Below are 288,358 nucleotides of genomic sequence, written 5' to 3'. Positions count from 1 at the left end.
CTCTTAACACCTACCCACAAAGCTTAGATCTGTACAGATGGAAGGAAAAACGTGATCTAACTAGGAATCATTGATCTTGAATTTCAAAAAACTGAAAACATAACCTGGGGGACATTAATGCTCGTGGGCTTAATCTTTCTAGGAAGCTGAACGACAACGGCTGTGCCCACATGCACGGTGCACATGCAAACGCTTAGATGAGGCCCTCGTTCAATATGGATGCTCTTTGTTCTTTAGGCCTTGATCCAGCCAAGGACCCCTGTCTTAAAATCAAATGCAGTCGCCACAAGGTGTGTGTTGCAGAGGATTACAAGACGGCCACTTGTGTCAGCCAGAGGAGAGTTAGGTAAGAGCATTCACTCAGACACACACACACACACACACACACACACACACACACACACACACTCAGACTTGCTCTTTTGATCAGCCCGATGCTTCAAAGCTGTGCGTCACATTTGCATTCAGATGCTTCTGTGACAAATCCTCAAATGAAAGACGAATGACATCGGATTAGGAGAAATCAAATCTTCTCGTTTCTTTTTCCTCCCTTTTATTCTGCTTGTTTTTTTTTTCCATGTTTTCAGCCGGTCCACTGGGCGCCCAGCTCTCTTGTGACTGCTGTGTGACATTACTGATTAGTCCAATTACCCTCTGCACTGACAACAACTTGCAACGGACACAAAGTCCTGCCAAGTGAAACGAACGGGCTTTGTATGCGTGTGTGCTTCTGTCTGGGATACTGCAGACTGCACAGAGGAGAGCAACGCCACAGTGACCTCATTTCCCTATTCTTAGAGACGACACAATTATGATTACTCACACTGCCAACACACCACAAAGTAATCACATGTAAATCCTAAATCCTTGTGTCATTTCTGAAACTGATGTAAGAACACGAAGATGAAACGCAAAGTCAGAACACGAGCTTTCAATGAAGCGGGAGGAAGAAAAGATGAAGGATTCAAATGACATTGCACGTGATGTTTAGTGTGTGCATGTGTAAATCCGTTTTTTTATTCTCTAGTTTTAAAGATGCCAATTTGCATCAGAGTCCGGGGTCAAAGTGCACACCCTGCCCCGTGGTTCATCCTTCCCCCGTCTGTGGAACCGACGGCCACTCCTACTCCACCAAGGTGCCCGCACACAGACGCACACTCCATCACATCATCGCTCCACCACATGAGAAACATCTCAGGACACCCGAGACACAATTTCATTTCCTCCTGCTGAGACACACATCCTCAATTTGTTTTCACTTCTGCCTCCGTCTCTCAGTGTAAGTTGGACTATCAGGCGTGCATCACCGGAAAGAAGATCGCTGTCAAGTGCCCCGGCATGTGTCCCTGCCCCGCTCAGCCCGAGCCGAGCTCTGCGGAGAAGAAAGGTACAAGTTTCTGCACACATGACACATGCACAGCGCAGGTTGTTGTAAATATAAACAGTGAATTCTTCCATCGGTGGTGTCCAAGCCCCTTCTCCACAAGCCAAAGCTCTTCTGCTCTACTGAAGCATGATACTGAAAATCCCTACAGGATTCAGGGCCATTGAACGTCTCTGTGAAGCAGTGATCGGATCTCAAGTGGTCAGTGTTGAGTACACACATTTACAAAGAGTAAATATTACATAATTTGGTCTTTGCGAACAAAAATTTGTTATTTGTGTGTTTGCGCAATCATCAGGGAAGTGAGATCTGATCACATGTGGTCACAGGAGACACATTCAGGATGCAGTTTAATACCAGGTGTGGACAGGCCAACTTATCGCTGTCCACCTGTGATGGGATCTCTCAAGACGGATGTTACCAGCAGGTCTGACCCTTAATGACTGGTGCTGTTACTCCGCAGTGTGCAGTGAGTCGGACCTGAAGGAGGTGGTGAGCCGTCTGAGGGACTGGTTCAGGGTTCTGCACGATAACGGCAACCACAAGAGAGTCAAGATCCAGAAGCCGGAGAAGAGCAGTGAGTCACACGACACTAGCAGAGTCCAAATACCTTCACTCGTCAACACGGACACATCACGTACATTTGTCCTCTTTTCTTTCTGCAGAGTTTGAGGTCGGGGCGTCACCTATTTGCAAGGACCCTCTGGGCTGGATGTTCTCCCGTCTGGACACAAACTTCAACCTCCAGCTCGACCAGCCGGAGATCAAGAGCCTGTACCTGGACCGGAACGAGCCGTGCTCCGATGCCTTCTTCAGGTCCTGCGACACGCATGCGGACAAAGTCCTAACCAGCTCCGAGTGGTGCACGTGCTTCCAGAGGTTCACAGGTACGGGATGTGCACACACTCACATGCAAATAGAAAAACACTTACAATGCATTTGTGCCAGGACATGTACAATCCATGTAAACACATATGTCATGACTGTATATTGTGATAATCGAAAATGAAAGGCAAATTGTTTAGTGGTTCTCTTTTATATAATAAGAAAGGCAGGCAGTGATATGTATTTCAAAAAAGTTAGCCTACCCTTATTTGGAAAAGCAAACAAATAACAACAGAGAGAAATTATAACCCACTATTTACTGGTCCATGATAAACATCTTAAAATCAGAGTTTATGGACTGACCTATTATGGCCATTAGCCGTTTTTCAGAGACAATGGAGAATCCACGTAAAGTGCTTTGGATAATTTGGCCTGAGTTCCGGTCTGTTTACAACCTGTCAGTCTTCAATTTACTAATGTCTCCGTGCTCCCTGATCTCAGCATTTACTCTGAGCCCAGTGGTATCAAGGTCAGAGCTGCGTACACCAGAACTTCTCCCAACCTAAACTGGTTCCCAATTCTTCAGAAGCTGCATTTGATCAGCATATGATGTAGACCAGTCTGTCTAATTTCGATTCCTCCTTTGTGCGTCATGTAGACCACTTCCTCCAAATTGGGACACAGCTCGAGAAGTGAGGAGACATTTCTCAGCCAATCAGAATGTCATATTCTTCTTTGACCTTTTTCAGAATACACTATTGAAATCTGTAAAAAGCGACGGTATATAATGAATACAATACACCGCATTAAAATGCTATTGTTTGGGACCAACGATGCAGGATTTTAGTTTTTGGTCATACAGCAGCAGTATTTACCGATGAGTCACTGACGCTGCAGTTAGGACAGCAGAGACAGCAGGATAAAAAAAACAAACACTGTGTCGACAGCACAAAGTACACAAGGTCAAAGGTCGGCGGTGTTCACAGAACAACAGACTTCTGCAGAGTGTCCTGTCTCTTCTTCTCAGATTCTCCTTGTAAAGCAGAGCTGTCCAGCATCAACAAAAAGCAAGCGGGGAAGAAGCTTCTCGGTGAGACGCACGCACATACACACACACACACACACACACACACATACATACACACACACACACACACAAACACACACAAATGAGTGATACCTGGCTTCATGTTGAATGTTGTTGTGTGGTTTGCTTTGCATGTGTAGGTCAGTACCTGCCGTCCTGTGATGAGGATGGTTACTACAGGTCCCACCAGTGTCACAGCAGCAGCGGACAGTGCTGGTGTGTGGATCACTATGGCAACGAGGCGGCGGGTTCACGCACCCACGGCCCTGCAGACTGCGGTAAGGCGAAACCCTGAGGACGATAAGACAGGGCAAGGTTTATGTGTGTGTGCGAGGGAACAGAGAGCTGCAGCAGGATTTGGAGTGAAAATAATTTCATTGGAATCTGTTACTTTCCATAAAACGTTTCCTGCAGTTGTAAGTTTTCGTGTGAATCTGTCTCCAGGCGTGACCCTGGAGTCCTCTGGAGACCCCGGCAGCGGAGACTCGCTCTTCACAGTCGACGACGAGGATTCGTTTGACCTCAACGACCAGGCCGGGATGGACGATGAGGACGATGAAGACGAGGACGACGACGACGAAGAATATCTGTCGTAATTTCAAAAGAACAAAACAGAAAACAAAAAAAAAAAAAAAAGAAGAGAAAACTGTTTCTTTTTGTTTGTTTGTTTGTTTGTTTGTTTGTTTGTTTGTCAAACTGCACGTTTCTAGGTGACTCCCCCAGGCAGATACTTAATCGTACTAACAGCCTATGGACTACTCTCTGTGTATCGTTTGTTCATACGTTAAAAAAAGAAAAAACTGTACTTATGGCAAACGTTAATGATTTTTTTTCCCTCTTGTCTTAACTATAAATTTGATTGGCTAACGGCACTTGTTCACTTGTGTGCCTGCCGACCAGAGAAAAAGACGAGGACTATTTCGACAACCACTCCAGCGCTTTGGATTTGGTCTCTTGTGCAAAGACTTGTCCCATCATTGGACGATCCATGTTCTCTATTGTGTCTTGTCTTTGTGCAGCACTCCGACGCCGGAGTGTGTTGACACCCGAGGCGCAATGTTAAAGAGCCCCCCCCCCCCCCTTCTTCATCCCCTTCATCCTCTTCCTGCCCCGTTTTCTCCTTATCAAATGTCCCTGTGTATTGGTGGGATGTTCATGATGTAGATAAGAGAATATTGCACTCTAGGTTTATTTCGATCTTGATTTGTAACTGTGACTGTAACTGTGTGATAAAAACGAGATAAGAGTTAGACATGCTTCATTAGGGGAAATAAGGCAAGACACAAAAAGGACAAACACAGTGTGAGTTGGATAACGATCAGAACCGACATGCGAGCCGTTTTCACCGCGGCACAAATCAAGTCAAATCATCTCAAAGCTCTCAGCAACGAGGACACACAAATTACTGCTTGGTCGGTGGTGTTGTGGTGGGGGTGGGGAAGGCGGGAAATGTCAATATCTATTTTTCTAATCCACCGTCGGATGAAAACAGAAGATGAAACAGATTTGTCGCAGCGCGTCTCATACTGCGCGACGTCGTAGAAACCCGGAGGCTAAACTCGGAAAAATCTGAACGAAAAAATTCCCCCTGAGCTGGCTCGCAGATAAAGCTTCACTCGGATAGTCCTAGACTGCTTGAGCCAGGCATCTGGGTGATGAACATGTCGCCTGACTTTTAATGCGTCAGTGAAAGGAGGCGCCTCGAAGTTCGCATTGTTGACAGAAGAAGACACAGTGGTTTGTCTTTCTTTCTCATTTTCAGAGACTTCATTTGATTTGAGCAGGCGGTGACAGAACAAATGTCTTTGCACAGAATTAAAAAAAACACAGCCGTGCCGACCTGTTGATGGCGTCCTTCGGGGGGGGGGGGGGGGTTAAAGGGTGAGGTGTGCCTTGTACTGGGGAGGACAGATGGCAGTAGGAGTTGGGAGAAGCATGCTTACCGGCCCGACTTAAGCTCCGTCATTACACTCGCATATAGGATTGGCTTTACCGTTGAGCTCCGATGCTTTTGGTGCGGCTCGTGTTTTGGGTCTCTCTCTGGTTACGGTGTCACACCCAGGCCATAATTCAGATCGTTTGAGTTCTTAGCTAGAATGTAAAGAAGCACAGAGATAACTAGCAGTTAAGTCAACACTTAGATTCTGCTGGATTTCAACATGTTTTATATATTAGTACACAGGCTAGAGGACGCTTTGGTTAAGAGAGCTTTATATGAAAATAAAATGTTCATCCTAACAGTGTTTTCGCTTTTATGCTAACCCCCCCCCCCCCAAAAAAAAAAGCTTGATTTATACCTGATCTGCTCTTACTGCGTGTAGTGTATATCTCCTGGGGTTGAAAACAGGAACCGATCCCGGATTTGTGTATTCTTGATAAAGTGACTGGCTACGCGGACCTGGGACCTGCTGTATCTATAGTTTCAATTCCTCAAACTGCTGTCTCGCTTCCTTTTGAATCGAAATCCCTGTTGAAATTCCATGTTAAGAGCTGAAAAGTGCCATTTAATTGCCCTTTAGCATCCTCACTGTTATTATTATTACCATTATTATTGTTATTGCTGCATCTTTTGCTCCCCTCGTTCCTTTTTAACTTGGAATTTCAATTCGCTTTACAGACCTGAAGAAACCTGCAGTCCTAAAGTGTTGCTGTTACATGAGTGTGATGACATGCAAATCATCCTAATGACCTCAGACACTGTAGCCACTCTCAACCAATCACACGCTGTCGTCACGGCTCTGATAGAGTTCCAAGGTTATGATACAGATGCATTTTTTACAGTGTATGTATGATTTGCTGAAATAAAGGCTATATTGACCAATGTTTGCCTGGCTGTGTCTTCAAGTGTGTTGTTATTGGTGTATTTCTATATTTGATGGTTCATATCCCTTGCGGAGGACGTGCTTATAATCAGGAAAAGACAGAATATCCTTGCCGTCCATTTTATATAAGGTAAACATCTGTGAGGTGTATAATTAGCTCTTGAGATTAAATCGCACATCATCTGCCGTAAGTGGAAGTCGAAAGTAGATTTGAAAGGAGAGGAAGTCGACAGCGGTCAGGAGTGACAAACTCTGCTTGTTTGCACCCAATGGTTTCTGTGAGCAGGAACATTACTGCATAATGTAGGAGGTGAACAGGTGAATATTTTATGAGTCACTGTCACACCGACCCCGCACCACCCACGTGCACGCTCACACACACAGAGCACATACGAGCACACCTGAACATATGTACAGAAAAACACGGGAACTAAATGAATTAGTGCAGCAAAAGAGCCACTGGCCTGGAAAAGTTCGGTTTCCCTTCCCTTTTTTTTTGTTTTACATCCAATACAATGTAAGCAGACCAGAGGAACTCACACAACATGTAAGTGTGTGTGTTGGCAGAAGGGCCTACGGCAGCACCAGATAGGGAAGCTACTGGGAAAATATCAAATCCTCCCCTTATATGTGCTGACCATGTGAGAAATGTGGCGAGATACGATCTCTTTGGTTAATTTCCACACTGTTGAGCCTGGAGTTGGAGAGGGTCCAACAATAGAAAGGGATGTGCCGGTGTGTGGAGGAGACAGAGCGACTGAGCGCTGATGGGAAATGCCTCAAACTGCAGGAAGCACTTTTGATGTTCGGAAATCAGGTTTCTTGGATAAGCGACGCTTTGTGACGCAGGTTCTTTTTATCACTTCCGCACTTTGGTGCATGATGAGGTTTTGTTGCTGCGTGAGGTGCCACCTACTGAAAGTGTGTAAAGAGATGGTATGAATAGAGTATTAACATATTAGTGATAGTGAGTTAATTCTTATTTATGTACTAAATGTAAGCACCAGTGGAAAGGCCTTAAATGCAGCTTCAAGGGCAGACTGCTGAGGAGGCAGTGTGGTTCACCTTAATGTTCAAGTCACACACACGTACATGCACACACACACACACACACACAAACACACACACACAAACACACAGTGAGCTCATATTACATGCCTAAGTCAGCACAAACAATAGACGTCCATATATCAAGTAGTTAAATCAGAGATTTAAGGCTTCTGTCAAGAAGGAAATTATTATTTCATAATCTTCCTTTACCGAGAACACTCACCTATAGGATGATATATAACATGCATTATCCAACTAAATAAATAAAATGCAATTTCATGCGGATGCTGTGGCGTTTGTAAGAAAACAAATGTTTGGCTCAATAAATTCCAGCCCTTTAGTGTCCCAGTCTGCCTGCATTGTTCAGTGTAATAACTGTCATTATGAGAGCCACGATTAGTGAGGGACACAGTTTCTACATTTTCAAAAAAGGTTCAATTTTGCTGCTTGATGAAGAGGCAGCCTCCAGAAGAAAAAAAACATGCTTCCCTGGGTTTTAGTCCACTGACAAAGGCTTTCCAGTAAGTACTACAGAAATCACTTAGGTGTGACTCACAACCAACCATCGAGCTGCTTTCCTCCTGATTTCTGTGTTTTATGGAGGCGGACGGCAGTGAGCACAGAGCGCTTTCCCCATCAATAACCTCTAACTGCTTAGTGGCTTGATTCTGTGCCTGGTCAATGCTGGATTGGAAAGAAACAAGGGTGGTGTGTGAGTGTGCGAGTGTGTGCACGAGTGTGTGGGTGCGTGAGTGTGTGGGTGGTGGTGAGGCAGTAATCTGTACATTAGTAGATTGAGGATTCACTCGAGGGAGAACAGATTTATGGCAGGTCAGTCTGCATTGTAAATATTTCAAAGCCACAAGGTATCGTCAGCATTTTACCTGGAAATCTAAAAAAAACATAATATAATACTATATAACCAAATACTATATAATATAATGCAATGAAAGGAGTATACTGTGTATATATCTGTATTTTTATAAATTTCATCTTAATTAAAGATTAACTATTCATTATACTTTGGTATCCCCTGTTGTGGGATCCATAAAGTGCATTTTATCTCATCTGGTCTATAAAAACTTTTATCTATTAGCATCTACAACAAACATAACCACTGCAGAGTATACTGGATACACATAGAGATTTGGTTCAATTGTAAAAAATACAAAGAATTCCAGTTTCACATTTTAATCTCTTGGTTTTTCTTTCAAATTGAAGCATGGAACAAATACACAGCTGTTGTTTTTAAAAAACAACAGCATCTAAACATAGCCAGCTGGGTGGGGTTTGAATCTGGAGACTGTGCTGCTCTTCAATCACACTGAGTCAGTGTGTGTTTTTCTTTTTTCTTATTCTTGCTGTAGGATGAATCTTTGCTACTTGCCCTTCTCTCATCACGCAGACAGTACAACGTAGTACTACTCATTCACTTTTAAAGTTGGTTTTCTATCACATTTACATGACTTTTCATTTTTTGGTTGCCTGCAATTTTCTGTTTGTCTTTCCCGGGGTGGTCTAAAGCAGCCGATTGGCACATACACTCAGATTAAAAAACCTTCACATTGTTTTCAAAGCTGCATCCTTCATTTAGGTTTTAATTTTTCTAAATCAAATAAAAATCAAGTCCCATGATTGAGGGATGTGATAAGTGATCAAAATGTCATCTACTTTCTGTAAGTTGATTTAGAGAACTCTAAAGCTATTAGCCCTGGTATGAGGAGATAATGTCATTTAGAAGGGCCTGACAGCTCCACTAGGGTTCACGGTGGAAATGTTATTCATTGTAGAGCATTTGCTGCCCTCAGGTGGTTGAACAAAGGAGTTGCCTTCTTGTTGTCGAGGCAAGTGATAGATTGAGCTGAGAGAAAGGTCTAAAATGAAGTTTACATTTCGTGTTAGGGTTTAACTAATGGCCCTAAGATTGAAGAATGATGATTCTCTTTGCTCACACTTGGAACACAGCCTCAAATATCGGCGCCTTTCACACACATGTTCTACATCAGGCAGGTGCACAGATAGACCCCTAGTGGTGCTCAAGCACTGTCCCTTTTGACCTGGATGAGAAAAGTGCCCTTCTGCTGGAGCCCAATTTTTCTTCATTCATCAATATTTAAGCATAAAAATTGCTCTCTCTGTCATCAATTAATGATTGCTGGTTGTACATCAAATTGCCCTTGAAGGATATTAAAGGTTTTCTTTTATGGACAACTTTGGTTAATCACAAGCTGCACAGACCAAGCTAGAGCAGCAGAGGAACCCAGCAGCCAGCAGGGGGCAGCCTCAGGACATCACAGCAGACTGTGGTAGGTTGGAAAAGTACTGGGTTATTATCTAACATTAGGTTTTTAAAGTATGTTAAATCATCCAGTATCTAAAAGCCAAAAATATAAAAGTTACTTTTAAGATATGCTGTCAAATATATGTAGTAAAGTAGAAAATATCTTCTCTGAAGTTTTAGTGATAATTTGTCAATGTTATTATTGTGCTTAATTTCTCTGAAGTGTTTATCAAAAGCAGCATAAAATGACACCGACACACACAATAATCTGTCCATTGTCTTTTTGTGTTTAGTTCAATTTAGAAACCATCAGCCAAAGTGCCCTAGTTGATAAAGTGTTTGCTCTCTGAAAAGAGTGACCTGGGTTCAAATCCCCCTCCTTCCCATTTTCAAGCGGGCAATATGTCAAAGTCTTAATTTTGGCAGGACTTCTCCTATTAATTCCTAAATATCTTACACTATGTTAATTTAAATTAATTAAATATAAAAACAGGAAAAAATGTAATCTCATATACAGATGGCAAGAGAAAGCAGAGACGAAGACTCAGCAACTACATCCGAGATCCGATGCACCTTATTATTATCTGAGGGATTTTTACACACTGTCTGCAAAACCTTCCGACAGTAAAGGCAAGGGGTAGTGATGGATAAGGTTTTCTTTAACAAGTCTTTCATTCTCAGTTTCCACCTTAAAACTATGAAATGAACTGAACTATGAACTAGTTCAGAATTTTAATGGTGAACTATGAACGTGAACTATTCATGTTTACTTGTATGAACTGAACTTTGAACTAGTTCATGAGAGGTGTGAACTTGCACAACACTGCAGTCTGGTGAGGTATATTGTGGTATATTACTAGTGTAATGCTGCTTATGCTTCAACTCTGTCAGAAAACAGTAAAAAAAAATGTTTGTGTACTGTGTTGTCAGCTTTATAGAGATTATGTAAGTCACTCTTGATAATTATGCACAACATTGATTTATCTCATTTATCAAATTTGCAGCATAATGCCAAGAAAAGAGAGACTCCAAAAGCAGAAGGACAGGGACCTGCAGCAAGCAGCTCAGGGTGGCAGCGCTCTTTTATCTTGGATCAGGCCATCAACTTGTAAAACAGATGAGGGAGAATCAGTCACTAACTAACCCTAACACCAACATACTATTTGGTTATTCAATATTGCCTTGTTTTGTCTGTTTTTGCCTGTTATTCATTTATTTATTCAAATTGATAATTTGAGTTAGTTTGTTAACAAAAATAAATATATAAGTTGAAAATATCCTACTGTGTTTTTTATTTATTTATTATTGCTCTGTACTTATACTAATTGTTTAAGGTTCTGGTCCATCATTTGGAAATGTTTATTATGCAGTATTATATAATTTTCAATGACGGCAGCTGCTCCTTGTTATGATGAGAGTAACGACAACATGTTCGCCAACGGCAGCGATGAACAAAGACTTCACTGTGTCTTTCTCCTACACAACCAATTTTAAGTTATCATGATGTTTTGATTTCCTTTGCTTCCCCCTGCTGACGAGAAGCTGCAGCTAACAAGACAGGAGAGATTTCTTCCTTATGTCGAGTAGCTGATAGATTTAAAGACATGACCTGCAGCAGACTGTGGCTGGACAGGAAACACTAACTTCTCCATCAATTCTCTGTAAGGTTTCATAGATGCAGAGAGAACAATATACAATACTGTTTCAGGTACAAAATTTAATAAGTAATAAACAACTTAAACAGCCCTCGACATAACATTACATTACACACAACAGCCTTACATTTCAAAAAGTACACCAAACAGTTCAAACAACATGTAACATTACTAAAAGCAGGAAACCAAACATGTTAAACCATGTTAGATCGGTCTTTGACATTATTTAAAATGTTATAAAAAGAGAAAACTCAGGTGTAAAAGATAAAAACAAACCCGTATTGTAAGTAAGAAAACCCAAACCCAACAGCTTTACAGCTATTAGTGTCAAACATTAAATTGCAATCCCTCTTTCGCAGCAAACAAACAACTCTAAAGCGTCTTTCAATGAAGCTCTGTTAAGCCTCTACAGGTTTTATTACTTGTGTCCCTGGAGCGAAATGCTGGTAAGAGAAATGTTAGTGGTTGTGATGGTCTGTGTGAGACCTGGTCAAGCTACAGTTCCCCCACGCGTCTGCAAGAAGAAAAAATAAGTTTAATCATTTTATTATCATTTGATCACTTACGAAATATTGTTAGACCCAAACACGACCTTTGATTGTTCATGTGTTCTGAATGTGGAGCCATATACGAACCGAATCAAATTATGGGTTCTCGCAGCATTTAACAATTCTAATCTTGAAACTTTGTTCTTTACAAGTGGAATGAAGTTTGCATTCAGAATACTGATAAGACCACATCGATATATATTTTAACTCACCATGGGCTTCAGCTCCCGTCCATCTCCATCTTCGGGCTTATAATAACCCATTTTCTTACTGTTCTCAACAAATTCCTGACGGGGAAAACAGAGTTACAGGTTATTTTATTTTCTCTTCTTGTTGATTGTCAAGGAATAATCAGAAATTCCTCTCACCAATAAGGCCTTGTCCATGTAGTACTCGCGTCCATGGCTGCCATCATTATACTTTGTGTCCACAGCAAAGCAGAGGAAGAGGACGTCCACCACGTTCTCAAACACAGAGAGGAAGCAGTGGGCCACCAGGAAGGCAAACATACAGACGATGAAGAGAGGAAGCACCCACACGGTGTAGTCCTTCTGGTAGTTCAGAGCCAGGATGCCAGCAAACGCTGTACATGAAACTATAAGCACCTGAGGGTGCAGATTTAAGCCTGGTTAGAAAAAACTCCAGTTGTTTCAATGGAAAAAGCCACGGAATATGTGTCTGCATATTACCTTTCCCAAGAAGAGCACAAAGTCCCCCACAGTGTTTATAGCAGCCACTCGGAGTGCGTTCTCCACCAGGATAAGGAAAGAGTCCCGGGCCGAGGTGCAGAAACTGGTGCTGTTGATGGCTGTGGCAGTGTAAGCGTTCTGAAATGATATGGTCAAGTTCAGCAGAGGTGTTTGGGATGTTGAATCTATTGTTAACTAGATTTTCTTCCTTCACCAACCTGAGATTACTCACTTGATTCAGGTACTTGAGACACTTCTCCAGACACCACAGACAGCAGATACAACCCTTCAGCATGCAGCGAGCACAGGCGTTTTCCTAAGGGAAATACACAAATTCACAGGATTACATCTGAACAACAGTTTATATGCATACATATATATATATATATATATATATATGGAAAATACAGGGAATTGTCCCTTACTGATTTGATGCAAGTTTAGAATTAGCATTTCTTACAATATTAAAGACTAATGATTAAAGCCTGATCTATATGGATTTTTTAGAATATTAGGGAATCAACACATGTATTTTACTGATATATCAGCAAACATATATATTTTGCTTAAATATATATAGGCAATGATTCAAGAATTAAGAAGATTAATATAATGTAAATTAAATGCATGTCTTTTCTAAAATGTTCATAACAACAACCAAATATTGACATGACTGTGAAAGGCTCATATCGGACGATATGATTAGCCCGTCCGGCAGCACAAATCACGACTCACCTTTCCTTTGAGCTGGCTGTGGACGTAGGTGAGGATGAGACGAGGGATCTTTACAAGTGTGATGATGAACGAGCCCTTGGCCAGAGTGCCCAGGTGGTAGCGGATGGTACGTCCCATAGCAGACAAGATGGGAGTAGCTGGCATCTGGGACTTATTCCTTCAGTTAGACAGATACAGAGAATGGACATCCACTCGACACAAGATCAAATAAATACGACGGTAAAGGCACAAAGTCTCTCACCAACTACAGTAACATGGACTTTTCCGTACCTTGTGAAATAGTAGGTGACCACAGCACCAGCGATAGTCATCTGCTGGAATGCAAGAATGAACTCGCTGATCCAGATGAGACCCACAGCGTGATACCACACCAGGTACTGAAAAGGCCCCTGCATTTGATATTCAACCGCACCAGTCGAGTTGTTCTTCACCGCCGTCCCTGTGAGGAAAGGACGAGTGTGACATTTAAATAGAATATTCTGCATCTAATATACATCCCTCTGTATTTCCTTTATAATTTTCGGAATTTCTGAAAAAAAGAAACTGTTATTGCAATCGTACTCCTAAATTAATTGAACAAAAACACCTGCCAACATCAACTGAATGCAAACTGTAAAATAGATGCACATTAAAATACAAAAATGTTCATAAATTCACATCTTTCATTCTATCCGAAAATTTTACTGGAGTTATCATTAGCTTTTACCTCTTCCAATACATTGTACAATATAAACGAAGAACAAAAATGTGTTTTTAATATTGCTTTGGTAGAGAAGAGAGGTGGGAGATGAAGAGAGAAGCGGCTCTTTGACTACGTCCTCCCACATCACGAGACTGGCACAAGATTCCAGATGTGGGAGTTCGGTCAGGCCACAACACTGAGACAAAATGTCACAAATAACAACCCAAATATGATTCTTGTTTGAGAAGTAGAAGCAGCCCATGTGCTGCATTGGCAAATCAAAAACAACTTTAAAACAAAGTATGCACTAATAATACCACCAATTGGATTGTGAATGCAGTTTTGAATCTGACCAAACATCCGTGTAATTGAACCTTTAGCACCGAATCTGCCTCTGTCCCAACCTGCAGTTCCGAGGAACAGAAGCACAGCGATCCAGTAGACCCAGAAGAGCATGAGGCAGAAGAAGGTCCAGAATGGCTGCAGGACGAGCAGGGGAAGGTGGAGGAACACTTTGCCCGCAACATGGAACAGGGAGATGGTGATGGCCACACGCTTCCTCATGAAGAACATCAACAGCAGCAGAACTACCTGAAAGTGTACACAGACACAGATTACCATCATTCAATTAAGCTGTTGAGTCAGATAATTAAATTCATACAAATCGCTTTTCTCTGTCACACCAGGAGAGACCTGCGTGCCAGTGCAAGAAGACATACCGTGAAAACGGTGGCACCAATTGCATACGCGAGCAGGGCCTTGGCGTTATCCCAGGCAACTTCGCTCCCAGGCTCTGATGTGGTGTTATTCCTTTGTTCGGCGTACAGCCACCAGAGGACCGCGGTCCCACCTGCAAACGATCAAACAGACGAATGAAACATTAACATGTTTATACATTTTTAAATGGATTAAATTGATAAGAGAACGGGTGCTTGAATCATATAAAGCTCCTAAGAGTTACCTATAGACCCGATGATAACCAGAATGGTTAGAATCCACACTAGCACTTTGGTGATGTAACGAATGACGACCATCATGATGAGGGACAGAACTGCATCAGAGAGAGAAAAAAAACAATGCATCATACGAAGGAATCACACACACCGAGTAAAGTTACCATTATCATTGATCAAAAGATTAAATGAAAGACGTCTAGAACTGTTGTAGGATAAGTTTTGCCTTTTTTTGCTGTGACAACAAGAGGAGACTAAATAAATGCCTGTGGGCTACACTGAAAACAATAGGGTAATAACATTTCCTGTTATTATTTTGACAAAAATTGTTTCTCTTCCGACAGTTGCCTTCAAGCCGAATTCTCCAGAGCAATCAAGGCTGCACTGAGGGAGCAGCAGGACAGGAAAATGCACACGTTTCTCACAGGATAAAAGAATTTCATCATTCATTAAATCCACATGCGCACGGTAAGCCAGATTTAATAATGTGTTTACCCAAAGCCAGAATGCAGAGGCCCATGATGATCTCCTTGCTGGCCATCACCCCGGCGATGACACGACGCAGCACAGTGTTGTCACTGACAAATGTGATGAACGACTGAACAAACTCGACGTAGCAGCCAATGTCCACTGGAATACAGCGGTTGAACACTGGGGTAGCCTTACTACAAAGAAGAAAGAGGTGAAGAATAGGGGTTAATTTATCTTTTAATTTCCTGAAAGAGTCATAAAAGCATCAGACTATGGGAAGTGGTCTATAGCTGTGTCCAAATTCCTGGGGTAGCATCCTTATGAGGAGTCAGTCTGTGAAGACACAGCTTCAGTAGACAGGGCGGACTACGAAGGATTAGCTGGATCCTTCATAGTCCAACAGAGGATCCACCTGTTGAATCGTTGATTGTTCAGGAATGGAAGGAGGCTTTTCTCATCCACATTTGAAAAGACTTTGAAACAGGTCAGCCTCGTGGGCCCGCTGTGATGTAATCAGTCATAGAATGCAGCCTATGAAGGATGCGGCCCCTGAATTATTGGACACAGCTGAAATTGTTTTTATTTGGGCCCTTTTATTTCTGAGATGGGCATAAACAATGACCAGACAAATAGACTTCTAGACCTGAGTAAAATTATTTAAACTAAATTACAGGAGCACAATAAAGATGGTGGTTCCACCTTTAAAACACTACACACATAAACATCTCTGTCAGTCGCTGTATGAGTTTACACATCTCATGACATCACATCAGCTTCAATAACCTCCTGACAAGCTTCAACTGGATCTGACCTTTTCCACAAGAGAATGCTGGCATTAAAAACAGACAGGGGGAAAGATGGTTACTTAACTTTCTTTTTTAAAAATTTCATTAAAAGCCAAAGCACTTGATTACCTTCTTACAACGGGGAGTTTGGGACATTTGGTGAATCTTTCCGAATGGCTTGTGTATCTCGTAGGAGAAATATCATAAGAACAGAGATGGGACCCTAAAAAGAAGGAAATACAAATTATCTTACATGCTCAGTCTGGTTCATGTCACATTAAAACCGGTCTAGCAGCTACAATGGTACTAAATATTTACTAACGTTTATTAGAAATAGATGGAAATACCAGTAAACTCAAACTCTAAGTTAATAAACAGGACATGTTCCCATTTTCTCTTAAACATGCCGTCTTCTCACCATTAGTCAGGGCAAACTTCTTCACTTCGTCATATGTGGTCAGGTTAGTCGCAGGGCATTTGGAGACACACAGGGCAATGGACTTAATCTTCCTGTTTACGAGATCGAGGTTGCAAGGTTCCAGAAAGAAAATGTTCCTGAGAGGAAGACAAAATTAGGAAATTTCAGGATTATTGACTATTGGGTAAAAAGACACTGTAATTGCCACTAATATCAGTATATTTTACTATTGGGCAGTCAGAACTGTTCTGTTTGGGCAGAAAGATGTTGACCTGTCACACAGATCCTTCTTTGTAGCAGAAACGCCTTTTATTCAAATGCTTTATCGGGCAATCAGCCCGATAAAGCATGACCCATTGTTTCAGTAAAACTGGGCTCGCAGGCTGCATGCTGATGGAAAGCTACTGCCCAAAAATCAGGCATATAATCAAAGATTCCTCACATAAATGACAAAACATAATTTGTGTCAGTTCTGTATCGATGATAAGTATCTTACATGGAGAGAGTGTGAGTTCAGGGAGGGGTTACAGAGAGAGAGATAAGCTCTTGAAGTATGTTACTCATTTAGATATATGAAGAACTTCAGTAGCAGAACACAAATGAGACTATGAGTCATGTGCAGCCTTGCATTGGTGATATTAATCTTCATTAACCCTGTGATGAAGACTGATAACATCTCATCTTTGAACAGATTGTACCGATGGAGAGAACTGACAGATTTTTGGTTAATATGCTGAATCACTTTATAAAAAAATGTAGGTGTAAAAAATCCACTGCTTTTTGTAATATATGATTTTCAGGTAAATGTAAGTAGGTTACGGTATGAACAGCTAAGAGGTAAAGCAATGTGTTTACGAATGCAGCAGTTTGGTAGATTAGGATTTCATGATGCAATCCTTGCATGCAGACATGTAAGGCTGAATTGCTTTGTCTGTGACACTAACTCTCAACTACAGGAGGCAAAAAACATCCTCAACACGTTATTTTAACATACTGAAAAAGCAGAAACACATAGAAGACACTGACGAAGAGGTATGAAGAGTTTGTGTCTGTGCAGAAAAGTCCCGCTTTGTCATTCATGTGTGAAAGGCAAACTCTGTCATCAATCAAAACAGGAGATAGAAAGGAATGAAAGCAGTTTGATGTACTGCAAATCCGTGCTTTTTAGTCTATCAATCTAACAATCTAAAGTCTGATATAAATAAACCCGTACATCTCATTTTAAGTAATTTGTAACTAATCAAACTAACTTGTTTTCGGTCATGTCCTGCCCACTGAGAGGGACTCCCTCGATCTTGGTGTTGTTCCGACCGCAGGTGTTGCCATAGCTGTCATATCCTGACACCAGCCTGGAGGCAGCTCCTGTGGCGATGGAGTAGCCACAGATACAAGCCTGCAGATGAGACAGATTACAAGTACACAATATTAACTATCTGCATGAAATATCAAGAGTAATAAATACACTTCCTTAGTAGGTTTAAGCTTTAAACTATCTCGAATCAAAACCAGGGACTTTTGCGCCTACAGTACAAATACAGTAACAAAAATTAATGAAAGTCTAGTCCAACAATCCTACCTTTGTGCAGGTTATAATGTTAAAGGCAAGGTTGTAAGTTGTGGTATTGTATCATGCAATTCCCCTTGACCACAAACTACAGTCTCCAAAGTGTATTAAAACCAGCACGTCCCTGATCCACTTTAAACCAAACCAGAATTTAGTAGAGAACTTTTTGGCAAAGGGTGTCTGTTTGGATTAAAGGGCCATTTCAAAAGATCTCCAACTTTATTTACTGGCACTCTTGGGACTGGTATAAACATACACACACACATTGGGCAGCTTATTAGGTACACCTAACTCAAACTAGTCAGACCAAATTAACTTGGTTGATTCTACTTTTTGGAATGCTGCAGTTTTGTAGTAACATCGTGATTGTGATAGGTTTCACTGGGTGTAATGGGATTCAGTTGAAACACATGCACAACAATGGGAATCCTGCAGAATGACCATAAAGTTGAATCACCCGATGCATGCACATTCGGGCGGAGATGATCTAACGTGCGGCTGATGTGATGTGAAGTGCATGCAAGTCCACCTGCATGCATCCTCCCGTTCATCACACACACTCACCATGCCGACACAGAACAGTGTGTATACGATGAGCCACGGGATGTCCGTGCAGCTGCGCTCCTCCAGCGGTTTCCAGTCCCGTTTCCCCTGCGCACACATGGGACAACAACACACAGGAGCCGTTAGCTTAGCCTGGCTGGTGCTCGGGCTGTCGAGCGGTGGAGACCCCGCAGCTCCACAAACCAGCTCACCGACACTATACTGGGAAGTTGTTGTTGTTGTTGCTGTAAAAACAAGCTAAGGAGGCGGACGTAGCACACACGACCCGCGAGGCTGCCGTTTGAAAGCTGTTTAAAAGTCACACGGGGACAAACTCACCTCCGAGCTGCTGCCACATCCCATCGTGAGCGACGACTTGAGAAAACAACCACAACAACCGAAAACTTTCTGCGTCTGTTCTTCGCCCGAACTTTTTCAGCTCATGTCTCTCTTCTCATCTCGCGACGCCTTTCTTCTTCTTCTTCTTCTTCCGTTTGTCCCCGGGGGGCCGCTGCAGCAACTCAAACAAAACACTTCTTTTTTTTTTAATTGTCGTCTCTTTCATTTGAGAAGCAAACGCCCATGATGTGTGGAGGTTCCCCGCGCGAGGAGGAGCCGCAGGTGAATGCGGAAGGAGTCAAGTTTCTCCTGGTGCCTTCACGTGCGCTCAGACAAACCAGAGAGTTGGAGGAAAGATGGAGGAGGCGACCGCTGCCCCAGGAGTGAAGCCAACGCGTCACCATCACCACCTGGTGTCGTCAAAATCCGTCAAGCTGTAAATGTCAACTGTTCCTACTGAACAAAACTTATCTGTGTTTTTCTATTTTTATGTTTTTGCTCGCTCTGACATATTGTACCACTGTGATTGTGATTCTTTGTCGGTTTTAGTTATTTGGTGTAATAAAACTGGGTTGAAACGTAATGATTGACAGCTGCGTATGACCTGCGATTGGTCGAGTGCAGGTAATGGCGGGATCTCAGTGCAAACAATGTCATCCTGGATATCAGGAGGAAGTGGAGAAGTTTTGCCCATCCTTATATATGGTAATGAATATAAAAACTGTTATCAAACTTTTCATTCATGTTTGTACTGCACCTAAACCGTCCGCACCATCTGATTGGTTAGCTTCTTTGAAATAGCTGGTGGATTGGTACAACAACACATGAAGCCAAGCTCATTCCCTTGCTTAATTAAGTTTAGACAATGGATATATAACAAGTTTACATACAGAGAAACAGCAGGGGTTATTGATGAGCAAGTTTTTTCCAAACCTTAAAATCTTACATTTCTGAAAGACAAATTTTTTTGACATTTTATTGTTTGCTCAGCCCCTCTGGCTGCTTTGACCTCATCAGAGTCCAGTCTATATGGAAACATAAACAGTGAGTCCACTAAAGATTCAGAAGCTTTATTGAAAGAACGTCTCTAAATTATTAAGTCAATGGAATACTGAGCAAATAGGAATCCTTAGACCCCCTTAGATGCCTTATAGGTAACACAATAGCCCCAAACATACAGGCAGAGATAAAGATCTATCTTTAGTGACAAGAAGAACAAGTCCTGCAGCTCATGGTCTGTTCCCCTCAGAGCCTTGAGTGAATAACACAGAGAGAGAGAGAGGTGACACTAAAAGACTAAATCCACCGCGGATTTGCTTGGAACAGCGTACCTGCCATATTCAGGTAAACTGCACATCTGTTGCTGTGAGAATTGGGGTTGTTCTCAAGTTATAAGGTGGTGACCTTATTTGATTTACTATATTATCTGCTTATTGCCAATCTTAATATTATTCTTATTAAGTAGTAGGCTACCTGTAGGAGCAACATTTTTGTTTGCTTACACTAACTTTTGTCTTGACCTCACACCCTCAAGGTCTATTGTAGAGGCTGTCCTGTCAATAGCTTGTATAAAGTATTTAGATTTTTAATGTCTGATGTTCTTCTTTAAAATACATACCACCTCTTTTTCTGATTGTTTTTCATAATTTCATAATTTTAGCACTGCCATCATAGGGGTTGTATTGGACAAAGAATAACCTCAGTAAAATCTCTTTTGTCGTTTCTGATCAAAATTTAAGTCGGTTTATGTTATTAGAATCATAGGTTAGAATGTGAAGCTGTCTACCGTGAAGAGGAGAAGAAGAAGAAGAAGAAGAAGTAGAAGAAGAAGAAGAAGAAGAAGAAGAAAAACAATATTATTTATAAGTTAAGATTGCTTTTTAATACTGTTTCTTTTGTCTTTATTGAGTCGGTTTTTAATTAATTTAAATCTGTCATACCGCTCCTCGTGCTGTTATGTGTGTTTTGTGACAAAATGTATATATTATTATTGTTTCTTTAGAAGAAGAAGAAGAAATAGAAGAAGAAGAAGAAGATTTAAAACGGTACGACAATGTGGTCGTGTAGAATTTGGCGCCACATGCTGGAGTAACGAGGTCACTGACGCTGGATGAAAACCATAGACGAAAACACGTTCAACAACTTTTTACAGACAGAACTTTTAAACCACGGAAAAGCCTGAAAGCTGAACAGAAGCTTTTCATTTTGGCTCCCGCCATTTGGCAGCCATGTTGACAGGAAATGGAAGGTAAACACAGGTGTTACTCATCACATTCATTAAAGCTCTATCTAAATAGAGCACAGCCTTAATTAACATGATGAGTAACACCTCTGTTTACCTTCTATTTCATGTCAAAATGGCTTCCAAATGTCTGCAGCCATGTTAAACCCAAACAGGTGAGTTTAAGCTTCGAGGCCTGTTTTGGTTCAGGTTATGATATACGTGCTTCTCCCTGTCCACTGTGTTAGCAGCTAAATCAGCTTCTTATCATGGCACAAGAGTGGCCTCATGATACTTTTCAATGACAGCACACAGGCCACGTTTACCCTCCATTTCTGCAAAAGTCATAGTCTTACATTGGCTGACAGTGTGTTCTTAACACTTATATAATATAATATAATGAAGCTTCATGTTAAAATATACATGAACTAAATCTTAAAGACCAGCCACGTTGTTAAACATGATTGTGTCGCCCCCAGCAGTCTATTTTAAGTCATTACGTTCAGTTTCTTCCATCGAATGCTAATCTACTGATTAATCACTGGCAGTTTCATGTTGCTGGGGGGAACTGCAGGACTTCATGTGGCTCAGATCCCCTTGTGAGGAGATGTCTGCTGATGCAACGCTGACTGCTGCTGCCCCTCAGGCTGAAGGACCATCTACTCCCTCACTCTGCAATCTAACTACATGAGGTAGGAGTATCCCAGTGGCACACGCGTTTAGAAGTCCAAGCAAAGACGGTAAATATTTAGATTCTTATTAATCCTATATCTGGGTTGTATATTTATATTTCCAAAGAACTTCCAACTTGTACACCATTATAATTTCACAGGTTTTCCCCTCATAGCTTGGATTTGTGTTCTTTGCACCCTTCCATTTGTATTTTTTCTCAAAACTAGTTTCAGATGTCTGAAGTAGCATTTTTCAGCAGATATCTGCCCTGCCTGCTGTTTTTCAAGAGGTTTCCGCTCTGCTTAGTGACGGTATCCTGACCTGTACAGTTCCTGAGTCAGCTGGAATGTCAGTTTCCTGCAGAAGAGGTGACTTGCGTCTTACTTTCCTCAGGGCTCTTGTTGCACTATAAATGTTTCTCCTGCCTTGCGTAGTAGACCGGAAAGGAAGGTAAATATTTATCCCAGCCGTCTTATACACTCCTCACTCTATGAACTTAAAGCTGTGCAGTCCTTCTTGTGACTAATGCAAAATGTCTGCAGCCATATACGTGATATTTTTTAAAAAGCATTAAATTTCAGACAGACATACTTGATATAAGCTTCTTTTGTGTCAGTGTAGATTGAAAGCAAACCTGTGAGTAAGGAAAGGTAGATCATGCAGGAGCAGCTGATTATGAGCGCACGCATGTGAGGGGACAAACGCAGATGTTGGGAGGGAACATTTGGAGCCAGAATGCAAACGAACATGGAGCGGAAACATAACCGTTCAGAGAGCCTGCTCATCAATTGATGGAACAGCCTCTGGCTCAACATACCCCTGACTCTGGGTCTCAAGTATTTCCTGCCGATGCTGCTGTGGCAACGGTGTCCAAGGACAACACGCTTTCCTGGATCTCCGCTGGACGAGTCGATGCCAGCGCAGCACATGTTCAGCAGAAACCTGGGTGGATGGGAAGAGAGGTGGGGGTTGTAGTATGTCACTATCCTGGCCCCTCAGAGGGTCTGGTCCAACCTTAAGAGTCATTCTTCATAAACAAACAGAAAAGAAGATAAATACCATTCGCCCATGTCTTGAGATACTTTCAAGATTCAACGTTTCAGAACATGTCAAGTTCTGGAGGATTTGATGAATTCAAAAAGGCGCATATTTTGGAATCTCCACATAACACTGACTTTTATTTCTCTTCTTTTCACAAAATGAAGGGAAGAGGTGGTGATAAATGACTCACTTTTTAGTCTTGCTGTCTTTTCGTTGTAAATGACTTGACCTTTGTTAAACAGGGCTTCTTCCAGGGTGAGCCGTTGAAATCATTGTTTTGTTATTCATGCGGCATTGCTCAAGAGAAAGCAGTGGAGTTTTGTCTTTGCTAAATAAGCATCTCAAACAAAGCAATTTGATATTAAAAGGCTCCTGCATTCCTGCACACGTTTCAATGCTCCAGAAGTGTGGGAATGTGCTCAGGTGGTCTAAGTCAGAGAAAAACAAATGGAAGCCAGCTGTTGTTGTCACCTATGTCCTGATCCATATGGAACCATCAAGATGAGCTGCAGGTAGATAGTGTGAGTAGGACTTTGACTGCGTTCACTTTCACAGTGTATCCTCGTAATCTGTGGTAAAATTAAAATGTTTGTCCTTGCAAGGATGTAATTCCTGATGTGACAGGTTGCTACTTTAACAGCTAACAATCAGGATGTCGTTTAAGAGGAAACAGGCTGAGTGCTTTGGAAGGAAAGTCGAATCAAATCGGTTTTATTCTGCAGTTGAAAACTGATTTCGTCAAAGCGGTGTGATAAGTCCGCCCCCTTTCGAAGGCTCCTTCAAGTACATCCTTCTGTTCTCAAGAAACCGATGAGTGGATCCTTCTTGGGACAGCTTAAAGCAAATGGGAGACTGGACCATCTCATTTTGGTTCGGCCGTCGAGCTCACCTTGATCTACAATGATTGTGCTTTTCTAGACTAAGCAGCTGGGGACCTGGACCAGAACACTTTCTCTGAACTACAAGGACCTGATAGTATAACACTTACGGATATACCTGTCTTATACAAGATGGAGCACTGTGAGAGACAAAAGTTTTTAAAAAGTCGTGACAGCTTTCTTATATTCTGAGTCAAAAAATAGGATATTCATGGTCCGTCTCAAGATGTTTGTTTTATAGTAAGAGCAGTGTCATCTGATGTGGCAATATGACACCGTTGGTCATTCACCAAGACAAAAACAGAGAACAGATGGTAGCTACACATTGAACACTGATTGGACTGTCTGTGTTTGAGACAGTGTTTTCCACTTTCGTCATAGAAATGTTAGATGAAACAAGGTCTGCATCATCTGATTTGAGAAACCAATTCCACATCAACCTCACACACACACACACACCAATATAACATCCTCCCTTGTATCATACACAAACATGCACACAGAGACCCTCTCACAAGAAGATTAGATAGATTATTTTAGCCTGTTATGGTCTGTCCCCTCAATAACTTGTACTTCCTGTTCCCACGGTAGCAGGCAAACCATAAACCACGATCAGTGTCCAAGGACCCCCTTGTTGTCTCCCACGACGACTCCTTCACTTAGTCCCTAACGAGAAAAAACAAGTTAAAATCAACCGATGATTGAGGAAGAGCTTTTAATTAAAACAGCCGAGCAGCTCGGAACCAATTTAATTTTTTTCACATTACTTTAGTTGCATCATCTACACTGGGATGTTTCATTCAAGAATATTGCGATTGCTCAAGTTCCCACCCAGGCATCAAACCCTGTTATTTAGGCCGGCATGACTCTGGCCTTTTGAGAAGCAGTCGTTTACCACAGGGCAAAGCAAGTCACAGGAAAAGACTGCTAGGATCTTGGTGTGGTCTGCTGATGTTATATTTAGAGCCTCAGATGAGATTCTCACATTTTGTTTAGTTTTCCTTTTAGTATAAATTAACCCAAGATTCGTTTTTCTAATTTCATATAACTGCAAGTACATTAGAAACAAGTTATTTAAAGAAGTCTTAAAAAAGGGAGCAACTATTTTTATCAAAGCAGCCTTTGTATATGCAAGTTCTCAAAATGACTCAGTTATGGGAGGGAAAGTGTTTTTTTCTGCTTTTTCTTTCTCCAAAAGCGTCACCTACATTTTCCTACATGGGCAAACACTCTGTGTTCTTCAATGCCCATGATTTAGACTGGCTTATTTTTCCAATAATAAACTATATCAGTGAGGAATGTGAGGCTGTTTCCTTTGGGCCCTCACTGCTCCACTTAAGACGCTCGAACAGTGGGGGATTATAGGGTGAATCATGAATAGGTCTTTCTTAACCATGTATGTAACCACTCCAGACATGTGACCTATGATGCTGCGAGCTGATGAGAATGTTCATGCTCTTCCTCTGTGATGTGGGACCGAGACAGTGTGGCCTGTAATGATGACTCTCGAGGCTAAATAAATGTTCGCATACTAAAAAATAACTATATACAAAAGCATTTACACATTCGAGAATAGACTGCACTGCCAATACAGATAACCATAAAAAATATGAGGTTTAGTCATATGACTTTAATAAGAGGGACTATATAATAAGAGTTAATCATTTGTAGCCAGATGAATCCAGGGAACGACATATTGGTTGGTCTGTCAATCAGAAGAACCAGGATGCCATATCTCCACCAGTATGACACTCAGTTGTGCGGATACATCCACCAATGCCCAACATTCCCCTAAATTCAATCAAACTGCACCCAAGTTGACACACTCTGAGAAATTTGTCCCCTAAATATCACAGTAATGACTAATTTCTGGTTCTGCGAGTTTCTTTACTGATTCATACCACATCGTTCCACCACGTTACGCAGTAATCCATCCAGTAGATTTTACTCAATCTTCCTTACATACAAATGGACAGGGGTGGAAATATAACCTCCTTGGTGGAGGTAACAATCGTGGATTGCAGTGACATTTAAACATTTGAGGTCGCATCAGGATTAATGGTATGGTGATCCCCTTACCTTTTCTCTATTGCAACCATCACGTCACACTCCTGTAAACTCTTGTTCAAGCTGCCCTTTTTAAATCCTTCAGTTTAATGCTTCAGCACATTGTGGTTCATATAAGACCACACACACCCGGTGTTCTAGTCTCACCTGCGTTGACTGAATGTGTTTGCACAACATTGCTGATGGACCAGATTGTGACGTAGACCAATTGCCCTGTAGCCGTAGTGGATGGTGTGATTGGCAGGGGGAGGCCTGGTCTTTTAAATTATATGCCTGTGTTGGATGTCCACAGGAGGTAATGAGTGGATAACTTGAGTCGTGCTCTGTGTCGGCCTCTGCACTTCAATCATCATCCATATCCACATGCAAGCTGCTGTGACCGAAAGAAATCTGTATTTCGTTTACACTGCGCTTGGCGAAACCGCCGAGCGCATCATGTGACATGCTACAGAGGAGTCTTGTTGTCCATGGATCCTTCCCCCCTTTGAGTATGACCATCTGTGTCCCTGGTGAGCTAACATTGACGGCAGTGCACAGTTTTTCCCAGCAAGGCCCCTAAGAAAAGACTCATCCAGAGCCTCACCTCACATCTGGATGACCCAAAGGTTAGAGGCCAGGGATGCGGCAGCAGTCAGAGGATTCATTCCAGTTTTCCCTTGTGTTTGGATTGTCCCCATTGCTTTGACGCATTGCTGTTTTTGTGCAGCTGGTTTTGTTGTCTAGAAGGTTTCATGATAGATATTGCCACAACTTGATTTGTTTTTAGTAGAGGGAACAGGAAGAGGTGTTTTTGCCAGGGTGCTGTTACCTCCACCAACAAGGTTTTGGTTTCCATCAGCGTTGTTTGTTTATGAGCAGGACTACACAAAATCCAAGGAACCTATTTCCATCAAAGTTGGTAGAAGGATGTGGTATGTGTCAGGGAAATATCCAATTAAATTTTGATGCAGAGCCAGGATCTTCCTTCCCAATATTTTTAGCATTGCAAGATGATTGCGTTTTGCAACATCTTTGTCTCAGATCTTGAGGCACGTTCAGGGGAGTGATTTCTGCGAGTGTGTGCAGTTTGGTTTGATTAGGTTTTTAAGGAGACTGTTGTTTGGGGCTTGGCGGTGCTGTGCGCTCTACTGACTGCCAGAGCAGTTCGTTTATGAGGTGTACTTTGTATTGGTGGGTCTGGAGGTCTCCACTGGCACATGGAAATCTGTGGAAATATTTAGTTTATTTTAGTTGACTGATTAACATTATCTTAAATGGTCTCAGTGACATCATGTGTAAATATCTCTGGCTTTGCTTTTTCGTTCTAAGTGCGTCTTACAAATGACTATATTTGGAAACTTATTGCTGGCATTTGGGTCCTTAAATGCATTTCTTTGCTTTGGTTTCATTTAAAAGAAAGATAATGTCATATGTCATTTATCTACTGTTTTTTTTTTAAAGGCTGGTTGAAAGAAAATAATATTTCTTAAACCATTTCTTTAAAGATATCTTGTGTTTATTTCATTAGAGCCTGTGTTGTTTGGTTAAGAATGCTTGTAGAGTAACAACATGACATTTAAAAAAAGAAAAAAAAAACATGCCTCAGATATAACTTCCAAAACATAGGAGCAATCTCTCTTGGCTCAGAGCCAGCTGTCTTACGAGGGAGCCTGTCTGGTCCTAATCAAAACCAAGTGGAGGGAGCCTTACCCAGCTTAGTGAAATAGCAATCTAAGGCAGAATGAAGTCCTATGTGAAAAAGGAAGGACACAGGTTTTGAGAGAAGAAGTCGAGAGGATGTTTCAAAAAAGAGCGAGGAGAGAAAGTACATTGGAGGAGGGTGGGGTGAATAAATGCCTATAATATGTTGGGTGAGTTGTGAGACGGGGGATGGGGCTCCTAGGATGTGACTCAGACTCCCTGTCAAACCAGCGGGGAGGGGACATGATGAGAAAGGGGATAGAGCAGGAGAGAGCCGAGGGGTGGAGTGGGGGAAAAGAAAACCCGGCCCCTCTTACACCACCCCGACTGTTTGGCATTCAGCGTCAGCAAAAACCTTAATGTGATCAAGATGGAAGTTGTCTATGGACTTTTCGCTGCTCCACGACTCTCTGCCTGCCTTATGGGGCTTCAGTGCCGGTCTGGCAGTTTTACAGTGAGGATACAAACTGCAGTCCAGAGAATGGCTTGTAGAAACCTGGACTAAGGACTGCTGACAAAATATAGTAATTGTCAAGCCACTTGGAAACCGGTGGATTTACTTTACTCAATTGTGGACGATTTTTTTTTTCAGTGGATGAATGAAAAGGAACATATCTCTGGATACCTGGGCTCACAGCAAATCCTTCAACTGAAACCTCATATTTAATTCCCAAATCCACGTCTACTGGATCATAACAAAATGTTCTGTCAACACTGGATAATTTACAAGAAGGAACCGTTGGTACTCTAGCATGAAATATCTCAACTGTATTGAGCTGTCAGTTCTGCTGTTGGCATGAGGGGAAGTGGAAGGAGCAACAGCTTTCGGACATTTTTTGAGACCTCCCTTACTTAACCAATAACCAGGTGCAGGTTCATGCCAGAAGGGGCGCAGATGGCAGTTGGTGTGATCCAGCTCCACTTTTGAGGAAACAAAAGGTGAAAAGGCAGAAACACCTGCTTTTAAATATGTTTCATTTCTTTAATTTTCAACATAATGTAGAAAGTGATTTCTTTTTAAAATGTTCCTTTGCCACAACTTAAGTGTAATTTATATGTGAAAATAGATGTTTATATTTAATTGAAATTATATTATTTTTTATATATATATATATACTTATATATAAACAAAAACTTTTGTAGTTTCCACTCACTTACTGTAAAAGAGCGGCAGGATTTCCGACTGTACATCTCTGTACTTATGCTTCTGTCAAGAAAGCTTTTTTGTTTTATATAGCAGATGTTGAGGTTTGATTTAGTGCATCCAGTCCTTTTGTTCCCTCACTTCTGTACATTCTGACCTAGAACAATAAAAAAAAATACACAGCACTGAGCTTGGTTCTAATCCTCTGATCGAACCCATGATATTTAACTTCTGATTCCAGAGAACCAGCTGTTCAGGGTCCCTGAGTAACGTTTCACTTTTAGTTTCTTTTAGTTGCATCACTCTCATCTGTGCAAGCATGGACGTGTGTGGCATGATAGTCAGCCAGTTTCAATGTTTGCACTGTTAAGTTGATCAATGGGGTGTCACCTTGTGAAGATGTTAAAAAGCAAACACTGCATCTGCATTTATCTGGACAGTTCTCTTCATGTTGTAGAATCCCGGCTGCTCTGTTGTTCTCAGTCAGAGTCGCTGGCACGCTGCCATGTGAACGTATCAGTTTCCCATGTTAGATGAGAATAACAGGGGGCTGGTCTCATTTTATACAGAGCCAGCTGAATTTCTACTTTCCAAGAAACTGAATGCAATGTTATTACTCCCCTCTTGACCGTCCGTGCACTTCTCCTTGCCTCTTTTCTTTAGAAGTGTAATGTTATTAACCATATTATCATCTACACATTGAACTACTGTTAACTCTAACTTGGCTGTTTCTTGACCCTCTTTTCTCGCAGCTCGTATGGGACAGCGCAGGCTGACCACCATGCCAGTAGCCATTCGGAAACGAAGTTGGGAGGAGCATGTGACCCACCCTTCAGGATTACAGTACAGCTATGACGATCTGGATCTGGTCTGCTGTCACGGAGTGGACAGCAAGGGGCCTCGGATGGGAGCAGGGGCCTCCAAACAAGGTCGCCGGACGAGGTGTGCCTCTATGCCCGAGGGCTGTCACCAACTGCCCACAGAGGAACTGGCTTCGACACGTGAAGAGACCGCTTCCATTGGGGGTGACGATACTGACATTGAGCAGTTGAACATAATGGGAAAAAATGACAAAATTCCAGTGGGTTTGCAGGAGGAGTCAATTCATGGACCTCCTGAGTTGGTGGATGTCGACAATATTCCCCAAAGGGACTCTGAATCCGTGCATCTCCAAACCGCAAACATGGGGAGTTCTGGAGACTGTCATTGTAACAGTGGGTTGTTGACTGCAAATCTGTCTTACGCAGCTGATAGCAGCAGCAGTCACACGGAGAAAACTATCAACGGTGAAGGTGAAATAGGCACAGAGATTAGCCAGAGACTCAACATCTGCAGTGACGATAGTGTCTTAAAAAGGCCACATGTCTCTCGTGAAACGCAACAAAGCATCTCTATCTCTTCTAACAATGGGCTTCCACTGTCTGAATCTGCTGGTGACCAGTCTGGCAAACATCCAAATCATCAGGACACAAAGGAGAGCCACACAGAGGGTTACAGCAGACCTCCTGAAATCTCTGGGGCCATGCGAAACGGGTCCATTGCTGCTGAACTGGAACCTCAAACTGACCTCCCAGATGTTGAGGAAGAGACTCTTTCGACATCTGAGCACGATGGGGCAAATGTGATTTTAACTAGTGTTGTGCTTCACAGCTCAGTTGATAAGATGGAGAGCGGTGATGCCATGGCACCGACTAACAAAATTGCTGCTGCAGACCCAGTTGTGACTTCAGTGGTAGATGGAGAAAGACACCATGGGGTAAGGGAAAGCTGGAGTGCAGACTCTGCTGACGAGCTGGATAAATTAAATGACCCAGAAACCTTAAATGAAAAAACAGGACTTGCACGTCACTCAAGAGACATTGGAGGAGGAGGAGAGCGAGATCATTTTGACTGCACTGGGGAATTGGATCAGGCTCGTGGATGTGAAATATCCTACCAGACTTCATTGGAAAAATGTAATATTAAAATAACAGGGATGAATAGGCCTCAGGGAGAGGAGTGGGCACAAGCAGGAAGCGGCGAGAACACAGAGCAAGTCAGGTATGGGCCAATCACGTCATCTGATATTTGTTTCAAAGGCCAGTGTTGCTCTGTGACAGTTACCAGCAACATGCCCTCTGGACAAGGGGAAACTGGACATTCAGAAAAGGACCTGGGACCGACAAACATTACCCAGTGTGCAGACCAGTATGTGGAAACGTCGACCTCAAGAAGTCAACCAACAGAAGACGTGGTTGCAAGGTCAGTATCCAAGGAGTTGTCTTTATCTGAGGATCAAACCATCGATCAGTTGTTGGAAAATAGTTCTTCAAAACTGGACACTATCCTAGAAGTTAGCTGCATTGAGCCAGAGGACGCCCCGGCTCTGGATCTTCAAAAGAACATTAACTCAAATATGGCCCAGAATCCAGATGTTCAACCGTCTCATATAAATGATGAACATACGGCTACCGAGCAGCTTGCCCAAAACCTGCCATCAGGATCCGCAGAGGTCGACGATGAGCATTCACCAGAAGGAATCCATGGCAACCAAGCCTCTGGACGTTACTCCAGTGAGTCACCTGCCTCTGAGGTGGCAGATGGTCAGAGGGAACACCACAGGCCAGGAGCCACAGTGTCTAGCATGGAGGAAGCAGATGAGGCCGATCATGCAGTTACTTACAGCGACACACACCTTTCCAGTCCACTTTCAGATGGAACAAACACGTGTGTGGATCTGACAGAGGACAACGTGGTCAAAGTGCGCATGAGAAAGGTAAGGACTTATACTATATAGACGTGTGATTTTATTACTGTTGTAAATATTACTTTTGTGTTTGTTTCTGATTAGTAACTGGGGCTCTGGCCTTTCCGCAGCTCGGATTAAGTTCTTTCTTGACACGAGCTGACACTAACTGGGCATAAACTGCCTGCAAATCATTTTTGTCCCACACTCTGGCAAGCGTCAAGGAAAACAATGACTTCACTCTCACATGCTTACAGATCTGTGAGTGGGGGGGGATCTGTGAAATGTTTTACTCTCTCAACCACGCATTGCAAAACAAGGTCCTATAAGGGCATGAGGACTTTGAATGTAGAGGGAGTCGGAGGCTCGAGTCATTTCAGGGGAAAAAGGCTGAAACGGCTTTCTCCAGCAGATTGTGCACGTTGTTCTATTTACGCACTTCTGGCCAGTCAGCTTGTAAGAGCCAAACACCCAATGAAAACTTCATGATTTTAAGCTCATTGGAATAAAAAGCAAAAGCCAGGAAACTGACATGGTATTTATTCACTATGTGATGTTGCAGCATCGGATATTTTGGAATGACAACAAGAAATCCTTTATTTACGATTCATTAAGCAGTCATGCTGTTTAGACAAGTACCATATTGTGGAGCGTCAAATTCTTGTGATATGTTCTAGTCGAAGACGACCACCCTCTTGTAAACAGCTAATCTGACTGAGTTCAATGTGAAGTCACGTGCCTGAGTTGATTTCAGAGATGTCTTTGTACAGGGTTACAACACGGTCATCCCGAGACAATAATTGGCCTAGCATTTTAATAGCTTTATTCAATAAGATTTAATGAATGTGTAGTTGTTAACAGCTTCAAGGACATTTTAAGTTTTCATCAACGTGTTTTATTTGCCAACAGTTTTGACTCTATTGGAGAATTTACTACAATCGTTCTTTACTCCAATGTAATTCATTATCTTTATATACACCAGACTCTATATGTTGATAATAGTTGTTGACAAAAACACCAACACTTACAACTACATGAGTGTGTTTATAAATCATTTATTAAATTTAATATCCTGCATTTAAATATGATAGTTGAATTAAAGTGTTGCTGAAATGTGTTAATAATAGTAATTTTACAACGAACATTGAAATGAGTATTTCTACACAATGACTACCTCAAAAATGGCCTGAGTGTGCACATGTAGGATTAGGTCTGTTAATCATTAATCACTGTATTTAAATTAGTTTAAAACAAACAGGACTTTCTGTGTTTTTTAGCAGCCTGTTACACAGAAGTGTGCTATGAGATGGATAATGGCATTATGTTGTTTTGATGGCCATGGTTTTTATTATGTGACAGTGTGCTCACTGTGCTGCATTATGGGGCTTTCTGGTAGTGTTTGGTAATATTAAGATGTGTTTTTGACTTGGTCAAATGTATTTTCAGTCTGCTACATCTTGATCTAAACAGATAGTGTATGTTTGTGTTGTCATATTGTTGCTAAGGCTAATGCAGACTTAACCCCCCCCTAAAATAATCTAAAACAGATGTCTTTCTTTAAATTAGCTTTGATGATCTGTGGTCCTGAGTAGCAAATGAGTTGTGTAATTCCAAAGCATTTAATGTAATTATTATTATCCTTTATTTCACATTTCTTGTCTTGTTGATGTCACTCCACCAGCTGCCTTAAATGAGAGAGCAGTCCAGTGTAGGGAAATGGAAAACCAGTGCCACATTTTATTTCCATTGGATCCAGTTTCAGTTTTAGGATGACTTCAAACCTTTGGAATAAATGCCCCCCCCTTCAGTCATAAAGGTGGAAGGCGCCAGGGCAATCCATTGAGCATATGGTAATAGCTTGTCTTCTCTTTGGCAACAGGGCTTTTCCCACAGGGTGATTTTACATTCTGTACAAAGGCTGTTTACTTTTAAAACGTGCTCAAGGCAAGCTCATGAGGACAAAACAGGAAAATTACAGTCAAATTTAACATGACTATATCACCAAGTGAGGGAATATGTAGAAAAAGAAAAAGATCTTGAATATTATCAAGAAAATTACTAATGTATAAATTGACATTTGCTGAAGGAATTGTGCCTGACAACATATTGAAGTAATGGTAGTGTTTCCAGTAAACCATGTTATTGTTGAGGATTCAGTTTGGGTAAAATGAACCCATCTGGTTTGCATAATGGCTCGAGATCAGCCTGATATTGGGCTTTGTTACTTTGTTTATTTGTTTTAGCAACAAGTCCTTATCCTGACCTCAGGGCTTAACTGGCTCAACAGTCATTTATCCAACAAAAGACAACTTGGCAACGTCGCCCTCTCTCTGCTCGCTCTTTTATTTTCTGTTTTACTGTCTTTATTTATTTACTTCTGGTCACTGTTTATGAATGAAAATACCGACATGAGTGTATGAGTGTCCGGTGTTTTGATTCAAGATTCTCTGCACTCTATGTTTAGCACAGTGCAGAAAAAAGACCCTCGGTTTAATGGACAGGTCTGAGAAATGGGATGCTGGCCACCAAATGTAAGAGGGGGTTTGAAAAAAGAGAGCAGGGAAAAGGGGAAGGAGGGGTCTGTGAGTTCAAACAGTGTGGGAACTGTCTCCCATCTCAAAAAAACAGGAAGTGGGGAGGAATGTAACACAAACCTCAAAAGATAGGAAAGGGAGAAAAGAGTCCGTCTGAGAACAACCAAACCACCAGAATGCCCCCGAAAAACCTTGCCTCTCGGAGGCGCCTGACATGGCGCTGCACTTGTTTTGTACTTTTTGTGGTTGTTGTTGCCATCTCGAGCCAGAAGCTTTTGTTCATTCAGCGAAGGCCTCGTAAAGATGTCATTGTTTTACCACCATACAATGTTGCATTGTGAAACGTGTGCCAAGGAGACAATATGGGACAACATGCCAGCGAGGAATGCCAGCGACGGCATCAACCTGTGACTCTGGCACACACGGCTCCTCATGTCTTATTTTCTCTCTCAGCAAACCCAACAGGAACTGCTCTTGATGGGCTAATTAGGCACTAACTGGACAAAGAATTTAAGCGCAAGTCATAAGACGCTTTTAGAGAGCGAGGAGCCTTGTGTCGTGATGCAGATCCATGAGCCTGTCAACAGAACATCCATTAGCATTAGTCACAACTCGGTTCATATGAATGTTGTCTGCGTGCACACCCATTGTAAACAATTTCAAGCCACAGTAGCCACTTCTGAGGACATGCTTGATATGTATGAAGGATTGAACTCATCCTACATAACTCGGATGAGATATCTCTGAAGTGTTTCACATTTAGGAACAGATGCAACTCGTGAAAACAAGTCTTCTATTTACATGTTGACGTAATTCTGTAACTTTGCACAAACATGCAGTCACAGTGGCTTTGTCCCATGAGCTCACGCTCGTAAAGTGTTTTACAGGGTCTGTTGGACCATATTCTAACATGGTTTGTTTTGGACTAATGAGTCCAGCCGTGTGATGTAATTTATTGGGGGGGGGCATCTCAGTGGAGAAGCTCAGACAGAGAGCCACACCCAGAGCCAGGATAAAGAACATGGAGAACACAAGGAAATGAAAATGTTCAGAGCCGACTAGAGTGAGATTTTATATATTGTAACAAGGGCTTATAGTGCTTCAAATAAAACAGGAAAGAGGTGCAGTAAAAAACAGAGTGGTATGAGTGTCTCATTTAGCTTGTTTTACTGGAGACACACCACCTGAGGTCAGTGTGACACTTGTTATCGCAGTCTGTTGATGGATTGCATTAGTGCATAGAGCTTCAGAGGACTATGGGCGAAATACTCGATTCCTTGAACTCATAGGATTTTCAGAAATGCACCAGAGATGTTATAAAAAGATGAGCACATGGTGGGGAAGGCTACAGCAAGAGCAGGGGGTGTAAGAGTCAGGAGACTAGTCAGAGGCTGGGAAGCTAGAGGAGGGAGAAAAGATAGAAGCCTGAATTTGTCTTTTTGTCATGAAGGGACAAAAGCCAATGTTGAGTTGTCAGAATGTAGTTAGGCATCACAGGCGGTTGTGTATATTTGATGTGATCAACAGTGGGGATGGGTAATAAGATCATATCCATGATTATCGCAGTAAAGTTTTCATCAGTAGCAATATAACCCATGCTCAATATATATCAATATATTGCTTAAGCATTGTGCTAACACAGTGATGAGGTATAACATATCATTTTTCTACCTCACATTTGTAAAATGTTTTGTTATTTATTCTTTTCATTCTCTCTGTTTAAGATGTGTTTAAAACCACAACCTTCACTCAGGAGCACGAGTCACTCTTTAAACTTAAAATAATAAAAATAGAGTGACTTATCATGACAATTATAGTTATTGACTGATGAGTCGACAATTACTATGATTTGGATGAGATTGTAATGATATAATTCTTGTGCGTTGCTCGTGCAAGCAGGAAACCAGCGGATCGATCTATATAATGTATGACCTGCCAGCTATACTCCTCCTGTATATACCACTGAATAGTCATAAAAAGCAAATGTGAGAAAAGTAAACTAGCAAAGCAGCTATTTCTAATGTTTAAATCAAACATAACCTGATCTTGGATTACTGTAAATAGATGCAGTCTTAATTCCTGATCCATCTAATTTATTAGTGGTCAGATGACTAAAACACACAAAACATGACATCATGTTTTGTGCATTTAAAGTTCAAGAGAAGAACTTTAAATGTCCCTTTTTCAGATCAGGTGCAAAGCAGTTTTTTTTGGCTGATTTGTCATTTCAGTTTTTACTGTTTGTCAGTTCAGACAGCAGGGAGACTAATGTGTCCGTTAAAAGGCCATAAACATCTTATCTATATTTGTGTTTACCTATACGTCCTGCTAAATATGGAGGACCATACATGACATAAGTAAAAATAAATAATTAAATAAATGTATAAATAAATACAGAAATAAATGAATAAATAAAAATGGAAATAAATAAATACAGAAATAAATAAATAAATATGTTAATACCAAAAGAAATGTCAAAAGAAATGTCTTAAATATATTTTAACATTTATTTTTTCCCTGATACATTTCCTTTGCATTTGCAGTGTCCTTATGCTAATGAGAAAGGCGGGCCTAACCGCAGTCTCATGCAGGATTGGTCACAGGAGTGTAATGATCCAGCCCTACTACTTCTGCCTTTCAATGCTGGTGTCCAGTAGCTGTTTTCAGCGTTGAGCCAGTTCACACTTAAAATGAACTAGTTCAAGTTCAGAGGGTTAGTTAAGGTTATTTTTTATTGGGATGATTTAGCTGTCAGTAGTCCTGACTGTGAGCGACACGTCTCGTGTTGTACTGAGCACAATGAGCGAGCCGAGAGGAGGAGGAGGAAACAGAAACTCCAGCTCGGTACAAACCACCTGCAGCCTCTGCTCTGATCATGAAGCCGCTGATCTCTGAGCAGATGTGACCAGAGAAGCTCTGTGTTTTCACTGTTTCCACTGTTCCACAGAGTCACTAACTGGCTGTTTCACGGTGAAGAGATCAAGTCTCAGTCACTGCCCGTGTCTCTGAGCGATTGTGTGGCGGAGCGCAGGGGCTGTGTGTGTGTAGCTCAGTTGACCAATCCTGCTCGAGACTGAGGTTAGGCCCGCCTTTCTCATTAGCATAAGGACACTGAAATCGAAAAATAAAAGTTGGAATAAATGTGGAAATAAATAAATAAATATGGAAATAAATCCAGGATTGGTCAACTGAGCTACACACACACACACACAGCCCCTGCGCTCCGTCACACACTCGCTCAGAGACACGGGCAGTGACTGAGACTTGATCTCTTCACCGTGAAGCAGCCAGTTAGTGACTCTGTGGAACAGTGGAAACAGTGGAAACACAGAGTTTCTCTGGTCACATCTGCTCAGAGATCAGCGTCTTCATGATCAGAGCAGAGGCTGCAGGTGGTTTGTACCGAGCTGGAGTTTCTGTTTCCTCCTCCTCTCGGCTCGATCATTGTGCTCAGTAGAACAGGAGACGTGACGCTCACAGTCAGGACTACTGACAGCTAAATCATCCCAATAAAAAATAACCTTAACTAACCCTCTGAACTTGAACTAGTTCATTTTAAGTGTGAACTGGCTCAACGCTGCAAACAGCTACTGGACACCAGCATTGAAAGGCAGAAGTAGTAGGGCTGGATCATTACACTCCTGTGACCAATCCTGCATGAGACTGCGGTTAGGCCCGCCTGTCTCATTAGCATAAGGACACTGCAAATGCAAAGGAAATGTATCAGGGAAAAAATAAATTTTAAAATATATTTTGACATTTCTTTTGGTATTAACATATTTATTTATTTATTTCTGTATTTATTTATTTATTTCCATTTTTATTTATTCATTTATTTATTTATGTATTTATTTATACATTTATTTATGTATTTATTTTTACTTATGTCATGTATGGTCCTCCATACTAAATGTAGGAGCTCAGTAAAACAACTTTTTTAAGTTATTTGTCTCCGTGCTCAGCGTGAACATGCTCGACTGGATTCGATGGTGCTGCTACTGATGAAGCTGGACCAGTTGGATCAGGAGATTGAGAACGCCCTCAGTGCCACTTCCTCCATGGACAGCACCCCCACCCTCCACCGGCGACCACTCCAGGTACACACCTGTGATTTATCATGTTAAATGTTAATTATTTGAGCAGCATCTTATGATAAAAACTCACTCATTTTCCCTCGGATGTAATAAACTTGTTTGTCCCCTAGTGGCCACTGTAGCCATATCAATGGGATAATACTGAAGGATCATCACTCATCTACCTTGTAAAAATGATTTTTGTTTTAAATAAGGAAAAACAGAAACATTACAAGGAGATAATTACATTCATTGCAACAATGTTTTTTTCCTTTTTCATGTGCAGGAGTCGGATTTAGGGTCTGTACATGCGTCACAAAACCCTCCTCATCCAAACAGTCCGGCTGCCTCCTCCTCAGGACCTGTACCTGCCCTCGGAGCAAAACCTAAGAGTGGGGTAAGTCAGGAGCTACGTGCTGTATCAGAAAACATCTGCACCATAATGAAAAAGACATGAGGTCATTCAAAAATATCTTGGGTGTGAGTTGTTTAATGACTCCCCCTTACACACACACACACACACACACACACACACACACACACACACACACACACACACACACGAAATACGCACAGTGACATTTTTTATGTGTTGAAACGCCCTTCGGTGTTGGATCCTGACACACACACACGCACACAATCTGCCCTCAGTCTTTACTTCTCTTTTGTCTTTTTACAATTAAAATGGTTTTCATGACTTTTAGATAAGCTACTGTTAAACAGCTTTATGTTTGTTTTATATGCTACATTATTTCTGGGGATGTAGTTGGACAAAGGTTTGAATTTAAAACAGCAAACGTAAACATGTTGTTCTTTCTATGTATATTTGTGAGGACTGCCTGATTCCCTGGTCCTTTACTAAAATCTAATTCTAACCTAAAAAACAAGTCCTCACCCTGGAACAGCCCATTGAAGTTGTGACGACTGGCTAAAACATCATCAAAAGAACGATTTTGAACCAGAATTTATCAACACACGCACACACTCATGCTGAATTTCCTAATTGTAGGAATGTCCCCCAGCACTTAAGGCTTAGCCAAGCAGACGTTAAAACTCTATAATTAGCCTGGTTCCAAAGATGTACACCCCTTCGCCCCAACAAAAGGGTCAGAAGGTGGGCTCAGGGAGGTGAAAAGCCACGGAAAGGGGGAGGAAGGGGGAAACACTTCAAGTGAGACGCTCGTCTTCAAACCCCTTGCTTGCTCACTTAATGACTTTGTCAGCCTTGCTTTGGCATTGCTTTCAGAGCGAGTGCAAAGTGAACAGGGCCGGCGGACTGGGCATTCAAGCGAGTGATTGTTAGAAAGGAAATGTAAAAAGGACACTTTATCTCCTGATGAAGCAATGCCTAATTGCATAGGAGTTAAACGCAGGGCAGGATGTTTCTGTTGCTAAACAGTCCTCTTATCCCACCAGAACAAAAACCTGCAACCCGTGGAAAAGCCAGAATTCATATCTCTTGCAATTCCTTCCCGAAGTTGCTTTGTCTTGTGACAACTTTTCTGCTGTCACACAAAAGAGGAATATTTATTTAAGATGCGCATATCAACATATTCTATAATGTGAGCTGTATTGTGTCAGTGGCCAACTGTCTCCTCGGCCTCCATTCCTGCAGTAACCCAAGGTAACTCACTAAGCTTGGGTAAACACTGCTTTCACTGCGCCTAATAGGAGGCTTTTTTACAGTGGAGGCCCTGTGGGGTGATTGATAGAGGCCAAACAGATGATGACTTCATGAAGGGGATTCTCACTGGTTAATAGTTGTAGGGGTCTTTTGAGTCCTTTCAGAGTTTAAGTTTTGTGACGCCCACTTAATCTTTCTACCCACACAATACAAATCCTTTCAATGATGTCAACATGAGGAAGAACGTAGGAGGTTACAGCTTTAATTCAATCTGAAATCACAGTTGTGTTTAGTTGATAATAAAAATGAAACCTGGATGTAAGAGGTTATTCAAGCACAGAATAATTACTGTAATATCTACTAAATTCTTAATAACAGGGAAGGCTATGTGTCGTGCCAGGATTTCACCATAAAATCTTCCCGGAAGGGAATGTGTGACCTTTCTCCAAGCGTTAGTCATCATGCTGTTCACCGTATTGTTCACGTCCGTTATTAATATAGATTACATAGTGACTGAATTACCAGAGCTGATTACGGTGCAACAAAAAAAACTATTCAAACTTCATTTTTTCATTAGTTATTATTGTTTATTGGTAGTAGATTGACGGGCAAAATGCATTTGTCCATAAAGTGTCGAAAAATTGGTCTGAGTACTTTCTGAAACCTCAATTTAAAGGTTATATATGCAACTCTTTAAATATGCATGGCTGCCAGATGTGTATCTAGCCATCAAAACAGCTGTAAAAATTATATCAGTGTGGAAAGTTTGTGGGGGGGTTGAACGTCTTATCTCATGTCCTCTGGATGGTTGTGTGTGTGTGTGTGTTTATGTGTGTGTACATGGGTGCTTGTCATGTTTATCATCGTGCATTTGAATTCCTTCCATCTTATGCTGGATTATGCAAGAAGTCAGTGTTGTTGCTGTCCTCCTGACACCTCCCTGTGTTAAGTGTAACACTGGTGTGACGGTTCCAAGCACATACTCGCACCGTCCTTTTATGTAACCATGATAAACGATGGTATGTTGCTGTGTGCGTTGGTGATGAAAGGGCCATTCACTTGGCATGTACAGTATTGTTCACTCACAGCTGTGGTTAAGGCATCGGGTTCAAGTGAACAGATTTTTTTTAACTCCTCAATAACTAAGCTGGTGGCTATTGTTAGCCTTCAGCAGGTGGCTGTTATTCTTGCATCGAATGTGGGGCTAACATCTCGCGGATGTTGTGCCACAGCAGGTATTTTTTGTCATGGTGGAACTGCTATTCTTTGCCAAGAGTGTTGTTGTTGGCAGGTTTCTATTACTTGCTTAGTGTAACAGGTGTCTTACAATGTTGTTTGGCTTTGCATTGTTGTGTTGCAACAGGTGTATCTTATTTTGTTTTTGTTTACTTTTGTTTGGGTTTATATTATATGTAGGTATGTAATTCATTTATCAGTTAATTGTTTAAAAGTGTAGTCTATAAAAATAAAAACAAGTTGTGTTGTCAAACAAAGAACAATTACAAAACAGTCACATCTGAGGATCAAACCAATACTTTTTGTAATTTTTGGGCACATAAATTGTGATTTAATTTGCATTATGTTTTACGTTTTTCATTCATTTGATCCAGATTTATAAGCATAACCTGTGGTGACAAACTAGGGTTATGCTTGGCGCGAGAAGCATTTGTTATGCAACTCTATTCTTAGGGCTTTGTGGCTGCAGAGGATGTGCCAAGCCGCAGAGGTGGGTGGAGGCTGCTGACCCCTGACCACCTTCCTCTGAATGTTACAGTCGGAAACAACATATCAGTCACCTTCAGTGCTTAGCGTTCCCACCAGCAGGACATAGACTCAGAATCCCCTTGAGGCCTCAGGAGCTGAACCCGCCGCAGAGCACGGCGGTCTGTTATATTTAGCATAGGGGCATTGCATATGGAGACATGGAGGGTGCTGCCCTTATCCCCTCCGTCTTTGGTAAACATTCCACAACAGGGCAACCTTTAACCCTGTGTTTGGATCTGTATTCTTGTCTCCAGGGCAACAGCACCCCGTACACATCTCCTCTGGCGGTTGTGCTGCTGTTTGACGCAGATTTCAGAAAATAAATCTCAAGTTTTCATGTCAGGAATCAAGGGAATTATCTGGAGATGATTGATTGAAAGATATTTTTAGTTAGAAAGAGGATTTGCTGTCACTTGATTATGTATGTGCATAGCTCTTTATCTGTCTGTGCTTGGCTGGACAATAGAAGCGATGTGGTTTGCGTGCTAAGGTCACTAGCAGATCTCTGCTCTGTTCTTCCTCTGTCTTCCGCTTTGGCAGCCTCACAGTCCCCAAACATCCTCTATCCAAACCACACCTTCTCAATGTCCCACTTAGACAGAAGACACAATATTTTTGCTACTTTCACTGCCCTTTTTTTGCTTTCTACATTTGCTCCCACTCTCTCTATTTCCCATCACTGGACAATAGTCAACACCATGTGCAGTATACGTAATTAAGTTTGCCTAAAAATACGTTCCAACCATATATTTGGCTTAAAGACTGTAGTCGGCCACAATGAGTCAGAGAGCAATGAAACCAGCCCCCATTCAGTCTGACATGGGGTGCCAGTAGCGGCTCTGGTCAGGGCCACGCTGGCTGCTTTGTGTGGTGTCATTGTCCCAAGGTCACTCCCCTGCTGAGCACAGCTGTAACACGGAGACAAACACCGGTCCGCTGTGATGAAAAAAAGAGGGTGAGGGAAAAAAGAAAAGACTTGTGTTTGGAACAGGATGTGGAGGGTGAGCCTCTCCTCCACCCCCACAAGGAAATCTTGTTTTTCCTGTCGATTCAAGGTTACAGTCTTAGCATGAAGCACTCCAGGAACAGGAGAGAGAGGATATGTTGAGTTAGGGTTAGCGAAAAGCAAAGCACACATGCTATCGTGAAGTTGTATCAGCCTGACTCATGTTGCATACTTTTTTATTTTAGCATCTGATGTGGCATGAATACATTCTTCGGACAGCCTGTGCTCAATGGCAGCTTGTTTGTTTTTATGACATTCTGTGGCATGCCGCCGAAAATACATCATCTTTATAACCATCGACATTTAGTGGCTCGCATATGGTTTTTGGTGCTTTTGCAGTTGAACACATCACACTTTTTCATTCAGCTTGACAACATCACTCCAACATGTTTGTAACTGATAGTTGTTACTGAAGTACTGGTTGGTAGTGGAAGACAACCTCTGAGTCAATGAAGAAAAACACATCTATAACGTAAAGGAGACGACCCACATTGGGGGGAATAGTTGCAGGAGGATGGTCCTTGTTGACAGTAAATCTTAGGGGATGACTGCAAAATACAGACATCTGGAAACACCCCTGCAGCCCGCTGATAATGAAGCGCCATAAATCACAGAATGAACAAACAAAGTGAATGCACTCTCAGAAACACACACACACGCACACAGATTCACAGATGCTGAAACATGTACACAGGAATGCATTGTAAAACCAGGTGTGATTTAGACATTGCGGCTTGTGGTTCAGGGTTTTAATTGGGACATTCGGCTTGAGCATGCGTTCACATTTTAGTTTTGAATGTGTTTGTATTCATGTTTGAAATTATATTTCCTCAGCCAAGACACACCTCTTTGTGTCTCTGCCAATAAATATTCTTTGCCCTCAGTTTGAATTCATAAGGAAGGATAAAAATAGAATTTGCGGTAAAGGCAAAACAATACCCACTAAAGTAGATAGTCAAGACTATGCGTTCCTCAGCATATCTTTTTTCTTGATGTCCCTTCTGACACATGTAAAGCGCCCCGGCGTCTCTTGAAGGGCGCAACATAAATTCAAAAAGTGACCCAGCAATGGTTCTCCCACTGGTCCTTCTGTCAACATGCTTGATATCTGCCACAGAGCTGCTGCAGAGGACCGTCTAATCCCTCTGTGCTGTTAACCCATTCTCTGCTTTCTACCAAAAATGACATCGCCTATGGGGCTGGCATTGCTGATGCACTCTGGATCTTAGTACTTAAATTTGAACTAGTGAGCGGGAACAGGCGACAGATTTTCTTATCGTCAGTGTAATAAGTTGGCAGCAGAATAATGATAACCAAAAAACAGGCTCCTGTATTTTTTAATTTGTTTCCAAACTCTCATTCACTTCTTTCTTATCATTTATACGCAACTTGTGGAGGTATTTGATAACCTTATGAAATAAGCCTGGCCTTTAATGGACAATGTATTGATGAGTAGATCATGGGGTTTCATTTTTTTCTTTCTCTGTAAGTTGGTGTACACAGAAAACAGAAAGAGGAGACAGTGCCTTTGCTGTTCTTTTCCTTTTCTTTTAATGCTAAATGAAAACATCCACACCACGTGTTTGGCACTTTATTATCTTGTTTGCTAAATCAACCAGTCTGCTGGGACTTACTATAATTGGTATGTCATTGTGTGAACAAAGTACGGCACATTTAGAACTATCAAAACAAAATGTCAAAATGGGATGAGTCATGTTTCTAACAAGTCCGGAAGCCACAGTGGGAAACATTTCCCACAGGATGATATATTCATGACAGCGCCGGTGTCAGAGCTATTACTTTGATCTTTAACATTAGATTTCGCTGCAGGTATTCTCACTCTTGTGGTGCAAGTGTGAGGTGTGAGTGTAGATTCTAAGTGTTACCTCCAGATGCTGCCACCCCTATGAAAGTTTGCAGATTGCCTCATTTATTTATATAAGGATTCCTTTTGGCTTTGAGCACAGATTACCAAAGCAACACTACTAACAAGTAGGAAAATTCCATTTAAAATGTACCGGACTGGGTTTATAGAGGCTCATGGTTTCTAAATACAAACTATTAAGTATCAGGACTGTTCACATGTAAGAATGACCTAAGAAGCAGAGTTTTGGTGAGCATTTAGTCTGCCTTTTGGAAAGAAGAGCCTTATGGTCAGACTAGTTAAGAGTTACTGTCTCGTCTGCTGATGGATTCCAAGGTCCAGTCGACAGTTCATAGTTTATGCTCCAGGGGCCCAGCACTAAATCCCACCAGACACTGCCTGAAACCAGAAGCCTGCTGCTTTGACTCGTGTAAACAAAGGCAGATGTGTGGATTTCTGTCTCGGTGTGTGCATATCCACTTTTCTCACTCTCTTTCAGTCAACATCACTCCAAACAGAACATATGTCACGGCTCAAGGCTAGGGGGAGAACAAGGCCACAACTAGTGGTGATGCATATAGGTTTGTGTCTGAGAGAGTGAACAGTGTGTACGGGAGAATCATTAACTTCCTAACAAAATCAAAGACCAAACACATACCCACTCACCTGAGCATTAAGTGTTCTACAAGTGTCACCAAGTTTTGTTCAGAGTTGGTCGGTTGTTTTCTTTTCGAATAGCTTTTAAATCCCACATCTGGACACTAATGTACAGTCTCTGCAGGAAATGTTCCAACGCATCATTACACCAAGTCATCGCATCACTTCCTGTTGACACACTCAAAGTGTGACATATGGAAACTATTAAAATGAGGGGAGGGGGGTGCGGGGGAGAACATATGCGGGGTAGTGGGGGTTACACTCAAGGAGAAGGCTAAAAATGAAATTGTTTCCCACGTTTCCCTGCACACGTGCACCCAGGGGTCGATGGAGCATGGAGAATAAATTCCTTTATAAGTACAGGGCAGAAAGAGCACATTCATGCCAGTCAAAGAACAGAAATGTGCTCCAGATAACATCTCCAAAGGTCCTGGACAGGCGGCCGCATGCACTCACAAACATTCACACTGTCTGTCTCCCCACTATCACACAGAGTCACCTTCACTACTAGCTCTGGAGCCGCCACCTTACCTGACCATAAGCCATCTGCACCAATTTAGCCATTTGCGTTAAGTGGTGGAGAAAAAGGTTTGGGTTAGTCTGAGCCCCCTAATCCTTGGCCAGCATAGACCATGGGTGGTCACACACTCACATAGTGCAGCTGCAGTGCAGGAGGGGGGCTGGGGCTGAGAGAGTGGTAGTGGGGATGAGAGACGCATGGTGGACTTCTCAGGTTTGTTGTGCAAGAGCTACATGCCAATGGCTTGCTTAACATCTCTTACTAATTCACTCGCACAGAAAACCTTGTGCACACAGCCAGATGCAAGCAGGGTCCACTAGTAAAAAAACAAAATCTCACAAAGTCATTTGTTACTGAGTCAATGTTTCACTGGCCAAAAATGTTCAAATAGTCTGAGAATTGGATCCATAGTTGGACCAAATACTCAATTAGTTCCTAAATTAAAACAGAAGGCTATTAGTGGGTTGTCCAGCTAAAATATCCACAGATACCAAATATTTTAAAATAGATTTTGGGGCAAAATTATGTCTACGATTTGATGAATATTTCCTCACGTTTTGTGTTGGAATGATGAGTATGTAAACAACATGGTCTTGGTCTTGATCTTACCCTCAGTTTTACGCTCTTTTACGAACTTACTTCCCTTGAATTCAATTAAGAGGCACCAGATTGTACAGATTTTTGGGGGGAACTATAAAAAAAAAAGCCTCATCTCTCAATGTTAAAAAAATCCATGGATGCGACTGCTGATCCAGATCCATAACAAATTAATCTGTCTAGTGATTTTTGGACCGGATTGTAAACAAAAATTCTTTGGCAGAGGTAACAATTTCAAGGAAACAAGGGAAGAGACAGAACTGAGACATTACAGTCGCTAAAACGTATTCTGCTAAAAGAAATAACTAATAACACTAAAAACTAACATACTAAAATCTGTATTGCAGGAAATCGGTTGCCCATTTTGACAGGTGTCTATAGTAGATCTTTAAAAAGATAAGCCCTACTTGTCCCTTAACACTACTCAGTCATCCCAATAAGGGAACTGAATAATCAGGGTCTGTCATTATTGTCCTTGGTTGAAATACACCATATGCTTTAGTCAGCTGCAGTATTTTCACTCAGAAATAACAATTTCTCACCAGACAACTAACTCTGGTAACAATAAAATCTTCACTAAACTGAAATGATTTGTTTGAAAACTGACTTTACTAAACTTCTGGCCATAGTAATGACAATAAAGAGCCACTACACACACACACACACACACACACACACACACACACACACACACACACACACGTACACGTGTGTAAAGTAAACACATACCATACCCCCTGTGCCCCCACACAAGCCACTTCCAGTAAATTAGTGGCAGTAAATGAGGCAGCTGACGCTTGTGTGCTCTGCAGCTTACAGCTCTCCAGTGGACACCTGACACGGCCAGACAACCCCACACTGGGACAACCTGCACTGTGGCATGCCAGGGGGAGCACAGGCAAACATCGAGAAAATATGTGGCCATGGTGCTATGAAAACACTGGCACTTACTGGTACCCATTCATTCACATTCTTGTCCGGCTCTGTGGTCTCTCACCCGCATTTATTCAACTGTACTTGCTATTATGAAGGAAAACACAGCATTATGTGAAGGTGAGACTGTGTAAGTGACTTCATGGGTCACTGACAGGAACCTGTGGTGTGGTGTTTACACAATAGGAAGGGCGACCTGAAATGTCTTGTTGGTGCTGAGCAGAGGAGCCCCACAGACCTCCCATACTGACTCCATTATTCAAGGCCATTCTTTCTGCAAGTAAATACCGAAAGTAGCTCTGTAGTTCAGAATGAAGCAAGGAACCTTAATTTGATGCCATGTGTTAATGTATCACAGCACAATTAAATAATTAGGCTGGTGTCCTTGTCTATTTTCATGTTTTGGATAAATCCTATTCAAAATTGTAATACTTTTCCTAATCTTCGATTGGCTCTCAGCCCAACACCCATTTGTAAATCTTTAAAAATCATTTAGATTTGTTTTCAAATCATTTTAATAGGCAGAGTAATTCACTAAAACAGCTGGGCTCTCTAGGTATTTAGTCAACCAATCTAGCGGAAACGTTGCCTTTAGTTGCTAAGAGCTGTCCACAGTGGCTGAAAGCTGAGCCAATGTTGGCTTTGTCATTGCTTCCATTTCTATCATTTACTTGCTTCTACAGAAGTTAGCATTCTACCCAGCTAGCCCCAGATGGCCCGATGGCAAGTCACTGTAGTGTCCAGTCTGACCTGACGAGCTGCCCAGAAGGCACATTATAACCTTTTGTCGTGTAAACCCAGCCATGGCTGAAGCTTTTGGCGAGCAGCCGTCACAACCAACCACTCCTGGAGAGAAACCAGGGAAAAACAAATGTTGCTCAGTGGGAGTAAATGGTTCATTTGTTCAGGAGTTATTTTCCCCTGTGAGTTAAAATACATCTGGTGAGTTATTGAATATAATACAACATGCTGTGTATATCGAATTAACCAAAGGAAACTAAAGGAACAACAACAATGGACAGAAATAAGCTCAGGAATATAATTGGTACTTGTCAATGAGATCCATCAATTGTTTCTATGTACTTTATGATTTGTTTACAATTACATTGCTTATAACCCAAGTCTTTCAAAGATATAATATGTAACAATCCTTAATTGAAATGTTGGAAAATTTCTAGACTTAGTCAGACAATTTTTTGCACTTTTGTGTACTTTATCCAAAACGTTTCCAACAATGTTCAAACCCAGAGTATTCCCCCAATTTCAGTCAGAATCAGGATATTGTAGAATATAGGACAAGATGGTGATTGCATTAAGTTACCAACTATCATAAGATGTTAGCAGGTGTTAGCGGCCACCAGCGGATTTTAGGGACACAACCTATATATTTATTTTGGCCTTGTAATCAACGTTACAGGTTGGATGTGTTTATCACTTATAGATGATCAGGCTTATTCGTTGTTTGCAGCGTAATGTGAATAAAACTTAAATACATTACCTGATACATGAACATGATTTGCACCTCAATCACATCTGGTCGATTTTCATCAACAACTCCCATAATCACGTGCTGCTTCACAACGTCATCAAACTGTACTGTTATTGTGTTGTTTGAGAGACCCCTATCAGCCCAAGTTACATAATGTACGTTTGATGTGCACTGTGGGAGAAAGTTGATAAAATACCTCATATCTTGCCTGTTGGCCATGTTTTATATTCAACTGATAAAAAGCAAAAACAAGTGTTAATCACTGTTGTCTTAGCTGAGTCTCACACCACTCAGTGTTTTGCGCACATAACTCACTGGTACGACTGAAAAAAGTTGAGCTAATATTACTTGAGTCCAACAGCTGAACCAACACTGAATATAAATCTCTCTCTGATTTCACCTCACTGTTGTTGATCTGTTTGTGCCGATGATTTAGTGACAGTGGACTGAGTGGGAGTCTTTGGCCGTGCTTTCTCCCCGCTGTCTTCTTTTAGGTCATTAATCAGCAATAAATTGAGAAGCAATTTGTCCACAGAGGGAATTTCACCCACTCTGTCTGAAACGTGACCCATGAAGTGATTAAATGCTGGTTTTGCCCTCACATCATGTAGAACCACATGCATGACCACAGAAACACGTTCAAACACATATATGCACACAGACAAAAAGAACACCGCAGACTAATCGCTGGACTCTCCGATAACGTGTTCCTAGATTGCTCCCCCGCTGGCTTCCAAAAAGTCTGAGTAAGGCAGATGGACACCAAGACAACACTTAATCCAGTGTGAATCAGCCAACACGTTAACAAAAACAAGCTCACCTATGAGAGCAGGCATTGTGTTCACTCTCAGCAAACTATGTCACCTCTGCAGTGGTTCATCGTAAAATATAAAACACTGTTGACTTTCAAAAAGCAAAGGGCGTCTTGACATTAATTATAGTAAAGTTATTCATTCTCCTTTCTCATGTTCTGTAGTCAAAATAAATACTAATCATGCCCTTATCTTAAATTCTCTACCGGTTGTCATCCACAGAAAATAAATCAAAATTCAAGGCCATGCAGCAGTTTGCATTAATCAGATTTGTTAAGTATAGTGTGTTGTCCCATTGGACTATTAGGGAATCATTAAGAAATGCAACAGTAGTGTGTTTAAAACACATTGGAGGATTACTAGCTGTCAAAATAATCTCCCGATGCAAAGGTGAACAGAGAAGTTTTCACTCTTTGGGTAAAACTGATATTTGTCTTGATGCTAAATCAGAGGAATGTTGCATCACAGTGAAAGGAATCAGAAACCAAAGAATCTAGAACAAACATATTTAAAACAACAATTAAAGCCAGTTGTTTGAGGTAATTCAATGAAATGTGTTGATCAAGGTTCGTTCTGTTTTGTTGTTTTGTGTCAGGTAAATCATTTTTAGAGCTTCTTTGAAATAAACTAAATAATTCTGTAAATTTTCTAAATTGAAAGTGCATAAATGCTCTTTTAAAATGTGTTACACAGCTGAACCCAACACAAAGAATGTGTTCCTGAGGAGACTGTTGAGAAACTAGAGAGGTTATCCCCATATTTAAGCGATATTGCGTCTCCCTCTTCTCCGTGAAGGCCAGCTTTCGTCCTTTGTGGAAGTTCAGGACAGTTTATAAACAATTCTGATATCTGAGCTGCTGAGACAACATGCTGTACAAACTACTCGAGTACAACCTGGCCCAAGTACAGGTTCAAAATGGCGACCAGTGCATAAAAACAATAACTAAAGCTCATGAGGATCTTCTCAAACACAGAAAATAATGCGGCACATAATCCTCCTAACATATAAAAGAAACATGATTGACAGCAGATTTTGTTTTTGCACAGAGGCAGGTTTCCGTGTGTTTCTTGTGTTGCAAGGATGTAGCTTTATATTACCATTATAATTTAGAATTTATATTATTAATTTATATTATCTATCACTTAAAAAATAAAAAAAGGTTTAATGATTATTCCATGATTCGATTCAAAATGCTTATTACTGTGCTGAAACTGCTGTTTAAGTAGCTGCCAAAGGGTAAACTGGCCTTAAATCAAACACTGCGCCATACAGCTGGAGGACTCCAAAAATAAAGCTGGTATAAAGTATTTAAGAAAAGTTGATATTTACACTTTGAGCCACACTAAGAACAATGTGCACTAAGTAGATAAACTGTGAAGGTACCATGTCCCTCCCGCTCCGGCTGATCTGTTCCAGGGGAGTGTGGATTAAAACAGGTCAGGGTATGGAGGTCAGCCGAGGAACCTGAGGTCAAAAGTCAGAGGCAAGAGAGACCTCTGCATTCCAACTGACTGCTGCCCACATTCACGCGTGCGCACACACACACACACACACACACACACACACAAACACAGCTCTATTCTTTAAGGAAAGCCTGTGTTGATGCAGTCATATTAATCTAAAACCCACAACAAAGCCAAAGAAGGAAACATTACGTGAGCAGAACGATGAGAATCTATTATAGCTTCAGAATGTGTGATTTTATCGGGCTCTCCAGACTACCTACACGAGGGCTACACCAACAATGAATCAGAGGAGAGTGATGTGATATTTGCTCAGAAGTCTGTGGTGAGCTTACTATCTGGTGTGACGTTTTCTAATAATCATCAGAAAACTATGCATATGCTATCTTAGCAACCACATTCTTAGTGCGAACATGCGTGTGTTTCTGATTGTCTCATTTGCGTTGAAGCTGTGCACTTTATTTTTCTCAATTTAAAACTAAATCACGGCTGCTTTATCGGTTGGCAGGTACAATTTCACCAACATATAAGTATCGGTTATTCTTTATTTATAAGCATTATGATTTAAATTATGCAGAAGATTTGTGCATTTATCTTTACAGGTTATGTAAAAATATATTTTGTCTTAATTAAAATTCTACATATTTAGTTGTATTTGTGTTTTCCTTATATTTATAGTTATTCCTGAACAAGTTTATGATTAAAGTGTGAAATATCAAGCCACAATTACATTTCTTTGTCACATGGTTTTGATTACGACATCTTAGGAATCATTGCAATTGGCTTTTCTATATATTTATATATTGTTATCAGTAATGTTTGAAACCTTAATATCAGTATAAGCATCGGCCCCTAAACGTCTGTACTGGCTCTAATTAAACCCAGTGTTGTTGAAGGACCAGAACAGATTGTGGTGATATTGTTGATCACTGTACACAAATGCATCTTTGTGTGCAATGACATGCGAGGATCACTGTAGTCACACACACAGGCCGACTGAACAGGACACACAAAGACCCTGCTTTATTCCCTTTTTTTTTCGTCCTTGTGCACATTCTGAAACATAAATCAGAGGATGCAGGAGAAATGACAGAGAACATGCAAAGGGTTTAAATATGTAGTTCCGACAACATCGTGACACTGGATACATTCTGTTATTTGGTGTTTCCTTTGTTACACTTCATCACACAAACTCCCTGGTTATTGTAGGTATGTTTACAGGGAAGTTAAAATTTGTTAAAAAGAATAACTTTTTAATTTGACTATTTGAACGGCATTAAATATCTTGAAAATGCATTATAACAAATGTGTTTCTGTTTCTCCTCTCTTTCCCAGAGCACCTCTGCCATTCCTGAGAACGAAAAAGATGGTGAGTCTTGACTCTATTTCTTCCGTTTCTTTCTCACATGTTCAGTTCACTGACAGATCGTGGCTGGATAGATGAGGATCTTGATGGTCAAAGTGATGGCTGAAGCGTTTGTCTGCAGTTGATCGGGTGTGTCCGTTGTCTGGTGTCATGTGAAGTGGTTCTGCAACACAATATCTGATTGATAGCCCTGTCTGGTGTTCACAACATGGGGCAAGACAGGAAGGAGTAGGAGAGGAGGTGGAGGGAGACAGGCTCCACTTCGATGAGACACTCGATGCCAGTCGAGATAAGATCCTCGACGCATCTACTCAACCATCAAGTCTGTAGCCTCTCCTAAGATAAGAGCCAGACTGAATTTCAAGCGCAACAAAAAATGGATGCATGTTTATTTGCCTTTTCTCTCACTTCTTACTCAACTTCATACATTACTGTGGTGATCAAACATAAACAGCAATAGAATAGCTGTAGAATAAACAGATAAATACCCCATGCAACTCTATCCCTATACACACCCTCGGGCACAAGCATTTTTGTGACCTGATTTTATTAGTACTTGTCAGCTGGGCCCACAGTTCCCAGTTATAATTACTTCCTCCTGATGCCACAATCTTCTCAGAACTGACTTGTTATGTTATTGCTTCCTGTCATCTACTTGGCAAGCTTTATTATTATTCGACTCTGAAAAAAAAAAAAACTCAATCTGTAGTGACTCGTACCTCCATTCTGTCTCTGACCTCTCCGTCAGCTGTCTGCCAGCAGTGCACAGGGTCATCAGGGTACTACAGATGGACAGACCCACTTTCAGACAGCCGGCAGGGGAGCAGTGTTCATTAAACACCCCCCTGTGTCGTCAGCCCGCTGGTAAACAATACCAAAGAGGTGGCTTGACGTGGGGACGAGGCTTTCATATTGACCCCCACTGTCCCAGAGCCTGCTGGGAGTCCTTACTCACTCTCACTCTGTCTCTCCTTCTAATTACCCCCACTTGCTGAAAACCTTTCATGGGAAATGTGCTGTCAGTATGTTTGCTTGTGTGTATGTGTGTGTGTCATTCCTACCTTTCGGTGAAAGGCCCACTTATTTTTACAAGGAGCCAAAAACTTGCAAAAATGCTCAGTACCAGCTTCTAAAGGAGCATTCTTGGTCATTTTTCTTCATTTAAATCGGGTTTACTCGCTGTAGGCAAGTTATGTAACATCCATCTCTGGGTCTGTGTGATGGAACCCATGTCTCTGGAAGGGGGGTGGGGTTAAGATAGGAGTTTTGGAGGGACTTGATGGAGCACAAAGCCCAGTGTTCATTGTGACACTTCAAAGCCCCCTCTGTATCTCCACCAAGCCCTTGGGAATGACACATTTGTGACAGTGTTACATCACACACCGTGCCCTGAAGGCTCCTGCTGCCCCCCCCCCCCCCCCCCCAATGAAAGACAGCTCATTGAGGGCTCATTTTTACTATCTCTGTGACAAACGGAAGCACACCAGTGATCAACACAAAGTTTCCACAGGCAGCACTCTGTAATGGCACAGTTGATGGCCTCCCCGCGGCGCCGGCTGCATCTTGTGAGCGGCCAGTGTCACAGCTTTCCTGTGCACAAAGAGGATGTGTCTATATACTGCAGAATTACAGCTGACAACCTGTCGTTAAGTTGCGTTCTTTATGGGTCTCCTGTGACGCTGGTTAAAGCCTGATCTTCACACGGCTAATGCACTGGGATGGCATGAAAGAACAACATACCATTTGAAGATGATAAGGACGTCATGCTTCAAGTCATGAATGTCCTCATCACTGAATGGTCTAGGAGATGACACGTGATGTAATGTGCGTTGTGATGTTATATCACCCAAATAAAACTCAAGAAGTTACTTAAAGGGTAAAGAATGAATAAAACAAATCACTTTTAATACCGTCTAGCCACTGATTACCTTAATTTGCATGCAAGAGCTATCCCAATTAATAAATTTAAGGGAAAACCCTATCCGCAGCATTAATGTAATATCTCTTTAATGATATTTACCTGTCATATACATAAGCTACATTAGTCCTCATTACTGCCACCAGCCTTGTTTCTTTTTTATGTTTGTTTGATGGTTTTAAAGCAAGATAACACAAAACAACTGAACAGATATCGATGAAATTGGAAGGTTACAATATGGATCAGAGAAGAACCCATGTCATTTTGGTGCAGATCCGGATCAGGGGGCGGATCCGGGAACTTTTTATCACTTTTTTTAACATTGCGAGTTATGGCATTTTTGATTCTTTCACAGTATTCACAGGAAATAATTAATGACTCTTGATTGCGAAAAATGTATAGCAGCCTGATTGAATTATGGGAACTAGACCACAAAGCATTTGGGTTCTTATATGAACCGTTCTTGTAGACCTTGTGAGTACAAAAGTGATCTTGATAGCAGATGCCACTGGTTTTGCGAAACCTTCTTCAACTAATCAGCTTTTCAGCCTTGTATCCAACTTCTTTATTCAACAGAGGATGTAGACAACTCAACAATGTCTCTCAAGCCGTTTTCAGCCGTGACCTGCGGGTAAAGTTTCTGGAGTTAACCCAGAGTTTACCTTCCACACATGCACAACACAGCGGGAGGTTTTCTGCTCAGACGCATTCACAACAGCAACAAATCCTCCTAAGAATGAGCCACCCTTTTTTTCTCCATCGTAACAGTGCTTGGATGCACCATGCTGTGAGTTCCTCATCTAAATATAAACCACTGGGAATATATATACAGAACACAATGATGGGCATCCAACCAACAACAGAGTTAAAACCTGACCTTTCCCCTAGACTCATAGCATCATGGTCTAAGACATTTTCTGTGGTTGTAGGTGGAGCAAGGAAACCTGAGGGAAGAGGAAATGGTTTAGCACCCTCAGTAGGGACCGGTATGGGAGGGACTCTCTGGCATTATGCAGTACTTCCTGAGAATAACGTGTGTCATCATTTCTGTCTGTCTGTCTGTCTGGCTCCCCTTTTAGTTTCCCTCTCTTCTTTATCCGTAGTTTCCTTTGTAGTCACTATTCTTCAATTCTTGGAATTCCAGTGACAAATTCATGTTACTGGTATTGAAAGTTAATTTGAAATGCAGCTGTTTTATTTTACATTATGATTCACAAATTGTTACTAGAAGTGGACACTGATCTCTGGAGATCCCATTTTTAATCATATTGTTACGCAATTTGAAAACTCCCCATTGTTCATCCATCTGTCTGACCATTGTGCTTTTCTCCATGTCCAGTGGACATTTATATGTGTATATTTACATATGTATGTTTGTGTTGAACATTTGGCTAATATGCTTATTCATTTTCTTGCTGTGGATTTGTTAAGATCAACACCACTCTCAAATGGTTTTAATAATAAGGATAAATAATTTCCATAGCCTATTTTAAATCATGAATACATTCTAACAGGAAGAAAGATTAAGCATAACTTCATACTTCGAGGAAAGACCAATACACATTAGAGTTTGGATACCCGTCCAGAGCCTGATGGGCCTGAGGGTGGGTTCATACAAGAAACTAGAAATTAGTGAAACATTGACATATTGCGGTTTCAGACAGATTGTTTTCAATTTTACTTTTAACAGATCCAGTATTAACGCTTACAGCTAATAACCCGCTAGTTATAGTTTTAGAGTAAGCAAACAGAAGAAAGACCAGTGTCAGGTCAATATGCATTTTCCCTAAAATGTTGAACTATTCCTTTTACAAAGAAAACGTCACACACAGATCATGTCTGTTCTTCTGCAGATCTTGTGACTGGGTGCTTGGCTCCAACTAAACATAACTCTTGTCTTCTAAATTTGAACACAAGTGTCCACTTAATTTGGAGAAAGTCACAGTAAAATAAGTCATCTTTCATTCTGCCCCAGTGTCTTTCCTCATGTGTGACCTGTGCTGCTTTCCTCTTGTTTGTACCCTGCAGCTGGTTTCCCTTCGCGGACAATGGGCCTCATTCACCAATATCTTCTTAAGAATTTTCATGACTCGTTCTTAAACTGAGAATTGTTGCATCTATGTTCCTATATTGACGAATCAATGTAATTGTACGTTGAAAGCGCGTGCCAATTTTTCCTAATCAGCATTTGTAAACGCCCCGTTCAGTGAAAGTTATAGCAGGAAAAAGTTGAATAATTTAATTAAAGAAATGGTTTGATCTCAGATTCGATGTAAAAATAAATATTGTCAAACTTAGAAGAAAGACAGAGTTATCTGAGCTGGAGCTGCCCATCATTGGAAACGCAACACTGCAGGTGAACCCTGGGCTGAGCACCAGTGGCTCCACTGGGACCGGGCATACCGGGCCAGGTTCATAATCAAATGTTTTGCATCATGTTCGGGCTCGGGTCTTGCTCGGTGGAAATCTCTTCTTAAGAGTGGTTGGTGAATGAAAGTCTTTGCTCTCATCTGAGAAAGTACAATGACAGATGTAATGAAGCTCCCTGAGCGTGGAGCCAAGTCAATAGTAACCCATGACTGAGGTTGGTTCTTCTGATGATTGTTCCTGCTCTTTAATTGATACAAGCTTCATGCCTCAGCACAGACGACAGCCAGGCCCAGATGCATCCGATTTTCAGGTTCTCCGTCCGTATGGTCATACATATGTCAATGACTCTTTTCGGGTGTAAACCGTAACTTGGTAGAGACATTAATTTTAGTTTTCCTTATTCTTTCCTTTTTTTTGCCACCCCTCTGTACACAGTAAATGGAGTTGCTGTGTTTGTGCAAGGTCACATTCCTGGCCTCCCCCGTCAGTATATACCAGCCTCAACACCTCCCTTCCAAACAGCTTCTCCTCTCTCCTTCCATTTGACACACTCTCTCCATTGCTTCCTGTGTGAGGCTGGTACTTAACATACTGTAGTCTTCCATTTATATTTCAATCTTCCACATCAGTGGTGAACACATTTACCCCCTCCTCTTACAAGCAAATAATTTGACTTTCATATTTTTTTATAGAATTATTTGATAATTATTTTAGTATTTTAAGATGAACTGAGGTTTATTCAGGCTTTGTCTTGAAAGTTCTTAAATTCAATGTATATATTTTCTAAAAGGGGAGAATGTGTAATTTTGAGACACATTTCTTAACTGTAGGGTAACTAATTTATTTGTTAAAGCTTAAAACCCCATTCAGTGTACATTTGGAGAGCTCTATCTTTGAGGATCTATCTCTCCAGTTGTGGTACTCTGGAAACAGGAAACCTCTGCATGGAGGGGAATTTACAACAGGAAGTCAACGTGCTGAACATCAACAAAAGTCCCTTAACCCAAGACAAAAGGCAAAAGGCCTTTAATTATATCATTATTCTTCCTTAGCTTTATTTTTTGGGAGATTGGTTTGTTTTTCATCTATGTTTTATTACTTTTCATGATTTTTCAAATGCTACTTCATGCCTCAGATCCTCCAAAAAAGAAAGAAGAGGGTGGCAACAAGGTCAATACAGTGTTTTCTGTAGCGGCCCATCCCTTCTCTCGTGATTATAATTTAACCAAGGTTTATTTCTGCACCAAGCCCATGCTTTGTCTGAAATGACCCATCAAGAACTCCCATTCATAACCAGGGGACTGTAAATCTTTCAGTGTTGATGGTGTGAGCTGCCTAAGCAGTCCCCAGGCTAATGAATCAGCCCCGGCTCAGCAGGCTCTGTAACTCCCTGGCTGGTTTACACCCCTTGTCTGGAGGTTAGGGGGAGGGATCGTCTAAAACACAGAGGAGACTATGATATAGCCGGTTTTGAAATACTATACATGGGATATTTCGTGTTTCTATAATTTAAGTCGTCTGGCCGTCTTATGGCTTGCTGCAGAGACACACGAGTCTGAAGGTATCATGTAGTCAGATTGGAGTCGTATGAAAGTAGGGCAGACACTAAGCGTGAATGAGTGCATGTTTGATAGCAGACAAAGGCCCAAACCCATTTCACCTCTTCTCCCTACCCCTTGGTTTCAAGTGTTACCTTTTCCCTTGAAACGGATTCTTGGTCGAAATCTTCCCTATGAATTGGGACAGCACTTCAGAGAAGACTTCAAGCAGATGGTCACTTCAAAGCGACTCCCACACAATTACAGTCCCACTCGGACATGCCCACACATACATGCTTCAACATACCGACACATTTCTGGCGGTTCTGTGAAGAATGGAGTACAGTGCATTGTTTTTCACATTTTGATGATAGACTCTTGCATACTGTTTATATACGCTGTTTGAAGTCCTCCCAGAAACCCCCCTGCCCTCATATTTCACCTCCCCTGTCTCCATATCTGGGTCAGTGTGTTGGCAGCTACCTCCATCAGATGTAGGTACACTCCACTGGCACCCTCTACTCTTGTTTGACAGAGGGGCCATTTGGCAAGACTTCCCTTCCTGAGGTATGAGATATCCATTATTTTCCTTCGCCGGACCCCCCCTCATCCCCCTTTCAGGACTTTTTCACTCATATCTAGGTTACAGTCTGTGTATAGCCCCCTTATCACAGGTATATTGTACCAGATACACGGAAAGGGAAAGTACACTGATATGTTGTTGTTATGCAAATACTGATCTAGATTTGTGTGTTTTTTAGTTCTAATTTGACTCAGATGTTATGTAAGTCAACCAGGTGCTGGAGGATCGTAAAAATTTGATAATTTTCAAGGATGTTTGTTTTTCAGCATCCTCAATTACAACAATGTTAAAGAGGTCAGTCCACAATCACACAGGCACAGGCGAAAGGGTTGTGAAAAACAAGCAAAGACACGGGAATCCAGCCTTATCAGTCTCAGCAAACCTTAGGAGACCATAAAGTCAATTGACCATGATAAGAACAATCCTATCAGCAGACTGCAATAAGCCAATGGTGAGTACATTACCTTCACTTGCTGGAGCAATCATTGCGTTTGGTTGATTTTTCTAAAGTGTGAGCTTAGTGTGGAATGTGTTCAAGTAAACCTGAATCGCACATTTTGCTCACAACTACACTCAACACATATAGACACACACTCAGCTAAGGAGTAACCAATGCACAAACATAAACATAAAATAATTTGCATGTAGAATTGTTTTATTCAATAATTGAATGAATGGCAACTATGAAGAATAAATGGATATATATATATAATTGAATATAAAATCTAATTAGTAGCATTTCGTGGATTTATTTATTCAGTTGAGGCGTCGAGACGTTCACAGTAGTGGTTCTAGCCCATGGAAAATCAAACTGGTTCTTAAAAGGTTTGTAGGTTGAACCAGTTCTTCACCAGCACAGGCACTTGGTTCACTTTGGGGCAAAGGGTTTGACAGATGCAGGTTGGACTTCTGACTTCTGCTATAATTGGCCAGTCTGAATGGCCCCTCCTCAGCATTAAATTTGGAGATGGTGCTGGCCAGCAGTCTCTGTCATTGCTTTCCACAAACCCTTGAGAAAAATGTCAGGCTCTTTAGCTGCGTAACCCTCCACTATGCTCACTATGTTTATTTGAGACCAAACACAGGGTTAAGTAATGCTATTGAAAGTGTTTCAAACAGTAAAGATATGGAGCATAAAACATAGGTCCATGTCCATCTTTTCCCTTTGACTTAATTTAGTTGGTCCTGCTCACGGGTTGATAGAATATAGTATTTGAAAGAGTATTAGTAATCTTGTACTCTTCTTTCTGAAATTTCAGGGGTAATAATTATTTTATCCTGAAAAAGTGACAGTGTAAAAGTCCCATCAGCTATAGATATATGTGTAGCAGTTATGCTAAGCATCTTCACAGACCCCAGAGAGGTGTGTTTGCTTAATAGGAGCTAAATCAGCATTATCCGATCAACAGCAGTCTAAGTAATGGATTCCATTATTGTGTTGTTTTTGTCCATCTGAAGCGTGAACATTGTTACATAAGGTTTCCAGTAGAGTATTTCTCAATGGCTACTTGTTTGTCTTGGGTTTGTATTTGTGTGTATTGCACATTCTCCTCCTACCGTAATATATTTACAGTAAAGTCGTGTCATTGTTTCAATAATTTCTTCATGGCTGTTATCTCCATGTCCTTTTGGGAAATTTCACCAAACCATCACTTTCAACCATTTCTGGGAAACATTTTATTTTCTTGCAACTATTTGAGTGAATCAAGTTTTATCCTGGACCCTTTATCATCTAATTTCCTGTCTTTCAGTTTCAGTCCTGTGTGAGTTTATCTTTAGCTTCATAACAAGGAGGCTGCCTGGGCACTGGCTTATATAACGGCACTGATGCTCTCTGTGTCTAGATAGACAAGGGCAGGTGAATAGAGTGGATGAGTTGAAGAAGGTGACAGAGAAGAGGAGCATAAAAAATATGTGATAGTAAGAAAAAAAGGTTGCAGGGGAGAGAAGTGAGTTGTGACTTTGAACCACTCAGATATTCACACAGAGAGCACTCGAGCTTGTGTCAGAAAGCACTTACTCACACTTACATACACACACATACGCACACATACACTGGGAGGATAGAATATGAGAGCATTGCAGCACTGTCTGGATGTGTCCCAGCAGTTACCGCACTGATGCTTGCTGCAGCACACGGGAGTGTACGCTCTCGACAGGAGCTGAACAGAGCTAGGAAGAGAGGGAGGAAGGAACCAGAGCAGTGCAGAGGACTGTACAGAAACGGATACATGCAGAAACTAATCGGATTGTGATTCAATTGCTGAACATATGAGCAGGGAGAAGAGGTCTGATTGACAAGGCATAAAAGCACAACAATTGAGCAATTGTGGGGAGAAGGTAGGAGTCTGACGTAGGTACGTTTTAGTTGATGCTAATCGGCATGTCTCGTTCTATGAGGCTGCTGCTGCTGCAGAGGTCCTTCAATGACCACATCAGGTCCTCTACTTCGAAAGCCCTAGACATGCTCAGCAAGACCACTCAAGAGACTCGAATGGCAGGTGAGTGACCATAGCAATGGCAGTGTGTGCATGTGTGTTTGCCAATGTTTTCAAAGACTGCATGTGTCCATGTTTCCTTCTAGAACATAAAGTTACAATGTGCGACAAGCACGTCAGGTCTCAGATTTCCTAAGCAGGATGCAGAGCTGGTGGATAAAAGTGCATTGTCATGGCCTCAGAGAGAAGACAGAACACACAGCAAGGCATTAGTAAAGTGAACTGTTTCTTACATGGCAGATCAATAGATAGGATTTAATGGATGTGTTGATGCCACAGCTGATGGGTGCAGGGATAGGCTGCATCTGACCTAAGTTGTTTTTAGTGGATCTGTGGTTACATGGATGCATTTCTCTAAGTATATCAGATCTTGGAAATTCAGTTGTCCCTCTTACCTGCCTCCACCCCAGTTTCTTACTAGTTTGGCCCCATGTATTACTAATGAGCTGGTCGTCCACACGCAGGACTGAACCATTAGAATACAGAATACTCCCTGGCTATAACTGCTCCAGCAGCTTTTCTCTAAATAATACAGATAGTTCTCTATCTTATAAAAGCAGTAGCAAAGTAAATGGATTGCATGCTCTTGAAAAACGTTCGTCGCAGATCTACAGGCTCAAGCCATTTTTAAAGAGAGTTATGATTATTTTCAAGGATGAAGATGGAGATGAATTTTTGGCTCTTTGAAATCCTGACACCTTCCAACTCGGTACAGGTGCTGGTTGCTCATTTCAAAGGAGGTAACACAGTTATTTCTCTGAATCCAAAGGTCAATGCCCTGTGGCCTAACCTCTTCTATTGAAGTATAGAGAGCCAAGTGATAAATAACCAGCAACAAACACTGTCCAGGATGTTTCAGGCTGTTACCACATAGCTCACTGTCCCACATGAAAGAGTCGAAAAGTGGGTCAAAGAATTATCACAGGATCTAATTACTGCTCCCCTGGATTGTCACTCATGTCTCTTCTTCACATTCTCAGTTTCTTGAAGGTGTAGGCAAAATATGGCTTTAACAGGAAATGTTTGTGATCTCAATTAATGTCAAATAACAACACCTTTACCTCTGACAAGGACATATACCAGGACTACGCACAAACTACTCAACTCATCAAACATTTTTGGAGGGGGGGGGGGTGCATTAACCATGTGTCAAAATCTAACCCATTCATTTTGGTGCATGTGGGACTGTTAGGACTTGTTGGAGATATGCACTCCACTGAGTTCCATTCCAGTATTGTATATGAATTAAATCTGTGTTCTTTGCCATGAAGTGCTTGAACACATTTTACTGTACCAAGATACTTGATACAGTAAGATGTTCTTAGTCAGGGTGTTTGTCACCATGCAGACTTGTTAAGCAACATTTTAAGCTGTATTTTACATATGATTCCACCAAACATCATTGGAGACGACACCAATTAAATATGACGTCATGGTCTTGAGCTAACTGGTGAGGAAAACAAGGTTTGAGTATATGTGATCCTTTGGGGCACATGACATTGGCTAATGTCACACACCATGCTCTCAAAGCCTTCCCGTCCATTCTGTGCATCATCACACAACCTGAAACCGAAAAGCCTTGTTGATGATTCCCACTCTTGTCGTACCTATGAGCACATAACATATTTACTTAAGCATGTTTACAGCTGAAGGGGAAAACATGGGTCACCTAACACTGAGATTATCCACTGACAAAAAACAGATGTCACTCACAGTCTTTGTGCTCAGTGTCCACTGGAGACGTCATCAAATAGATCACGACATCGTCCGGCTATTGTCTTGGAAGCCCCCTTAAATCCACTCCCCTATTTCAGCACAGAGTTTCTTTAGGCAATGAAGGTGTATGAATGGAAGTTAAGAGGCCAAAGCTTTGAGAAGACAACCTCTTTTTTCATGATCTCCTGCTTTAGGCCAAAGGTATGAATTTCCAACAGTAACAGATACTTTACCATTGAGGCAGTGATGTCCAGGCTTTTCATCAACTCATGATTAATAGATTGGAGAATTATCAGTTTACGAGAGGATAAGGATTTCCCTCTTCCTGCAAACATCAACATCTATTGATGACTTGTCCCCTGATTCCTCTAATGCTGCTAGATTTGTTGCTTCAAGAATCACAATTTGGCCAATTGATTTATAGAAGGTATATATCTAATACTGATATTTTGAGTCAGCAAATATTCATTAGAACAGAGCAGAACCTGGAATGAGTGACATGTCTTCTGCTCTGTTTTAAACGCTTTGCGCTACAGGATCAAAAGGGTTGAAGGTTATCTGGAATCAGTGCAGATAATAAAAGAGCAAGAGAGTAACGACAGAATCTGTCATCTTATCTTTCAGATAAATAATTACTCATTCATTAATCACTCCAGTGAAGTCCTCAAGTTTGTTGTACAGATTTGGGATCAGCTTATACTATGATCATGAGGTTGCTTGCGCCACAAGAATACAACTATTATTTACCTGTAAGCTTTTCTTTTGGACATTCTGTACGCAAAATATAAAAATATTGGTTGGTGTAATGCTCCTCAGCAGCTGCCACACAAACACGCACACACACCAGAAATCCAATGTCTCTCTTTTTAGAGAAGCAAATATTTTCTATTACAGAAAAACATACTCATTACTTTGTATTCATTACAAGTCATGTCCTGATCAAGTTTTTGTGTCCCAGATCTGGGTCGTTGGATTTTTTGGAGCTGCATGAACACTCAGTTTACTTGTAGTTGTTCATGTTGTGTTACAGAATGATGGATTTCCTCTGACAAACTATTTAAACTTTAATTTAGGCCTCTTGTCAAATCATTCAGTTACAGCTGATACAACGAATCCCCATAATTTCCCTCAGCAGGAGTTTGGCTACTGGTTATTATCATTGGAGCTTGGTTACCCATCCCCCAATGCCATCTTCCGTCATGATGTTTCACAATTCAGTAGACGTATCCCACCGGTGCTCAGCAGCGAGCGCACAGGAGCTGCTCAGCAAATCGTATCAACTGCTCTCAGCACATGAATTATTCTTCTTCTGCACGACATGTTCTTTATTTTATTTTTTTCAGCTGACACTTGCATACATGCTCAACCTCCTGCTTTGCACTTACTTGCTTTGCATGGCCTGGATATTGTATAACAGTCTTTTTAAATGTCATGTCTATAGAAAAAAATAATTTTGTGTCGAGTTTCATTATTATGAAGGGCCACTTTGAGATAGTAGTGTGATGTGTGTTTATTTCTGGTCTCATTTTACACCACTTTTTGGCTGGTTACATAGAGGCTTAATTAGTTGATTATTCCTTAATGCTTCTGAGCTAAAGCTATTGCATAACAGCCAGAGCTTTATCAATCAGTCCGTTTTCCAAAGTCTTGTGAAGGGAGGTAATAGGGGCGGTTGGTCAATTTTCGGTTCGGGATTAGCACTTTTCTCTTCCATGCTGTTTTTCGTTGTCCTTCAGCATTGAGATGGGAACGATAGAATAAAAGGTGGAATTCCTCCTACGGTTAAATGTCCTACATCTTCGAATATTCACTTGTTTTAATCTGAAAAACAAGACTGTGAGCTAAACTGTTACAGACGTGGGCACAAGCACAGACCTCAATCTTTTTGAGTTGAGTTTCTTTCCATGAAATTAACTGATAAATACAATCTGTTCATTGCAGTACAGCAATGTTTTCACCCCTGTACCTCTGTTGGTTTGTTTGTAAGCAACATTACGCAAAAACTACTGGAGTCTTTATCGGTGAGTGAAGTTTTTGGTGTGAATCAAGGTCAGGGGGTGGATCAAGGATACATTTTTTTTATCACGCATTTTACATTGTGAAAGATCTCGATGGTGTAACATATATACACACAGTGTTAATTTTTATTAAGAATTTGTCTAAAAAAGCACACACTGCCCGCATTTGTGCTAAGTCTGAGTGGTTCCACGAGGCAATGCCAAAATGATTACCAACATTGCACTGTACTACCAATTCTGCATCACCACACCCTCAACTATGCCACTCCACCAATCTTGGTAGGCACAGGTTTGGCCTTTAAGACCACATAATGACTACCCAAGCACAGACCGACAACAACCTGCCTTGTACCAGATGAAATTGGCAACAGGTAACCACCTTAGCTAAATTGGTGTGGACCAGATGACCTCCATCTATAGAGCCTGTGTGTTCCTAATGAGGAGTTAAAAAACAGGACTCAATGTATTGGTTTGGTCAAACATGAAGGTCATAACACTGTGTTGCCCAAACACATGTGAGCACAATACATAAAATGTTTGGATTTACAAAAACATATTTGTAATCCCTATATGGCAGCATTCAAGTGTGTATTTGTCTTTGTCCCCCTGCTTCTGCATGAATGTGTTATTGTTAAGTGGCGACCAGGCCTTTGTTTGGGGCTTAAGGGTGGGCCAGTGGGAGGTCCAGAGACATGTTCCGGTGTACTCGGGCCCTGCCTACTGTTCAACCACACAGATGTCCTGGGCCTATTGTGGCCCTATAGGACTCTACAGGGACCCAGCGGGGCCATTTCACGCCTCAGGGATGCCCAAAGAGGAAGTCAGAAAGGGAGCACCACTGTGACATCAGTGGAGATCTCTGAATGAAAATGCAGCAGGCAACCATGTAACAAATTTGCTTCAACAAGATACTTTCACACAAAGCAGGGACGGTGTGTCCAAACCTTAATCAGTGATTAAGCCTGAAAATAAAAGAATTAACTGCAGTTATACACAAATATGATGAAACTCAGTCGAGTGCATACCTCCGCCAAGTCCCCTGAAATTCAGCCAAGCTGCACCAAATTACAAAAACTCATATCAGTCATCCAAGTGCGCCTGCTTTTTGTCATCAGGATCTCTACAGTATTCTAAAAAATGTAAAGAATACACTGCACATGTCGGCAAAGGCGATGTTAAATCTGTCCTCTTGATCGAATCCTTTCCAACACCCCAGCCTTCCACCAAGTTTAAATAAAAAGGTTGAGTAGATTCTGACTATCCCCGCTTGTTAGCAGACAAACAGCAATGAAAGCACGACCTCCTTGGAGGAGGTAATGAGGGTGTCTTTGATTGATTTAGGTGTGGGTAAAGAGCATTTTAACTGCTGGGAATCAAACTATGCAATACAGAACTTGTGCTAATTTATTGTAACCCCCTTTTTTAACACCCTGGCTGGCTTTCTTTGCTGTTTTTCGACTCATTATCCTTTGCTGTTAGTTGGGTTGTGGCACATACTGTGGTTTTGCTCCTGTGAGATCTTGAAAATTCTCACAGAACATTTCCATCTCTTAAAAACAGCTATTTTCCATCTGCATCTTGGTGGCAAAGTGTTTTAAGACCCCGACAGTAATGGCTGAATCTTTTTTGGTGTCTTTTATTTCCTATAACAGATCTGCTTATGATACTTTATCATTGCGTTAGCGTAATTTGGGCACATTAAGCCTATTCTGTCACATGAGCTTAAGGTGCCTGCTATGTTCCCTCTAGGCACCGAATATGTTGGCACGTCACGTTTTAGTATGCCTTCACATGTAGGTCATGCTGCTCAGTTTGTGTGTCTATATATAGCACCTCTTTATTATTTTATTAAGGCAGATGAACTGCACCACTGTCTTACTTTCATGCCTCAATCCCATCCTGTCATGAGGATAACAAAAAGTAGGCCAAGAACAGTTTTCCTCTCATCTCTGTTTGTGCTTGAGATGTTATTGAAGTCCATGAGCGTCTCACGAGTGAAGTGTGCCACTACTGAAAATAGTCATAAAAACACAGAGCCTGTGTGTGTGTGTGTGGTGGGTGTGTAAGTGTGTGTTATTCAGGGCATACCTAAAAGCTTGCACAGATTCTTTTACTGTGTTAGCATGCATGTGTGTGTGCACTGTAAGATTACAGTCTAGCTCGACCAGACATGACTATGGGACACATGCCAGGGACATACAGTACTGTATTTCCTCTGTCTCGTCATCCGTCTTTCCCCAACTGTGTTTTTTTTCCCCACTGTATATTTAGCACTGTTTTACCTAGCACTTGATTTGTTGGAAAAAAAATGTTTTAAGTCGTTAAGGAAGTAGGATATTGAAATTATAAACATATTCTATAAATTCATAGTCAGAATTTCCATAACTACTTCATAATGTGGAACCATCAGAGGGTTCATTCCTTACCTGGGAAATAAACTCTCGGTCACTTCCACCTTTTTCCAAACATCACTGCAGTGTCACACACATAAGCAGCATTGAGTTGATATATTGACAAGCAAGCCCAGTAGCTGTATTTTTGGTGGACTTTGTCTTAATTATTGTAACATATATATTTTTTAGCAAATCCCTGAGTTAGTAATAAATAGAACATGTCTACACATCACCAAAAGGGTACTCTAGAGAGCCATGCAATGTTTTGTCTAATTTCAGAACTGAATAGTTTTTCATTTGCAGTATTGGATGTGTCAGTGTCTGATTTCAGCAGGTTTATGTATTGATGGTTTTTCTCAGTTTCAAATGTAGAAACCACTGTACTAACAGACTATATAATGTCTGCTTCAGTTCATTAATGTAAGTGAACCTTATTGTCCTTGCAGTTTTGTCCAGGTAATACTCACTGTTCATCCTGCTGTTATTTACATGACTTGTAGTCATTTAACCTGACATGTGGGTGTGAGGGAGATATTTATGATTGAATTAGAGTCCTTCAACACTGTTCCTGTTCAGTGATTTTAAAGCCCCCTTGTTTCTGCCCCTGTGCACTCACAAGGCCGCTTGTTTCGAAGACTCTGGAATGTTTTGCTAAACCCAGTGACTCCAGAGAGCTCACGCCAAACCTGTTTACTTTGCTTGTTCTTCCGCGCTCCCTGTCCTTCAGACTTTTCTCACTTTCTCCTTTTAACACATGAACTCACTCAATGCCTCTTTTGACTCGCTCATCATAAGACTCCTCTCTTTCTTTTTCTGTCTTGTCTACCTGTCTGTCTGTCTTTAGCAGAAGTCTGAACCATGAAGAGATGTTTGATCCTGGGAGCAGGTCTTGAGCTTCCAACTTAAATGCCATTCAACATCATCTCATTTCATTGTTTGCTTTTTTCCTTACTTTGGACAATGTTTAAACCCATCAAAAGACAGACAGAGGGAGTAATACACAGCATACATCCAGAGCCATAAGCACTATAAATGTGTAGTTGCAGTCTCAGTCTGCTGATTTGTGAGCAGAATGCTGATCAGCTCATTCTTTGATTTCTGATTCTCTTTTCCCTAATCATCACTGAAGTGAGACGTCTTGAACTTCTCAGCAATACCACAAGCAGCCCACTCGAGGAGCGCTCTTGACTTCTCATTGTCCAATTCAATTCCCACGTATCGCTCATGCAGCTGGAAGGTAGTGTGATTGTTGCAGAGCAGAACTCGGGCAAACACTAGGCTCCTTGACAGACCCAAACATCCATATATAGCTGAGCTGGAACAATGAGCTGGCTTTTTCAAGTGTCCATTGACATCAGACAGCGATGGGGCGCAGATCCTTACTGAGCCGCCACTCACAGAACTCCTGATTTGGCAAAGCCTGGGTTTCCCAAAGTGGTGTGCACAAATATTTGCACACACTGTGGAATCCACTCCTGCCTCGTCACTTGAGAATGTCTGATTTCACACTGCAGACATTCAGGCCGGTCCTCTCCTCCACCTTTCCTCCCTCTCTCAGCATAAATGGTGTAAGTGCTGCTGTAAGCAGTGTTTATTGGTAGTGCTGAAATAAAAAAAAGCAAGGGATAGAGAAAACAGATGAGGGAAGAGAGGAATTACAACATATACAATAATGATGTATTATTTTGCACAATTGGGTCCCATAGAGGACAGTAACTTCATCAGCAGCACATTGCCAGTTTACAGAGTTCAGGTCTTAAAGGTGTGTGACAATTTGAGCTTTGGGGGTTTGGTGATTTGTGGTTTGCTCAATGCCTGAGATTGTATTGTCTAAAGTTCTCCTAAAACATGGAATAAAGGGTGGGGGGTGCATTCATGTATATCACTATCATAAATGTAAATGCAGATCTCTATTTAAAAAAAAAAAAGAAGTATAACTTTGAGAGTTTGACCATCTGTGTGTGCACGGTGGAGGTAGGTGCACTTCTTCATGCACACACAGACGGCACATCCATCTGAGGGAAGATGGTAAACAGGGGTCAGAATAACAGTGAACTGAAGTTTATGTCCAATTGGAGATGTTGAAGATGTCCACACAATTTTGGAAGGACAAAGCTGTCTTGAATACTTTGTGTCCAAGGTCGTCAGTTTTAGTACCTGAGATGTGAGACGATATAGGAAGATGGCATGACGACATGTTACTGGTCATTTCTTGTAGAACAGCTACATTCCAGGAGGATTTATCCCAGATGGGTACTTAGAACAAGTTTTGTTGCCCCATTAAGACGGTCTCATCTCTGGTGATTTAACTGCCTCTTGGGGTCCCTGATCTCATGGTATGTTGTTTGTTTACTCACCAGAGGGCCTTCATTTCCTGAGTGTCTGCCTCTGGGTTTCAGTGGGTTTGCCATTTTTATTTACTGAGTCAATGCACAGGAGATTTTAAGTTAATCTTGTTTGTATTTTTGACCCATCAATTTTAAATTGGATTTTAAGCAGTTCGTCACAGTTAATTATTTAGTGTGTTTATTGTAAAGAGACAAAAAGTTCATGAGAAATAAAGGGATGACCAAACAAAGATTTGATAATAGACCTTGACATTTTATAGAGTTTAAAATAGTGAAGTGTCATTCATAAACACAACCGGATATTCCTGTGTTTGCATTGGTCAGGAGACAATAAATGCATTTACCTAAATATGTACCATTAAATGAAGTTTACCTATAAAAAACAGAAGAGTCCATGCGCTTTGTGCATCCACCTTCCTAACGACGTGTCGACACATGTTAGGCAAATCTACGTATTCATCGATTACGTCGATGCGTTGCCCCAGCCCTCAAGATCATCCGTTTGCTTCGCAGATTCCAAATATTTATTACATTTTTAGCTGCTGAAGGAAATTGTGAAGGTAACTCATTGGTCTCCAGAATGGCATTTAAAGAAACATCCCACCTCCACCTAATGTGCTACCTGTCCCCGGACCTTTCATTTTCTCTATGCAGGAAACAGGCTGGTATTCTTATTTGTGAGGAGGTCAAGAGCCGCTGTGGATCATCGGGTTTAGTATTTAAGTTTTTTTCCCGCCCCACATACTTTCCATCCTGCATTTGTCATTATGTTAGTAAGGACTTCAACACCCTGACAGCTGAGAACATATCACAGTGGAAAACGGAACCGTCAAGATGACCATTTTCAAAATATCTCCTTCACCTGCACTGTCTTCGAAGCAGTTAGATCTGTAAAAGCATGAATTAAATGTTATGACTAGGCCATGACAAAACACCTCTGGCGACTACATGTGATATTTAACTAGAATCGTCTGATTATCAGTCGGTAGGAATTGGATTAGAAGCCTGGAGCTGAACAGCACCCAACATCAGCTGTTCTTGTGAGCATCTGGGGAAGGAGTTATTGATGCCCTCAGGCTTTTAAAAATATTTTTCTGAGAATCTCAAAGGAAAGATTGTTGAGGGCAAAATCACAAGTTCTTCTCTGGACAATCATCAAGTAGTATCAAATGCATCCAGTGTTTTAATTCATCTGTCTCTGTACCTCAAAGAGAGATGTGGCCAAAACTTTATTTTACGTTAGGTTTCCAACTTCAACACAGATCCCCAACGTGCTCAACATAATCTCTCTCGAGACTAAGTAGCCATTTAATGTCCCTTTCTCCTTCTGATCGAGAGTTGTTGCCAGTGACCTTTCACCTCATTGTCACTCAGGGATCGTAACCCCTTTGCCACCCTGAATGGGTGAACACGGGGCCACTGGCTGAGTGTTGTCACCCTCTGTGCTCAGGCCAACCTCCACTTTAGCTCCTTACAGCTGGTATAATACAAGCACTGGAGCGCATAGAATTAGCATGTTGGCTAAGTGACACTTTGACAACTTAATGTCTTTTGTGTGTGTGTGTGTGGTTGAGGTCAGGGCCAGTGAACTTAATGTCTGCCCAACATTTCTTGGGCTAAACAGCGTAACAGGTCACAAACATTCCCTCTGAACAAATTCCCTGTTCATTCGCTGGCTATTAAATAAAGCAGAAAGTCCGTAATGATATGAACAAGACATTCTGAAAATGTTTTGAAATTGAGGGTTTGTTTGATTGACATACCTTTCGATTTTCTTGTGTCTGCACAAACAGCTTTCTGTTGAAAGATAATGAGTGGTAAACATGTTGGGTCCTTTATTCTCTTGGCCTGTCTTTCTGCAGTGTCAACATAGCTGTCATCTTAACCACCTGAGTGGCTCTTAACAGTATGCTTGCACTGAAATGTGAGCTAGAAAAGCCCGGCTGTCTGAAGCTTCGTGAGCATGACCGTTTTGAGGATGGAGTTCAAAACCTCGACCTGCGGCTGAATAAAGGCCGAACTCAGTAACCCAGCAGCCTCTTCTGGCCGCAGCACTTAATGTGAGGAAGCGTGTCTTGATTTTATTGTTCTTAAAGGCCCTAAACATTTTTTTTGTAGTTTGATCTCTCTTTGGCCATATCATCTCAACACAAGTATAATGAGAACTCTGTTGTCCTCTAAGAAAACAGGGACCATTGTTGGTAGAAATTACAGTTGTATGTGTGACCTACACTGGTATCATGTGATGTACCTTTGAGTGAAATGCAAAACATTATCAATTAACATGGAATGACTTTTTTCTTCATTTTCAATAAGAGAATTACCAATTACTTCAATAAAGATACCTTGAGTTAGTTTCCAGTCCATTTTTTGGGAAGACTGGAATTTTTACCAGCATGAGCTAAGAACCCTTAGTTTCTTCTCCAAAGGCCATTTTTAGCCATGCTAGTGGTGTGGCTCATACAGTGGTTGGTTGGTTGGTTGGTTGGTTGGTTGGTTGGTTGGTTGGTGCGTTGGTTTATTGATTGGTTGCTTGTCTTCTTTAACAATTTCCTAAATTGCAATTAAGGTCTGAATAGACATCAATGATCCGCAAAATTTTTCTAGCACTAGCATGAGTGTTTTTTAATGTTCCCTTATGTGCAGATATCTATGCTTCCCAAAAGATGAGTTCTAATGATTTGGCTAATGCCTGTCTCACCATATGGATCGATTGATAAGAAATTGTGTTGCGTCATTCAAGGATCCCTGCTGACGTATCTTAATTTGTTTTGGTGATAACATTTTGAACCAGCTTAAGCCTAAAACTATCACAGCTACTACAGGTACACTTTCATTCCCTGGCCTACTCCTTTTCATCACACTTCTACTGTATAATTATATTTTATTCGCACTCATCTACTATGTGACCGATTTAAACCTTTAATGACATCGTCATTCAGAATCTTGTCCTGCCTTTCTGCCCTTGTCTCTCCTGCATTGCAGTTTTATGTTTCCTGTCCACTCCCATTCCACCAGTCTTGGAAAGAGAGGGGTCAGTGATGAGAGCCACAGCTCAATCTGTTGGGCATATGGAGGTCCTGTCACTGTGGCCAACCTCCAGCTGGAGAGTATTAGTCCCCCTCCCTCCTCAGGAGCTTAGCTATCATCCCACTGGGGCCGATGAGGAGCAGTGGGATGAGGGAGGGAGGGAGGGGGACACAGGTCTGACTGAAGCTCCTGTTCATCACCCAAAGCAGCCACCCCACCCCTACCCCCATCCACAAATGCCATCAGTGTTGTCCATTAGCCCCTAAAGTAAATAAACCAGCTATGTCTCAGTGTCGGAGACAGTCAGTCGCTAAAGCAGGATTCAGGGCATCAGGGCTAATCACATAAAGTGTTTAAGTGACCAGAGAAAATGTACCATCACAGAAACCTGAAGCCCCTGTTCCAAAATCGGATTTGACTCCCAAGCTATATAGTTCCTTAATATTATCAATTAATCATTTTTATTTGGTTAATAGACGCCTTGACCCTGTGTCCTACTTTTCTACGATGCCCTCTTTTTTATGAAGAAAACCAGGATGTCAGGGCGTTTACAGTGAGTTTTTGTCCTCTGCCAAAGATGCCACTTTCTTCCAACGCAGCTAAACACACAGACTCCCTTCTGCTTATTTGTATTTGGCTTAATTTGTCAAATTCCTTAGATTCTTATTCACTGGATATGGGTCAGCTATGCTCAAAGACAAACATTTAGATTTTTCTAACTCAACTAAGGCTCTTCATAGTAATAATGAAAAACCTTCTTTGTTGGTCAGCGCTTACAAAAAGCTACTTTAATATGTAGGTTTGCACGGGAGTGCATGAGTCTCATGTCCATCTCCAGTTTAGTAGGTCAGGGTTGTCACATGAGGAATGAGTTAATATTTACGGCCTGATGTCTGCCTTCCTGCTGGGATTTGTCAGGCTAGAAGTGAAGGGCAGAAAATTACCAACACACAAAGCAAAAAGACCTTTAATCTCTAGGATGAATCAGAATATAAGTAATCACATGTTTTAAGTCACTGTAAGTAGATTATTGGTTTAGTATCAAAACAGTGGAAACCTTTCAATCACTATCAGGTTTATAAAAGTAATATATTCAGCAATGATGAAAAGGATTTAGAAATTTATTTCAGGCACTGATCTCTTTTCTATTTCAGTTCTGGAATAGGATTTGTCATGGTGTGTCTGACATTCATCCCATCTCTCTTATCTGTGGCTCTGCTCTCTCTCCTCTTATCTGCTAAGAAATAGCATAAGATCTCAGACGCCGTATGAAGTTGGGAGCTGGTAGAAATCACTCTGAAACTCAAACCTGCTCCTTGCTCTTCTGCCGAAGGAGCCTCTGGATCAGCGATAATCTCCCCGGATGAACCTGGTTTGTGTTTGTCATGACAGCCCAGATGTCTGCACGGTTTGTCACATGGCTTGCGAGGGGTCAAGGTTCAAAGGAGGTCATGGGTCAGGCCAGGGAAGACTAAAGCGTGAACTTCCTGCATTACTCACTGGCTGCTTCTGCAGACAGAGGGATAGAATGGACATGTGTGACATTGGAATTTGGTCTTCATAGGTCCAGGAGTCCGTGACAGAAGTCAAAAACAGGAAAGAACGTACAAAAGGGAAAGAGAATTGTGCACTTTATATTGTCAAGCTTGTTATTGGACACCTCCGTATGGTGATGCATATGCAGAACACCATCACAGGATAATAACATACCACTCACACAAACGGAATGAACAGGCATCTGTCGCACCCACCAACTTATTTCACCCTGATGTCATATATCTTCATTCTCCCTGCACATTGAGCATTTATCCAACCCCCACCTTGTTCCTCATTCATGCACCCATCACCCTGCAGGGCTCGTCATCTCGATGCAACTTAAATCTAGCACCCGAGGGCCCATCAGTCACTGCTGCTGAAAGGTTGCTGGCGTACGTTTGACACCCATGCCTGCTCCTCCAACTCTATGCCAACTCTGTTCAAATCCACAACAGTTCATCATTATGTCAGTTAAAAACAACAGAACATACATTCTTATGGGTTCATGTCGTAACATTTGTGTTCAAGAATAATTATTTTAAACCAGTCATCTATTAAACCCGCGCAACAGCCTACTAGGCTATGTTGGATTAGGTAAGGTGACTTTAGTTGTACCCCTAGGTAAAACAAATCATGTGTGACGAATGCACCATTTCCGAACTTATTTACTTTATATGAACCTATTTATTTAGACTTGAGACTATTTAAAAATCGTCTGTTTTTGAGTCTTTTTATTTGTGTGGGTACATAGATGGGAGCAATCAAAGCAGAAGAGCAAGTGATTGACAAAACAGTCTCACCTTAAAGGCCATTTAGTTACTGTTCTGAAGCCTTTGGAAGTATCCTGATCTGTATCAGTGGACAGATTTGTAGATGTTTAATTTATTCTCCGTTGTTGCTTTATATAGGGGATGGTCCTTTTACCTTTTGCAAAGTAAAGCCTGATTGAATTTAAGGGGACTGTTGTGCCTCTGTGAAGGTATTTGCTCCACTGGGTGCTAATCCAGTTTTTAAATGTTTATTCAAGGGATCGTGATTGGGTTAGTGGGATTTTCCTCTTTACATATGCTAACTAAGGTTAGTATTTGAGTGATGAAAGTAAGGAATGGTGCCTTGGTGGTGTGAATCGCAGATCAATTCTCAATTCAAACTATAATTATTAAACCTCACTTTCCAGGCAGTGCAGCACAGTTCAAAATGTTGTTGTGTTTCTTATTTCACAGCCAGCTGGTTGGCATCATTAGCCACTTTCCAAGTATTCATGTTGGTTTCCCAATCAGACCTCCGCCTCTTGTAATTCTTAGAAAAATGTGGTCTTACACGCACACCCACACCCAAACACACACACACACACACACACACACACACACACACACATTTTGTCTGTGTTGAAACGCCCTTCGGTGTTGGATCCTGTAAAAATAAATAATATCAACTTCTTTCGTTCACTTTAACTAAATAACGACTGAGCTGTAAATGTTGTTGAGACTTTTAGAAGTGAGATTAATGTCAACCAGAAGAAAAAACACTTTAGTTTTTACAACTTTGTAAAGTTTGAATAGATGTTTCCACTTCTTTCTTCACATTGTACTATTTTCAAAATCATCTCACCAGCTTTAGTGGGCAACCTGTTTACTCTTCTCTCTATATCCTCAAAATACAACTTAGGTTGTCAGGGTTCCTTTTTAAAAATCTCTTACAATTACCCCCTGGTTCTGTGATTCCTCTTCCATCCGTCTCGCTGCCTCAAGCGAAACCTTCACTAAGCTACTTTCCCTCCAGCATGTGTAATAAGAAAAATATGAGCTCTAATTTGGAGTGGTGTGAATGTAAGTGCTCTTTTTAAGTGCCCCTTTATCTTGTTCAAGACAAGAGATGAGTGAATTTCCTCGAGATCCAGAGCTTCCTTTTGTAAAGAAAATCCACATACTTTCACCTTCTCACTGAATTTCAGCAGCAAGAGAAGGAATTCTATATTATAATTTTTAGCTCTTTATTTACTTTGCATTCAGCATGGCTGTTAAGGTGCAAATAAAATCAGCTAGAGAATTATACAATCTGTGTTCTGTAAGTCTACAACCAGTTACTGTTTTTGCACACGCGTGCTTGCTGTGTGTGTAAGTGTACAGATGTGTGTGTGTGTATGAGCTAACCCACACACTGTTTGCTTTAGCATTTGCACATTAGTGTTGGCCAGTGATTGTCCACTCCATTGTCTAAGAGCCAAGGTTAAGCAGGAGGCACATATGGTTGTGCTTTACAGAGAAACATTGATTTAACTCCTTAAAAATGGTACTGATGCTCACATCAAAAGATTTACAGCCAACTCATTAAGAACCATGCAAACTCTGGACGCCAATGTACGAATGTCCCCATGTTTTTATATTTTTTGTATCGTTTTTTATTAAAGGCAAAGTTTCATGGCGCACTGGCCAACCATGCTCCATATTATACAACAGAAAACAATATTTTGTCTTTAACATCATCCCCATATTGAGATGAACAGAGCACAGATTCCACCAGTCAATTTGTGTAGAGCCAAAAGATCCACCACGATATATGAACACTTGATCTTGATCTCATTCATCTACAGGTTTGTTGTGGGTATCGCAGGTTTACATTCAAGACACTAATTCATGTGCACAGAAACATTTAGCAAGAATAATGTACATTGGAGTTGATTAACATTGAAGAGAGATGCAGAAATCCAGTAAAAGCTAGGTCTATTCTTATTATTTTGCGGTTGGAGTTACAACTGTATGCTTAAACCTACTTAGTGTCACAAAAATTGAAAGTTGCCCTTGTTATTCACTCACATTCATTTAAAACATGGGAAGCTGTGCAGTCTACATGTTAGTGGACACGCAGACAAAACTACACCCAAGACTCTTAAGAACCTAACCCGGCACACAGCAAACGTCCAGTGGTTCTCTTGCTTTAGAGTTTGCTTTTGTACTCGTGCACAGACTAAAAAGACCAACACTGCTGCGTGGGTTGGATGAGTGAAACTTCAATGATAAGCAGGAGATCCAACATGAAGAACCACAGCTTCATGGATGAAAAGTATATGGCGGTACAGCAACGACTCATTGTTTTTTTTAAGTGTGTGTGTGTGTGTCAGGCTCCTGTCTCTATTGTGATCGTGGTCAGTCCATCAAAGCCCGGAGAGGGTGTCGGCGAGGCATTCGGCCCGCTGTCTGCTTCACACTTCCTTTGTTTGTGTGTGTGTGTGTGTGTGTGTGCTGGTCCAGGTTTCTGTCTCCCTGCATTTCCTCCTCGCCATTGTGTGTGTGGAGGCACATGCTCTCGCTCTCTCTCTTTCTCTCTCTCTCTCTCTCTCTCTCTCTCTCTCTCTCTCTCTCTCTCTCTCTCTCTCTCTCTCTCTCTCTCTCTCTCTCTCTCTCTCTCTCTCTCTCTCTCTCTCTCTCTCTCTCTCTCTCATTATTTTTTTCTTTCTTTATAATCAGTGTCTCACTGCGCTGATCCCCAAGACCATGGATGAGCTATTTCTAGAGATTCCTGTTATGAAAAGATTAAGTCCCACCTCTCACTCACCCACTTGGTTTTGCTTACACACACACAGCAGTTAAAGTCGTTATCTGAGACTGTATCTGTGGAGAGGACACAAGTTTATCACGGGAGGCTTTAAATCAAAGTTTTGACAATTAGATGCAGAATAAAAGTTGCTATCCCTCTATACCCTGCCTCTAATTGAAATACAAGCACATGCACCAAGGAAAGTAGTAAACAGTGAAAAGTATGTAATAAATACATAAATGTTCTTCTCCTCGTTTTTTATAACCTGCCAGTGGTGCCAACTATGTCAACCATAAAGAAATCAGAGTCTAGGCATTTGCAGACATTTACACAGAACCACACCTAACATGTTCATCTTTTTTATAGGACGGCTACTGTGACCTTTGCAGACTCATAATTTGGTTATCTCCTAATATCTCCTTTGTCTCAAGTCTTTGTTGACATTGCCTTGGGTGTCTGTGTGTGTGTGGTGGACTGACACGTCCGTCCGCTGACCCTCACCTGGCCCCGCTGCTTGGGGTTAGGAATGGTTGGAGAGGGGAGCGTAAACCCCAAGGCGAACCCAGAGGAGGTCTATCCATCGCAGGGGGGGGAATCTTTCATCCTCATCCTCCTACTTCTCTCTTTTCTGTCCTTTTTTGTCTTTTCTTCAATGTCTTCTCTTCATTTCATCTGTGTCTTCATAAAGTTATAAATTCTTTTAATTATTTCTCTTTCTCACTTTCTCCATTTCTCTCCTCTGGTCCCTCCTTCTGTGTTTGGGGGTCAGAGGTGACACTGTAAAGTTTACAACCTACAACAGTAGCTTCACCCAACAAACCCAGCAGCAACAACTTAACAAGGCCCGTTTTATTAACATAAAATGTTTGTGGTTGGTTTTTGCTTTTACACCTGGACTTTTGCTTCAATAAATATAAGATTTGATCATCTAGAACAGCTTGAGACATGAGTAAAACTGGCTATATGAATCATGCGATAATCCACTAAATCTTTCCCTTCCAACTTTTCCCTTATGTTTAATACCAGTTCCAATCCCTTGTGTCTGTCGTGGTAACACTGATGCATCTCTGCATTGCCTCTCTTTTGTCCAAAGCCCTTATTATATGCGTGTATTTAATCCATATGCGTATCACGAGCCAAACAAGCGCCTGAGTCTTGACAAGATTTGATGAATGAAAATTGTAGAGGCACACTCATTTGCCAATAAGCAACTGGCAGCAGCAGCAGTCTGCTCGTCTGATCTCACATTTTACCACTCACATTTATCAACAACCGCTGGCATTATTTTGTTCTCATCTCCACAAAACAACTTAAGAGCATGACTCCCCAACTTGTCTCTGCGGAGGGTGGTTGACCCATCTCTGGGGAGGGTAGGTTGGGGTTTTGGGTAAAAACCTCTGGGTGGTCGGATAGTATGGCTCGGGGATTTGGTCTTGTTTGATAATCTCTCTTCATCTCTCCTTGTCTTTGCTTTTTATTCTCCCTGTGTCCTCCATATTTTTCGTTGTCAGTGTCCCTCCAGATGTAATGTATGTGTGAAAATAAGAGGCTTAGGGAAATCAAATCACTTTACTTAAAATATAAAACAGACAAAATTGCATATCATTTCTTTTTACAACTAAAGAAGATGTTTACCTTACCCATTAAACAATTAGTCATATATGTAGCACTAATAACAAAATGAACTCATGGTTTTGGTTTTGTTGGGCCATATGTTCAACTGCCACATACATTACAGCTACAGAACACAGATGGAAATCCTGTGTCTTTAAATCTCTTTGCTGGACCTCTAAAACATGGCATCAGAATCAAACCATATTCGTTATCAATGGTCAGATAATTGGGTTAATTAGCGAAGAATCGGTTTGATGACACAGCAAAAAAGGCATGCAAAAAATTGGATATGAATAGTGGCTCCTCTTATGAACGCCTGCTCTGGAAAGACTTGTGATGCTGCGCTCTTTGAAAGTTGTGCAGCGTGCAGCATCTCTTCTGGGTGAATCACATGTGACTCCCCTGTCAGCTGGGGCGGGTGCACCACAGCCAAAAGCCAGATGGCACATCAGCCAGGGTTTTCTGCATCATCCTCTCCCCCACTCCACCACTTCAAGCTTTGGGTTGCATGTGTTTTCCCTGCCACGTGGTGACTTCTCTCTTTCCCTGTGTGTTTCCATGGCATAATCACAGAGTGAACTCATGCCAGATACTGACGGTCACTGAGAAGGAAAAACTTTTGATGAAACATTTCCTAGAAGAGGAAAGGGGAACGGACAACTATATTAGGAGTTTTACCATCAAACCTTTCGTTTAATGAGATTTTAAATCGTATACCCAAAACCACAGCTTGGATTTTAAGAAAAAGCGTTTAAAAAGAAGAAAATACAATTCGTAGCCTTGAGGTACGTTATTGTAATTGCCGCCTTAGATTACATTGATACTTTTTTCTAGATGTTTAAAATGGTTGTCGGAGTGTATTTTCAACAAACTTATTTATCATCATGACTTACTAGAACCCCCCCCCCCCCCGAAAATGAGTTGTTATTGCAGAGTAGACCTGAGCGTCAGGAGCAAGAGGCAAAGCCAAAGCCAGAGGCATTACCATACCTGCAGCAGCTCTCTATTCACCGGGCCACTTGCGCTTTTCAGACTTAATCTGGGGTCACAAAGGAGCGTCTCTCAGTTGTCTCCACTGTTTTCTAATGTTATGCAAACCCGGCCCCAGATCCGAGTCGATCGGAGCCTATTATATGGGAGGTGGTTGAGGCTCAAGACGAGGCAGGGGATGAAAATGAATAAAGGGGGGATCCCCGGGAGCCAGAAAAATAACCTTCGATTTTATGGCGGTGAAATTCGTAATAAACACACAAACACACGGACAATGAAAATAGATACAAATGATGAGGAAACAAGACATATACGAGAAGAACAGGAGCCACCAGAGCACCATTTAAATACAGCAGCTTTGTGTCATGATCAACAAAGGCAAGTTATGATTCGGTCGTTATCCGTCTTGAAGTCGTTAAACACTTTTTCCTGCACATTATTGACTGCTGAGGTCTGCCCTGAGTGGACCTGGGTGTCTCCAGCTCCTTATCAGGGGGGAGAGGAGGTGAAGCAGCGTTGGGGCTGGGGGGGGGGGGGTGGAGTCAGAGCAGAGCTGCCCATTCCTAAAGCCTGAATCACACAACTCTCCATTCACATTCCTGCTGCCGCTGGCGCTTCATTCAGAGGCGCACCGAGCTGGAGTCAGTCGGAAGTCCCGGGAATCCTGTTGTATTGCAAATCACCTTATAACCATGGATTTACTGTCTCGTGCAACAATCAGACGACACGTGCAGCCGACTGTACAGTTTTGAGATTTTCTTTTTGCTCTGGATTTATCATGCGCGCTTCGTCCCCAACAGCGGAGTAGAGCTGACTGGACGGTCGGAGGCTGCCGGGGCGAAGCCAAGAGCCGAGGCTGGTCGCACCCGAGACATTGAAAATGATATTAACACGTAAGTCCTATACACAAATATCATTACCACGAGAAATTAAATCAATGATAATGAGTAGTGGCTGGTGATGGGACGTTGATTTCTTGCGTAAAATCTAGCCAAATCGTGACCATACAATCAAGCGGTTTCCTGTTTGTCCAGGAAAACATAGGTTACTCCTAGAGATAATTTGTACTTTACCGTGTGCTTATTCTGAGTTACTTTATGTGTTCAAGAGTCTGGAGGTTTGCTTGATTTGTACCCTCGAGTAAAACATTCTTTAAATCGTCTCTATCGCGCAACGCTGCGGGCTGTCAGATAAGAAATCTCCCCCTGCTTTACGCAGATCTCCGCGGCTCCAAATGTCCCCAGCTTTCATCCAAACTTACTGATTATCCTGTTTAAATATTGATTGTCTATTACACTAGTTACAAACCTCCCTATGTATAATGTTTTCCTGATTTTAAGACAATTGTCTGCGTAGAGAAAGTCCTTTTACGCACAGACTCAGGAAAGTCTAGTAGCGGACCTCAATTCCCCTGGAAGGGTTCAACAGGATTAAATTAAACTTTGGTAGTTGTGTGGAAACTGGGTCGTGAACCGTAATGTCCTGCCTAAGTCGTATTTAGTGTCTTTTAAGATTAACAAGAGGTATTGTACCAGTCTGTGACCCTTTTCAGGCCATTTCAGTGATTCAGTTTGTTTTAACTGTCTGAGCCTTTTGCTTGACTTCCGACCTTTTGCCAACAGGGAATATGTGAGGGGATGTGTGTTGTGGTTGTATAAAAGTCAATTTTCTGTCCTGCACTGGTAGACTTAAGTTGATTTGTGGCCGTTGGCTCTTTGTCTTAACTGTTTCAACTGTTTAAACCAACACATGGTTCCTTATCAGCTGCCTGAGGTCTGACACAGATAGGAGCTGCAGTGGGGTTCAGTTGAACCATATAACCATTAACAACAGGGTCAAAGACACTCAGATGTCCAGCCACCATGCTTTAAGGTCAATTATGCTATTTTAGAGATATCACACTGTGGCCATACTTCCACAAAGTCCCATACAGGGGTTAGCTAGACTTCTCTCTATATCTTTCAGTCCAGGATAGATATAGGTTATTTGTAGAGCTGGAGCAGAGGTGAACAAACAAGAGTGATTCATCTGCTTTTTTTGTGAGGCAGGAAGTGAGCTGCTGCCTTATCTGAAAGGTTTACATCCAGCTGGCACACAGTTTCTTCATGTCCTGTGAGGAGAAACATATGTTCATTTTCACATGTACCTTCCCAGTGTTGAAGGTACCGAGCTGTGCTGGGATATGCTGTAGAAAAGATAACTATCAAGAGGGGGGGAGGTTCCTGGCAGGTATGCCGTTGTCTGGCCATGGAAAGCTTATCAGGGGCTTTGAATGGGCCTGGTCACCTGATCCTCAGCCAGGGACTTCTGTGGCAGAATAAATATGACATCAGGGAGCAGAGGGGACTCTGGGGTTAGCTCTGAGATGATCCATCTGGGCCAGCTGTGTGGTTGCATGCATATGTGTCCGTGCATGCGTGTCTGCACCGGCTGGTGGTAGATAGCTGGAATGGGTCATGGTTGTAACCTCATTATGTGTGTGTGTGTGAGTCAAGGGGGCATAGCTTGAGGCCAGCCAGATGGTGATATTCCTGGCAGCGTCTCAGTTAGCCAACAGCCAGGCCTTCTCAGCGAACAGCCAGCTGTCTCAGCCGTGAAATCACAAAATATGACACCCATCAGGAAAAAAACCTGTTATCGTCTGTCTGTGCATTCCAGTAGAGTACGAAAGGGGTTCTACATTAGACACATTCAAAAAACCTGTTATCTCCAGTTGTTCTCGATACTTTCACACAGACACAAGCTGTTAAATACATTGTGATCATTCGTGAAATTGCTTCCCAAAGCATTAGATCATGAACCAATTGGTAAACATGTTCTTCAAGTTGGGCAACTCAACAGCTCGTCCTGGTCACCTCCATGGTGAAGGTCAAACATCGGCAGCATCCAGACTCCTAGCGTTGCATGTTGTAGATTACAATTGAGCCGCGGAGTCTGGCCTAGTTTATCACATCACCTGTCTAGACCCACTTTGCAGCTCCTTCAGAATGCCCCCCTCAGACCTAGAGTTGATAAGAATCCGGGCGGTTTTGCAGTCGGCACTCTTGGGACCCAGCGACGATCGGGTAATTCCAGATAAGCCACCTCAATTCACAACAGTTGTTAGTCAAGCATTCTTCTTAATCTGCCTACTTCAAAGTCCCAGCTCCAGTGATAACTGTATTCAGACTCTTGACCTCCAGTTTGCCATGTAGGGAGCACAGCCTTTGAGGTGGGTTGCAGCGTCCTTTGTTTGCTATAGCTGCTGACGAACTCCCAGTGGAGCTGAGCATTCAGACTCAGCCAACCTAGACCCCACTGCCTCCTGCGATGGAGGGAAACTCTAGCAGGCAATTGTGAGAATTTCCTGCCACAGGAAAGGAGAGAAGAGAAGGGCTGAACAGTTGAAATAAGCAGAGAGATCAGAGGAGGCGAGGGTGAGGGCAGGAGAAGTGAAAGCAAAGAACAGCCATCATGAGTAATTTTAGAAGTCAAAAACTGCCCGCCAGTTGGTGAAGCCTAACCCTGATTGGTGACTCACCAGTTCATCTTCGGACAAAGCTTAGGAGAGAAGCCACTCGTGATCCATATGAAATTGTTTATTAGCATCAGTTTGGCTCTTATTAGTCATGTTGTCTATATAGTTGCTCTCATCTTTCTTTCCCTCTGAGAAGCAGTGTGTCTCAATTTGTTGACTTTTCTCATTCATACCAACCAGAGCTAATACACAACTTTTTCACTCCAACCGTGGATTCCTCTGCACTTATGTCCATATAAAAGTAATACATTCAGATTGAATTGTGCTTCTGAGTTTCACCCTTATTCCGCCTGATAAACATGTTTCAGACATCCTGTGTGGCTCCCAAAGCAGGATCAGGAGCTATGGTCTGGTCTGATTCACTTAATGATCTACCCACCTGTTTGTTCGTCTATCTGGATGTCCCCTAGCCAGAAACTAGTGACGACCAAGTAGGAAAAAGGTTTGGTGGATTTCCTGACAGAAGGCCACCATTTGCAGTGAGGTAATGGTGACTTTAGCGTATGGTTTTCGTTTCACTGGGGTTGAAAAGACAAAAAGTCGACTTGAGTTTAGACTGTGTTTATTTCAGACTACCTACATATATCTGAACGTATTGTATTTGTGATCATATTGCTTCTACGTGAAATCTAAACATGAAGAGTAATGTGTCCAGAGTGTGTCCCTGCACATAAGGGAATATGTGGTCAAATGCAGTATAATTAGTTTGCTGAGACATTTAGAATTAACAGGGCTGTAGTTGACCTTGAAGTCATGTTGTTATCTGTTGTACTTCAGAGAACCTGCCACATGTAGACGGTTATCAAGGTGTTCGACTTCCCTTTTCTGCTCGACGGTAACTGTTAGAAAAAGAAAAGTCATATTTAAGAGATAAGTGTTTGCTGTAAGTCATCGGTGTGGTGTGGCTTTGAGGACCTTTGGTAAGTACACACAATCACAAGAGCCAATGTTTGTCCTGGCTGCCTCCCCCGCCTATTATCTGGCCAGGAACAAACGAAGGCAGGGCCTTACAGCCGGGTGGTCGGCAGCCACCGCTCGGCTCTCTTCCTGCGAGGGAAGCAGGAAGAGGAAGTGAGGTAGTTCCCTGGCGAGGGCTGAGGAATGGGGGTGGACAGTAAGGAGGAGAAAAAAATTAAACACACTCATGAATCTCAAGTTATCGAAGTAAACAAAAATAATCGAAGGATTGGGCGGAGTATTGTTGGGGGACATTTTTATGACTGGAATGCCTGGGATATACTGTTTTAGATTCCAGATGTATATGTGTTGTGTCTCTGTTATTGGGTTGTTTGGACGTCTTTCCGCTGTCCACGTCCTACAGCCAAACAAAAGATAGAATTTTTTTCGAGCTTCCCTCTGTGAATTAACAGAGACACAATATGGTGCAGTGACAAACATCATTCAGTCTGATTCACCTTTGCGTTGAATTATTTTGTCATCATTTGATTCCCTTGGCAAACTGTCCACTTTATGTCACTTTAAAGTAGATTTGACCCCTGGGGTGTGTCACTGGATATCTTCCCCCTCAATGCACTTATTGGATCGCCTTGCCCTTTTTTGCGTGATGGTGTTGGGGGTGGAAAGCTAACCATGTGTTGTATGTCTACTTTGCATTTCAATAGCTTTACTGTCTTCTGAATGGTTTGTCTTTAAACATGAGGTTGGTTGCAAGCACACACAGACTTGCTTGTGCACACACACAGGCAAACACAAGAATCAAACAGCGATTGCTTTCACGAATGTTGTTTTAATAAGCCCTCTGTTTCTACTTTCTCCTGGGTGCCCTCCAGAAATACAAGGCTCAATACACAGACTTGGTGTCGGTGACGTGCCAGTTCTTATCCATGTGTAAAAATAGAACCAACTTTTGTGTTAAAACATACACATTAATGTGTTATTTTACACTTGGGTTGATGCTGCTGTCGCTAGTTCTTTCAGCAGGCCCTTAGCCCCCTGCAGTAGCAGAGGGGAGACCCTTGCTTGGTTGTCTGACACCTTTTTGTTAGTAGGTTTGTCTGCCGTCTAGGCTTGTTGTCAGTATGTAAATGCTCATATAAAGTGTTGAGCCCACAACCTTTTCTGCAGTCGTCTTTTCTGACCTGTCTGGTACTACTTATCTTCTGTCCATATGAAGTCAATTTCACGTTTGTAATGTCAGATTTATTTATAACCCGTTTATCTCTGTATTACTTCCACATGGACAAAAATACTATAAAGCCTTCAGCTATCCAGTTAAGTCGACTTCTGTTTTTCTTTTAAGCTCGTGTTCTTGAGCTTCAGCTTAAATACAAAAAAGCAATTTATTGATGTAATTCAGCCTTGAAATGAGTTGGAACTGCAAAACTGGGCCTTCCAATATACAGGAAACTACTCTGCTTCTCTTTACTGGTGGTTACTATATGCTCCATCACACACTATATATATATATATATATTTTTACACCAAATATAGCACCTTTATTAAAAGTGTAAGAGTCACACTGTCTGATTGCAGGGATTGTATTATTTGAAACTTTTACTGACTTATATGAACTAAGGCCTTCACAAACCTCTCGGCTGGTATTTTGCAGTCAGTCTACATGTTGTCACTACCATCCATGGTTTACCAGTGTCCTTTCCTGCCTTTGTTCCACTGGTTTTGTTTACAAGTTTTTCTCAAGCCTGTGCAACATTTGTCCTTGGTGTCATTCTGTTAAAGAAGACATTGTAAAGTCACCGCCCCCAGGCCTGGAGACCTGTTTCTGTCTGTCTTCTGTCGTCAGACTGCTGGCTCAAGGGGTGATGGAGCAATAGAGGACGCTGGGGTGTGGGTGACCATTTGGCATATGTCATCTAAAGGGCTTTCACAGATAATTGGGAGACATCCGCACAGCTCCTCTGACACACAGTGGACCCCAACATTCAGGCAAAGTACTTAGCATAACAAGTCAAAATGTCACACCTTGTGTTTAAACAGGGACAAAGAAGAGTTTGTTGTGTTGGAGGAGCGTTGTGAACATGTTCGACTGTGGCAAAAGCACTTGTGGACAAAAAGTCTGAGATGACATTCCCATGAAACACATCCCTGCATTCAAACCGTAACAGAAGGTGATTACATTGGATTAGCGTGTCATCTTAATTGGCTTAATGAAGAATATAGGCTGGTTGATAACACTGAACCATAAAATATCCTATGTAGCTAAAAGAAAATAAATTAAATAAATGTAAGAGGAATAGACAAATACAAACAAATATGTTTACAATAAGTCGAATAGTAACACATGAATTATTATAGGAACATTTTCTGCTGGAGAGCTCTGTGTGAACAACGAAAACCTCTGCCGTACCTCGATAAAGACCTTAAGTGGCACACACACGGGTCGTGTGAGGGGGTTAACACATTTGCACGAATGATGGTTTGAGCTCAAGCTTTAGAAGCATGTGAGAGGAGAGTGACCAAGTGTGAGATAGGTAAAAGGGTCAAAGGGTTTGCATTTGATAAGCTGCTCGTAGAGTTTTGGAGAACAACCTCAAATGATGTCTCTTTAAAAGGTGAGAAGAGGCCTTTGCATCAGAGTATGTCATTAATCTTACTTAGGTTTGGTTAATGTGTGTATAGTTTTTTCTTTTCTTTTTCTGTAGGCTTCTATGTGTGTGTAGTAAACATTTAGTTTATTGTATGTCTGAAGGGTGGAAGTGTTTCCCACAGCTTCTAAACACCTTTGTTATGCTCCACTTTGTCTCATCCGCAGAGATCGAAGCCAAAGAGGCCTGTACCTGGCTCCGGGCCGCAGGGTTCCCACAGTATGCCCAGCTTTACGAAGGTAAGACCCACTATTAAGGACCAGAGCTCATTCGCTATGGGAAAACCAGTTAGGTGGAGAATCATGGCATAATCAGACCGATTTTCCAGCTTACATGCTGTGACTTCAGGTTACTATCTTGCCACACCAACTTTCGCAATTATAAAAAATCTTAATTGTGAATCCACACCCCTTTGGTATTCAACAGCTGATAATGTTAAGCTAAAAAACACTGTCTCCTTTGTCAGGCACACAAAGTATTTAATTCACACTTGTGCCTGTGCATGCACACACATCACATACATTCCTGAGGTGTAATTGGTGTATTATTTCTCAGCACTGTCGTTTTACTCTACTCTGAACTAAAGCCGAGGCAAACCTAAGTACACATTGATATATTCCAAACATTAACGATAATGTATCTTATTTAGTAACTCTTTTGGGACCAAAGGTCTATACTAGCTTGTTAAAACAAACATAAATCAAGTTACAATGGCAAATGGTGGAGAAAGAACACTCTCTCCGACCTTTGAGTTTTAAATACTCACTCACCAGAAAACATCAAGCATTCTTTACACTCCATATAGATACTTAGGCATACCATGAGCATACCAGCTGCCCTTACATAACTACAGGACGATGACAGCAGGACTAAGCTACCATTGTCAACAGGTCATTGATTGTTGCCACTTAACTGTGAAAGGTTTCCTATTCGAACAGGAAGTCCATTGTGTCTCTGCACAGGTGATGAGGCTGTTTTTCATACAGCAACACAAAAGTGCAAACCACGATCAATCACTGTGCAGATTTTAGAGCATCTTGTGGCCGTCTCCAATCGAGAAGGAACTTGTACCATTGCAGGACACATTTTTCCTTCCCTTGTATCCGTGGGATAATCTCAATTGTCTCTGCTGTCAACGTGATTGCCCCACTAAAGATAAGGAGACTGATAGGCCTCAATCAGTACAGTAGAGTTATGTTGCTGTTGTCCCCTGAGCAGCATTTCGTTATCATCAAAGTCCCCCCGAGGATTTAAATAAAGAAGACTCCATTTCTGGGTTGGGCCGTCACATTCCTGACAATATTGTAGTATCTGTCCATCCATCTCTCCACCAGAATACCGCTCTTAACAGGATAAGCGACACTTCAGTAATAATGCGACCCAGTCAATAAGTGATCCTGTTAATGAGGTGGACTAGAGAGAAAGAAGGAGAAGTAGAAAAGGAAGTGGGACCGCTGAGCGGTGGTGGAGCACCTATTGTCATTCTTCAATCAATCCCCTGTTCTTTCCCTGTGTGCTCCACATCCCCCCTGCCTGCCAACTCTGAAAGCTGCAGCTGTGTTTGTTTGGTCGGCTAAGATGCTACTTCCTCTTTTAGCTTTTCATCGCGGCTGTATGGAGGGGGGCAATAGGTTGGACGGAAGGTCCTGGTGGGCGTACTAGTGGGTGGGTGGGTGTTTTTTTGAGGCTATAGGGGTTGTATCTTAAGTTCTATCTGAGCAACCTGGCTGCCGACACTAGTCTGACTCTCTCTCTGTCTCTATTCTTCTCAGATGCCCTGTTCCCCATTGACATCTTCTCTGTCACGAAAGACCATGACTTCCTCGATCGGGATGCGATTGAGGCTCTCTGCAGGTGAGACCCACCAAACCCTTTCACAATTAACTTTCTCTTTCTCATGCACCCTCATTCTTATTCTTCCCCCCTCCTTCTTTTTTCACTATCTCGTTTTCCTCCAAATGAAGCCATGAGGGCCCGACTTCAAAAAGACACATACTTTTGAGAAGTTGGCTATGAGATAAAAGAATGACACGATAAGAACCCTGGAGCCATGCGCTGTATGTGTTTCTTTTCTGTGACCATACCGACTCTTTATTTTGTTCTTTCTCTGTGGCTGATAGGGTTTACTTCAGTCATTATGGTATCTCGTATCATCCCTGCAAGCGCAATATCTCAGTCCTACCTTGCGCCGCGAGATCTTACAGTCACGTAATGCTCAACTATAACAACAACTAGGGAGTAAATGGTTTCAAAGCTTTATTTGTGTGATGTTTTAGGAAAAAAAGTTTAAGGGTAAGAAAAGTAAAGTAACACTGGAGAGGAGTGGATTTGCATTGTAGCTGGTGCTTTCATCATAATAATTAGCATGTGAGGAGGATGTTAATGGCGTCTTAATGGAGTTGGCTCCATCATCGAATTCCAACTCTCAGTAATAAACCACAGCATGTGTTCCTCCACATCTGGAAGCTATCATCTCAGTGTCTCCTCTCTTGGCAGCCTCTCACCCCCTCCCCACTTCCCCAACACTCCCATCGGCTCCCATCCCTTCATCTCTCCATTGTTACATGATCTGCTCTAACAGCTCTCCAGAGGGTGGACCCCACCACCACCCTTGCTCCCCTTCTCCAGGTGGCTGGGGGGATAAGCTTTCTGCCCCCCTCCCAAAGCTTTCGTCGGCACTCCGGCAGATTTAATTCTCCCTGCTCTCTCTCCTTTTCGGTGTCCCTCTCATTCTCTTCCCGCTCATGTGAGGATTATCCTTCAGCAGCTCATTAGCCAGCCTGGCTGCACTCAAACTCCCCCTCTGTCTCTCTCCTCCCCTCATTCTCTTTCTCAACTTGTTTCATCCTTTATTCGAATCCACATCCTCATGTCGATGAGAGGTTTGTTTTTCAAGAAAAAAGAGGGAGCTCCATTATTTTGAAGCCTGTTTTAAATGTTACCACTTTTATATGTGTTTGCACAGGAGGCTGAACACCCTCAACAAGTGTGCTCTGATGAGACTGGAGATATCGCCCCAACGAAAACGAGTAAGTGCACATGCATACACATGACCTCCACTCCTTCCTGAAAAGCCCCTTTTTGCATGTCTCCTATACCACAATTGCTTTTCCTCACCTCAACTGTCAGTTCACACTTGGCCCCAGGGCAAACCTGTGTTTTCTCTCATCTAGTTTAATGAGAAGGCACCTGTTGGGTTTATTTCTATATCAAGTGGGCTGTGCGGAGCCTAGGGGGAAGGAGGATAGCTTTAATGTCTAAATGAAGGGCTTGCATTCTATAGGACCTCCACCTACTCGAGGCATGCTCCCCTTCTTTCTCAAATACTTCCTCATACTTGTGCCTCACCATGAAGGGAATTAGTGAGCTGCGTTTTTAGCACTTCTGAAGAATGAACCACCTTATATCTATGATCAGGTTCGTCATGGTTTTCGGAGTGTGTGCAGTTGACTCCCCCCAAAATAACACTCTTAGATTTCTCTCATAAGGAAACCAGCTGTTTATCATCTTAAAAAACAGTTCATACTTGGAAATTCCAGTTTTACACATGTTTCGAGTAAACTGAAACATACACTACTGTTTCAGCGACCAATTTTGGTTTTTCAGTGGCCAGCATTTAAAGAGAAGACGCCTCAAAGGCCAATGTATAATGCAGATATTATGTTGTATTTATTTTTACATCTGATAAAAAAATATTGCTAACACAAAATAGTAGAAAAAACTGTGAATAGTTTATTTCGGTTAGATAGATCTGCACTCAATGCCAGATATTGGCCCATTAATCGATCAACTGAATAATCTGTCTATTCTTAATACACTGTCACTTTGTACAAAAAATGCTCCTTTCTCACAAAGTAACCTTAATTGTCTTATTGACCGAAGCGCTACATAGTCACATCCTTGTTCCGTGTGTGGTGGTATTCATTAGGATGACCCTCTCTGTGTCACCTTTCATTTCAGGAGTCAACAGTGAAGAGTAGAGCAGTCAAAGAGATTTTTTGCCACTATCACCCCTCCCCTTCACCCTTAGACAGCTCAGGAATGCATTGACCTCTTTGTGTCTTAACATTCCCTCTCTCTCAGATCTTAATTTCCCTGTCTGTCATTCTTTCGGTTCTATCTGTCTTATTGTGATTATAAATAGTTTTCGTTCTGCAGACTCCTTGTGACGTTCAAACCGTTGCAGTGAATGCTAAATGGTGGTTTGATGGTTTGAGGATAAGATAAGTTTTAATGAGCAACAAAAAAGCGCAATATCGTTATCTCACATTCCAACTGGCATAACTGGAGTAAAGAGCCACACTGGTGTCGAAAATGTCAGTTAAATACAATTGGCCTCATTAAATCGTTGCCTTCAACAAAGCCCTGTGTGTAGCAGGGTTAGATCTCACTGTTTGCTTCTTTGTGAAATCACATAATTTTCCACCACACAACATATAAATAATGATGCATTTGAGCAGTGGAAATGGAACTTTGGCACACAAAGAGTGGAACACAGATTTAGTGGATTCTTAGTATATTTTCAATTGGAATTCTTCGCTCAAAGTGCTAATTTCCTGTCCCCTGATGGTTGCACAACAACATCTCTCAATTCAGTTTGTATTTTGAAAGATAGATGAAAGTTTAGTGAGTAGTAGTTTGAAATTTAGAAAGGTGGAGAGAAGGGGGTGGTTAAAATGTGGCCTGTGGTCGGGTTTTATGGGCTTAGTTCTCCAGTGTGATCAGTAACTGTGAAGAAGCCTCTTCAGGAGGCTAACAGCCCAGTGTGTGTGTTCTTGTACTTATATCTTTGTGAGGACCGTTTTAAGACCCTACAGAGTAAGGACATTTTTGGAATGTGAGGACGTTTTGACCGGTCCTCACATTTGGGCTGTTTGAGGGTTAAAACTTGGTGTTAGTATAAGGGTTAGAATTAGGTGTAGGTAAGGGTTAGGTATTTAGTTTGGATAGTTGAGGTTAGGGTTAGGGGCTAGTGAATTAATTAGGTCAATGAGTGTCCTCACTAAGATAAAAGTACAAACGTGTATGTGTGTGTGTCTGAGCCAGAGGTTGGATATCACAATCATGGATTGACTGTAGCTCTCTATCAGTGACAATGCATCACACTCAATGTGTGGATATATACATACAAACATACAAACAGAGATAGGGTTTAAAGACTGTGGCAGGATGGTGGTGGGGGGGGGGTGTGATCCCAGTCTGGCCGGCTGCATTGAGCACTATGGGGGTCATAATGGAATTTCCTGAACACCCTCCAGGGCCTGAGACAGATTAACCAAACTGGGGGAGGTGTGTACATTTTGGGAAGGTGCATGTGTGCTATGTGTGACGTAGTAGTGGCTACTTTTCTCTTTAGTTTTTTGTGTTGTCTCTCTAGTCAGGAAGTGACTGAGACATGTTTACGAACTGGCCACGATCAAGTCGTATGCTTAACCCCAGTTTAAAATCATGTCATGCAAAACAAAAGTCCTCAAGTTTTCTTGTGCAACGGTTCCTAAGTTGTGACGGCATTTGACAACCCTTTCCGTATCAACATATTCAGTTACTTTACAATTAAAACTATTCCATAACTCCAGAAGTTTCCTGGATCAAGGTGAGGAATGTGGAAAAATAAATGGAAAACATACCAGTGCATAATATTCTCCTTTCCCTCCCATCCCCCTCCTTTTTTCTCTTCTTCTTGCTATTTATTTTTCTCCGTCCTCTTTCTCCCCTCCTTTTCCCTTTTCCAGAGTGAGGACTCTGATGAGGACGAACCCTGTGCCATCAGTGGTCGCTGGACCTTCCAGAGGGACAGCAAGCGCTGGTCCCGCATGGAGGAGCTGGAGGTTTTTTCCTCACTGTCCACAGATGCCACAGAGGCACCATCATTCCCTGTGGCCCAGGAATCCCAGAAGGGCAAGCTCGCCCTACGTGAAGGCAACAGTTCAGAGAGTGTGCTGACCGACCTCAGTGAGCAGCCTGAAGTGGGCTCCATCCACAGTAGCGGGAGTGGAGGAAAAGGAGAAGAGAACGGCCAGGGCCCCACCTTGGTGAATGAGGCTCTACCTGCTGGTGCCACTCGTGCCAGCTCTGTAGCCAGCATGTGCTCTTCCTCAGGCACAGGCGGGTCAGGATGCGCCAATGAAGACTCTTTGTCTGATGGGATGCCCCCATCGCCCCTGGAAAGACTGGGGAATTTCACGTTTGATATGAAAACGGCGATGGGAGGACTCGGAGGGAGTCTCGACAGAGGAGGAGGAAGTGACAAAAGCACACGCTCACGAGCTAAGAGCTTCTTAAAGAGGATGGAGAGTCTACGCCTGCGCAGCGGCACCTCCTCCAAGAGGAAGAAGAAGACGAGCACCGGTGGAGGGAAGATTGAGATCAGTGGCCCTGTCATCAAAGAGGGTCTAGATGATGACAAGTTGAGGAGGCTCAACTGTGTGGACATCTCCAGTATCAACCTCAACCAGAACCTCAATCACCACCGCAGTCCCACTCAGACGATGACACTTAACCGGAATCGCTCTGTCTCCTACTCCACTCAGACCAGCAACGGAAGCACTGGGAGTACAGGCAGCAGCCAATCAGAAGCCAGCAGTGGCAGTGCAGTGAGCACGCCAAGCCCTGTGACTCGCGCTCGCAGCCACAGCACAGCAGCTGGCTCCACTAAGAGAGGAGGGATGTATTTGGAGGGGTTTGATCCTTTCAGCATTCACCAACCAGCTTCAGATCGCCAGCCGACACCCCCATCCAAATCTACCACACCCATCCCATGCCAAGCTAGCAATGGGATGACAGTTGACGAGCAGAACCGCAGGAACAACTGCAGTGTTCGCGGAAATATCAGACAAGTTGAGGAAGAGGAGGAGGAGGAGGAGGAGGAGGAAGAGGGCATGATCTTCTTCTTCTTACCAGAAGGTCACAAGCCTGGTACATTCCCCAAAGCCCTGCAAGATGGGAGTTCACGCAATAACAATGGGAATGATAATGGAAACTCTGTGGTTCTCAGGGGACGACAAAGTAGGCGCCATCATCGTGGCTCTTTGGGCTCTGTTGACAGCCGGCTCAGTTTTTACGACAACGTTCCCAACACTGAGAGAGAGGAGGAGGAGGGAGAAGAGGAAGAAGGGGATGAACAGAAATTGGTGGAGGCGCTACAACATGCCAGCGGCCTACAGCGCTTTAACGCCTGGTCAGAGGCTGTGGCTGCGGAAGAGGAGGAAGAGGAGGAAGATGAAGAGGAGGAAGGAGACTCAGACTCAGCACTAGACTCTGCCTCCCCATGCCCGTCTTCTCCTTTGCAAAACCGACTGGAAGAGACGGAGAATGGAAGCGACCAAGACAGCACAGGAAACCCGCTGGGTGATGGAGAGGAAGGGTTGAGAGAAAGAAGAGATTCTGGTGTAGGAGCATCTCTAACACGAAGCAGCAGGTCAGTGAAGAAAATGGTTTATTTTATTACTCTCTGCAACTTTTGCCTGGGGCATTACACCGTTTTAATCGTAATTAGCTTTGCAAAATAATAACCAATTGTGTCATAGGAACTATTTATTTTGTAGAAAGTAGATCCAATAAAAACGTTTGTATCTAGCTCTGTTATTTATATTAACTGATTCTTTACGAGAGTCACCCAGACAGCTGCTCTCCGTCTGTCTGTTAATGTTCCTGCCGAACTTCACCTTAGTGCACTAAAAGCTCAACAAAACAATAGAAATACCAACAAGAGGCATTTTCCATTAAAAGTGACAGCAATGGATAAACTGGGGGACACGCTGAGATGTCTTTCCTTACGTTATGTTGCTGAAATACTTTGGAATGCCGCTTCGTCTCCACGGAAACTGTTTCTGTTCCTTCAGGAATCCACAGACTGAATTACATTCACGGGGGGTGTGTGGGTTTTTGGTCTTTTAGACAATCTCTTGATTGATGTGTACATAAATCCCTCTAATCCCTAAACTGATCTCTTGGAACATACAACTACAAATACTTTGTCTGGCCATGTGTTATTCTCTGAATTGATGTGTACAGTAAAGCTGGTGATGCAGATCCCAGGAGATACACTGCTCTTCTTCGATCAACATTCCTCATCTTTAAGTCTCAATTTGTGCGATCTCCTTCTCTTTCTTCCATCTCCAGGCCTCAGAAACTCCGCTGGCCGAGCTTCCAGAACTCCCATCGGCCCAGTTTGGCCTCCGCCCAGCTCCAGATTACCTGCCAGTCTGTGTTACAGATGAACCTGCTCCAGAAGCTCTCCCTGCTGCAGCTCACTGCTCTGCTGGAGAAACATACCCCGACAAACAAACACGGCTTCAGCTGGTGAGTGGACAGGAGGAAAATGGAAGGCTTATATAAGGGAAATAAACACTATATATTCTGAGATCTCTTGGCACATACAATCATTTTCAAGATAGTTTTTAATGTATATAGATTTGCACTTAGGCAATTGTTCCTCATAAGTGATGCCCTTGATGCCCTTGAATTTATCCATTCAGTAAGCCAATTACTACCCCTCCATACCACCGCTCTCCCAATCCCTTCCATCTGCAGGTTGTTGTATAGTGTGGTGAAGGCTGTCCGCAGAGGTTGGGTTTCACATTCTTTTCCCAGCCCCGTAATTGCTGGGAAGGGGCGTAGTGGTCTTTTTCTCAACGGGGCAATAATGGCAGTTCACACGCATTGCGTTACAAGAGCTGGAGGCTGTAAAGATCTCTCGGCTATATCACTTCACCAATATCGTCTCTACCACTTATTTAGTATTAGTCTCACCTCATTTTAATATGATGCTCGTCATTATGTAATGAGCAACACTATCCTTCTTTTCTGTATCTGTTTTAGAGAATTTGTATTTGCCCCAGACATTTCTACTTTCGCTTTTTATCTGGTTTCCTGCATTTATAATTCAAATACTGGCTAAAATTCCCTTATGTAGGTCATCGATTGGAGAACCCCAGAACAAAAAGCAGAGCAAATATACTTGCAACCATATAACAGGACATTCTCCATTTAGAATGTCAGTGTTGAACAGTGACCCAGAATCTGAATTTCTCCACCGTTTTAAAATGTCAGACGAGAAAAAGTCAAAGTCAAAAAATTGGATCATTGCTAGCTAAGGTCGTCTTAAGACAGGAATAGAATGTATTCTAACTTATAACAGGCTGTGGTTGATTGAAATACAGAGGCCGCTTGTTGGCCGCTGGAGGCCCACACATAATCAGAATTCCGGGATCATAATAAACTCCTTTTCCATTTTTCCAAAACTGTGGTTCTGAGGAGCTGTGTGAGTCTTGTGAACCGCTCTCACAAAGACGAGCTTGTCCGGCGTCGCACATAGCGTCTCTCTGCTAAACACACTCGTACCCATGCACATAGAACCACAGCCATAAATCTCTGGGTGCATTCTTGTGAAACAGTCCGAGTTGCATGTTTCAACTCCGGGTTTGTGGTAATAGACCTGCTGTTTACTCGCACCCGATGTGCGCATCCCCACACACACAACACACAGGGAGACAAATAGTGAGGCAGATACTTGGTACGGATGTGTAAAGCGGTGGGATCCGCCCCTTTCGACAGCCAAACATGCATCCTACCCCACCTTTCCTCTCCTCTCACCCTGTTTATCCACCTCCTCTCATAAACCTGGAGACAGTCTTCTGCAGCCGCCGGGTTTCATAAAACACACACTAACAGACACACAGACACACACACACACACACAGTCTAACTAGTTGTAATCTAATTTGTGCCTTGGAATTTTTGGACATCTGAACTAACAACTACTGTATTTTGTCTGAGGTTGTGAGTCAAAAGTTTAAATGGGTGTTTACAGACTCAAATCAAATTAGCCTTTATGCACCATTCAAAGCCTGCATCACTTCTTTGTCTTATTGATCCACATCAGTAATCAGTATTCAATCTAATCAATTGACACATCAAGACTCATTTCAATATTGTTATTAATATTCCTTATTCCATATATTAATGAGATACATTTGTGTGTTTGTTGTAGGGCTGTGCCAAAGTTTATGAAGCGGATCAAGGTGCGCGACTACAAAGACAGGAATGTGTTTGGTGTACCACTGCAAGTCATCGTCCAGCGGACAGGCCAGCCCCTCCCTCAGGGGATCCAGCAGGCCATGCGCTATTTGCGCAGCCAGTGCCTGGATCAGGTAAGACTTAAATCAGATGCACACATTTGGACACATGTTCACGTAAACCTCTGCTTATACTTTAATTACATGTGTACATAATGTAAAAAAAATGCCTGCCAGGCTGTAATTTAGCTAAAGCACCATTTTCAATGTCCACAGCTCAACAGAAAGATGTTTTTCTTCAAGGTGCCCCTGTTACATAACATCTGTATTTTAGGATATCTGTACACAGCCAAATATTCATCCACGATTGAATTATTTTTATTACATGAAAAGGTGCAGCGGGTTGGAAAAGGCCTGATACCCACTTAGTCAGTGGGTGTATACGGTTTCTGTCTTCCCCCCTTTTTTCTCCTCGCTGTCACACATAAACTGAAGTATGGAGGCCTGTGGAGAGTCAACGTGTGCAGCTGTTAGGTCACCTGTGTCTGTCTGTTTAATCCACAGACTGTGCGAAAGATTTATCTCACGCCGTGTGTGTATATTCGCAAGGGAGCGAATGGGGGAACCGGCAGAAAATATCTATTAATGGAGGGCAAAACAGAAGAGAGAGTGATGGTGTTCATTTCGAGGCAGGACAAGGCGCCTCTGTTTGGAAGTGGTGAAAGCTCATGGAAAATATTCAGGCGGAACAAGCCAGTGACCTTTTTCTCTTTTCCTCCCCAACAGTGCCCTTTCATAGAGCCTTAAAAGGCCACTGATGAGGTCCCACACAACACTCAGAACAATATTGCTCACTGGGTGTCATGGGAGCTTCTCATAAAAACAGTCAACACGATCTGTTGTGATGTAACCATATTGACTATAAGCACAGGATTTGGGGATAAGACCAGACTATTATTTTTCGGCGATAACAACCTGCAGCTTTAGGAGACGGGCACATGAATCTAATTTTATATCCCTTAGTGATGAGATAAAAGATTCTTGGAACAACAGAGACTGATAAGGAAATTAAAACTCATAGCCCATCTTTTTATGTATTTGTGATCTAACTCTTTGTCCTTGTCTCTCTTTGTCCAGGTGGGTCTTTTCAGGAAATCGGGGGTCAAATCTCGAATCCAAGCTCTGCGCCAGATGAACGAGGCGAGTGGAGCGGATGGGGGAGGAGTCAGCTACGAGGGCCAGTCGGCTTACGATGTGGCAGACATGCTGAAACAGTACTTCAGAGATTTGCCAGAACCCCTGCTCACCAGCAAACTATCGGAGACCTTCCTCCAGATCTATCAGTGTAAGAATCCACACACTGAAAAGTACACACAGCCACATCTTTAAGAGGACTGGGCTCAGGGATGAATCTGGGTGTATTGTTTTCGAGCTGCAGATGCTTTTCTGTCATGGAACAAGAATTTGTGAAACAGTAAAAAGAAAACAAACAAGATGAGTGCAGGAAATACCTGTGGTATGATGGGATGTATAAACCCTACTATTGGCTCATCACACTGTGACTCACTGCCTGCATGGGCAGGTATATGGTGACTGTAATATAGATGCAGCCGTAACTGTTTGTATAAGGTAAAACAAAAACCAGGCATGTGCATGAAGTATGAAGCATGCATTTCACACACACACACACACACACACACACACACACACACACACGTAGGCTTATATAACGCTCTAAGTTTGACACAGATCCTATAATAACTCATTCCTTGCCGGTGAGGGGAGACCATACTCAAACTCATTCCTTATTTAACCAGCGGACCATTAAACTGATGATGTGATGCAGCATGACAGCTGTAATTACTCTGTTTCTGCATTAAACATTCTAACATCCTCTCTTCTCCTCTGCAGACATGCCCAAAGAGCTCCGTCTGCAGGCAGCTCGCGCCGCCGTGCTGTTGCTGCCGGACGAGAACCGCGAGGCGCTCCGGACTCTGCTCTGTCTGCTGAGCGACGTGACAGCCAGCGTGTCCGAGAACCAGATGACTCCCACCAACCTGGCTGTTTGTCTGGCGCCGTCCCTCTTCCACCTCAACACCCTGCGCCGCAAGGAGAGCTCCTCGCCAAGGTGAGTGTCAGACTGTGCGCCGCTGTAACCAGCTCAATTTGATATTATTACCTCGGCCAAGGATGTTATGTTTTCACCCCTGTCCATTTGTTTCAAGGCAAGATGACAGAAAAACAACTTAACAGATTTCTACAAAACGTGGTGTAGGGACAGGGTCAGGGAAGAACTCAGGACTTTTTGGTGGCAGATCCAGGATTTATTTTCACTTCCTTTAATATAGCTTGTTCTGTTTTGAGGGCGTGTTCTGACATTTTCACTGATTGCCCGGGGGAATAATTCATGGATCATGATGAGAAAATTCTGGCACTCAAAGGATTCTGAACTGAAATTAGAAATCTATGAGAATGTGATGAATGTAATGAATTTAGGGGGGCTGTTGGGCCTTGGTGGGAGTGCTGTTTGAGTTACTTTGTTTTCAATACCTTCACCTACACAGTTACCGTGTTAGCAGCTTACATAACATGTGATATACTGTACATTCTGAAAACAGGAAAGAGCCGCTCCAAAGAAACAAAAGAGCAGGATACTGTAAATAAAGGACAGAGAAGAAAAGGAAGAGAACAAAGTGCATGAAGAGAGGAAGGGGGAGAGACAGAGGAAAAATCAACATCTTAAGCTAATTAAGAAACATGTATTGTTCCACATTTGGCGCAGCAGTAGCAGGGTTCATCAGGTTAACACTGCAAAACACCTTTACTTTCCATTCTCAACCCCAATCAGCTTTTTCTTCCACCGACTGTCTCTATGATGGATTCGCCTGCTAATCTTCTTTTCCTCCTCTCTGGGCAAAGGGTGATGAACCGGAAGCAAATGCTGGGAAAGCCGGACCAGAGAGACCTAAACGAGAACCTGGCCGCCACGCACGGTCTGGCACACATGATCCAGGAGTGCAGGAAACTCTTCCGGGTAAGTGGATAAAAAGCAAAGGAGTGGAATGTGTATTCTGACACAGCAAAATTCTCACATTGAAGGTTAAAGTTAGCTTGAAATGTAAAAGCAAATGAGATCAGTGGTTTTGTTGATACAGATTTCAGCTCATGTTATTGCTGAAAGATTCATCTTCACCTCCGTGGACAGAACTTAACTTCATGTTTTGCAGAAACATAGAGTACAGCACAGTCCCAGAGAAGTCACAAACCCATAAATCCACCTCCTCCAGTGGTTAAATGTGTCCTCAGGAGAGCACTTGATGGGATAAACAGGAAATAATCAGCAAACTACACTATAACTAATTCAATCAATGCCATTCAACCTGAGGTGCACTCTGCTCAGTTCCGTTTTCTCTGGCATGCAATAGTTATTTCTGAAAGGCTGCTCACTGTGTGATTACTGTTCAGAACGTTATTAGATCGTGTGCGAGCTTCCTGGCTTCCTGTTGTTATCATTGTCAAGTCAGACAAAAAGGAAACTCACTTATTCCCTCTGATTTAGATTTAGATTTGCTTGTGGAGCTTAATAAATGGAAGCTGACCGATGAAATGTAATCAACTTCAATGTGAACCAACTATTTCTTATGTAATGAGAATCATTTTCTCAGACAGTAATATTGTCAGGATTCAATTGAACCCCAAAGTTTCCAGCTACAAATAAGACTAAGAGATTGAAAATGAGTTTGTCAAACAAGGAGATGAAAATAGGTGGTTTGTTTCATTTTCAAATAGTTTTCCTCCACGTTTTCATTATTATAAAAGAAAATGTAATCACCGCCCACATTAAATGTTTTAAAACAGGAACCCTTTGCTAAGGCATCAATCAGTTTAATTGATGTATTAATCTGATGCTTATAAATCTGATGCATGATGATCTGAGTGTCCGGGGCGCAGAGAGCTGCTTCAGGTCGGGTGGTTGCCAAAACTTTCAGGACCCCCATTCACATCCATTTGGCTGGTGCCCCGCACCCGGAAATATTATGTTGACAGAAATGAATATTGTACAAGTTGAAAACAACTTAGATAGAATGCTCACCGGTGCTTATGGCCTCATAACCGAGACAATAGAATTAAATCAAACTTTCCATCTTGTACTTAATCTGCTAATGGCCTCCCTCCTCATAATGACAGCGTAATGATGACAAATGTTTCTGATCGTCATCTTCCTCCCTCTCCCTCTTTCCCCACAGATCCCAGAGGAGATGAATCGCTGCAGGAACTCCTACGTGGAGCAGGCGCTGCTGCCTGGACGCCTGGAGGATCTTGCCAGCGGAGAGGCTGGGCAGGCCAGCTGCCGGGGGTACCTGCAAGACGGCCTGGATGCCCTCCTCAAAGAGGCCAAGGACAAGTTCAGAGGTTACGACAGCTGCTCCACGCCTGAACACGCCGAGCTGGCCTACAGAAAGGTACGCACAGCTTTTAGTCTTCAAGGAAAATCCGATAATCAATCTGTCGTTAGTGTTTAAACAAGCTGTCATGAAGCACACACTCTCTCTTCAGCTGTTTCCTGTCCTCTCCTTCGCTCTCCTTCGTGTTCGCCTGTCCCTCTCTCTCTCTCTCTCCTGTTTCTGTAAATATCCAGTGGAAAACCAGCAGTTAGGGTTTCCTGTTCAGAAACACATCCGTGTGAAACTGGCCTGGCCCCTTGGCCTCTCATTCCCATCCCGGTACTGGACTCCATCCCAGAATGACATCAGCCTGACATAGACTTACACAGAGACACACACACATCCATACGCAGCCTAACTATTATCCCAGGCCTACATTTCCTGTGTCTGGTCTAGAAGGTTAACTGCCCTCCAGTTTGAGAGTCACAAGGCAAAGAGAGTGAATGTGTACTTTATCATCTGACAGAAGAATGAAGCAGCTGACTTGGCCAAAGGGCAAAGAGAGGTTTTGAAAAAGTCTGACTGTTCTGCATTCAAATTATAGCATGATTCTGATATCTAATTTCTGTGAATATGACTGATGAGATTAGATGCCCCACAGGAAGTTTCCAGACGCTTGCACAAGACAGTTTAGCACATGAACTGAAACTAAAAATGGCATTAGGTTAAAAGCAATTGTACTCAATTTAGTATGATGTTATAATTTAAAATCATTACATTCATCCTATTGAATCAAATGACTTTTTGCTGAAAGTATGTTTTTCTCGCTCTTACATTCAGTTTCGTTCTCCCTGTAAACTAAACACAGTCTATGTAAATTAACCGAGCCTCCTTCTCTTCTTCCAGGTGCATGATGGTTTTCCATTGCGGCTGTGGAAGGTGACCGTGGAGGTGCCCGCAAGTCCGGAGGAGGTGCTCACGCGGGTGCTGCGGGAACAGGGCCACTGGGACGAGGATCTGCTTGAGAGTCGAGTGGTGGAGACCCTGGACGAGAAGACAGAGGTCTTCCAGTACGTCAAGAACACCATGGCTCCACATCCCACCAGAGACCACGTGGTGCTCAGGTATGTTTCTCCTCCTCCTCTCCATCTGTCTCCAATACCAGCCTCGTCGGTATCTCTGCTCTGATTATTGTCTTGGTTTTATATTAACCGTTCTCTGCTCTTTCCACCAGAACATGGGTAACAGACCTGCCAAAGGGAGCGTGTGCACTTCTGTGTACATCTGTGGACCATGAGGGGGCGCCTGTTGTTGGCGTTCGGGCCAATGTCCTCACCTCACGGTACTTCATCGAGCCCAGCGGAACCAACAAGTCCAGACTCACGCATATTTCCAGAATCGACTGCAGGTTAGTGGAAGATTAACAGTAGTAGAAACTAAATTTGGGAGTTTATTAAGCCCTATTTTTATGGTTATGTTGATGACACATTGATCTAACTTTACCCTTTTTCTTTTCTCTTCAGGGGTCGTTTTCCAGAGTGGTACAATAAACTGTATGGACACTTGTGTGCTTCTGAAGTGGTGCGGATACGTGACTCTTTCACGGCACCCATGGACAAATGAGAGGGCAGGGTGCAGTTCGGGCAACTACTGCCTCAACAGCCTGTTTTTAACCTTGGCCTGTTGGACCATAATTTGGATCCTACTGGGACTCGGTGTGACTCACTCCACCCGTTCTAGCAGAGAGGGAGACGGGGTCCAAACCTCTTTATACTCACATGTAAAGGACAAACCCTGGATCTTTGAGTGAAGGATGTTTTTGATTTTTTTCTGATCATGTCACAGCAGACGATGCTAACGTTTTGAACTGTTTGAGTAGCGCTGTCAGCCGAGAGCTCAGCTGCCAAGAGGACTCATGTCACACAAACATTTATCTGGGCCAAAGGACTCGATGCCGCTGATGAAAGGATGCGAGGTTCAAACGTTTATCCAAAGGGTGCTATTGCTTCTGAGAAGCAAGGGGGGATTCAGTGTGAGTGTGTATGTGCGTGCAAATTAACGTAATTTACAAAAATACATATTCTTTGCGCTGGTTTCCAGTCGCATTATAATGTGTACATACAGTATTGTGTCCACAGTGGTGTTTGTCTTGTGTTACCTCTTTCACGTTCCCTGTCACAGTAAAGCACAGGGGGAATAGCAGACAATATTATAGTCAGTTGACTGATGAATCCATTGGTGAAGAAAGATGCGAATGTGCTGGTAATATGCAGACTGAGTGGAGACAATAGGCAGGATATGGTGAGGTAACAGGTGGCTGATAGCACAGAGGGGTTTTGTATCGCAGCAGGGACAGATGAGGGCGGTGGCTGGCTCACCAAAAGGAAAGAAGCGATCAAAGAAAAAAGGCTCATTTATTAAAATGGAAACAGTTGTTCCCTCAATAAGAATTGAACTCAGTGAATCTGAGGATGTTGGTAATTTGATGTGAAAGTCGCATGGCGCAAAAAGAAGAGCACAAACCTCTGCCGGGGCCAAACAGTCCACTTAAATTCAATCAAGCACAAAATTACACACACGTTGAGATCAGTCCCTTCATTTGAATCAATATCCATAAATTAGGGTTTATCAGTGAATATGACTTGCAACGTTCCTGGAAATAAGCAGAGTGGTTTTGCATAAATGTGCTCACAAATACACAAACCAACCCACAAACAAAGGAGCAGGGGTGACCACATAACCTTATTGGTGGAGGTAATTGTTCAATGATGTTACAACAACATCAAGAGCCTATCGGAAAGAGTTTGTGACAGAGCCTCAGTGTAAGAGAGGGGAAAACTTCACTCACACAGCAGATTTAATGGACCAAATTAAGTGTTAGATGTTTCTTTTTTAAAAGCACAGCAGATTTCACAGTTTTCGATGTTGTCGTCGTCTTAACACCACTTGTCAAATATTCATTTCACGAGTACTTTTACTATACACAAAGACAGAACTGCAACAGGAACCTCTGGTTAGCCCAACGCGAGAAGCCGAGAAGTAAACAGGGAAAAAAATGGTCCTTTTATAAAGGTGGAGATTTTACAGGTTTTACTGTAAAGAAGAGGGCAGATTGAATGTTTGTGTGATTTCAAAGGAAGGAAAAATATCTGTGTTAATGCTTCTTTCTCTGTATTGTCAGTGTTTTTTTAAAAGGAAGTAAGAGATGTGGGGTCCTCACGACAAAGTTGACCTTTACATTCACGCTTCTATCTGAGGGCTCGCTTTGCCTCACATGGAGTCGTCTGATTAATTCACTAAGCCATCGTTCTGTTGTAAATGTTTCCAAACTGTGTCCCTGCCAAATAATAACGCATGACAATGACATTTAATTTAAAACAAATATATTTATACCTCAGATATATGTTTGTTTTGTATCATTTTATTTTATTTTATTGTAAATGTTAAGCTGTCGTGTTACAGAAATGAACAAATGTTTTATCTTTTTTATTAATATTATTTCTGTACAGGTTAATCAAAGTGCACTATTAAATATATTAAAATAATAACCGTGTGTCGTGAGAGCTATGTAACCGTGGGGCAACAACAAAAAAAGCAAAGTTGTTCTGGTTCTGCTCTTTAAAGCCCTCTGTAATCTCACTGGTCGTTTGTTTACACTACAGTTTATTCCGAGCGCTTACACCTTCTCACATCCAGAGCTCAGACTGACTCTGGATCGACCGGCAGAAAGGCATGAGCTGCACGCAGGCGGGTATCAACTGGCCTGCTGGAGGGTGATCTCACTTCTTGTCTCATTTCTTACATAACCGTTTCATATAGCAGGACAAAATGCAGTGAGTTGTGCCACAGCTGGTGGTGTCAGCGAGGGAGGGGGGCTAATTCAGAGGGGTCCAAGGGTCAGAGTGTGTGTGTGTGGGGGGGGGGGGGCTGATGTACCCCCGTATTGTTTTAATTGCTTGCCAAAGCGACAGGGTACAAAACCTCTGTCACGTGAACGCACTGTACCGAGGTGTCACATGCCGTACTTGTTTTGTTCCAGCTTTGCTTTTATCCAAACAGAGGAATTACTATGATCCATAAACGTGTTTATGCAGCTCAAGGACGCTTGTGACTTCGAGAGCGAGCGATGACGTAGATCAGACGACGCACGCATTCACACTCTGTGCTGGAGCATTCACTCACTCTTTCTCCTGGTTGTACAGAGACGCTTCCTGTACTCGGCTCCTGGGTGTGAGTGAGGAGCTGGAGATTAACCAGACCCTCTCTTACACACACACATACACACACACCATATATGTGACCCTATACATACGTGTGTATCTGCCTTTAAACTTGACATTGACCTTATATAGATCTGTCACAATTTTCAATTACTCTCCTGCTTTCTGTTTTTCCTCTCCTGTGTGTGTGTGTCTGTCTGTGTGAAGAACGGCTATGTTTTTTTTGTATGTACTGTACGTGTGGATGTGTTTCTGCTTGGAATGCAAACACCTCTGAGAGATTAAGCAGGATCCCGATAAGGCCGCCCAAGAGACGCAACAGCTGCATTCCTGCTCTGTTGTTTGAGAATCAAGCGCACAACGTTTCCCACATTGATAAATAACGCTAACGTAAGCGAAGGCTTGCACGTGCGTGTACAGAACAGAGTGGCGGTTATTGATGGATCAAGAACTGGTCTGATTTTTATATAAAATGTCTATACTTCCAGGTATTACTCTCCTCCCCAACCAGAGACCATAACTGCTAAATATTGAATTTATTCTTGGTATTGAAATAAAACGGAGCACTGGTCGTTCTAAAGCTGCCTGTGTGGAACGGGCCGATCTCTTGGCCTTTGTTAGTGCTCTGGAGCTACCTCCCGAAATTAGTCCTTGTCATTGGTGAGTCCACTTCAAACAGTTCTACAATATACTGTCACTTTTCGGCAGATTATATTTTATGGTCTTTTATAGTCTTTTTTTTTTTTAAATTTGTATTGATACTGAAGGTGTCTCATATTCAAATCGCACCACAATTGGCCCTGCGCCTTCTCGTTCTCAATAACCATGCAAAGCGTGAAGAGAGAAGGCTGATGATAAAGAATCAGTGCTATGGAAAGTTTTACCTTTAACAAACTGCAAGATCAAGGGACGACAAACTTGTGTAACAATGCAAGCAGTCTAATTATCTACTTGCACATGCTCATTGGTGGTAATTGCTAGCCTGGATGCCAGACGAATTTAGCCCCGCCCACAACATTTTAGGTCGTGCCGCTGGAGAGCTGAGATGTGTAGAACCCGGCGTAAGTAAATAACTCACAATGCGTTGCTTAACATACGTCACATACTACGTTGCTCTGATTGGTTGTAGGTCTATCCAATTGAGCGAAGAGGAATTTTATTTCCGGGTCAGTTGAAACACGCCCCATAATCACAGCCCAGTGGAACGGTCTCAGACTCACATTCTGACTAGAATTGTGAGTCTGACAACGTCAGGCTAGGTAATTGCTAATCTGAGGAGTCTATCACACGCAGAAATCAGGTCACACCGTACAAACCAACCCAACCATCACAGATATTTATTGAATCACATCATTTAAACTGACTTTTTAACCAGCATCTGCACCGGTGGGATCAGTGAGTCGTCGGGTTTGCGCAAAAGAAATCCCACAGGCCTGGCAAATATCTGAGGGGAACCGTGGGTCACATGACTGGGTGTTCCGATGGGTCACTCGTGGCACTGTTGTGGCAACAGGAATGTCGTTGTGATAACATCATATTTTACCAGTCCACGTGGACGATGTAAGAGGATTTAGTCACAGGATATTTTCAACTGACTTCATATCACTGCTGAGCATTTGTACATATTCTAGGGGTAAAGTGAAGGTTGTAAATGGTCTGTCCTCCAGAACACGAGGCAGGTGAATAAGGAGTTTAATGTGGACTGTGAATGTGGAAGAGAAATCGATTTATTAGATCAATGGACACCTATCAATATAGACACAATAAGCATGGTCGCTAACTGAAGCAGGTAAGGAGTGGTGAAAATAAACCAGTAAACATAAACATGCATGACTGGGTTAGGGGAATACATGAAACTGGAATTTCACTTAATTGACCAAACATAATTTTTAAGGGAACAGTCGGAATAGTGTGTTTTTCTCATATGATTGTAATGGTCAAGCTTTACATCATCAGTCGAGACATGAGACTTTTCTCTGAGTCAGGTTCAAGATATTCATCCGTCATCATTCTGAAATGTTAAAGACGCTGAGCACATCCGGCTGATTCCTCAAGAGGATGTCTCAGAACAAACTGGAAGGTTCGTGGAGCCTGCTGCACGTCACACAGTCGTACACATTACACCACTGCCCTCTAGTGGTTGTATGGAATAAGATTTGTTTTCTCTTCAATAAATCAGACTTCTCTGCATTCTGAGCCTCTAAGTTCAATGGATCACTCTTTCGAAAAAAAATATGTAAAAATATTCTTCCCCTTTTAAAGTTCACGACCTCGATAAGAGGTCTCTGCGCCTGAGGGTTCTGATCTGTTCCTAGGTCTGCTCTCTTCAGATGTCGATCCTGGAATCTGCTGCAGCCACTCTCCCAGTTTGTGTTGTACAGTAGCATTCCAACACTTCAATGCTCTCATCCTATAGTCCATAAATCTCTTGTTCCAGTAGCCCACTTCTTTTCAGGTTCCCCTGGTTCCCTACTGATGCAGCCTTGTTGATATCTGGGCGATGTCCAAGCCGGGATGACTCACTTATTTGCAGTCACACTTTGTCTGAAGGTGGTAGCATTAAGGGCCTTCCCTTAGGGCCCACACTGGACTTGCCCTATATATACTACTAACCCGTCAAAAACATAACCTTGAATTCACATTCATGTCTTTTTTAAATAATCCTGTGCCATTCACTTTTTGGTAATGAAGAATTTTCCAAATTTAGTAAAAAAAAAAACTTAGAAAAGTTAAACATAATGAGAGAATAATTTAACTTATCTTTTTATTTCAGTTTTCAAGTTTGTCTCATTGTTTGTTTTTGTGTATAAAACACAGAAATACATAACTGTAACATCACTATATGCACATTCTACATAATTATAGTTTATTTATATATATTCATGTCTTTTCTTTTCTGTTATTTCCTTTTAATGCCATAAAAGAGGTGTTTTCATGAATTGTACTTTTCAATTCACAATGTTTGCTTCCTAGTCTTCTGTGAGTAATGCTGCTAATAGATCACTAGAGGGAGGCTTCGCTCCACAATACTCCTTCGTGGCCACGCCCCGTTTGGCCTCACACAACCTCATGCTGATGTGTTATTGATATTTCTTGCTCTCCACGCACCAATGAAGAGATGAATGAGCAAATAATCCTGCTCTGATAATTTTTCGGTGTGACTTAACAAAATGACATCGTTGTCTGTTTGACCGGTTCAAAGGTTTTCAACCAAAACAGCCTCAGCATAAAGTCTCTGTCCAGATATTCATGAAGGCACAGACCCACCTGACAGATCAGATCAATATGTTTACAGAAAAGATGTGTGGTCGGTCTTTTGTCCTTTGTGATGTCACAACACCACTTTTAGACTTCACACTTTGTTCAAGATGCACTGGACTTAAGGTCTTTCCTTATAACCAGAGTTGTTTTATGACTTTCGATCAGTTGGATGAATAAATACAGTTTAACGGCTCTTCTGGTCTGATCTTACAATCATCTGTTTTATTGTTATATAATAGTAATAGTGCTATTTAGATCATAAGATCTGTTTTAGATCTTATGATCTTAAAACATAAGATCATTTGTTTAATACAAGCACAATAAAGCTATAATAAATATATTTTCAATGCATTTCTGTCCTCGACCTGCTGGTGGGTCATTTGAAAAAGTTAGCTAAAGCTTGGCCTCAGGAGGTGACAGGTGATAGAGGCGGGAGGTGACACACAGGGGAACATGTAACAGCCCATGTGCAGAAAGTGTCTCTCGAGTTGTGGGTTTGAAAATGTGAGCGTGCTGGACTTAACTTCACTCAGTATTGACCTTTAACCTGCATGTATTTGAATATTCCCGCACAGGCAAGAGGAGGGTTCAGTTTATAAACAGCTCTTGCGTGAGCCTCTCAGCTGATCATAATTGAAAACACAAGGTTCTGTCCTGATCTAAAAAGCAAAAATAATTTCTGTTAAAATGTCATTGACCTGATATTAATCACAGAGAAAGGAAAAGGGCAAACTCGATTATGTAGTGGGCATCTTGTGAGCCGATGGAAGAAGCTCAGGGGGAAATTGAGACGTATTTGAGGCATTTATTGAAGCTTGATTTATGAGGTTAAACAAGTGAACGAGAATGATTTCATCGGTTTCTGATGAATTCAACCTTGAATAGTTCAATTGGAAACAGGATTATTCATCAGGAAACAACATCACACGCACACGAATGGAGACGCTTCCTAATACTTCACATTTATACACATTTATCTCTTTCAAATGTTTATACATACAACCCTAACCCCTTTTTATATTTAAGATAAGATAAGATAAGAAGTCCTTTATTATTCCCGCAATGGGGAAATTTGCAAATTAGATTTGAATGAAAAGTTCCAGATTCATCCTCTCAATTTATCAGCTGTTTAATGAGTGAATACATAACGTTTGTCTGTTCTTGACCACAAAGCGCTCCACAGTACAGTTTTGCGAATCACCCGTTCCAGTGTGTACGATTTTAAGGGGAAATGATCCACTGAATATAACATAATCATAGTGATGTTTCCACTCGTGTGTTTCATCTAAATTGTACTTCACCCTAGAATGGGTCCTTTATATTTAAATACTTAATATTAACATCAGGAGTGGGTCCTCTCTACAGAGGCCGCCATGTTTTCTCTACAGTAGCCCAGACTGGACAAACTAAAAACCTATTGAGTTTTAAGGCTCCCATCCATGTTGTCCGTGCCACAGGAAGGACAGCTATGCTGCATCTGTATGTTGTCGGAGATTGCACACACTGTTCCAGACAGACGGGCTGAGGTAAAGTACGTAAAACAGCAAGGTAGAAGGTGACATCAAATCCCATTACACAACCTATTATGAGGGGTAGTTTCCCATGTAGGTTTTTTTGTACATATATATATATTATTAAATCCCACAATGAGTTGTATAATGTGGTTTTGGTTCATTGCATTGCTTTACACTCCAGTCACTCCGCTCAGGGTTAATTCAGCTGGAGCCTGGTTCTCTGTACAGTGAACTTCACTACGTCCTTTCAGTAGTTATGAAACTTTGCAGCGCAGGTTTTGTAACCGAGCCGCTTTGACCAATCACACTGCGACTCTGCTGATCACATGACCGCACATTTTATGCAACCGCCTGTGTTCGGTCGTGTCGCTGCGATGGACCCGGCTCGCTGGAGACATGCGTCCCCGCGGCTCTGAGCACACGATACTTTAGTTTTATTTATTTTTCATCGACGCTTTTATCATGTCGATCCAGCCGCAGGTGGAGGAGCCCGCGGAGGAGCGGAGCGCCTTCTTCATCGGCGCGGAGTCGGACCCCGTCTCGGCGGCGGAGGAGGACGAAGAGGAGGGGGAGGATAGGGAGGACCACCATCAACTTATTCTCCAGAAAGCCAACCTGCTGGCGTCGGAGAACAACCTGAAAGAAGCCGTCGACTGGTTCTCTGCGGCCATGCGCTACGGCCCCGTGCGACCCGAGACGCTGAGCACCTTAGTGGACTGTATCCTCCGCAACTTCAAGAGGAAAAGGGCCTGGCCGGAGGCGGAGGGTGCGTCGGGCCGGGACCCCGACAGCAGCCGGGCGGACTCCGACGTCGTGGCGTTCGACTGCCCGAACTGCCACGGCTTCCTGGGGGAGCCGCTCACCTTGGCGTGCGGACACTCGTACTGTAAGAGGTGTTTACAGCGGCGGCTGCTCACGAAATGCCGGCTGTGCAGCGAGGCTGTGAGGGGCGAGGAGAGAGCTAACGTGGTTCTGTGCGGACTCCTGGAGAAATGGTTCCCCTCCGAGGCGAGGAGGGCGAAGGCACAGGGCGAGTTGGACGAGCTGTGTCGAAGCAAACGCTTCAAGGAGGCCGCGTCATTAGCGAGCGACGTGATCCAGCGAGGTGAGTGTGACGGACCTCTCATCCATGTTGTGTTTACTAGCGCTGCGTGCGCGGAGGAGGGTAGCAGGCTCCCCCCGTGTTTAAACAACATGAACACACTTCATCACGGGTGTGTTTGTGTTTTCTGTTTTTTCTTATCATTGGAGTTCGAGCTCCACGAACAAGACATTTTGAAAACTGCTCACAAACTCCACATGCTGCTCAGGTGTCAGGCTCCGCCCACCGACTGTGTCATAACATCCAGCTCCAGCTTACGAAAGTTCACCAGCTGCGCATGCGTGGCGTGTGCAGGTTGCATAAGGCAGGTCGTGACAACTTCTATTCGTGTTATAACCAGTTGAAGTTGTGTGTGTGGGGGGGCTGGATGTTGTCATTGTTATGGCAGCTATGACTTCGATAAGTATCGAAACCGGGGCTGGGTGCAGCGGTCGTGGGTCAGTGGGAGGCCAGAGGGTGATGGTGGTCCACATGAACCTGCTACAGGCCCCAACACAGACCTTGATATTATGCAAAACAAACACACAGAACCTCTTCTGTGGTGGAACATGGTTGGATAATCATCTTGCATTCAGGAATGTGGTTTCCTGGAAGGGGCCGCTGGCTCCATTCCAATAACAACATTGAGAAAGTTTGCATTGGTGAGGTGAATTAGACAGATAGAAGGTCAATAAATTATCCTGTCAGTTGATTTCACGGCTGACAAACTACCAAAATATTTGTCATAAGAAATGGCAGAAATTAAAAGGTATAGCATGTTAATTGATCAGCTGTAAGTAGTCAATTAATGATAAAGAAAGCAGTTATAAGTCACCTCCCTCTATGTATTACACTTAATATCTTTGGATTTTGGATGTTTTGCCAGATAAAATAAAAAATCATAAGATATCTATAAGTCCTGAGAAGTTTGGTATGACTGTTGTTTTTACTTCTTTTCTTTTGAAAAGACCTCATGGAATAATTCATTCTTAACACAAACTAAAATGGTGTGATACCTTATGGTTTAAAGCCCTGCCCTGCAAGAGAAGTGATACATTTATTTATTGAATTTAAAAACCATAAAATCTGAAATTACAGAGGATAAAGCCATTATGATTTTTTATTTATCCTGTTGAGTTAGATTCTCTTCGTACAATGGTTATTTAAAAAAAAATAAGAACTCATAAGTCAGACCCGGATCTGGCCATAAAGCGTGGTAGTAGAGCCGTGGACCTTCAACCTGGTTATGAGAGCTTATGGAAACACCCATTGTATTTAGGTCAAGTGATATAATGCTGACCTCTGGTACTCAAACATAGCCTGCCGGGTCAGTAACTGAAAGACTCACAGATGTAAGCACTGTGTTTACGAGAATTTTGCTAATGAAACAAGTGATCTTTTTCAGGGTGAACGTCAAAGTTGTACTGCTTACAACCTCTTAGACGGCTATATATTTGTATATATACAAATATATATGTATATGTATACACAATATCCTGTTTTCCTTCAAGAGCACACACATCCTGTAAGCAGATAACTGGTTTGGTCAATTTCAGAGAAGGGGTCACTGGACTGTTTCCCCTGTGGGAGTGTAGCACAGCGCAGGTCTTCAGTCTTGCAGCACATCTTTAAAGTATCTAGAGAGAAATGGCCAGATGATGAGAGGCACTTAATTGATTTGTTACGATGACAAGACCAGCTACCTGTGGTCCTGTGCATATTAGCATCTGCCATAAGTCCGAAAAGTTAGCTGAATTCCATGTGTCGCAATGAAAAGAAAGGCATCACTGGGATTGGTGGCTTGTCATGTGCAGACATATTGCAACTCAGTTTATGAAGAAGATTTACTTATGATGAAATGCAGGCAAACCTCGTGCACAAACAGAAGTCATCAGTCGCAATGTTTGTAGTACAATCTGCTTCAGAAGGCTGGGTATTTGGGTGAATTCTAAATATCTGTACTGCCGCCTGCAACTCCAGGATTATATGTTCATGTTCATGTTTATAGTCACACACTCGTAGATGTTTTATAACAATTCACGCCTTTTTTTTGCAAATAGAAAAAGTTTGCAGATTTACTTGTTAAATGACTGATTATTTTCTTCCTCCCGCCTCTTGCCTTTTGCAGATCCAAATACGACGGTGGTGGCGCGATTGTCTCGAGCGGAGGCTTACATGGCTCTCAAACAGTATCGTCTGGCTTTGGAGGACACTGAATTTTGTCAGGAGTCCAGCTGTTCTGCGGAAGTAAGTCACAGATATTGCAGCTATTAAATACACCATTTGTAAAAAGGATAAAAATGTGAACAATGTAAATGAAAACTCACTCTTATGTGAATAAATGAGAGAGGCCAAAAGAGCGGACGAGAAAGTGATCGGAGAGACACGGTCAGCGATGTTTATCTATTTTTCCAGTGGGATTTCACCTATTATTTCTGATGTCTGTCAACAGTAGCACACTAGCTGACGTTAGACTCTGAATGTTAATTGTTGCTTGGCAGCACCATCAGCTGCTCCGATTTTAAATCCTACGTGTTTAACCCTGATAATTCTGAGGGAAGTTAGGGAATGGCTCTGTAGCCCCTCACCCTACCAGGGGCTTTGGTCAAAACATCAGTACCGAACAAGGTTCCAGACCAGATTTCTTCTGTACTTGAGGCAGAATCAGGGTTATTTTGGCCCCAAGTTTTTGCAGTTTGAGCCCAGTTTATGTTCAGCAGTTGTTCAGCTCGTAAACGTGATATATGCTAGAGAGCCACTCATCTGTGTTATTAGATCTTGGTATAAGCAATGCTCTATGCTTATTGGCTCACTTCCCCTGATGAGTTAAACTCCTGAGTAATCAACATTTGATACTGCATGACAAGACCTTTTTAAAAAACCTTCTATGCACCTTCGTTGGTGCCACAAAAGTATCCAAGGTTGGTACTTGCTGGAGTCTGGGGTTTGTTTGATCTTGTCTGTCTGTGCTGGTGTATGGATCCCCTGGACGAGGACCTTCTTCTGCTAAAAGACAAGCGGACAGGGGGATTTAGTGAAGGATCTGTGATTAGTGCGCTGGCAGTGTGAGATGAGAAGGAGAAATATGTTCCTGAAGACTGGTAGTCAGTTGAGCTGAGGTCACAGTGTGAGGGCTGGAAGGGCCAGTCCCAAGACTGTCAACAAAATCGAAGTGGAACTCTAACAGCTTTTTGGTAATACAAATAATAATAACAAAACAATAATAAAACTCATGAAAAACATTATGATAGTAATAACAATAGTAGACACCTACTATGCTACAAATACATATAGTATAGTACATTGGAGAAATAAAGTAAATAAATCAGAATTGAAAAGTTCACTTTCTCAGACATGAACATGGTCCATTCTTTCCATCAGGATCACCCGTCTTGGATTTACATAAGCTGTCAGCAGACTCTGTCCTGTGACTGCCTGTAATAACATTAGTAGCGTTTAGTAGACATAGTTATATAAGTTACGTACAATTGATTCCTGTTTACAATATAACATACATTTAGAATAACATAACATTTTATTGCAAGTTATGATGACACCATGTCGGATTCAATTGCTCTACGTTTTTGTAATAGTCTCTGAATCATCGTTATATAATGAAGCGTGTATAATCGTATCAGACGTCTGTAGTTTGCTCTTGATTAAAAGTGTGTACAATTGTTTTTACCTGTTATGTCTCCATTGCGGTTCAGCGGTGGTATTTTAGGACAGCTGCCCTCAAAAGCCTCGGACAGGATTAATTTATTGTTGTCCAAGGAAAACTACAATTTTACTTTGGGTGCATGACTTGGCAGTTGACTTATAAGCCAAAAATGTTTTTGTTGTGGTCCTGTTTGTTGTGTTCTGGTGGAGTTTATTACTGGTTTTGTCAGTGTTCAGTGTGAGAACATTAACCAGTTGGACTGGACCAACACTCGCAGAGATCAGAGCATCAGCAATCTGTGCCAACAGCTTCACAGCAGTTCATTGCATTAGTGATAAGTTATATGGCAATGTGATACATACAAATAAGTTATATAATACTGTATGTCTTTATTATATTTAGTCAACCTATTCTCTTTGTTACTACTATAACATGTGGGATGTTATGTTGACAGAGTTGTCTTCTCGTCGTGAGAGAGTGTCATGATTTAAGAACGTTTTCTTGGCAACAACTTAGAAGGCAAGGATTAAGGTCAAAACCGTTAATGACCATTACATCAGTAAAAGGAGACCAAATGTCTGGGTTGAGGCCATGGATTTCTTTAGTCTGTTGTGCAAAGTATTTAATGGAAAACATTTTCATTTCTTGTCATTTCATTGTGATTTATATCCAAGCATGGTAATGTTGCGTTCAGGAATGGATGCAACTTTCACATATGTTTTAAGAAGATGAATATGGGTTCTTTGCTGCTGTTTCAAAGGAGCATAATATTATTCACAAGTAAAATTAATCTTATGCTGTTTTCTGTGTTGACAGGCTCTGTTTAGAAAAGCCATGGTGCTGCATGACATGGGCCAAGTGGACGAGTCTCTCCAAGTCTTCCTCCACTGCCTGTCTGTGGACGAAGACTTCCCCTGTGCTAAAAGACAAGTGGAAAAGGTGAGAGAACTGACGATGTGATCAGTGTGCGATGGGAACCAGACAAAATATGTTATCGTTCTGTGGCAGTCAGAGGCAAATAACTAAAGTGGAGCTCAGGGAATTGTGTTGGGTTCTGATCAAATTGGACAAGCATTTAACAATTTTACATTTTACAAAGACCTTTTAATTGACGAGTCATGCACTATGCTACATTTAAGAAGGTACATAATTTACGCTCCCTCCACCAGTAAGATCTGTCATGGAATTGCATAAGCTGTCAGCTGATTCAGTCCTTTGACTTCCTGTAATGACATTAGCACCGTTGGATAGACAGACTGAAGCATCGTAGTGAGAACAACTTCAGTTATTTGCAGTTGACCCAGGTCTGCCAAACTTAATATTCTCTCAGAAAACACAATGTTTTGTATCCATTTTGTGATTTTTGTGACCATGTTACATTCAATTTCCAATGCAGTTTAACTTTGAGACATCGTTGAATAAGGACATGACTAATGTGACTGTGAATATTTCATAATTATATTAGTCATTTTAGTGTTCTAATAAACAGTCCGAAATTGATGGTATTTCCCCTTGGATTTTTAAAGGTCACATTATCAAAGTCTAGCTAAAATCCGTTTTCTCATTCTCACAAATACAAAAAACCTAATTTTCTCAGGAATGCCTGGAGGGAGTCTCTCAAGATTTGGCACAAACGTTTAGTTGAACTGATCAGAATCCCAATCTTGTGATTGGGATCTATCAGCAAAGCCTGGTTGGATTTTCATTACATTGAGCACAATGTAATGAACAATGACATTCATATGCTATCAATAACAAAATATACATGTTTTTAGTAAAAATTCCTCTAAGTCTTCACTGCACCATATACAAGTCTGGACAGAGCGTGGTGATTAGAAGCATCCAACCTCGAGGTGATAATTGTAGTTATTAATTTTCCCATATTTTCTGATCCTGAGAGAGAGACACAGCTCAGCCATTAGACCGTGAGGGAAATAGGTGGTGCTCATCAATCAAACATTAAATCAAGTTTGGGCAGCCTCTAATCACACTTGAAGATCTCCCCTGTAGCCATGTAATGAAAATGAAATGCAATGGAAGCAGGTAATTAATGAGGATGAAATGCCTCCATTCTCGTTGCCTTAACTGAGAGATTAATAAACATACGAGAAACTTAATAGTGAAAGCCTTTATGTATTTTCATCAAACAAAATATGTGTTGTGTCTCAGTAGCATTTCATCATTAAGTGTTGAAGCTATGTGCTCTGCACCGTATCCATTAGATTACCACAGAGCTCTATGATTGTTAAAGTAAAATATGGTTCAGCAGTACTGCTTTCACTAACTGAGCTGTTGTTTGTTTTTGTTCTTACAGATCTTGTGTGATCTCCTCTCCCCGGCTGATAAGAACGTCAAGGTTGGACTGAGGGAGACCGCGCACAACACATTGCCTCATCTGCGCAGCAAAACTCTCATGTCTGAAGCTCAAGCTCAGCCACAGAGCCCAGTCCAAAGACTAGACCAGGTCCGAGCTGCCTCTGCACATCTGGACCACCGCGGGGCCCACCAGGAGGTATTTAAACACTTGATAATAATTCTAAAGATTGCGTGGATGGATTGATTCATTGAACTTCAAACTTTGGTTTGTGTCATTATCTAGAAACGCTGGGAAAGTCTGGAGCGGCCCAGCCCGAGCCGAGCTCACTCACTGCGAGTGCACGGCGACAGCTGTGGTGAAGAGGGTCTGAAGAGAGTTTGTTCCGCTCCTCAGCTCGGGGACCAGGAGAAGGGGAGCCTGCTGAAGAGGAAGTTCTCAGTGTCAGACATTGAACCTCATTTTGTGGACAGTGGAAGTAGCAAGCATAAAAAACAAGGTTAGTTGCCAAGCCTTTTTACTGCACTGTCTTCCTGGTGGATGATATCTCAATTTCCCCCAAAAATATATTGCATGTGAGCTTGACATTTTTTTTTTTAATGGTGAGTTATGTCAAGCTTTACTGAACATTTAAATCTCAACTTTTTGCACGAAAACTTTTAAGCGATTAATGCACATTCAGCTGTGTATACTCCATTTCTCTAAATCATTAATTTGGACTCTAATAAAGACTGATGTTATCAGCACCATATCAATGTCTTTTGTCCATAAAATAAACTGTAAAATGATTTCCTCTTTGGTTTTAGGTTCCAAACAACTTTCTGCCAAATCTAAAACCTGCAGAAGTGTTCCTGAGGATCTGCTGGACCCCAATGACTTAGAGTGTTCTCTCTGCATGAGGTAAGAACAAATGCACCATCACACTTTAATACCAACTTACAATGACCAAACATTCAGTTGATTGTTGTATCTGTGTGTATACAGGTTGTTTTATGAGCCTGTGACGACGCCCTGCGGCCACACCTTCTGTAAAAACTGTGTTGAACGCTGCTTGGACCACACACCTCAGTGTCCGCTCTGCAAAGAGAGTTTAAAAGAGGTAAATGAACAGTCTGAGCAGCTAATGTATACAGATATTCATTTGTTATAACTTTTTAAATGCTAGAGAAAATGTCAGTTATCTGTAACAAATCATTAACGTGCATCCTGTCCTCTCCAGTATCTAGCTTGTAGGAAGTACATTGTGACAGCAGTCCTTGACAAGTTGATCAAACAGTATTTGAGTCAGGAGTATGCAGAGAGAACCAAGACTCATCTGGAAGAAGCAAGAGAGCTTTCTGAGTGAGCAGCCTTTCCATTCACCTCCATATTTGTCCAGTCTGACCTGATGAAGTGTTCAGTGTTACATTTGTGTCTGTAGAGAAGAATCCGAGGGACTCAGTGTGTGTATCTACTTCTCTTCCTTTATACAGCCTGACCAAGAATGTGCCTATCTTTGTGTGCACCATGGCGTACCCCACCGTGCCTTGTCCCCTGCATGTCTTTGAGCCACGTTACCGCCTGATGCTTCGCCGCTGCATGGAAACGGGCACGCAGCAGTTCGGGATGTGTATTAATGATCCCGAGAAAGGGTAAGCACGCACGCATTAAACAAACCTTTAGAAATATATCATTAATCTACTGCTTGTTTATCACAGTTAGACACCACATCAATATTGTACACATGGTTTATGTGAGAACTGCCAAAACTCAAAACTGTGTTCATTGCTGCAGCTTTGTAGATCACGGTTGCATGCTGATGATCAGGAGCGTCCATTTCCTGCCTGACGGGCGATCAGTGGTAGATACCATCGGAGGAAAACGCTTCCGTGTCCTGTCCCGAGGAATGAGGGATGGCTACAGCACAGCGGACATTGAACATTTGGAAGACATAAGGGTAAGGACCACAGCAACTTGTTCTTGTATTATCTATATTATCACATCAAACTGTATTAATTAATGAATACTTCCTTTTGTCTGTCAGGTGGAGGACAGTGCTGTGCTTAGGAAGCTTGTTGATCTGCATGATGCAGTGTACGAGCAGGCCCGCGTCTGGTTCCAGAACCTCAAGGTCCACTTCCACAACCAGATCCTGCAGCACTTTGGACCCATGCCAGAGCGAGAAGCTGATATCCAGGTAAAAGCAGTGGCTTTCTCTTTCCATCATCATGATTTGAACCAATCCCTGTTTAGATGAGCTCAATGGGATTTCTCTGAAACACTTTTGATCCTCCGAAGAGTTCTATCTTAATTTCAAAAATTGCTGTATTGTAGTTTCTAAATTCTACTCTAACATGTCTTTAGAAGCTCTGGAGCAATAATTTGTGCTGATATTGATCTTAGTTGAACAAATAGAATACATCTTGAATGCCTGTTTCAGGGTCTTTGTCCTGATACCAGGAACTGTATGAGTTTGCCTTCTTTGGATTCTTTCAGAGAAATCTTTATTACCAAGGATTCACCTTCCACAGTGATTTTAATACCCAAGTACAGTTGTTGTCTGTACTCAGCTCGGAACCTGTAGCGCTGAAAGGGATTACAGATCTGCTCCCAGGACTACCACGAGGCAGAGCCTTTTGACAATATAGGCTAAAGAGCTTTATGGGTGCTTCATACCTAATCCCACCGGGGCCCTATTGCGTCAGAAGAGTGTCATGAAGAGAATCCCCAGCTCTCCCCACGTGCACATGCAACAGGAAAGCAGAAGCCTGAGCCTCAAGTTGTTTTTTTTGCCTCTTTGTGCCGTTATGTAATTTCTGTTCCAGAGAGAAATTCTTAAATAAACTTGTAGTACATGTTTCTCTGAGTGAAATGTAGCTCAGGTTTATAAACATCCAGGGCCGGCCCTAGCACATTTGGCGCTCTAGGCAAGCTTCACTCCTGACTACACAATGTAAAGTAAACAATATACTATCACGACCCACCTGCAAGACGACGAGCAGGTAAAATAAACACCTATATAGGCGAATGTAGCCCCGCCCACCTAGTGCGCGGGCGTCTCCCCTCACTGCCCAGCGGAGTTTCTAAGTTTTACCACTCTAAGTAGATAATCAAAACAAAATCAACATGTCTCAATGACACTCGTGGTGATCAAGCGAAGCTTTAGGAGCTAACGTAGGTGACTCTCACCCACTTCTGACCTGTAGAAGACAGGATGGATGCAGCAGCAGTAAAGACACGGGGCATTCACTTCCTCATCCAGACTGCACCTGGCCAAAGAGACGGGGTGCAACTGGTCCCGTGCCAAACGTTCCACCTGAGAGCTGCTGTCATTCATTGATTTCTCTAATGAAACTACTTAAATTACTGTTAAAGTAATTAAATACAATATTTTTGGCCATACCACATACCAACTGCGCCGAGCAAAAAAAATTAAAAAAGTTTTTTATTTACTTTTTGCTAGGCAGAGTTTTTTGCGCCCCCCTCTGAGTAGCGCCCTAGGCAACCGCCTGTGTCGCCTGTAGGAAAAACCGGCCCAGTAAACATCATTCACCTCCGACCCAAGAAGTGTTAAGATCGGTTTGTAAGTGGCTCAGGCTCGGGAGGTTTTTTCAGCTGTGTAACTCAGACTGTCACAGGGCTGAGAATATATGTAATACTTGAATATTAAAAATGCTATGAATAGTAAATGAGAACCTAATTTAACCATCAATCATGTGGCTCCAAGGGCTTTAGTTTTATACCAGTTGAAAGAAGGAACTCACAAGCTGTTCCTGGTCTTTGATAACTGCAGATATTATAAGAAAGTCACATTTCACCTGTTTCCTGATCAAAGTGCATTTAGTTTGAAACAATGTCAGGAATAAATGAATTTCATTAAAGCTCCAATATTACAGCGGAAAAGGGCAGATCACACAGGAGCTGTGCACGTATTGATTGCACGCTTGGTATCATTTAGAATCAATCAATATGTTGAAAGTCCAGGGAGCTGATGCCCTGTGCTGCCTGATACTAATGTTTTTGGCTCTATTTGGATTTTGGGGGGTCGTGTGAGCATGCAACACTTTTTCCAAGTAGAATATTTCAATATCTTAAAAGTGTTCAATAGTCCCTTCACGATACCTGGACTCTGCGTATCAGCTGACACCGAGTACTGAACTGATACCAGTGCATTTAAAAAGTGTTCCTTATTGTGAAAGTGTAAATCTCATACTTCTCCTCTTCCCTTCAAGGCAACTCCCAACGGTCCAGCTTGCTGCTGGTGGCTGCTGGCCGTCCTGCCCATCGACCCGCGTTACCAACTCTCTGTCCTCTCCATGACGAGCCTCAAAGAACGCCTGGTGAAGATCCAGCACATCCTGACATATCTACAGAGCATCCCTAACAACTAGAGCTTCCTCTTCTCGCCACCAGAATAAAACATCCTTTGGACTATTTTACAACCTTTTAAGCAATCTGAATTTCTACAGCTCATCTGATCCCTCAAAGCTTTTTTGTTTGCGGCTGTAACTCCCTAATTTTACTCTTATTTGTGTTAATCTCACACGAGATTAATGGCAAAGCTGAGACCTCCTTGAACTGTGGAACTCTGATCAGAGAAATGGCCAAACTACCTCAGGGACACTTTGAAAGGATGCACACTATTTGTCTGTAATTGTCAAAAAGAAGTAAAAAATAAGTATTTGTAACCAACTTAACTTATCTACTCAGTTCTTTTCCTTTGGGGAACCAGGAACAAAATGAAATATCCATTAGTACTCCACTTGCTTAATATCCTGTGATGACAAAAAAAGAGAGTAGTTTATCTAAGATTCACCTGAGTGAAGCTCCATTAGGGAAATCACTGAGGATGATTCATCTCTGGTGAGACCAGTATAAAGGAAGTTTCTTTTATTTTGTCTTTTACGCTCATATGGAGAAGGGATGAGGTGAATCCGCAGAACAAATCCTAAATGCTGACAGTTCAAAAAGTGATATCAAGTTTCGAGGAACAAGGGAGAAGTTACACAACACAAAGTGAAACTACAGGCTGGTTTATGTGTCCCAACACGAGATAAAAGTATTATTCAAATCTTCCGAGCATCAAGTTTTCTTCTTTGTACACCTCTGTCACATCCACCCACTGCTGCCTTTACCAATCGGTTTTGGACCTTTGAGTTGAGAGAACCACACAGTCTGTGTTTCCTCCATAGTTTTTTTCCACTTAGAGTTTCTTCTGGGTTGTGTAATGGCACATTTTATTACATTTCACAGCAAAGACAATTATCAATTCTGGTTCATACAATTCTACCTAGCTGCAGCTAGGGACCAGAGCACCCTGTCACTTAGTCAGACTGGGGTCAATGGCACAGAACAATGGAATCACATTTGATTTATACTAAATAAGTCCCTCCTTTCAAAGAGGTAGAATGTTTATCCAATCAGCTCTCTGCGTGTTGTCTTCAGGCTTAGATTTGGTCACCTCCAATCTGAATGAAGGACCCCTTCGAAGGTCTCACTACACATCAACATCAGGCATCTGCTTAGACTCCAAGTGTTAAAACCTGTTTTCCCAGAGACCCCTGTCTCTGACTGTAACACCTATGCACTCTATCGCAGACAGTAGGATGGACCCTGCTGTTAAGACCTTTTGTTTCATCAGAGGCACAAAGGAATCTCCAACGAATACACATCTGAGTCTTCCAAGCTGACCCCACATGTTTTCAGTCTTAAACACACAGAAATACATATCAGAATAACATTCCCATCTATAACAGTCATTCCTTGCATGAAACATAACTAAATATAAAATCTGCCATCACAATCCTCCCTTTTGAGACTATTGTCTCAAACATCTCCATAACATCTTATCATTATATTTAGAAAGAGTCCAGGATACATGAGTTTCAAGAAATCGAACATTTTGTCCAATCATGGACTTGGTTAAGGAAGTAACCACAGTCTTAACAAAAAAACAATATAACAGTTTGTAAAAATCAGAATCTGTCTCAACAAATCAATAACATATTTAGCAATTATTAAAAAGAAACCATGACCCTTAACTCCCACCCATCAGGAATATGTCCTTGTTCTCTCTCTGGACAATAGATCATTTTACCTTACATTTAACAATATGCACCATATTATCGAATTGTTCATTGTGCCACACTTCATATGTGTCGAAGTTCTCCTTCAGCTGACGAACATCTTGTTTCCGAGCTTCCTGTAGATGCAAAGTTTAATTTCCTAATGTCCTTGAACTAACTCTTAGAGCCAGCTCATCTGTGTGTGTGCTCTTCACAGTGCCCCCCCATGGGACAAGCTCTCCAAACCATTCATTGTGGAGACTCCCACACTGTGGAATGCTTATCTCGCACACAATGAGTTGAATCTTGTCTGTTATCATCATGGTCGCCTACCATGAAGCTCTCCAGGCTCTATCAGTTCATCAGGAAAGTTAAACATAAGCTCTATTTGCTCTGACCATAGATGCTCAGGTATATGTATTATTCCTCCTGCCAAAGTAACACATTTAACATGTTGGTGGCAAGACGATGATAAAAGCATCCGTAGTAGGGAAACCATTTTTCCCTGAACTGCTCCTCAGTCGTCCAAATCATCTGTCGTTGTTCCCCTGTCTGTGCGGTTGTGACAGCAGTGACCCTCTTCAATGTGTTTTCCTCACATTGCAACACCCATCAATTGAAGGCTCACACACTGGCACAAAGCACTATCCGTCCTGTAGAATCCACCCGTGGCTATCGAAATCCTCCTGCGTTGGCCCGCATGTCTCCAGGTTGCCCTCTCAGCGACCTTCACTTGTCATCCGTCTGGTGAGAGGCATTTGGCTTGCACTCGTTCCATCGACGCCCTCTTCCAATCTTTTCTCCTCACGTCCTTCAGTACAATCCAGTCTCCTGGTTCCTTCGCATGCAGCTCCCTTTCCATGGATTTCCAATAGATTCTCCTTCATCTGCCAGCATCCTTAATGCTGCGCTTACAAATTAGGTACAATTATCAGTGGACATCCTTTTAGACTCTCCCATCATGGATAAGTTCTCCCGAGCAGTGACTCCTTCACTGCTGAAGAATCCTGTTTAGATGTTGGGAAACTTCTGCTTGCATAGAAAACATTTCAATGAAAATAAAAAAGTATTTATTCATTTCCCTAACTTACTTAATTTTTATCTTTATCAAATCTCTTTATGAATGATCAAGTTGTTTATTTGGAGGTGGATGTTCACCTTGTGGAATCCAGATTGTTTTACCTCTTCATTTTGTAACTCAAGTCACACAACTCTTCTAAAAAGTTAAAAAGTTTTAGTGAATATTATTAAGTGTGTATTGTCTGTACACTCAATATACCTATATCTAATTTCATTTCATATGTAACTCCTCCCTTTTGACACTTAGACACCAGTCTTGTGTCAATCCAACCTAATGAAGAAACATATTCAAAATGAAACTATCAAAATCATCTTTATGACCCACATTTAAACTAATCAACAACCAAATAAACTCCCGTTAATCAAAACTACTTAATTCCTAAATGTATTAAGTCTAAATTCTAAAAAATTTAAGTTCCTATGTAACTTTGCTTACAGCTCCTATAAGCCATATTAAATGTCAATATTCAAATCTTCAAACCGTAATTCATGTTCTCGGCCAACTGCATACTGCTTGCAAAACACAAATACCACAGTCAAGCAAAAACAATGGTGTTAAAGTTAAGTTCATGAATGTCTATTCCGCCCCCCATCACATGCAAAACCCCATGCAACCCTGCAACCAGTGTAAATCTTGACACTCTCGTCTCTAGCATATTTGCATCTCTTTGGTCAATGCATATAATGTGAAGGGGGTTGATTTTCCTCTGTGTCCCACAGTCGTAACCCACTTTGTTATCACACTGCGGAAACCTTTGAAGCTGAAACAGTCACAAAACACTTCACGTTTACATTTATCAGCTTGATTACCATTTAAATCCTAATTCAGGAGAAAAGCTTTAGTTTAGTCTAAAACCTCTTCTACTGATGTAGCTAAGAGTTTCCTAGTTAAACACTTTCTATCTATAATAGTAATGTCTATCATCTAAAAAACAATACTGTATCCTAGCTGAACCACCTAGCTGTTGAAAAGTGATCATTTTTTCTCAAGCAATATCATTGTTACAGCATATGACACTAGTAAAGTCTTATTTCAAAGTAACACATATACTCACCTTGTTCCAGTGTTGAGAATTTCAAGAACTCCTCTCACTCCTCTCTTTTTTCTTTGTCAGCTGTAAATTCTCAGACTGGTCTCATCAAATTTTACAGGTTACTTGTACAGACACTCGTAATCAAACCAGCAACACTTGTGTAACGTTCATTGTAACCTTATACCTTCAACAAATCTAAAAAAAAAAAAAAAACTCCCCTAAGAGACAATGAGAAAAAATACCCTTAGTGCATCCTAATACCTTTAGAGAAATATCATTCAAATCTCTACACACACACTTCTCTTCAGTTATACGCCTCCAGGTACTAAATACTTGAGAATGCTATTACTATTTTATGAAAATAGTTATAATTATCATGAAACTCGACGTCAGAGCTCAATCTTAAAGTTGTGTTTAAATTAATAAACACTCCATATATCTATATCCATTTCGTTTGACTCAGTTGAGCTTTGTTTTTTTTTTGCAGTGGTTCCAAACCCTGACTTTGTTAAACCCAGTTAACTTGTTGTTTTGTTTTTTTTTTGCAGTGGTTCCAAACCCTGACTTTGTTAAACCCAGTTAACTTGTTTTTTTTGCAGTGGTTCCAAACCCTGACTTTGTTAACCCAGTTAACTTTTATTTTGCAGTGGTTCCAAACCCTGACTTTGTCAAACCCAGTTTAACTTTTATTGGTTCCAAACCTTGAAGCTTCTTGGATTCTACACCGGTTTCCAAAACCTTGCCATGTAAGCACGTCTGCTCCTCACTTTGACAAATGAGTGAATCTCTTAATCCTTATAAACCCAGTTTATTTTTCGAAATCAGAATTTTACTCACCAGAAAGAAACTGTTTGCTTGTCGTGCTCGGTCCGCATAGATCACTTCAGTGAGAGGGCATCCCTTCTCTTCAGCATCCAGTCCTCACGTCTCCAAACTGTTTAGGGAGGTTGAGGTAAGAGTCTTTTAGACTCTTTTGTGCACTATTTACCTTCAGCTTTGAGATCCAGAACGTCCTCTCACATGAGTGATCCTGCCGACAACGCCAAATGTAATGGCACATTTTATTACATTTCACAGCAAAGACAATTATCAATTCTGGTTCATACAATTCTACCTAGCTGCAGCTAGGGACCAGAGCACCCTGTCACTTAGTCAGACTGGGGTCAATGGCACAGAACAATGGAATCACATTTGATTTATACTAAATAAGTCCCTCCTTTCAAAGAGGTAGAATGTTTATCCAATCAGCTCTCTGCGTGTTGTCTTCAGGCTTAGATTTGGTCACCTCCAATCTGAATGAAGGACCCCTTCGAAGGTCTCACTACACATCAACATCAGGCATCTGCTTAGACTCCAAGTGTTAAAACCTGTTTTCCCAGAGACCCCTGTCTCTGACTGTAACACCTATGCACTCTATCGCAGACAGTAGGATGGACCCTGCTGTTAAGACCTTTTGTTTCATCAGAGGCACAAAGGAATCTCCAACGAATACACATCTGAGTCTTCCAAGCTGACCCCACATGTTTTCAGTCTTAAACACACAGAAATACATATCAGAATAACATTCCCATCTATAACAGTCATTCCTTGCATGAAACATAACTAAATATAAAATCTGCCATCACAGTTGTCATGGGGAGATTGGCCGTTTTGCGCCTCCTGGCCGGATTTGATTTCAGGAGGAACCAACTCGATCCTGAAATCTCATCTTCATGCTTTTCTTCCTCCTCACAGTTAACTTTAAGACACTTTCTTCCAAACGATGTGTTAGTCGGGGACCTCAGAAAGATCCTGCTGGAGTGTGAGGGTTTACAATGAAAGTCTAACAGAGTTTAGTCTTTCTGTCGTGTATAATTTTCTCCTAAAAATTACAAAGATTATTTTCCCATTGAATTAACTTAAACTGAATTAATTTATAAGTTAAATATATCTGTACCATGTGTTTGTAAGTGAAGTTCTATAACAACAAAACAAAAATAAGACAATAACCACATGTAGACCACCAGTAGTTATACATAACTCTTCATTGAAAGCTGCTCTGTCCGCCCGGAGGAGAGAACCTGCAGTGCTGCGGTCGGGGGGGAACTGCGCTTGCCTTACAACATTCTGCATTGTGACTTCAATAACACAGTCCGTTGGCTTGGTTACCATTCCTTTTTGCCATGGTATATTTAAATTGCATTTCCTTTTTAACCCTTTCTCCGTAAGTTTGAGGCACTATGTGTTCACAATGTGTATAAAGAGAAAAGAATGAAGGCTGCTGTATGTATGTCAGCTTTTTGGACAGAACTTGCTTTTTTGCTCCGATGTTTTTAAGTTATCGATTTTCAAAAATAAATGCACCTCTTTTTTCAAACGCATGCCTCGGTTGTTTGATGTTCCCTCGGCCGAGGAGTGTGCAGTTTCATCCCTCTTGATTTTGTTTGTAAGAAGAAAGAATACCTAAACAAATTAAACTTAGTGGAAGGATGCAGTATGTTTGAGGGAAGAACCTGTCAAATCTTGCTGTGAATCCTGGAGTTTGTATTGTTTTTCACTTTTTTAAACATTCCCCAGTTTTCCCAGAGTATGATTCATGGATGTTGACGAAAAATATCTGGCATAACTCCTTTTTTTTGAGTGCGTAATATTTGGTGCAGTTGATCGTCACCGGTCACCTGCTTATTCATTCAATCAGCTATTTAGCAGCAGTGCAACACATAGGATACTGCAGGATCAGGTCAGGGGCTTCAGTTCATGTACACATCAAACAATCAGTGAGGGTAAAAAAGATGGGATGATGGTTCCCTGCAGGCTGGTTTGAGTATTTCCATAAACTAGAGGATCTCCAGGTAATTGATCGCTCAACAGTCTGAGAATTTTTAATCCGACTGATACGTAAAATCATCCAGTATCCCTCAATCGGAAATCTGACGCTGCAAAGGTACAGAGTCACGAGGGCTGGACAGTTTAAAGACTTGGAATAAAACGTAAGTTGATGTGATGAATCTCGATCTCTGCTGAGGCTGCAGATGTTTGGGTCAGAATCTTTGGGCAACAACAGCATGAACCTATTACCTCAAATCCACAGTCCAGGGTTCTGTTGGGGTAATTTGAGTGCAAGGTTTTCCTGGCGGTAAGTCACTGTTTGAACACCACTGCCAGTCAGAGTGTTGGTGCTGACTAAGAGGATCCCTCAATGGACCCAGTTAACAATCTAATGGTTAGCGAGGGGCAATTTGGGTTCAGTGTCTTGCTCAAGGACACTCTGACACACAGAATCAAACCACCGGCCTTCTGGTAAGCGGATGACTCGCTCTGCCTCCTGAGCCAAAGCTGCCTGTGTAACATGTAACATGTGGAGTCGAGAGTGCAGATACTTCCTGATCCAAGTGATGAAGTCAAAAATATGAATCTACTTATAGCCTCAGTTCAGTACAGATACATCAAAAATGTAGTACATGTACTTTGTTACATTCCACCACTGTCACAAGGCAAAAGGATCCGGTCATGTTTCGTAAACACGACAGTAGTCAGTCGGTTCACTGCTCCCCGGGGACACCACCTCCAGGGGAAAACCTTTGTAGCAGAGCGCAGCTGACAAATCTGCAGAAGTGAAGTTATGCAGCCGTGTTGTGACAGGCCTCTCCGACAGTGGGCTCACTTCACCTGGTCCGGGTGCACGATATAAGCTGCTGGAACTCAGCCAGTTCACGTGAGGCTGCCACAGTGTTTTATTCCTACTTTAAAACTTCTTATTTCTTCTTATCTTAAGCTCAAATTCATGAGTCTCCCGCACATTGTCCGACCTTGAGCCTTGTGAGGAAAGGTTCCGACATCTTGTGGAATTAATGACGTTAAGAACTGGACCCTACGCAGTGTGAACGAGGAGCTTTTGTACCTCACAGCAACATCTCACCAAATAACCCAAGAGGCAGACAAACAACACGTTTACAGCTCAAATAAACCCGAACAGTTATAACTAGGGGCAGAGAATAGCATCCTATTTATGACCCTATTGTGAAGGAACTTTTGACCATCGTAACACAATACATCTGTGTGACGACACCTTCTCTTTCCAAGCAATAGCCAAGGTCAGGTTTTAGATAAAGGGCCAACCAGCAGTACGTCGTAGCTCATGGATTGTTAATATCTAATTCAGGTGCCGCAGACAGAGAGGCACCAACTCCAACTCTTTTGCATATTTCATCAGTAGCAAGATGTGAGGACACAATGTGATTTAGTTATGCATCCTTTAGGCTCAGCTGTCCAATAGGATGCAAACACCTACATGTAATATAGAGAGTGACATTGTAGAGGGACATATATGCAGATGCTGTGTGAGGCATCTTCAGACATGAGGGGGACAATTGCTCATTGTACTCTGTTTTTGGTTTCACCCTCTGGTCTCCTTGATGCATCAAGTCTACATTAAAATCTTCTGCATAAGTTCTGCAAAGAGTTCTCCTTTCACCGGCTTCCAGAAAACGCCAATCACACCTAACACGCTGAGCGAGACATTATGTTTTCAGGGTCTTACACTTCATTGATATACAATATAAATGTAGATGTGATATGACTTGACCCTACCTGTGGACAGCGAACAATGTACTAAAGTCTGTACATGTCTCCGCCACAAGGAGGCGACAGTGCAGCATGAGTGTTACTCCCAGTGATGTGTTTCATAACTCACCCTTTACCCTCTGCACTTAATCAACCACAACTTTTATGATGAAAATATAAACACATATATAATACATATATACAGACACATATAAATATATATATTTTACAGTCAGACATTTGGGATGTAGATGAATCACAGCAGCAGGAAGGAGCCAGTGGAGACGGTTCAGCTGGGGAATCCTGCTCTGTTCTCTCCGTCTTCTTCCGTCAGGGCTCATCGTGCAGAAAGCATCATAACAAACTCTGCAGAGGGAGACGGAGACAGCAGCAGAAACACTGATAAGCACTAATGACACTCTAATAATACCATAAAGGACAGCACAGGATGCAGCCACACTGTTGTCAGGCCTCATGACGCAGAAGTGGAAACAAAACACAGCTTGTGATGGGATGCAACGGTGGAGGTATAAAAAGGAGAACATTTTAATTATGTAGATAAAGTAAACGTGTCAGTTTTGTTTGGACTTGTTTCCCGGACATGGATTCAACCCATATGGGAGATTTCGGAGGTCAACAACTGCAACGAGCTAACAGCCGGGTTCCACAAGCCATTTGACTCCTCGTGTAAATCTGTAATCGCTTTGATTACTGCTTGTTTCAGCTCCATGATGGCATTGTCATGGATTCACTTGTCAATGAATATTGATGCGTGCTGTCGATGAGGGTAGTTTTCACTAAATCCATCCAATCAATCACGTCTTCCCTTTTCTCGTTGTCTTCCTGGGGCGCTTGGCTCTGAAAGACTTCTTGTTGTCGGTGTGAATCCATCGATTCACAGAGCACTGCGGTCTAATTCCAGATTAACCCACTAACATTATCTCCGGAGGTGCTTCTCTAACCGTTTTTCTATAAAAAGAAGCGGCCCTGTCCTCGTCGGCTGACCTGCCACTGGGATATTTTGTCACCGCTCTAGTTCCTGCCGTGGAGGCTTGTTCACCAGGTGCCTTCTAGGTTATTCTGCACGCGTGTCTGAAACCGGACGGACACACCGAGCGCCGCCCTGGGGGGTAATTGATGAGAATGAGGAGCACTTGGTTATTGATCCCCTCAGGGAGTGACACGCCTATTCATATGTTTCCAATAATTGCAATTGATTGGGCTGCTGAGACAAGACAAACAGGATAACACCTCCAAGCTGTGAGTGTGTGTGTGTGTGTGTGTGTGTGTGTGTGTGTGTGTGTGTGTGTGTGTGTGTGGAAGCCTGTAGCCCTGTGCACATCCAAGTGGTGTTGATGGCACACGTGCACAGCTGGAAAGTGTGTGTTTGATTGTGCACCGTTGTATTGTTTATTGTGAGGTAACATGTGGCAATGTAATTTCTGCAAAGTCCGTTAACCATGTGTGTGTGTGTGCGTGTGTGTGTGTATATAATGTGACAGATGTCCAGGCATATGTATTGATTGGCTTAATGCACTGCTGATTAGATTGGATTGGCCCGTTCGACCTGCCCACCTTGACTCAACCCTCTCTCTCTCTGCCTGACTCATTTTGACTCATTTGCTCCTCCTGCTCTCGTCCTCATCAACTGTTTCTCTGACCCCTCCGCTCTTCTCCTCCTCTGGGCTGCTCTCTCTCTCTCTCTCCTACACGGCTGGTTACAAACCTTTATTGTCACCTTTGACGCCAAACTCGACATGTTCCCACTACGAATGGAAACTGGATGTCGCTGTATGGTACTGGACGCTGTTAATAGCCTCCATCGAGGAAGTCATCTTTATTATTTGTCGGTTTATTTGATAGTTGGATTATGTTGAAATGGCTTGACTGATTTCCATTGAACTTGGTGGAGGGATGGGACCTCGGTCTGGGAAGAATCTGTTACATTCTGGTCCGGATGCAGATTGATAGAACAAGGATTTTTTAACTGACAAATGAATGATTGAGGTGATAGCACCAATTCCTTTCTCCTTTTACATTTCTATTATAAGAACTAGATTATGTGTAGGATGTTTAGCCTTGGCTTAGGTCCGTGTTCTACTGAGTGTTTAATACGTAAAACTATGTTAGTATTTCTTCAATGTTATTTTCTTATATTTAAATGACCCATGTTTTGGTGGCTTAGATTTCTATTTTTTTTGTATAACTTCGCTTGCATAAGCAAATGATAGGGTTTCTATCCAATACCTAAGCCATGTAATATCACCAAGAGAAGGTATGTTGAATGAATGTTAATTATGTGAGTTCACTGAAGAAGCGATCAGTACATGAGTATACACAGCAGCAGCAGAAACACAAATGCTGAATAGACCTAAATGTTCCCACGCTCAGGATCAATGCTTTCTGTGTTAATCCTATTGACACTTGAACTGACACTGAAATCAAGTCTTCACTTTGGTAACAACAATTGATCTGCTCACCCTCCCCTCTGACCTAACTCTAATTCGGTATTACTTGTTGTTTCTTACTGTGTATATTGTTGTTTTGTTGTTTTTGTTTATATGTACAGTGCACCAACCACACCATGGCAAATTCAAATATATGCAAATATAAGTGGCAATAAAAATAATTCTGAATCTGAATCTGCTTCTGACTTGGTTAACATTGGTTCCGAACCACCAACACCACTATTATGTTAAAAGGTGACATATAATGCTTACATTCAGGTTCATATTTTTATTTAGTGTTATTTATTAGAAACGTGTACATGCTTTCATGCTCACTCCCCTGAAACTGTCCATTGCTGCAGCTCCTCCTTTCAGCCTCTGTAGGAAAACGCTTGGTTTTAGCTCCTGTCTCTTTAAGGCCCCTCCTTCTTATAAAGAGCAGTCTGCTCTGATTGGCCAGCTGGCCCGCTCTCTTGTGATTGGTCAACCGCTTCCAGCATGTGTTAGAAATGTCAGCCTGTCACTTTAACTTTGTTTAGGGGGCGGGCCAGACTAGCCGCTGGGCGTGCATTATGCAAAGTTACATAATCATCAAATGTGCACATTTCCCTGGAAGAATCGTCTGGACAACTGATGAGACGCTTCAGGAACAGGGACACCCTGGAAATAATTCTTTTTTGCAGTCCTTGCACATATAAAAACAAACATAGTACACCGGAGGAAAGAGAAAAACTGAAAATGCATCTTATATCTCCATTAATGAAAGAAGAAGTCCCCCCCCCCCCAGATATGCTTCCTCCCCAAGGTCCGTAACTACTCACCGTCAAAATCAATGTTGCCGTCTTTGTTGAGGTCAATGTCGCCGAGGATCTCCTCCAGCTCACCTTTCTTCAGCTTCTCCCCCAGCAGGGTCTTCATGCCCTCCTTCAGCTCATCACACGTGATCTTTCCATCGCCGTCACAGTCGAACTGCAAAGTGTCAGGTTCGGGGGGGGGGTCGGGGGCATGAACATGCGGTGAGCGAGGCAGATTCAAATAGACGGAATCAAAGGTGGAGAAAATCATACGTGACACAATACACGTCTCCGGGTTAATAGGGAGCGGACACACTTAATTCAGGATGATGGAGATGGAAGACAAAGAGGGAGAGAAAGGAAGAAGACAGAAAACTTCAAACACAAAGTAGTTTCACATTCATACAGTGTAGTTAACATGGTTGCACGAGGAAGAGGGAAGGCTGAAAACCGCTTGAGTCTGCATATGGGGGTTCACAGGTTGAGGAGGAAGACTCTTGAAGTGGCTGTGAGGCTGAGTTGAGAAATATTTTTGTATTTTTCCAGCTATGAAGTTTCTTTTCAGAAGTAGCGGAGTTCAGAAGTGATTCATAATTCCTCACAAAAGAATCCAAACACCAGAATGGTGCATTTCTGGCCTTTGACAGCATTATTCAGGAAATGATGATGACGCATGTGTGAAGGAGAAACTTTCGATTCTGAAAAGAGAGGACGCAGTGAAAGAACTGTTACGTGTCTGTTCCATGAAGAGAGGTCAGCTTTTAAAAACCTCTTCCTGCCGGTTAATGATTATTTAGTGTCTTGCTTTGACTCATTTATCAGTTGGGGTAGTTCAGATAGAGATTAGTGGTGATTGCAGAGGTGACTGTCACACAAGTGCAGCACAGGATGAGACATAGGTTGGTTATTAACTGACATAATTAGCTCATGAGCTCCAACCACTGTTAGTTTAGTTTGGTTTGGTTATCGGAGGCCATGCACACACACTGTGAATAAAGATGAACGACATGACAGCTCCAAGCCAAAGTGTCTCAATCGCCGCCTGCTGGCTCGCTGCTGTATCGCACCTCCTGCATGTTGGTGGATGGGACGTGGACCAAACCAAAAAGTCACATCAAATGTATAATTCTCAAAAATGGTTTCTGTCGCACTGATGTTTGTGTTTAACTTTCAGGTAAGGTTTGGTTTGAATTAGTCATTTGCTGATCTGACTTGTGATTGATGAAGTGTGTATATCAATTGGATCAATCTGTTCACGCACATCTCAGCTGTTTGGTCAGAGTTAGCTTTATAGATAATTAGCATCTGCAAACCCAGGGCAGGAAATTATAGAATGCAATATGGTACAAAGCAACACTACAACAATTAAACTGTCTATCTTTGACTGTGTGGTGGCCGAGTTGGGGCTCGATGTACATTTAAATGCTATAACTGATAAATACAGGTTTGAATATCTGCAGAAGCTCTCATGACAAAAACAACCTCACTCCTGCACCTGATCCACACACCTTGCTTTCCATGGCAGCCAAAAAATGTCAAACTAAATGCCCAAAGTTGTGACATAGATCAAATAATGTGCACTGGATTGTGTTTTCGATGTGATCATTAGGAATAGTTTTGTGTTTGTGGAAGCCATTGAAATCCTATCGTACTGTAATGTGTTCAATAAGTGAGCCCAGGTGTGTGAAGCTGAAGCTTATAAATAGCTTCATCACCGCAGTTGTTTAGAGACTGTAAAGAACACCGGGGCCCGGCTCTGGGGGATAATCAAATCACGCCGTGTACCTTCCGCTGTACTGATGTCAGAGAGAGAAACTCAATAGATATTTCCTCCAAACCAATGAGGCAACACACAATTTCATATTGAGTGGACATAACCAATGAGCGGAAAATGTTAAAGTATAAAATCTAGATGAATGTCGTCTCTTTAGCTTGCAGGATGTAGCATAAATAAAACCCTCATCAATCTTAAACTTGAATCCTCTTAAAACTTTTCTTTTGCATTTATTCTCAGCGAGCTTTCTTCCCTCAGACTTGTTTACAAGTGAGAGCCATACACTTGTGGCATCCTCTGAGGAAAGGCCCTGTAGCACACTTCAAAGTCCTGTCAAGGCACGAGGCCGCAGCCGCCTTGCTTGAAGTTAGAGTTTTTCTAGCTGGGGACCTGGTACCTGTTTGAAGGCACAGCGCAGCTCCTTCATTCCGACCATGTGAGCGGTCTCGGCCAACATCCTCGGCCCCATCAGCGAGCAGAAGTCATCAAAGTCGACGTGTCCACCCCCTGCAGGAAGACACACAAGTGGATGCTGAGGCACGTATGCACAGGATGACTATCGAGTGGCAGCCTGTGTGGATGCAGTCTCTCTACCCATGCAGTACACGTGAGAAAACATTAGCATTAAAAAAGTGTGTGTCTATGTGTGGACTCTCCCGAGGAAGAGATCTGGCTCCCTGACAGCTCCACTGTGTTCCCCTGCAAGCTCACTAACTTAGTCTGTCTGTCTCTTGAAGCAGGGCAGATTCTGCTCTATGTGTTAATCTGAGCTTCTTCTCTTTAAACTGTCTCCTGCTGTGGAAACTACGGTTATTAGAGCACAGACGTTGAAGCAAAACTGTTCATTTGTGGCCTAGAACTCAAGTTTCACAGTTGGAAGGAACCATTTGAAAGAATTGTTGGGTTATAAATAAATCTTTGAATAAAATAACATGTAAGCTTTATAGTCTTTGCCTCCAATTTTAGGTTGATAAGAGTATTGTGAATTTCTGACCACTGTGTGCACTAATCAGAAAAACAAACATTATATGCATCTTTAAAGCTTCTTTTTGCTCAACATTAGATTTTTATTCATATCCGTGCACGTCCTCTGAAGGTCTACGGATATGGCCGAAACAGACGAAATAGAGCATTACCACCAGAAATCACAGGGGGGCAGTGTTGCCAATAGTTCAATTAGGACGATATTTCAGAAACTCTTTACTCTGCGCTGCCATCTAGTGGATGTTGCTTATCAACCATAGCAACGTAAGGACGGATGGACGGGACAGTGGTGGTCAAATCGCTTGAAGATGACCTTTCTCTTTTCACATGTAAAGGCACTATATATGAGTCTTAATGGTGAGTTTAGTGTCTAATAAACAATGAGTTTAACTTTTATGTCGTCAATGCATGACGCTACAATGTGCGTTCACTGTGGTTCCTTCAACCCAGTTAGAGGCAGTTGTGTTGTGTTTGATCCCCATGGTAATTATCAAAACAGACAGATACAATGGGAAGGCTCATGTTATTAGTTTGACAAAAGGCAGGCTTACTTGATACTTTGTCCACCAATAAGCCTCGGTCTGTTTTCATTATGTGGATGTGGATGAGAAAGACGACGCAGGAGCCACGTGGCTCAATAAACCTAATCAGTACTCTGAGAATCAAGTCTCCTGAGAAGGAGAATCAAACTGTGGCCAGCTCGGCTGAAACTAAAGTCTTTAATTTTCATCTACTTACAATGGCAGCTCACTCATTCTGAAATAAAACACGACCTCTGGAGGTTGTGGGATTTTTTGAGTTAGTTAAAGTTCACACTTGACTCAAGGTAAGGTATATACAGTATATTTTGGCAGATGGTCTTTATCCTTGCGGAGCAGCGGCCTGTGGGGGATTCCTGACATCGCCTTGAAGAATTTCTGTGCCTTAAGTGGGTCACTTCATATTCACGGAGAAGAGAAATTCTCCCAACAGTCTGAGCAGATTATTATTTTTTTCAAATTGAAAGTGGGATGCCGGTTATGGAATGAAAGACGGAGTTTCATGGTATTAATGGCTCTATGGGGATTACACCAGAGAGATTAATAAAGGAGGATCTAAAGCCCAAGACACCTTATTGGTCAAATTAAGGCATCAGTGAGCTGATGAATAATTCATATTTCACAAGAGCACAAAAATATCATCAAATATGAATAATAGTTACAACCACTTCTCTTATGGTTTCCCTTTAAGGTAGAGATTCATCACATGTTTGTGCTAGGTATTAATGTAAGTTATATCATTTAAAGCTTAACTATAGTAAATTGTTGGACCAACTTCAAACGATTGGTGACAACTCACAAAGTTAACTGTTAACTTTGTTAACTTGTATTACCTTGCTTTAAGTCAGACCTACGTAATCATCTCACTGTTTTGCACTTATACGCGAAATATGTAATTTTGGCCAATAGGGGTCTCTAAATCAAAATAAATACAAAAGTCGTGAAGCAGCGTGGGATCATGGGAGTTGATGTCTTCACCTCTATTGCTGATGAAGATCAACCTGATCCAAATCAGGCACAAATCGTTTTTAAGTTTTGTTCATGTTTCGCAGCAAATTGCAGTTTTAGACAATCTAATGAAGAATTGTCATATTTTTCATCTTTAGATATAGCATATAAAGCTTCAATCTAAAGTGTCAAAGACCAACTTAAAAATGGTTCTTTTGGTAACAAAACATGAATCTGGTTGATCAAATTAAAGCAAAAAAGTAATTTCAACACAATTGCTTTACATCAGATCTACTTAATGATCCGACTGATTTCAGTTTGTATTAATGCAACTTAAATTAAAGTAGGTCAACTCAAAGTAGTTTAGGTGTAACATTGCATCAAGTGTTAAAATCCCAATGAGATATTGAGCCTTTAATGCAGTGTTGTGTTGTTAAGATAAAGATTAAGATTATTTGTCCCAAACACATGCACAGGGTAGGGAGAACCCTCTCGTCTTTTTGTTTTTTCTCCGTGGAGTCGAACCAGAGACCTTTTCTGCCCATAGTCCAAGTTTCTGCCACTAGACCACCGCCTCTGTGTTGTGTGTGTTGTGTTGTGTTGTGTTGTGCTGGTGCTCGGTCCCACTTTGCCGCCGCTAATCGTCGGATGTGGACGTTTACGGGAAGTTGACGTGACGTCGGCATGGCGACGCCTCTCGCTCGGCGTCATCGTGACCGTCTAATCAGGAGATTATTTACACCTGGGACAGCGGGTGAATGTAATTAAGCAGCTGCCGGGACAGGAAGCAGCTGCACGCCGCTCCTCCAGGATCCGAGCGGGGGGGGAAATTCACTGGCTCGACCCACTGGGATGCTGCTGTGTTCTGGTTAAGCTACCCCGTGGAGCCAGAGCCCAATATTTTCCTCATTATCAGTTTGATTGTCTGGGGCCTGGATGCTAGGTTACAAGTGTTTGTGTGATTCTGAGCAGGCACATACACGTACGTCTCTGCGATAACACAATGCGAGCTGATTATCATAAACCACGTACAGTATCTACACATCCCTAATTAAAGGGCTTAATTAACAAATCCCATTTTAATGTAAGGATTACTTATCTCTGATGCAGCCTGATCATATTTGGCTTTACTTACCGACACTGTGAGTTATCCATGTATGAGCGTTTCGCTATGAGCAGCATTTTTCTAACAAATGTTATTGAAAACCAAGGACAACAGCAGCAATTTTGAAGAAGAGAACCTCCAGACCCAAGAAGACATTGCCCTCATCAAACCTCTCCCATGATCCTTTGCAGCAGTCACAACATCACAATCTGCAGCTCAAACAAACCGAATCTGATCTGTGCGGAGCAGTGAGGAGACGTTGTAACGCTTGTGAAATAAACACATGACATGTAAATAGTGAAAAGTAAACATGATCTAGCTTTTAACAGTTTAGGTTTGACGGATGCTGTTTTAATCATCTCGTTGCTCTCTCCTCTGCCATGATTTAATGATGTCGGACTGGAAAATCTGCACCAACAGCTGTTTATCCTGATGAACCAAGTCCTAATGTTCACACTAATGATCGAATGCTGATGTTACTGCTTTGCGCAAAGATTTCATCAGCTGTACCGAAGCATGGTCTCCATCTACTCTGGATAACTAATGGTTGTCCAATAAATCAATATGCAGAAAAAGGGGACGGCGTCACGCATCATGCATACCTAAGTATATCAAATGTATCCCTTATGATCTCAGATTATTTTCTCAAAGGGGAAGAGAGAACGTGATTTACAGAGTGAGTTTACTCAAGGACGAAATGCTATTGAGTTCAGTCTGTTAGGGCAGAGGCAGTAACTCCCCGTCTCATTTGGTCTGAAGTTTAAAGTGTGTTTTACCTCTCACTGTACACATCTCATATTGTCTGGATGCAAATTCACTGTGTGTGCATGATTCAGGCTCCACTTGGAGCGAACTCCACTGGATTGACTCATTAAATGGCTGCATTCGCCCAGCGCTCTGCAATTTACCTGTGATTAACCTATTCACACACACACACACACACACAGCCCAGAGGCGGTGAACCGTGCAAGGTGCTGCTCTGTCCATCGAGAGCCATTTAGAGTTCAGCGCCTCGCCCAACGACAGTTCAGCGTGTGGACAGGATGAGCTGCAGATGACTCCATTTGCCTCCAGTCTCACCACGATTTGAAATTAGGATATTTCAGGACGTCACACTTGGGATCCTTAGAGGTTTCTGTAAAGTCTTGGCAGAAACCTGCAGGCATGGTAAGAGTTGCAGGTCCTGAACTGACAACGTGTAGGTGTCACAGGCACAGGATCTCACAGCTTGAATGGCAGATGTCCAGAGATCAATGCTGTCAAGATTCAGCTTGACTTTATCCACAAACCCCACACACCAGTCTTTATGAGATCATCCAGAAGAGAGAGCAAAGACAAACATGCCCTCTTAGAGAGCAGAGAGACGAAAGTCAGGTCTCGACTAAACACACACTTCTATATGCAGACTCACACTCTTACACCCCTGCACGTGCAACATGAGGGTCATTAATCACGCTGCTAATACGTCTCATATGTCCCCAACCGCAAAGACAAACATTAGCTCCTCCCAGTTTCCTATCGGAGCGAACGTGCACGATCACCAGCACACACGTGTGTTTGTGTTACACTCACAGACACATTACTCACGCTTCACACCTGCTCACCTCAGAAAGACCCATCAGTCATGCACATACGCTTTAGCCACAGAGGAAGAAATGAAAACCATGCAAACATATAGGCAGACAGAGAGATACACACATTTCATCTTGATTTGCTGGATGATCTCGATGATCTCCATCTCCGTAGGCATGTAGCCCATGGTCCTCATGCAGTCGGCGATGTCTTTGTAATGGATGAAGCCGTCCGCGTCATAGTCAAATTCCTTAAAGGCCTCCTGCAGCTCTGACAGACACACAAACAAATTACAGCAATTTCTGACACACACAGTGTGCACAGTCACTGATAGCGATGCTTTCGGCAGAATGAACTTATCTCTAAGTTGTTGACTCCAGCAGACGGAGCTGTAGCCGCCTCTTGAGAACAGTGAGTTTTTTGTTTTTTTAATTTATCTTGCAGCTGTGAGTCATTTGCAAAGAGTATTTCAAGGCAAATCTGAGAGAGTTACGCTCAACAGTGAGAAATATCAATGCAAATGTCGAGGCTGTGCATCTGTTCACTCGTCATCTATCATGTGTTTGCATCATAGTTACGCCCACTGCATCTTACCATCCAGCTCCTCTGGCATCAGCTCCCTCTCCTGCAGAGCAGAGAACAGAAACACAGTGGAAATCACTACAACACAGAGGAGGTGGTGTAAAATCAGGGTGCCTCTAAAACAGCAGAGGCTCCTGAGAAAAACCCCAGTGATAATCTGTTTTCGACGACCAAATTAGAATAACATGCATATCATGTCAACACCACTGCATGCTGACAGTATCCCCTAATTGGATTTCACCCGGCGACATGTCTTTCTAATTTGCAAAATGCCACGATGCCACACACTCCTACGTGGGCACGCACACGCACTACATCTGCAGCATCCTGAGGGAGACACAGCAGCACAAGCTCTGTGTGTGTGTGTGTATTCAAACACACACCTACGCATGGCCCATATGACGGAGCATTTCAAAAACCTCAGATCATCAAGATGAGAAACTGATGCACACACAGACACACACAAGTATGATTAACATACAGCCCCAATGTGTGTAACGTTCAGTATTCTCTTCCCTTGTTTTGACATTTGCTCAGGGTGATCTCTCGCTCCATCTCTCCTTTTTCACCTCCTTTCCCTCTTTCTCTTTTCTTTTCGGAGAAGTTGAGGCAAAGCCAGGAATAGGAATAAAATCTCCACAGAGACAGGTAGCAACATGATGGCGCTAAATCTAAGTGTGCTAAGTGCTCAAAATAGCAATATGCTAATATATTCCACCGGTGGCAGACAGACAATTTGTTTAATGCTTTTGATTCAGTCTCCTTATGAAACCACATTCTGCACCAAATTTTACACACTCATAAATATAAGTCCTCTGAACATCAACCAAAATGTGAAGAGAAACACCTTATCTCAAAATGTTCAAGACTTTAAAAACAATTTCTGGATCCGCCCCCTGATGGATCTGCAGCAAATGCACCTAATCGTTTTTTTCCTTGATCCCATACTGCATCCTTCCACCAGCTGTAATGGTAATCTGTCCAGTGATCTGTGTGTTAACCTGCTTAGAAACCAACCAACCAAGCCACAAAGAAGCAGACTTGAAAATTGAACTGAAAACAAAACAGTGGAAATAAATTAGCCATCAGTTGAGAAAGTCTCAGAAATGAAAAATATCCACCAAGGCCAAGCAGTCCCCTTAAATTCAATCAAGCGGCACTAAATTTAACACGCTCATAAATATCAGTTCCAAAAAAATATTTTTTCAGTAAGATCCATTTAAGGAAATTGCTTAAAAAACATCCAAACTCCCAGTGTCACAGAAAGTAAAAAGAAATCCTAGATCCCAAACAAAATTTGAAGGTTTCCTCCCTGACCCATACCACCAAGTTTCATGGAAATTAGTTGTGTTTGTGTAATCTTGTTTACAATCGATGAAACAAACAGACAAGGTTGAAAACATAACCTCCTTGGTGTATCACGTGCATCAGTCCTTGAAACAGTAATCCACTCAGCCTATCTGTCAACAATTAATGACACACATTTGCATATGTAAAGCTTGTACATTGAAGTATCAAGCCCTGAAAAGAAACCATTCATTCTCTGAAAGCAATTCAAAGACAACATGTTGTCAGCCAGATGCCTGTTGTTTCATGGTTATGTCGCAGTGGCGCCGACAGCGTCTTGACTCTATAGGGCCTGCCACACTGTCCGGTTCTCCTACAGAAACATCAGCACATCCACAGGGGAAGCAGGAAATATGCAAACTCCAGTCATCCTGCTATGGAGCAACTGAGCCTGACATATGGAGATATCGCTTAGCATAACTACGGCACCAGCCTGAGGATATCTGTGAGTTCAAAGAAACAAGACTGACATTAAAGCTTGTAAAGCTTTGAATATTGTGTGCACAACTTTGCTCTGGGCTTTTCTTTTCTTCTCCGTCATGCAATTAATAAAAAGCATTGAGGCTCAATAGAATCCTTATAATGCGCAAGATAAATACAACAGTAGATGAAATTAATACGGACATTTTACATGGGTGTGTTTCCATTGTGTCACCTTTATTCCACTGGCCTGTGCATTTCAGAGGTTTTACTTGAAATCTCCCAAAAATATGCTGCATTGTTAAAGCCTTTGAAAGAGCAGCACAACCTTGACTGTTAAAATACTCTGACTGCATCAGCCACTGCCAGCTCTGTGATTAGTCGCTTTACTTCCTGAGCCAAAGGCACTCCCATCAAGATTATGACTTAGAAAAACCGTCACTTCCAGTAAAGTGCAGCAATGCAGTGCTCCACGAGTTATTTTCTTTTGATTCTCATTCCTATTTAATCCTCAATCATCCGTCTGCACTTTTATGTTTTCACGGGGGAACTACGCTTCTAATTGTCTAAGTGTTTTACTTTATCGCTGCTTCTGAGGAAAATCATCTTTTTTTTTTGCTGCTGAATGGGAGAGATATTGAAAGGGAAATCAGCAGCCGCGAAACTTAAATACAAAGAGAGCGGCAATCTTTTTGCTCTCAATACATGTCGGCAGTCTGACTGGCTAATACATAAATCATACAAGGTCATCCTGTTCAAGTGCACAATAGCTCCAGGAGAAGGAGAGGCCGCCGCGGTTTATTTGGAAGCTGCACCGCATGGCAGCCATTCAAATGATTATTCACTGTGTAATAGGGCCAGCAGAGTCGAAACGCATATACAACGCCAGGATGCAATTACACCAATAGTTCTTCACTGTGTGTCGCCTCAAATACTAAACTGCTCGTGATTTATATAAACCTTTTAAATTGTGTAATATGATTTTTGATGCCACAGCACAGACATAGAGAAACTCCCTGTTGGCCGTGACTGCAGCAGCGCGGTTGTTTACCCTGCACAGGATCCTCCAGCCCACAAGGGCATATTAAGATATGAAGGTCAACACTTTAATTGGATTTTTTTTCATCCAGAAAGGATTAGACAGCATGCACCACGCAGACTCTCAATCTCATGTGTCAGAACGAGCCCATTAACAGTTAATTCCATTCTGTCTGCCTTCACATGGCCCATTGAGCAGCCCACTGCTTTGTAAGGATGTGCCGCATGAGCACATGGGAGAGCTATGTGGACACTCCACACAAACTCATACATTATTGGAACTGCATTTAAAATGACCACGCACACACACACTCATGTTATTTACCTATGACGGGCACACTCTGCTCTTCTGCTGTTTGTCTGTCTGATATTCAAATGCACCAATTGTCTTTCTTGGGCCATTTGTCTCTCGCAGCTCCAGTTGGATCTAATGAATGCTGACAGTGAACCTTGCTATGGGAGTATTAATACTTGTGTTGAGGCAGGGATTAGGGAATGCTGCAGGACGCTCTCCCCGCTTTTCAGTGTCAGGGCACAAACCAGAACAGTGCATGTGTGTCCTCTGTCCTGTGGAAACCACGCAGACCCCTGTACCTTCCTACCAGGAAGTTCAACCCCGCGACTGTCACAGTAAAACAAAGCAGATCAGTGGTGGCAGCCGGGTAGTAACTCAGGGACGGATGTAGACGAGGATTACACTGCTTGTCAAGGTCAAGGTCAAGGTCAACATGAAAATGTTTTCATTTCCCTTGAATCGTTCTAAAACAATGAATTGGTCTCATTGAGTTTTAAGAAATCTAGTTATAAAGCATCTTTAAAATGTTCACAGGCGCACAAACACGTCTTTGATTTGGTCTCTATTTAATCTTTTACTGTTATTCCTTCTCCTGTGAAAAAATAGTTCATGGAAGAGCCCTGGACTTTGCTTTGTAATAGAGTATCAGCATAATAATAATAATAATAATAATAATAATAATAATAATAATAATAATAATCAGGAATTCTTCGGGACATGGTTTTCAAAAGAATTTCGAGACTCCAGTCGATTTCTGAAAGCAGCTAAACTTTAAAATAATATTTCATATTAGGCCTGAGCCCTTCTGCAATTAAATTCACTCACGTGTGATGAGAAGCAAATACTGTATATGTACATATATGCAACATATTGCATGCATGTATATTATATATATTCCATATTCAAGTATGAAGACATATATTATTCAAACCATTGCTGTAAAATCAAGTTTATAAATCTACATAACAGCTGAGGGAATTCATACTTTCCTCTGAGTAATGGAGGGAATCCGTTCGAACATTAAATTCATTCATTCATGCATCACTATCACTGGTTCATTACTCAGCTGCTTTGACAGTCAGCTGACAAGAAGTGAACATTCTTCTATTTTATATTTATAATTAGTACATTTTAAGGAAGATAAAATATGTCCTTGAAAATACTTACATGAATATACTTTTTTTATTGGCCATTAAGGGTTCTCCAATTCTTGGTCAGGCTCATTAAAATCATGAACATACAGTGCATGCAAAACAAATGATAACGTTTTATAGTGTGGAGGTACTCAATATGTAAATAATGGTTTGAACAGAAATGGGGAAGGTGCCATTGAGCCGGATCATTTGTTGGCTCATTTGCAGTTACTCCATATATCCTGATGGCCTGCAGGAATCTGGGATCATGGTATCAGACATGACCAGAGCCAATTTCTAACTTCAGCCAAGCCAAGCATTAATGGAAGCCAGCTCAGTGTCCAGGCCGTAAATCCTGTGTGAAGTGGAGTTAGAGGAGCGACTTCTTTATATCTGTTTGGAGTTAGAGGACGGCGAGGCCGCCCACACTCCTGATAAGATTCTTTCATAATTGAATGAAAACAAGGTGTTTAATGATATTGACCCACTACACTGTGTTGACGTGTTTTATAGCAGCAGGGTGTTTCAGATATTACACAGAAGTTTCACTGGTCAGACGGGCACCATGGTTTGCCCGGAGAAATCACACTGGCCGAATAGTGAAAATCTGACTTGACTCTGCAAGGCAAGGCGTTATATAGGGGAGTTGTTTACTACAAACCTCGAGATAAAATGACGTCACACAACATGGCCTCCTGCCTAAATTTGGGAATGTGTCGTACCTTAAGATTTAAGGACCGGCTGAAAACCATCTCTCCCCTTATTATTCCATAGGCAGTTCGAGGATAGTTCAGACAAGGAGAAACACACTGAACACATCTGTTGATAATACTTAAAGGTCTGAACATAAGATTCAAGGAATCTAAAACCTATGCTAGAGAAAATCACTAGAGAAAATCATTAGCTGGATATTAACATATCATTTCTGGCTTGTAACTGTGCTATGGATATCTATTAGCTACGGGAATATACTACAGTGACGCTCTCTTCCCTCTTTTCTTCACACGCTCACCTAGAGCATCACGTGCAAAAAGTACATCGAAATGAATGAAATAAACCGATTATTCAACACAATTAAAGGTCATTATTGTAACACAACACTGACCTCCCCAAAGAGTTTATTGAGGTAGGAGACGTAGGCGGCGGCCACTGCTGAGCTGTTGCTGAGGCTCCTCTTACCTTGGCGCCGAGACCCCTCCTCGCCAGCGGCCTTCCCTTTGGCCGAAGACGACTGTGACCTGGAGCTGTGGAGTGGGCAAGTACCAGTCAAGGAGATGAGCGCTGTCATCATCTATAATTTCCCAAACTTAACTCATGTCAGTAAAAACACACTTGACAGCCGATTGGTTGATATTCTTAGAAAATCGTTTCTCCAAAGCCATCTTGTGTGAGATGATTACAACACAACACTTTCCAATCAGCTGACGTCCGTGAATACCTCGGTCACCAGAGAACAGGCGGCAGGAAGTGTTCTTCACGAGGACAATTTGTTTTTGCCGCTGATGTTCCAATCGATGGCACTAATTGGGTGCACAGATCTAAACAGCCCACTCCCCTCGCCCCCAATCAATGTTGATTAGAAACAGAGAATGATAATAACCAGAATTTCTTGGAGAGGCTGAGCTGAAGGGCCTTGTTTTTGAATCTCCCAGAAGCAGGCGATCTGCCAGCTGCTGCCGCCGCTGCCCCGCGCCCCGCTCGAGGAGACATGCTAGGAGAGAAAGAAGCTTTAATCAGGTTTAAGTGCCCTTAATGTCCCATGATTAATATGAACACTTCTCTTTTTTTACTGCCTACAATAAAAACCCTGGACTATGTGGAGTCTGTAATATAGATCTGAAATCCTGGTTAGCATGGATTGCTCACATGTAGAAGCAAAGGAAGAAATGCATATGTAAGAGTTTAAGGACTACAATACCCAAAAGATAATTAAACAAAACACAATATCAAAGCCAAATATCAATTTCTAGTAAACCTGTCTTTCTCATTGTATTTTTAAAAGAAACTCTTGTTTATGTCACAAACATGTTTACACATCTTTTAGTTCATGGTATCACTGACCTGGCTGCTGATGATGGTCGACCCTCTGCTCCTCCCTTTGCACCTTTCAATGACATCCTGTCTGGAAGAGACACGGGAAAAAAGACGAGAGTCTCCTTTCAAAAAGAAAGTCCAGTGACAGTTTGAAGTAAGCTTCATATCTGTGTTACATTGTTAACAATTGATCCAGTTCACATTGCAATTTAAGACTTTTATTTGATTTACATAAGTCCTGTCTTCCTCAACTACATCAGCCGCGTCTATACTTGACATTGATTGCTCTGTGGACAGATGTGAATCTTTGGATGGAAAATGAACCAGTACATTCTGGAAATATCATAATGTTAACAGTAAAGTAAAAGTTCTCGTCGTTGGAAATGTATTTTGTCTGAGGTAAACACTACAAGCTATCCTCTGAACCGCTTACAATTCTTATTCTTCTTGTTTCAAGTCTCATGTCCAAACCATCCAAAAATACTATGATCAGAACCATAGTTTCTTTGATCCGGACCGAGGCCGCCTCTTTAGTCAGACATATTGGTCCTGTTGTTCAGACCATGGTATGATGCACCTGAACTTTCGATTCAGACTCAACTAAAAAGAAAGGCCTTGGTTGGGTCAGACCAACCAAGGCCTTTATAAAAGTTAGTTTGAAGCATTAAAAAAACAGTATTGCCCAATATTGCTCCAGCTGCTCTTACAGATATTTTTGAGCTTTCAGTAGAATAAGTGTGTTACAGGATTTTCGAGGTTCGTCACTGAGCTGCCTGCTGTGGCTGAAACTGACAATGAGAATGCACATAACAATAGTGTTGAGACATAAAACCTAAACAATGAGCTTAAAAATGCCAAAACTGTCTGTAGAGCTGAGAGCAACAGCAGTTTAGTGACGATCATCGGTGAGCGTGTCGGTACAAACGTCCCGATTCACATTCAATTTGCTTCGTCTTTAAAAATCTGTCAAAAGATGCAGGTGAAAGCAGCTGTTTATGTTACACATAAATAAAAAAACAAGTTAAATAAATGAGCACAGGATTCAGTTTAAACCATGACTACCACGTCTCGTGGGAGGAAACGTTATCCGACCGAGAGACAGATTAGTTTGGACATGAGGACAAACAATGAAATCAAAACGATACACAGAAAATACGAGTGGGTGGAAAGCTCAAGATAGCCGAGATGAGAGAGGCACAAAGGGAGGGATAGTGCGAGACATGGGGAAGGTGGAGAAGAGGAAGATGACAAAATAGTGAGTGAACGATAATCACATGACTTGCAGAGAAGGAGGAGGAGGAGACACATATTTCTGTCTGTTTGTGACGCAGATGAATATTCCGTCATGCAGAGCTGCGGCTCTCGTCGAGATGAGTTGCAAACTTAACACCTCACTCCTCCATCTCACAAGCCATGAACACAGACACTGAAGATCTGCTCCAGCGGCCGCTACCCCCGGCCTGAGCAGACCACATTGGCCATAACCAGAAGAGACACGAGGACCAGCCAGTTTGCTAAATTACGTTTGACCGTTTAATGTGCCTCTGCCCAACGAGCCGCAATCCAAACTCCCAGTGGGTTGATGGAAACGTGCCATGACTGAGTAGTGATTGCCTGTCTGTCACGCTTTCACACAATCAGCGTGCATGTGATACATGGCGAGGGCAACACGCTTACAGCATGTTAAGGGGCTGGGGCGGGGACATTTTCTAGTCCCAACACAAATGCTATTCAAACACGGTAAAGATTGGATTGTATTTATATTATCTGAACAATTGCACAGTGCTATAGGCCCATGGTGCAATTATAGCAATAGTTTTTTAATGGAAATATATACAGTACATGAGTGTATGATGAGTCATACATCCTAGCTTTCATATAAAGTCATGTGACAGAGAGAGAGAGAGAGAGGGAGGGAGCGAGCGAGCGAGCGAGCGAGAGAGAGAGAGAGGGAGAGAGAAGGAGGGAGAGAGAAGGAGAGAGAAGGAGGGAGAAACTTTAGTGCAGCCACCCTTATTCAGACTTTGCATTGCATTCCATTCATTATGGCAACCTAACCAAAACCTAATGCCTAACCTAAACCATGACCAATTCATGCCTAACCCAAACCTTTACCTAACCAGACTTAAAATCTCAGCCGGTACCTCAACCAGGACGTCAGAATTGAAGTTAGCCTTATGAGGACCTGGCTTTGGTCCCCATGAGGTCTACTTGCTCAGTGTTCATGCTAGAAAAGGTCCTAAAGAGATAACAAAAACGAAGCAAGTACACACACACGCACACACACACACACACACACACACACATCTCCTCCGCTCCACAAAAGGTTCACGTTGTACATGTGGGTGAAGCACAATATCTGGACTTTCTATAGTGGCTGTCTCACATTGTTTGCCTGAATAATTGCTCCCATCTTCAGTGAGCACAATCCCATCAGGTTAAACAAACACGCACACACACACTGACGGGAATGGACACAGCGCACACGCACGATTCACCACACAAGCCACCGAGCAGCACTCTGTGTGTGTGCACATCTCCTCCCTAAGTGGCCAATTGCTGTCAATCACCGAGCCGACACAAGCAATTTTAGATCCTAATCACGCTAATTGAAGTAATGAAATTGAGGGCCAGGTGGATGGGGGCTAAAACAAACACAGCTCCCGCGGCTGATGATGGAGGGCCTGCACTCGAGGGCTGCTGGTGATGCGGCAGGGGCTGAATGGGCCTGGCCAGGGGAGTTAGGGGTTAAACTCTAAATAGGAATTCTAAATATATTTCACAAGAGCCACTGGAGAGATGGGGCAACACAAAACAGGGGCAGAGAATAGAAAACGCTCAGAGAGGTGATTATTCCACCAAGGCTGCACCATTCTTTTTAATCTGCTACTTCAACAGGGGGGGGGGGAAATGAAAAAAAACATGTTTTCGTTTTTTTTTTTGTCGCATGGATGTGACGGTGCATCAGAGCATGTGCAGTGATACACATCGTCCTGATTCGCTGATGGTGGTCATGATGATTTCTGGACAATACTTCCCGCCTGTGTAGGAATATATGAGAGCTTTGCAGAAGGAGGAATTTCGCGGAAATATCCAGCGAGACACACTCATGGCCACAGAGATATGGCTGCTCATAGTTGTTATGTAAATTTGGTTCCACTTGAATTCATAAGCTTGGGTCATTTACGACAAATAGGCGACATCTAATAGAATTTCAACAGGTTCTTCAAACTGAGTGGAAATACTTATTCCCGTGTAGCGTGTCTGGTTGGGTGGTTCGCTTTTTGTCCAGCACCATCTGAATTTCTTTGAAACCAGAAATAACCGGGAGCTCATTGACTCTGCACACACCTACACCTGCAGCCATTGCATGGTAATAGTTGTCAATCACACTGCATCCATGCCCCAGTGGTGATGGTGGCCTGCTCATCGGGAGCTACAGTACATTTTCCGCTGGCCTGATGGTCTTTTTGGACTTGTACTGATAACTTGTCCGGAAATAATAAAGCCAACAGTAATGAGTTGACGGACCTTTACAAATCCACTGATCTGGGAACTGACGTAACTGACTTAACCGGCAGACGTGACGTCTCTCTGCGTTGCACACAGCCACCAAAGATATTCCAGCTCTGCTATCTGATATCCTTCAAGCATCCAAGCTCCTGCTTTAACAAGTTGCAGAAGGTCGTGGTCAGAAAAACAAGAAAGGTCGAAGCAGAGAGGGCGAGAATTAGGAAGAGATAAGCTCTGGACTTAGATACTCCTAAATACTGCAAAATAAGCAACATGTTTGCCAGGAGTTGACCAGGTCAGTCACGTGACAGGACTGGGGTCATACCATAGGGTCAAACCTGCAGTCACTTGTTAAGTTACGAATGAAAGCAACCTTCCTGACACTTGATGTCTGCAAATGTGATGTCAATAATTAAGTCTCACTCTGTCAATATCAGGCCATTCTGATGTAGAATTTCAAAGTAAAAGCCTTTGGAATATCATATTTTCCCCGTTTTGGTTTTGGCCACGGAGAACAAGATTCTTATGGCACTTGCATCACACAGCTAATGTTGTCTCAAGCTTCCTGGCTCAAGCAGATATGAAGAGTGGGATTCTGGTAAAATCCATTCTTTCTACTACTTTACAAACTTTTAAATGTGTGCTCTTCAATGCTACCTCATGTGACATTGTGTGAGATTTTTTTAAAACTTTATTAGAATGTGCAGTGGCACTTATTACCACCTGCAAACATCTGGAATGTGCTCCCTTTGAGCACGTCACGCTTTCCACACAGCTCCCTTGTTATTGGCTCACAACCCAGGATTAGGCTTAATGTTCCAGCGACCTGTTGAGTGGCTTCAGAGAGAGACCTTCATAATTAACAGACAAACAAACAAATCAACCCTCTTGGTTCCAGGAGAAAAACAGAACCCAGTCACGGACAGAGAAATGATCCTCTCTGATTGAGGATGAGTTCAGCTTCAGGCTTCTCTCCCCCCCACCCCACCCCCCACCCCCCCCCCCCGCCACGCCCTCCCTCTCTCTACCTCCTCTGTGTTTTGGTATTATCCTTCTCTTCGCCCACAGTCAGAAGACAATCAATCCCTGAGGACCAAGACCAGCCCTGTGACTGATCCATAAACAGCCGATAGTAATGCAATCGGATCTGGCACTCCATCTTATCTTCACCTTTCTTAACACCTCGCCACTGCGTCCTCCCCAAGCACCCCCACCTGCCCCCCCCCACCCCCCCAGCACTGATTTTGTGTCACAGCTCTGAAATGAGACTGTCGCCTTTGGTATAACTGCAGAAAGGGAAGAACAGAGGGAGAGAATGTTTTTTTTTCCCTGTCTCTCTCATCCACTGACATCTTTTCCTGTCTGTTCATTTGGGAGAAATCACCTTTTTCTTGCTTTGCACAAATTCTAGTCTAATTACAACTTCTCGTACATTTCTGGAGGGCAGCCTGATGATCACATTCTCGGGCTGCTTTGAATACGTCTGTTGTTTCGGTTGCATTGTAACAGGAGCGCAAATATTGAAGCAAAACAAATGCAAACAGTAGTGGGCCGACCATCTGCTGGCTCGTGCAGCTAAAAGCACTTGAGCTCCAGAAAAATCAAACAAGAGACGCCTGGGAAGCTGCAGTCTCACACATGAAACTGAAAATGTATCCTGAAGTCATCCGAAGGGGCTGTATGTGAGGACGCAAATGCTTCAAGTCAGCTGCTCTGGAGTCAGTGGGCATGTTTCTAACACGTGACAGGCACAAAACTACAAAAATGAGATTCCCATTAATGCAGAAGAAAGAAAAAGTCAACTCGGAGAAACAACGAGATTTGAAAACTTTTGGTAATAAGAGCCGATGCGGGTGTTGATACGCTGTAAACAAAAACACTTGATTTCCACAGGGGAATTCATACATCATGTCTTTCCTCCTGCAGGCTCTGCTGCGCTGTTAATAAGTGAAAGTCCAAAAAATCTTGTACAATAGCGTCTGGGGAAATCAGACTTAGAGTTTTCCGCCTCAAATATACAATTTTCAAGACTTGGTGACTACAAATGAACCACATATCTGATTCCAGTTTGTTATTAAACATTTCAAGGATTTATTTCAGGGTTGACACTTCACTATAAATCATTAGTGCAGCAAAATACACTGATACACAATCCTACCTTCTTCAGCCACCAGAAGAAAGTGAAGAAATAGATTCCTATTCTGTTTATTCTATTTAATCCGATTGTTCTCCTTGTGTGTCTTGGATGACAGATGCGAATGAGGCGTGTCTCCTATGAAGCCTTAACCCAACCTGAGGATTATATAATGAAAGGTGATTATCCAGCTAAATATGTCTGGATTAAAGCTGTAGCTGAGGCTGCCACTGTCCTCCAGAAGAAAAAGGGCAATGTTATTGTCTGAGTGCAGATCTGTTGTGGAGGAGTCAATTCATATTTCATATCGAGCTGTTTTTGGTTTGACCGGCTTCACATTCAAGATGCAAAATCATTAGTGAACAGCTCGAAGGTCCGTCACAGTGAAACTCTGTCAAACCAAGTTTCAGTACTGAGTTTATTTAAAAGTCTGCCTAATATTTCAAACAATAGAAGAAAAGTTATTGAGCTCAGATAAAAGTCAGTAGCAGCACTACATTTTTCTTAATTAGTTGATACAATACCATATTTAAAATCAACATTAATTCAACCAGTATTATTAAGTCAAAGAGTGTGTTTTGGCCCTGTGAAGAAATGCAATGGGCCCTGGTCCACTTGTGTATTTTAATAAAAAAATAAAGAGAAACACTAAATGTGAAAACCAGACATACACTGTATAAATTAAAACCAGAAGTTAAACAAATCTTTGTAAACATAGCAAAGTATTGGCTCCTACTAGTTCCCCCTAAATCCCCCAGACATCTGTGAACTGTGACCCTAGAATTCTCCTGTATTCAGAACTCAAAATGTCAATCTTATTATTATTAAGGAAGATAAATGTAGCTGTTCCCTTAAAATGTTGAGGTTTCTTAACCTTATACCCCCAAATCAAGGTACTGAGGGTTTCACACCAAGACACTAAGATAGCCACAATGACTTTGCGGAAAATTTGGTATAAAATGTGAAATCAGAAAATTTCCACATGATGTGTCTTCGCAGCCGTTAAACCATGGATTCTTTTGATGCTCATTGGCTTTTAATTGAAATGTCTGGGCAAGCAGATAATGAATATATCATATATATAACACCAGTACGTGTGAAGAGGGGCCTATAGAGCAACTGGGGAGAATATGAGAGGGCAGTTCATAAGGTTAATTAACTAGAGATGTCCATTTTAGCCTTTGGTGACCAGTCCTCACACTGATGCATGGAGCGTTAAATGTCGCCACTATAACTATAATGACTCCACTTTGGAAAAAATTGGGTTTAAGCTCGGGCGTTTGGTAAAGCTGTCTCTGGAGCGGCAGACATATTTGTGTGTCAATGTGTGTGTATGTGTGTGTGTGTGTGTGTGTGTGTGTGTGTGTGTGTGTGTGTGCGGTGCATATCCATAGCTTGAGTGAGTGACAATCCTCCCCTCTTTGTACTGTCCATCCCTCCATCCCTCCATCACAGAGCCTTTCCTCACTGACAGAGTTCACTGATTGACTGGTGTTTGTTGGTTAAGTCAGGCGAAGGATTTAGAGGGATTTCAGGTCCCTGAGGCCATTTTCCATTGAACGCTGCTCTGTTTATTGACTGTCGACTTGTCCCAAACATGCTCACTCTCCTTGGTGAGAGAACACCTGAGGTTGAACCTGTCGACAAGCTCAGGATTGTCTTTTCCCTCATCACTGTCTATCTTATAAACTGTGCATCGTCCTCATGAGCGTCGATGTGCAAAAACTCTCGGCCGGTCTTCTCCTGTGTCTGTTCTCTTTGCTCAGCAGTCGTCGATATTTGCACTGAAAAACCTGCTGATTTAACCAATCTCTCATATAAATATCACACCTTTCATCAAAATGTGTTTTTTGCAAAATGGATAAATCTTTTCTGCCCTAGTCATTTCAGTGAAAAATAAGCTTTAATTTGATAACATTGTTGTGCTCAGGAGAAAACAAAAACTGCAGGGAAGGCATAATCTGATGTTTCACACTTTCTCCTGCTCCCTTTTCTCTGGTCTTTGCCCAGCGAGGCAGTGCTGCAGTGGGGAAGCTGTTTAAAGAACCTACTCCCCTGTGCGATCAGACCCTCGCCACGCTCAAATATGCTTACCGCGTCCAATCAAAGCCCTTATTTCGCACTTTGCTGTTTTTTTTTTGAGAGAAGTGGAAACTTATTGCACCCCCTACCTCTACAGAAAAAGACAAGGAAGTGCAATAATGTTGTCACATTTCACGCACCAGTCAGATCCCAATGGAATAAAGACCTCTGCATTGTTGACCTGAGTGGAAACCAACGTTTTTAGCTGGCTCTGCTCTGACTGGCTGGGGGTGGTGCATGGTGCAGTTTTGGACAGCATGATGCTAAATCCTAGAAATGCTACTTATAAATCCATAAGCTGTTCAGATGCAGTCATTTGAGGACATTGTTTCATCTATTTTGCCAGTGATGTTTTCAGGGAGACACGGCAATACTTGATTTAAATTTATAAACTAATACATTTATAAAGTGAAGCGCTTAATAATTTGAACTTTGGTAGGTGTAAATTTACCTGAGAAATCGGGAGAGAAACACAACTCAGTACATGTACATGTGAGGGTTGACAGGAGTTAGACCATCGCCCTTGGAGGTGGGACTTGAGAGCTCCCAGTATCTATAAGGACAAGTGCGGGCAATTACTGCCTCTTTGTCTGATGCCTGGTAGATGGTGACTGCTGTGTTTGTGCAGGTAAGGGAGACCGGGAGAAAGATGTTTTATCTGCCCGCTTGAGATCCAATGAGGTGTTTCATATATATTCAGCTGGCTGCGTCTCGATCCAGATTTCTGTGGCCCTATGGCTGAGTGAACATTCAGGGTTCACGTCTCCCCTGATTGAGCCACAGTACAGAGTCAGCCATCCATGGTCGCTGTAATAAGAAGGGCCCCATATTGAGCGAGGTAATATCTAATAGCAACGTAAAGGGTGATCCCCCTCTAATGTATTCGCTTGCAATTTGATAAATGACCTTGTCTCCCCCTCTTTGCAGGTTAAGCTTTGCCTAATTCCAGTGTGGTCAGACCACTGGTTTCTGCGTTGTCGGTCTGACACCTCATGCATCCCATTCCTGATGGACTGTTCAACCTTCAATCGTATGGATTGTTGTTTTTAAATAATATATTGTGAATCTGAACCAACTAACTCTCACTCTTTTCACAGTGGTAGTGATCAGTGTGCTCACGTGGTGCTGTCTATTGGGGTTTGTGATAGAATCTCCCCCTAGGAAGTACGCTGCCTTCATAATGGTCCTCGCTATTTAGGTTAAAGTGTGTTGTGTCTCTGTGGTGACAGTATTTGTTGTTTTAGCTTAAACAAACATTAAGAAATAAAACGCAATTTGTATTTATTTATAACTGTCGATAATTTTGGCCTTTCTTAGGTCCCCCATTTTAGTATTAATAGTAATAATAATAAAGCTTTAATTGTGAACTGAATTTACCTCTCTGCTCTTCTTGTACTGCTAAAATTAGATTGTGTCCATGCACACTGATGCCAGTGGAGTCAAGCATGACCCACAGGCTGTTTTAATGCTAAACAGTCATTCTAAACACTGTGTTGGGTCACATATAATTAAGACCAGTATAAAACCAAATGTGCGTGTGTATTAAAGGTGTGTACTTGTAAAAATAACAAGAGTGGGAATGTATAATGTCAGCAGAAAGGTTAGATTACATTAATAATATTACGTATTCATTTTACAACATGTCGTGTGACCGTTCACATACACTGGACATGTGCGCGCCAGTGTATAAAGGAAGATATCAAGAGAGTTTGTGGTGATAAGAGCCGACGACAGAGTCTGTGTATTGTCATGACATCACATGATGTCCGCAGTGGAAGTATGATGTCACTTCCTGCCTCTGTCGGCTGCACCCGGCTGCTCTGCCTCTCTCCTGAATAGTGGGGAGGATTTGTTGCTGTTGTGAACGCATTCCGTGCAGAAAACCTCCTGCTGCGTTGTGCATGTTTAAAATGCAAACTGAGTCTGATCATTATCCGCAGGTCACGTCTTTAATCGTCTATGGTAACAGCGATGTGATTTAAAAATAAAATGTAGTCGTGCATGAAGCTTTAGAAAAAGATACAAAGGATAAAAGTAATAATCTCCCACATTGTGTGTGATGCTGATGTTACAAGTACAAATTGACCTTGTTTTCACATTTTATATCTGAATCTGATGGAAAAATTACATTCCAATCACAAAAAAGAGTCAAACTGTCCAAGCAGAGAGCAGAGAGTTCCTCCGCCTGGAGGGTGTATAGGACATTTCGAAGATGGACGAGGGAGCAGGCTCCTCTGCGACCCAGGGGTTGTAACATAATGTTACAAGCTCATAATCTAATTGACCACAATTTGAAGCTGTATATCCTGAGTCCGGTAGGAGTGGTTGTGCTTAAGGCAACATTAACACTGTCCGAGGACAAACACCTTTTGTAATTATTATAAACGTGTTTTCAATATTGAATAAAAAACACGACATTTCTTTGATATTGACACAATGATTTGAGTTACTTTTATAAAACCATATATGAATCACCACAGGCAGATGTAGAACCAATCAATGCAGCTACAGCTCAGGGGCAGATGTGCTCCATGAGGTAGAGAAGGTTATTGATACTAATTACAGGGTTGGTGGTTTGATCCCGAGCCCCTCTTGCCGCAGGTCGGTGTGTCCTTGGGCAAGACAATGAATCCCAACTTGTTTAAAGTGTTTAGGCCAAAATGTTCTACGACCGCTCACTTCTATCATTTTGTAATGTTTGCAACTGCAAATATGTTTTGATGGAGACGTTATGCTGAATGGATTTGATGTAATGTATAAAGGTGGATGTAGCCACAGCTCCTCAAAATCCAAATGATCTTGATTTCCCCCTGGGGGCTGGCTGCAATAAGGTCTTTAACCCTGCCTCCTCTATGTTAATGGGTGGGACATTGACCAAACTAAAAGTACATGTTAAATACATTTTTTGCAAAGATGGTTTCTGACATTCCAGTTAGCTCTTATCACACTGATGTTTGTCTAAGTGCTAATTTTTCATTGGTTTGTTTAGGAGGGATTGGATGCATGACAACAGCGTGTGACCTCATGATTGACAGCTGAGACTGACTCCTGATTGGTTGTGCTTGCGTGTGGACCTCTGTACTGTGGCTCCACATCAGGATCTCTACTGAAAAGCGCGAGTTCAGCGTGTCTTGGATATCTAAGCAGGATTTTAGGAACAGGAGGGAGTGAAGGCATGGCTCTTTGCATTGATTTGTTTAAACTGTATTCTTTGATCAGAAATATGTGCATGTGCTGTTTACATGTGAGCAACTTACCTTAGAAGAGAGGCTAATGGAGGGGTATTGTGCCTAATGATGTGTTCACTTATTGGTGACTAATAAAGTCATATTGGGAACTAATTGCCTGCACTGTTTCTTCATTAAGCAAAGCATGACGTCCTGCCACAGGGCACTGGCTGCACACCCAGCTACAATCCCCTCCCATCTCAATACCTCACAGTTTTACTCCAGTTTTATTCTTCATTACCAAAGGTGGCCTTTCTCTGAAAGATATGACTTTTATCTTTTTCTTTTCCATGCTGTTATTCGCCTGTTTCGAGGCTCATTTTTTGCACATCGTCTTTTCTCATCTCAAATCTTCGACATTTTCTATTCATGTCTTTTTCCCTTCAGTCACCTTCACAGGCTCTGGAGAGACTGTCTTCTCACGTCTCCATCCGCACACCCCTCCATTTTGCACATGCCCACTGCCCTGCTTCTGGGCCACATCTCCCTCCCTACCTCCATCTCCAATTCTCCCCCCTCTTTTATTTATGGGAATATGCTGATGGGGCAAACCCAGGTAAAGATAGAATTCTCTTTCTTGTTCTCTGGCTACAGCGTGGGGAAACAGAAATCGAAATTGATAAACAAGTGAAATGGTGGAAGAGTGAACGAGCACACACAATTAATCACTGAGCTGTCATTTGTCCTAAAAAGCCCAGCCATTCATCAAAATGAACAGAGGAGAAAGAAGGAAGGGGCGCACGAGGTAGAGGCAAAGAGAGGAGAGAGAGAACTATCACAGGATCGGTGCAGGATTTAATTAGGTCAGCGGCAAGTAATGTGGCTGTGTTAATGCTGATCTTTGCTTTGGAGATGGAACAGCAGGCTGGTGGGAGATCGGGGTCAGCAGGAGAGTAATTCACTCTCACGAGGGAGGAAACAAGAAAAAAGGCAATGTCTTTAAATTCAGTCGCGTGTTCGTCACACAAAAACAAAAGCACAAAACAAGGAACAATGTCACCTAAATGCCAGAAGGACGTGTTGTGTATTTTTCAAGAACACACGTAAAGCCAAAAAAGAGCAAGAGGGGAACAAAATAAACAAAGAATGAAATAACACATTTAACCTGAGGGAATGTCAACCCGACAATCTGTCATTTTACTTGACAGGGGTCATTCTTTCCTTTGCATTGCTGCCGTGGCCTGTCACGAAACATTAGAAAAATGAAAACTTACTTCAGTGACATTGCCTTTGAATTTAGATTAAAAAACCTGCACTTCTGCTCTTTTTGCGCGCGCCCCTGCTTGTCAGAGTTAAGGACAAATCACAGGTAGGGTTAATGGGATCCGTCTGTGTCAGAACATCCCTCAGGGAGAAAAGAAATAGGAAGACGGACTGATAAAACGAGGGTTGAGGTGAGAGTGGAAGGTGAGGTTGCCACGATGGGTGGTGGAGCGGAGGAAGGACGGAGGGAGCTGCCTCTGGTGCGAGGCCGGGAGTCGTGCGAGGCTAAACTTGGGGAGGTGACACGTGGTGAAAAGAATAATGCATCTTGACAGAACAGCTCTCTCTGCCAACACGACCAATGCACACCCCCCCCCCCCCCCCCTTCCCCGAAGCCGAGCTATGTGGAGCACAAGCAGCACCTGTGAACCAACCAACTGCCACCCTCTGGGGGAGCGTCAACAACCTGCCACCTGCTTAAAAAATGCACTCGCCAAATTCACTCCGCCCGTTAAAGTCGGTGCATTTCATCAGACGCGTCGCTGTGATAAGTGATGACTGCTTCCCCGATGAGACTTTGGTTAGAGGAAGGCTGTGTGGCTGTCTGCCTGAGTTCAGTGGCTTTACAGCTCATATCTGCGTGTGCAACTTTAACTCGCAGGAGAAACCACGTTTTTGTTTACTACACGTCATCACCTGCGCCGCCCTCATCATCGAAAACTCTCGAATCTCACCTCTCCAAGTTGACATCTTCATCTTGTACGTTCATGACACCTCTCTTTCTTCCTGAGATATTTATATTCTCTCAGCTCATAGTTTTTGCGTCTGTCCCATGTTAGAATATCATCAACACGCCCACTCACTTGCTGTGATTTTCCAGACATTTTTATGTCGCGTTCTCACATGGGCTCCCTCTCACACTCTCTGGGCGTTTTACAAGACGCCTGGCAGGAAACGATGTGTGACTACTGAGCAGAGACATCAGATGTTGTACCTAGGATCCGCTGGAGCCACTCTCCCAATTTGCGGGGGGGGGGGGGGGGGGGGGGGGTCACAGCTCAAAATTATTACCAGAGAGACCACTCTGGACTTTCATCTTTCACATTTGCTCCAGTTGTTCATTCACCCTCTGGTACTCCCCAATCTTCTGATGCTCCTTCAACCTGATGTTACCCTCAGCTGGAATTGCCCCATCTATCTAACTGTGTCTGGTTGGTTGTCCAGTAGTTGTTTGTCAGTCTGGAACATGAGGTCCCGCAGATTCTTCTCTATGTTGTTCTTGACCACTTCCTCTGCTATGTCCCGTTGGAATTTGGGTCCTGTGATCCATATTTATTGCCCAGATGTTTGTATATCAACTTCATCTTCATTTTCAGGTTCATTGTCCCAGAGAGGAATAAAGGGCAAACAGGAATTCACAGGCACAAGAAAGAAAAAATACATAAATACATCAAAAAACAAGAGCAAGACCCTCATCACCCATCAGGATGTCTAATCAACTAGGTCTTTCATTAGAACTGAATAGTTTGATGGCCTTTGTAAGAATATAAAAGCACCTGAACTCCATCTGCATGAACTTATGCTGTATTTGGCTCTGCTGCCAAATGATTGGCTGGTTGCATAATTGCATATATAAGCACATGCTCATGTTTAGTGAGTGTATTTACTATGCGTTTACTTAAATGTATCAATTCTTTATTAACATTTTTAAAAATAAGGAGTCCTATAAGTTGTCGAACTGTGTACTTACATTATCCGGATTTTTCAGACTTTGTTCAAACCCATAGAAATCCCCAATTGTATTCAAGCAAACAGAAAGTTTCATATAAGTCGCCCTTTTTGTTAAATCATATCCACTTCACCTGTGGTTTTGTCAGTCTCCAATGTAACGTATGAGGATTGAATACACTCTGCTAGCCAGTGGGCCAGTCGGCTGTTTTTATTAATAAATCATGATTATTAATGCCGTTTGGTGAGTTACATGAATAAATTAACTTATCCTTGAACATTATTTGCACATCAGGTCGATTTTCAGAAGCAATGGAGGTGAGCTCTGATGATCCTACGCTGCTTCTCAGTGTCATTGAACTATCTTGTTGTTGTTTTGATTGAGAGACCCCTACTGGCCGAAGTTACACATTGGAGGTTTAATAGCACAGACACTCTTACAGCACCACACATCTGAAGATCTGCATTTTTCTGCAAACAAAAAAAGAAAACTTAAGTCACTTTTGAGAAGTGACTCAGGAATTCAAGATGTGTCTGCATGTACATTCAAGGGCAAGCATTGGATAAAGTTAGTTCATTTGATCTTCATAAGATGCCATTTATGCAATTTTACCTTTTGCTGTGTGGTCCTGAACGTTTGAAAAACTCAGCATGTGCCGCTGCTCCGGTATGTAAATAGAGGTTTGCTCAATCTCAGAGCTAATGGCTGGCTGAGAGTCAGCGGAGGTTGTGGTTGTAGACTTAATGGAAAACCTGCACTGCTTTGTGCTGTCGTAATGGGGGGAGATTATCGTGCCATGCAGACGGACTGGATGAATGCTCCTCCACAAATTGCTCGTAACTCTCCCTCCTTCCCACCAGTCGCCCTCCCTCTCCTTCTAGATGTTTATGAAGGACACCATAAACATAAGTGGCGCAGAAGCTTTAATCATGGCGGGGGGGGCACATATAGCTGACAGTTAGGGATGGAGTTTTGGACTATGCTGTATCTCTTAATGATAATTTGCATGACAGTCTCTATACTTCTTCTTCAATAGCCTCCTCTACCCTTTTTCTTTCTGTTATTTCTATGGCTCTGTGTCAAATATCCATCTGACAGGCTACCTAATGTTTACCTCCGAGAAAGATCAATACCACAGTGTCATTGTCCAGACTTCATCCTTCAAGCACAATTGATTGTGTTTCTTCCTGTGCCTGGACACGCTGGAACCAGACGGATCCATGCTGCGGTTTGGTGTCAAAGTGAATGGAAAACACTGTCTATAAAGTTAACTTAGTTCCCTCTGAATATGCTCATTCTGTCATTTAAAGGACATCATCCCTGTTACTTTTTCAATTAGATTGTAAATATATTGCCTCAGGGCGGGATAGAAGTGAGATGGTGCGATGGAAATCGTGACAATTATTAGCTTTTTATGGAAATGTGGACACAGAACTGGAATTGATCCCAAAAATCCACTCTGTTAGGCTCAAGATTCAAAACAAGGATTTTGTAGTATTTGTACTTACTTATCGTCTTAGGCCTTAATCCCCTTTTCCTGTTTCTATGGCGCACACAGATACACACACATCGGGGACTTGTTCTTTAATAGAAAGTTAGTCCCAATGAAACTATTGAAATATTGATTATTCAGAATAATCAAAAAATTTAGTGAAATACATGAAAAATAGCAAACTAAAATGTACACTGAACATTCTGCAGGCCACCTCTGAAACCTTTAGTTATTTAGAATTTTCATATATTTGATTTATTGAGATGGTTTTTTAGTGGTATTCTTCAAAAGGTAGGTATCATTAAATTAAAATGAATTTGAGTTGTTCCTGTTAATTTCCCCAATTACATAGCACTATCAAGATGGGGAAAGAAACACAAATCCAACCAAATATTTAGAATAAACATATTTTTTGCTTAGATTTAGTTTTATATTTTAAACACACATTCTTTTCCGCATTGGTTTGTTCTGTAAAATACATTTTAATATCTCTACATTTTCAGCAAACATAAACACAGGTACAAAAGAATCCTATTGTCTATTATTATAGGCCAACCAATATATCTGTCAGGCTTGAGTTTTAATACAGTGTTTACACTGGTCACAATTCTTCTTCTTCAGTGGAGAAATAAGGAATCCTTCAAGTATGGATTTATTTTATTGGTTCAATATAAAAAATACTTCAGTCTGATATGTTTTTACCTACAGAATGTCAACTCTCCAATTTGCTAAAAAACAGAAAAAAAAACCAAGGACCTCATTCCAGTGTCCTCGATTGTTGCTGTGACCCGGGGGAAAAAAAGGGTAATTGAGAAATTTTCTGGGGTCAACCAATCCTTCAGAAAATACAGGAAAACTCTGTGATTGAGTGTAAATCGCCCATTGCCTACACATGTTGAGACTGCTGTGAGAGCCCTCCAGGTGAAGTACAGGCTGGGTCTTGGGCGTCCAGCCGTGTGGAGAGAGAGCGTCTGAGAGTCGGGTGGTCAGCGGGTCAGCTGATCCTGGCTGCCGTGGGTGGAGAACAGTTTGCAAGCGTGCTTCATCATTTCCAAGCTTCCCTGGAGAAAAAACATCCCCATGATCCCAGGAGAGGACTCTGTTATCTCTTCGCCGGCGTGACGAGGACTCAGACATCTGTTAATTTGACAGAGGTGTACTTCAGGAGCACCTCTGCAATCATTTCAAGCCACTTAAAGCATGCAGTCCGTATCTAAAGCCCCTATTTATAGTTGAGTAGTTCACCATCAGTATGGGGAGTATTAATCCATGTCATTCCCAACTCATCCAGCCCCTTTGCGAATTAATGAACATACAGTGTTATGGTCTGTTAATGCAATATTGATGAGGTAATGCCGATAGTAATGAGATGCCCAAAGTAAATCACAGTGTTCACATTTGGATGAGCCTGCACATGTATTTACGCTCCCCTCTTTTCAGCTGTCCATTAATTTAATTGACCAGGCTTGTTGTTGTTCATCTGTTACGTTTCAACCATGGTTAATTACAAATTTATCAATTAAAGTGCTGACAGTTTCCCAACCAGTGACACATCACCGAGATGGGCTTTGGCTTTTATCCTCGTGGGCTGCGATCACAATAGCTCTCCTACTTGAGCTCACAACCAAAACATGTTTTTATCTCACTTCCTCTGGAGGATTTTATTTATTGTTAATATTAAGTCAATTTCCAATCCTTTGAGGGTTTTTATGTCTCTGTGTCGGTGTCAGCCAGTGGCCGGAGGCGTTGTGTTTTCTGGTTTATGGGTTGTTTGACCTCCCTTTCCTGTGAACAAGATATTTCAAGAAAGGAGGGACTTGTAATAGTAAGTGATAAAAACATCTGTTTGGACTCAAGGATGAACTTATCAGATTTTGAGATTAAAGATCAGAGGCAAAGGTTTCTGTGACCTCACAAACAACATTTATGTTTGCCTTGCGAGTGCAATTATTTAGGAACACCTCCAGGGAATTCTTCCAACTCTGGTAGAAACATTCGTGTAGACTCAAGAATGAACTGATTCGATTTTTGGTGGTCACACGTCACAGGTCAAGGTGGACTCACAAAACATGTTATCTGTCTCTTTCACGTGGTATCTCAAGTCTGCCTTAAGGGAATTTCTTCACATTTTAATCATTTGCTGTTTGCAATTAAGATTGAATGATAAGATTTGGGGGGTGTCAAAGGTCAAGGTCAAGGTGACCTCATGTTGATTTGTATATAAACTGTTCTGGTTGGCGGAGGCATACAACTGCAGGGTGGTTATTCTCGTTTTTTCAACTGTCTTCTTCACTTTTTTAATTTTTTCCAGACATTTACACCAGTAAATCTTTTACTGAAATTGTCTTATCTTTTATTGTCTGGGTTCCCACATAATGTCCACACATATCTATAATATGTGGTATCATGATGATCTTTCATTGGACCCTTCATTCGTCTGTAACTGCATTTTATATCATACTAAAATGAACAGTATCTAAAGCCATTCAGAGACTCAGAAATCTCCACTGTCGTCCTGCATTGTCATGTCACCGATGTGTGATTGTGTGTTTTTTTTTTCATTGTATTACTTTGGCAGATGTCGGCTGTTACTGTAAGTACTGCCACAGTTGGTCTCTCTCACACACAGACGCACACAAACCCGGCTTGTATTGGCCGTAGTGATTATAGTAATAGTAGTAGAAGCATGATTATATGGCTGCAGTGTGTTTTGTTGAGCTCAGTCAACATGGGAATCAATATTAACTACTTAACATGTAATATATATAAAAGGGTGATTGTAGGATCTATAACAGTCATATACTTATTATTAGTGATTTCTGTTGTCTGTTTTCTGTTGTCTGTTGTCTGTTGTCTGTTGTCTGTTGTCTGTTGTCTGTTGTCTGTATGATGTTGGTTAGTCGGCTCATGTCTTTTCTCTTTCAAATCCCCAGAGACACGCACACACACACACACACACACACACACACGCACGCACACAAGCACGCACACCCACACGGACACACACACACACACACACACACACACACACACACACACACACACACACACACTTATTCCCGGGTTTCCTCAAATCCCCCCACTGCTGAGAAAGTGAGTGGCAGTGCCGTACGCATACAGTCTGCAAACAGAGCTGAGGGGATTTTAACTGGATACGTCACAACTAAAGGGGGGAAAGAAAAGAGGGAGGGACAGGGGAGGAGGGGAGAGAAGGAGAGAGGAGAGGAGAGCAACCGATGAACAGAGAGAGAAAGAGAGGGGAGAGGGAGTGAGTGAGAGAGAGTGGAGAGGGATATATTGAGTCAAAGCTGGTCTGCATGCTCCACAGTGTGTGAGAGACAGAGGACGTGAGAGCGGGTAAGATGGAGTGCTGGCACAGATGAAGACTGTCCCTGGGTACGTATTTGTGGACGGCTATATTGGTGCATGTGTCAGCTTGTGGAAAGTGTGTGTGTTTGTGCCTCTGCGCATACACATGTGCATGCATGTGCTCTGCGTCTCCATATGTAAGAGGGATCGGAGCGAATTGAGTTTTCATGCAACATGCTGCAAGTGTGTCATTTGTACATGGGTAGGACCGCAGTGAATGTGTTCCTTGTTACGTAAGAGCAGGATGAGAGACTGAATGATTGAGGCTATTGAAGATGGGAACTGGCAGTTTGAGTCTTTATCTGTGTGACAGGTCTAAACGCACTCACATGTGTGTGTGTGTGTGTGAGAGAGAGAGTCTGTTCAAGTGCTGCAACTTCCCATGGTGAGGAGGCAGTGATGTGCATGTTTTAAGTCTCGTCCTGCTCCGTTATAGGCGGGTTAGCTGTTAAATTGTCAGTACACGCAAGAATCCCTCCGAGCATGTGTCTTAGTGTGTGTGTAAAAAAAGACAGAGTGAATATTTTATGATGCACTGGAGGTGAGTTATAGATAGTTATATGACTGCAACTGACGAAAAGGAAGATCTTTGTAGTATTTTTAGTGCTTGCCTACACACAGGGTTCCCATCAGTAGCAGTTTTGATCAGGTGCTGATGATTCTTCGTTGCTTCTACATACAAACGAAACGTTCTCAGTTCGAAGGCAAAGTCGAGTCCAACGCATATGGCAACACACATGAAAACAGCAAATTTACATATGGTACAATTTTGATAACAATCGAGAAAATTCAAATATTTGATTTGTAAATTTGCTGTTTTTCTGTAATTGTAAATCAGGGTCTTTGAATTTTGACTGTTGGGCAGTAAAAAAAGAAAAAGTTGAGGACATCATCCAGAGTTCTTCTGACATTTAATACAAAGGAACCAATCAAAACACAGTAGAGTGTAACGAAACTTAAATGTCCACCAGAGTGGAAAATTGTCCTCGGCTCATCAATAGACGAGCAACAACATGAGGACCGACAATCATCAACAATGACAGACACGGTGATGAAAACAATAAACAGACTTCTGATCGTTGACTAAAATATTAAGTGTCACACACATGGCAAATAACACAGCTGCGGATATGCAAATGATTTAGCTTTTTAGCCCAAAAAAGAAAAGAAAAAAATAATCATTCAATTTGGGGATGAAAGTGTCTCGGAAATCAAGATGTTTGCAAAACACAGACACACTCCACAGAAGTAAAGGAACGTAAGTCACAAGATGCAACATAATGGACAAGATACATTTATAGGAGGTGATGACACGTGACCTGCTTTTGTAGCAGTGTTTGAAATGATGCCTTCTCTCACATCGTAAAAGTAAATAAAAGTGGATTTATCAGGACCCTGTTTTAAGTGTTGACCGAATTTAGATTTTATGTGTATTAACTAGTTCTTTGTTATGAATAATTCTCACACATATTGACATCTTTCAAATTCAGCTATTGCTTTTTTTAAATCTGAGCAAAGAGGAAATGTTTCTTCAGTATCTTTCAGTCTCTCTGGGGAAAAATAAGAAATGACAGCTTTTGGCTTAACTTGGTTTGGATTTGGTTAACGCTTGTTTTGCTTCATTTAGTGAAAAACGTGCTAAGGGCCGAGAAAACGCTTCAAATAGTGTTATGTAGATATTGCTCAGGGGACTTGGGGAGAGAGAGAGAGAGGGAGAGAGAGAGCGAGAGAGAGAGGAGCGAAAGGCAGAGATAAGGGAGGGATTAGAGTTAAGTGCAGATACACAAGTGACATCACTTGGTCATACTTTGCAGCACTACATTTGAATATTCATTCAGAGCAGCACCATTGGTGTGCCGACACTTTGTGTGACTCACACTCCAAGTGCTAGTGGATCTGCAGAATTTCTATTTCGGCTTTTTTGAGAAGTCGGAGTTGCATCAACAGATGAAAGCAGGGATGCTTTTTCGGGTTTTCTCCCGGATGTTTCAGATGTGTTTTGAATTTCGTCTTGTTGACTTTGTGGACTTGCCTTGAACAGAAGAAGGGACGCCCTGCTGCGGCCGAGCAAACTCGCGGATATTGGAAAGTTAGAGGCTCGGCGGAGGTGGAGGAGATGTGGCTGTGTGGTTTTCCTTTTCCCATTTAAAGCCTCTTGGCCCTCCACTCTGCCTCGGTCTCCATTGTTATTGTCTCCCCTCATTCCTCTCTTCCAGTCCCATTTGACAGTCCACATGAGCGTCTCCAAACCCCCACATCCTCCCTCCACCTCTCACCTGACCATTCCCCCCTCGTCCACCTCCACCCCGTCCTCGTCGGCCTCCTCCCCGTCGGCCACGCGCCACTCCACCGCACTGCCCCCCCCCTCGCCGGTCAAGATCTCTATGCAGGAGCACTTTGCCATCAACGTGTGCCCGGGCCCCATCCTCCCCATCCCACAGATCTCGGACTTCTTCCCCCGTTTCCATGACTACCCCTGCACGCCGCCGCCTCCGAGGGAGAAGAAGATCCTGAAAGAGGAGACATTCAACGGGGAGACGGCAGGGGGATACAAGGATGGGGAGAGGCGGGGGGACAACGACGGAGACCGGGAGGAGATGTTGGACTCTGATGACGAAGACAGTGAGTTCTGTGTGTGTCGTGAAAGTTCTGTGCTTGTGACGTTATGTGAAAACTAAACTAGACAGCATAAAAATGACACTGCTGCCGATACTCATTCAAAATGACTTTCTGCATTTTTTTCACTGAGGTGCAGCATCTGCTCAAAGAGTAATTGTGGACTCAGGCATTTTTATTCCCAGCGTGTGTTTCACTCCCACTTTACGTGACTTGGTGCCTCCCATGATTTATTGGCCAGCGTAACAATAGTGACTCAGTCCGCGAGTTTCATTTCATTCCCCGAACCGTAATCAAACAAAACAGATCAATTCATATTACTCAGCGTCATGTTTTTAAGAGCCCATCTGCCAAATATATGACTCAGAGCTTCTGTGTGTGTGTGTGTGCGTGTGTGTGTGTGTGTCCCTTACTGGCAGAGTAATTGCAGTGATTTGTGTTGTTTTCAGCCTACCTGGGCACCTTGGAGTTCAACCTGCTGTTCGATCAGGAGAACAACTGTCTTCATTGTACTATTCACAAGGCAAAGGTACACACATCTTCATCTGCGTCATGCAAACACACGTCTGTCTGTGGTTGCATAATCCTCCTTGCATGCCCAGTTGACAAAAATCTCCCATAATGCTTTGGTGTTTGTCAGACCTCTTCCTCTCAACCAGTACCATGTTCACAACTACACTCGCCACAGCTTGTCAGTTCAACGCAAAATCATCTCACGGCACGACAACAACATGCTGGACAATGTGGCCCCCGTCGCTGTGGCACACAAAGTGGGCACAGCCGTCATACGCACAAGGACACCAACCTTGTATCACACATCGTGTACAGTTACATTACGTTAATTATGTAATGTTGTACATAAATATATAATACCTTGCTGCGCAGTTCCCTTGTGGATGACACAAAGGAGTTGGGGGGGGGGGGGGGGACACACACACCCAGAAGCACTCTTGAGATGTAACTACAGTAGAGGAGGTCTGTCATATTCACTGTCTTTTTCTGACCCTGTCAGTTGTGTGAAGTGTTTCAGGGCATGATGACGTCATCTTTGACACTACTGTGTGTGTGTGTGTGTTTGTGTTGGTGTGTCTGTGTGTGCCTGTGTGAATGCATGTGTGCGTCTGCTTGTCTCCACAGGGACTGAAAGCCATGGACTCCAATGGGCTGGCCGATCCATACGTCAAGCTTCATCTTCTCCCCGGGGCTAGCAAGGTCACTGCTCCACCCTTACCTCAGTGGCAATTACCGTAACATGCAACCACACTGGGCTGTCCCAGACACTGACACTCCGCAGTCCCACTTCACACAGGCTGCACACACTGCCTGTGAAGAAGATGATTAATTGAAAACTCGAAAAATAAGAAACTTGTTGTACCTAATTTAACTTTAACGCCAAGAAATAATGATTTGCTTTCTTTTAAATGTTACTCTCCCCTGTCAATACATGTTCATCCGTCTCCATCCAAAGGTCAAAATGCTCTGGTGAAAGACGTGACACAGCAGCGGGCTAATTTGCTGTGTCGTTTCAAGCTGCTGAGCAGGGAGCATTTCGGTTGCTTGCTGCTTAATGTGGCTCGCCCAGTGCTCTGCTTTATGGAGCACAAACAAGTTCTGGTCTGCTGCACCGGGCGCTTGTCTTGTTTTCAGCTCGAGAGGCAGGGAAGATAAGGCTCGCCACAACAGCAACCGAACCCTCCTCCAGCACCGGGAGGCAGAATGCAACCTGTTGTCAGCCATTTTGGCTCAAGGTTGACACGAAATGAGGTTATGATAAGCTCGCGGAGGATGCCCGGGCAAGAGAGGTAAAACGAGGCTCCTGTCCCAGGTCTTAAGGTGCTAACAATAACAATGTCTGTGGGATTTTTGTCCTCCAGCCTTGCTCTGTCTGTCTTCTCATCCACGGCCATGCTCTCCTTTGCCCACTTTGCCCCCTTATCTCCGTCTCTATCTCGCAATCTGGCTGTGACCCTCTTTGACCTTGAAATACCAACAGTGTGTGGAGAGAGGGGAGACAACTGAGAGGGAGGGAAAAGGGGGGGACTAAGGGAGAGGGGGAGTGGAGAAAGAGAGGGGAGGGAGGGAGAGACAGATGAGGGGAGGACAGCAGCAGGTGGTTGCCATGGAAACAGGGAGGATTGTTACACGGCTCACGTCAACAGGCAGAAGCGCTGATGGGAACAGAGCGGCGGCGGCGGTGGCTGGGGAGGGGCAGGGGGTGGGCTGCAGAGAAAGGGTGAATGAACAGGTAAGTAGCCATGTACCAGCGTTTGGTAAATATTCAACCAGACGGGGAGACCACGTCACTTATAAAAGTGGGAGGGGGCAAAATGAAGTAGTGACGAATCATGACAGACGCACTCTCACACACCTCCACTGTTCCACATCGTAGACTCGGCATGGGGAGCATCGCAATGAATTATCCAGATGACAAAAGGTTTCAGTTTCTGCCGGGAAGCGAGTTGTCAAAATATTGAGCGCAGCGGCACCCGTCAGCCCCGTCCCGCGCATTGTCCTCCTCCTCCTCTCGCTCGCAGAGCAAACAGGAACCAGTACACAGCCGAGCGTGCCCGCTGTGTCAATCACACTGCAACACATGTGGCACATGACCTTGCATTTTATACAGAAACATGCTAAGGCTTTAGTCACAGTCACACAGAGAGGAGCTCCCTGCCTCTGCCGCTGCCTCACACAGAAACATGCACAAACACACGCCTCCGTGCTGGTCACTGGTATCTTCTAATGCCCGTTCCTAATGGGGCTGCATGGAAAATTCACTCGGAGCCAGACTGTTCGCTCACAGCTCTGGGAAGCAGGGACTGGGAGAGAGGAAATAGGAAGTACGTAAAAAGATTCATCCAGACAAATGCGGAGGAAGTAGGGAGAGCAAGATGGACCGATGGAGGGCTCGAGATAAAACATTTAGAAACAGACGCAAAAGCACTGGACTGATGTAGCAGCCGAAGATGGAGGCTTGGAGTGTCGGGGGGGGGGGGGGGGTTGGGGGGACAGGACAAGGGAGCTGGTGATTTGAATGTTTGTAGATGGAGCAAGTGGCATAAGATGTGTGCCCAGGAAACGAACCCAGTTAAGTCAATAACGAGCGATGATTATTTGTGATGGAGTTATTCCGCTGAGTCTTGCTGGCACACATACAGCTGTGCAACACCACGGTGAGTCGTGACTGGGCCTGTGCACGGCTCCTCCTGCACATTGATGAATCAAACAAATGACATGAATCAGGGACACTCGTTCCCTTCGTGGAAGAAGCTCAGGAGGGCTGACTCTTGCCGACAAGCCAAAAGTTTCCAGCAGAAAATAGAGAATGAAAAGGGAACAGCGACGGGGAGGGTAATGGAGGTACAGAGGGGTGAGGCGGCACAGGCGGAACAGTGTGATGTGAGGAACAAAAACGGAGAGAGAGAGAGAGAGAGAGAGAGAGAGAGAGAGAGAGGAGATGGAAGGGAGGATTCAGCATCTGGCCCTGAGGCGCTGTCGCAAGAGGCTGACTGTGGCAGAAAGAGAGAGAGAGGATTAGGTGTTTTATGTGAGCATGTTAGAGAATAGGCTTCACATTTTTCAATGCCAGCTGGATATTTAGACCCACTTTGCGTTTCAATATGTCTTATTCTTCCTCCAAAAACGTTCTGGCTCTCTGACCTCAGCCTACCTGCATCAGTTTGCTCAGATTCAGAAACTGAAGTAAAAGTACTGATAAATAGACTGTTACTTGAACTCAAGTAAAGGCAAAAGTACCCAATTAACTGCTTGAGTTAAAGTTAGTAAGTACTTGCTTTCAAATTATTAAAAGTAAAGTCTACTTTATTTCGTCTAAAACAATAATAATACAGACAGTCATCATCTGCAAATTTGGTCAGGCTCTAACCATGTTTCTGACATGTTCCATTTTTTACTTAATAACGTATTGTGAGGGACTATATTCACATGTGTATCAATACACATTTGGAATTGGTGCCGTAGTGAATATCGATGGCTCCAGGACAGTGTACTGTATGTGCAGTTGCCTTAAAATAAACAACAGTGCTCATGTTCATTATCAAGATGGATGATGTCAGCCAGTGCAGTGCTGAGACTCATTGTTGTGTCTATGGCACACAGGGAAAAGCTACATCAACATCAAGCTGCACAGACAACAGTCACTGTTTCACCTTTCATTGTTTTGTTCTTTTATTCTTTTATTTGTTGGCATTAAGAAAAATACACAATGTCAGCAGAATTAAACGTCACTGCGTTTATTTATACTTCCTGTTATGTTTTAATCCCTGTCCGCTAGCCAGTTAGCAAGATTATGCAAATAACTACAGAATGGATTACCACAACATTTTGTGGAAGGATTTCATATAATAAGAGCCCACAAAATGTTGGTGTGGATCTGGATCAGGGGTTGATCCAGTAATACATGTTTCCCTTCCTTTAACATTGCGAGATAAAGCATTTTTTAACATTTCTCCTGGAATAAAATCATGAATCTTGAATTATCTTACTGTGGACATTATGAGTGTGAGGAATTTGGCGCAGATCCAATGTTAGCATTCTACGGAGTGCCTGTTTGTATGGGCTTTCCATTCTAACTCTGCAGAAATAACTGGAGCTACAAAATGTTAGATTTCCAATTCAGAGATAAATCTATAATATTTGTGTCTTAAATGTAGCGATAATCAAAACTAAGTGGCGTACATTTGAAAAACCTACACTGCTTCAGTAAACACTTTCCATCACTCTGTCCTGCAGCTAAGAATAGCTAGTCAGCTCTGCCTTTGGCGCCACAAGGTCTTATTACCCCATTTAACAATAACGCGTTTAAAACTTTGTCATGAGAGCCAGAGGTTAGCTATGGCGAGACTTGCGTGTGGGAATTTACGTTCCTCTTGAGTCAGTAAAACACATTTCCAGGAGGGTTTAATGAACATTGCAGTAAATACAAGAGAAAATCTTAAATAAAAAATTAAACAAGATGAACACATCCTCGAGGCGACTGTGTGAAATGAGGCAGAAGGTGGCTGCAAACCTTATTTATGGATGGTGAAGCTATTAGGTGCCTGTGGGCATTTCCGCTCCCGGAAAGCTTTAATTTTTCATGCTGATTGTGTATGCAATTTAATTGACTGCTGTGTTGTGCTGCGTTTGAGGCCGGCTGCTTGTTTTGGACGTCTGGCCGGTGCTAATGCACTGTTTTATAATGTTGGGGAGGAGACAGATGGACAGGTGAGGCGGGGGAAGCCTCGTGTCCTCTCACTCTCCTCTACAAAGTAGGCAGCAGATGTCTGCGATTTCCCGAGGGACAGAGATAAATGATGATACCCCACGATTTTTCGCTCAGGCTCCTTCTTCCTTGATCTCTCTGTGTCCCCCGTTTTGCCTCCATTTTCGTGATCTTTTATTCTCTCTTTCTGATCGGACATGTTTGCTCCCTCAACCTTTGCACATCGCTCACTCTTTCTTGCCTTCTTTTGATCCCTCCCACTCCTTTAATTTCCTCCTCACACGTCCTCCTCTTTCTTTCCTCCTCAGGCAAACAAGCTACGGACAAAAACCCTGAAGAACACGTTGAACCCAGTGTGGAGCGAGACACTTGTGTACCATGGCATCACTGCAGCCGACATGACCACAAAAACCCTCAGGTAGGTGCTGGGCTCTGGATTTCACTGTGGCCAGCAATTAGCAGTATTCCCCAGACAGCCGGGTGACCACTTTATTATGCCGAGGAGGACGATTTGTGATTCCAATCCCCCAGTGGACTACCAGCCGCCGTCCCTGCTTCCCAGTTGGCTCGCCCAGGTGATTCATTATTGCATCCAGGCGACACCAGCCAACTGTTCCACTTGCTGTTGCTGCGGTAACTGCTCAGGTGTCCTCTGCATATGGAGTGATTGAGGTCAGACGTCACCGTCTCGGCCCAAAAAGTCTGACGCACTCAGACGTTTTGTTGTGCGTGTGTAAGGTGAACCGGAGACGGAGTTTCCCGGGTGTTTTGTTTGTGAACATGTGCCCTTCGGATTCATAATGGGGTTGGATGGCATTGTTTATCCCGAGGACACAAGAGCACACACATGCATGCACACAGCCACACAAAGACACAAACACTGACACACACACACTGCTCTCGTCTGCACTGCCCACAAATGCAGGCAGTCAGGTGTGTACTTATCCTCTTGTGTGTAAGTCAAGGGCAATCATTGGCAGGGAAAGAACATGTATTGCCCCTCCTCTGTCTGTACGTCTGAACACACACTGACGCACAGGCGTACACACACAAGCACACACACACACACACACACGTAAATGCATATAAATGCCCTTTAGCTTTTACAAACGCACACATTCAGCTTCTCGCACACACAAACTCAAACCAGAAGCAGCTTGAGACGAGACCCAAAGGAAACCCACCTGACCTCTGTTCAAGGACATAGCCCACAGGCACAAACCAACATGTGGGTAGTCAAAATGAAGAGGACTAGGAGAAGCTGGAATATGACCATTGTCAAACATGATATGAAGAGAGAGGGAGAGACGGAGTGAGAGAGAGGGAGGTGGCTGCCAAGATCAACCAAGAGAGCAGGAGCAAAAGCATGAATGATGCCAAGTGACAGTTAAGGGGATGAGGAAGAAGAAGCCAGGGAGGCCACGACTGAGGAGGATGACCGCATAGAAACACGGAGAGAATCCATGACTCAATGGACAGAGAGAGAAAGAGAGCGGGAGAGAATATGAAATGGAGAGGCTGCTCGCAGAGGAGGGATAAAGTAATGAATAGAGAAATTCACTTAGCTGAGAGAAAGAAGGAGAGGAATGACAGGGAGGAGTTTAATCAAAGGGGAGCCAAGAAACGAAAGAATGAGGACAGTGAGAAAATTGTGAGACAGCAATTGAGCCGGAGTGAATGAAACGCCCTCTGACAGCGACGGAGGGAAGCGCTCGAAACCTGTTCAGGCGCCGACAAGGAGCCTCGGCCAATAGACCGACTTTGTTCTCATTACTCCACAGACAGCGGCAGGCAGAGACACAGAGAGGGATCCCCGGAGAGATATTTACTCACTGGCTTGTGCCCTGCTGTATCCCGCTCTGCCGGTCGCAGCAGGGTGCAGGGGAGGAGATGATGTCCTGATGTGCGCTGCAGACGCACATCTGTCTCGACTCAGCCTCTCTGTGGACCTGCCCGAAGGCCCTGGATGGGACAATGTCTATAGTTAAACTGGGCCAAGCTCAGTTCCGACCATAAGGAGTTTTCATTCGCATAAGGAGTTTCTCTCCGTTCCCAACATCAGACATGATGATGAAAGCTGGAACGCGGCCAAACACTTTTTGAGTCATTAAAAATTTCTTTTGGTGTCAAGTCCACTCTGCTGCACGGCTCTTTGTACTGGAGGACAAATGCAAATGGAGTTGTGTGGTGTGCGAAGAGGAGGGTGAAGTATTTATTTATATATTTGACCATTCATTCACATATTCGCGGTAACAGTGATTATATAAAGCCATTATGCAGAGGCAAGATGCACTTAAGTAGAAAAGGAATGGCTAAATGGAGGATGGTGATGAAATGGCTTCAAGAAAAAAAAAAGTTGTAATGGCATTAATTTTTTAGACTCAACTCTATCCCTCTTTGTGCAGAGTGTATCTCTGAGGAACACCGGAAGTCCAGGCTGTTATTAAGAATGAAGCAACTGAGTAAACTCATAACTAATTTCCTCTATCCAGACGTCACGCTTGGCCTCATACTGGCTAATCCCTTGATTGGTGCAGGAAGGCTGCCCGAGGTGCTCAGGTCTTGAGTTAAATTAAAAGCCAAAGTGACTCTGGATTTTCCACTGTTGCCTCATAGCAAAAGGTTCTCGGTTCGAATCCTGGGTCGGCCAGAGTCTTTTCGTGAACAACATGCAGATTTGAGTTAAATTGTCTGTAGTTGTGAATTTGTATTTTTCTTTGTTTCTTGCCACATCCTCCCTACTCGATATTTGTTTGATAAGCAGATGTTTGGGTGTGATAATGTTACGCTCACGATCGCTTGCTGATTGGGTCGGCTCTGTCATGACATAGCCCGAATCGTCTTGCTCCTATCACATGACCCCCTTCAGGATAAAAACAACCGGCATTATCCTTGGCTACCAGTTCAGAATGCAACACAGATATTAGGATAAAAGTGTTGCTGACCCAGTTGTCTTAGTTTACAGCCGTTATACAATTGAATTCTGAATTTCACATTGATACAACTGTTTACATGTGATCTGTGACAGTTCCTGATTTGGATGTGTCCACTTGAGCATTGATGAACCCTTTGTACCTTGGCCCTTAGATATATGGATGACCTGACAAGGGTCCCTCCCCCCACACACACACATACACTTTTTAAAAGATACGCAAAAGATATCTTTAGATAATGGACTGGATGAGGATTTGGAATACCCTGCAAAAAAAGTTATTCATTCTCGTTAGAGCTAAAAATACTAATTGTCTGGAATCTCTTCAGTAAGAGTGTGTTCGTCTTCTTTGAAGTCTGAACCAGACGCACAAGTTCCTCTGAAGACTGTTTTATTGCAGTGAGGCTGGCACAGTTTTGAGATAAGGCCCCAATGTATCTAACAGTGGCTGCAGCCTGCCTCTGCCTTTGGGCAAATTTCAAATTAGAAAGCAGTGACAGTGATAATGTGGCGCCCCGATCCTTCCACACATTTTAGCGACACAACCCTTTTATGTGTATTTTATTGCACACAAAAAAAATTGAGGTGAGCTGTAGTTTGCAGCATATCGAGTATGCAAATCTCATATTTAAAACTCCTTGCGGCCTTTAATGATTATCGGTCTGCCTGTTAATAGAGGTGAGATAGAGCATGTGGAGGTGTTATGATGGGAGGTGGGTGTCAAGACATCCAGAATGTGTATATGAGTGTGTGTATGTGTGTGTTTGTGTTATAGGACTACCCACATGATGTTAGTGCCATGTCTGCCCTCTCTCTCTCTCAAATCTATTCCCCCCATCTCCCCATCCTGCTGTCGGGCCGCCTAATAGACTTGCACCGTCCTCGGCTATGGGGAGATAGGGACAAATCTAGGATTTGATTTGGTATTGGATGGTGGGCGAGGCTGAGATTGACTCGTGGACACCTCAGGTGATATGTACAGTCTGGTTCTGATATGATCAGGAAGAAAGAACATTTTGATTATGTATTACATGCTGAGGGGAGAGTGATAGTTTTAGTTGGGTTGCTTTATCTTAGCGATGCATGGCTGCATGGCCAGAGGGCAATGTCAGTCGGTCAGATGAAACAAAAATACCTCAACAGTGGATTGCAATGGGATTTCTTCAGACGTTCATCATCCCTGAAGAATGAATTTTCATGACTTTAGCGATGGCCTCACTTTTCCTCTATGAGGTGAACATTTGTTCAACACACAACTAATGGTATTCCCATCAGCCTCTACTATAGTCTCCATGGTTTCTGCTTATCACGGAATTTGAGGATAGTAAATGATCCCAGTGAACCCTACACCTGCTAAACATCAACATGAGCCTGTTAGCATACTGACACTGTGTCTTGGTACAGCCAAGTGACTGGATACAAAGATGAACCATATGGCTCAAGTTACTTAAATGTACAAAAGTGAAGCAGAAATAACCTCCATACAAGTGCTGCCATCTTGCTTTAGTTCCGTGATTTGGCCACAGAGTCTATGCAGTAACACTAACCTGACCAATTATGGCTCATGAATTTTTTGTGTGATTGATGTCCCATCTACTAACATGGAGGAGACAGGATTTATGACCTGTTCTGCAGCCAGCCACCAGGTGGTGTCTAAGATGTCGGGACTTCACTTTTGGCAGCTGTAGTGTTGTGAATATTTATGGCACAGCCTTACAGAGTAGCGAATCACAAATGAGTTGAATTAGTATTCAACAGAAGCTGTTTTTGATTTTCTGAAAATACGATCTGATATTTAAATTAGATACGGAAAAAAAAACATATAAATCTGGGTCTGATTTATTTAAAGCCATGCAATTTATCCGCATGATAAAAATCTTTCGTTATGTAATGTATCGGTTCAATTCATATTTGGGAGCAAAAAGTGATGCCCAAAATAAGAAACAGATAATTAAGCCTTTAATCACACAAATCTGTAGCAATGCGGCTAATGGGAATTCATTAAGAATGGATATAGACACTCTACCCCTCCACCAATAAAGAGAAACCTTCACAAGTACAGACACCACGCAGACATGCTAAAACACCCAGCTCACATGACGCTGCAGCGACACCACCTTAAAATGTAGCACCTCCTCTTGAACAGATTCCACGAGCATCTGTTTGGTTTGTCAGAGGGATCGTGGGAGAGGGTGCGAGGAAACAGATCCAGCATTTGCAGAGAACGAGCCACAACTTAGGGCGGAACTGGCGTCACATTCTGCTGCAACCTTCGTCTCAGCGCAGACACCCTACATGTATGACAGAGCGAAGGCACATAAAGCTACTGACAGCCGTGGTCTTGACTCAGATTTATTCTGAAGCCCGTGCCAGAGATACTCATCAGTTATGACTAAAAGGCTGGAACCAGCATGTCAAATGTCTAAATGTCAGAGGGACCAGAAGAAAACAGGAAGAGGGGGAAGGTGTGTGTGTGTGTGTGTGTGTGTGTGTGTGTGTGTGTGTGTGTGTGTGTGTGTGTGAAGACAGAGTGAGTGATAGGACTGAGAATAGTGAGCGATATGAGAGGAGAAGAAATCAGAAGCAGCAACAGTCCTTCAGGGAGTATTTGCGCACAGAGGGAATATTGTAGCAGGTGATTGGCTGTGAAGACTCTACTGTGAATGATTGATTCAGCCTCTATCAAACAACAGCATCAATCGGAACAAACGTGCTGCAGGAACATAAAAGACGAAACTGATTCAGTTGGGACTTTGGGTCTATACCGTGCAACTGAAGACAGATGGGGAACAGAAACTGGACAATTATAGGACTCGTCTTGGTTGAAGGACGATAATCAAAGGTTCATTACTGGAGGGAAATACAAAGTGTTGGATCCTGTGAATTGTTTTCACTATCTTGAAAATAGAGAGTGGAGAAAAGGTCGTTTCCCCTATTTCCCAGGGAGTGATTCATGGATCTTGATGAAAGAAATCAGGCATAAAGAGGGGAAAGATATCTCTGAATGTGATCAATGTGATTCAACTTGATTCAATTTAAGGGGACGAGCAGGGCTATGTGCTCAACTGAGTCTTATTCTAGCTTTATCAATACAAACAGTGCAACTTAAAGGCTGGGAATGTCAATTGGTCAGATTGTCCCTAAATATCTCAACTGTCGAAATGGTTTCTCTTCACATTTATGAACAGATCAGATGATGAATTCTAATAACTGAGGTGATGCTCTGACTTTCCCCTACGACCCAAAAGCAAATAAACGTTTACTATCTACAGTATATGTTTGTTTGATGATGCCTCCCAAATCCAGAGCCGGAGACATGCTCACATTTACAGACATCACTTTCTACATTGATGCATTGCCACCCTCATCTGTCAGAGGGGTGACTAACAACCTTGATCAACACAAATGAGCTAATTATGTTTTGTTGTTGAACTGAGCCTCTGCAGAAAGCGTAGAGAATAAATAACTTAGACAGATTACGCTGTGTGATTAAAAACCACAGTGTTCAAAGTAACTCACTGAAATGGTGTAAAATGACTCCATTTATTTTCTTCTACCTGCATTAAACATAAAATCGGTTTGTGCTTCCAGCTCAGGGAAACACAGAAGGTAAACTGATTACCGGCTTCAGACAATCTCTTTCCTCTGACATGGTTCAATTACAACAAATTAGCATCTGATGGACTAACGGCCAAGAAGGGAGTGATTGAAATCCTCTGGAAACCCTCAGCAATCGTACAACTTCTCATTATTCACATGGGCGGCTGCTCGTGAAGCGACTGGGAGCTCATCTCGTGTTGCAGATGGAGCAGCTGATTGATGGTTCAGATGCACTTTGGATGCACAGTATTTGGCAGAGGCCCCCACACAGCAGTGGCAGGGTTCATCTCTGAGTATTAACTAACTCACCTGCTTCCACTCTGCTTTCCGTGTGTGTGTGTGTGTGTGTGTGCGTGTGTTTGTATGTGTGTTTGTGTGTATGAAGGTTGTGTGTATGTGACATGGACAGGCTCGGCCGAAATGAATTCATCGGAGAGGTGAGGGTGGCCCTGAAGAAACTGAGAGAGGGCGAGAGCAAACGCTACAATATGGGCTTGGAGAGAATTACACAGGTATGTGCATCACACACCTGTGAGTGTGTGTATGTGGTTGGGGGGGGGGAGAGGGGGTCGTCTGTGTGTGTGTTCACAAACATATCAAATGGGTTTTTGTGGACATATATATCAAGATGTGTCCTATCTCCATTGTGTATGTTTGCCTTTGGGCCATCAGGCATCAATTTCAAATACTGTATTATATTGCATAATGGATATTCACCTGGTGGCGCTGCGGGCTATAACTACACTCTGCCTCCCTCTCTCCCTCTCTCCCTCTCTCCCTCCCTCTCTCCCTCTCTCCCTCTCTCCCTCCCTCTCACCCTCCCTCTCTCCATCTCTCCCTCCCTCTCTCCCTCTTTCCATTCCTCCCTCATCAGAATAAAGAAGCTAACAATCAAATGGTGGAGCAGGGAGCGCTCGTGGCGGAGGAGGAGGTAATACTTCCGTCAGCTTTTTGTCTTGCTGTAATTTCCTATTACTCTCCTGTTTATCTAATACATTTCCTCATATATTCAGCAATTCTAATCCCTCCTCTCTTTCCACTATCACAAAGGGAGGAGAAAAAAAGAGTTTTAATTAGAGGTTTTAATCAGTATCTACGTGTCAGCGACATTAACCTAAATGGACTCGTGTGGAGGGAAAACACTCACATGGACTCAGTGGAGCAACAATTTGTAAACCACACCAGTGCTGCTGCAGACCAGTCTGTTCCTCCTCCGGTGGACTTTATCTAATTTCTTTTCATGATTCTAGGGACGCGTGATGTCTGATTAGACTCAGTTTATGGTTCAACATGGAAATTAAAGGGACTAGGGAGCAGTGTCATTTCGCCAGATAAGGCCTTTAATTACAAGCTTTAATTTGAATCCTCCTGTTGGCTGTGGGAACACACACACATCATTCAAGGCAGTGAGAATCACAGCTAGTTTATCTGCAGTCAGTATTTCCTGTTTTCATCTTTTGTCTCTTATTTTTGTTTCTTTGAGTGAAGAGTTGACCCTGCTGCAGGATTGCCCACAGCTTGAATTCACAGAGGAGGTAAATGTCAGGGTAGAAGCAGGTGCTGTGTCTGACACCATGGTTTGGTTTTGTGTGTCTTCAGCGCGGCCGCATCCTGGTGTCACTGTGCTATAACACAGAGAAGAGCTGTCTGCTGGTTGGGATCATACGCTGTGCCCATCTGGCCGCCATGGACTCCAACGGCTACTCGGACCCCTTCGTCAAAATGTAAGTCACGACAGATATTCATGGGCCAACCTGGTAATCTACAAATTATGCTCATATGCAATTATTCTGTATAGTAATTTTTCGCTGATTGCAAGGGACGGAGCTTGAAGTGGTGAGCTCTTTTCACAGCGAATATAGGTTGTTTTTTACGTGAGCACTTTGGGTTCACAGTGTGATGTCGTTACTTATATCGTTGATCATAAGAAAAACAATGCTCTTATGATTCTCATGTTTATCTGATTGAGCTGGTTTACATTTTGAAACAAGATGAGCAGCAGTATCAGCATCAGTCTCTGACGTTGAGGTTTAGGATTTTGCCGACCCAACCATCCACATCTTTCCTAATGCAAGACTCTGTCTCTATATATCAACATCAGATGATTTCCTTATTTCCTCTTGTCATGGTAACTTCTGGATGAGATGATGGTGCTGTTGTCAGAGCTGTTGTGCTTCATGGTTAAATTCCAGTTCAGCCATTCCAGTTCAGTGTTTTTCTTTGTGGAATTTGCATGTTCTCCACATTTTTGCGTGGGATCTCCCAGCTCCCTTCTATAGTCCAAAGACAAACAGATAGATGTTGGGTTAGTTAGACTCTAAATGTGTGAATGTGAATTGGTTATTTTTCTCTGTTTGTTGGCACTGCGATATGCTGGTGACCTGTTCAGGGTTTACCCCACCCAACGTCGGCTAGGATGGGCTCCAGTTCCCACAGTGACCCTCAAAGAATAAGCAGTACAGATAATTTGATGGATGAATGGATGCATAATAGCTGCAGCTACTAGAGGCTTATATTTTCTGATTGTTTGTGTATTTGCTGAAACAGCTTATTAAACTGCGAATAGATGATTTATAGGTCTTAGAGAATCTGTCTTATACCTTCAATACAAGCAAAAATACCAACCTCCAACATTTAACCACCACGGATAAAACCCAGACAGACAGTTAACCTTACTGACCTTACCGGAACTACGGCACTTTAGTGAAGCTTTACAGACACTGCCAATTACATTTCACTCTTAGACAGCTAAATGTTTTTCCAGAGATATGGTAATCAATTCATATCCCAAATTTGCCTCAAGGAGCTAAATAATCTCTGCAGCACTACAGCAGCCTCTGAGCTCAGACCCTCAAATCAGACAAGGAAAAAGTCTTTAAAGTGAAAACAGGGAAGAAACTTCCGGGAGAGCTATAGAGGATGGTTACCTCTTCCATGACGAACAGTAGTGTTATAGATTTGTTTGTACTAAACAGAACCACAAAGTGGATTTACGATAAGGATGACAACATTATCGACCGTGAACAATACTGAAGACTATGATCTGGAAAGACACCAATCACTGTTCAGGGGCCGCGAACTGAAAGAACTTGAGCCACACTCCATCTTCTTCCCCAGAGAGACCCAGAAAGATGACAGGCTACACAAACAACAGGTGGCACAACAAGGACATTATTCAGATGTCTCGGAAAAGAAACAAATACACAGGAGGAAACAGAGTGACGAGGATGAAGATCCAGATCTAAAACATCAGTACCAAGGCACCAACAGCTAGGAGAAGGAGAGAGGTCCCAGGATGGCTGATAGTCTATCACAAGGAGCCCGAGTGAAAGAAGAGAACAGACAGGGGGAGAATTACTGGTACTGGTTCGATGTGGTGTCTGTGACCAGCATTTTGTCTTCATCTGAGTTTGAAAAAATTAACTTTTCATAGACGCCTTTAATTTGTTACTTTGACAAGGTGCATCAATAGTGTAGCAGTAGAAATTAATGACTGCCTATAATTTGGCTAAGAGGTGAAATATAAAGAGAGAAAGGCGGAGGGCTAGGAACGGAGTCCTGGGGTAATCCACATTCTCATTGTTGATGTAGTATTACTGTAGTAAACACATTGGGGTTCTTTCAGGTAGATAGGACTGGTCTAGAGTTGGTATACATCTCTAGAGGCTGAGTAAGAGAAGTAGAGAGGTGGAATCTGACTCCACAGTTTCGTAGAGGATATGTTCCTACTTAAGGGAATGTAGTTTCAGTGGAATGACAGACCCTAAAAGCAGATTGAAAAGGTTCAACAAGATAATTGTTAGCTGAAAGCAGCTTAGACACGACTCTTTGTAGTTAAACAATTAAAAGACCAAGGCATAACCTGCAAGTTATCTCTGGAAAAGATCATATTTCTGGGGTGTTTCTAGGGCTGTTTCACCACCACCCATAATTAGATTGAGTTTTTTTCCACAGTTTCACACGTACTCTACCCTCTAATAAACTGACAGGCTTGCGGGGGCGTAGCCAGATGTCCTGCTTTAACACCTGCATGGCACAACACTGAAAAAACCTACAGTGAGAGAAACACATACACAAGCCATGTTCACCAGCATATCCACATCCTATTTGAGCTGAGGTGAATGGACTTTTCTAATACGCCAGCTACATGTCCTGCCAATAAGGACCTTAGAAATCTAGGTTGTGTGATCGCAAATGGTCATGACACCTCTAATCACGCTGGAGGAAGGGAGTGGATGTGGACTCATACATGCAGGTCTCCTGAAAAGTCAAAAACACAGTGTTCAACAACACTGTACACCTGAGTGAGCCTGCCTGTAAGGCATAGCTCGTCCTGACAGATAAAACCCACATAGCTCAATCCCTGATCTGCTGCTGCACTTAAATACCAACAGTGCAGAGAGTGAGCGCTCCTACGCAGGACAACCAATCCTCTAACCAACACAACCTCCGACAGTGGGAGGTGTAGAGGTGGAGGCTGCACCATGCACGCTGATGAAATTGCGTGTCATCTAAGGTTTGATGATGATAATGGCTTTGTTTAGTTAATAGGTTAAGGTTGTGGCGTCTGTTCTTGTCATTCAGATACATGTGTTTGGCTGTTTCTTTCGTTATCTTTACATGTCACCAATCAGCTTGTTTTACACCTGGTACTGAATGACACATGGAGGCGTGCGTGACAGCTCCTTTGTGATCCCCTTTGCACCCTGCCTTTACCCATAACCCCCCTCTGCGCCTCGATCCGTAGAGAATTTTATATGTGCTGTCTCGCCATTCATAAATCCCGGCTTACATGCAGCACTGCACTGCTCTCGGAGGTTTGGACAAAATCAAAAGGACGTCTATATTTAATAAAGTAGGCACGTTGCAGGGATTTTGAAGGTCTTCTGAATGGCTGTTCAAAGAAGAGAGAGTTCACATCATGTGAAAAAAGAAAGGAAGCTCTTTCTGTCTCTCAGACGCGTGGCTCTCTCTGTTTTTTTCTCTCCACATCATTGATTTTCCAGAGTGATGCCTTGTGCTTTATTGGCCTATCCCGATGCATAACACAGTATCTAACTCTTTGTCACTCTTCATCGTGTTTGTTCTGCACATTTCCACTGGCTATGTCTCTTTCACACACGTTCCTTTAGATTGTTAAAGCTGCTGCTCTGATCTGATCCTCATTTCTGGCATTTTAGTAATTCTTTCTCCGTTTGCCTGTCTGCCAGAGTTCCCTTCTGTGTTCTTCTTTGTGTGTTTGTACCAGCGAGTCTCTCTATCCATCACAAAGAGCCTTGCCTGCAGAGGATTTTGCAGACCTGATATAATTAATGCTCCTAGTGAAGGTAACTTAAAAAAAAGAACAGGGAGGTGAGTGCAGTGTTGGCATAGGTGAACTCTAGAGTATACTGAGCAGTTAAAGTAGACGTAGGAATTAATTTGCTTCCCTGTCTGTTTGGTGATGCTCTGTAGCTCTAAGATCAGCAATCCTCTTGAGGAATCTCTAATGAAAACTGATACCAGTCGCTGTGTGAGTGTGTGAGTGTGTCTTTTTGTGTGTTTATGTGCGCGCGTGTGTGTCTGTGTGTTTGTTTGCGTGCGCGTGTGTTTCCGTACATTGGACCAGAAGGCTTTTCCAAATGGTCTCTTCTCTCTCAGACTCTCAATCAGCCTTTTAAGTTACACAAGGTCAGAATTATCTCAGGGCAAATTTGTCTTCCATTAACAAGGACAAGTTAACATTTTTAAAGAGCTTTAAAGATTTTAATTAGTTTACATCCTTCAAAAGAGCAAACATCTCTCCCTCTTCACACTCTACCTTCAATTTATATATATATTTATATTTATGTATTTCTGTCAGGAGAAAGGGGTGTGACGGTTGAAAAAGTGCAAAACACGTCATATATTTCCTGCTGACCGAGCACACTGCCTTTTCAATTTTTGTCTTCTCTCTTTTCCTGTGAACACTTGTGTGAAGTGAACATAATAACCCCTCTCTGCAGCAGGCATATATTTAGCTCTTCTCTTCAGTCGTCACGCGTCTTCTCTATCACCGTTTTTTCTACTTTTACATATCTGTATCATAACTTCCTTGGCTGTGAGACAGTTTTTTTTTCACCGGCTCCCTCGGGCTCATCTCTCCCTGTCACTCTTCTCCTTTTTTCTTTTTTTTTTTTTTTCTAATTTACAGCTTTGTTTTTGTTCTCCTGTTTGTTTCTCCCTAAAATAAACTTGCTCTCAACATGATTTTTGAAAAATAACGAACCAACCCGTTAGAAAGTTGTCAAATTGTGAAACTGACTTGGCTCCAATGCTAAGACAAACAAAGAGTGATTACACATCATGCGCTATTTGCAGGATATGATGGAAAATTAACTTCTTTTGCTTTTCCAGGTTGTGTTTAACCTGTTGTGTTGCAAGAATTTATTTCATAACATTTAGGAAAAAAAGCTTATTTGTTAAGTGTTATTAATACCACTGCCTGGACAGATGTGATCAGTTAGCTCAGTGCAGTGCAAAGATTGAACATGACAAGACTTTAGTCATGGTTGAAACAGCTTGTATGACTTTGTAAACTCTTCATCTCAGGGTTGTGGGTTTGAGCCCCATGTCGGGTGACAGTGTTTTAAAAAAGGACAGAAAAGAACAAAGATGCAAATCAAAGTCTTTCTCTCTCAACCTTCTCTGCGAGAGGTCCTGTGGTTCAATGAAGGGCCCCAGAAGTCCTTTGATTCACTCCTGCTTGTATGTACATGAGGACTGATTGCAGGGAACAGTGCACCACCACAGTGGATGGCACCAATGCACCTTGATGCTGGTTGCCACTCTCTATTAATCCTAAAGAAGAAGGAGACCAATAAACCTTTCAGTGCACATTTGAGTAGAAGATGCAGTACCTCCACCTGATTAGGTAGAAAAATATATAGTAGATGGCGCTGTTGCAGCTTGACGTTGGTTGCCACCTGCCAATAAACTAAACATAGAAGAGGAAGAAGAAGAGTATTGTATTACAGTGAGATTAAAAATGTATGAGTTTAAATATATCACTTAAACATCAATATGTAACTTCAGCCACAGAAATAACTAGTTTTGATGATGTCATGAAGCAGTGTGGGATCATGGGTGTTGTTTTCTTCACCTCTTGTGCCATAATCTTCTAGAGTTGCTTGGCTCTCTTGTGCGTTTATGCTTTACAGGAAGAGATTTGGCCATGATCCGTTGCGAGTGACCAATACAGTGGAAGGAAAACACGAGCTGACTGGCTCTCTGGCTAGTTGTGTGTTTTTCATTTGTCATTCTTGGTCTGGCCCCGAAAGTTACAGCAGAGACTCACATGAAAGCCACTGGTAAAGTGGATATGATGCGAATAAAAGGTGACCAAAATGAAACTTCACTGTTACCTTGAATAAAAGTGGGGATTCATCTGGGTTTGAACATTGTTCGAAACATTTTAGATAATGTAAAAAAAAGATATAACACAGGTTACATTTTATACATTTTAATGAAGCATTTTTACATAAATCTGAAAAAGGATTAGGATTGTTATAAAAGTCAACTACTGTAACAAAGTCTATGCAAACACAATATGTTTCATTAATTAACACACGCAGTACATGCTGTTAGGGCTTTTTGAATTTCCAGGACTCTGAGGCCAAATACAGGAAAGACAGAAGAAGTTTTAATATATTTATTGTAAGATTTGGACTGAGTAAGAGCTATTCTCCAGGCTGACTGAGTCCAGCAGGCTGTTTCCAGAGAGCTAGGCAGGCACAGATTCAAACTGTTCTGTGTCCCAGATCTAAATCCTGAGAGCAGGCAGGTGGGAGCACCAACAGTTTCAGATCCAAATCCAAACAAAGGCTGGCTTGACGTGGCAGGTATGGCAGAAGTGAGCGAAGATCCTGTAAGACTGTGGGCAAACAATGTATTGGAGATTATAAACAGGCAGAGTGAAAGATTTAAAGTGCACACTGCAGAGTGCGGTCCTAGTGTTACTTTCACTTTGGGTGATCGAAGGAGTCTAAAGGGAAAGAGCAGTGTTTAAATACTGGGGCCAGCTTGAAGAGTTTATGGGCAAACGGACCTCAGGTGTGAAAGTGAGTTGGCATCATACACAAAGCTGAAAGCCATGACCAGCCAGACAAACACGTGATCAACCAATCATGAGAACTGTTCATGGAGTTCACACTTAGCATGTGGGTTGTTAGGGGCCTAGGGGGAAGGGCAGGTTGGACACACAATACGCTCAGTACCAATTGATTTTAAATTATCAGCAACCAGAACTCAAGCTGTAGCAGCAGCGGCCAGGACTCATCACCATAAGTGACACATTCGATCACAACAACAGCAAAGTTTGTGGTTCTGCTGACTGAGTAGAATATTCATTGCGCTTATTAGGAAAATCGGATGAGAAACAAAATCATAACAATAAATGTCTGCATCACGTTTTTAATGTGAGAGTCTTGGAGGAAAGGTTCTAATATAGAGGTTGCAGTGATTCATATTTTCATCTTATTACACGGTTCTGTTTTCAGTTCTTGCAGTGCTTCTATGTCAGGCTTAATGAGTCATCCAACAACAGTTTGTCTCATGAATAGTATATAAACATGATTATTAGAAAAACAATATCGGTCGGCGCAAGCACTAAAATGGTAGAGGAATACAGAGGAGAAATATATGGTTACTTTACTGTACTCTCCGGTGAATAACTTCCTTTTTTTAGCAAACGGCATCCAAAAAAAGAGGGGGGATAATCCTCTCATATCTCTACGGACCAGCCTTGCATATGAATTATTATTCACATAAAATTGTGTATGGTAATTTAAGCATAGTTTGCATGCTGCTGCACGAAATGTATTTTTTTTGTTTAAACTATCATTGTTTTGAATGTCGCTGTCAAATGATGTTTTGTTATTCTGGAAATTGGAATTCCCCCGCCTGAGCTTCCTTGGAGCCGTATGTAAAATATGATTTGGCACAGCTCAGAGGAAGATGTCCCCCAGGCTTTCACCTCACCCTCTCATGTGAGCTGCTGGTCAAACACAGGCTTTGTTTGGCTGCCACTCTCTGTCTTTTCTTCGCTCCCAGTTTTCCTCTTCTGTTCCTGTGAAGGCAAGCAGAGCTTTGTTAAAGCAGCAGGTATTTTGGAGGATAAATGCTGATTAGCCTCTGAAGAAAACGACCTTTCATAACAAAATAAACAAACTGAACCTGTGACTGGCGACAAGATGCTGTTTGGCAACATTTCATGATGAATAACTCAAACTGGAACAATGCCGTAATTTGGAGTTAGAATCGATATTAGTCAGTTTAATACTTGTAGGTTCTTCTTCCAAGATTTGAAAGGAGTGTTTGATCTTCAGTGCAATTCAGGGAGCGCACTAAAGACTGTCTAATGAAATATGTACGTCCTGTTGTCACCACCTATAGGGCTCTGTCTACCAATACTTGACATTTATTGGTTTGTAGATGGGCGTGCACCTGACATCAGCGTGTTGTCAATTTGGGTATTAAATTCACTGTTTTTAATTAAGGGGATACAAAACAGAAGTCCTCCCATTTTCATTTTATAACTACAATCCTCGTCGTTCAAACAATATTACGTCTGAGGCAACGACTACAAGCGATCCTCTATATTTTAATGCTTTCTTAACTTCTTCCGGTTGGGAACCTATACAAAGAAACTCAACACTCCGCAAACAAACTGAATCATTGAAGAGTTTGATCCAGAACGAGACCACCATCTTTATTCGGGCCAAATTTTGGTCTGTTGGACTGAGGCACCTTTTACGCCTGTTGTTTTGTTTAGCAGTAAACTGAAAAGTCTGCTTGTCCAGACTTAGCAATAAATCTGTGGTAAACCGACTGTGAGATTATATTTCCCTGAGCCTTGAGTATTTTAGCATCTTTCAGCTCATTGTTTTGGTTTTGGTGAGTTACCCTCAGCAGCAGCAGACAGCTGTTTCCAGGGGACAGGCTCCGATGAATAGGCCTAGTACCTGCCCAGCTCAAAAATGCAACATGCAGCCTTTTCCCCCGGGAGCTGGTGAAGAGCAAAACAAGTGAGTGAATATTGGATTTACATCCGTCTGGTGTCAGAAAGACATGACTCCAACTGCTCTGTGTCCTCCGAGGGTGTTGATGAGGAACTGTTCGCTGACAAGTTCACCACATAGAATCTATAAAAAGAGTGACACGTCTCTGCCTCCTCTCACTATCCACAAATGGGTGCAAAATATCCCAGATATGAACTCTGCCATGGAAAGTAGGTGTACACAGTTCATCCAAAGATTGTTTTTTACTTCACATAAAGAACATATATCTTGTTTTTTCATCTACATTATTGTCTTGCGACCCCTCAGATTTATGTTGCTCCCTAAGGCTTTGAGGCTTTTATCTCTGCTGCCCTCTGACCACTATTCCAGCATAAAGAAGGGGGCTGTAAATATTCGTATGACTCTTGACTGATCTTGATGTTCCTCTGCTCACAGCTCGTTAAAATTGCTGTTATTGTGTGAGTCGTTATTTTTTTTTTGCAGTAGTAAGCACAAACGCTGATTTAAACCATCAGAGTCTCTTGTAACCACAACACTGTCAGATCCTTTAACGTCACGGCAAAAGGACGTTTTCAGCACTCGCAGCAGACTCCAGTGTGTGTGCCGCCACCTTGCCTTCTATCATTCCTCCGCATCCTGTTCCTTTTCCACCTCCATCCCTCCATCCTTCGCTCGCTCTGATTCCGGCTCTGCAGTGACAGCCCCAAGCCCATCTCATGCATCAGCTGTCAGGCCAGTATTCGTCACTGGCGGGGCGAAAGCTGGACGGGTAAGATATCTCCCTGCCTGAACATCTTGGAATTTATGCTGATGATGACTCCGTTTGCCCTCTGGTGATCCTTCTGTTGCATCGTCGCTGGAGCGTGTAGTCCTCCAACATGGAGCATGATTATGATCTTGCTGTTGTCTACTGCCGCTGCCTCTTTCTTTGTTTTTACTAGTTTCACCTTTGTTCAAAGGACTCTGGGTCAAATTGATCTCAACAAAGATCTTGCAAACTTTTACTTTCCCTTTGGTTCTGCCACTCAGCAAGAGTTCCTGTAAATGCAGGGTAAAATACTATGAAATCATGAATTAATTTGGATCTCAAAAATAATGAATGTCCTGACCCGTTAAAATGTTTAAACTGCAAAAATTAAAATGCAGTTCAGGATCTCTATAGCTGCTTTCGGACATGCAATGGACTCTGCAGTTCGTATTTTCTCTTCCAGAGGAGGAGCACGCATGAACGCAAATGTCCAACGCGCGGCCGACGCAAAAAAAGGAAACACAAAAAGAAAACAAATATCTAAAAGGTTATGCAAGCTCAACCAATCAGGAGTCACTCTCAGTTTTCAATGAAGACGTTTCACCCTGTTTTATAGCATCAAATAACCATAAAAACCAAACTAACCAGAAAATGTAATTAGGCTAATCGCATCTGACTTAGTTACATGTTTAATGCTAGAGTGGTAACAATCACCTCATTTAATCATTGTAAATTCAAAATTTCTCTCTGAATCAAGTACACTACCGTTCAAAAGCTTAGGGTCACTTAGAAAATTCCTTATTTTTCGAAGAGAAACACTGTTTTTTTCAATGTAGCTAACATTACATTAATCAGAAATGTGGTAAATGTCTATTCTAGGTGGAAACGTCTGGTTTTTATGAAATATCTACATAGTTGAATAAAGGCCCATTTACAGCAACTATCACTCAAGTGTTCTAATGGTACATAGTGCCGTCGTGTGAAAGTCGCCAGTCTATTCTTGTTTTTAGAAATGAAGGCTATTCCATTTAAGAAATTGCGAAGAAACTGAAAATTTCCTACAACGGTGTGAACTACTCCATTCAGAGAACAGCACAAACTGGCTCTAACCAGTGTAGAAAGAGAAGTTGGAGGGCCCGGCAAGAAGACATGTACATTAGAGTCTCTAGATGGAGAAATAGAAGCCTCACAGGTCCTCAACTGGCAGCTTCTTTAAATGTCACCCGCAAAACGCCAGTGTCAACGTCTACAGTGAAGCGGCGACTCCGGGATGCTGGCCTTCTAGGCAGAGTGGCAAAGAAAAAGCCACCCACCCATCCTGCCATCCTGCCATCCACTCATCCATCCACTGATCCATCCACTCATCCATCTATCTATCTATCTATCTATCTATCTATCTATCTATCTATCTATCTATCTATCTATCTATATATCTCCCTATTTACATGACTACTTTATGATCTTTCACTAGGAAACCATTATGTCTGCTCTCCAAACTACGAAGAATTCACACAATGCCATTGGTGACTGCTGATCGAACAACACTGGCAGCAATCTGGGCCTTTTCTGGCAACTAACAAAACTTGTCTCTGACTGGTCAAATCAGATGAACGTTCTGTGAACTCCTCTTAACTTTAAGCGATGGGTTGTCCTGATGTTCACTTGAAGAGAGCACAAGGTATTCATTTGTGTGTCCTTTTTTCTCTCTCTTTCTCAGCTTCTTGCAGCCGGATATGGGAAAAAAGTCCAAGTACAAGACCACAGTGAAAAAAAAGACTCTCAACCCTGAATTTAATGAGGTAAACGCGTGTCTTACTCATCAAGTAACCACATTACACCTGGAAGCTTCTCTAATTGCTGAGCTCCAAATGACTTCCTGTCGTGTAGAGCAGCGCAATTAAGTACACCTTTATAGGAGTGCTCCAGATCTAGCATCTTGTTGAATGTGTTGTAATTTTTAACTCTAATTTAGGAATTCAGTTTCTTTCAACTCCTGTGTTTATGAATCATTTACATGTATCATTTTAATAAACATGTGCCACCTGCACAGGAGTTTTCATACGACGTGCCCGTGGACCAGCTGGCGAAGAAAACCCTGGAGATCTCTGTTTGGGACTACGACTTGGGAATGAGCAACGACTTCATAGGTAGGCCAAGAGGAGCTGTGGCGGGGGGGGGGGGGGGGGGGGGAAGCAAAGTAGATGACTGCACAGGAGCACTTGATTGAAAGCAATGCAATTGCAGAAAAGAGAAGAGCGTTGGCAGAGAGAGGAGTACAGAACTAAAATATGCACAGAGATGAGGGGTAATTATGAAGCACGAGGAAAACGACAGAGCGATCAAAAGGGGAGTTACAGCGAGTGGAAAAGGAAACGGAGAGGCTTTAGAAAATAAAAAAAAAGAAAGACGTTTAGACTGGATCCCCATCCTTCGGGGTCTTGGCACATCAGATCCCCGCTGCTTCATCAGAGTGCTAAACAGCTTTGGCACGGCCCGGTGTTCACAGCACAACGATGGGAGCTTAGGGAGTGATGGGGGAACTGGTGGGGATGTGTGGTGAGGATGAATTACTCCACTGTGCACTCAAAGACCTTCAGATCAAAGCGTTTTACTCTATCTAGTGTGTGCGCACATGTATGTGAGGTGGTGGGTGGGTGGGGGGGGGGGGGGTCGGTGGAAGACACACTGCGTGTAGATAAGCCCGCTGAGTTATTATCTTTGCCGCGAGAAAAGGCCATCAGTCTAACTTACAGCCCCAGATAACAGACATTCCCCTGACCATTATCATTGCAGTTTTAGCTACACCCGCCTGTCAGTCATGTTAATTGAGGCTGTGAGATAAATGGCACTGAGACAAAGAAGGATGGAGAAACAACAAGCTTATAAAGAGGCAGAGGGAGCACAAGAGAGAGAGCAAGAACAAGTGGACTAATAGGCTGAGCAGGAGAAATAGATGATGTCAAACGGTAAAAGGGGAGATTGAAGAGATACGCGCAGGAAAAAGCGGAGCAATGAGGGAATAAAATGTGAGGGGGAAAAGCAACACATAAAACTCAGGCGATAAATCAAGTGGATGACTTGAAGACGCTGGAATTGATACATGAGAAGAGATGAGAAACTTAATCTTCTCCCTGAACCAAGACTGAAGCTCGGCAGGATCAGTAAAAGCTCCAGTGCCGGTCTCAATAAGCAGATCAGGTATTGGTCGTGTTGTGATTGTTTGTTTGTTGACGTCATAATTCCTTGACTGAGCTAAATGTTACTTTATTTGTATCTTCACATTGAGCAACTGCCTCAGTTTTTACTGTTGCCGCCGACTCTCGCCTCATGTTACTTCTCGTAATCAGTTTACAGAAACGTTTACAGATTCTTATCCGACTGCATGAAAGTGATAGTGGATTGGTTCTCGGAAAACTGCCTGCATGAGTTGAGATGTGGTTTCTGAAAGATAAAGAAATAAAGTTTTCATTTTAGAGCAGGTCAAAGTCACATCTCAAGCCAGAGGAGATGAATCTCTACATGTATACGTCTCGTAAACGCAGGTTTCAAGAGAAGTCACAAGTCTTAGTCAGAACGTTGTTATTCATTTACCAGTCCTCCTGCTCCGTCAGCGTGGAGCAGGATTAAACAAAAAAAAATGTTTAACAAGTTTTGTGGTGGGATGGTGGGGCATGAAACAAATAAGAAGCAATTACTTGTTGTTGTGGATTCAGATAAGGGGCTAGATATAGGACTCTTTATTACTTTCTCTAGTATTGTGAGGCATTTCTCAGCATTTTTCCCATTGAATAATTCATGGATCTTGATGAAAAACACATTATATTTATGAGTTCATGCCATTTGGTGCAGATCTAAATAAAAACTCAGATCCGGTGAAACTAAATGTGGTTTCATCCCTTCTTGTGTATCAATGGCTTGTCCTCAAGTCATCCACTTGATTTATTGCGTTTTCTAAGTGGAGGGATGTTCTTCTTGTAGTTTTTGAATGCATTTGTTTTAAACAGATTTCTCAGACATTCTCTTCAGATACGTTCATGGTATTGCACTCACGTACCGGTGCAGCAGTCGTGAGTGGAAAAAAAAGTTTAAGAGAAAAGTTCAAATCCAGCATATTTTCCCACCTACGCACACCTGCCCAAACGCTGCACGAAGCGGCTGCGCTTGTTGAACTTTTGTTTTTCGGAAAATTTGCAAAACTTGTCACATACAGCCGCCGCCCCCTCCCCTCCGAAGGAATAAAGGAAAAAAGATGGGGATAGGCCGATTGAGAGGCTGGTCGATGATCTGACAAGAACTTCATCTGAAATACTGATGCCCTCAGTTCCTCATCCTTCTTCATGGCCTCCGTTGCATGTCAGGGTGGCTGACCGTTCGTTTGTCACTAACAACCCACAGGCCCAGGGAATACTCCATCGATCTCTGTTTGAAGGTGGGGGCAGTGTTGTGGGGTTGGAGATGACAAAGTGTGGTGCGTGATTATCCTATCGGAACTCTGTCAACAGGTTCAGACCTGCTCTTCACTTTCTTTCTGATGTTTGTGAAAGGAAGGAGGAGGAGGAGGAAGAGGAGGAGGAGGAGGAGGAGGAGGAAGCTATGAAACACTTGAAGGCTGATCCTCTCCTCCTCCCAGCAGCAGCATCTCGGGCTACACTCACTCCCGATGCTCACATGAAATGCAGATCAACGATCGAACATTGATTGCCTACGGCTGTCACTTTCCGAGGCGCCGTTAGAAGCCAGCGTTGCCAAAGTATCGTGTTTAAAACTTCACGCTCCATTAGCTGCACAATCACAGCCCAGGGATTGGTTTGGTAATAAACCTCGGAGCAGCAACTGCCTGCGTCTCTGTGTCTTCCAGTCTGCCTCTCCACCAACGCCTCCGTCACCTCAGCTCACTTTCACCTCTGTCATTTCCTGCCTCTCTGTATATTTATTCCTCCCACCCGTCATATTCACTGGCCGTGCTCTTTCAAACAGGTCTTTAGTTATTTAAATCTCCGCTTCCAGTAGTTTTCCAGCTTCTCGTCTATTTATATTTCTTTGCCTGGAGGAATTTGTCTTGACATTGAAATTTCTGTCTGCCTATTAAATGATAATTGTATTTATTGTTATGAAAGTTGATGCACTTATTGCCTAAGCTTAATTACACATTATTGGATATTTGACGGTAACCAGAAAACAAAGGGTCTGTATGTCCCGTAACTGGCCTCCAGTTGTGGAGAGTTGCTCAGTACATTTATTCGTGCTCTGTACTTGCAGTGTTTATTTGAGGGTCGTTGTTACATTGTATCAATCAATCAGTCAACCTTTATTAATAGAGCATCTTTCAGACAAATCAATTGCAATTCAAAGGTGACAAAATGTTCAGACACTAATACTTTGTGTACGTTTTGTTTTGTGAAACAACTAAAAGAGAAGAGCCGTCCCGCGTCATAAACCACAAGCACCTCTGATACGCAGTCTTTTAGACGCCTGTGATGCAACAAAAACATCCAAAGAGCCACTGTACTGTGCTGAATGCTACCTGCTGGAAGAGACACAGTTTGTGATGAGTTGAAAAACACCAAAATATTCACCACGGAATGGAGCTTTTTCTACTTTTCTACCCCACTGATCATCTCACATCCTTTCAGTTTCACCTTCTGACTCCCAGTAGACCAACATCTACTGTAGGCTGGTTACTACTTTTACTAACTATTAATAAAGGGTTAGGGTTAGGGTAAAAAAAAATCTCCAGACTATTATGTCACTTAGCTTTATATCATTTCAATTACAATTTGGTATGTATATTAAATGTAGTTTAAATTTTTAATTTAATTAAATTTGCGCCATTGTATTTTGTTTACACTTTTCTTTCTTTCTATTGTTAGAATGACCAATTAAAATATATAATTAATAAATAATAGCAATGATAATAATGTATAACAATTAAATAAATTAATAAAAAATAAGGATTAAAATAAATAAAAAAGCGAACATGTACTGTGATGCATCTATCATATATTTTGGGCAGCCGAGAGGTCGATGATGGTGAAGTTGATGCTGAAGGAAGAATTCTCCGCAGACGCAGAACTTGCTTGTATAGTTAAAGTTTATTACACAGAAGTCTTTACAGGTCAGGACGGAGTCTAGATATCCGGAGACATTCACACGCCAATAGTGAAGCCTGCTTTGCAGGAGTTGAGCCCACATGCAGGAGTTGAGCCCAGGATTATTTAGGAAGGCAAAACAACGTCCCAAATCCCATGGTTGAAAGGTGCATGACTGCATGTGTCTAAGCATACAATGTAAATTAAATGGTGTATTCATAAAGCTATGCCTCGTGCTTAAAGACTACAAAAACCCATGTTCTATACTCATCCATTAACAGGTCAGAGATCATTCCCCAGGGGAGAGAACTGACGAAAAATGCATAGAAGGATTACTGAGAATCTGAAGATGGGGGCTGCATGCTTAAACATTTGATTCTTGTTAAAGGGATCTATTTAGCTGAATATACCACCAACTTAGTTTAATTATGTAATTTATAATAATATATTAATCACACGAAAAAATTCTGAATAACCTCTACTTGTAATTGACACTTTTATTCAATTGCTGTTTTTATGTTGGCTTGAGAGAAAGACCTGAGTGCTTCACGCACCTCTCTCTTTCATCCCACATCCTTCTCATCCTCTCCTCCTAATGTCCCCCCCCCCCCCTCACCTCCTGACACTCCTCTGTTTTCTCTCCCCGGTTTCAGGAGGAGTGGAGCTGGGCATCAACGCGAGCGGAGAGAGACTCAAACACTGGTTTGAGTGTCTCAAAAACAAAGGGAAGAAAGTGGAGTACTGGCATACGCTCACGCAGCAAGGAGCCCCGCCCAGTGACAAACCAGACTAGATAACAAAAGACGTCCATGCAAACACACACGTAGACATGTGCACACACCTACACACACCTACACACACACATACACACTTTTCCCACTGAGAAACAGTTGGAAACAGAGACCAAGTCAAGCAGTAATAAGAGCAAAGGATAAAACATGCAATAATAATATTGATGATAATAATAATGTTGAAGATGAAATCTGTCGTTGAACGCCAATGCTTCAAGCACCGAGTATTAGTATGTGATATTCGTACTAATATCAGTGATGGTAACAATCTGAATACTTTTTTTTATTTTAAAGGTGAACCAAATTGTAACAATGTCCTCATTAAAGTGTTGACGTTAAAAAAAAAAAAAAAAAAACAATACTCACACAAATTGTGCTTTAGACCTCACTGTATTGTGGAAGTCGCTCATACTCTGCCGTTCGGATTCACACCAGAGGAAGAGATGACGAGAACCGAATGTACTCGAAATCCATTCAGTGAAAGGGGGCCGGCAGCACGCGGACCCCAGTGACTCATAACGTGGTGTTTAGTGAGGAGAGCGGGGACGTCATGAAAAAAAGGGGAATTCTGTCCTGAGAAGTCTATTTCAGTGGTTGTTGATCTGATGCAAAACAACGACGACACCATATTATAAAGCACAAAATGATCCATTTGGTGGATTTGTACCTTTAATGTTTCAGTGTTCTTCTGTCTTTCATCGAGTTAAAGTGACAGTGGCTCTCTGTTCATCTTCATGTCGCACATTGACGTGTCAGCATGTGTGTGTGTGTGTGTGTGTGTGTGTGTGTGTGTGTGTGTGTGTGCGAGGGCTATTTGGGAATACGAGTGCCTACATTAACCGTCTGTGGAGTCTGTGTCTGTCCGTATCATCGTGCCGCATTCAAAATGTCTCCATCCAACTTCAGAAGCACAGAGGCGAGAAGAAAGATAAATAAGGACAAGAAAAACATACGAGCGAGAAATCCTCCGCCACCGCCGCCGCCACAGGTCTCAGTGGCGTGAGTGTTCCTGGCTGGAGGACACTGACAAGCTGCCAATCATCCGTGTGTGCCAAAACCATCTCTGTCTCTCCCATTGCCAGACGGTCAAAGAGCAACTTGAAGAATGGAACATGTTTTGACGCTTAACTTCTGTTCTGTTCATTTTTTATTTTCTTTTTTTTTGCTTCTCTGATGACAGGCTGATATCAGAGGGAGCTGTTGTTTTTTTTACCTTCAGGATCCAAGCGAGATAAACTCAATAACTCGATTTCTGCTCCAGCGAAGACACTTTTCCTCCTGCAGGGCGATATCCTACCAGTAAACCCACTGATCAGCCACAACATTAAGACACCTATAATTATGGTAATTGGTATCACGCAACAGGATGTTGGGCGCTTCCTTGGTGGGTTCTGACCAATGAACATCCACCCGTCACAGCTTGGCCTTTGTCAATGTTTCCCTGACCCTTACTCGTTTACAGCTTCCAACACGTCCACGTTGCATCCCGCCCTGTGACAGGTGCCATTTATTTTTATCAATTCAATGAATGTCCTTTACTCCACTTGTGAGTAATTTATGTGTTGTGGCTGCTCAGTGTATGTTTATTCCCTCCGCCAAGCAGATGCTGTTGTCACCATTTGTTTGTTTGTTTGTTTGTTAGCATGGTTACACAAAAACAATTCACCGCTATTCCCCAACCCTCCTGGCAGGGTGTGGTATGGTCCGGTGCGGATCTGGATCAGGGGGCGCATCCAGGATAACTTGTTTCACTGTCTTTATTAATTGGCCGTTGTTCAACCATTGTTACACTTTCCCAACTGAATGAGTTGATGAAAGAAACCCTAACCCAGGCACATTTCGGGGATTGATATCTGTGAGTGTGTGAAACCTGGTGCAGTCCGATTTAATTCAAAGGGACTGTTGGTCCTTGGCGGAGGCATGCACTCTACTGGGTGATTTTGTACTTTGAATATTTACTTGATTGGTACAGTAATCTGATCTGAAAGAATAAGACCCCCACCTCATTCACCTTCACCATTCACCTCAAGAGCCTGTTGTTAAGAGGACTGTTGCATTATCCAGTGTCCCATTCAACCCATTGACTTATTGCGTTTTATGAACTGTTAGGCATCAGGTTTAAAGTGGCATATATTAAATTACTTGGATGCAAGGTAGGACCCCTGGGACCATGTCTGTGAAACAGGATTGCAGCGTGCAGTCAGTAGAAATGCAGACTTTTAAAAATGAAGCCCCCTGTTAATTCAGCCTGAAGAGATCAAAGAGATTATAACCTGAATGGAAACACAGGCTTTGCAGCAGGGGACCGTGGATCATCACAGATCAGGATCCACAGCATTTAGAATCTGAGCTCGATTGCACACTTATCAACCTGTTTTGTGCATATTGTTGAATTGTCAGGATATGAAGTGCACCCCCCCCCCCCCCTGGATCCTCCATCACTGAGGCTATGGCCGTACAGTGGTTCACAAAAGCAGACCCACAGTCAGTCAGTGGCCTCCGGGAGTTTTTCTAACTGTTGATTCGATCTGGCTGCTCGTATTCTTGCTGTCCTCCGACAACCTTGTGAATGTCTCATTGTTGACTGCAAAAAAAAAAAGAAAAGTGGATCCTTTAATGGATTGGATGTAGAAGAAAAAGGGCTTGGGCATTATCGTAAGAGCTTGGAACTAAACTATGTGTTATAATGAGCTTCGACACATTTTCAGTTACACCTTAAAGGACTTTAAGTAGCGGGTTGGGCTGGGATGGGGGATTAGTCTGTACTTTCTCTATGCACATCAAAACACCCAGCATGTCAGCAGTGAGATAATCAAACCAAATCGATAACATTATAATGTTACACTGGCATCGATGACGCTGCACTTCTGGGAACACTTTGTTTCGGGGTCATGCGAGGTGAGAGTGATCTAATAGAGTTGACATTTTCGGGCTGGACGGCCGCCTACTCCTGTCTCTTGATCTGTTGCTTTTGTTTACAGTCACCAAGTTGTTCTGACTCCTGTCTATTGACCCTGCTTAGCTTATGTAACCATTTTAGCTGCGATACAGCTGCATGTTTAGCAAACACCATCAGCTTGTGTAATCGAGTGCAACCCTCCGCTGATCATTCTGAATGCCGATGTGTTTACAGTCCTCGCCGTCTATTCGGTCTCTAAACGTCTTAGTGTGTTATTTGTTTGTGACTACGATGATTCAGGGTACTTTTTGCTCAGTTGCTGTGCTTTGACCAAGCAAGCTATTGCTTTAAAAAAGAAAAGAAGAAGAAGAAGAAGAAGAAGAAGAAGAAGAAGAAGAAGAAGAAGAAGAAGAAGAAGAAGAAGAAGAAGGAACAAAACAAACAAAACCTTTACTGTCACAGATTTTGACACTTGTCTTCCTTAAATTGATATCAGTGGTGAAGATGCAGGCGGGCTGAGGTGCAAGTTTGGTGGGAATTTACTACTGCAGTCCCTGTGTATTTACCCTCTATGTCAATCACACAGTATGACTGCCATCGTGTGGTGGGTTTGTGTAACTACTTCGCAAAATAAATTGAAGTTGTTTCAATGCTCGTCTGTCTTCCTTTTTAGAAACAACGCATCCATACTCTGTTCGCCTCTTCAAAGACATCAGACAGACAGCAAAAGTGTGTGTATGTGCTTATTCATCATCACCTTGAAACACTATTCTGTGCATATGTTTTATAAGCCTCATGTAAGTGACAATGGAGACAATGTAAGAATATTTTGTGTTACGTTTGAAATTGCAACAAAGAAAAAACACAGAAACAAAGGAAATTACTTTTAATTGAAATGTGTTATTCAGCATTTCTTCATCACGTAGTTTCTTTCCTGCTCACATCCCCTCTCTGTTGCTCATGGTTCGGTCACTCTACCAATGAAGAGTGGCACATTGGCCTGGTCGCTCCACAGCAGCATGACGAAAGGCTGCATGGCGGAGAAGGAAGGGAAGGAGCGAGCGAAGCCCATGGCAGTGGCGGCGCCGGCCTCCACCCCGTCTTCGGTCAGTGCGAGGAAGGCCCGGTGTCTGGCGTCGTCCAGAAGCAGCCTGTCCTCTGAGTACAGGCCGCACAGGTTGGCCTCCTCAAAGAGTGATGACAGACCTGGTCAGGGGGGGAAGTCAGAAAAAAGGAGGGTGGTGAATGAAGCAGAGAGGAAAGAGCAAGTCAGTAGATCAGACACCGATCTGAGGATCTCAAAGAGTAGACGGAGCAGACATGTTTCAGAAGTGGAACTTTGTGTCTGGCTGCTGGGTGAAGCAGTGCCCGAGCACTGTGACAGACAGAGGAGCATGAGAGATGAGACCAACCTAATTTCTTCATGACTATGTTCATGTCCGGTTGGACATCCAGCTTGATCCTGGGCAGAGAAACCTCCACCGGATGAGGAGATGTTGTTTTCATCTCTTCTATCATTTGGAGCACGGCCGTGTCCGTCATCTTGGCCTCCAGCTGCTGCAGGTCTTCCACCTTGTAGGTGCGAGGCACCAGGATGTAGAGGCTGCTGTCACCCGAGAGAGCAAACCTCGCCACCTGATGGAGAAAATATAAAATAAAATCAAAGACAGACTTATTCTCATCCTTGTCTGCTTCCTAATAAAAACGACATATCAATGAAACAACGTGAAAAAGGTTGAATTAATGGATTCTTTAATTCCTCTTGGGGGAATTATGGTCTAGTTTTGAAAATAAAGTTTATACAACGCGTTTAGAGCTACAAATATAATGCTGACATGGAGTCCTGTGAGCTTTGAGCGACGGTAACAACCATTCAACTTTGGTTTCTATTTTAAGAACTGGCACCATTAATAGTAAAGCCAAAACAATGAGCTTTTTGATTTTGAGATGTATCTGTGGATGGAAAGTCAAACTATCATGTTATAAGTTGATAGTTTGATGATAAAGATTAAAAATAGTATGATTAAACATAGGAATAAAAAATACTTGATGATTTGCAGGCGAGATCCTGGAATTAGGATGAGCATATATTTCCTGCTTATGCATTTGTTGTTTGTTTTTTCTATTAGTTAAACAAAAACTGGACTTATTACTAAGAACCTTGGTGGAAGTGTGCACCAACACATTTTGGTTCAGATCTGAGGGAGGATCCAGAATCTTTTTTTTCTTCCTTGTCATTTATTTCTCAGATATGAATTCATGGATCTTCAAGGGGAAAAATGAGCCGTGTTTAGGGAAATCACAGAGGGCAAATAAAAATCTGGATCTAGTGAATTCAAATGTGGTTTCATGAGGGGACTGTGGGGCTTTGGTGGAGTCGTCAATTCTACCGAGTTTTGATGCTCCATGATTTTTAAGTGGATTTGTGAATGCTTATCCAAAACGAATAGCAGAGATGATGATGAAATCTTAGGCAACTGTGGACTGAGATGTGAATGAGTTATGCCTCTGATGAAAACAAATGATGAAGCATATCGCAGCGATCCGGCTCCGCGGCTGTAAGGGATGGGTCAGTTGTACGCTGTGTGATACATCATGATGTGTTAGAATGGATGTTAATGTGTGTTACCTGTGCCTTCAACTCCAACACATACTTCGTAGCCGTCATGTATCCCCTATGATAGAGGAGAGGCACCTTCACCAGGTCCCCATTCAGTTTGGTGAAAAGACCTTTTGATGGCCCCGGACCAAACTTGACCTTCCACTGACCTGATGCACACATACGCAGCTTATTACTTTCCACCATTTTCACATGCACAAACTCACGATTGTGCAAACACACACACACACACAGACACACACATTACTGACCGCTAAAGGAGACAGCGTTGAGCAGGATCAGCTGTGTACTGGGAGAAATGGAGTCAACCAACTGTGTGATTTTATTGTTGGTTTTATTTGCCACCCAGCTGTTGATCATCTGCGTGTTTTCCTCGCTGGTGTTCAGCAGTCTGGTGGGCTGGGCATCATAGAACTCAATGGACTGGTCGGTGAAGGACTCAGTCAGATTCATTTCTACGGAGAAGAAACAGAGAAAACAAGATGAGCTCAAGAGAGATAAAGATCCTCTCAGCTTTTGTAGGCACTCTAGATCTCTGCATCTTTCTCCCTGATTGGAGGTCTCTCCTCAGAGTGGTCATTATAGGCACTTCAGAGTGTGATAGAAGTACGTGGGTTATAGAAGATCTGAGAGGCCATTTGCAAGGAGCCGGACAACTTCTCTCTCAGCTTCTTCATGTGGACGTGAAGACAGTGGAAGTCGTGGGGGACACAGACTGCCCTCTCAATCGCTTTGCGGGTGTCATTCTTTGCACCTGCAGGTAACACAACGAAGGGAAGTCATAATGTGGAAGGATGCTTATGTTAAGTGCTTCAAGGGACAGCATGTCTGAGCAGAAGAAAATAACTCTGACATTTCAAAGTCAGAAACATATTATGCAAATGAAAACTTATGTAAATGCAAAAACACAGGGCTGCCTGCTTAGATCACAGATTCTTAAAGGCCAAGAATTGACGTCATAGTTTTCTGTCTGTCAATAAAATGCCAAGAAGTGTCTGGAATGAATAATGTGTCATTACATTTCTCAACAATCTCCAAATTCCCCAGCTCATCTGTGACACAAACCTACACAGTATTTGTTACAACATAATATGTAGATATGTAGATAGATAGATAGACAGATAGACAGATAGACAGATAGATAGATAGATAGATAGATAGATAGATAGATAGATAGATAGATAGATAGATAGATAGATAGATAGATAGATAGATAGATAGATAGATAGATAGATAGATAGATAGATAGATAGATAGATAGATAGACAGACAGACAGACAGACAGATAGATAGATAGATAGATAGATAGACAGATAGACAGATAGACAGATAGATAGATAGATAGATAGATAGATAGATAGATAGATAGATAGATAGACAGACAGACAGACAGACAGACAGACAGACAGACAGACAGACAGACAGACAGACAGACAGACAGACAGACAGACAGACAGACAGACAGACAGACAGATAGATAGATAGATAGATAGATAGATAGATAGATAGATAGATAGATAGATAGATAGATAGATAGATAGAAAGATGTTAGAAAGATAAATAGACAGATATAGAGAGAGACAGAGATAGAGATAGATGATAGATAGATGGATGGATGATAGAGCAAATCATAACACACTCAGCAAGATGTAAAAATATAAGATATGCTAAATATAAAGAATATAAATGCAAAAAGTTATTGCAGTAACATAGAAGCATGCAAAAAACATAACTTAATAAAACTGTAGTGCGCTGTAGTTTTTAGTTATTGGAAGTAGATTTCCAAGCGCTGGTGGCAACAGGACAGTAGGGTAATTATTCAAATTCATTGTATTGAAAAATGAGTCACGTCGAAAATCTATGACTCAGTGATGCATCTTCATTGATTTTTTGACATTAATTGGGGCAACTTGGTACAGATGTCCCCAGACTTGAACACTTTTCAGAATACTAAAATGAATAAAAGAGCTCATAATTTCAGTACCAAGCAACAGATGGGAGAACATCCCGCTGATGCTGATCGGAGAAAAGAGCAAGTTGCGTGAAGGATTAGACTCTCTGAGGTAAGTATAGAGCTTCATGGAAAACTCTGTCAGGGATTCCTGCAAGATGGGCTCTCCCGTGCGGCTGCTCTCGTCCTGACACGGCTCCCATGCTGTGTTCATGTCTTTGCACAGGAAAGGAGGAGGGGTAGGAGCAGCTGGAAGAAAGTGAAGCAGACAGTTGAAAAAAATGCAACATGGCATTTGAAGTTAGCACATGATGGTTTGCCCCCGCAATGTTGGTTGGTTTGTAACAGTTACTTTGTTTACTTTGTGAGTTAGTGGGATTACACAAGAAGCTCCCTTTCACACAGAAAGGGAGCTTCTTGACCCTGTCACAGTTTTTCCAGAGAATAACTCATGGATACGTTTCGGGGACCAATAATTGTGAGTGTGTGCAATCCGGTGCAGATCCAAATAACGATACAGATCAGATGAATTTAAATGTGGTTTCATACTGAGTGCCATTCTTGTTTAGTTCAATGTTTTATTGTACATTAACGCTCTCTCATCCATTTGTTGCTATTAAAATGAATGCTCATCAAGAGTTGCGGCAGAGCAAACTGTCAAAGTCTGTGAATCCTACCTTGGACCATAAGGCGTACGGTGCTGAGCTTCTGCCCCGCTGCAGATTCACAGTGGTAAATTCCAGCGTCCTCCAGGACAGTGTCTCTGATCAGGACAGTTTGATCGCTGTCAAATGGATAAATCAGAGAGAATCTCTGAATATCATTCAATATATCGTCTTCAAGATTCAGACTCATCTTCTTCCCAGCATCCGTCTCTCTGAACCAGAACGCATTGGTCGAGACTTGGCTACTGGTTGGGAAATGACACGGCAGGTGAGCACGTGAGCCTAGGGATACCTTAATGGTGTACACAGATGAGGCTGTAGAGAGAGAAAGGAATCAGTGAAACTCTATTTGATTCAAACTTCATGTTGAATATATGTCTAATTACAATCGATCAAAAATATAACGGTTCCTAGACAAAATAAACACCCTGTGTGTCTCTCACCAGCAACTTTGATGTCGTAAGAGCTTATCATCTCCACATTGTTCACCTTCACCAAACACTCGTACTTGCCCTCGTCGGCAGAGGTCACATGGGGTATAGACAGGTACAGGCCCTCCTTTTTAACTCGAACAGGGCCAGTCGACTGTGGGCTAACATCTTTACCTGTAAGAAAACCCTCCAACTGTAACATATACAGAATATTTGTACAGTTGTGCAACACAATCAGAACGGTTGTGATAGAAACAAAATGAAACCTTGAAATGTCCAGGTGATGGCGGCGCCACTGATGTCCAATTGAAACATGACACATGGCAGTTCCAGAGTGGAACCGTGTGTCACGTGGAGTTCTGTGCATGATGCAAACTGAACAGAAAGAGAATGTCAAATATCTGCTATAAATTCAAGAAGACTCAAGAAGTCTGAGGTGTTATTCTGTGCGTCAGCCAAATAACAGCTTCAGAAGATATTGGTAAACATGCTGCCTGAGTCTCATCGACATTTTTTAATTTACCTCAAAAGTGAGCTTCAGCAAGACGAACAGTGTGGCCTGCAGTCTCATCTACAGCAGAGCACAGAGAGAGGGAATTGAAATGAGATGAGAGGTTCCGCATTGAGGATTTCAAAATGAAGATGGCACCGCGCCGGAGGAGGGATCAATATGTGGCGCAGCCAAAATTGTGATATTCACCCCATTAAAACGTTTTACACTGTGATTATTTTCTACAATAATCAATTGCTAGAAGTTTTGTAAGAACTCAATCCCATAAAAAACCTCTAGAACATAAAGTGGAGTACAAAAAGTTAATACAGCAGTAAAACATAACATGATGTCAATATTTTGCGACAAAAGGTCAGTGAAGCGTAAAATAACTCACACCTCTTTGTTTTTCCAGACTTCGGTTGACGACACCTGTTTTCATTCGTTATTCTCCTGACACATCTGCTGTTCACTTCATCCACCTGCTCTGACTGGGTCTTCTCTGGAAACTGCAACCGTCAATGACTAATCTATGATTGTTGGTTTAGACATGTTTGTTTGCACAATGCAGGGCTTCTGACTTTCTGGAAATCACATGATTTCATGTTGGCAACACATATCCTACAAATGAAATGTTTCATTGTAAGTTTAAAACTGTAATAATAATAGATTATTGATGAAATATATAATACTTATGCTAGTCTGTGGTTTAGAATTCTGCATCCAGGTGGTTGGATCTTTGTTTAATTTCATGTGTTTATGGGATGAAATAACATGAATCATAATTACACAGGCTTCGACACAATGAGCTAAACTAGAGGCAGTAATCCAGGGTGGCATGAGGAGGTTTTGTCTGAGCGGAGGCATCACAGATCATCCTTCTGTTGTTGCTCATTTAGTCAAAACCCCCCCTAAAACAGTAATTTCCACAGAGACACTTGTTATGGCTGCTGTTTGTTATGGTCGTGAAAGGTTTGGCACACAAATATATTATATTCAATGTTTTATTAATGTTTTTGTGCTTATATATTATCTCTGTTTGTTTTTTCAACTTGAGACAAAATGATTTATTAAAGAAAGAGGAGAGGTGCTTTGTTTGCTTGTGTTTGTTATATAATTGAACAATGATTTGGGAAGTGGAAACTTCTGAGGAGCATGTGAATTCATAGAGCCCTCAGGCTGATCTGTATTTTTTGTAGATATCAAGAGTTCTATTCTTTTACCGTTTTGTTTGATACGTCTACATATGTTAAAATCACAAAATGCCATTGTCTTGATGTTTTATGGACACATTTGTGTTATTGTGGAGGACATTTTCAATTTAAAGAAAACTTGAATAGTTTAGTAGGTCGATCGACAAATTGACTCTCGATTGAGCGGCCTGTCTCCTGACGAGACCTTTGGGCGTAATCAGTCGCGTCCAATCGAAGGCCGATTGTTACAAGGAGAGAGGGAGAGGATTTAAAACTTTTCCAAAGACGTTTTTACAATCAGGAAGAAAACAAAGCTTCAGAGGAAAGTTTGACTCTGGTTTCAAATTGATTGACGAGCATGTGAGCCGCCTGCAAACACCGTGGAGTCGAGTTTGGCCTCGCTGGAGAAAAAGATCAACTTTAAGACAGTAAGTTTTCCTCCTGGTCATCTGATCTGATCGAGTAGCGGAAAGAGCACAAACAATGGCAGAGAGCAGCCTCAAGCCTCCGGTTCATTCCAGCCTGCGCTCCCTCCTGACCACATGTGGACACCGCGTAGAAGCTGTTTGTTTAGATCCGATGGATTTTCGTCGTTGTGTCAAGCACAGGCTACACCAGGCTTTCAGCATCATGCATGGAAAATGGAAAAAGTCCCGAAAAGAAGGGAAGAAACAAACCAGAGCAGCAGCATTAAAAACCAAACTAAACAAATCAACCATCCTGGTGTTTATGTAGATTTGAGTAGTCAACTAAGAATCATTACAACGGATCAACCATTCCATTCTGTCATCATCAGAACATTTCTTGTCAGATATTTCGTTATATATGTAAATTCTCTTAACTAATCTAAATAATTGTAATACAGAAGAAAACGGGATTCAGTCTCAGACTCTCTTAAATCACACAATTCACCCAAGCCGTTGCCCTCAGGGATGTTTTTAAATCCACTGACTTGGAGCGCCAGACGAAGGGTTCCTGTTCTCAGCTTCGCCACTTTAAGAACCCATGACTCCTCCATAAGTTTGCTGTGACACAAGATTGGGTCCATTACGGTGTTTAACTTTCATACATGCTCCTAATTTGGTTTTAGCAGGATGTCTTTTTGCCATTTTTCTTCAAATGAAGCAAGTAACTTTCTTCTAATTGTGTTCAGGGTGCATGACACAATATTTCTACACATAACATATATAACAGTTTAAAGCTCTGTAGCCTGTGCAGTTATTGTGATATTTACTCCAAGAGAACACAAAGAAAAATTCCAACGTTGACAATCGCAGATGTAACGAGTTCGAAAATAACTTCTTGCTCAATAATTCCATGTATTTCACTTTGGGGCCTAGTGCAGCATGAAAGTATATGTAGACATCGATGTTACCTCTCAATAGCAACACAAGATTGTTTCTCTGTCATAGCTCGGAGTGCTAACTGGTGACTAAACCTTGATTTTTCCTCTTTACCAACAGTGAGCATCAAGATACGGGACCTCAAGGTTTAAGAGGCGATCACCATGGCAACGCAGTTCAGTATCGATGATGCCTTTGTGTTGGAGGGAGACGAGGAGGGAGCTGTGGCCGAAGGCGAGGCGGAGGGATGGAAGGGCCGAGACAATGACAAAGAAGGAGGAGAGATGACTTTCGGTCCACTCGCTTTCTCCAAACCTCAGCCTCACCCTCTACCTGCTGCAACTGGCTCCCCTGAACACAGTAACCTGAAGTATCAGGTACACATGCACCTTCACTTTGTCGATTTACCTTTCTAACCTGTTGGGGTTTTTTAGAGATGATGAAAAGGGTCAAATGGGTTAAAGCTCACTGCAACAAGGTTAAATTCAAGAAGAAGTTGTTTGAAAGGGATCTATAGCAATGGTGTATTGATGCATAGTTTTTTCACTCAAAATGCACACTATGATTATGGACAATTATCAAATCTGGACGTGTGAATGACGTTCTTATTAACCTCTATAAGTTGTTTACCTGAATCTAGGACTGGGAGATAAAACAGTATCAGTACTTATTGCAATACAATGTTCATCAATACCAATATATAAAAAATTCAGAATACATCGATATGATACACAAGGTCTAAAAAGTTCTAAAATTCAGATCATTGAAAAGGGTTTTTATCTTTGTTAAAATATTTCAAACTTGGTCTCAAATATATTTAGGTAGATCATATTTATTTAAAGCTACTTCCATCAAGCTTTCCATGTGTTTCTTTTTATAAATAAATGTTTTGGTGACATTTATTGTGATCATTTTTGATATTGACTAAAACATTTCATATTGATATCCTTTTTTCTGTAGAATCTGGAAAATGAAGACGCCTTTTGCAACAATGGCAACTCCTCTTTCAATAACTTTTTTAAAATAAGGTGGGTGCTCGGTGAAGGACTGTTGATGTTCTTTTGTTGGTTGGTTTTTATTGCTTCTCTTTCCTGCACATGTTTGTTTGAGTTTGATATTAAGTCTGTTTCTCTCTCTTCACAGTGACCCGGCCACACTGTCTTACTGCAGCTCCCAGTGGTCCTTCAGCACCTTAAGTTCCTACACACATCTTTCTGCACACTGCTGTGGGTGAGTTCAACTGAAACACACACACACACCCAAACGAACACACAAACAAACACAAAGTTACCTTAAAACCCTGTGTTGCTCCTCAGGTGGGTGTCCCATCCGCTGGTGAAAAAGAACAGAAGAGTTGTACTTGCTTCGTTCCTTCTCCTCATAACTGGAGTCGGTGAGTCATAAAACACGAGTGTTTCTGGTTCATCAAAAATGAAATATCAAGCAATATAGTCTGATGTGATTACATATTTGTATCACTTTATTTTATACCATTACCTGATGTTCTTGACATGATTTCTTAGATTTTTACGTTGTTATTGCCAGTAATAATGTCTGATCACACTCTGTCCCTCACCTGTCTCTGACTTGTCTGTATATTTGACATTTACAGATGAGTCACTACAATCATAAACAAATATTTAAAAAGGGCAGTACCAAAGGCCCGTCGTATGAATCTGTCAACATGCTCCAATATTTTAACATAGACATGCTGCTCCACATTCACTTGAACGGGAAAGCGGGAAGTTTGGACCCTGTACAGTGGCTTTTTTCCAATTTCTCCCAATCCTAATAACACACTTTTGCATCGTTTGTTTGTCAGCTCTTATTTTCACAGGTGTTGTCATACAGCTGAATCCAAATGCAGGTCAGTAAGAAATATCATCATTGAATCAGAATCAGCTTTATTTGCCATGTATGTGTAGACACTTACTAGAAATGTGACTGGTGTTAGTGGCACTCAGCTTACCTACACAAATAGACATACAGCAAAAAACAGACAGCAAAATAGCTGACAAAAAAAAACATGGCTACCATGTGCAAATAGAAAGTGAAGTTGTGACTCAACACATTTTTTAGTCCAAATCCAAGTGTGATAGAAATGATTAAAACATTGTTAGTACCTCATGCTGAATACGTCTAATTGGGTATTTAAAAAGAAATGTGCTGCTTCCAACTTCAGAAACGTATTCAAAGGAAACACGGATTGCTCTGTGAGATACCAAATTATAACTATGTAGCCTAAAAACCCTTTAACGTCTTTGTATTTTCTGGTATTTAAATACTATAATTTAATAATGCTCATTTATTTTATTGAGTCTGTGACACAGACTCAGTTTGTTGATGACCATGTTATCTTGCATTTGTATTGTCCCTTTGACAACACAACACTTTGGTTGGAGGCAAAGAGACACCAGGTTGTCAAGGGCAAAGTTCTTTTGATGACACGGTGCAGTGTTGTGTTTCGTCAACCCACCAGTCAAGGCCAAACTGTCCCACTCGTCTTCAGGCTCTAGTTAGTGTGAAGAGACAGTGCAGTAAAAAAACAGAATCAAGCAGGACTGGTGAGCCAGTGGGTTACAGATGAGGATCATGATTTTTTGATTATCCACATGACAAAAATGTTGATCTTCTCCTTCCTTAAGCCTGTGGCGTGTTTTCGCGAACAGAACACATAGACTTTATAGTAAGTAGTACACAAACTAATAGTTTGATCATTGTCAACTAATTATTTTGACAGCTAAGAAATGAGTTTGCAACTAATTCTGCGACTTTATGATGCAATGAACAACCACTGCGGAAAAGGTTGTGATTTTCTACTGTGTTTGTTTGTTTGTTAGTTAGCAGGATTATGCAAAAACTGGTGGAAGGATGTGGTATGGGTCAGGAAAGAACCCGTTAACTTTTGGTGCAGAACAGGGATCCAGGATTTTTCTTGATGAACAAATGTGTCTAATGACTCATTCTAATATGGCCTTAGCTGTGGCCTGTTTTAATTGGAGGGGGCTGTTGGTCCTTGGTGGAGGTATGCACCCCAACTTAGTGCCTTTCTAGAGTGTTTTAATAGAAAGACAGAAATAAAACCTGAGGAATAAATGACTGAACAGGACATTTTCCAGGTCACAGTCAGTAGATTTTGTTGCCAATGGACAGGACCAGGCTTGAAGTTCCCCTTCTATCCTTTCTCTTTTCTAAGATAAATGGCTGTTGCATCACAATTCCTGTACATACATGATAGTGAAATTGATCTTATCATGTAATTCCTGGCAAATACTGAAACTGAAAAAAAATGTTTTTTCCTTACAGGAGTTTCAAGTGCCATTTTCTTTGTTCCTGGATTTCTTCTCTTCATCCCTGGAGGTAAATGGACGACTTAGTTCAGTTCCGAGACTAATTTTGCATGGTTTTGCAACAGTTTGGATAAATACATGCTTTGTTATGTTGACATCATTCCCTGTGTGTCCTCCAGTGTACCATGTGATATACATCAGCTGCGCTGTCCGAGGGAGAAGAGGCTTCAAATTGTTCTACCTGCCTTATTTTGAAAAATGACATTTTACGAGACACTAGTTTTCTCTGTTGTCTTAAAATGAATTGTATTTTGTCACTTGTAACAAAACGTTGCTGTCACATGTTTCACATAGTTTTTTCTTGTCATTGTTATGACCACTAATTTAACCACTCAGTGTCTTGAGTATGTTTCCACTAAATGAACTGATGTTGTACATGAAAAAGAAGGAGACTGGTCTTGCCTGTGTTTTTCTTGTGTGAATAATGACTGTGAAATTACAATAAAACTTTTGTATATTTTAATTTCTGTCGATCGTAACAGTTTTATTGAACGAACTCAGTATGTCTCACTACAAACTGTGGAGTCGGGGAGAGTTAATCATGCAGCTCAGTCCAGTGAGCTGCTCAGGTAAGGAATAATCTGCAGTGTGAGTCATGGACATGTGAGTCAACATGGATTGTGATTTGAATCTGCTACTGCATATTTTAGTGGATTGTCCTGCTTACTGTCTTTTGTCAAACATTTAATCGATATCCATGTGTTTCATATCCATATTACTGAAGACTTCTTACATTTTTTACAAATGTTTATTTTCCAACGGACAATCAATTCACATTGAAAGAGTAGCGTTTTGTTTTGGAGACTGAAATAAAAGTTCATTGCAATTTCATTTATAATTCGTAATGTTAAGACTTTGTATACGGATGAGGAAAAGGTGTGCTAGAGTTAAAGGATGCTAGAGTTTTCTAGCATCCTTTAACTCTAGCACACAGAACATGGCAGTTCTGCGTGCCTGACATTTGTCGACTCTCAAGACTCTTTGTGTAGAGTTATAGATTGAGTGTCGCTTCACTACTTTTATTGCAACTGAAAGGGCAAAAACATCTCTTGTGATTCTTGTCGTTGTGTAACAACTTTTTCTCAGGATAATGTTTCTTCAATTGCAGTTACAGATCTCCAGTCCTGCCCCCCTGGCCTACAAGAGCCCTGCTACTTTTTCAATCAAAAGCTACTTCTCTCCTGAGTGCCAGGCAGTTTATCCCTGTAGGAGAGAGCGGAAGTGTGTACTGTCCTGTGGTCACTTTGTTATAATGTTAAAAACAAGTGAATCATCAGAGTCTAAGCTCCATTTTGATGTTGCAGTTGGTTGAAATTGGGCTTTCTTTGATTTGTGTAATGTGTGCAATTTATTTTTTACAAGCTCTTCTTAGAGCTGGGTGATATGGCCAAAAACATCAGTCAATATGGAAAATTATCAGGATAAATGTCATTTATTTTAGTGTGATTGGCTGAAACAGCAAAATATTTTACAAATCTAAAGTAGATCAATTATCTGTTTAACCAGCCCACTCTGCTTCCCTTGTATATAAGCAAATATATATTAAACCTTTGTTATATTTCTTTAAAAGTGCAGTTTTTTTGGTAACACCTCACTACTATGAAATGTGTAAGACATGAATGGCTGTGTGAAATAAGACTAAAGTGACCAACACATGATTTATTATTATTGTCTTTGTTGTTGTAACTAAATATTAAAAAATTAAATGTCACTGGGGCAGTATGGGTAGAGTGATTGGTTTCCATCAAGAAGGTTGGCGGTTCAATCCCCACTCTTCCCCATCTGCATGCCGAAGTGTCCTTATGGCCCCTCATGTCGTGTTGGCAGGACTTCAACCACCTTTTCATTGCACATTATCTTACACAATGTAGAAATAAAAAATGTAAATAAATCAGATAAAAAAATATATATATAAATTCAAAAAATTGAATTAAATACAAACACAAAAAATGTTATCCTGCGCAGTCCGCTTCTTTAATTTAATATTTTGTTTGTTTTAAGTCGATCTGATGCAAGCCGTGGTACAAGTACCTCAAAACAAAAATGTGGAATATGGCCAAAAACTTTTTTATTTGTCTGGTCATGATACGCCTGTGTATCGATTGTTGTCAGTGCCTGTCAGTGCTCGGGCCCTAATAATAAAAAGAAACAAAAGTACCCTACCCTCGACTATTCACACTTCCGCAGTCTACGTATGGAGGGCGCTCTGGGCCGTTGCCTCAAGTGACGTCACACTAGGCGACCGCCTTCGGCGAACAGCGTCATCAGTGGTGAACTGACTCGGGAGAAGGATGGAGGAAGAGGCACGGAAGCTTCTCGAAGAAGGAATAAGCAAGAAACTGGTCAGTCCTGGAAAAGGAGATCCGCCGACCTTCCCCAATGGCACCAAGGTAAAAAACACACCGTGCACGGCTAAGCAGGTTTGGCGTGGGCCACCATTGAAGCTTAATAAGTGCGACGAAGCGCGTTAGCTGTGATGCTATCTGGCTAACACATTAGTAAGCTGTCAGTTGGATTCGTTTCACCGTAAAAACCTTGTGCATAAATACATATGCACAGTGTAACGTTAACTCCGCCTTTGTGCTGAGTTAACGTTACATATGATTACGGCTTCATTTGTGGTTCAAGCTGTCTTCGATTTTTTCTCTCCAGATTTTTTCATCTGATGGGAAAAAAGGGGGTGGGACAGGATGGCGTGTGTTTATGAGTGCCGATTGGTTAGTATGCTGTGTCAATCAAACGTCTGTCGCTGTGATTGGTCAGCATGCAGCAGAGCGCGTTCCGGCCCTTTCTGAGAAGCAGTGATGGCTCTTTTGTTTCTTGTCAACAAGAAAACTTCTGCGTAGATTTCGGTGTCTTGAAGGGGCGATGACACAATGCGTAGTTTAATCATACAGTTCTATTGAGCTTCGTTTCATTCAATTTAATTTAGTAGCACTTAAATGGCACTTACTCATAGCCCTTTGTGGTTTACCTTTTTTTTTTTTTTTTAAATTGTACTCTCTTGATTCTTGTTGTTCTGGGTTTGTCAGCCCTCATGGTTGAATGCACTTACTGTAAGTCGCTTTGGATAAAAGCGTCAGCTAAATGGAATGTTATGTTTTGATTCCTGCTTCGCCAGGTGGTCTTCCACTACCTCACCCGCCTCTGTGATGGCACAGTGCTGGACGACTCCAGAACCATGGGGGGGCGCAGCAAACCCATGGAGCTCATCCTGGGCAAGAAGTTCAAACTGGCTGTGTGGGAGAGGGTGGTCATCTCCATGAGAAAAGGAGAAGTGGCAGAATTTACGTGTGACACCCAGGTTTGTGAAGCTGGATGCGACATGGTGCTTATCTTGTTCCTCCTGAGTGTGCGGACTCCCTCTCATTCTCTCCTTTCCCCCAGCACACATCGCTGTACCCACTCGTGTCCCAGTCCCTGAGGAACATCAGTGCTGGTAAGGACCCGCTGGAAGGGCAGAGGCACTGCTGCGGCATCGCCCAGATCCACTCCCACCACTCTCTGGGGCACAAGGACCTAGACCAGCTTCAGGCCAGTCCACAGCCTCTGGTCTTCTCCATCGAGCTGCTCGAGGTGAGGAGGCAGGGTAGAGCCAAGGGTTTAATATAACTGGGGCCTTCTTCATTTATTATTAGGACTAAGTGTTGTTTAATTCTTTTCCATTATGGTACAAGCGCAATACCTGAGTTCTTATATACATTCCAATACCTTTTTTATATTACCATTTGAAAAATATAAACGTTTTTCTACAAAATCTGGTTAATTCATGTAACAAAAAATGAAAATGTTAAAAATGCAAGATGTCAGATATTGACAAAGGAAGGGAAGGAGAACTCAAAGCGTAAATAAATGTTACAAATTATCAGGATATAAAAACTTTATTCATCATATATCTGCTTAACAAGCGATCAAGGTAACAAATCTGACCAAAAGTATAATGCCAGTTTTGCATACTATGAACAACCGACACGTTCAGGTCATTACCAAAAAGTTTATGATACTAAGCCCATTTGCATTGCATGAACGGTATTTCTGATATTTACATATGTAGTTAGAACATTGGAAACAGCTCAGTATAATTCAGTCTATGATCCTGAATGAACAACGCTGTGATCCAGAGGTTTATTCAATCCCCATTAAGATGGGATTCCTTACAGGGATGTTGAAATGAATTGCATTATTGTTTTATGGTCTACATTTAAAATCTTGTTAATATAATACTGTATATACTGTATCTTCCTTCAGTGATTGCTATGTTTTTGCTCCAGTTTTACTCTCCTATGGTAAAAGCTCCAGCTACCAATGATCTCCTGTCTCATTGTTCAGGTTCTCACTCCAGGGTCATTCCAGCTCGACGTGTGGGCAATGTCAGACACAGAAAAACTCGAGCTTGTGCCTCAGATCCACGAAGAGGGCAACCTGCTCTTTAAACAAGGTCAAATAAAGGAGGCTACTGAGAAGTACTACAATGGCATCGCCTGCCTCAAAAATCTACAGATGAAGGTTTGTGGGCAGTTCATACTTTGTTGATCGGTTTAGTAGACATCAATACACAAATAAGACTTTTGTACTGTAGCTAAATATCATATTACATTTTCCGATTGTTGTGTGTATCAATTGTTGTAAACTAGAGATTCACAGCTTTGATCCAGTTCATTTGCCACACAATGCTTTCAGGTGTTTAAACCTCCTCTTTTTGGCCTTTCCCCTTTCTATCAGGAGCATCCCGGAGATGAAGCGTGGGTGAAGTTGGACCTCATGATCACACCTCTGCTCCTCAACTTCTGTCAGTGCAAGTTACTCCAAGGGCAGTACTACGAAGTCATTGAACACTGCTCATCCTTGGTCTTCAAATATGAGGGTAAGCCTAAGTGGTTGGTGCAACTTAATGATTTCATTCAAGTATTAATGATTTGACACAAGAATACGTCTTTTGGGGATAGGTATAGATTTACTTTTTTCTTCCTTGCAACCTTTTCCAGATGTAGTTTCTCTTCATTTCTTGAATATAATAATAATTATATTAATAGACGGATTTACTCCTTTAGAATGTCATTTATCAGGTATGTTGTGGTTCCTGAGTCTACCAGGCAAATATATTATAACGTATTGGCTGCACAATGTGCCCTACAGGTTCTTGCTTTTACTTTATCCTGGAAGCTAACATTCAATCTCACATACAGTAAGTTATGGAAAACCATGTTCTCTGTCTTTCATTGATTTATTGCCACTTTTCCTGAATAGATAATCTGAAGGCCTTCTACAAGCGAGCTAAGGCCCATGCTGCAGTGTGGAACGAGACAGAGGCACGAGCAGACTTTGCTAAGGTGCTGGAGTTGGACCCTTCCCTGGGACCGTCTGTAGCCAAAGAGCTGAGGGCCATGGAGGATAGGATCCGCTCCAAGGAGAAGGAGGAGAAGGGTCGCTACAAAGGCCTATTCGACCACAACACACCCCCAGCAACTGCCACTACAGTCAGTCTACTTTGATTTTCTTTAGTTCGATGTAATAGGACATTGAAATGTGAGGCATGGGATTTAATGGATAGTTTTAATCAAAACATCTCTTGTGTCGTCCTCCTCCTCACAGGGTTGAATCTGTCATTGGGTTGAAAACAAGTGGATGTCTGTGAATTTCAAGATGGAGGAGAAACAGTGGACACTGCTGGTGTTTTAGTTGAATCCATGATGCACCCAAGACAAACACTCTTCCACCTTGTCCTCTATGGTCGCACTCTCACACGGTCAGGTTGTACATAGAAACAATGCACCCATAATTCATCAAGGTGCAATTTGTCTTCCAGCCTTATTCCTCTGAACTGCCCCTCTTTTGTCTGTAAATTCAGTTTTCAATTGGGACATATTTACTTTAATGAAATTGAAAAGTCCCATTCTGACCTTGGTTCTGTAACGACCAGCAGCACCAGTCTTTCAGAGCATTGTGGTCTTGAATCTAACAAACTATTTCAATTACTCACTGAACCTATCAAAAGAAGTGGCTGACTTGTTCACAGTAATGTTACCTACGGATACACCTAGCAACAACCTTCACAGGATTTCTAGAGATATATTTTTTTTTAAACTTTGAAATGTCATTATTTAGCAATTTCTATACCAAACATCAATTTGCCACTGTATTAGAAACAAGTATCTTAGACACACAGTTAAATTACTTTACTTTAGCTGTGTGATAATTATTTTATCCCACTGGCAAACAAAGACAATTTACAAGTCAATGCTCTCCTTTTTTTTTTTTTTTTTTGAAAAAGGAACATGATTTACTCACGTGAACACCTCTGCCTTGCACTGTCAGATTGTTTTCTGTCTTGATCAATAGATCCGAACTGGAGGCCATTATGTCCTGGGAGAAGCATCTGGGAAACTGAGCGGTCTGTGACAATCACTATGTAACACACGTGGAATTGATCTCTTTGCTTTCTCTTGTGTTCTTGTTTCATATATATATATATAAGAAATGCTACCATTATGTTTTTGTTTTTTTTTCAATATATATTCATCAATAACCCTTGGCATCTCTTCCACCTGGCCGCTGTACTACGAAGCTCGTTCACTTCCATCGGGGTAAATTGCCACGGAACCTTTTTGCTGAGCGGCTCACCATGTTTTAGGGTCGGGATAACCAGACATAGTTTTATATTTTCATCATTCCCTTTAACTAGGTTTATCCTATGAGTTTAAATATTTATTAGGAATGGGGGATAGAGTTTACAGATTTACCTTGTGACAGCCCCATCCCTCCCCTCTCTCTTTCTCTGAGACTCTGAACAATCAGCCCTAACCAAAATGATGCTACACTGTTACAGTGTCCACGCTCCTTAAAGGGAAGGATAAGGGCCATTTAAAACAATGTCTGGTTGGTTAAGTCAATCGCTGATGCCAACATGTGTGTGTCAAACCAAAGCTCATTATAGAGGCTACACAACATGATTAAGTGAAACGTGTTGTCTCATCCAAAAGGCTTCATCACTTTAGTTCAACAGGTCTTTTAGTAAAGAACATTTTCATATTTCTTGGCCCTGAGTTATTTATCTCCTTCCCATGCTGAATTATATCGTGGTCACACAATCTTTTTTTCTCAAATGTAACTTACACATTCACGCAATTAAGAGATTATTTCCACCAGCTGTTTATTTTAGTCGGTATAATGTGTTTATTCTACACCTCTTTTTGTAACGTAACAGTTGCTCCTCATTGTTAAATATGCCGCTGCCGGTTAAACGTGTCCATGTCTGTGATTGGTCATGTGCACACGCTCAGATCTTGATGAAGCAAACCTGGGTTGACTTGACCAGTTGATTACCAGCTTCGTGTGACCGCTTAGCCTGACTGCGATTGTTGGGGGTTATCCTGGGTATGGGAACTCACTTCGTAGTACAGGCCCCTGTTCAGAAAGAGCTACGCTTACTGTTCATGTGAAGCAGTGGGTCATTATCTTGAAGTGAGATGTTATTGCGGTTGTGATTATGTAACTCAAAATAAATGTTTATCCCCAACTTTGCATCTTGAAACATTTGATTTACAATATGATTTTCCTGATCGAAAATCAATCTCTAACATCGATGAACCTGAAACAGTTGTTTTTTTTTCATGTTATTTAATTAAGATATACATAATGAACTGCAAAAATCTGGTTTACAAAATTTCCGTACTAACAAACTGACTTGAGATGTACAGAGGTATTGGGACTGCGAAAACAACTACTGTGTGTTTACACTACATAATATGGTGAAAACAAAAGGAAATCAGAAAACATGAAGTGGTTTCAGAGTGGCGTTCGGATTAGAAACTTGAGGACATGTGCAGTTCAAACATTTCTTCTCTTAAATGGTGAACATTTTAAGAAAAGTCAGTCTTTTTGGTCAACTGCAATTATTGAACAATTACTATAAACATTCCCATCAGAGCTTTTCCCCACGACTCTATTTAAAAATGTGTTTTCCCGTGTCTACTTAAAAATGTGTTTAAATTCCCCACACTCTTATTTCAAAGTAGATACAAAACTGTGTGTTGCATACAACTCACAGGTCACAGAAAAACAGAAACGGATTCAGGGATCAGTGGAGACAAGAAGGATTTTCTGCACCTATAAAAAGCCAAGAGGAAAAGCACAAAACATGGAAGGATAAAGAAAAAGGCGGTAAATCAGACAATGACGAGGGAGGGATTTTACAGGGGAAGGGTGCAGGGAGCTTTTCCAAAGGGTTATGTGCGGGCGCTTCTTTCCGTCTCTGCCAGACACTCCCTGACAAGTGCACGGGCGTGGATTATCCCTGAACAAGACAAAGGCCAGGTGAAATAGGTGTTCAATGAATAATTCAGCATTAATAATTTAGATTAACCAAAGTAAAACATACCTCTCTTTAGCCTCTCCATAGCGCTCTTGCTCCCAGCGTACGTAGGCCTGATCTCACGGCTCATCTCCTCAATGACAGATAGGAGCTCGCTGTAAGTGGACCCTTGTGACACTTTGACAGGCTGATGGTGCATTTTTCCCAAGCGTGTGATTTTTGGGGAGAACAAAAAAAGCCATTAGGATTTGTCAACAGCACAAGTGAAGAGAAAAATCAATGAAAAAGTTTGAACTCTTTTCAGTCATGGATTGATTGCGCAGTCGTCTCCTTTTTCTCTGGAGGAGGTGCCTGTGTGAGTGAGATGCTCCACAGTTTCTATATACTTCCTCCTCCTGGTCCCCTAACGTAAAGTCAGTAGAGAATCTGCTGTGAGAACACAGCGGGGTGTCACCCCTTTGATTGATTCTGTTGGGAAGTGAACACATCTGTGCAGAGAAGCTCCCGCTGTGTTGTGCATGATTGAAAGGCAGGCTCAGGGTAAACTGCGTAGCCAATTTGTCCGATTTGACCCCCAGGTCAAGTCTCAAAATGGCTTATATGACAGGGCCAATGTAGCTTAGGCAGAATCAGAACAAATGACATTTACACATACATGGAATTTGCTGTGGTGTGTTTTTGCAATATAAGTATATAAAATAAAATTAATATATATAAAAAAAAAACGTAGGAAACAAACAAATTTATACTAGAAAATACTATAGGCAAATAAAAAAATATGCAGTTACTGTTATAAGTGTCAAAAATAGGGACAGATAGTCAAGACACTGATCCTTTTAGATTACACAACAGAACATGTAACTGTGACAGCACCACTGCTCTCAAATCAAATCTATTGCTCCTTTCTAATAACATTGTATTATTATGCCTTTTAGATTAGATTCTCAGCATTCCCATGTAGATTACATGCATGGAACCTTTTTTTCCACTGTCTGTCTTTTCTGTGCTTTGTGAGCAGAGCATATCTAAAGTGATACATGGAAAGACATGTTTGGCTCAAACAGATAAACCTGACTGAGCCTCTGTTTTGTGGGTTGGTGCAGAAATAGAAACCTGCTACGCACCAACAATTTAACAAGACAATTGCAAGTAAATAAGACAGAAGATAAAGGAAAAGTCCATCAGGAATCCACCAGTCCAGTTCATGATATAACAACTAATAAGTAAATAAATTAGAGTGACAAAGCCAAGATATCTAGTATAATTTCTACCTTTTAACCTACATAAAGATGGTCAGGTTATGTGCAATATATATATATATATATATATATATAGTGTGGTCAAAGTGTAGGACACGGAACAGTATGGATAAGTGGAGTGCAGATATACCTGAACAAAGCCCATGGAGGGAGGGCCAAAGTCACTGAACGCCGGCCTAAAGCTGGATGATGAGGGGAGTGAGGGAGAGGGCACGGACGAGCCTGGACAGAAGAGGAGAACAGAAATTACACACTAAAGAGGGAACAAAGACTAAAGGATTAACCTGCTTCCTGCAACATTTGACTTAATCTCAGGAAGGTAAAACTCCACAATTCACTGAATGGTTTCCTGATGGTAACAAGCCTGAGCCATTACACCTACATAGAATACACCTCAGACCTCTTTACCACTTCCACGCACCATCATCAATCAGCTAGTTTGCCTTTTATCATAGCATATGATGGGGTCACGTTTCTATGGTTACTCGCACTTAGACTAGGCTACCTGTGATTTATGCTGAACCTCTCACTGCATTCATAGCGGCTGTGTGGTGTCAGACTACCTGGGGGAGTGTGGTTGGAGCCGGATGGCGCAGGAGCTATGGGTTTGTAGCTCATGGCGATGTCAGAAGGCAGCTCCCCGTACGACGCGCCGCTTCCTTCCGTCCCGTCAACCCGGTGCTTATACAGCTTTACTGGTGGTGATGAGCTCCTTAGAGCTGATGCAAAGAGAGGAAGGTGGCATCAAGTTTATATATTTATTGTCAGAACAAGTGAAAGGGAAACACAAGTTTGCAATCATCAAAGCAGTGATTTCAGATTTGTACAGTGTGTATAATAGTTCTGGATGTTGTTTGCTCCCGAGGCCACAGCATTTGAATTCATGGTGAGTGAATCAAGCTCTAGGCTACTTTTGTGTCTGCAGCTCATTTTGAACTTGAGAAGATTTGGGGTTTGAGTTGAGTAAAGCTGTACGCTCTCTGTCCTTTACTTCTTCAACGCTCAGGTCATAAGACTGTAATAGTACATTTAAAATGTTTGATAGCAAATAGCAACACAGAGTGTTTAACAACTTCCCCTCCAGCTTTGGTCAGAGGCTGCATATGATCTGCAACTAGTCTCCTGCACAAATGGCTGCCAGAGAGAGTTTAAAGAGTGTGGTGGCTGACCACGTGCCAACATGTACAGCCTTAACTGTACCTTTAATGGCTGCACGTGATATGATCATGTCAACATGGACCAGAAACCCCTGCAACAAACCAAGCTTGGCCCTCAGCGGTATTAGCATGGGGTTCCTAATAAAGTGCTTAGTGAGGTTGGGGGGGGGTCCAGCTGTGACAGCCATTGAATGAAGACAGAGTAGAGTTGTCCTTCAGCTCTGATGAGGATCTCCTCCTGTGACCGGCTGCTGTTTAGACTGTGAGAACACGCAGCCCCTCAGCGGGTGTGATGAAGAGGACACGAGCGGAGCCGCTGAATGAAACGAAAGCTGCCAAAGGGCAAGGAGCCCAGCTAACCACTGCCGGGTAGCATTAGCTCGTTTAGCTAGCTGTCACCGGTGAGCACTAACAACCACAGAGGAGCGCGGCCGAGCCCTCGTCAGGCAGCGGGGGTTTCCTCCCAACACCGAGAGAGCGACGGACCCATTCTCCGCACGTGTGGGAATAGAGAGGCGACTGCTCCGGGGTTTCTTACCTTTGTACGTACAGTGGTGATCCTCTGTGGACGTTAGCCCTGCTCCTTCCTCTGTCAGTCTGAGTCTGCGCACCACTGACGCGTTGTGTGTAGAGCCGTTCTCTAGCGTCTCCTGCCATGTGATTGGCTGAGGGAGCAGGCTATGACGTCTGCTCCACAGGAAGTCCTCACAGGGAATCACCACAGCAACAAAAATCAAAAACGGAATACCAATATTATGTTATATTATTATTATTATTATTATTATTAATTGGAATATTTCATATTTATAAAGGAAGGTTTTTTAAGCCCTCAACTTAAAAATGTTATGATTTAAAACATAAAATGTTACAAAATACAAAAAAAGTGCAAACAATATGACCTTCAAGTGTTATTTTCTGCGACACTTGGTTATTGTCATTGTACTTTATCGTTTATTACATTGTGGATATGTTTATTATTTAGTTCTTTTTGATAGATACTTATTTTACAATGCCTAGAGATAGTGTCTGTTGATGATTTGAGGCTATACAAATTCAATTGAAGTGAATTTAATTATATTATTTAAATGTTATTTCAACTTTCTTTGTTGCCACAAATATATATAATCAATAAAAATTGAAAAAAATATTAATCACAGTACAGTGCATTATACAAAGCCCACGAAAAACTCAATATTTATAGATCTTTATAAGAAATTTGAATTCTGTGAGACTGATGAAGGAACAACTTAACACACAGAGGAAAAATAAAACCTTATCTTTTAATTATTAGAGGTAAAATAGCAATGTAGTCTTGAAGCCTTCATTGTTGTTTTTTTGTGAAGATACAATTATTCTTGCCTTTCATAGACAAGCTCTTTGAACATAAACATTAGTCAATAGACATAATCTCAGTCCTCACAATAAATAATTGTTTGATCGCCCCAGGTTTGAAAATATAATTAAATGTGTATGTGAATTGACAAATAAAATGTTGCATCACTTTGATATTCAGAATGTCTTAAAAAAAGTGAAGTTACCAGCCTTACTCAAATAATATGCTCACAGCTTTCTCACGGATTCTCTTCAGTTTTTACTAAATTTCACATAAAAAAATATAAATCACATTTTTATTCAATATACATATGTCATATAGTATTACCCACTATAAGGCTGATGATTTACATATTAAGTGTGGCATATTTGAAAGGTAGGAAATATATAAAATCCATATTGTGAGTAAACAAAAATAAATTCAGCTTTGCAGAGAGAATAAAGAGTTATAAAAGTCATGAAATAGATTTGCCGAAAACAATTGGCAAATTATCTTGTATACTTTCAGTCCAGCACATTTATTTGTTCATTTTAGACACTTTTACTTTGCAGATTAAGATAAATTGTCTTAATACAAAATATATTAAAGATGTTAAACATTCCCATAGGTTATCCTCAAAACGGCAAATTGACCACATCAGTATACAGTATCTCGTTATGCTGGTTTTGTCAGGCAGCCATTATATTATCACTATCTTTAAGACTAAGCAAACCACTGTTTGTCACCTCTTAATCTATAAATGCAATGGGCCATAGCAGAATCATGATTATTTAACACATGTTATTGACAGGGTCGAAAAAAAGGCAATTATGGGTGTGCTGAAGTTGGTAGTTGCAAATTGAATCTTTCCTCGGAGCATATAAACACATGAACGCAGGTGTCACCAAGCGAGAAGTGAAACCGACCTCATGATTCTTTGAGAAGCGAAAGGTGAAGACGTGTGATGCTGAGAGTGTGAGAGATGGAAAGAGGAAATGCACTTTCTCAGTGCACACAGCTATGTGTGTACTCTCCAGCAAAAGAGAAGAAATTGGCATTCAGGACCCTGAAGAATATTGAGCAGTAGAAAGAATACTGGAAAACTGCATGTATACTAATGTATGGAATGTATTTTAAACATAAACTGTGGGGGTTTGATCACCCATGTTTTTTTTTAAGTTTTTTAAAACACAAAATACAGTTGATGTCTCTGCCTTTACCCATTAAACAAGTTTTGATTGACTAAGGTTATCTACTTGTATTTTATGAGTTCATCACAAATGAGCAAGTCTCCATGAATTTAACAATATAAAGCTATATAAATCAAATAGTCTGTGACTTCTTAAAGAATTAATGGTAGAATGAAGCTACAGAAAAGATGCAGTTGTATTAACAAGATAAACTCCACAGCAGCTGCAGATGATGAAAACAGGAAAAACAAGAAGAAACAAAGAGGTAGTTGTTATCACCAGTCTGTGATTTTGCTGCCCATCTCTGCTTCATGTCCTTTTTTAAATCAGTGCTTTAGAGGGATAGAGAGTGAGTTAACACAAGTCATTTAAAACAAAACATGAAAACCAAAGGGCAATGGCACATAAGAGGCTGCATTGTTTTAAAAGCACTTGATACTATATTGAATAAAGGTTGGTGGATATACATGCACATCACGTACCTGGATCAAAGGTTTACATGGTGAAATATCTCCGTGGAGCAGTGTTATTGATCCCATTTTGTCTTTCATAAGCCTGCTAGAATTGAGACTTGTAATTTGACAGCTAAGATGGCTGTGAGAAAGGATTTACATGAGATAAGTTTTGTACAACTTGTTATTTATATTTTCTCCCACATGGTTCCACCAAAGTGTCAGTAGTCTTCAGCATGGCACTGGTATAACAGTGACAGGAGAGGATGGAAATGAAAACTGGAAACCAGCAATAGACGGATCAGTATTCAAGTGTGGAGTACTTGAGATTTAGTATCCAGAAGGAGTAAAACTCAGGCATGCAGAGGCTCTCCTTGTTGCCTATTTCCTAAGAAAGTTTTTTTTGAGTTTGGGAGGATGTGTTTTTGCAGGAAAGGGCGACATGGAGAGAAAGATGGATTTTGCTGTTCTCCTGCAAATCTACTGAGGTTTCCCGTAGATCCAGCTATTGTGTGGCAGTGTCCTGATCCAGACTGAGGTATTATCTGTAGCCCCATGCTGAAGAGGTATAGGCTGTGCATTGTTCTGTTTTCTTTTATTACATTTTCAACATATCACTTATAATTAATTGACTTGAAGGATAAGATGCAGTTTGTGCCTCTACCACAGTAGAGCCATCCAGTGTCACTTTACTGAGGGCCCCCCATATTGAGCAAGGTTACTTAACAAGGATGGTTATCCCCTCTAATGTATTGGGTTCAGTCCCAGTACCTGGGGAAGAACCTTGTCTGTACCATAGCTTTCTGGTCATCAGCGTCAGCTGAGTTTTAGGTTTATATTCTGGTCCAGTCTAACCATTGTAATGTTCCTGATGGAGTGCTAGATAGTTTATACATTTATTGAATGCCTTTATATATATGTGACAAGACTACTTGATGAACAATATATCTACCCAGAACCATTCATAATTCATCAATTCTTCTAATCAATGCTGTAAATACACTCATTTAATTCTGATGATCTCCATTACACGTGGTATCTTTTGCACCTTGTTAAAGCCCTATGAGTCAATCTGTGATATGTGAATGTGGGCTATACAAGTAAAATGTTATTGAATGCCATAGACGGGAGCAGAATGTGAAAACATTTTTTTTCTTGGCCGGCCTTCAGAAACACAACACTAACAGCGTGACCTGACCATGTGAGTGTGTGGTTGCACGTCAGTGAAAAACCTGTGCAGTAGGGGAAGGATTCCTTCCACAGAAAACTGCTGAATATCCTGCATGTGTTGTTTCTCTTCTGTGAGGCTGAGTTGTTGTCAGCGAGAGCGTGGCGCTTCATGTCACCGACTCACATTGATTCTGTAAAGCGGGACCATGTCTGGCCGCAAACAATCTGTATGAATGAAAATCATCGGCAATTCGAAAAATCCAAATCCACTGCTTGTATAACTTGGCAAAAAAGGTTGCAACCTAGCAGGTTGTTGATATAAGGGGGGTCAGCCAGGGAGTATCAGAGAAAGCTTCTCTGCAGATGGAATGGATCCCAGTTTACTACCATCTCTATAAAATGCCCTTGAAATAACAGAAACTCTGAGCTACTGACCTCAAACCAGGTTTTTGTTGGTCAATTACACAAATCTTACTTAAAACAGTTTGATGATAAATATGTTAGAACCTTTTAGCATTGTGTTATCATATTAGAAATTGGAGGCTACATGTGTATAGAAACAAGGACTCAATAAAGTTTGGCAATTTAAACATTTAATGTCAACATGTGAATAAGGGTTTACAAACAGAAGGTAAAGGTTCAGTAGTTGCAATCTCGCTCTGGAGGAGGGTAAATACAAATCTTGTGACTGCTTCCATAGTTACAACCTTCACTTTTCAAACCTCACTGATGGATGATAATTATTACTGATGGCAATTATCTGAGAGAAAACTGGCAGTTACAGCGCTGACTGAGACAAACAAACACAGGTCAACACAACTCTCAGGTCCTGGTTCTCCAAAAAGGTTTATTGCTACTGGCCTGGTATATAGAAGCTCCATGTTATGGCATACTGGATATTTTTCCCCTGTGTCATAACCTTCAGTAAAAAATACGGAGCTATGCCTCCAGCACAAGCTCTAGGCCAATATTAGCTCACATGTATGCCTCACTCAATAAGAGCTTGCAGTTCAAGAAGTCCCATTAATGCCACAAGTTCAGTGCAGTTTGATTGAATTAAAGGGGACCTTTGGGGCTTGGCTAGATATGAGCTCTCACCTGGAGCTCTACTGAGTACCATTAGTCATATATGGTCCTTTGAAATCAAATGAATCAGTAAGTTAACTGTTACGTTAGCTACCCTATATGGTCTATGTCATAATGAGTGAACCAAATATAACACACAACACAAGGGATCAAGTGAAGATTTATTTGGGATGTGAGGGATCTAACAGGTGAAGGGTGAGGCTGTAAAGATGGTGGTTTACAGGGCAGAGCCGCAGAAAGGCCGAGCTGTGAGTGGAGCTCGGTGACTGGACCACAGGAATGAAAATGAGCTGTGGAGAAGAGGCAGAGTGGCCTGAGATGAGCTGTGGTTGATAAGCAAAAAGCTAGTTAATAGAGAGGAGAGCCGAGTGTGGCAGGCAAACAGGCAACATGAGATAACTGATCCTGAAGCAAATAAGAGGGGTGCGCTCTACTGTCTAGATGTGTCTAAATTACATTGTTGTGCCGATGGCAAAAACATCATGGACCTGTGACTTTCATCTCACAAAATATTACTACAAATTTACATAGTCATTTTTTCTTGAATTAAGGTCTCCACTTTAATGTCAAATAATACTGGTGCTTTTTTTTCTTCTTTTCCTACAATTAAGCTTGATTTCTGTGATAGTAATTTTTTTTTTTTTCACTGCATTCTCTTTGAAAGCATAACTCTGGCTGTTGCAGGCAACTGTGAACTCCCTGCATACACCAGCAGGCTGGCAGACAGTCAGTGAGAGCTTCGGGACATAAAGGATCTTTTGGCAGCTCAAGAGCCTGATATTTCTCTCAGGAGGTGGAAGAACCCACAGCTAGAATGAACAATTGACATGTAACATTTGACATTTGAGAAATAATGTATACATCAAATACATATTTTTAGCGTGCTGAGAGGAAGATAGTTTTGTTGAAGGATGACTCATATCTGACTCATATCTGAATTATTCAACAAGCATCAGGCCTTCCAGTTCAACGGAAGCTTAAATGAGGCTTTCATATTTGTCTTAATAAGTTTGTTCTCTAGAGTAAAAGGTTTTTCAGAAGTTGAGGAAGGTAATTAAATATTACATAGATTTATATGTGTGTGTGTGTGTGTGCATATTTAAATATGTTACTTTTTACCTCGGCCAAGGAGGCCATGTTTGTTGTTGTTTAAAGCAAGACACAAAAGCTACAGGACGGATTACCACAAAACTTAGAGAAGGGATGCAGTATGGGTCAGGAAGAACACATAACATTTTGGTGGGGGTCTGAATAAATGGAAGGATCCAAGAAGGGGGGGGGGGGGGTATTTGCACATACACAAACATAACTTTCAAGAGAAAGACAAGGTTCTCGCCCGAGAGAGAACTGCATGGCGTGGTATGCTCACACCGCAGCTGAAACTACGACGTCTGACTCGTAGTTTCAACAAATCGTCAAGTTAGAGAGAAGTGCAAATATTAATTATTTGTTCATTAGAAAACTGTGGCAGGACAAACAAGAATGTGGTGTGCCGTCACATTCTAGGTAATGAATGGAAAACACTGCCTTGACATGGTGAAATAGGCTATAAGCCTTTGTGAAAGTATGCAGTCTCAAAATAAGTATGTATTTGTGTATATGCAGCCAATAATTACTTCTCAATCAACATAGTCTTATTTTATCTTGTCTTGTTTTTCAAAGGTTTCTTTCACCTGCTTTTCTCTGGCAATGTAATTTTCCCCATTGAAGCTTAAACCAAGATGGTATATTTTTTTCAATTCCAACGTGTTGCCAGCAGAACATGTTGTTCCTTTACATAATCTACAGAATATTTTTAATATAATTTCATTACAAGGCAAACTGCACAAGCACTCTGGACTCTGTTGCTCCTTTGAGGATGAAACGCACTACAGCAATTTCAGAGCCGTGGCTCTACCCACGACCTCAGACGTGCATGTCGGCAGGCAGAGAGAGGGTGGACAAAGAACAAACTCAGAGTATCTTATTAAATCTTACAGAGCCGTCTATCAGACTGCCAGAAAGCGGTAAAATCTGCAAGAACTAAGTTTATATCTAACCTGGCCTCCGATAACTGTCAGAGGCCTCAGGTTCTTGTTAATATTTTTATAATATCATAAACCCTGTAGTCCTACTCTGCCTGTTGCAATTCCCGGTATTATCCATTAAACACCTGCAGCTAATCCAAAATGCTGCTACTCACCTGCTAGGAAAAGAAAGAGACCATATTACATGCCAGGGAACAGCCTTCCACTTCACATTAGATCTGCCCTGTCTTTAAAACACTATACTTCTAAAAACCCACCTGTTTCCCAGGCTTTCTCCTTGAGTTCAGTTGGTTCATCCCATCCTGGTCTGCATTATTCAACGTTCATCAACACTTATGGGAGCTTGGTGTTTGTTCCTCTACCTGCCTCACTAGAGCACCGCGCAGAGCTTCCCTCCTCCTCTGTAAAGCAACGTTTAGATTAAAGAAAGAAAAAAACAGGTAAAACGTTGAAATCACCTCTTTACATGACAGGCAGGTGTGGATCTGTCATCTTACCGTTGGCGCTCCTCATGATCTTTTTCTGCCTCTGGCCCTATCTGTTACCTGGCTCTCTACCTGGATCGGACTCTCAATGACCCTGAACAGTCTGTCTCCCATAATTTACTAGTCTAAATACGAGAGGGCTTTGACATCATTACTCGGAGCCAAAGACTTACAAACTTACCTAAGAGCTATGCCTCTGTCTGACTGTCCCTGCCTGTCTGTGCCCAGCTCCTCTCTCTGAGTCGCCTTTGCCTGATGACACATTGGTAAAACATTTCCACGAGCACTTCTTATATCATCTTGCATTTGATGTCACTGGGGTCCTTATAATAACTTCAATTAAAAAGATTGGATATGTCTTCTTAGCAGGTTATTTACAGTAGTTGGTAAAAAGCAATCACCCATTAACCAAATAACTAATTAGATAGTTTCCTGAGGAACCCGATCTCTAATATTTTGATGTCAACGTTTAAAAGTCAACAACATTCTGAAAACTATAGACATTGAACATATAGAACAGTGTTTTTCGTAATGTTGGTCAATTTTGCATGCAAAGAAATAATAATGCACTGAATTCCTAAGTTTTGAGTAAGTTATTCATAAATATTATAGAAATATTACTACATTATCAGCTTTAAAAAATCGGGTACCTTTTTATGAAAACCTAATTTTTATGTAACCAAGCATTCTGTATTGTAAAGACACATCTGACATTACTGCCACCGGCTTGAATCAAGATCCAACTGTGAGTTAAAACAAGCAATGGACTGGTTAAATGTGTTTTATTCTATTTATAAATGATAAAAACCCACATGTATGACACTTTCTTCTTAATTATACGTTGTAAAGCTGCAGGGGCAATGGACCATTCAATTGAAGGCAAAGACATAATGTTCTTTCTAGCATGTTCATTTTACAGGTAACAGTCGAACCAAGTGATGCAGTATCCACAGAATCCTTTGAAACTGAAAATGTTGCACTGGATGGTGACATTTCGGACACTTACTGATCATCATTCATTATCCCTCCGGTGCAGAGACCCAGTCATACCAAAGGCGTACCAAAGAAAGGTGGAAAGTTTGTCTGTCGCCCACATTGTGCTTAACTGTGACTTCAGTCAGAAGCCGACAGAAAACAGGTTGGTGTGCCAGGCTGCTCACATAACCAGCATTAATAGAGTGGAGGCAAACATAAATGTCAACCTTCTTAATGAAAAGCTTAAAAGTTGAAAAAGGAGATGTTTGTGGAAGACAGAGAGTCGGAGCATCTCTGACTTATTTGAAACACACAAGAAAAGATATTTGAAAAAACGCATAAATTAACTGAGACTTAGATTTTCTGAGCTGAAAATGTTGTTAACTTTGTGGTGATCAATAATAATTATGAAGAAGAGTGTCCCACTGTTTCAACTTTCGTGATGTACATCTGTGTATATGTAAGTGTGTATTATTTACTTTTTATGCAGGTGCAACTAAAGACGGATTGGGTAAGGTCTAGTTTCATCACAAGCCATTGTCATGTATGATTTCACTGTTTAATCTTAATTTTCAACCAGTTAATGATGGTGTGACCTGTCTAATGGAGCCTTCTGCCATAATAAGTTATTTCTTATAATGTAATACAGCTTCTGTAACAGTGGATTATTGTAGTGTTGTACCATCGTAAATTTTTTTAGGGAGAGAGGGGTAATGTGGGAAATTGGGTAATGTGAGACACCCCCTGTATCTAGGCAACGGAACACATTTGTGGTCATGTGACCATTATGTTTTCAAGTCCCTCCCATTCCCCCCTTGCCATGAAGGATAAGTTGGTGCTGGTGTTGCGGAAAGTATGTTATTTCACAAAAATGTGTTTTTTGCATGTAAAAGTAAATTTTCTTGCTTAGAACTTAATCAACTGTTGTGTCAAAACAAATTGATTCAGGTAGAAAAACTTATATCATACGTGTTGGTGAACTTCCAACATATAACCATATATCATGATACTATTTATAATTTTATACAATAATATTGTCTTTTGCACACTCTGTCTACATATTCTTACACTCATAGTATAATATATTATCTATTGTATAGTCAAATACTTATATTTATACCTCTACTATATATCATATTATATCATACTCTTTGTGTACTCTTTGTATATTCTTTGTATATATAAGTCTATATACACATATTTATACATGTGTACATGTTATTATTATTATATTATTACTATTATTTTAATAAATACTGTATATATATATATATATATATGCTGCCATTTCTACTATATGCTGCTATTATATTGGTATAATTACTATCATATATAAATATATATTATGTTGTATTATATTATATACTATATATGCTGTACTATTTTTATATACTGTCTAACAATTAACATTACCATTATATCATCAGTACTATGACCATCATCTTGCCACTGCACCTTATCTACCTATTTATCTTGTGTTTCGTTTTTTATTCTTCTACCTCAATATTTTTTTTTTGTATTCTATTTTATTGAATCAAAATATACCGGCTGCTATGACGACCTAATTTCCCTTCGGGGATGAATAAAGTAATCTATCTATCTATCTATCTATTTAAAACCATGTGATTGATGCTAGCTGAAGATTAGCCTGAATTGCTAAGAGATGTTGTTTTTCTAAAATGGTGGCTGTGGGGTACAGTGGGACAAATGCTGTGAACCACAAGTTAAGTTTAGTCTTAAACATATTTTAGTGTTATATTACATTATATATGTTTTATTTTTAATGTCATAAACATTGTAGAAAAGCCATCATACCAAGAAGACAACCTGGGGCCAAACACCCCTCACAGAGATGGAGAGTGCAGCCGCTGAGGTCATGCAAGGAAAGAAGTCCTTAAGAAAAGTTGGAAGGGATAGAAATATTGACAAGATAACCCTCAAAAGATTCATAAAGAAAAAATAGAGAGGAAAAGTAAAATCAGTAGCGGTATCAGTAGTAGGGTGTGCAGGAGATCACATGAATCATAATAATCATAAATGTGCCTAATTGACCAATCCCCATGATTCTGTTACTAGTCCGATATTAGTCTTGGAATGTGTGGTTGTCAATCTAGCTGTCAGGATTTTTTAACTTTTACAACATGTGTTGTTATGAAAGTTTTAAAGTGGAAAAAGTGGACCACTTTACCCCGTAGCTGGGGTAAAGTGGGACACAAGACCACTTTTTTTAAACAATCATATTTTCACTGCCCTTTTTCCTGAAGACATTCTGATCATTTCCATTGCTAGAAAACATCCTGAATTAATGGGAAATGTGTAAATTTCACTGATAAATCAGGAAATACTAGAAAGCAAGATGAGAGAGTATCCACATCATTTTAAATCTCCGAGATGTTCCTCAACATGCTGAACCCAAACTTCTCCTGACAGTGTGTGATAAAGAAAGTACTGCTCACAGATTCACTTCATGAATGGATGAATGGGAAACTGTAATGTAGTTTTGAGTGGTCACCAACACTAGAAAAGCTCTATGTAAATACAAAGCATTCATCATTGTGTTGACACGTTCATGTCTTAATCACATTATTATCTGTTATTGGAGTTTTCAAATCATTTTGTGACATCAACATACGGCAATTACCAAGTGGAATTGAATGTTCTATTTCCAAGTCGTGTAACATCATAGTCAAAGTAATGTCTTATTGAGTGAAACTAATTTGACCTGGCTCTATGAAATTCATTATTGGTGTTTCTGTTGGAAAATTCTCAAAATGTAATTAAGAGATGAATCACATCAAGCTGATAATGAAAAAGGGTGAAAATAGAAATAGGGTGGGCCAGTTGCCATGGGTGGATTATTCTGTTTGTCTGAACCTAAGCAATACAAACTGCTGGACTAAATTTAGCAGAAAAGAAGATTACTTGTCTTTTTCAGACACTGGGGAGAGGATGTCCGTCAGAGATGAACGTAGCATGTGGTGTCTTTGGCTGAAAATGACACATCCTCTGATACCTCCTGCAGTCTGAAGGCCTCAGCTGAAGAGAAGAATAAAGCTAAGGTTACAGAGCAGGTTCACAAATGATGTGGCCATGGTGACTGACTGACAGAGCTGTTCTTCATCCTTGTATCCAACTATCTCTGAGTTTTACTAAGCTTTTCACTTTCTGAATGAGACCCCTAGTATAAGACAAACCTAAATATTCATGAGGAGTTTTGGGGGCAAAGTCGTTCAAAGTAAAGTATACGTTGTTGCTAATGTATAAACAAACTTGTTTAAGACACCACAGCTTTTTACCTCCACCAAGGAGGTCATATTTTGTCTTGTCAGCAGCATTACATTAAAACTACCAAACCAATACCCTTGGTCCTAGGTGGAAGGGTGGGCCTTGATAACACTTCCGATTGCAGATTCAAACAACAGAGCTGTCCCAAGAATAGTTTTGCACATTCTTTCATTGCGAGACATTTTCGGGAAACTCTCAAGAAATACTGTATGTCTATCTCGGTTGCAGCTGCCATCCACATCTGAGTAACGGACCTTCTACCATCACAACCTGTGACTACATTTGATCTCAGAATTTCATGTGAGGTAATTCAGTAGTTTTCATGTCTGTGAACAAAGGCATCAACCACATGGTGAAACTGTGGGGGAAGGCAACCTAAGGCTTTGTGATTCATTGTGCTGGGGACTGTGTTTGTAATTATCAATGTGATGGACTGATGAGACCATTACCTAGGGCCTCGCTGTTAGCTTGGACAGGCTCTGCCATTAAGTTGCTTTTCCTATAGATTCATTATTTTAAACTGTTTGCCAAACAGAACCGCACTCTTGGCGTTTGAACAAATTGTATCTGAGTGCCGACTGACAGAGCCTCTGGTGACGCTTCCCTGTCAGCTGTTTCTCATTGGTTATATTGTGGGTTTCTGCTCATTTGCCCAAACATTTTTCTGTATATATACTGCATAAGTCTTCCCAATTTTGAATTGTAAAAATCTAACATGTCTAGTTTTTTATAATTCAGAGTTAGTAACGCTTGGGAGACGGCATGCAACTTTTGGCGAGAAAATCTGTTTAGAGGCTCTGCAATCATCAGGAGGGCCGACTCAGATCTGAAATTGGTCTGTTTATCCTCTAGTGTGCTGCTGACATGAGATGGGTGCTTTCAAGGTTGTTCCCTCTGATTCCCAGATTTGGTTTGTGCCTTATTCTTCGTATCCAGCACTCACACTTGATTACTGACTTGTGATTGGGTTGACAAGTGATTAATTATCCTTGATACATTTCTTGTTTACTCTAATGGCTGCTGTGTGGATCCCCCTCCTCGGTTATGTTCCTGAATGAAAACTAAAATTATTCAACTGAGCTCCTAGAAAAAAATGAGCAAATAGCAGCAAAAAATGAAGAAATGTGAACAGTTACTCAAGAGGATGAGATCAGATACGATATGTTGAGGACATTTTTCTCAGACACACACAGTATCTGCTATTCAAAAGCAGTGACGTGTTTACATAGATACATAGGAACACACTGCTCATCGTCACTATCAACTAAAACAAAAACAACTTTTTCGCTTTGACTACCCAACATGTGAATATGGTGTATAGAGTCATGGTTTTCTATGGTCACACATTTGCATATGCAAAGTTCACCAAAGCTGAGCGCCACTTGAAGCCACGCTGCGTTTTTTGCTTCGCCACAGGAAGTAGATGCTTTGTTCACGTCCTCAATCACGCAGATTGGAACTTAACAGGAGGCAATGGTTTGCCGCTGCTGCATTTGCGGATGTGTGACTGGGCCCTTATACTTTCAATCAGGATTTCCCACTGCTCTCAGTTGATGTCATGCCCCCCCACACCAGTTCCCTGTTGAAAGTGTAAAAGTGAGAAAATAACAATCCACAAGGGACAAACAGATTTGAAAGTTAAAGAAATAAGGGATTTGGGGAAAATCTGAAAACATAAAATCTGCAGTTGAAATAAAATATGACCTTGAATATATCTAAAAGATTAAAAAAAAAAATAATTAACACTTCATATGAAATAACCCCCGAATTTACTCAAATCATTTTTACATAAAAGAAACCTATTGAATTTTTTTTTTGTTTAAATTCACTCCTGTTAAGCTTTTTGTCAACATTCACTTTCAAAACTATCATCCTTGATTTGGCTCTTTAGTTGTCGGACAGTGATGGACTGATGGAAACAACCTCAAGAAAGAAATATGAGTCCCTGCTCATAAATTGTGTTTTAAGTGGAAAATAAGTCTTACAATTTGTTTGCTAATAATCAACAAAAAAAATATATTTTGTCGTTGACTTTTCGCTAAGGCTGGAGTGTTCAAGTCGGCTCGGAATGGGTCGAGACTTGAAATGCCAGCATGTTTCTGGGGAGAAGACAGATGCACACAGTATTCAGGGAAGCTGCGCAGTGTCTGTCTGGCTATGAAGTAAAAAAAATCGTACACAAACATTGATGCACGTTGTAATATTGGGCAGATAAAGTACCAAACTATGGTGGTTGTACAGGTTGAATCTTAACTCGAGGTCAAGTCTCAAGTCAAGGGTCACCGGTCTGGAGCGTCCTACAATTTGTGCTCAGCTGTTTCTCTCAGAGCTGCAATTCAGACTCACAGCCAGTGGACATGAATGAAAACTTAACATACCTGGTAACTTGCTCTAAGTTATATAGAAATGGCCTCAGGGTTTTCTGGGGGGGACTAGATGGGGCATGAAGTGATAGAGATTGAAGGAGACCACCAATGTCTTAGTATGTATTATATTGTCTTTATATTGGCATACCACTTGTGAAGTAAGACATTCATTTTTATAAGAATCAAAGGAGTTGTCTATGAAGCAGTGCCATGCAATTGCTTTTACTTCATATTTTATTTTGTAGCGGTCGCAAACAATCACAGAAAACAGCTAAATATTGCAAATCACAAACATTTTTAGGACAAAGATCGAAGACAGTTAAACTCAACGCGTTAAATCTGGACAATAAAAATGTTCCGATAAAAGACAATACATCTACAGAAGACATGACGCTGCATTATGTAACATTTCATTTGTCGACCACAGCAACAAATACACCATCAATAATGCAACTGAATCAATAAATACATCTTCTACATAACTCTGCACATGTAAGACTCACATGCACATGTACATACATTTTACTACTTCACTCTCTTAGACCAAGACCATTTTTCTCACAAGCAATATTGAACATTTACAACAAAATGTTTTCAACAATTTTCACATCAGTTTTGCTCTTACTAAATGGACGGCAACCTGAGGGAATGAATGAAGTTTCCTTGTCTGCTTCACCAATGCTGGAGCACAGAGATCCAAGCACACAGGCTTGTAGTTTGCATCAAGGCCACTAGTTGGTGAATTTGCTGTAAAATCCTGAAATGTGTTAGTTGAACGTGCTAGAAGTACATTTTCTAAAGCACTCCAATACAATACAGCGCCATCTGTTTAAAACGTTGCATGTATCATTGATGTACCATCATGTTCACAAGTTGTTAAAGGCAGTTTTATAGTCCTAAAAGTTCTAGCTATAGTTGTGCTGGAGAAACTGCTATAAATGACTTTGGGTGTTATCTTTACGTAGGTCTGTCTGATTAACATGAGGCTGTAGTTTGCCCCTCAACAATGAGTTTCTAAACTTAGTGCATGTTGGCCATTGTAATGGGAATAATACAAAATCGATTTTTACAAATCAGATCTTCTTCAAAGAGACTGGTTGCACAGAGCATTCCAGGACAATCATAATCAGAGTTGTGTGCACAAAATGCAAAAAAATGAATGTTTCATACATCTTGGCAAAGATCAGTCGATGTACAGTAGCTCATCACGACCACTTAGGCTAAAAGTTCAGAATCATGACAATTGTTTGTTATTCTCTTTTGTCCTGAAGAAATAAAATAAATACGGATGCTCTTAGGCATGGAGCAAGCAGCAGGATCAGCTAATTGATGAGGTTAATGCAGGATATTTTTCATCATGACTGTTCTTGAAAAAAAAAGAAAAGATTCCTCTGAAATACAGCAAAGATCACTCAACATAATTGCAACACTGGGCTTTCAGAGTTTTATATATACTGTTACCATGGAGAGAAATAGACCCGAGCTCCACTGATTATGTCTTTTTTCACTCGCCCCATTAAAGAGAGTCTCATGGACAAACAGTGTAAGAGCAGAATCCAATGCAAATGAAGTAAAGATGGCCCCTTTCACAGACGTAAAAAACACTAGAAAAGAAACTTAAAATGCTAAAAGTTCTTGAATATTCTCCTCTTGCACACCAGGAAACCGCACCCATCTGAAAATCATAACATATTCATTCAACTTTAAGTGCAGGGTTTTATTAACAAGGCTGGGTTAACTACAAAAATATAAATAAACATGGACCTGAGAATAGTTTTCTCCACTTTCTTAAAATGGCAAGATAGGTATGTGCTCTGCCATTGCTTGTTTTCCGTTGTTATTGTTACACAAAATCTGTGTTGAGTAGTTCACACTGTGAAAAATAAGAACACTTTTCTATACAATGTTGTCCTACAGTATTCTCAACAGGTGTATGTAAAAACACAGTCACACAAGTGCATTATGCAGCTGCTACTGTTTCCCTAAATGTAAAACAATGGTATAATTGTAGGAGAACAACACATATTACATTGAACCTCCCTCCTCAGCTCAAAGCTTTAGATCCTGTTTACTCCACACTGTCGACACGCTGTGAAAGCCATCTGCAGTACGTTCACTGGGTGGAACACCATTAGACGTCCATTGGACTTTAAATCTCAGACCCTGTAATGGGATGTTCGGGGGGGTGCGTGTGCTACAGTACAAATGAGCCCTGAACTTTCTATGACAGTCTCTGAAAGGGAAAAACAAGTTTTTTTTCCCTTTTCGATTCATCCATGCTTTTCAAAAGGAGACAGAAAAAGGAAAACATAACACAAAGGTAACCAGCTTGTGAGAACAAATAACCTTCACACAAGTACACATATTTGTACATGAGCATTGATTTCCCGGACCGGTACTTCGGAGACATGAAAAGGGTTGAATAAGTGAAATATAGAGTAGTTGGATATCTGCTAAAACTGACTGGGATTCGTCTTTACAGTTTTCATGTCCTTATCTAGGTTTTTACACAGTTCTGGTATGTCTTTGTATATAAGTTTTAGAGATGAATGCTTTTTGCGTAGCCATTGTTTTCAATACCCTTCACAAAACCCAGGACTTCAGAGGGAATCAAATATTCTGGATGCATGTTCTGCCCACTCTTAAGCCTCCAAAGTAGAATAATGTGCTATTTTGCAACAGGTTAAGTGGACGAATGGGAAATACAATAAAAAGTTAGATAAAAACCACTTTTTTTGGGGAAACCCTGCACATGTCCTTATTCATAAAAGTATTCAATTTCCATGTCATGGGGCAGTTTCCAGTTACTTTTAACAGAAAACCTATGTGCTGTTGCAGTTTGGTTGCATATGAATACAATCTGAAGGAGACAGGTTTGTTTATTGGTCGCTGGCAGTAGCTGACATTCTCTGACGTCATGCACTTTTATTAGCCAGATAAGATGGAATGAATTCAGTAGCACACAGACGGCCACAGAAATATAAAGATAGGTTTTCCTGCTTGGTTCTTATATGAAGCAACATCAAACTTTTAGCAAAAAGAGGACATTAAGATCCTTGTAATTACATTTTAAATAATAATAATTATCATGTGACCTTCAAATGATGGATTATTATTATTATTATTATCATTATTATTACTATTATTAGTAGTAGTAGTAATAGTAGTATTGTATTCATTGTTTGTTGGATGGATGAATGGACAAAAGGAAAATTCTAATATATTATTTTTAGTAGTAGTAGTAGTAGTATTATGTAAAAAAAAAAAATATTAAAATGTTCCCAGGGTGCGAATAAAGGGAGCAGGTCCAGCTGAAAGTGGGACCATCAGCTGAGAAATGATTTGCTGATAAAACCCTGATGTGATCATCACAGACAGAACATGTAGCATTTTAATAAAGAATCATCATCACACAGCAATTACTGGAGACTGATAAAGACCTGAATTGATGGGTCTGAAAACATTTGATTAAATCTGGACTGGATCTACTGGATTGTAAGTTTTCTCTATGACTTTGTGAGGCAGCTGAACACCACAGCTGTTTGGTCCCTGCTGCTGAGAGGTCTTTTATCAACAAAACTCCAGACTGACTGTTGGTGGACGTGTCCCACAGCGCTATCTTGTGCGCACTGTGCAAACCCACCGGCTGCATGACAGGGAATCAAAGAGGAGCACAAATTGGTACGAGAAGCGGGACAGGTGGTAAATGACCCGTAAATCAACGTGAAGAGGATTTCATTGCCACTGAGATTCTATCTGTCAGAGCGAAACATATTTTTTTCATACTTTCAGAGAGAGAGAGAGGGATTCTGAGGGATTATTGGACTTTGTTGTGACCCCAGCAGGATCATTCCGGCCTCCAGAGGCTTTTGAAAGAAAAAAACCACAGCTCAAGATATCAGAATGAAAGCATGATTTTTTCATCAGATTCTGTTGTGTAGCCAATCAAGGGGTTTTGCCATAAGCCAGTCAAAAGGGAAAGAGAGAACTCAGTTTGCATCAAATCGTTCTTTGCAATGTCCCCATTACATAATAACCCTGTTTAAAAGGTGTAATAAAGATAGTCTCTTAAAATTATACACCTCCTAAATGACGTTACAGCATAAAAAAAATTGTAATGATCATAAGGATACGACCCAATGGACCCTGTGATGAGACTGTGAAGTCCACTGCTGCTTTAAAGATCAGAAATGTCGATTTCCAATGTTAAGCCAGCTTGGAGGAGTCAAAGGAAAAGTGAAAATTTGAAAATCTACAAATGCTGGTGAGGCATATTGTGTGATAGTTATTTTGTCAGTTTCTAAAAGATGAGTTCATATTTTTCTCCCAACAACGAACAAAAAAGAGAAAATTAGTGAAGAAGAAAAAGGCTTGATTGTCCGCTGACCAGTTGATGCTCCCATTGACTAATTGATTTCAGTTCAGGCAGAGGCCCTCTTCAGAAGATGATTACAGTCTCTCTTCAGAAACACCAGCGCCTTCTCATTTAAATCCATCACAAAAATCATCTTCTCTCGCGGCTAATATCCTTCGTTGCTCTGATTTCCAGTGGTCTTCTGGACAAGATGATATCCTCAGACTTAACAATCTCAGACACTGATGTTTGCCTCAGCTCACAGCCACAATGGGCTCCACTGACAGGATGTCAGCTCTCCCTGTGAGTACCTGTCTGGCAGTGAACAGCACATGTGTCTCTTTCAGGTTGTGGGGCTGACTGGAACCACCGTGCTGCGAGGAGCCTTGGCCCGGCTGTGGTAACTCACGCCTCAGCCTCGAGGACTCGTGGTTGTCGGGCCACGCCGGCCTGTGACAGGGAGTGCAGACGGCTGCGGGCCGTAGTACAGGCTCCAACCCGACCGCCCTCTGTCTCCTCCTGCACATGTCCTGCAGCAGCCGCAGCTCATGGCGGAAGGTTGGATTCAGGCAGCAGTAGATGAAGGGGTTGTAGCAGGTGGAGCTCATGGCCAGCCAGTGAAAGCAGAAGTAGAGGGCGTTGGACGAGTGAATGGCCTGGCTGGAAAGCAGCACCACGTAGCAATTGAGTGGGAACCAACAGACAGCGAACACCCCGACCACAAGAAGCAGCATGGCTAATGTCCGCCTCCGCTTTCTTCTCTGGGTGGCGTGCTGAGCAGTCGTGGTGTCGCCGATGGTGTTGTGGCGCCACAACCGACAGGCCACTGTGGTGTAGGAAGCAGTGATGATGAGGAGCGGCAGCACGTAAAGTAATATGAAGGTCAGGAGGTCGATGTACTGCCAGTAGATGTCTGATGGCTCTGGGAAGTCTGGGACGCACAGGCTGCGCTCCTCCTCCTTACTGATGTAAACATTCACAATAGCGAGGACAAAAAGAGTATGGATTAGTCAGAGATTATTATCCAAAGACCAAAGTGCAAGTGCAAGTAAGTGCATTCAAACATGAGGGTAAAAACCAAGAACAGCAAGAATCATGGAGGTACATTAGCTTCAAAAGAGCCAAACTACAAAGGGCTACATGTAAGTGCAACAAATAAGTGCAACACTAAACTTTTTGACTACATGTCAAAAAACGCATTTTGTTTCAAGTAACTGTGAACTTAAAAACCAGACCATCCTATAACATGATAATCTTTTCTTATCTTAAATTATATTACCTTGATTATCTTACTTTACCTTACATTATCATAACATATCTTACTTTATCTTATCTTGACTTATCTTAACTTATATTATCTAATCGTATCTCATCTCATAGCGTGATACAACAGAATTTCCATTATCCACCTCCTGGCTTTCTCCAGCACCAGCAGCAGGGCCGGAACGCTAAAAAACACTTCATATCAAGTGTGTTGAGTCCAATAGGCAAAGTCTGTTCCTGTTAGTAAACCTTGTTATACACATGGAACTGATCCCTCCTTGTTGAAATGTGTGAGGATGCAGTATTTCACCGTACCTGTATGTAAAGGTTAGGAGTTTCTGGTAGATTGCATGAGGGAGGGAGAAGCAGGAGGCCATTATCCAGATCACAACCACCCAAACACGACCCTGAGCTTGGGACCTGCGAGGTCTCAGAGGATGTAAAATAACCTAAAGGGAATAAATTGATGAGTAAACCAATGAATGAATCACTTCCCGGATTTCAGTAAGATAAAACACATAAAACACACATTCCGCCCACAAATGTGTTTTTATCTGGTGCTTGAATAACAGCTCCACCCACTGTTCATCAGTGAAAAATTTCATAACAAGTAAGAGCTCTACATTAGAGATGGTATGTTTAAGTACAAAGCTGAGAGTGTATTTAAAGATGGACGACACATCTCCCATTCCTCCCGATATCCATCAAATTGAAAACGTCCAAAGGAGGGGGGAGCTTTGTTATCTGTTTCATTCAATTCTTTAGAGCATTAAATGACAAGTTAAAAAACAAACTTACCAGAAAAAGAGTAACACCTGAAAATACATCAGTGTGATAAGAACGACCTAAAATTATTTGTATAAAAATGTGTTTGACGTTTACTTTGACTTTTTAGTTTGGTCCATATCCAATTTATTGGGTTTATGACCTATACTGCAGACATCCACCACCATGCTTTGGTTTCACGTTGGGGGAGTAGTCATGTCCTCCAACTTTATATACATGATAGTCTATGACACAAATAATAAAGATTAAAAAACACACACATTACCCAGAAAGGCCTGTTTCAGTTTGATATTGCTCCAATGTCAGTGGTACTTACCTCAGATTGACTGAGGACAGCAGCCTTAAGATTTATGTGAATCAATATGGCATATTTCTTATTTCTCTTCCCCTTAAATACTTGAAGCAGTTCCTCATTGCTAGTGAGATTATCGATGTGCTCCACTTTGCTGCCAGGTCTTTGTCTGAGCTACTCAGGTTTCCAATTTGCACCTGTATGAAGTGGTCATTTTTTGTATTAGGTTACTGAATCATTATTCCACTTGAGCAGCTTTTGCTGAAATGATTTGGGAAGTTTGGTCATGTTGATAAAATCAGTGAAGTGCCTGCAGCATTACATGGCTTAAGAAACAGCTGTGGTTCAGCAGCACACAGAAGTAAAGCATGAGTCAAACCAGAAAGATAGAGGCGGTGGTCTACAGGTCTGGTCCTGGTTGAGTGGTTGATTTAACATATTTTTTCAGTTCAGGTCATGTGGGGTGAACTGAATATCTCTACAGGTCATTCACTGACCCTGTGCATCCTACACAATAGAGAAGTGATTTACCAAAAAGTTATAATATAATTATCAGCAAAGAAAAAACAATGCATGTCCTACAGGGAACATTTATATGTGTAAAAAATAGGTTTAGGAAGATGTAGCAAGTCACTGCCACAGGGAGGAAACTGAGAATTACAGATTATAAATTCATAAACATTTGTTTGTTCACAGTGGTTTTGGTTTAGTCTACATGCATTTTTCCCAGACTCCTTTTAGGTCACTGTGATCTTTGACCTACTGAAATCTAATCAATTAACTTGCGATTCAGAGAACCATGGGTTAATTTTTTCATTTTTACCCCATCTGCACAACAAACCACAAAAATGTCTCCATTGTGTGCATTTGTCTACATCTAATAATGGAAGCTTTATAGACTTTGGTCCATTAGCAGCATAAATGAGGGCCTGCATTAACAGCCATTCCTGTCAAATCCTCTTACCCTTCTTAAACCCTCTCCTACATGTTTCATTAAATCTCATTTAATGAAGCCTGTTTCATGAAGACTGTTTGTCCTTTATGGAAGCAAATCAATTACAGTACATATGCTGAACCGAAGAGAAATGTACAGATTTGTACATTTTACATTAAAGGGATTGTTCACTGAAAAATGAAAAAACCCAGACTATCTAACTCACCACAATGCCGATAAATGGGTGGGTGAGGTGTTTGAGTCCACAAAACCAGTTCTGGAGCCTCAGGGGATAAACTTTGTTAGAGCAGAATCCAATGCAATTGAAGTCAATGGTGAGTCCTTCCCTCACCAAAAGCAGTATACGGAGACATGCTCTGCTATTCTGGTGTTTTGTGAGGTCTGAAGTCTCATCCACCATTAACTTAAATGGTATTTGGCTAGTGGCAAAGTTTACTTCTGAGACTCCAGAAGTGTTTTGTGGACTCAAATTTGTTTATTTGTATATTTATTCTGGTTTCATATAATTATTGGTCTTTTCCCTTTTTCTACATTAATCTGATCTGATGTGTGTCCATGTGCTGCTGCAACAAATGGTTTACGTCTCTGGGGACCATTAACAGGCTTGTTTTATATTATTTTATTGTCTTACTGTGAATAAAAGCACAGAGGATCACTTCTAGACAGCATTAAATAACAGTCATGGTTGTTTCCTGTGCGTCTCCATGACCTAATTTGTCAAAATCACTGTCTGGTTAATTTGCTCCTAACCTAAATGCTTCACATATCTATGACTTTTGTATTCACCAAAATGTACATGTGGCCTCTTATGATTAGACAGTATCCGACCTAATGTGAAATGTGGTCACAATCTCACCTCCTTCAGGAGTTATACTAATTTCTATATTGGTAACTGCACTTGCTTGTGTTTCTTGAATAGCACAAGTCCAGTTGCCTATGTAAGAGAATTTTGAAAGCCAAAATCTAGTCAGTTCATCCTTGAGTCCAAGCAAACATTTGTGCCAGATGTGAAGAAACTCCCTCACAGGTTTCCTTCTGTGTTCACAAGAATGGGACAGACAGACAGACCAGAAATGTAATGCATCCGGCTTCATCACCCAGAGTCTCATCTTAGCTGCTTTCAGACTTGCAATGAACTCTCCCGTAATATCTCCTGACATTACTCCAAAGGGTTGCATGTGTGAGATGCTCAGGACATTATCCAGAGTGTCACCTGCCAGCCACCTAGTAAGAACTCCGGATAATGTCTGAATGAGCCAATTTGAGAATACAAATATCTCAGGATGGAAAAGTTGAGCGAGACGTCTGCAAAGATGTCACAAGGGCTTTCGGTGTGAAGGGTCGACGCCACTGTCGATGAGCTGTAACCAAAAACACATGATCATGTGTACGTTGAGCCTACCTCCCCGAGCGGGGTTATGTGGGATATCGGGTAATGTGAGACTCCCCTGTATCTAGGCAACAGAACACATTTGTGGTCATATGACCATTATGTTTTTCAAGCCGCTCCCATTCCCCCCTTGCCATGAAGGAGAAGTTGGTGCTGGTGCTGTGGAAAGTATGTTTTTTCACAAAAATGTGGTTTTAGCATGTAAAAGTAAATTTTCTTGCTTTGAACATAATCAACTGTTGTGTCAAAACAAATTGATTCAGGTAGAAAAACTTATATCATACATGTTGGTGAACTTCAAAGTTATAAAACCATGTGATTGATGCTAGCTGAAGATTAGCCTGAATTGCTAAAAGATGTTGTTTTTTCTAAAACGGTGGCTGTGGGGTAAAGTGGGACAAATGCTGTGAGAGAGTGTCTCACTTTACCCCACCATGAAGCACAAGTTAAGTTTAGTCTTAAACATATTAAGTGTTATATTACATTATATATGTTTTATTTTTAATGTCATAAACATTATAGAAAAGCCATCATGCCAAGAAACGATACACCAGGAAGACAACCTGGGGCCAAACAGCCCTCGCAGAGATGGAGAGTGCAGCCGCTGAGGTCATGCAAGGAAAGAAGTCCTTAAGAAAAGCTGGAAGGGATAGAAATATTGATAAGACAACCTTCTAAAGATTCATAAAGAAAAAAGAGAAAGGGAAAATAAAATCAGTAGCCTGGGGTGCAGAAGCTGAGGCAAAGAGAATATTCACAGATGAGATGGAGGAGCAGCTTGCCAAACACTTGAAACAACTAGCTGACCAGTTCCATGGCCTTGCTCCAGTTAAGTGCAGTGAACTGGCATTTGAATACGCAAAGAAAAACAATATCCCTGTCCCTGCCAATTGGACAGAGAAACAATGTGCAGGTAAGCTAGGGTGTGCAAGAGATCACATGAATCATAATAATCATAAATGTGCTTAATTGACCAATCCCCATGATTCTGTTACTAGTGCGATATTAGTTTTGGAATGTGTGGTTGTCAATCTAGCTGTCAGGATTTTAACTATTACAACATGTGTTGTTATGGTAGTTTTAAAGTGGAAAAAGCAAGTGGATCACTTTACCCCCTTAGCTGGGGTAAAGTGAGACACAAGACAACTTTTTTTAAAACAATCATAATTTCACTGCCCTTTGTCCTGAAGATATTCTTATCATTTCCATTGCTAGAAAATATCCTGAATTAATGGGAAATGTGTAAATTTCACTGATCACTGTATCATTTTAGCTTGCCTAGAGAGGATAAAATGTAAAAGATGTCCCACATTACCCCCCGCTCTCCCCTACACAGTATGAACTAAACATTAATATATAGCCAGTATAGAGATCAACAAATCATTTAGCAGCAATATGTAAGGTAAAATGTCAACACCAATAGTCTTTTCTAACAAAGACTCCTCATTTTTCTTTTGTGCAAAGCTCATCTCTGAAGACGTCTTACAAGGACGGATTCTGATTATGAGCTGGGTGCATTTCTGTCAAGAAATTTCCATTATGACTTTCATGGTATTCACATAGCACCCGGACCTGCTTTAGATTCAAGACATGCACATCTTTTTTCTTCCACGTGGGACTTTTAAAGTCTGTCACCAAGTCAGACTAAACAAAGCTGAAACCAAATATCAACAATGAGAGCAACGCGTGGATGTGGGCGGTATCTGCTGTGGTTGTGCCGAGTTGTGCAAAAAATTAAAAGAAGCAGTCGGAGCAGACACTTATTTTGTAACGAAGGGTACATTTCTATAGAAATATAGTAGTGTATATCTTTTTTTTCCAGTGAAGAATCTGTGCATTCATCATCGCAGACACCAAAGGTTCTGTAGCCCAATGGACATTTTGTTGCAATCTGAGAAAAAAAAATATATTTTGATATGGGCGCCAGACATCCCTCCGTGTAAATGGACGAGTAGAAATACAGAGGCTTTACTCACTGTTAACACAACATTATGCCATCTTAATGTTCACTGCATAACAACATAGTATCACACCACTAAGCTATATGAGCTTCTTCTAGAACACAGGAGCATCACCGCGCCATCTCCTGACAGTTGACCAACCTGACGTCGGTCCAGTGCGATGGCCGTCAGTGTGAGAGTGGAGACGTGCAGGGAGCAGTACTGCACAAAGCGGCTGATGTGACACATGGTCCTCCCAAACACCCAGGTGCTGTTCACGAACCGGACCTGAGGGGGACAGACACAATCGCACACACACACACACACACACGCACGCACACACACACACACACACACACACACACACACACACACACACACACACACACACACACACACACACACACACACACACACACACAGAAAGAAAGAAAGAAAGAACAGAGAGAGGGATTTCCAGTCATATCCATCTGTCAAATTCCAGATCCCATCTATCCATCAACTAATTTTTTTTTTTTTTTTTAATGGTGAAGTTGAGGGCATGTGACTCCACTGATTATTTTATCACCACTAAAGCACTGGATCAAACACCAATGATCAAATTACCTGTGAAGTCTCCACATCAATATTGCATTCACATTGGGGAAATACTTGTAAAGCTTTTGTGTCAAAGAGAGGAATGGACCTGGGGAGAAGAAAGTTTGAAACCCTTGATAGTGAGATAGATAGATATCTACATTTGTATTCACCAGCTTATTTCTCTGAGGGGGGGGGGGGGGGAGTCTTTTGGTCTTAAATCTTTCTGCAAAGTTAGACTTCTATGAACACTTATTTTATAATTAGAATGTTCTATTTAAGAAATGATGGTCTTTTTGAATATTTTGAACTATATCTACAAGTAATGTGGTCCAAAAGTTCGAATAGTTGTTTCTTTCGTCTGTGCTGCCTCTGCGGTAGAAGGACTAAAGAACATACACACTTTACAAATATGAAGTCTTCTATATTAAACGGTCAATTCAACATGTTGCTGAGGGCTGCTCTTACCAGGGTGAAGGGTGTGTTGAGGACAGTGATGAAGATGTCAGCCACAGCCAGGTTCATGATGAACAAACTGGTGGTCGACTGGGTGCGCTTGTTTTTCACCAGCACATGGCACACCAGGATGTTCCCGAACAGGGACACCACGATGATGAGGGAGTAAGCGGCTAACAGCAGGACCTTCACACCGCCCCCCTGCGACACCCCGTCTCGGCTCTTCTTACTTGCCAGGGAGCGCCAGTCCTCCAGCAGCCTGTCGTCAAAATCCAGGTGGAAGAAGCCGGAGGTGCGATTCTCCAGCTGTGCCACCGACACATTCAGGAAATTCTCCCGGAGAGATAACATCCCCTCCGCCACAAGTGAGGAGTCGTTGAGGGTCCATCCCGCTGCTGCTGCTCTGCCAGAGCTGCCGAACCCCCAGAGGAGCAGGCAGAGGGGCACACACACAGCTGTCATGTCTTTTCCTCTTCTTCTTCCTCTGAGCGATGACTGGTGATCACTTCAACTAGTGATGAAGATGATGGTGAGCGTGTGTGAGTGAGTGTGTGTATGTGTGTGTATGTGTGTGTGTGCGACACCTGCTCTTTCTGCGGAGCCGCTGAAGAGATGCGCAGCCGCTGGAGCAACAAGTTGAGTGACGCGACTCGACAGCGCGACTGCGGCTTTTAAACCTGTGTGTGAGTGTGTGTCTGTGAGTGCGTGTGTGTGTGTGTGCGTGTGTGTGTGTGTGGAACAAGTATGAATGAGGTGGGGACCTGTAACTTATTTATATGCAATCACACTTGTCTGTCCAACCTGGTCTGTCTTATGTGAGAAAAAAAAGTGCCAAAACTGTACATCATTCGACTATATGGTGAATATATTTTAAAGGTTTAAGTTCAGGAGAGTAAGGGCTACATTCAAGTTAAGGTTAAGGTTAGGGATAAATTAAGGTGAGGTTTAGGTTAAGGTTACGTTTAGGATTAAGGTCACATGGGATACTTGAGCCAAAAATGAAAACTCACTCATTATCTATACTCACCACTAAATGGCGATGGAGGAGTGGATGAAGTGTTAGAGTCCACAAAACTCTTTTGGGGGTTCAGGGGTTAACAGCGCTGCAGCCAAATCCAACACTTAGTTATGACTATGAGGCTAGGGAATGCTTTATGTAAATGAGTGTCTTCACAAGTAGAAGTGTGTGATGGTGTATGTGGGTGTGTTAAGTTATGAGGGCCAAATTGGGTTCAATACGATTATTCTGAGGACATCATGGCTGGTCCTCACAAATTAAATTGGCTTTCTGAGGGTTGAGACTTGGTTTGAGGGTTAGACATGTGTGTGTGTGATCACAGAGACTGCAGTGAACTCCAGTTTCCCTCCTTATTGATTTGCTGTCCTTAAAGGTAATCTCACAGGTCGGAGCAGAGTGGTGTGTGTTTTGCCCTTAGGGTGGATCGGCTGTTCTGAAAGTCAGAGTCTCCATCCCATGAGAATCTGCATTCATTCAAATATCCTTTAAAACATGGCGGAGCTTCTCTCCTGCGAATCCACAAATTAAACTCTAGTTTGTTATGCAGACCTTGTGTATTTAGACCAGACTCAGCTCATTTACCTCATGTTCAGATTTTAAGCTGTGATTGTGAGCACAATAAATGCTCCTGCAGTAGTGTACCTCCATGTGGAGCATCATTTTCTATAATTAAGATAGCGATTTATAAATTGCATTTGAAATGAATGGTGTGCCAATTAATTTGATAGTTTAATGAGAAATAAAAATATTGTTTACAAAAAGACATATTATTAGGCCATCGATGAATAGATCTAATTAAAAAGGGAGCCACAAAAACAACACAAAACAGACATGTGTGTCAAAGTGTGTTATTTAAAAGTACAAATTTATACATGTATACACATCATTGAATTTAACTATTTGAATATGAAGTTTAAAAAGATGAATAAATAATTTGATTGGAAATAAAAAATGTAATCTGGTATTTAAAAGGACACTCATCTCATTTCTTATTTCCTGCATCTTTTTATTTTCCTACCTGCGGAGTAATTTCATTTTCCTTTTTGCCTTGTGCTGGATTTTTTTTTAAATTCAATTCAAATTGAAAAAGGGACATAACACCCTCTGTGATTGAGTAGGGATCCAATACCCCATTAGCCAGCAAGTGGTCTCTACGCCAATAGGTTTTAGTTCTGAAATGCATCAAATCAGCTATGTTCGTTTTTCAAGTAGCAGTCTCTTGGAGACGCTGCTGGCCCAATTTGAGTCTGAAAGCTCTGGGGCTTTGTCTGGATGAGCAGAGACTGACTGAAACAGGAAACTGATTGAATGTTCCTGGTTGTGTCATCACTCATAACTTGATTATGGCAACATAAACAATGAATAGCTCAGATGTGTTAGTTTCAGAGACAGATCCACCTCTTTGTCTGTCCAGGAGAAGAAATGCCAGCTGCTAAATTCCACTGTTGCTGTTGGTTGTTTGTAGAGTTTTCTGCACCTACGCAAACCACTGCAAGAGACAATCTGCCTCCTGTCTACACCCACATGTACATGACCAACATACATATGAGTGGTCACATGGTATGAAATGCAATATTATTTATGATTCGCATTCCCAAACACTCATCTGCACAGAGTTTAAATCCAAAACCTATTAGTGTTGTGGCCAATGCCTACATGTAAGAAATATAATTAAGTAGTATGAAAGTGTGTGTGTGTGTGTGTGTGTTTGCAGAGAGTGTGATTTCTCTGTACTAAAGTGATTCATTCGCCTGAGGCAAACACAGCATTTAATCCATTCACCCATAGGCCCAATATGTTTAATGTAAAACAGTTTTGTGGACTCAAACACTTCAACCACCACTTCCATCCGCACAGTTGGGAGTGGATATTGAGTTAATTTTCCTGTTTCAGTGAACTATCCCTTTAAGGTTCCGTTCAATACTGTGCAGTGATTAGATTTTGTTTTAATTTGCTGAGGATGTGTTTCTATGCATCACTTAAGTGCAATATAAAGTATTAGAGTAGAATAGTCCAGTGATTTGAAATTAGACCTTGATCGTGTTTTGATAAAAAGCAGCAACTCTATTTGCGGGTGAGTATCCATCAACAGATGGAATGACTAAAACAGAGGAATATTTAAAAACAAATTTCTAAAATAGAAATTCTTATAATAATCAAGCAGGGATTAAGCAATGTAAGACACAATCGCCAACAAATGTTACTATTTCAAATTTCTTAGGAGCCCTGGTTTCATTCCTTATCACCATCTGAGTCACAACTATAAACGGTTCCAGTTGAAAGAGCAATGGTTGGATCAAAATATTCATACAAAAGCAATGAATATAATAATGATAGATTCATAAGCACAGTCACTCATTTAGTCACAGACATATGTGTCATCTTAATCCATTGTCATGAAAAAGAAAGAACGTGTTGGCGGTGTAAGGACACTGGGACTAACTGTTTACAAATCATAATTAAGTATTGGTATCTTTATTTTTAATAGTTCGAAACTTACTTTCTGCTTTGAGTCTGTGTATATTCTGACCAATTCCTCAATTCCCCACAGGATCAATAAAGTATTAATCTATCTATTAATGATTGTTGATGGTCATAAACACAATATATAAAGTGAGCACCCTGGGATCAGAAACAGTTAGTAGGTTTATCCATCACAGTCAGTGTGTCACACATCAATGATTAGATTTGATTAAAACTTGATTCATAAAATGAGTCATGACACTTGATGACATTGAGGTTTGATAGAAGATCATGCTGGTGCCTTTCGAGGTTGCTTGTGGCCTCAGTCCTGTTCCTATTTCTGATCTTATTCTGATTTAAAACCAGAGCAGAGAGAGACATACCGTACAGACTGGTTTTAATGGCATCAGTTACCTTATTCCTAAAGTGTGTCTGAGTCTCTATGAACATGTTGTTACAATGTACGTTAATGTTGGCATTGTGCTCTTACCTTCAAACGAAAAATTATCGAGCAGCGCAGGTGCTGTGTATAACTCAGGACAAAAATAGGGAGACACTCAGACTTTGTGCTCTCCTTATTATAATGCTCCTTCCAAGAGGGACAGAACACATGGCTCATGCGGTGGCTAATATGTGAGGTCCTTTGTGGATTGAGATGTGACTCACTTTTCAAAAACTCAAACCATCGCTCTTTTCCCTGTGCAACCTTTCAAAAGACCCTTTATGCATTCTGCAAAGAGTTTCATTAGTTCCTGTCGACGATTCTCTCTGAGTTTCTGTTGAACTTCTTAGTCTAATCAGGGTCAAGGGTGCTCAGTGCTTAAAGACCCACAATACCACTAATCGTGAACGGACAATAGTGCCTGTCAACAACTATAGTTGCTCCTGCTAAAATTAACCAATTTAGTTTTTAAACGTACCGAACATCTATGTGCAGCGCTAACACACTGTTAGCAGAGACAAGTTGGGATTGATTATCTTGCCCAACGACACATTTTTTCTCATGGAAAGGTTCGAGGACCTCCTGAGACACAGCCTCCAATTATTTATGATCAATGCCTGAAGACGTCTTTCTCTGAGTCATTGTCAAGATTTCAAAAAAAGAATGGCACAGAGTAGAGAGCATACCTGTCCCATGTCCCAACAGTCTCCTTCAATCCATTAATTATTCCCTTAGAAATCAGTGAAGATCTCAAAAGTACAATGTTTAAAACATCTGGAAAAATCCTTGATCAGTCCCATCATCTAGATCTGCACCAACCGATTTCTGAGCTCTTTCATAACCAATACCACGTTATTTCTGCAATTTGCATTCAATGATTCCGCCATTAGTCTTTGGTTATTTTTTCCTTTTGACTAACAAACAAACTAACCAACCAACAAACTGTGGTGATTATAGTCATTACTGAATGATGTTTTCTCCCTTTATTTGAATGTGTTAGTTATATTAATTACACCATAATCCTGTAGATTCCCTTGGAACTGACAAGAAAACAAAACATGTCACAGCTTGGAGTCTCTTCTGTGGATGCACTTACCGAAATTAAAACACGGGGGCTTTTTGATGCAAAAAAAAACATCTGCAGATTACTCTGTTTTAAATGAAATGTTTTTTACTGTTGTTATGAAGTCTCTGTCTGAGTACACCTGCTGTCAATGCAGCATAATGTTGCCCATTTACAGCCCTGAGTCATTATCTATATTTTCTGATTATTTTTCCCATATTGTCTTACTGAGGATCCATCTCATGGATTTAGTCTCCATGTGAAAGTGTAACTTCAGCCCTTGGTCCTCACTCCATCCATGCGTGATTTGGAAAAATACTCTTAAATAAGGGGTAAAAGTGACTGAGGGGGACGAGGGAAGTAGGGCTGCATGTCAGAGTGACTGTCAGTGATGAACTCAAGCCACAAGAAAATCGTACACGGCCACAATGACATAGACTCACCAGGCACATATGTCACAGATGGCTGGCAGACTTTTTTTGAGGTGGTTCTCGAGTTGTTCTCGAGCAACATCACGTCGAGACATTGGCTCTAACCCCTGTTAGCCGGAGCTCGCAGAGCCAAGATGATGTAAGTTTAGGGTGGGGGGAGAAGGGTAACACAACTTTAGTTTGAAAACCAATGTGAGTGAACGTTCAAATAAGTTTAGAGGTATTAGTTACACAAAATGTCCAATAAATCAAGAGAGACACACTGCCTTCCCTACCAGTGATGTCCCTTACCCAGGTTTGTGTGCAGTCTCCTGTCTCTCTTAGAGAACTTGTGACGAAGGGGGGAGGAGCCAAAGCTAACAATATGCTACTGGTATAAGATTTGACCAGTTTGACACAATTTCGAACCTGCCTACATTTTATTAAAGGGCTTTCAAAACAGGACATGCTGTCTAAATTTGGTTTCAATGAATAAAAAACCCAATTACTGTTTTATCACACCAGTGTCATATTGGGGAGAGCGTGGCCTAGGGGATAGAGCGGGTGTTCTGCAACAAGAAGGTTGCTTGTTTGATCCCACTCTTTCCCATCTGCATGCCTAAGTGTCTTTGGCAAGATACTGAACCCCTAAAATGGCCCCTCATAAAAAAATGCTGAGTGTTTGTAATGTAAGTCGCTTTGGACAGAAGCGTCAGCTAAAGGACATGTAATGTAATATTATTTATTTCAAGGCTCAAATCATATAAGTGATGAGCATCTCTTTAATAGTGCGTCTCCATCTGTCTGAATTAAATATAATATGTATCCTCTTGATTAAATAAATATGTTTAAATCCATCTTTTAATGTATGGACATTAAAAGACTTTAAAAGGGCGGTGTGGCCTAAGGGGTAGAGCAGGTGTTCTCCAACAAGAGGTTGCCGGTTAAATCTCACTCTTCCCCATCTGCAGTGTCCTTGGCAAGATACTGAACCCCTAAAATGGCCCCTCATAGATGTTGAGTGTACTAATTGTAAGTCGCTTTGGACTAAAGCGTCTGCCAAATGACATGTAATGTAATGTAATGTAAAAATGTACAAAACACGAGGATGGTGCAATGACACCTGACAGGTGACAGGGGGCAGAAACAGGCAGACACCGTCTCTGGACAACTCTTAATTCCAGCAACGAAGAAGACCGGACACACCGCGGGTACTTATGGGTAGTGTCCTCTTTACGGTGAAGTGCACTGACGCCAACACCGGAGAACAACTACATATCCCATGTTTCTCGGCAGCAGCCGGTGAACCTCAGTTTGTTTGGAACCATTGAAAGGTGAGGTTGAGTTAATGGTTTTATTCTGGTGAGTCAGATAAATCTCCTGTTTGAGTGGCAAGGGATTCTGACGCGAGAAATTATGCTAATAACATTAGCTCCAGTAGCTACATGATACGTCTTCGTACGTTTAGACAGCTGTGACGTTAACGTAAAGTTATCTTTACATTAACGTAAGGTTCACTGGTTTAATGTTGTTAACAGTGAGCCTCTTCCACCACTGGAACTGTCACTGGTGGATTAGCTGGTTATCATGTGGTTGACTCTGGTTTTTGCTTCGTGAGCAAAGACTTTACATCATTTATTTATTTCATTGCATTTGTTTGTTTTTTACTTGACAGGGACAGATATCGATTTATCAACAGCACAATGAGAGTTAGCTCAACAGGCACCTGTTCTTCTGTTGTCCTTTTTATTAAAATAAACCATTGACCGATTTATAGACCGACCGTAGAACCTATGATTAACAGAGTTAAACTATCTGATCATGAGGTTTGTCTGGATAAACAGTCGTTGGAGTTTTGATCATATTACCATAAATAATCAAATAAAATAACATTTGTTCCCTCTAAACGACACGAAGGAGAAAAGTAGTCGCAATTCTGCTGACGTTATATGTTGCAAACAAGGAGGAAGTTTAAGAGCACAAAGCTAAAAGATGCTGATTCAACTTAATGGTCAGTCCTGAGGATTCAGAAAGTTCATCTGTTTAACTGTATTTCATTGAGTGTTTGTAATTCTTCTTCCTCACATTAGATGCCAGCATACAACATCAGCAATTAAATGTAAAGAGTCTGAGCAAAATTCTATAGCTTTTACATATTTTCTGCTTTATTTTTTGTAAATTTTGTATAAACATCAATACTTATATGTATGTTAAAGGTTCAGTTGGGCTTTAACTATTTCATATCTTAAAGATTTTTACCTTATTACAATATAAAAAAGTGCTTATACAGTAGCAGTGGATGTGCAGGCCAAGCCAAAATACTGAAGAGGCTTATTGTATTTTGATAACCTTGTGTAGCAAGAATGTATGATTCTTAGTGTTATTTGTGGGAAAGCTTGTTCAAATTATTTTTTTATTTTGAAAGTCCTAGCTTAAATGTAGATTTTGTGTACTTGTTGGACGTGATGCAGTTGTGATCATAATGGACTGTCGGGGTACACTGCGGATGCTGCCACTTATAAGATTAAGATTAGATTAAGATTAAGATTAGATCTGTGCATGGGTTTGGGACAAACCCAGACATGCAAAGGCACACTAATGCAGGTAGGGAAATTTAATCTCTGCTTTTGACCCATCTGGTGCAGGACACACAGAGCAGTGAGCGACCATGTACTGCGCTCTGGGAGCAGATGTTGGGCTAGTAAGGTGCCTTGCTCAGGGGCACTAGACAGGGTAGGGAGACTCTTGGATTTTTGGACAGATCAATCCAGGTTCGTCTTTTGTTGTCTCTCCGTGGAGTCGAACCAGAGACGAACCAGAGACCTTCTCTGCCCATAGTCCAAGTTTCTGCCACTAGACCACCGCCTCTCCCATATAAACGTGATAGATCCGACTCAAAGCAACAAAGCTGACGAGCTGAGTAACACCCGGAGGCTATTCAGTCGAGTAAAGTAATTAGATTTAGATTGTTAACTTAGTTTTCAACATTAGTTTGTAAATCTCTAATATTCATTACTTCTTGTGTGACTGTTTCAGTGATGGAGTTTCCTGAAGATTTCAATCAACTCGAGCTTCTGAACACACATGGACACTTGATTCCCCGTGGAACCAGCAGCTTGTGGACAGGCAGCAATGATGTGGAGGAAGAGGACGAGGAGGAGGAGGAGGAGGAGGAAGGGGAACGTAGCGAGGAGTGGTATCTAGGAAAGGAGGAAGCCCTCAAAGACAAACCTGTTGAGCTCATTCTGTGGGCTGCAGAAAACAATCGTGTAAGTCCTCGGTTCCCAAACTGGGGTACGCGAAGTGGTTCAGGGGGTACATGGGGAGAAAAATGTATTTGCGAAAAAAAGCCCTTTTACATTTTCAAACTGAGTTATAAATAATCATGCAATATGAATATTCTCCCGCCAGCGATTAGGAACTGACAATCATGGTTAACAACTGATTGATAACTGGCAATTGATAGATAAACTCTGTTTGATCTAAACTTCCATCCGAGTCCTGAAATCCCTGACAATTTCAAAGTTTCAAGTGTTATATGCTGTATACGTGCGTCGGGGGGGGGGGGGTACGTAGCTGGAGATTGAATGTCTGAAGGGGTACGAGACTGTAAAAAGTTTGGGAACCACTGGTGTAAGTGATCAAAACCATTTGATTTGTCATTTAGTCAAACAGGAAGTGGGAATAAGGAAAGAGTTAACATTGAAACGCACAGACAGTGACGAGCAGAGGTGGTGAGTCACAGCGCCGATATACAGTGACTGAGAGTCACATTCACATCTCCGGGCAATTCAGAATTTCCAATCAACAGGGTTAAATTCACCAATGGAGAAAGCTCATCTCATTAGAGAGAGAGTTTTTATCTGGCATTTCAGTAGGTCGAGAGCACAGGAATGCTTGTAGTCATTATTTCAGCTCGTCAGATAATTTCAGTAATTAGCCATTTACATTTATAGTGCCGTACTATACTTATGTTACCTGCAATCAACTACAAATTGAAGCATCACACATGAATGTGTTTCATTTGTACAATTGACTCGTTCTGAAGCCAATGGGCAATCAAAAAAACAAAACTGAAGCGTACATAATGTTTTAATCCTGAAAATACCTCATTGTCATTCTAAAATTCAAATGTGGAAAACAAGGAAGAAAAAGCCACATTGTCATGCTCATGTTTATAATTTTGATCTTTTGGCTTAAATCTGAATTAGTGAATAGAAATAATCAGTGATCCTTGTGATGGTACCAAACATTTGATTCTCAGCTTTTCAAATGTGAGGGTTTGCTGCTCATCCTTGTCTTATTTGAGTTATTGTTTGTTGGATAAAACAACATCAATCTTCGGCTCTATGCAATTATAAATATAGGTGTTTTCATTATTTTCTTCAATAGAATAGTACAAATGATTAATTAAAACATTACTTTCATAATATATTTCGATCTTAGTTACAGTTGCATAACAGCTCGTTCAGGGAAGCGGTTTGTTCTGCTCAAGGATTTTCTTGTAGAATCACTTTTCCCTCTACATCGTTCACACAATGGACGTCTACAGGGAACGCAAACGATTCAAAGTGTGAGTCTGTGGATTTTATAATGTATGTGTATCACAATTAAATCACATTTTCAGGAAAATAGAAGAAGTTGACTATCACAAAAACCTCCGATGGTAGACAAATGTATGTTGTCTGCCGTATATATACAGCATTGGGATATCACACATTTATACAATAAAGTTTCCTCATAAAATCTGGCTAAAAATGCCAATTTTGTATAATAATTTAGCTTTGTATTGGAACATATGCTCCTCTATACTAGGACTCAGTAAAAATAATGTGGCCTCTTCAAATGTGCTTAAAGCCGTAGTGAGAGCTGAGCATTTGGTATCAGATAGACAAAGTGTATTGTGAGTAAAAAAAAAAGGCTACAATGAAAACAGTTTAATCATAAGAATAAACGGTGCAGCGCTCATTTTCTGACCAACTGTCCTCTAACATAATGAACAATAAAGCACCCTGTGTGGAATTGAACACTGTCCTTGTGGGGAAAAGGTCAACCTCAATTTAATTAAATCGCAGTTCCCTACGTATGCAACCTATTTCTATGTAATTATTTTCTCCAACGTGCAAAACAATATATAGTTTTGATGTTGATAATCTCTAAATTATTTAAAGTTACCCATTAATCTCTCTGCTTCATTAGTCTAAGTGTTTCATCTTTGAGTGTTTTTACAATCTTGTATTCAACAGCTCTCACCAAAACACACTTGTTATTTCTTGAAAGTGTTAAAGCCCCCGCATGTTTTTTCTTTATCCTGAACACAAAGGTAGTCATCGCCTCTTTAATGATCACATCTGACCTAAGACTTTACAGCTTTCACATGAAGTATGACACTGACTCTCCATTCAGCAGACGTCACATCTGTCGTGCGCTGGTATGTGTGTGTGTGTGTGTGTCCTTCAGGCCATAGGAGCGAAGCACAAGGTACAAACAATAGTGAGACAGTTGCCAAACATTCCTCTAGTCTAAAGCCTCTAATGCAGATATGGTTACCACCCCTATTTGTTTGTTGTTTGGTTCATATGGTTCTTAGTCTGTTAGTTAGCAAGATTATACAAAGACTGTATAATTTACAAAGAGACCAAAACTACCCTCATGATAGGGATCTACAAACTCTTGGTTTGTAATTTCCTGCTCTATGTTTTATTTATTTCTTTCCTCCCAGCTTTCACCCATCCACAGATTATTAACGGCTGATCCACTGCTGGTGCACTGCTGTGATGCCGACGGGTACACTCCCCTGCACCGTGCAGCCTACAGCGGCCATGTGGAGGTTGTTTCTGCTCTACTCGCCGCCGGCTCCAGGGTTGACCCCCGCACTGTCGATGGCTGGACGCCCCTTCACAGCGCCTGCCGGTGGAGCCGCGTCACCGTGGGGAGTCTCCTCCTGCAGCGAGGGGCCGAGCTGAACGCTCAGACCAATGGCGGGCTCACGCCACTACACCTGGCCGCTTCGCACGCCAGCTCCTCAAAGACAGACTCCGCCCAGACGCTGGAGCTGCTGCTGTCCCACAGACACCTAAAGCCGGGGCTTCTCAGCAGCACCGGGGAGACGGCCAGTGAGGTGGCCCGCCGCAGTGGCCCGCATCACTTCCTGTTTGAGATTGTAGAGGACTGTGTCAATGTGGTACCAGACGCATGAACAAGTGTCTCACATCCCCTATGTTCTCATCTGGACAGCAGCTATGTTACCGACCAATCTGCACAATTATTAGCTGTTGAATCGTTTCATCTAATACAAATATTGTTACTTCAGACCAACAGTCCGGATGTTCAGCTTATTGTATTTTAGGATAGAAAGGCACAAAGTAAGTTCATCTAAGAAGCTGAAACCGGCGAACGACCTTACCTTGGACTTAACTCAATACATCTTTGCTGATTTTCATGGTTATCATAATATAATAAGGCGATCTCTTTGTTTTATTCTTTCCCCTGTCTGTCTCAAATTTTGCCATTTAATGCTTGAAGAACACCTTGATAACGGAGTAATTATCCAAAATCTGTTGTCTAATGTTCTGTCAGTGAACTAAGTTATTATTGTTGTCAACCTCTCCGCCTGAGTTCATGGTCACTGTGTGAGTTTGTTTTATAAGCTTCGACAGAAATCACTATTTGCATCTGTATCTCACAATCGACTCAAACTGTCTATTTAAAGTAGTTTCTATTGTCGGAAACAGATTAAGGAGACCTCTGACTTGTATTCTTGCACTCTGCCTCAAAAGCATTGTGGCAACATTAAAATGTCAATGAATACAATCTCTTGTCATCGCATCTTTTCATGAAGCTGGAAATGCACATCTTAACGCAAAGCATGTTCCAAGGACAGCTAGGTCTGATAGATGAGTACTGGCTCTTCATGATTTCCACTCGACTACAGAATGCACAGTCAACAACAAACACTGTTTTGTCCCTTCTGCCACAGATAACAAATACATAGTCACGAGGCCCTGCAGCTATATCCTGAAGATTTACATCAAGGGCAGAGATAATCTACGTGATTTTTTTCTCTTTCCCATAGCCATGGTCACTGAGCTGATGATTGTGACTCATGTATCATCAGAATTGACAGTATCCTCCAGTAAACCCCAGGCCTGTAACAGCTTAAAGTGCCATGTTGTAGTGAAAACTTCAGAGTCTCAAAATTCAGGTTCAAATATGAAACCTTAGCTGAGAGTAAAGTGGAATAGAGACAATCATCCCCTCCTGCAGGGAAAATGATGCTTAACATACATTTACACGTGCTGTCAAGCTACAAGCTGAAATGACACTTGATTGTAAGGTTTCAGGCAGCAGATTATAGAGAACACATTTCCAACAACAAGAGTTTGAGGTAGTAAATAAGGTAGGACGTGTTTTTTGAGACGCGTAAGGTGAAAAAATGAGTTTTTCTCCAAATCCCATACTTTACTATCATTTGCCATCTCCTAGAGAGTTAGTAATTCTCAAGGAGGGTTTGTAAATCCACAGATAACTTGCAGCTACTTTCAAGGCAATTGGGCAGTGTTCAATATACTTTCAGACAAACTCATCGACAAACCCGCTAAACCTGCATCCTCAGAGAAACAATTTCAAGGCCTCAGGTATGTAACTGCAGAGACTCCATCACGTCGACGTTCTGACTCAGCTGCAGAGTTGGGATGAGGCGGTGATGAGGTTCTCAGTATTTAAGCAGTTATTAAGTGCGGGTAAAAATGGTCCATGATTGGTTTAACATTTAATCAGTAAGGGGGCTGGTTATTCTGTGCCCCAGCCCCCTCAAACAAATCCTAGTCACTGTGGTTTAAAGTTGATCAGTACCAAGTGGTTTGTCACCTGCAGCATCCCGGCTCTGAGGACACACCACAGCACAGACTCACTGGAGGAACATCATTCAAATCACACAGTGATTTCATCTTCATTTTTTCAACAAATCTTTCTTCCAAACCTGTAATTTTGCCTACGGGTCAGTAACTGCAGGAAAGTGGCGGCTTGTCAGCCTGTCAAGTAATTGGTGTCGTTATTCAGCTAATTAAAGAAGAAACTAATTTAAAACAGTTATGGCTGTTTTAAAACGACTGAAATATGGGGCCTGATCCAGAACAGTACCCATTAGGTTCTGATAAACAGGCGCATCCAGGACCTGTGTGTACGACTCCTTAACATCGAGAGATCGGCCATTAGCTTTGACTAAAGTATGTTCCTTCTGACCATCCGACCAGCTTCTCAATGTGGCTTCATTTGTTCATTGAGTTCAGTTGTGGATCACGGATTTTTCTATACCTTGACACAGACGAGCAAATGACCAACATCCATGCACAGGTCCTGATTCAGTAAACCATTCCTTTTTTACTGTTAGCTCTGCAGCTTTCAACATATTTTGAAACTTGTTTCTTGTTCAAGCACATAGTGTTTTTCAAAAAATACTCAGAAAATACAAAGTTCTTAACAAATTGTCATATTTAATGAGAGGATTGTTAGTAAATGACGCACTTCAGGTGCTATTCAAATTTTGAAGATTCCCGTCTTAGAAACAATTCCCTACATCACACACTGTCTATCTTCTAGGTGTCAAAGACTCGAAACAAACCAGCATGTTGAATATCCTCCTTTATCCATAAAATTTATAGGCAGCTTGATTATTTTTTGTCCCATAAGTAGCATCACTGAATATGTTAGAAGTTGTGTAATAGATTCAGAATAAACAACAAGCATAACATACTTGCTTTAGTCTTTAAAAATGAGAGAGCAGCCAATTACTTCAGCAGTTTTTATAGATTTATGAACTAAAGGGCGTTTGTTAATAATGATGATTTCATTTGAAACCTCAAGGCATTAATTGTGATTAACATATATGAATAGGGAAAAGATTCAAGGTCAAACCAACAGGTGATCTGACTTTCAAGCAGAGCAGTTTTCCACTGTAGTGAAATATTCAGTAACACAAACAAGGATGTGGCACATCTGCACCAATCATTTTTACAAGAAATAGCTCTGGAGGTTTTTCATAACATCACTGTTTGGGATACTTCATAATTTAGTGAAGCAAGATGGAGACTGAAGTCCATTGTGAGTGTTAATTAGCCTCACTGTCACAGCGAGAAGAGGCTCTGCTCAAGGTTCCTTCCTATTCTGAGGTGTCTTAGTTTCGACAAATCCAACACAACGGCATCGCACAGTGTTTATTCGCAATGTGTCAACTGATCGTTTGATATATGTTGATAAGGACTGTGAGTTGTTCAACAAAAGTAGAATTTGAGTTCAAGTTAATAACTGACTGAGTTTATTCTCGGTGTTTAACAGGCTACACACTTTAAACTTAAGGAAACCAATATTGTTTATTTGCTCTGTTTTTGTTCTCTACCACCCCTGAAGGGAAATACAGGGGTATGCTGCATTAGGATTAATCCCTCTGGTTTTGTTGATGTCCTGACTTTTCAACCAACATCAACATGAACGTCATTATGAGCTTGATATCATGCAAACCGATGAGATACATCTTTCTACAAGCCACTCTTGTAGTCACAAATCAAATGTGTGACTGAGGCACGTGCACATTTGAATGGCATACATTTCTATAGAATACTTTTCAAGAGCAGTACAAAGAGCTTTAAAATACCTCAAATTACCCACACACCATCCCAGTATGACTCCTGGTTCAAGTGCAGTTATTTTAAAATCCAGATCTCTGAAGGATAAAGGGAAGGGAGATATGGTCATCAGCAGTGACCACGGACGCTGAATGAAGACGGATGATGGGTCTCCATTTCCGCTCTTTCTGCAAAAATGATACGACCTCCAGGGTCTTGTGCTTCTGACATCTCTTGGTGCCAGAGTCGGCGTTGTACCGATCATGGTGTGGCGCAACGTTATCAAGGTTCCTGTTGATACGCGCTGATACACTGGTCAATCAGGATCACCCGGTTTTTATAGCATCAAATAACTAATTTAAACCAAATTCCAGAGAGAAAATGTTCATCTGAACAAACACCTGGGAACTTTTGGGAAACAGACATGTCGTCCATCTTTAGCCCTAATGATGATCATCACTCATGTAGAAAGCGTCATGGTTCTGTGCAGGTGAGAAAAAAAATCAAAGTAACCAAAGATCATTTGATCAAAACCATAGAGAGGGTACTTGTGTTTCAGGTTTGTATTTCCTCATCATCCAGATCAGTCATCCTTTCTTCCTCACATTGTGGACATATTCCACTGAACACATACTATTAAAAGCAACCTACGGTCCACATGATGATAGTCAAGTCATATATAATAAAGATCTTTTGTCTCTGTCGATCTGAAATGGTCGAGGGAGTAAGTGAATACTGCAAACTCCTGCTCGAAGGCTATGATGGAAATGTCTGAACATTTGAAGCTGGGGCAAGTGGCCGATTAGCTTAGCCTAGCTTAGCATGAACACTGAAATTAGCAGATTTAAGTGATCCATGTTCTGTCCAATTTACTTAAGATCACAGATAAGGACGAAGCCCCTGCATATATCTAAGTGGAGAGATGCCCCTGACAAGTCCATCACTGAATCTATACAACACAAACGGATGAAACCTTTAGGAGGTTTCAGTCTTTGTGTTTGGATTTACTGATATGAACAAGGGATAGAACTTGCAATGTTTTCAAACATTAGACTCCAAGTCGCCTTCCTGTCGGGCTTTTCAAATCAAGGAAATTAGTTTTTTGAGAGGTCAGCTGTAAATAATGAAAAATCTTATCACCACAATGGAGAAGTGTCTGACACACTGCGGACCAAACGTCCTCAGTAGAGGAATCACATTCTCCCTGTTTGTTGTGCTGACTGACAGCCTGAATCCCATGGACACATGGTAATGAGTTGCCTCTTACCGTCGACAGTCTGCCCACTTTGCTCGACACCAAGATACTTGTGATCTTCATATTCACACATCACAACACACAAAGTCGCGAGCGGCTGCTCAATGTTCTCCTGGATTTGTCCTTTTCACATGAGAGGAGGGGGTGAAACAAGGTCATATTAGTTTTCAGCTATTTGAATGACAGCTGCAGGTTTTTCATAACAGAGATATTCTCTTATTACTTGGGATAGTTTAGAGAAGATGAAATGTATTTCTAATCGAAGCAACTACAAATATTACTCTGTTGGTGAGTAACAGTATTTCCTTCAGGTCTTGGAAAGTATTTATACAGCTCTTTGTTTGGGTCTTATTGACCACAGAGGACGAGTCACATTCCCCCACTCACATCCACATCCGCACAGCGCTGCTCTCCACTGTCAGCAGTCGTCAGGGGCTCAGTATCTTATTACATTTGGTACACACAGTCATGGTCCTCTGAGGATTGATCCTGCTGATTGTGTTGATGTCCTGACTTTTCAACAAACATCAACATGAAGAGACTTCTCGTTATTCAGTTGTGAGATATCGCCACATGTATTTGGAGTCATGGTCACCAGAGAATGAATCATAATAACTTTGGTGATCCTAATAACTTTTGACTGGATTACTATGAAATTTGGAACAAACATACATTCATGAGGATTGATCGTATCCCCTTTGATCTCCGGACTTGTCCTTAAGTGCGACCAACAGTTGAAATTTGAAATGGGCTCACAACTTATCGCTTGAGAATTAGAGATGGTAGCACCTTACCAAGCTGAATGAATACGCTGAACAAAGATTACGATTTAAGATTAAGATCCATTTATTCATCCCAAACACATGCACAGACACATTCATGCAGGTAGGGAAATTTAATCTCTGCTTTTTACCCATCTGGTGCAGGACATACAGAGCGACCATGAGCAGATGTTGGGGGAGTAATGTGCCTTGCTCAGGGGCACTAGACAGGGTAGGGAGACTCTTGGATTTTTGGACAGATCAATCCAGGCTCGTCTTTTGTTGTCTCTCCGTGGAGTCGAACCGGAGACGAAGCAGAGACCTTCTCTGCCCATAGTCCAAGTTTCTGCCACTAGACCACCGCCTCTCCAAACTGCAAACTGCTTGCTAAAGTTATGGTCATAATGAGCTTGATATCATGCCAACCGATGAGATACATCTTTCTACTAATCTGTCTCAAATGTGTAACTGAGACACATGTACATTATTTTTAATTTGCTGTAAAATCTGTGTGCCATGGGGGTATCATAGGTTCCAGTTTGTCTGTATGGTATTCTCTCATGGTTCTTGAGGAGGTCTGCACATAACATGCGAGGAACGTTACATCTCTGGTGCACTCAGAGAGAATCACTTAGAAAGATAAGAACAGAGGACATCCACATAAATTGCTACATGCTTGGACACGTGTCCCTGCCCTCCGACACGTTTGCCGCCCACCTGGGTTCAAAGGTTTGTACAGTGGCTCATTCACCACTGACAACAGCCAAAGGAAAGTCCGGATTCTGTGAATGCATTGGTCGAAGTGTGCTTCCTGTTTTGACCTTTAGCCCGAGATAGAGTCATTCTTTATTATATTGGGTCCCTCCCTGTGTCCCCTGTATCCTGGATGTGCTCTGGGTGTGCTCTGGTGGATTTATGACGAGAAATGCCCTGGATTTCTATAGAAGACGATTCAAGAGCATTACAAAGAGCTTTAAAATGCCTCCATTACCCACATATGCTCCCAGTGTGTTTCCTGGTTGAAGTGCAGCTATTTTTAAATCTCTGAATCTCAGAGATTCTCTGAATCTCTGAGATCTGAAGGCTTAAATACATAACTGGTCTGCTGCTCTTTGTTCGCCGGTCCTCCTCTGTGATTGCTTTATTTATTTATTTCTGAAGTAAAAACTACCTCGATTTCTCAGTGTGATGCATAAAGAATCTTCTTCAAAATGTCAAGTTCTGTGAAAGGTACAACTGCATCTGTTATTTGTGCGGCCAATCGGGTGAAATGTCAATCGATATACACTCTGAATTGCTAATATACAATTTGAACTATGATAGATTATGATGAGAAGACGGCCCACAGTGTTCCTTTACCACCATCTACTGGACACAGTGAAAAACAGCAACTCGTTTGTGACAATGAAATCTCTCAGTAGCTAAAACTATAAACACTAGAGTGTGGATCCCCAACATCTAATGAGGAGAATGACTCTCTTCATAGCCTTCTGATTGTGTTCCCATCTACAAAACTCTTACGATGAAACGATGCTACCGTCTCTAGCTGGAGCCTGACAGTTCTCAGAGTTAGATCCCAAACACATTCAACAATAATGTTGAGTTTACGTCTTCTTTCCCCTCGTTACTTAGCGTTAAGAGAAATAAGAGAAAGTGACAACATATCACTAATTAAACCTGCAAATAAGAAAACACAACAGCAATAACCTCTAATGGAAACGGTTGGTACCTGCTATCTACAAGGCTTGTCGTGACATGATTTGTTGTGTTTTCATATTTGTTGTGGTGTTTATTTGCCACTGTGTTTTAAATTTTGTGTTTTGTATTTTTATTTTCATATTTGCCATTGTGTTTTCTCTTTGGTCATTCTGTTTTGTCACTTGTAGTGACTGACTATATGTATTGTTCCCGCCACCATTTCATAGTTAAATCAAGTCTGTATTTTAATAGATCCTGTCTTTATATCTTCAGATCATCTTACGTGATTGATAACAGGTTTTGAACATATTTGCATCTCAGGGGTTCTTGGTGTCATTGTAGGTCTCATCAAATCAGTCCGAATTAAAGTGTCGAGTAGAACAAAATATTTATTCACATAAGTTGCCATTCCCATACTAGGATATTTTCATGATGTGTGGGTATATGTGAACATTTCCTCACCCCAGGTCTGAGAACGGGAGATTATTTTGTTGAAAAGTTTTACAGAAAATGACAAAGCTGCCCTGTGCTGCCTTCGCTGATATTAATCTATAGATGATTCATTCTATCAACACATATTCATAAAACTGTTTCTTCAACCACCTGGAAATCTAATGATTTCCAGTACTTTTTCACACTGATCTCTCCAAACTGTACATGCTGTATGAACCAAGACTTCCATCTAGTGGTTCCAAAGCAGAACTGCATGTGGGATACAAAGCCATAACTACTGATTTGTATGACATAGTTCCCAACAAATAAAGTTCTTAACATTAATACACTATTATTTTCATCAAAAAATAAGCTTTTAACTATAATAAAAAAACACATCACAAAACATAGAGCTTTCAATTTTTATAAGACTTATAAAAAAGAAAAAACATAACACAATAACCAAGGCATGTCATACATTGTGTTTTTTCTTTGTTTCTCTGAGGAGTATTTACAAATAGGCTTATGTACAGTACAATAACTCAGAAGTGAAGAAAAAAAAAAAGCTACATATAGTCTAGCACAAACAACCAGTTAGGATAATGATACTATATTTGTTATGTACAATGTAACTGGCAAGGCTAGAGCAAGAAGGAACATAAAGATTCTGCAAAAAGGTTTAAATAACTTCAAGTATCCGTCTTGAGGTTTTGTGGAGGATTAAGTCCGATGGATGCAGATTTCCAGAAACGCTGAAGAGAAACCAAAAAATCTGATCGAGCTGCAAACTGTGTAGTGTGGCTGGGGAAAAGTACAGGATGAGCTCTAGCCGTTGGAAAAGTCGACACAGACGACGAAACAAATGTGGCAACACAGAACGATCACTTCTATGATAAAAGCCCACTTATTTTTTAAGAAACTCCGAAACATTACCTTGGGAATATCTTCCCCGCATACAAAGTGGTATCCAGCTTATTGGCCTTTTTTTTACTTCTCTGAATAACAAATGTGCAACAGGCAGAAAAAACAACAAACAATAGGAAATGTGAACACACTGTTCATCTGGGGGAAATGGGGGAAAAGGACAGGGACAGTTCATAGAGAAAGTTTCTTGGACTTTGTGGTTGAACTAAACATCTTAGGTATTCAACAGTAACTTCACAACATTCTGATGCCATTTAATTTTCTTTGCGATGAAATCCACAACTCAAAAAACCTACTATCGGGTTATGTTCCGGTAAATAAAAACGAACAGACTTCATTGTAACTGCAAAAGAGTAACTCATTCATCACCTAGTACCTTGAAGTCCAGATATAATGAAACCACAGTCAGAATAGCGGCGTCAACTGTATGAAAACTAGCTTGTTTCAGGAAAGATCAGGCTATTCTTCTAGGTTAGCATTAGTTAGGCCTATTCTTATTATATAAAGCCACTATTAAGGAAAAGTGTAGCCCAGACTAAGGCCATGTGTCCTGTTGACGTCTCCAAGTGCATAAAACACTAATGCTACTTCACGACGTTCATATAACAACACTGTAGGGCTCGGTCTCCTCCCTTGTGTACATTTCAGTTTAGTGTGTCCATTTTGGAAGGAGGAAAAAAAAAACATTCACAACACAACACAACACAACACAGGCTGCGGTCAGTGCCGTAGTTACTGAAGTACCCAAAGGCATGTCTCAAACGGCACCCGTCCACATGCACTGCTTTTGACAAGACTTGAACTGTAACCCTGAAAACAGGAGCACCCTAAAAACTCATTGTCATTGTCAGTGTCAACTTTAAGACCTTAAAGTAGAGCAGCGGAAATCAGAATTTCTGTTCTTGTTTGGCTGAGGAATAAAAATGCCATCAGGAGTCAAATTAGAAACCATGTTTAAAAACACAAACCACGCTATCAGGAAGGTAGAGTGAAATTCATGACCGTCCTCTCAAAATTAGTGCATTTCCTGGGCAGCAGGGTACCATTTGAGAATCTGTTCTGATCAGCTTGTCTATCCCCCTCCCCCCCTCCCTCCCTCTCTCCCTCGCTCGGAGGGGCCCCCTCTCAGCAGACGGTGAGGGGCTGAGGGTCGCTGTCGCGCCGCTGGTTCTTCTTCAGCAGCTGAATGCGGTTGTGGCAGTAGAACTTGATGGCACGCCAGTCGCGGTGGTTGCTGACCAGCAGGGGGCACTGCTGCAGGCAGCGCTCACAGTCGGCCTTGGCGGGGACTCGGAGCTCCGTGATGTTTCGGGTCAGGTGCTCCTCGACGGCCGCGCGCTCCGCCTCTGACCAGGGGCGCTTTAGGACACCTCGCTTCCCTACAAAAATAGAAGAGACGAAAAGGAGTTAGAGATTACACGTCTTCTGACAGCTTCTGAGACACCTCTGCCACCACACACCCTGTAAACACATAAAACCACAAACACGGAGCCGTCAAAACTCACAGCTCTTGAGGATCAAACTTGCAAATGTGCACAGGTCCCTGAAAATGCTGAAAGTATGCAGGGAACAGTAGAAACATGGCTAATACTTAGCAAAAAAAAAAAACTATGGTTCATTCAAGTTGATTCTCTGTCTGCTGATAAAGATCAGCTGATATGATGAAAAGCTCCAGCAACTAGATGACTGTCTCTTCAGTTGTTATCAAGGCTAAGAATAAACTTTGAGCCTGCAGGACTTGATTAATTAGAGAACACAAAGGTGAGGGGCGCTCACTGGATTCAATCAAAAGAAAAACATCTGATAGGCAATAGATTACGGGTTTGTTCAGAACCCAACATATATCTCAAGTTTCCTACGGTGAGATTACATACAAAGTCAACACAAATATGCAAATAGAAATAGCTTCCAACCTAGTAAGTTGAAAGGTTTTCATCTTGAGTAAAAAGTAGAATCATGCACTGAGGTTCTATGCCTCAGTCCTAATATATCACATTCACAGGGACTTGAGGTCACCTTTGACCTCCAGGCACTAAAATTGAATCTGTTCATCTTTGAGTCAAAGTGAATGTTGTACCGAATTTCAAGTAATTCCCTGAAGCTTATCTTAAAATATCATAAAACATAAACCTACTTTGTGAGGCCACCATGACCTCGACCTTTGACCCTTGGCTCCCAAAATGAAATCCAGGTGAATGTTTGTGAAAAATGAGAAAGAAAGTAACAAGGTCCTTTCGATCAATTACTCAGCCTCAGCTGTCAATCGTGAAATTTGACCTAGTTTTTATAGATGCAAATTAAAACCATTATTAAAAGTGAACACTAGGTCATAAGAACCCCCTAAATAACAGAAACCCTCTTTGAGAGATTGAGACGCTTTGGCTTAACTTTTAGGAAGCAGTAAAATCCATCAAAAACAGTCTATAATTATAACTGACATGTAATATACTGTATTTGTATTTGTAGATACTGACAAAAGTTTATTTCTATTTCTGGAGGCTTTTTAATAGTCACATTGTCGTTTTTTTACACTTATTTATATACTTCTTCCTGTGCAGGATACTTTCTTAGATAGCAAAATAGGAAGCTACATCCAAGGGATATAAATGAAGCATTTTAGAATGTTTGATATTACATTTTTACAATTATTTCATAAACGTTCTGTAGTGTTTAACAAACTGTTTTAAATTATATTTTAAGATAGATATGTTTTTTTGTTGTGTCCTTAAACCTTGAATCTTTCTGTGGAGGAAGCATGGCCATCCATGTTACTAAATCTCATTGGATAACTGATTATGATTTAGCCTTCTTGATTTTTTTACACAATCCTTAAATCCCCCACACAAATTTGCATGATATTGTAATTAGGTTCTCAGGGGTTTAAACTACAGTCAACAATACTTCAGCAGGGGACATATTGTGACTTCAAATGGTTTAAAAACTAATTCACACCCTTCGTTTTGAAGGCAGAATATTTTCAAGATATACTTCATGGATTCGGCAGCCATCACAACCGTGCACGTTGAGTTTAATGTGCCCTCAGCCCCCTGCTCAGAAAACAAGCAAGCACAACTAGCAGTAGAGTTTAAAGAGTTCCCTTAGATGTTTAAATTACACTGCTGCAGCACACTTCACTGACTGATGAAGATGAAGGCCACTTACAATCAGATCTAGGTCATTTTCAATAAAGTCTCTAGCTTTACTCGTTTCATTTAAATACTGTGCTTTTTTTAAATCTGATTTACAAACTGAAAATGTAAATAATTGTATCTAAAATATTCACCTTCCAAGGACATAGCTTTATTGTTTTTCATTGGAAGCAGGGGATCCTGACTGAGACAGTCATTAGTATATCAGTCTCCTATCAACTATCATGACTGAATGAAGTCATCACATTTTATTTTTTTTTGCTAGTTAGTCCTAACTCTTTTTAAAGGGTTAAGGACAGAGGATGTCACACCTTGTTAAGCAATTGGGATTTGTGAATATGTGCTTTAAAAGTGAAATTTGATTGAATCGGTGACATCTTAGACATGAACCTACTTTTTGAGTCTGTTGTATGTGTTCAGCAGTGTTTATTTCCTGCAGTTCGACCAGTGAATATTTCCTGCTGAGACAAACATCTACTCTTGTGTTTCACCCTCAAATACGCACTCAGAGCAGTTGAACCACCTTCGTTATCATGAATCTTCTCCTCTATCTCCATTGATACAAATGCCAGCTTGTATGCACAAACACACACTCAGACACTCAAGACAACCACGATTACTACTACTTATTACTGCTTTTTGGGGCTTTCACACCTACCTTTTTTTCCAGACTTTCTAGTTTGGACCTAAATTTGTGAAAAGTGCCTCAGACCAATGGACCAAAGTTTTTACAGCCAAGAAAGGTGGTCTCAGCCCGGATCGAACTGAACCATGACACCATCGGATACCCGTCTACAAACAAATCAATGGTATAGGTGGAAGGAGCCCCTGCAATAGGCTTGAGTCAGCTCCCTAAAGTGCAATGTGAAAGCAAATCTAATTGGATCAAATGTAAACACTGTGATAAAAACATGAACCTAGGTTCAGACCCTCAGGTGTTAAAACACCCTTTGTCTAATTTTCTTCGGTTGTCCTTTTGCGCTTCAGTTGTAAAACCTAAACAAACCTGATGTGAGCTGACCTGAGCCTCTCCTGCGGTTTATAGGTTGAGCCGGAGGAGGCGGAGGGGCTGGCTGGGCATTCTTGAGCTTCTTTGGTCGTCCAACCCGCCCATTGTTCTTGCCCTTCCTTACATAGAGCAGGGTAGGTGTAGGAGTCGGAGCAGGAGCAGGGGAGGGTACCTCTGGCTTCTCCTTTACCGTCTCCCCATCAGACTCTCCCTCTGAGTATGAGTCTGCAGAGTTCCCTGACATAACTGGACCGAGGGAGGGAGGGAGGGAGGGGGGTTGCCGGGAAAGAGGAGGTAAGAAAGGAGTGGAAAGCAAGAGAAGAACTTTAGTTCATCTGTTACCAATTTACATGTTTTCAATAAAACTCCATTTACACACAAACACACACAATGGAAGAGAAGTTTTTATCCATTTTCCGCCTGAGTTTGTTTGATACAGAGAAAAGGAAGATACAGTTTGGCTTGGACGACAACATTTAACATCTGTCCCACTCATTCGTTCTTCATCCAACTCACCATCAAGTTCCAGGCAGATGTGGTTCAGACTCATTCCTCTGAACAGGACTCCATCTCTCTCTCCACAAAGCACGACTCGACCCACTCTGCCCATCAGGCCTGGGTCTTGGCCAATTCCGGCACAGCTCTGTGTCACATGGTACTCCCTCTCAAGGAAGTGCTCCAGCCTCTCCACAGCGCTGCCTCCTGGCTGCCCAGGCTCCTCTCCTTCACCAAGAAGCAATAGCTGGGTCAGGATCGCCACCTGGCGGCGAACCCTGGTCTGAGTCAGGGCACGGGGATTGCGCGTTCCGCTAGAGCGGGCCAGGCTGCGGAGGAGATCAGTTCCTCGCAGTGGTGTGGCGGGGGAGTGGTAGGGCCTGGCAAACACATACTGGTTTGCCGGGTCGACTCCTACATCCTGTCGTGTCTGCAATAAGAGCTCCAGACATGGCTCACAGTGAGGGGGGAGGATAAGGGGCTGGACTCGCCCACGTTTACCCTGAACTCCAACTCTAGGGAGATGAGGAAGCACAAGGCGTTCAAAGGGGGACAGAGAGGCCTCCAGTGGGGTGAGAGCCGGAGGGGCACCAGGTGGGACGGGAACGGGGCACTGGGGAGTGATGCGAGCACGATATTCTGCAATGGACAGTTTGGAGACCTCGCACTCACGTCGTCGGTTGTATAAGATTAGGAGAGCCAGACTGGAGTGGCAGAGAAGACGCCAGGCCTCGGCAGACTGCAGCTGCCGAGACAAGGACAAGAAGGCAGAGTGCTGGAGACGACGAAGGTACAGGACCAGAGAGGACAAGGACGAGAGCAGGGGCAGCAAGTGGTGACGCCCCGAGCCACTGAAAACAGAGAGAGAGAGTTGACGATAAGCATAACGATTAGTTTTAATAGTTCAGATTCATTTCAATTACATTTGAAAACCCTCATGAGCTTTTTGTTCATTATCATAGCAGTTGGCATGTTACAACAGGGCCAGGAGGATATCATTGGTGAGCCTATGAAGCTTCCAAATTGATGATTGTGATCTCTAGATCTGTTTGATTTTAAATAATTATATGATGCTATAAAAATAGGGTGAGCCAGATGCAAAAGGGGGTACAAATTATAATTTGTATCAAAAGGCTCCCTCAAGCTGGCTCCATATGTTTAACTCACACTCACAATCTCATAAATGTGCTCACAAAGCAGTCAAAGAACAGCTTACCTCAGCAAGTCCTTATCTTTATCCTCGGCACCACTCTCATCGTCCACCTCCATCACTCCATTCTCCTCCTCCTCTTCCTCTTCTTCCTCCTCTTCCACTTCTTCCTCCTCTTTTGGTGGCTCCTTTTCTTTGGCCAAATTGCTGCTGTAGGACTGAGGACACACCACCTCTACATCGTCCTCCTCTTTGGGCCTCGTTACCTCCACAACCTCTACATCTTCTTCATCCTCATCCTCTTCATCCTCCACCTGTGGTTCATTCTTAAACCTCCTCATTGTTCCCTTCCTTGGCTGCATCACAGCCACAGGGGGTGGGCTCCTCTTAAGAACAGACACTGGCACTGCATTCTGTCCTCGTGGAGGAGTCAGCACTGGTGGGGTGGAGGTCCTTCCAGAGGAGGTTGGGGATTGGTTGGCTGCTGTGAGAGTGGGTGGAGACATGGAGAGGTCCTGGACGCCACTCTGAGGAGGATCTGAGCTGCGGCTCTGTATCGCGACCTGTGACGACCTTGAGTGCTGCTGAGTGTGTAAGTGAGTTGTGGTAAGGTTTGTGTTGTGTGCATGCAGGCGCGGCATCTGTGTGTAGCGCTCAACAAGGGCCGAGCACACTTCTGGTTGGTGTGAGTGGTGTTTGTCTAAGTGCCGTCCCAGGGAGCGAAAGTGGCGGCCACAGTACTCACAGGTTTGGCGCATGGAGTCTATAGACACTCCTCCTCTAGGGACACTTGTGTTGATGATGCTTGTGCTGTTGGCGCCGAGTGGAGCCGGAGCTTTGAACACAGGCTTGACTGGAGATGAGAAAGACGAGCAGGGTGGGGAGGATTGCGCCGGAGGATGGGATAAAGGGGCTGGCCTGTTGTGATGCGGAACGCTGGCAGGGGGGACTAGTGAAGGGCGCCCGGGTGGCATCCGATTGGGGGTCTTTTTCTTTGAAGGTGTGCCGCGCCGTTTCTTGCGGCGACGTAGTGCACGTCCACGAGGACTGGCGTTGTCCTCATCCCCGGCATCTGAGTCACTGGCATCAGAGTGGGATATGGGGGAGGAGGAGGGGGATAGGGACCAAGAGGGGGTGACGTAGTCCTGCTGTTGTTGACGCTGCTGAGCCGACAGAGAGAGGGGCTCATCCTCCTGGAAGTGATGGAGAAAAGCTCATCAATTGCTATTAGAAAAAGCTAAACTTTGGGTTAACCAATGGCTGGAGATGATACGAAAAGGTGGCAAAAATCGACTTAATCAAACTTTCTCTCTCTTAAAGTTATATTTCTACCACAACAGCCTGGTGTTGCCAAATAACTTCACTTCCTGCTATAAGTCTCTGCAGTGTCACGTAATTGACATACTGTAGCAGTTGCTGCAATAATTTAGTTTAAAGTTGTGCTCTGCCTCAAAATATAAATGACAGAAACGCTGCTGATTATAGCCCCTGTAAGTAATATTTGTCTTTATGCTGTAAATTTCTCTAACTGTAAATATATTAAGAATATTTAGCTTGGGACTGCTAGCATAGTAAGTTTGCCAGCTAACATTTAAGGGGAACAATTTAGGATAGTGAGATTGCTTTTTGCAACAATGGGTTTAACATTAAATTCGGTTGACAAGTGTTATCCTTCTCTCTTACCTTTTTGATATTGTTGTTATTCTCAGTGTCAGAGTTACACTCGTGTTGCACTGGAGACACGGTACCACGGAAACCCTGCAAGACACAGAGCAGCCGCATTACAACATCTGGCACATCCTCACGTTTGCCATCACAATCAGCCAAGCCATCACTCAGTGAGCGGGAGGACAACCCACCGCGGTTGGTCGTGAGCACAGGTTGATTAGGAGTCAAAATCTCACACTTACACGCCAAACAAAAGCAGAAAGAGATATTGCTTTGTAACATTGTCAACATCACATCAGTCAGAAATGAGGGGGGGGGGGGGGGGGCATCTATCAGGCTGGAATACAATGACCATAATAAATCAATCAGCCAATTATATGGTTTAGAGGAAGTACAAATAACCCTGGTCCCACATAAACCTCTGATGTCAATTTTAACCATTTTGTCAATTCATTCCTGTGAACAGATTCTGGTTTCTTAATATTTTTGATTAAATTGATCTGATCTAATGAGATCCATTAAAAGAACAGATGTCATGTAATAACCATGGTTACTGTTGCTGAAGCACTATAGGTAGAGAGAGAGAGAGAGAGAGAGAGAGAGAGAGAGAGACCTGGAGCTGAGCCATCACCATGGTAACCCCATGCCTTGCTTAGCTGTGTTTGTGTAGTGTGTGTGTGTGTGTGTCTGTGTGCGTGTGTGTGTGTGTGTGTGTGTGTGTGTGTGTGTGTGTGTGTGTGTGTGTGTGTGTGTGTGTGTGTGTGTGTGTGTGTGTTGTGTGTAGCTGATCAACACGGTGAGTACACATATGGTTGCCTATCTGAAGCCTTAACAGGATGGAGGCTTGAGGAAAGTTGAGGAGTAATATCATGTCTTTGCCTTGACTTAATGAAGCTATCAGAGATGAGGTAGAATTCAAGTTTAGAAAAATGATAGAAGGAAACTCAACAGAATAATTTGACAGTGAATAAATCATTTATAGATACTGACCAGGTTCTCTCCCCATTCGGTCAAACTGTAGTCCACAGTGATCTCCTCCCCCTTGGTGATGTCCCGGATGGCGATAACAACCAGCCGGACCTGGCTGCCACAGTGGACCTCCCGGATGCGGCAGTTTGGGGAGGGAGGGAAGGAGCTAGCCGTTGGGGCTGGAGCCGAGGCTGTTGGAGCTGCCGGAGCAGTGGACGCGGGAGTCAGAGACGGGGCCTGAGCCGAGGTCGCCGTGGCGGGGGCAGGAGCGGGGAACGGTGTTGGGGTTTGGGTTGAAGAAGCTGGTGTGGAGGCCGAGCAGGAGCTGATCTTGGATCCAGTGGAGTCTCTTTCATGAGCCTGCTCTGATGGACCACTGGGAGGAGAAGAGGGTTCAGGATTCATCAGATTCCAAGATATTTTAACAATTTTCTGTTATGAGACTTATTAAACTAAGGATTGGTTTTTGAAAAAAGTACTGAAAAAACTGAGCACAACAAACAGCGTTTAAACGGACCTCTGATAACTATGTAACTTATTATTAACCTTTACACACACATACACAAAAAAAACTGTATTCTACACACAGCAATATATAACTACATGTCTACTCACCAGTTGTGGGGCACAGACTCTGTGTTGTAAAAGTGTCCATCCAGTGTCGACCGTTTATTCTCCGCTGCTTCCTTACGATCACCTGAGAGCACAGGAACAGTCAGTATAAAAGGCCTACATATAAGTGTAACACACACACACACACACACACACGCACACACACACACAAAGGTCATCACCCAATCTCCTGAAGCACATACACAGGTGCACATCGCAGCACATATGTAAGCAAGCACAAACATACACTCTCTCTCACACTCACACACATGCATGCACAGAAGTAGGTCACACTCACTTGTACATGCTCCACCCTCATGACAATCTCACACACACAAACACACACACTCACAGTTGATGACAGTAAGAATATGCCTTGCCAATGAAACACACACAAACACACACCTGGGCTGAAGCTGTGTTCAGGCACGCTCTCCTCCTCCGTGTGTGTAACAAAGACTTTTACAGGTGTCCCTTTACGTTTCCTTCCACAGCCGCGCCTGCAGAAAATACACACAGACACACAATTATCATTAATCAATTGGCCTGCTGACCAAACTTCACATCAATTAGGTCAGAGAGTAATCAATAAGCTGATGGCCACCTAATGTGTCAATACAAACTGAGTTTAAACCTCACATATAAGCAAACAAAATATCAACAAATTAAAAAAACAGCGCCAAAGACACAGTAGTGAAACAATGAATATCTAAAACGCTCTTTACTATGTAGAGTAAATGTATAACCCTCCGAAGAAATTTAATCATTATGTCACTTCTTTAAATCTCAAATTATCTGTGTACACAGCTTGACACACACACACACACACACTAACAAAAACTGTCTGAAGGAAAATAAAACAACCCCTACTATACAAATAGAGCTGGATATCATTTGAATGGTTGACACTGCATATTATGAATTCAATTACTTGAAGATGAAAAATAAATCAAGACCCGAGAGGTCAGAAGTTTGAATAGTGTAATGTTTCACATAGAAAACTTCCCTGTGAACGTCAACAGTTTCATCACTTAAAGGTTCAAGGAGGAGACACACAACCAACTAAACCTGCTTTAAACACTATTTAAACAGATCAACACTGAGTCTATCTTGATATGATTGTGTAAAAAGTAACCTCTATATAATAGCCACACTGACCATTGCACAATTCTGCTGTCTAGCTAGTGTTACTAGCTGGGTGCTTTGACCCCTGGATCACCACTACGGGAGTGTGCCATTACCCCAGAGAGCTCGAACACCGCTACCTGTGTGAGCCCCGAATGGCTAGCAAGCAAGATTATCTTCTTCAGACTAAATCCATGCCAAAACCACCACGCTCCGAACGAGCCACGCGGATCCTGCCTCTGCCGATTCTGGGCTCCTTCTGCTACCACAGATCTCAATATTGTTTTCGTCAGTCTATTTTTTACTCACATGACATTGGAGGCTCTTAAAACTAGGCCATAGGAAGATCGTGCTTTGGATTTTGAAGTGTTCATTACTGTCTGTGTGGTGTGGTTGTGTGCGTGTCTGTGTGTGTGTGTGTGCGTGCTTGTGTGTGTTCGCTTGCATGCAGACGAGAGAAAAAAGCAAACAACGGAGAAGAAAGAAAAGGGAAGAAGAAAAAAACAAGGAAAAGGAGAAATAAAGTGAAGCAGCAGAAAACAGACAGAGCGAGAAAAATTGAGGGAAAAAAAGAAAGACAGACGGAGAGAAAACAGAAAGAGAGAAGGGGGAGATACTCATTCAGCAGAGATATCAACCAGACCCACTCTCTTTGTATTGATCCACTCTACTCCCATCTGGACTCGTGATACCAAACACGCATGTCTGTGTGTGTTTAAGCGAGTGTGCACAAAGAGTGTGCACCTGCATTTATGCTCACGTGTGTAAAAATAATGTACTTTGCTCACGAGACGCTTTTCTCCTCAACTGACCAAACAAACCTTGTCATTGACAATATAATCCAAAATGACGATAAATAAGATACTGTGATAAAGCTCCAGTGTTCAAATAAGTGGTAACGTGTGAGAAGATGTCTATTTCAAAGAAGAACATTTCCTCAACGCTGACAAATAACTAAGACGTACATCAAGCTGTTATTCACAGTACTGTCAAAATCACAAGACTACACAACAAAGAGCTCAACCACCATGATAACACACTGATTATCAACAGCAACCACAATACTCAACAACACTTGTGTGTCCCAATGCACTGTTGATACTGATGAGTATGCTTGACTGTACTGTAAAGATCACAGCAGTTTCAGATCTGTATTGTCAAACAGAGGGCTGTATACTCAACCTATCTTCAGTCAATGTCTGCGTACGAGCCTTTCAGTAAGTCTCATGCAGCCACAATTCAATGTCAAACTTAACTTACCCTCGGACACGCATTCAACGAAACATCAGAGAGGCTGTGTGAAACTCCTGACAATGTCCGAGTGAGCCCATGTGAGAATACAGCAGTATACTGCCCAAAGAATTCACCGTGAGCGAGTGGGTGTGTTGATGAAGTTTCTAACACCCGACAGACGCAAAACTGAGGAAATTAAAGAAAGAATCAAAATAGCTCAGGGTGAAAAAGAGACGCAATATTCATATTAGATGTTAACGAAAACGTCAACTTAGAAAGACAACTGGATTCGAGTGCTTTTGGTGATAAGAACTGACGTCAGGTTCGATGCTTGGTGCTGTGAACACAAACATGATTTCCACAGTGGAAGTTATACTTCCTGCCTCCTCCCTTAACGGATTCTCCTGCAGTTGTGAACACGTCTGATTTAGACTATCTCCTCCTGCGTGGTTCATATATGAAAGTCTGGATAATAACCAGACGAAATTATTTGGACATTACAGTTTATGTCTGATTTCGACACCTGGGCCAACTCTCTGTACTGATTAAGACATGAAAAGCAAAACTCTGTAATAACCCAACAAGGTGACAGAGAGGTCACATGATTCTGACAAATCAAGCTGTGTTGCACATGTGACAAATTGACCCAATTTGTCACATGTGCAACACAAAAGCTGTAGCTTTCACGCACAGTATGGTTGAATCTTTTATTTTGTTGAGCTACAACAGGATGTGGTCATATCTTCACAATACAGTTCCAGTGATATTCATAATTCAGAACATTAGAGGTTCAGTTGTCTGCCACAGTTGTTCATGCTCACATACATTACACAGACAGGCTGAACTAACAGTCCTGAGCTGCACGCCCTCTCCACAGGTCAAGGACTTTTCCCAGAAAAACATAGTTTTCCTCAGAGTTTATATTTTGCTGGATTATTTTGGGTTTTCTGAGTGAGTTAGTGTGTGTGTTTGTCTGTGTGTGTTCAGTTCTGGTTCAGTGAGTTTCTGAGCACTTTGTTGCCAACCAAATCTGTCTCACCTCGCTCCCTCAGTGAGCTGACCCTCAATCTCTCCCTCCATTTCTGTCACATTTTGTCTCACCCTCCGGATCGATTCTCTGATTCTTCTCTCCCTTCTTCACGCCAGCACTCACACACACGCACACACACACACACACACACACACAGCCCCCTCCCACCAACCCACATGTATGCACAAATACACAAACAAGTCCATACTCAAGACTCACATGTGCGTGAGCAGAAATACAGACACACACACAGACACACACACACACACACACACACACACACACACACACACACACACACACTCACACACACACACACACACACACACACACACACACACACACACACACACACACACACACACACACACACACACACACACACACACAACCCTCCCCCTCTCTGGCCCACATGCATTCACAAACACACACAAACACACACATACACAAACAGCCACACACACACTCACACGTACACGTGCACACAAACACACACACACCCCTCCCTCTCAGGCTTACAGGCATGCAAGCACACTCAACCACTCACACACACATACACACACAAACACACACACAGAGTACACACAAATATCCTCTCTCTAGCCAAGCTCACATGCACGCACACACACACCCCTCCCCCTCTCTCTAAAGCTCACATGCGCACATACACACATAGGAAAGCTCACTCAAGCACACACACACTCTCTCTCTCTCTGTTTCTCTCTCTCTCTCTCTCCCCTGTGCTCAGTTTCTTTCTGCCTCTCTCTCTCAAATAACCAAACCAACAGTCTCATGTTCCATGTCTGACACACACACTTTTCCTCTCTCTGACACACACACAAAAGAAAAGCAAGCACACATACAATCTGCACATTACAGATTCTCAGAGTCATGCATATCTGATACAACATATTCTCCCCTCACACACACTTCTTTCTCAGTCACAGACAAACAATTATAGTGCTTACGGATACAAACACACAACCTCCTGTCACGTAACTGTTTCAAGTGCTCACACATACGTTTGTATCACACACAAACACCACTCACACACACCCTTCATGCATCTCTCTCTCTCTCTCTCTCTCTCTCTCTCTCTCTCTCTCTCTCTCTCTCTCTCTCTCTCTCTCTCTCTCTCTCTCTCTCTCTCTCTCTCTCTCTCTCTCTCTCTCTCTCTCTCTCTCTCTCTCTCTCTCTCTCTCTCTCTCTCTCTCTCTCTCTCTCTCTCTCTCTCTCTCTCTCTCTCTCTCTCTCTCTGCAAACACACACACACACACAGAATCCTCAATAATAAAACAGTAAGAAACACACACCATCCACCCCCCCCCCCACTCACATTTACCATACCACCCACACACATACTGCACATACACAATAACATACATTTCTTTGGAGGATGCGTACACACAACACAACACATCACACACACACACACACACACACACACACACACACACACACACACATACAAACTGTCCTTTCCTCTTTCATAAACAAAGTAGATGCATAAACACTCTCTCCTTCTCTCTGCATGACACACACAAACACACTGCCCTTGTCTAGGAGTCACACAAACACACACACGCACACACACACACACACACACAAACCTTGTGTCTGTCTCCCCCTTGACACACACCCCTCCCTTTCTTACTGACTGCAGAACAAACACACACACACACACACACACACACACACACACACACACACATCTCCTTCCTGAACAAACAGACACACACACACTCACACAGCATATGCACTAGCTACCAAGCCTTCTTTTTCAGTTTCCAAGTCACACGCACACACACACTCACCCTCCCCTTCTGTTTCAAAAGCTTGCACACACACTAGTGTATACGCATGCACGCGCGCACACACACACACACATCCTCACCCTCTGTCACACACCCTCCCTTCGCTTTTCCTCTCTCTCCTTTTCTTAAACACATACACACACACACTCACTCCCTCTGTGCTCTCTCTCTCTCTCTGCAATACACACCCTCCATCTTCTCTAGCTCTCTCTTCTCTTTGAGACACACACACACACACACACTCTGCTACTCACTCAGAAGCACACAAAACCTCCCCATCCCTCTTGGTCTCACACACACACACACCTCAGTTTCTAAAAGACGGAGACACACACACTTTCCTTCAACACTTTCTGCATTGTTTCTACAAAACCATCTCTCACACCTCAAGAATCATGTGTTCACTTCTAGAACGACGCACACACACAATTAATATAATGCAAATCATCACACACACACACTTTATCTTTACCAATCATACTAGTTATTATCATTATCCTTACGAAAAACACACACACTGAAACCCAAACACATCTTGGTTACACATAAACACGATCCTTCATGCTCTCACACACATCTCCCATCTCTCTCTCTATCTCTCTCTCAGACACACACACACACAAACAAACACTCATTCCCTCCCCCACTCTCCTAACACACACATATGCGCAAACACACTCTCCCCTCCCCTTCCCTGTGCCTCGAACACACTTCCCTTCTATCTCCATGTCTCACATATACACATACACGTATACACACACACACACACTTTTTATATGCTCCTTCTCACGTACACACACACATGCATGTCCTTCACAGTCTCTCACAATCCTTTCTCTCTGTCTGTCTCTATTCTGCCACACAGTAAACACACCTTTATACCCCACTCTTACCACACACACAATTAGTTTCTCTATTTCCCCCTCTCTCACTTGTACATTTGCACACACACACCCACACAAACACCCACACAGACAGTAACAGGCATGTGTGCGTGCAACACTCTGAAAAACACATTTTCTCTTCTCTCAAACACACCCTGTCTTCCCCACACACACACTCTCTCATTCTCACACACACACCAACTCACTCACTAACTCACTCACTCACTCACTCACTCAATACTACACACACACACACGCACACACACACTGTTCTTTGTCACACACTCCTTACACACTGTGCTCCCCCTCCCTCTCCCCATCTCTCTCTCACACACGTACACACACACACACACACACACACACAGTGTCTGTCTCTGTCACGCACACACTCTCCCCCTCCCATCCCTAAATCACACACACACACTCCCTCCTCCTTCCTCTGCTCTAGCACACACACACATAGAAGTACACAGACACACACACACGAATAGAAACACACATTGAAGCGAACACACACACACACACACAAATAGAAACACACATTGAAGCGCACACACACAAACACACGTATAATCACACGCTCACACAAACACACACAGACACACGCACACCCACACATGAACACATTCACTCACTCACACACAACCCCTCCTCCCTCCCTCTCACTCACACACACACCACTCCTCCTCCCTCCCTCTCCCACACACACACACACACAGAGCTGCTCCTTTCTCTCTCACGCTCTCTCCCCCTGCCTGTGTGTGTGTGTGTGTGTGTGTGTGTGTCTCTCTCTCTCTCTCTCTCTCACACACAACCACACAGTCGCTCAATTACAGACGCACACTCGCGCGCACATTCACCACACACACTGACGCATATTAGTTTCAACATTATTATAACTTTGTGGAACTGAACAGTTGAATTATAAGTTATGTACTTATAAATAACTTTGTGTTATTTACTGGTACAACAGATTCATACTGAACTCCATCTTGTCTCACGTCATGTGAAAAAGTATCGATTCAAGCTACAAGACGTTTTCTTCCTGTAAACATTATGTGTATATCTTCAAATGTCCTTTAACCTGTCAATCAAAACACACGTTCAATGGGCGAATACAGTGTCACAGACACGCACTAACACATACAGACATACGAATACGCGCGCGCACAAGTACACATCGCGAACTCGCGCACGCGCTCATACACCTCTCCGGCGCCGCTTTATAAGGTGGAATTAACGTAAAGACAATAAAAGCCAGGCAGCACGAGACGCACCAGAGACTTTGTCACACCGCTCGTCTCACGCGGACTTTTCACTCTGTCACGAACTTGTCAGAAAACGCACGGTTACAACTTTAGCTCCATCAAAAACACCCTCACGCGCGCACACACCCACCCGAGTCTAACTGTCAGCGGAGGAAAACACACTTTCATAGTATAGATAAACGGTCGTGCTTCATTGACTGTCTCACCCCCGAAGCGGCGGTGCCGGTTTCACTCCCTCCCCGTCGCTGTCCAGCCTGTGCGGGTCCCGGTAGTCGAAGAGCGAGCGTACGGTCTCCGCCATGTTCACGCCAGCGTTTGCGGATGTTGTGCCGCCGCAGCGTTCAGCCTCTTGCTCCGCTCTCCAGCCGCTCGACTGGCTCACACCAAGGTTATTCCGGCCGCTTCCACCGCGCCGCGGCAGAGGGGTGCGCCGAGCGCAACGGCCAGTGGAACAGTCCGCCCTGTTCGCTGTCGTGTCTTCTCGGTCAGAAGAAGACGAAGGGATGTGCTATTAAAAACATCGCGTTTAACTGAAGCCACTTTAACATCCACGCGGCGGGGCACTGTTAATTCAAGTGATGTGGTGGGCCCTCCCCTGCAGAGAAATGGACGCGCTCACCAAGCAGATGAAAAAAGTAGATCGTCTTCAAGAAGAGTGATCAGCTCGCGCAGAGAAGAAATTAATGAAATAAAAATGGAGGCAAAGAAAAGCAGTTACGCGAAGTTTGTCTTTAAGCAGAGGAACATGAAGCTGGGTGTTTCTGATTCTTTAACAGATTCATACAAACACAAATATATACATGACCTTACTGTATCAACAGGTTGGCACCACACTGATGTGTGCGGGATGTGCAGTACGATTCATACTGTTAACCCGGTGGTTTCTTCTCAGCCAAACTCTTAGGAAACAAATATGAATGATCTGGTAGAAGATTGCGATGATGAACGATGGTTGTCAATTAATCTGTGGATTGATCTATTTGATAATCTGGACATTGAATTACAATTTGTGAACAAAATTTGAACAAAATGTGAACATTGTGAACTAGATTTGTATCTAACATAATAAAGACAATGGCAAATTACGACCTATGGTTTGATAAACTTCTGTCAGCAAATTGGCACCTGTTAGATTTATTTATGTCTATTGTCTAATATTTATTCATTCAGTGATTGGCACCTTTGCTAACTTTAATCCACCTGAGATGTATCATCTTGTATTATTATTATCTGTCTATTATTCGAATATTTTCAACATTGTATACATTTATTTAAGTCAGAACAATATGGATTTTAGGGAGGCAAAGCAATACTGTAGGAATAATCAGTTTATATATATATATATATATATATATATATACACTGTGATTTCTAACATGTCTTTATCAAACCCTGATTTCAAAAAGCTAAAAAATATATTGGTAGATCATTCTTTAGTTATTGTTTTGTGTGGTATTGTTAGTTAATAGTTTTTATGCAAAAGAGTCTGGCCCTTTTTACAAATCAACTTGGTCTAGATGGTTTGTAAAAAAAAGAGTGCATTACATTGTAATGTGCTAGGAGTTTGCTAATTAATTGGTATTCAGTGAGGAAAGCAGATTAACACTAACACTGATTCTGCACTTTCTTTCATCTTTTCCTTTTTTTACACGTATCCTATTTTGCAAGCCTCGTGATTTTTGGACTAAATTGTCAGGATGAAAATCAGTTGGATCTTAATAATGAATGAGAGTTACACTGTGCACAAGAACACTAAT

The 288,358-nt window shown here is 41.9% G+C and overlaps 13 protein-coding genes across 17 annotated transcripts in view; 7 read left to right on the top strand and 6 right to left on the bottom strand.

The window, feature by feature from the left end:
- Nucleotides 1-6,121, top strand: part of spock3 (SPARC (osteonectin), cwcv and kazal like domains proteoglycan 3) — a 12,104-nt gene extending 5,983 nt beyond the window's left edge. Inside the window, exons 4-11 of the mRNA XM_062387467.1 lie at nt 238-346; nt 1,028-1,136; nt 1,279-1,387; nt 1,848-1,961; nt 2,050-2,271; nt 3,237-3,299; nt 3,437-3,574; nt 3,741-6,121. Coding sequence (XP_062243451.1) covers nt 238-346; nt 1,028-1,136; nt 1,279-1,387; nt 1,848-1,961; nt 2,050-2,271; nt 3,237-3,299; nt 3,437-3,574; nt 3,741-3,892 — 1,016 coding nt within the window. The 3' untranslated portion in view covers nt 3,893-6,121. The remainder of the gene's footprint in view (nt 1-237; nt 347-1,027; nt 1,137-1,278; nt 1,388-1,847; nt 1,962-2,049; nt 2,272-3,236; nt 3,300-3,436; nt 3,575-3,740) is intronic.
- A 5,025-nt stretch (nt 6,122-11,146) lies between these two features.
- LOC133954266 (choline transporter-like protein 1) lies at nt 11,147-19,123 on the bottom strand. Its single transcript, XM_062388618.1, has 16 exons — nt 18,832-19,123; nt 18,514-18,600; nt 17,636-17,778; nt 16,386-16,522; nt 16,097-16,190; nt 15,207-15,376; nt 14,720-14,809; nt 14,478-14,608; nt 14,163-14,349; nt 13,347-13,515; nt 13,077-13,233; nt 12,574-12,657; nt 12,342-12,479; nt 12,021-12,257; nt 11,865-11,939; nt 11,147-11,618 (listed from the first exon to the last, which is right to left on the bottom strand). The coding sequence occupies exons 1-16, from the start codon at nt 18,853-18,855 to the stop codon at nt 11,595-11,597; spliced, it is 1,947 nt and encodes a 648-aa protein (XP_062244602.1). The 5' UTR covers nt 18,856-19,123; the 3' UTR covers nt 11,147-11,594.
- An 8,636-nt stretch (nt 19,124-27,759) lies between these two features.
- Nucleotides 27,760-104,932, top strand: dlc1 (DLC1 Rho GTPase activating protein). 2 transcript variants are annotated; one of them, XM_062387534.1, is made up of 18 exons: nt 27,760-28,329; nt 29,287-31,289; nt 37,756-37,890; nt 38,153-38,263; nt 51,932-51,965; nt 87,299-87,370; nt 88,904-88,985; nt 90,097-90,160; nt 92,864-94,548; nt 95,253-95,432; nt 97,122-97,281; nt 98,284-98,491; nt 99,058-99,274; nt 100,066-100,180; nt 101,394-101,609; nt 102,438-102,655; nt 102,766-102,939; nt 103,055-104,932. In XM_062387534.1, the coding sequence occupies exons 2-18, from the start codon at nt 29,292-29,294 to the stop codon at nt 103,152-103,154; spliced, it is 5,769 nt and encodes a 1,922-aa protein (XP_062243518.1). In that variant the 5' UTR covers nt 27,760-28,329; nt 29,287-29,291; the 3' UTR covers nt 103,155-104,932. The 2 variants fall into 2 exon arrangements, with proteins under 2 accessions (XP_062243518.1, XP_062243519.1); XM_062387535.1 differs by lacking the exons at nt 27,760-28,329; nt 29,287-31,289; nt 37,756-37,890; nt 38,153-38,263; nt 51,932-51,965 and adding an exon at nt 80,668-80,944.
- A 5,931-nt stretch (nt 104,933-110,863) lies between these two features.
- On the top strand, nt 110,864-122,632 carry lonrf1 (LON peptidase N-terminal domain and ring finger 1). The gene is made up of 12 exons (XM_062387732.1): nt 110,864-111,631; nt 113,736-113,854; nt 116,085-116,207; nt 117,583-117,780; nt 117,868-118,081; nt 118,389-118,482; nt 118,567-118,681; nt 118,802-118,923; nt 119,055-119,213; nt 119,356-119,518; nt 119,606-119,758; nt 121,794-122,632. The coding sequence occupies exons 1-12, from the start codon at nt 110,989-110,991 to the stop codon at nt 121,950-121,952; spliced, it is 2,262 nt and encodes a 753-aa protein (XP_062243716.1). The 5' UTR covers nt 110,864-110,988; the 3' UTR covers nt 121,953-122,632.
- A 7,795-nt stretch (nt 122,633-130,427) lies between these two features.
- Nucleotides 130,428-153,077, bottom strand: cabp4 (calcium binding protein 4). 2 transcript variants are annotated; one of them, XM_062388597.1, is made up of 9 exons: nt 152,966-153,077; nt 147,322-147,382; nt 146,861-146,971; nt 146,366-146,504; nt 141,040-141,070; nt 140,572-140,715; nt 135,695-135,804; nt 133,551-133,698; nt 130,428-130,648 (listed from the first exon to the last, which is right to left on the bottom strand). In XM_062388597.1, exons 2-9 carry the CDS (start codon nt 147,375-147,377, stop codon nt 130,620-130,622), a joined length of 768 nt encoding a protein of 255 aa, XP_062244581.1. In that variant the 5' UTR covers nt 147,378-147,382; nt 152,966-153,077; the 3' UTR covers nt 130,428-130,619. The 2 variants fall into 2 exon arrangements, with proteins under 2 accessions (XP_062244581.1, XP_062244582.1); XM_062388598.1 differs by lacking the exons at nt 146,366-146,504; nt 146,861-146,971; nt 147,322-147,382; nt 152,966-153,077 and adding an exon at nt 145,983-146,027.
- A 12,858-nt stretch (nt 153,078-165,935) lies between these two features.
- Nucleotides 165,936-201,423, top strand: doc2d (double C2-like domains, delta). Its single transcript, XM_062388504.1, has 11 exons — nt 165,936-166,070; nt 168,260-168,665; nt 169,109-169,188; nt 169,797-169,871; nt 174,189-174,298; nt 180,798-180,924; nt 181,287-181,343; nt 182,012-182,136; nt 192,915-192,996; nt 193,248-193,344; nt 197,940-201,423. The coding sequence occupies exons 2-11, from the start codon at nt 168,278-168,280 to the stop codon at nt 198,077-198,079; spliced, it is 1,281 nt and encodes a 426-aa protein (XP_062244488.1). The 5' UTR covers nt 165,936-166,070; nt 168,260-168,277; the 3' UTR covers nt 198,080-201,423.
- A 424-nt stretch (nt 201,424-201,847) lies between these two features.
- Nucleotides 201,848-207,662, bottom strand: serping1 (serpin peptidase inhibitor, clade G (C1 inhibitor), member 1). Its single transcript, XM_062388503.1, has 11 exons — nt 207,531-207,662; nt 207,167-207,214; nt 206,910-207,018; nt 206,656-206,817; nt 206,225-206,527; nt 205,581-205,796; nt 204,207-204,350; nt 203,848-204,051; nt 203,606-203,745; nt 202,389-202,611; nt 201,848-202,182 (listed from the first exon to the last, which is right to left on the bottom strand). Exons 1-11 carry the CDS (start codon nt 207,573-207,575, stop codon nt 201,935-201,937), a joined length of 1,842 nt encoding a protein of 613 aa, XP_062244487.1. The 5' UTR covers nt 207,576-207,662; the 3' UTR covers nt 201,848-201,934.
- An 883-nt stretch (nt 207,663-208,545) lies between these two features.
- tmem134 (transmembrane protein 134) lies at nt 208,546-213,482 on the top strand. The gene is made up of 8 exons (XM_062388505.1): nt 208,546-208,754; nt 209,790-210,046; nt 210,630-210,697; nt 210,813-210,899; nt 210,986-211,062; nt 211,492-211,536; nt 212,976-213,029; nt 213,139-213,482. Exons 2-8 carry the CDS (start codon nt 209,834-209,836, stop codon nt 213,219-213,221), a joined length of 627 nt encoding a protein of 208 aa, XP_062244489.1. The 5' UTR covers nt 208,546-208,754; nt 209,790-209,833; the 3' UTR covers nt 213,222-213,482.
- A 1,770-nt stretch (nt 213,483-215,252) lies between these two features.
- Nucleotides 215,253-220,535, top strand: aip (aryl hydrocarbon receptor interacting protein). Of its 2 annotated transcripts, XM_062387606.1 has the most exons (7): nt 215,254-215,409; nt 216,141-216,323; nt 216,407-216,595; nt 217,349-217,525; nt 217,742-217,883; nt 218,267-218,496; nt 218,612-220,535. In XM_062387606.1, exons 1-7 carry the CDS (start codon nt 215,311-215,313, stop codon nt 218,615-218,617), a joined length of 1,026 nt encoding a protein of 341 aa, XP_062243590.1. In that variant the 5' UTR covers nt 215,254-215,310; the 3' UTR covers nt 218,618-220,535. The 2 variants fall into 2 exon arrangements, with proteins under 2 accessions (XP_062243589.1, XP_062243590.1); XM_062387605.1 differs by lacking the exon at nt 218,612-220,535 and having other exon boundaries at nt 215,253-215,409; nt 218,267-218,526.
- A 72-nt stretch (nt 220,536-220,607) lies between these two features.
- Nucleotides 220,608-224,435, bottom strand: cdk2ap2 (cyclin dependent kinase 2 associated protein 2). Its single transcript, XM_062387607.1, has 5 exons — nt 224,285-224,435; nt 223,153-223,308; nt 222,720-222,811; nt 221,397-221,517; nt 220,608-221,312 (listed from the first exon to the last, which is right to left on the bottom strand). The coding sequence occupies exons 2-5, from the start codon at nt 223,205-223,207 to the stop codon at nt 221,245-221,247; spliced, it is 336 nt and encodes a 111-aa protein (XP_062243591.1). The 5' UTR covers nt 223,208-223,308; nt 224,285-224,435; the 3' UTR covers nt 220,608-221,244.
- An 18,267-nt stretch (nt 224,436-242,702) lies between these two features.
- On the bottom strand, nt 242,703-250,568 carry gpr83 (G protein-coupled receptor 83). Its single transcript, XM_062387355.1, has 4 exons — nt 250,119-250,568; nt 249,237-249,362; nt 244,027-244,160; nt 242,703-243,411 (listed from the first exon to the last, which is right to left on the bottom strand). The coding sequence occupies exons 1-4, from the start codon at nt 250,566-250,568 to the stop codon at nt 242,703-242,705; spliced, it is 1,419 nt and encodes a 472-aa protein (XP_062243339.1).
- A 6,138-nt stretch (nt 250,569-256,706) lies between these two features.
- ankrd49 (ankyrin repeat domain 49) lies at nt 256,707-262,315 on the top strand. Its single transcript, XM_062388731.1, has 3 exons — nt 256,707-256,836; nt 258,539-258,771; nt 261,225-262,315. The coding sequence occupies exons 2-3, from the start codon at nt 258,541-258,543 to the stop codon at nt 261,699-261,701; spliced, it is 708 nt and encodes a 235-aa protein (XP_062244715.1). The 5' UTR covers nt 256,707-256,836; nt 258,539-258,540; the 3' UTR covers nt 261,702-262,315.
- A 7,366-nt stretch (nt 262,316-269,681) lies between these two features.
- si:dkey-117m1.4 (uncharacterized) lies at nt 269,682-286,945 on the bottom strand. Of its 2 annotated transcripts, none has more exons than XM_062387947.1 (9): nt 286,808-286,945; nt 279,653-279,747; nt 279,251-279,332; nt 278,657-279,011; nt 277,682-277,756; nt 276,065-277,191; nt 274,870-275,699; nt 274,351-274,599; nt 269,682-271,574 (listed from the first exon to the last, which is right to left on the bottom strand). In XM_062387947.1, the coding sequence occupies exons 1-9, from the start codon at nt 286,900-286,902 to the stop codon at nt 271,321-271,323; spliced, it is 3,162 nt and encodes a 1,053-aa protein (XP_062243931.1). In that variant the 5' UTR covers nt 286,903-286,945; the 3' UTR covers nt 269,682-271,320. The 2 variants fall into 2 exon arrangements, with proteins under 2 accessions (XP_062243931.1, XP_062243932.1); XM_062387948.1 differs by having other exon boundaries at nt 274,366-274,599.
- Nucleotides 286,946-288,358: the final 1,413 nt, after the last annotated feature.

The sequence above is a fragment of the Platichthys flesus genome, chromosome 5 (assembly GCF_949316205.1).
Source record: "Platichthys flesus chromosome 5, fPlaFle2.1, whole genome shotgun sequence".
Lineage (NCBI taxonomy): Eukaryota > Metazoa > Chordata > Actinopteri > Pleuronectiformes > Pleuronectidae > Platichthys > Platichthys flesus.
This window is presented reverse-complemented; position numbering and strand designations above follow the sequence as displayed.

Coding starts and splice junctions, on each gene's coding strand:
- si:dkey-117m1.4 (XM_062387947.1), bottom strand. CDS start 286,902: ATGGCGGAGACCGTACGCTCGCTCTTCGACTACCGGGACCCGCACAGG. Junction 277,757..278,656: donor CCGAATGGGGAGAGAACCTG/GTCAGTATCTAT, acceptor TGTGTCTTGCAG/GGTTTCCGTGGTACCGTGTC. Junction 274,600..274,869: donor CATCTGCCTGGAACTTGATG/GTGAGTTGGATG, acceptor CCCTCGGTCCAG/TTATGTCAGGGAACTCTGCA.
- lonrf1 (XM_062387732.1), top strand. CDS start 110,989: ATGTCGATCCAGCCGCAGGTGGAGGAGCCCGCGGAGGAGCGGAGCGCC. Junction 116,208..117,582: donor CTAAAAGACAAGTGGAAAAG/GTGAGAGAACTG, acceptor TTGTTCTTACAG/ATCTTGTGTGATCTCCTCTC. Junction 119,519..119,605: donor AACATTTGGAAGACATAAGG/GTAAGGACCACA, acceptor TTTGTCTGTCAG/GTGGAGGACAGTGCTGTGCT.
- serping1 (XM_062388503.1), bottom strand. CDS start 207,575: ATGAAAACAGGTGTCGTCAACCGAAGTCTGGAAAAACAAAGAGGT. Junction 206,818..206,909: donor CATCACCTGGACATTTCAAG/GTTTCATTTTGT, acceptor GTTTTCTTACAG/GTAAAGATGTTAGCCCACAG. Junction 204,052..204,206: donor TCAGATCTTCTATAACCCAC/GTACTTCTATCA, acceptor TCTTCTCCGTAG/AAATGAATCTGACTGAGTCC.
- ankrd49 (XM_062388731.1), top strand. CDS start 258,541: ATGGAGTTTCCTGAAGATTTCAATCAACTCGAGCTTCTGAACACACAT. Junction 258,772..261,224: donor GGGCTGCAGAAAACAATCGT/GTAAGTCCTCGG, acceptor CTTTCCTCCCAG/CTTTCACCCATCCACAGATT.
- dlc1 (XM_062387534.1), top strand. CDS start 29,292: ATGGGACAGCGCAGGCTGACCACCATGCCAGTAGCCATTCGGAAACGA. Junction 98,492..99,057: donor CTTCCTCCAGATCTATCAGT/GTAAGAATCCAC, acceptor TCTCCTCTGCAG/ACATGCCCAAAGAGCTCCGT. Junction 102,940..103,054: donor ATTTCCAGAATCGACTGCAG/GTTAGTGGAAGA, acceptor TTTTCTCTTCAG/GGGTCGTTTTCCAGAGTGGT.
- aip (XM_062387605.1), top strand. CDS start 215,311: ATGGAGGAAGAGGCACGGAAGCTTCTCGAAGAAGGAATAAGCAAGAAA. Junction 215,410..216,140: donor CCTTCCCCAATGGCACCAAG/GTAAAAAACACA, acceptor CTGCTTCGCCAG/GTGGTCTTCCACTACCTCAC. Junction 216,324..216,406: donor AATTTACGTGTGACACCCAG/GTTTGTGAAGCT, acceptor CCTTTCCCCCAG/CACACATCGCTGTACCCACT.
- tmem134 (XM_062388505.1), top strand. CDS start 209,834: ATGGCAACGCAGTTCAGTATCGATGATGCCTTTGTGTTGGAGGGAGAC. Junction 210,900..210,985: donor CTTTCTGCACACTGCTGTGG/GTGAGTTCAACT, acceptor GTTGCTCCTCAG/GTGGGTGTCCCATCCGCTGG. Junction 213,030..213,138: donor TCTTCTCTTCATCCCTGGAG/GTAAATGGACGA, acceptor TGTGTCCTCCAG/TGTACCATGTGATATACATC.
- cabp4 (XM_062388597.1), bottom strand. CDS start 147,377: ATGTCATTGAAAGGTGCAAAGGGAGGAGCAGAGGGTCGACCATCATCA. Junction 146,505..146,860: donor AGCCTCTCCAAGAAATTCTG/GTTATTATCATT, acceptor CCCACTCCACAG/CTCCAGGTCACAGTCGTCTT. Junction 135,805..140,571: donor CCAGCAAATCAAGATGAAAT/GTGTGTATCTCT, acceptor GTCTTCCTGCAG/GGGGTGGACACGTCGACTTT.
- doc2d (XM_062388504.1), top strand. CDS start 168,278: ATGAGCGTCTCCAAACCCCCACATCCTCCCTCCACCTCTCACCTGACC. Junction 180,925..181,286: donor GCTTGGAGAGAATTACACAG/GTATGTGCATCA, acceptor CTCCCTCATCAG/AATAAAGAAGCTAACAATCA. Junction 192,997..193,247: donor TCAACCCTGAATTTAATGAG/GTAAACGCGTGT, acceptor CCACCTGCACAG/GAGTTTTCATACGACGTGCC.
- cdk2ap2 (XM_062387607.1), bottom strand. CDS start 223,207: ATGAGCTACAAACCCATAGCTCCTGCGCCATCCGGCTCCAACCACACT. Junction 222,812..223,152: donor CTCCAACCACACTCCCCCAG/GTAGTCTGACAC, acceptor TCTTCTGTCCAG/GCTCGTCCGTGCCCTCTCCC. Junction 221,313..221,396: donor TATGGAGAGGCTAAAGAGAG/GTATGTTTTACT, acceptor TGTCTTGTTCAG/GGATAATCCACGCCCGTGCA.
- LOC133954266 (XM_062388618.1), bottom strand. CDS start 18,855: ATGGGATGTGGCAGCAGCTCGGAG. Junction 16,523..17,635: donor CAGGACATGACCGAAAACAA/GTTAGTTTGATT, acceptor TCTTCCTCTCAG/GAACATTTTCTTTCTGGAAC. Junction 13,234..13,346: donor GTCACCTACTATTTCACAAG/GTACGGAAAAGT, acceptor GTCTAACTGAAG/GAATAAGTCCCAGATGCCAG.
- gpr83 (XM_062387355.1), bottom strand. CDS start 250,568: ATGACAGCTGTGTGTGTGCCCCTCTGCCTGCTCCTCTGGGGGTTCGGC. Junction 244,161..249,236: donor TCGCACTGGACCGACGTCAG/GTTGGTCAACTG, acceptor TATTCCCTTTAG/GTTATTTTACATCCTCTGAG. Junction 243,412..244,026: donor CTCCTAACCTTTACATACAG/GTACGGTGAAAT, acceptor TGTTTACATCAG/TAAGGAGGAGGAGCGCAGCC.